The sequence below is a fragment of the Ceratotherium simum genome, chromosome 8 (genome assembly GCF_057802395.1).
Source record: "Ceratotherium simum simum isolate JZ-2026a chromosome 8, ASM5780239v1, whole genome shotgun sequence".
NCBI lineage: Eukaryota > Metazoa > Chordata > Mammalia > Perissodactyla > Rhinocerotidae > Ceratotherium > Ceratotherium simum.
This window is the reverse complement of record NC_141907.1, coordinates 2,636,241-2,920,063: the sequence shown is the minus strand read 5'-3', so window position 1 is coordinate 2,920,063 and position 283,823 is coordinate 2,636,241. Positions and strand designations below refer to the sequence as shown.

General features: G+C 54.3%; 4 protein-coding genes and 1 long non-coding RNA gene across 13 annotated transcripts; 1 reads left to right on the top strand and 4 right to left on the bottom strand.

Moving 5' to 3' along the window:
• Positions 1-16,732: 16,732 nt before the first annotated feature.
• On the bottom strand, positions 16,733-46,160 carry LOC147916380 (uncharacterized). Its single transcript, XR_015553053.1, has 6 exons — positions 45,568-46,160; positions 29,584-29,716; positions 27,718-27,794; positions 27,144-27,319; positions 19,347-19,496; positions 16,733-17,427 (listed from the first exon to the last, which is right to left on the bottom strand). It is a non-coding gene; the product is annotated as an uncharacterized LOC147916380 (long non-coding RNA).
• A 16,326-nt stretch (positions 46,161-62,486) lies between these two features.
• Positions 62,487-84,020, top strand: LRPAP1 (LDL receptor related protein associated protein 1). The gene is made up of 8 exons (XM_004432241.3): positions 62,487-62,714; positions 72,828-72,972; positions 76,933-77,057; positions 78,122-78,242; positions 78,969-79,118; positions 80,361-80,443; positions 81,445-81,621; positions 83,558-84,020. Exons 1-8 carry the CDS (start codon positions 62,502-62,504, stop codon positions 83,618-83,620), a joined length of 1,077 nt encoding a protein of 358 aa, XP_004432298.1. The 5' UTR covers positions 62,487-62,501; the 3' UTR covers positions 83,621-84,020.
• A 10,555-nt stretch (positions 84,021-94,575) lies between these two features.
• On the bottom strand, positions 94,576-131,830 carry DOK7 (docking protein 7). The gene is made up of 15 exons (XM_087434740.1): positions 131,750-131,830; positions 131,634-131,679; positions 122,375-122,605; positions 120,286-120,387; positions 117,351-117,531; positions 116,583-116,748; positions 113,201-113,407; positions 109,781-109,854; positions 109,502-109,602; positions 108,202-108,321; positions 106,296-106,415; positions 104,517-105,235; positions 99,981-100,023; positions 95,032-95,160; positions 94,576-94,712 (listed from the first exon to the last, which is right to left on the bottom strand). Exons 1-15 carry the CDS (start codon positions 131,801-131,803, stop codon positions 94,576-94,578), a joined length of 2,430 nt encoding a protein of 809 aa, XP_087290866.1. The 5' UTR covers positions 131,804-131,830.
• Positions 131,831-139,351: 7,521 nt separating this feature from the next.
• HGFAC (HGF activator) lies at positions 139,352-148,758 on the bottom strand. The gene is made up of 13 exons (XM_087434855.1): positions 148,554-148,758; positions 147,876-148,032; positions 147,625-147,721; positions 147,282-147,361; positions 146,454-146,576; positions 146,191-146,322; positions 145,597-146,005; positions 145,199-145,284; positions 143,962-144,217; positions 141,472-141,611; positions 140,912-141,052; positions 140,669-140,817; positions 139,352-139,600 (listed from the first exon to the last, which is right to left on the bottom strand). The coding sequence occupies exons 1-13, from the start codon at positions 148,659-148,661 to the stop codon at positions 139,418-139,420; spliced, it is 2,061 nt and encodes a 686-aa protein (XP_087290981.1). The 5' UTR covers positions 148,662-148,758; the 3' UTR covers positions 139,352-139,417.
• Positions 148,759-151,179: 2,421 nt separating this feature from the next.
• RGS12 (regulator of G protein signaling 12) lies at positions 151,180-282,908 on the bottom strand. 9 transcript variants are annotated; one of them, XM_087434853.1, is made up of 18 exons: positions 255,699-255,872; positions 236,274-236,390; positions 210,740-210,761; positions 179,728-179,803; positions 177,273-177,442; positions 176,586-176,678; positions 175,659-175,802; positions 174,617-174,796; positions 174,143-174,296; positions 171,983-172,059; positions 169,499-169,690; positions 169,079-169,152; positions 168,433-168,559; positions 165,897-165,993; positions 164,070-164,149; positions 163,540-163,693; positions 161,476-161,952; positions 151,180-151,682 (listed from the first exon to the last, which is right to left on the bottom strand). In XM_087434853.1, exons 1-18 carry the CDS (start codon positions 255,725-255,727, stop codon positions 151,456-151,458), a joined length of 2,490 nt encoding a protein of 829 aa, XP_087290979.1. In that variant the 5' UTR covers positions 255,728-255,872; the 3' UTR covers positions 151,180-151,455. The 9 variants fall into 9 exon arrangements, with proteins under 9 accessions (XP_087290979.1, XP_087290980.1, XP_087290972.1 ...); XM_087434846.1 differs by lacking the exon at positions 179,728-179,803 and adding an exon at positions 282,828-282,908 and having other exon boundaries at positions 151,182-151,682; positions 255,699-257,679; XM_087434848.1 differs by lacking the exon at positions 179,728-179,803 and adding an exon at positions 281,562-282,506 and having other exon boundaries at positions 151,182-151,682; positions 255,699-257,679.
• Positions 282,909-283,823: the final 915 nt, after the last annotated feature.

Sequence of the window (283,823 nt, the reverse complement as noted above, 5' to 3'; positions counted from 1 at the left end):
TTGTTTGGGCTGTTTTGCCCTTTTTAAGTAAAAATAGTTTATTTTTAACAGACGGATGCTGTTGTTTTCTTTTTGAGAAGGTGCAAAAATAAAAAGCCCGGGCCTGTTTCTTTTCTGGGCCCACGTGTCTGTGAGCAGTCCTCTTCATCAGATGCCCCCCGGGCTCCGTCTGGGCCCCCCCGCACCTGCCGCTCCCACTGGGCGCTCAGGATGGGGGAGGCCCTGCAGCTGGAAGGGCAGGAAGCTGGCGACTCGCCTCCGGGGGACAAACCAAAGTGCAGAGGGGGCCCTGGAGGACCCCACCCCCAGGAACAGAGGCGTCCTCGGGCTTCAGCGAGGCCAGCACGGACCCAGAGCCCGGAAGCCCACTGGGCATCCCTCCCACAGGCGCCCCTGGGCGGCTCCTCCTTGCCCGCTGGCTGGGTGCTGGAGCCCGGGAGGCAGCCCCGTCCCTGCCCTCGGGGAGCTCACGAGGAGACAGGGAGACCCAGGGGCCGAGGGCTGGGGCCACAGAGAGGGGTCCGGAAGACCTCCTGGAGGAGGTGGCTCCTGAGCTGAGCTCGGAAGGGAGAGCAGGAGTTCAGCAGAGTGACAGGGACAGGAAGGAAGCCGCAGGAGAGCACCGGGCCCTGGAGGCACCCAAGACGGTCGTGGTCACTAGCGTCCGACCAGGCAGGACTGCCGAAAGGACTCACCGGGTTTGTCCCCCCGTTTACCCATTTCTCTGCAAAGCAGTCACGGCCCACCTTCCCTGTGCCAGGCCTGCCACGCAGAAGAGGGTCCCATGAGGCCCTAGAAGGTTCTGGTTGCTCTCAGGCCAGGAGGGGAAACAGACGAGGAAAGAGATGACGGCCCCTGCGGCTCAGGCAGGGGCTCGGGAGAGGGAGATTGGAGTCCTTCCCGGGGCGTTAGCGTCCACACTGCCACTTGACCGGGGACAAGGAGGAGGGGCTGGCTCCGGCAGGCCGACGGGGGATCCGTCTGACACGGGCAAGTCCCCAGGCAGGGCCCTCCGCAGCGGAAGGCCGGAGTCAGAGCCAGAGACCCACCCTCGCAAATTCACCACAAGGACGGCCATGACCTGGCACAGCCACCGCCAGCCCACAGTCTCCGTGACCCCCGGGGGCGCCTGCTGAGGCCTGGGGTGGAGACAGCTGTGGCACGCGGAGGGCCAGGCCCCGGAGCTCCTGTCGGCCTCCCCCCCTCTTCTCCCCCTCTTTCTTCCTGGCGGGCCGGAGCGAAGCAGGATGCAGTCCCTGGAGGGCAGGGGGAAGGGAGAGGGCGGGAGGAGAGAAGCACAGTGCAGGCGGCCCCTCGGCCAGGGGTCAGGCCCAGAAGCTGTTTGCAGGAGACCCAGCCGTTCATGGCCGCGCTGAGTGTGCAGAATTTGTGACAAACGCCTGGAGGCGAGAGGGCTGTCTCTATCTAGCCCTTCTGTTTTTCATTTTTATTTTGATTGAGGTCACATTGGTTTATAACATTATGTAAATTTCAGGTGTACATCATGATATTTCGGCTTCTGTGTAGACTGTATCGTGTTCACCACCAATAGTCTAGTTTCCATCCGTCAACATACATGTGTGCCCCTTTACCCCTCGCCCTCCCCCCACTCCCTTCCCCTGTGGCAACCACCAAGCTGTTCTCTGTATCTATGTGTTTGTTTTTCTATCTTCCACGTATGAGTGAAATCATACAGTATTTGTCTTTCTTTGTCTGATTTATTTCACTTAGCATAATACCCTCAAGGTCCATCCATGTTGTCGCAAATGGCACAATTTTTCCTTTTTTACGGCTGGGTAGTATTCCATCGTGTATATATACCACATCTTCTTTATCCATTCATCCATTGATGGGTGACTTAAGTTGTTTCCAAGTCTTGGCTATTGTGAATAATGCTGCAATGAACACAGGGGTGCATATATCTTTTCAAATTAATGTTTTCATGTTCTTTGGATAAATAACCAAAAGTGGAATAGCTGGATTATATGAAGAAACCATCAACAAAACGAAAAGACAACCTACCAATTGGGAGAAGATATTTGCAAGTCATATATTCAATATGGAGTTAATAAAAAACTCATACAACTCAACAACAAAAAAACAAACAACTCGATCAAAAAATGGGCAGAGCATCTTGAGAAGAGATGCTCACATATTGAGGTATATGGGTAACTATTCGGGTTCAAAACTGATTCGGCTTGAACTAAAAAACCTGACTTAGGGCCTATCAAACATACACTGTACATCTGCTTAACCATTAAAGTAAAGAATACACCCTCTTGGGGCCGGCCCCATGGTGTAGCAGTTAAGTGCGCGTGCTCTGCTGCTGGCGGCCCGGGTTTGGATCCCGGGCGCGCACTGACGCACTGCTTGTCGACCCATGCTGTGGCGGCATCCCACATAAAGCGGAGGAAGATGGGCACAGATGTTAGCCCAGGGCCAGTCTTCCTCAGCAAAAAGAGGAGAATTGGCATCGGATGTCAGCTCAGGGCTGATCTTCACAAAAAAAAAAAAGGAATGCACTCTCTTAAGATAAGAATGCATACTGCCCCTCCTATGCCCTATTGGTAACGCCCAGATTAGTCTCTTCTTGACATCGTGGTCATGTTGACCTGCTGATTTGCAACTAAATACCTTTGAAATTTTGATGAAAATGTATCCTGGGTGTGTTTAATGTATGTTCTTTGTTCTAAAAATATATAAGACTGTACTGAAAACCATGCTTCTCCAGAACGCTTTCTAAGGCCTTGCCAGGTTATAATCCTCACTCTGGCTCAAGTAAACTCACTTTATTTCTTTTATCTATAGAATGGTTATTGGTTATTTTGTGTCGACGATCTGAACAGACGTTTTTCCAAAGAAGATATACAGATGGCCAACAGGCACATGAAACTATGTTCAACATCACTAATCACTAGGGAAATGCAAACCAAAACTACAATGAGATACCGCCTCACGCCCGTCAGAATGGCTATAATTAACATGACAAGAAACAACATGTGCTGGAGAGGATGTGCAGACAAGGGAACCTTCATTCACTGCTGGTGGGAGTGTAGACTGGTGCAGCCTCTGTGGAAAACAGTACAGAGATTGCTCAAAAAATTAAAAATAGACCTCCTGGCCCTTCTATTCAGCATGTTGCACAATAGTATTACTGACCACAGCACTCCACAGCTTACACACCCCCTTCAGGCTCTTTGCTGCTCAGAACCGTCCACCTGGCTCCAGCCCCGCCCGCCGCCCAGCAGCCCCTTCCCCAACGCCATCGGGGGTCTTTCTAATGCGCACGTCACCCCCAAGCTCAGAACCCCACAGCCCGCTGCCTTCAGAGCACGTCTGTGGTCCACGGCCCGGGAGGCAGCCAGACGCGGGCCTGGGGCAGGCTCTGAATCCCCACCCCTGCACCACACGGGCCAGGGCCAGGCCCAGGACCTCGCTGCAACCAGAGGGGCCACGGCGTCTGGGACACAGACGAAGACTGTGCGGCCCGAGCATCTGTGCTCAGGCGTGCGCTCCCTCAGCCCGTGCTGGGGAGCCGGGGCGGTGGGGTGACGGCACAGCACCCACCCTCACTCCTGAGGGACAGGCCCCCTTAAGAAAGCAGGGCACAGCTCCCTCAAAAGGGCAGTGCGTTATCGCAGGTGGAGCAATGTCCACTCTGTCAATAAAAAGAGAGGCCCTCCAGGACCTGAGGCCGGGCCGGGCGTCCCTCCGCACCTGAAGAGCCTCGTAGGGGCAGCGTTTATGGACCCTCTACTGCATTCCCGGCCCCGGGCTAAAAGACAGTGGGGAGTGTGAGGTGTGAAACGCAGTCTCTAGGAGGCCCTGCTGCTGGTGGCGACAGGAGCTGGACACCGAGTGGACGCTGAGACGTCCAGGGCCAAAGCCCCCTGGGGCAGCTGTCACTGCTGCCAGTGGCCTCTGCCTCCGGGAAGGTCCTGTCCTCTGGCCACTACAGCTCTTCACGGCTTTAACTCCCCTCCCACCTCCAGTCATGGTGGGCGGCCCCAACCTGCCCAGAGGGAGAGAGCCTCGGGGGTCTCCTGCCCGGATCCCCCATCAACGCGCGTGGCTGGGAGAGCTGTGCCCACACGCACACACACACACACACGAGCGTGCACACACATGCTGTGTTCGTTCATGCACGCACGTATACACCTGTGCACACATACTCACATGCACGCGCCTACATGTGCACACGTGCTGTGTTCCTGCACACACACTCCATGGCTCCCCGGCGTCCACACCGCAGTCTCGCGGAAAGTGACAAGAGTCAGTGTCACCATTGCGTCTCTGCAGGTTTCCTTGGCAACCTCTCCCTCATGCACAGTCACACTCGGTCTTGGGTCCCAAAGGCCCCTGGAGGAGCACGGCTCTTCCGACCTTCCGTGACCTTTAAAAAGAAGATCTTTCGGGGTTGCTGGACAGATCTTCCAGCACAGCACCTGGTCGTCGGGTTCTGGCCTCGGACGGGAGCGGGCAGCAAACGACCTGGACTCAACCTACTCTGACCCTAACACGCTGCTCGACCGTCTGGAAGCCACAACCTGGCTGAACCTCAGCTTCTCCAGGTCAGTGGAGCGAGGCCGCCGTTTGAGGCGCTGGGCGTGCCGAGGCCGGGCCGGGCACACGTGGTTGGTCCGTGGTAGCCGGTCCCAGGGCTCAGTTGTGACGTCGGGGGTCTGGGCTGGGGGCCCTGGAAGACAGGCAGCTCCATATGTCAACCTGGCAGGGGAGCCACAGGGAGCAGACAGAGGGCCTGTCCTGCAGCCCTGCAGCCCTCTCGGGAAGGGAAGAGGCACAGACGTGGCCCTGCCCCGTCAGAGCTCCGTGGCCCCACGGGGTGGAAAGGATCCCAGGCAGCACTGGCCGCCTGAGGCCCCGGAGGCGACAGCTCTGTGAACCGCAGTCACTTTCTCAGCCAAGGGTGGCAGGCCGTCCTGGGCCCACCCTCCAGCTGGATCCATGGGGCTGTTCTCCACTCAGCAGCAGGTGACCTTTCTGTGACCTGAGCCAGGGTGCGTCCCTTGCTCAGCCTCTGCATGAGTGCCTTGCCCTCGAGTCCATCCCCGCCAGCCCAGCTCTTCCCTGAACTCCAGCTCCTACTTCAGGGCCCCACCTCAGGGCCTTTGCACATGCCCTTCCTGATGCCCTTCTCTTCTCCCAGCAGATGTGCATGTCACCCGCTCCCTGGCTCTCTGCTCAATGGTGTGCTCATCACAGAGACCCACAGGAACAGCCACATCACCCCAGCCCCCAGCTCGCATGCCCCTCACCCCGCGCCCCTCACCCCACTGCTTGTCCCCCTGACATGTCTGTTCATTCATTCACTCAGTCATGATCTCGTCCTCGCATCTCTCTGGTCATCAGCGGCCTTCCCCTGCTAGAATATCAGCTTCTGGGACGCAGAAGACTGTCGTCCCCACTGCTCAGAGCCAAGATCCACGTCTGTCACCACAGAGCTGGTGACATGGCTCATTGAACGATCAGACCCAGCAAACACCGGGTGAGGGCCCGGCCACTGTCCCCGGGTCAGGACTGGCTCTGCCTGCCCACCAGCCCAGCCTCCCCTCACCTCCTGGGAGAGGGTGCTCGGCAATTCTACCTGTTTTAGTTTTCCATCTTGATAGAAAATTGTCCCCTGCTGCGGGGCCCACAGGCTGACGGGGAGCCGTTCCCCTGTGCGCAGAGTAACGTGCAGGGACTCGCCGCTGCTCCGTCGCTGACCATTCCCCGACCCTGCACTGTCCCTTCTCCACGCTCCTCTCACGGGTCCACCTGTGCCACACCCCCGGGCACTCCCCAGCCACGGCATCGGCCACCAGCCACAGTGTCCCGAGGTGGCCTGTGCTCCACACGCCCACGCCGACTGCCAACCACCCCCAATCCGGGGCCCGCATGACTGCCACTTTCCAGCTCCGAGGAGCTGTCTCAGCAGGCTCCACGTGTGGCCACCCACAGCCCCCGCAGGCGAGGGGCTATCCTGGCGTCTGGCTTCCACAAGCTTCCCAGCTGGCAGTAGCTCACAGATGGGCAGACAGACAGACAGACCCGGCTCAAATCCTGCCCAGTGGTGATCTTCTCAGAGCCTCAATGTCACATGTATAAACGGGCTAATGAGAGCACACGCACCCACAGAGCAAGCTTGAGGGGTGGACGGAATGAAGCTGGAATGGCAGGTGCCTGGCCACACCTTTGCCCTCAGGAAGCTCTAAGGATGCACGTCCAGGCACTGGTGGACCACATGGGAGACAGCCCACCTGTGTCACTGCCCTGGGGTCTCCTCCTCACAGTGGTTTCATAACGTGTCACAGTAGCCTCTGCCCCTGGGGCGGTCCAGCCCCTTCGCTCAGCCAGAATTGTCCCAGAGTTCCAAGGGAAAAGGCTAAGTGTCCGGATGCACATGAATGTGAGACACTCCTCTCAGCAGAGGCAAACGGGCCTGCCTAGCCTCGGCTCCCCGCCACGCACACGAACCAGACAGCGAGGAGCCGTGGGCACGGGCTCACCTGTGCCACCCTCAGGGAGCTGTTTTCCCTCTCTGGGCCACTGAGTCTTCATCAGGGAAGCAAAGTGTCAAGTGGGCTGAGGCTGGGCAAGACAGAAGCCCTAGGTTCTAGTCCCAGCCATTCCATGTGTGAGCTGGGTGTCTTGGACATTAAATCTCTGACCCTCTGTCTCCTCTTCTGTAAAATGGGACAGTAAGCGGGAATGGGACTCCCACTTCCTGGGGCTGAGGAACAGATAAAACCGGAGGGTGTGTGAGGCCCCAGAACAGGGCTGGGACCCTAGGCAGTACCCAGGAAGGCCACTCTGGCCAGCACCCACTCCCTGCCTGCAGGTGGCTCCCTGCTTAGCCAGGCACTTCGGGGGTATTTGTGGCAGTAACAGCAATGAGTTTCCACCTCCTCCCAGACCCCTAGCTGGACCGCATACCCAGACCCCCTTGTAGCTAAGTGTGGACACGTGACTGAGCTCAACCAGTGGGTGTGAGAGAGAGCATGTGGGCTGTTACGAGCCGAACTCTGTCCCTGAAAAATTTATAGGTTGAAGCCCTAACCCCCAGTCTCTCAGAATGCGGCCTTATTTGGAGATGGGGCTGTTGCAGAAGTAATCAGTTAAAATGAGATCATCAGGGTGGGCCCTAATCCAACGTGACTGGTGTCCTTAGCAAAAGGGGACATTTTTTTTTTAATTTTTATTTATTTATTTTCCCCCCAAAGCCCCAGTAGATAGTTGTATGTCACAGCTGCACATCCTTCTAGTTGCTGTATGTGGGACGCGGCCTCAGCATGGCCGGAGAAGTGGTGCGTTGGTGTGCGCCTGGGATCCGAACCCGGGCCGCCAGCAGCGGAGCGCGCGCACTTAACCGCTAAGCCACGGGGCCGGCCCGCAAAAGGGGACATTTGGAGTCACGGACACACACACAGAGAAGGCCCCGTGAGGATGGAGGGAGAGATTGGGGTGATATGTCTACAAACTGGGGGATGACAAGGATTGCCAGCAAACCCGCCTCCAGGCCTGAGGGCCAGTACCTGCTGTGTAAGCCTCCAGCCTGTGGTTCTTCGTCGCGGCAGCCCGAGCCGCCGGGGCCCCCTCGGCACTTTGTTTGGAAGACGGCTGGGCCACCATCAGCCTGCCCTCCTGCCACCTCTGTTACGCTGGCGATCAACCACCACGTGGGATCCCTGAATGTCACTCAGTGGGACGCCAGGCGTTAGGTTCCCTCATAGGTGCTGCTCCCGCTCTCCGGAGGGTCCTGCGAGAGGCGCGGCCCCGGGAGAGGCGCGGCCCTTGGAGAGGCGCGGCCCTTGGAGAGGCGAGGCCCGTGGAGAGGCGAGGCCCCGGGAGAGGCGAGGCCCCGGGAGAGGCGAGGCCCGTGGAGAGGTGCGGCCCTTGGAGAGGCGCGGCCCTTGGAGAGGCGAGGCCCCGGGAGAGGCGCGGCCCGTGGAGAGGCGCGGCCCGTGGAGAGGCGAGGCCCCGGGAGAGGCGAGGCCCGTGGAGAGGCGAGGCCCCGGGAGAGGCGAGGCCCGTGGAGAGGCGCGGCCCTTGGAGAGGCGCGGCCCTTGGAGAGGCGCGGCCCGTGGAGAGGCGCGGCCCCGGGAGAGGCGTGGCCCGTGGAGAGGCGTGGCCCGTGGAGAGGCGCGGCCCCGGGAGAGGCGTGGCCCGTGGAGAGGCGCGGTCCCGGGAGAGGCGAGGCCCGTGGAGAGGCGCGGCCCCGGGAGAGGCGCGGCCCCTGGAGAGGCGCGGCCCCGGGAGAGGCGCGGCCCGTGGAGAGGCGCGGCCCCGGGAGAGGCGAGGCCCCTGGAGAGGCGCGGCCCCGGGAGAGGCGAGGCCCCTGGAGAGGCGTGGCCCCGGGAGAGGCGAGGCCCCTGGAGAGGCGTGGCCCCGGGAGAGGCGAGGCCCCTGGAGAGGCGAGGCCCCGGGAGAGGCGAGGCCCGTGGAGAGGCGAGGCCCCGGGAGAGGCGAGGCCCGTGGAGAGGCGCGGCCCGTGGAGAGGCGCGGCCCGTGGAGAGGCGTGGCCCGTGGAGAGGCGCGGCCCGTGGAGAGGCGCGGCCCCGGGAGAGGCGTGGCCCGTGGAGAGGCGCGGTCCCGGGAGAGGCGAGGCCCGTGGAGAGGCGCGGCCCCGGGAGAGGCGCGGCCCGTGGAGAGGCGCGGCCCCTGGAGAGGCGCGGCCCCGGGAGAGGCGCGGCCCGTGGAGAGGCGCGGCCCCGGGAGAGGCGAGGCCCCTGGAGAGGCGTGGCCCCGGGAGAGGCGAGGCCCCGGGAGAGGCGAGGCCCCGGGAGAGGCGCGGCCCTTGGAGAGGCGCGGCCCTGGGGAGCTCCGGGCTGTTGTGAGAAAGGGTTGTGGCAGCAAGCAGAGACACCCCCACGGCAAAGGCAGAGGCTGTGCACCGAGAGCTGCTGTAGCAGGGCCTCGGCCACCGTCCCCTGAGTTTGGCAGAGATTCAGAGGCAGGCAGAGGAGTGGGTGTGCTTCACAGAGGAGAAAAGGGGGCTCAGGGGTGCCCTGAGGGGAGGGGGGGTGGCTCACTAGGAGGGGGCGTCCAGGGCACTGTGGGGGGCAGGTCTGGCTCTCCCGGGTTGGTCCTGAGTTGGAAGCGGGACAGAATTTAGGGAAGCTGTCAGTTACTGACAGAGTCTTGGCGGATGGGTGCAGGGTTACTGTTTGGCTCCTGGCTTGTTGCTGAAGACAGCTCTCACTGACACCCGCTGTGTCCTGGGCTGGCTGCTGCAGGCCGTGGGTCAGAGCACTGTCCTCTCATGGTCTGGCCACATGGTCTGGCCACGGTCTGCTTGTATATTTAGCCTCTCACGGAGGACACTGAGATTTTAGATAACCTGCTGGCCAATGGACATCTATCTGAGTGGGGGCAGGAATGTCCAGGTGTGTTGGGCCTGGACCCATGTGTCACTGGGAACAAAGGACCCAGGAAACCTCCCAAGTGAAGGTCGGAAACTCATCCACTCCCTGCCTCGGGAAACCCCCGGGGAGCACCCACTTTAGGCCAGAGATCCTGGCATCCCGGGTTGCCGCGATGATTAGTTATGGCCTATCATCCCCCATCCTGTGGGCTTTGTGGACAGTGCAGGGGACATGGCAGGAAAGGCTGCTGGGAGGAGAGATGCCTTCCAGCTCATCCTGCCTCAGCGTGAGGAGAAGAAACTGGCTGAAGAAGGCAGCAGGAAGGGTAATCCAGGTGGAGGGCACAGCATGTGCAAAGGTCCAGAGGCTCGATGCTAGAGGCTGCTGAGGGCGGTTAACCGTTGCTGGAGTGAGGGAGTAGAGAAGGGCAGGAAGTAAGAGGTGAGGCCAGCAGGGTGAGATCACAGGGCCCGTCCTGGCTGTCCCCTGAGGCTCACCCCGCTGACACAGCCACAGTGAAAGAGGCTGAACATCTCCATGTTCAGACGCGTGGCAGTTACCAGAAAAAAACAGGAGAATCACCAAACAACAGTCAGAAAACAGTAAGAGAATTCAGTGAAGGAGGAGGGAAAATTAAGCTACAAAAACAGCCCTCAGGTGTCTCCTGACCAGGGGGGTGGGGGAGGAGCCTCGTCTGCGACTGCGAGGAGAAAGGTGTAGTACCCTGGAATGAACCGGATGAGCACCCGCTGGGCCTTTACGGGGAGGTTTCCAAACACTCCCAAGCAAAGGCTGAAGCAATGGAAACGACAGCCTCGATTCTGGTGTAAAAAGACTCACTGTGACAAAAGCCTAAATTCTGCAAAAGTCAGGATGTACATTTAGCATCATCCCCAAGAAAATATCAGCAGTTTTTTCCTAGACAAGTTGATTCCAAAGTTCACATGGCAAAGTGCAGAAGAAGCGCCAGGAAACCCTGGTGAAGAAGGGCAGGTGGGGGAGGTGGTGCTGGCGTTTAGACGTGCGTAGGGCCGTGTTAACACGGCATGGCTGGCGGATTGGGGGCGGGAGAGAAACAGCCCCAGCTGGACATTGCCCTACGACGAAGGGCGTCTCAGGCTGCTGGGGTGTGAAGGGCCTTCTACCACATGGTCTTGGAACTGTCAAAAAAACCAAATCCACGCCTGGTAAGAAGAGACTTAATCCGAAAGGATTAGTGGTGGGGCAATGACTATTGGGGGGAGGGGCTCTGACCACGAGGTCTGCAAGCCTCTCAAGAAGTAGGCGACAAGAGTTTGGGGGGGGCGGGGTTGGTGTTTTTTGTAATTTTTTTACGGAGAGAAGTAAAGAAACCCAGAAAGAACTGAGAGGTGGGAAACCGGGTGAAAGGGTGGGTGTGGGACAGGGGCCAGAGACTGTCCCCCTAGGCCGGCGGTCCCAGGAAGCCGTCTATGCCAGCCTGTGGGCCAAGTTCCGGGGCCTGGAGGGAGGAGAAAGGCGTAGCCCAAGTTTGGTTAACGCGCATTTTGTCCCCGTGGATCAGGGGGGCACGCAGTTCTGCTAATCGTTTATGAGGCAAAGAAAGGGGTTTGGAGGGTCTGTCCTTGTCACAGAGAAGCAGTGGCACCATGAGTGTCATCTAAGCCACACAGGACAGGGCTTCTCTGCGGTGAGCTGTTTTCCAGAACAAAAGCTGAGGGTTCTTAGCTGTATCCAGGAGCCCGGGGCTCAGGTACAGTCAACGCTGTCTGAACCAGCGGATCAACGTTGGGAAAAGAGAAAATGGGGTCTGGATTCTACAGCACCCCAGAACAAACTCCCAGTGAATCAGAGACTGAAATGTAAGTCGTGAAACTACACGATTGCCTGAGGAATCTGAGAGTGGGAAAGCCTTCTAACTGTTACTCAAAGGCAGACACAATAAAGGAAGACGCCGGCGACACCGATAGATGAATTGTGCGTGTACATGTGAAACAGAGAGCGCGGGAGAAAGCGGAACACTCGTGGAGTCACAACACACGGAGTGGAAGTCAGCGTGGAGAAAATCTCTACACTTCACATCACAGTCAGGGGCTGACCTCCCTAACAGATACAGAGCTCTGGATAGAACAGGGGAGAAAAGACCAAAAGCTGATGGAAACAACAGGAGGGTGGACAAAAGACAGGGACAGAGAGATCACAGAGAGAAAGGCCAACTTATGGAAGCAGGCTGCCCCTCGCCCACAACAAGAGAAATGCAAATGGAAGTCCCCGAGATCCCCCTTCCCCATCAGAGCGTCGCTGTCCCAAAGCTGGACAAGGCGCTCCCTCGGCAGGTGGGCGGAGACAGGCACCCTTGCCACTCCTGCGGGGACAGAAGGACAAAGCCGGAGGGAAATCTGTGACATGTGACAGAAGTGCAGGTGCAGGTACCTGTAGACCCAGCAATCCCAAAGCCACCTGAAGAGACACCCCACAAAGGAGAAATAGCATATGCACAAGGATGTCGTCACGGCAGTATCAGTAATGTCAGAACAGGGGCATCTCAGCCGTCCTTCCACAAGGGTCTGGCTGGGTAAACCAAGGCACAGCTCCAGCCAAGACCAACTCTTAGGGGACCAGGAGCTGAGGGGAGAGTCTGGAGGCGGCACAGTGCTGGGAATCATGCGTGTCCCAGTCGGCCAGGCTGGGAGACCTTGCCGATCACCCTGGGCTTCATTCAGCCAGAAGGACCAGGCGTTAAGAGTAGACGTCCCAGCCCTAGACTCAGGTCTACACCAGATCCACCCTAACAAAGCTTAAAAGCAAGCCTCAGAAGGACCATGCTGACCCTCCAGTAAGAGAACTGATGGCCAGGACACAATTCAACAGTCCAGACTCAACCGAGCGGGATCCACCATGTCCAGGCCACGTAAAAAGGCGAGATGTGAAGAATCAGGACAACAGGACACACAACCAGGGGAGAAATACAACAGTCAACAGAAACATATCCAGAGACGCTGGAATCAGCAGACAAGCACTGTGAAGCAGCTGTTAGAAATGTGTCCAAGAACACAGAAGAACAAACGGCCGCAATGAGAGAACAGAGGAGAATCGCAGCGGAGAAATGGAGTGTCCTAAAAAGAACAAAGTGGAAATTCTGACACTGAAAAGTACAATATCTGGAGTGAAGGTGTCGTTGGGTGAGCTTTACAACAGTGGAGACTGTGGAAGAAAGAGTTAGTGGACTTAAAGGCAGATAATAGAGATTATCCAATTATGTACTGAATCCATCATTGGAGTCCCACAAAGGGGGGAGAGAAAGATTGTAGCAGGAAAAAGATATGAATTTGAAGAAATGATGGCCAAAATTTTCCCAAATTTGATGAAAAATATCCCACAAATCCAAGACTTTCAACAAACCCTTGGCAGAACACATACATACACACCACCAAGGCACTTTATAATAAAATGCTGAAAACTGAACATAAAAATAAAACCTTAGGGGCCAGCCCGGTGGCGTAGTGGTTAAGTTCACACACCTCACTTTGGCAGCCCAGGGTTTCCGGGTTCAGATCTTGGGTGTGGACCTACACACCGCTCATCAAGCCATGCTGTGGTGGCATCCCACATACAAAATAGAGGAAGATGGGCGCAGATGTTAGCTCAGGGCCAATCTTCCTCACCAAAAAAATAAAAATAAAATAAATAAATAGATAAAACCTTAAAAGCAGCTAGAAGAAAATAAAAACATTACATATAGGAGAAAACATAAGAAATACTTCTAGCTTCTCATTAGAAATGATGTGCTGTGACTTGAATGTTTGTGTCCCTCCAGAATTCATACGTCGAACCAAACCTCCAAAGATCGTGGTATTAGGAGGTGACTAGGGGATGAGGGTGGAGCCCCTTGATGGGCTCTGTGTCCTTATAAAAGAGACCCCGGAAAGATCCCTTGCCCCTTCCACCAGGTGAGGACACAGCAGGAAGAGGGCCCTCGACCACCCGTGCTGGCACCCTGACCTTGGACCGTAGGAAAACCTCTAAAAAGCTTTTTAAGGAGGTATAAATGAGTCAATAGAGGAGACGTAACGGAATAGTAAAAAATGCTCTATCAAATTAGAGAAGGCAGGAAAAGAGGGGGAAAGAGACAAAACACAAATGTAATAAACAACCTCATGCTGTGTGCCTCCGGGAGCACAGCAGTGTAGAGAATATAGCTTCACTTACGGAAAATAAAAGCAAATCCTTCCCTTGTGAACTGAACTTTCAATTTACAGAAAAGACAGAGACATAGGACCAAGCTAAACAACATGAGGCGGAAACCCACTGATGCAGGACGAGGACTTTATCCAGACAGCTGGCCCAGCCCTTCGCAAGTCAACGTCATGAAAAAAAGTGTGGAACAACTACATTTTTAATCTAAAACCTTAAGTCTAGAAGGAACTCTTCTAGATTAAAAGATGCTAAAGAGACAAAGAAGAGATGCACTGCATGAAACTTGGTTCAAACCAACAGCCACAAAAGAGATTTGGGGACATTTTGGACACTTTCAACCTAGACAGGGTGTTAGATGATATCTGAGAATTGGTTGCTAATTTCTTAGGTGTCATAATGGTATTGTGGTTTTGTGTGTAAAAAATGTCCTTTTTTTTTTTTTGCTGAAATATTTGCCCTGAACTAACATCCATTGCCAATCTTCCTCTTTTTCTTTTTGCTGAGGAAGATTAGCCCTGAGCTAACATCTGTGCCAATCTTCCTCTGCTTTACATATGGGACGCCTCCACAGCATGGCTGGTGAGTGCAGTATGTCCACGCCCAGACCGGAACCCACAAACCCGGGCCAGCAAAGCGGAGTGTGCAGAACTCTAACCATTCAGCCACGGGGCCATGCCCAGAAATGTCCTTATTTTTAACAGACACAAATTGAAAGATTAGGGGTCAAGCGTCACGATGTCTGCCATGAATATTGAAACGTTCAGCAAAAAATTCGAGGAGGGAAGGAGAGAAAGAACGTGCATGGCAATCTGTTTATAATTGTTGAACCGAGGCGGGCAGACACAGGTGTTCATTGTGTGATTCGTCCATATTATTCTTCCATTATGAAAATTTTCATAATTAAGAAAAAATCCTGCAGTTACTCACAGATCAGATTTCCAGGAGGCTCAACCATCTGGTGCACAGGCACTCGCCCAGAAGTTAGCAAGATGGGCCGCTCACGGCCAACATGGCAGCCGCCAAGCTCTCCAGGCCAGGACTACCTGGGGGGCAATTATTGACCAAGCCCGGGATGCTCCCTCCCGCCCATCTGCTCTGAGTTCTGACTGGGGATCCATGTGGTTTGCAAGAAGCTGACTCCACCCCAATCTGGACATTCTATCCTCTGACCACAGAGACTGGGTCAAGGACCCATGTGACTGTCAGCCCAGTCATTTCAGAGTGGACGTGAATGAAGACACCATAGCCTCAGGAGATGTGGCAAATAGCATTGAGAACACAAGGGAGCTAGCACAAGCCAACCCTGCAGAAAGAGCATGCAGAGGTTAAGGACTGGGTCCTGGTGACGTCCTGGAACCACTGGAGCATGCTTCACCTGAAGCTGCCACTACTGCCCGGTTGGTCTGTTGTAGAAGCCAATAGATTCACTTTGGCTGCATTTCTGTTGCTTGCAACCTAAAGCTTCCTTTAATGCTATACAGTTGGATAGGGGAATCCTTCAGGCCCTCATTACAGCCTTACATCAGTAAACAAGATTCGCATACAATTCTGAAACATATATCTTGTTTCCAGAACTCAGGACTGTAGACCCTAAAAATCAGGAGAGGAAAGGGCAGCTGCAGGCGGGCACACCAACCGCATGGGACAGCGAGGGCTGACGGCACACACGCAGAGGGGCTCTACACAAAACAGGAGGCCCAGGCGCTTGCCCTCCTGCAGAACTAGGGAAATGCAAACTAAAACCACAACAAGAGGGCTCGCCCAGTGGCGTAGTGGTTAAGTTCATGTGCTCCACTTCGGCGGCCCAGGGATTGCAGGTTTGGATCCTGGGTGCAGACCTACACACTGCTCATCAAGCCATGCTGTGGCAACGTCCCATATAAAATAGAAGAAGGTGGGCAAAGATGTTAGCCCAGGGCCAGTCTTCCTCAGCAAAAAGAGGAGGACTGGCGTGGCTGTTAGCTCAGGGCTAGTCTTCCTGACCAAAAAAACACAACAAGATACTGTCTCATACCTCCAGGCTGGCAAAAGTTCCAGTGCTGGTGAGGGTGTGTAATGCCTGGAATCCTATGCACTACTGGGAGGAGGGTCAACTTGTGGAAGGCACTTTAGATAGCAATTTGGCTCATATATACACACATATGTATGCGTGTGTGTGTACATTGTATTATATGTATGTGTATATGTGTATTTACATGTACACGTATATATATATATATATATATATATATATATGGCAAAATATTAACAATTGGTGAGTCTAATTAGAGGGCGTGCAAGTGGTCATTGTCTTATTCTTGGACCCCAGAGGGAGGGTGAGGATAAGGTTGAGCAAATCTGAAAAGACAGCGGCTGAGCACAGGGATGTCTGATCAAGTCATGGCAAATCCAAAAGAATCAACAAATAAAGTGTTTTAGAATTAAGAAATAAGTTGAGGGCCGGCTCCGTGGCTTAGCGGTTAAGTGCGCGCGCTCTGATGCTGGCGGCCCGGGTTCGGATCCCGGGCACGCCCCAAGGCACCACTTCTCCGTCCAACCCGAGGCCGAGTCCCATGTACAGCAACTAGAAGGATGTGAACCTATGACATACAACTATCTACTGGGGCTTTGGGGGGAAAAAAATGAATAAATAAAATCTTTAAAAAAATAAAAAAAAATAAAAAAAAGAAGTAAGTTGAGCAGGTTTGCTGGATACAAATCAAGATACAAACATCTACTCTGTTGCTATATACCAGCAACAAACAACTAGGAAATGGAATTTTAAAAAGATGCTATATTAGTCAGAGTTCTCCAGAGAAACAGAACCAACAGGTGTATGTAGAGAGAGAGATTTATTTTAAGGAATTGGCTCACGCGATAGTGGAGATTTGGTGAATCTCAAATCTGCAGGGTGGGAAGCAGGCAGGCAACTCAGGGAAGAGTTGAAGTTTGAGCCCAAAGGAAGTCTCAGAATTCCCTCTTCCTTAGGAGAGGTCAATCTTTGCTTTATTAAGTCCTTCAACTGATTGGATGAGGCCCACCCACATTATGCAGGGTAATCCTCTTTACTCAAAACCCATCAATTTAGACGTTAATCTCACCAAAAAAAACACCATCACAGAAACTTCCAGACCAAATATCTGAGCTCCATGGCCAGCCAAGTTGAAACATTAAGTTAACCATCACAGATACCATTTATAATAATGGTAACGAAATATGTGGAAGTTATAGAGAAGAAAATGAAACTTTATTGCATGTCATTAAAGGAGATCTAGATAAATGGAGAGCGACACAGGTATGTTTAAAAAACAAACATATGGGGCCAGCTCCATGGCTTGGCGGTTGGGTGCGCAGGCTCCACTGCTGGCGGCCCGGGTTGGGATCCCAGGTGCGCAGCGGCGCACCGCTTCTCTGGCCCACCGCTTCTCTGGCCGTGCTGGGGCCGTGTCCCACATGCGGCGGCTGGAAGGATGTGCAACTGTGACATACAACTACCTACTGGGGCTTTGGGGGGAAAATAAATAATTAAATAAAAATCTTTAAAAAAAAAAAGTATGTGGATTGGAAGACCCAAAAATATTATAAAGATATCATTTTCCCCCAAAATGATTTGTAGAGTCAATGCAAAGCCAATCACAATCCCGTGTGTGTGTGCACATATAGAATTTGATGATCTGATTCTGAAATTTCCGTGGCATTACCAAACGCCAAGAACAGCCAAGATCGTCTTGAAGGATAACAAGGTAGGAGGCCCTCCCTGCCCTGCCAGATCCCAGAGTTCCTCTGAGGCTCTGGGGACGCCAACCGCGAGGTGTCGGAGTCTTGGTGACGTGTCCACAATGGAGCACGGCCTGGCCTCTCCGCTGGGGTAGACGAGAGATCAAGGGAAACAGGACGGTTTGGAGACCTGATTATAGAGGAAAAAAGATTAATTAGACTCCTGCTTCATACTGTCCACAAAAATCAAAGCCAGGAAAAAATAATTAATAAATTAAAAATCAATACCAGGTGGATTAAAGACTGAAATATGAACAATAAATCCACAGATCTTTTGGAAAGGCACACAGGAGAAAATCTTCGGGATAGGGAGAAATTTCTTAAGCAAGACGCAAAGGGCACAAATCGTAAAGAGAAAGAGGCAGTAATTGTACTACATTAAAATGTAGTCCTTTGTTTTATTAATCTTATAACTGGAAGTTTGTACCTTTTGACCCCCTTCATCCATTTCACCCAGCCCCCTCCCCCCACCTCTGCCCACCACCAATCCGATCTCTGGATCTGTGAGCTCGAGGGGATTTTTTTTAGATTCCACATATAAGTGAGAGCATACAGTATTTGTCTTTCGCTGCCTGACGTATTTCACTTAACATGAAGGTCCGTCCATGTTGTTGCAAATGGTAAGATTTTCTCTTTTTTTATGTTCCATTGTGTATATATACTGAACGGCTGACTGATATTCCATCGTGTGTCTACACCAATCTTCTTTATCCATTCATCCATCGATGGACACTTAGGTTGCCTCAGTGTCTTGTCTACTGTAAGTAATGATGCAACGAACATAAGGATGTAGATACGTGTCCGAGATAATGATTTTGTTTCCTTCAGATAATACCCAAAAGTGGAATTGCTGGATCATATGGTAGTTTTATTTTTTATTCCTTGAGGAACCTCCATACTGTTTTCCACAGTGGCTGCACCAGTTTACATTCCCACCAACAGTGCACAGGGTTCCCTTTCCTCCACGTCCTCAGAACGCTTGATATTTCTTATCTTTTTGATGATGGCCATCCTAACAGGTGGGGGATGATATCTCGTTGTGGGTTTGATTTGCATTTCCCTGGTGATTGGTGATGTTGAGCACCTCTTCCTGTAGCTGTTGGCCATCTGTATTTCTTCTTTGGAAAAATGTCTGTTCAGATCCTCTGTCCATTTTTTAAGCGAATTGTTTGTTTTTTTGCTATTGAGTTGTATGAGTTCTTTATATATTTTGGGTATTAACTCTCATCAGATATATGATTTGCAAATATTTTCTCACTTTCCATAGGTTGCCTTTTCATTTTGTGGTTGGTTTCCCTTGCTGTGCAGACGCTCTTTAGTCTGATGTAGTCCCACTTGTTTATTTTTGCTTCTGTTGCCTGTACTTTTGGTGTCAAATCCAAAACACTCATTGCCAAGACTGATGTTGAGGAGCTCACCGCCTATGCTTTCTTCTAGGAGTTCTATGGTTTCGGGTCTTATGTTTGAGTCTTTAATCCATCTTGAGTTGATGTTTGTGTGTGATGCAAGATGGGGGTCCCGTCTCAATCTGTTGCCTGTGGCTGTAAAATTCAGTACTTCCTTCTGTTCAGCAGACCCCACACGGAAAACGAAACAAGAAGCTACAGTTGGGAGAAGATGTTTGCAGCACCGATGACTGGCAAAGCCTCGTTCAGGAAATAGATAAAGAACTCTGAACTATTTACGAGGGAAAAGACCAAAAAAATCATTTAAAGAATGGACAAAAGAGCAGGTAGTTCACAAAAAAGGAAATTCAAATGGCAAGTGAACACAAGCAAAGAGGCAGGACCTCATGGGTCCTTACGGAAATGCAAATTAAACCACAATGAATACTATTTCACACTCTCTGCGTTGTCCAAAACGTTAGAATCTGACAGAACCAAGTGTTGGAGGGGTGTGGAGCAACAGTCCGTTGCACAAGCTGCTGCCAGGTGGCAAACTGGTACCCCCCCTCTAGGAATCAGCCAGCGGCCTCCAGGAAAGCTGAAGTCGTGCAAACCACTGACAAAGCCACTCTACTTCTGGGTGTTTTCAGTACATAGTGCTCACCATGCAGGCCCCAGGTGATGTTTGCAGTGTCCGCAGCAGCGCTGTTTTCAAGTGTGGTGCAGGCATACGGTGGATACCACACGGAACCGGAGTGGATGGACTGCGGCTGCACACGTCACCTGGCCACAGAAGCAAGTCACAAAAGGGTTCCTGTAACGTGACACAGTTATGTCAAATTCAAAAACAGACGAGAGTAAACAGCACACGTTTGGGGATGCACACATGGGTGGAGAGGCTGTGACTAAAGGCCAGGAAATGACTATCACCAAAGTCAGGTTAGTGGTTCCAAAGGGAGGGAGCAGAGAGGCTCCTGGGCAGCAGCCAAGTGGGTGGCAGTGGTGCCACCGGGGCCCACGTTACTGTCCTCGTGTGTCCACGATGCACTTCACATGATCCCGTGGAATGCTGGCAGCAGCCGCGAGATGGCCAGACCATCGTCATCTCCTGTGAGCAGCAAAGAGGCTCATCCAGGTCACACCAAGGTCAGCCAGGTCCGAGCCAGGACTCAAGCCCAGAAATGCCTGCCTTTTCGTCCCACGGGGCTCTGCCACCCCAGCGTCCCACCTCCCTTACGCCGCAGGTGTGGGCATACACAGGCACACACTCACACCCACGGTCGCATGCTCATACATAGACTCACACTCACACACACACACCCCTACTGATACATGCACAGATGCTCACACACTTACACACAGCCACACTGACCCACAATGGGACTTACTCCTTTCCGAGGCCGATTGGGTCAGGACCCAAGATCAGCCAGTCACAGTCCTTGGCCAGGCAGGTTAGACCCCCACCTGAGAACAGGAGCCCAGCTTCTGGACTGTCCGATATGAAAGCCCAGGAGCCTTGGGGACCCAGGGACACCCACCAGCCAGAGAGAAGCCTCCTCCCTCCCTCTCTCTCCACCCCCCATTCACCTCCCAAAGTTGACATCGTGCTCCAGCCTAACATCATGTAGCCTCATCCTGCCAGTGATGACCTGGGTCTCCCCAAGAGCAGAGCCAGAAATCACCACGTGCGTTGAACATGTGGATTCCTCACCTGGACATCCCATAACCAAGACTATGATCAATTTCCCCAAGTGAAAAACAAGACATGAGATGGAGGGTCTAGAAAACTCTGCTGAATGAATGAATGAATGAGTGATTAGCCTCCCGTCCCTTTGTCCTGCCCTCTCCTGGCTCCTGCCCATCAGCATTTAACATGGTCTCTTCCGTCCTTCTCAAAAAGGAGAAAGAGCCACCAAACCCACCCATCTCATCTCCCCTTTGAAGCCAAACGTTGAGTCCAGGGATCCTTGCTGCCTCGGGCTCATGCTGCCCCTCCCTCCCAGGAACCCCTCCCCAGGCACTGACAGCACTCTGCTGGAGTCGCCAGGGACCCGGGGCTGCACGATTTTCCAATTTTCCATCCTTACGTCCCTTCTTATCCTTGCTTCATTCAGCCCCTGATCTCCCTCTCCCCATCTCCCTCTCCCTCTTCCTCTCTCTCTCCCCCTCCCTGTGTCTCTGTCTCTGTCTCTCCCTCCCTGCCCCTCCCTCCCTCCCTTTCTCTCTCTCTCTCTGAAAACTCACCTCCCGTGGACCCCGCCCCCACACGAGCTGGAGCCTGCACACAATAGGAGCTCAAGCGGCATCTTCTCCCTCCAGCCAGTGCGTTTGCTCTGCACACACCCACCAAGCTCCCACCACGTCAGGCTCCAAGGACCCAGGGGTCATCCCCAGCAGGCGGGCCCAGAAGGTGGACAGAGGGGCTGGGTGCCTCCGGACACGGGACCGGCTGCGAGCCCAGGAGATTGTGGTAGGTGGGGATAGCTGGAGCCCCTGACACTGCAGCGTCTGGGGGCCCTCAGGAGGGGCCGGCCGGGCAGCAGATTTCAAGAGAACATGGGACAGACAGCGTTTAATGTGGTGCCAGGGCTCACAGGGCCCTGGGAACCCAGGCAGCCAGGCAGACACATGGGGAAGACAGCTGATTCCCTAGGACGGGGCACGAGCTTCGCTGCATCACCAGACAGAGCAAACAGACCCACGTCCCCTGACATGGGGGCGGCTCTGCTGCTTCTCCACGGTCCTCTGCGTGGCGTGCTCCAGGGGAGGCTGCGGGGACCTTGCTGTCTCGCATGAGTTCCCAGGCCAGCCCCTTGTTTGTGGGAGGGCCCTGCAGCCCAAACCTGGCTCCTGCGGGCCCCAGGGGTGCAGTGCAGGGCCTGCTGTGCAGGGGCCTTGAGGAGGGTCCCAAGCGCAGCTGTATTCCCTTTGATGCCCCTGTGGAAAGCTGTCTCCTTTCCTTCATTTCATGGTCACCACGGTCACGCCCTCTTAGCTACCATGACAGCTGAATTTTACGTTTGTTTCTGTCCGTCACCCCACAGACCACCAAGTCCATAAATGCCACACGTGTCAGGGCAGGTGGTATCCAGCAGGGCATCTGGCTACAGTCCCAACAGGGGCAACATCGACCGGGGGCTGGCCATGAGCCCCACAGGCATGAACCCATGAACCCTCACCATGAACCTGCAACACCCATGTTACCCTAAGTCAACTCCATTGACCAACGTCACACAGGGTGAGGAGCTGGGATTTGAATGGGACCATAGACCCCAGGCCCACACATTTACCACTGCACTTGTGATCCTAGATTGTTGTGGGGGCAAGATGGCAAAGTGAAGTTCCCTTTGCAGAGGGGAGGGAATGACCCCTGCCTTCCAATGCTGAGCTGCCATGAAAGATCTGTGGGTCCAGAAGCAGCTCCCTTTTAGTTGTATGTATTTTTTCTAGTGTCTGCTATCTACTAGGTCCTTCAGTAAATATTTATTAGATGGATGGTGAATGAATGGATGGATGGATGGGTGGGTGTATGGACAGACGGACCAGTAGGTGAGGGGGTAAGTGGGTGGCTAGGTAGCTGGCTGACTGGATGGATGGATAGTTGAATAGGTGAACGAGTGGGTGAGAGGGTTGGAGAATAGTTGGACAGGAGGAGAGCTAGAGGGGAGGATGAAGGGTGACTGAGTGGATGGATGGATGGATGGGTGGGTGGATGGATGGGTAAGTGAGTGGATGGATGGATGGAAGGCTGAGTGGATATGTGGTGTTAAGGTGAGATTGTTTTTTATGGCCTCGAGCTGGCTCTTTATGCATAGGAATGATTATTCAGAAATTAGTTTTTCAAAAATTAAATTTTTACTTATTAATGTTAGAAACTTAGGTTTTTTCCCTTAAACTATTAATTCAATCTACTAATCGTATCGTTATACTTATAAGTCTAACAAATTTCAAAATTCTTTTTAAAGGTTTCTTTGATTAACTTTAGGTCCCACTTTCAAACTAACTTAATAAAACACCTTCAAAACTTTAATTACACTAACAAACTTAATGTATTTTGTTCTATCTGATAAATTTTCCCAAATTGTTAAGTGATTCTTATGAATCTAAAAAGATAACCTTCTAATATGATGAATCTTAGATTCCTTTAAATGTCTCAACACTGTATATAAACTTTATGGGATTTCAACCGAAAATCATAAGTCTAAATCAAGAAATTAAGTATATATTTTAAATTTGAATTAAAAGGTTCACTTGTTATTCTGATAGCCCAAATTCTCTAAAACATCACAAATGCTGACAACATCAATGATGCCCAGGTTCCCTCACACAAAAATATCAATACTATGGAGTTGATACCATAAAACATTTCTTTACTTAATTCTAAATACACCTTTGGGTTCAAATGTGCTTATTCACTAAGAAAACAACCAAGAGATTTGGGGGGCATTATCTTGGTTATCTGAGGTTGCAAAATACTAGCATCCCAAATCTCTTGGTTTTTCAGTGCACTGAAGTTATTTTCATCCACCACACAGATGAGATTCACAGAGACCTATTTATGTTTTATTACAGGGAATTCTGAACTTAGAGTTTGGTCTTCAACCCTTGACCCCATACAGAACACCATCCCGGTCCTCTCACACACATCTGCAAACCCCATCTGGAGAGTCTATTGGGTTTTGCATTTATCAGACCATCTATGATGGGCATAGTCTTCCAGGTAAGACCACACATTCTAGGAATTAAAATGACACTATTGGATGCTGCAAATATCAAAACTGAGTTGGAATTTGTGGACCAGACTTCTAAGATCATACCACTGATATGCAGTGTTTGGATAAATGGATGGGTGGGTGGATGAGCGGGTAGACCATGATCTAGTGGATGGGTTGGCGGGCAGATGTACAAGTAAGTATATAAATAGGTGGATGGAAATTTTATGAGTGTGTTGGTAAGTGGGTAGTAGGGCAGGCGGATAGGTGAGTGAACTGGTCAATGAGTAGGTGGGTGTATGTGTGGGAGGATAATGCATGGGTGAGTGGATGGGTGATGGGTAGATGGGATATAGATGGAGGAGAGGCAGGTGGGTATGTGGATGGATAAGTAGTTGGTTGAGGAGATGGATGTGTGGGTGTGCTAAGGGGTGGGTGGGTAAATTGAGAGATGGGTGGGGCAATGAGGCAATGGATAGGTGGATAGACTGGTGGGTAGATGAATTTTGGGATATACGGGAGGAAACATGCTAAGTTAGGTTTGTGAGTGGATGAGTGAGTAGGTAGATTCAGGGATAGATGCTGGATGGGTGGGTGGGTGGGTGGAGAGATGGATGGGTGGATAGATAGAGGAATGGTTGGACGGGTGGGTAGGTGAGTAGATGGATGGAGGGGTAGGTGGGTGGATGGTAAAGTAGTCAATAAATAAGGTTCTAGTTTAGCAGACTCTCATCCCCCTGAGAATTCTCTCAGAGGTCCTGGGTCCTGGTCCCGGCTCTTTCACAAACTTGCTTTCTGACTCAGAGTGAGCGTCTGCCCTCTCTTGGCTGTTTTCCCATCTGCTCCGTGACCATCATAGAATAGAGAGACTTGATTGGCTGTGCCCACTCCAGGCCTCCAGCCCAAGGCCGGGTGCCTGGGAGTCACACCCCAGACACCGTCCTTGCCAATTGGGGTCAGGGTCAACGGCCTCTGGCCAGACCCATCCTCTTGGGACGAGCTCAGACAGGGAAAGAACACTGTGCCCCGCTGGTGGTTGCCATGGAAAACTCTTCACTGCTTGTTTTTCTCCTCAGCTGATTAAGGAAAGAGACTCATACAGTGACAGAGCATCACTGGGTCTCGCCTCCGGCCAGCTCTGACTTATCCCCTGACATTTCCCAAGAGCCAGCTAACCTTTTCTGCCACAAATAGACTGATGCGGGTCCCTCGAGGCCATCTGGCCTGCACAGGGTCCTGTCTTAGGGGAGTTGGGGACCCAGAGGACACGAAAGGGAGCCAGACAATGATAATAATCGGACAAGAGGACAGACTGTTCTGTGGGACCAGCGAGCACAGGGCCGCTGGGAGAGCCGCAGGAAAACAGACGCCCTTCAGAGAGGTTGGCCACTGAGACTCACTGCCCCATGAGGTGGTGAGCTCCCCATCCCTGGAAGTGTAAAAGTTGAGGCCACTCGTGGGGCCGGCTCCGTGGCTTAGCGGTTAAGTGCGCGCGCTCTGATGCTGGCGGCCCGGGTTCGGATCCCGGGCGCACCCCGAGGCACCACTTCTCCGTCCAGCGCGGGGCCGAGTCCCACGTACAGCAACTAGAAGGATGTGAACCTATGACATACAACTATCTGCTGGGGCTTTGGGGGGAAAAAAATGAATAAATAAAATCTTTAAAAAAAAAAAAAAAAAAAAAGTTGAGGCCACTCGATCACCTGGCAGGCAGGTTGGAGAGTCCAGCGGACAACCAAGCCTGTAAGTTCCCACCAGCTCTGAGTCTCTGTGAATCTGACACTCTCACAGGATTCCAGGATTCTGGATCTTTCTGATGGGGAATTGGAAAGTTAGGCAGCCACTGTCTTGTCAAGGGGTAAGGCCACTTTAGCTACAGTGGTCAGGGAGGACAGAGTGGAGGAGGTGCCAGTCAAGCAAAGAGCTGGGGGAAAGTGCCGCAGGCAGAGGAAACAGCATTTGCAATGGCCTCAGGGCAGAAGAGCTGGTAATTTTTTTTTAATTTTCTTTTTTCTTTTTTTTTTTTTGAGGAAGATTGGCCCTGAGCTAACATCTGTTGCCAATCTTCCTCCTTTTTTCCATTTTTCTCCCCAAAGCCCCAGTAGATAATTGTATGTCATAGTTGTACATCCTTCTAGTTGCTCTATGTGGGACGTCGCCTCAGCATGGCTTGATGAGTGGTGCATAGGTCTGCACCCAGGATCTGAACCCGTGAACCGCAGGCCGCGGAAGCAGAGCGCGTGAACTTAACCGCTATGCCATCGGCCCGGCCCCAGAGCTGTAAATTTGAGGAAGGGTTTCTGGGGCCCAGCTAGCAAAGCCACAGAGTTGCCTGACCCAGGCTTGAGTTCATAGGTCGCATTCTGAGCACAGAGGGTCCCTGGTGGGCCTCAGGGTGACTACTGGGAGAGGATGGACCATGCGGACACAGCAACTCCTTCTGGCTTCCTGATGTCCCTGCTGCCAGCCCTGAGCTGGGGGGGCTTCCTCCCCCAAGGCCTCTGCCTCTTACTCTCTGTCTTTCTGACCAAGAGTTTGGGTGGCGGCAGCTGAGTGCCTAGAAGTCCCTGCCACACACACGGCTGAGTGGGGACTCAGTGCCGGTGACTAGGTGTGTGAGCAGAACGCGGGGGTGATGTGGGAGGGGCCTCTCGTCAAAGCCAAGTCCTCCAGCCCAGCTCTTCTCAGCCGTGATCTCCCTCTGCCCGTCTCCTGTGACTACATCTCAATGAGGGAACAGAGGGGTGTCCCTTGTAGGTATCCGTAAGACCCCAATGGGTTGTGTGTGCAGGCCTGAAGCAGAGCATCCTGGAGGTGAGGAGCCCCAGGGCCTCCAGGGGCGCTCTGGGGTCCACAGTCCAGCAGCCACGCAGCCCTAACAGCCAAGCCCGCTCCGGGCTCACCAGGGGGCTAGGTGGGCCCCATTACAGGAGACGCGTGGCTCTGCCTGTCCAACCCGCACCCGGGACCCAACGAGGGCTTTCGGTGAGAGCGCCAGGTCAAGAGCAGGCCACTGTCGGGAGACCACAGGGCGGGGCTCCATCCAACCTCTGGGCCTAGGGACCAGGGAAGGGGCAGTTACTGGACACTGTGCACACAGGTCCACCCCTAGGCGCCCAGAGCAGGGCGGAGCGGACAGTGTCCCACACTTCTGTCTCTAGACACCACCAGCCCGGGGCCTCTGCTTCTCACTGGGCAGGAAAAGGCCTGGAGGTGTTTCCCAGTCACCGTGCTGGGGACCCCCACACCCACCCCAGGCGTCAGGATTCTCATCTGTCAGCCAGGGAGTCCCTGGGGCAGTGTTCCGGGGGCCAAGGGGTGTGGGTGACAAGCATCCCTCCGCTATCTGGGGCGCCAGCTCAGCCATGGGACAGGGGCTTGCTGAGCCTGCAGCCCCCATCCGAGGGCTGTTCTCAAAGTGACTGGTCCGCCCTTGCTGGAGGGACCGGGGCCCCGTGAGGTGGCCCAAGAAGGCCCATTGACACACTTTGGCGCCTCCATCTGCCCTTTCGGCTGTAAATCAAGAATTATTCACGGGAGCTGCTGCCAAGATGCAGAAGTCAACATGGGCCCAAACCTTCCTCCCAGCCCCCGTCTGGGCCTCGGGGACGAGAGGCCTTTAATCGGGCAGGCCCGGCATGAGGTCAGGCCAGCCGGCACGTGGGAGTCAGAAAGGCTCCATCCAGCCCTCGTGGGGTAGGGGGAGAGGCTTGGGTTACAGACGAGGAAACCGAGTCACCGCAGCTCACCCAGGGTCCCACAGCCAGAACAGAGCCGAGCTGAGACGGGAAGTCAGTCCGCACCTAGTCATTGCCGTGCAGCCACACCTGTGTCCTGTCCGCGGCTGTCCCCCGACTAGATGTGCAGCGAAGCTTGCTCTCCCGCCGAGGTGCCCCAAGGCCAGCAGAGGCTGTCACCAAGGGGTCTGGGAAAAGGTTATTGAGTGAATGAGTGAATGAGTGAATGAACGGAGGTGTGAACAGAGGGAGCAACACGGGAGGGCAAGGCCGTGGACGCCGTCTCGGGCAGCCCAGCCCAGCCCAGCCCAGCGGCTCTTTGCTGAGCCCAATCCATGCTTGCTTCCTCCAAGCACAGGCACAGCCTGAAAACATAGCTGTCAGACCTGGAGGGGGTCTCGGCCACCTGACCCAGTCCCTCGTTGTACTGATGGGGAAACGGAATCCCAGAGTCACACAACTCCCTCTTGGTGTCCCCAGCGCGGGCTGCCTCCAGCAACCCCACATACCCTCCCAAGAACCCTCCCTCTGGGGCCTCACCCTCCTTCCAAGCATCCCTCCCCCATCTGGGGCCCCAGCCCCCCACCTGGCAGTCAATCCAATAAACCCCTCCAGCACCGGCCTCCATGCTCACGTGGGGCCACTTGTCTTCAAACGAAGATTCTGGAGAAGAGAGCATTGAACTCAGAGATGTGTCTCGTGGTGCGAGGTCGGGCACTGCCTGGGAGGCTGCTTAGGAGCAAGTGTGACACCACAGGCCAGGCTGCCCCTGCCTGGGGCTCACTCAATGCGAGCGGGAGAAAGCCCTGGATGGCCCCTTCCAAGGCCTCATCTCCTCTCCCTGGACCCCGCTGAGAAATAAGAAGACGGGGCCCGAGGGCCTCTGGGGGCCTCACATCTCAGCCTCCCGCCTCCTCTGCTCCTCCACACACTTGGCAGGGCCTACCAAGGCCCCTCAAGACGGGGGGTCTCCCGGCTCCTGGAGATCTCGTGCAAGCACCCACTGTCCTTCCTGGCGGCCTTCCTCACCAGCACTGTCCGTGCTTCCTCCTGCCACAGAGACCTTCCTCCATTGTTGAGCCACCTCCGAGTCCGCCCTCTCCACAGGGACAACCTCCACACGGCGCCCTCCTCCATGCCCCACCCACTGTCCACTGGGGCTCGGCCGTCCTTGCCAAGTTCCCCACTTGTCCCCCTTTGGGTGGAGAAGAACAGCTCCTGTCCAGGGGCCAGTTAGCAAGGCAAGGAGTGACTGTCCCCAGAGAGAAGCCCCCCAGGGTGGGTGCTCCCGTGCCCCAGGCGTTCAGGGATCCGGCACACAGCCGTCACCCACCTGGCTCCGGTGGGCCGATCACGGCCCAGACTGTGAAGAGGGCATCCACGGGGTCAGAGTTGTGAAGCCATGGCCCCTGGGGACAGCTCAAGCGGTCCCTCCTCCTCGCTTCCCCCTTCCCTCCAGCAGCACTCTCCGCAGAGACTGCCAGGCAGCAGGGACTGCAGGGTGTGAGGGGAGGGCCATCGCCGTGGTCGGAGGACAATCCAGCCACACGAGGCTCCCGGCAGGGGCAGCAGGCGACAGTGGAGGCCAGTACAGCATTTGGACTCAGGAGTGCAGGCCAGGCCCTGCTTGGCCACACCTCTGAGTCGCGGGTCCCTCCCCCGAAATTGACACCAGTGTCTCTTCCTCCAGGGAACGTTGGGCTAGTCAGTCAGGCGGTGGACATGCAAGGGCTTTGTGAGTTGTAGAGTCCCATCACCTGTGAGGCAGGGCCCTTCATCCTGGGGCCTGGCTCCCCTGGGATGGAGCACACATGCCATTCAAACAGGCTGAGAGGTGGATCCCAGAGTGCAGCTTCACAGGCTGCGAATACTAGTAGAATGATAGGTTTCATGCTAGTAAGCCCTACGGTCCCGTGATTTTCATGGTAAAATTAGAGATGTCGTTTCACAGAAGTGTACAAAAGACCTGAAGGACTGGTGTTGCCGATGCATGGCAGGCACGGCCCCGGGGGGGAGCTGTGGTAGACCAGCTGGCTGCCCCCGCCAGGAGTGGACAGGGGCTCAGGGACCCGGGCTCCAGTCCTGGGTCCCCACTCGCCACTCTTCCAACAAGTTTGTGAACATCTCATTCACCGCATTGAATCCATCTCTGCTGGAGAGACCCAGAGTGGTTACTGTGTCCTCCCTGAGCCCTGACTAATAGCACAGCTGCCTGGAGATCGGAAGCTTCTGCACCATCTCCCACCACCTGCCCAGCTCTCCCAAGCTGAGAGGCGATGATTCTCTACAATTCTGGCATTCCTGCACATCTGCCCACACAGGACACTGCAAGAACGTTTGCATAAGAGATAGCCTTGCAAGCTAGAGATGGTATCTCCCGAAAACCAGAGACCCGTGGAGATATTCCGTGAATGCAATGTCTCCCTCCTCCCCCTGGAGGAGATATGCTTACCTTCTGGGGTAAAAAGATAACATCTTCCTTGCAGACCAGGGTTGGGCAGGATTGCCGGCAGCTCCCTTACGTGATCAAAGGTATCCTTAACTCGGGGCTCCTCACCTATGACCCAGACCTGCCCCGTTTGGCCCTGTGGGACATGGGGGTAAGGGGACTGATGAGAGCATTTTGTGCCATGAGTAATAAATTGTCAAGATCCACTAGGGCCCCTTGTTTCCTTACTGGTAGAATTTATGGAAGTGTGGCAAGCAAATGTGACCACGGCTTGACCACTTGACACCCCAGCACCTCTTGGGGCCCCAGCATTTCCCCTGACCAGGCCCGCACCTTACCATGGCCTCAAGTCCTGCCTCCTTGACCTTCTCCCACATCACACTCACCCTCGGCCTTACAGTCCAACCACTCTGTTCCCTGAACAGCCAAGCAAGTTCCTGCCTCAGGGCCTCTGTACATGCTTATCCCTCTGCCTAGAACACCCTTCCCCAGGTCATCGCGTGACTAGCTCATTCCCACCATTCGAGGAGTCTCAGATTAAATGTACCCTCCCCAGAGAGGCCTGCCCTGGCCACTTTCCCAAAAATAGTCATTCTCTCTCCTTGCCCCAGTCACTCCCTATTCATTCATTCATTCATTCATTCATTCCTCAGATTTTCATAGGGCCCCACTGTGTGTAGGCTCTGTCTGGGCACTCAGGGTACAGCTGAGAACAGGACACGAAGCCCCTGCAGTCCTAGAGTTTAAATTCTAATGGGGGGAAGAAAAGGAAATTAAACCCATGAGCATACGTTGGGATCTCAGGAGCTGGGGACTGCGTGCTGGGAGGAGGGGCATCAGGGGAGTAGAGCGGGGAGGGTGCAGAGCCCTGCTCTGTTATCCAATGGTCTTCCTCGTTCATATGTTGCATCAGTCCAGGTCCTCTGAGAAGCACATGCCAAAACGAGATCAAAGTCCAGGGAAATGTCCATGAGAGACAGTGGGGACGGGGGAGCATTAGCTGTGACACGAGTGTGGTCTCGCTCCAGCTGGGAGATTGGGTGGAAGTATCCCAGGCCCCGTGGGGTCTAGGAAGCGTCAGAAGGCTGTCGGGGAGTCCTCGGGTCAAAGCTGGCTGTCAGAAGGGTCCTGGGCACCCCAGGGACAGGCCTGCCTCGGGTCCCTGCCACGTTGGGAGCAGCCGTGGGAAAAGTGCAGATGGGTTTCAGCTGGACCCTGGGCAGTTACGCACCCTCCACCAGGCACATCCTAGGACCTGCCTTGTATCTGTGTAGATTGTCTTCCTCTAAAGTGAAGCCTTCAGAGAGCAGGCACCCCAGCTGCACCCCGAGCCCAGCGCCAAGCTGGCACACAGAAACTGGAGTTTCTGGTAAGCAGCAAACACGGCCCCCAGCCCTCCCACCCTGTGTGCACCCCCTCTGAGACTCAGTGGCTCCTCGTCAGGAAATGGAGTCTCTTTCTCCACCCCCGATGGAAGCTCAGCCACGTGGCCCCTTTAGCCAACGGGTGCCAGCAAACGGGATGCCAGCAAAGACTTGAAAAGGGCTGGTGCCTGGGGCTTGTTCTCCCTCCCCTCGGGACGCCTGCCGTCTCCACGTGGGCTCACTTGGGCTGGCCTGCTGGGTGGTGAGCACACCGCCATGTCGTCCCCATCCCCTGAGCTGACATGCACCCCAGCACCAGACGTGGGAGGGAGGCCATCTAGCCAACCCAGCTCCAGCCGAGCCACCAGATGACCACAACGACCAGCCAAGCCGGCTCTGACCAGAGAAGCCGCCCACTCAGTCCAAAGACCAGGAGCTGGATAAGAGAGTCGGTGTTTTAAGCCCCTAAGTTTTAAGGGTTTTTACACAGCCAAAGCCAACCGGCACGGTCTTCTCTTCCTCGGGGTTTTGGTCTGCACTGGAGGCGGAGTTTGAACGCAAGACCTTGGTCCATGGGAGATGTGGGCGCCACCCCCTGCACGCCTGCGGGGCAGAGCGCCGGGCTTCCAGCTCCATCAAGGGCATAAATTCGGTGGGTTGGGTTTGCTTGGGAATTCCACGTGGTAACGGTAAACACGCCACCATTTGTCACCTGGCTTTCTGAACTGGAAAACAGATGGCGCTGTGATGTTTCATTTCCCCTTTCTCAACGAAGGTGCCGCTGTGGGAATGCGGGTGGAGAGGGGACGGCACCAACATTTCTTAGCTGGCGTCATTCTATAAAGAAGTCCTCCCTTCTTTTTAGTATCTCACGCATAGTTTTCATTCGACGATCATCATATTTCCCAAATTTGGCCTTTGGGAGCCCCGAACCTGGCCCCTGTGTCCCTCGACGTGTCCCCTTCAGTCTCTGAGGGCTTCTGCACTTTCTGGCTCATGTGCTGCTCCAGGGGCATGCCAGCCCAGAGCTGGAGTCATCCTTTCTCCAGGAGCCCTAGCCCTGCCCATAGGGCGGGGCTTCAGAAACCGCCGGTGCACTCCGTGCTGGGGGGTATCGTTGCTTTTAGCTCCTCTCAGTGCTCGGAGATAGGAAAGGGACTGTTCATTTTTGGTCATGAGTTCTGCCGCTGCTTCTGATTCAAAAGCAAGCCCCCAGGGTCCTTCCCCACCTCCTCCAGCTCTGCACTCTGCGTCCGTATCTCCCGCCACCCACAGAGGTCCCAAGAATATACTTCACTTTCTCGTGAATGCATGAGAATTCAGAATTATCACACCAGTGCCGATGCTTCCAACAACAATGAACCTACAAAGGGAAGCTCAAGATTTCTTCGCAGTTAGAACACCATGTTCAAAAAACCTACTTGGATTCTTTCTTCTGTCTAATTACTTTATCAGTTTATTTAGGTTCATAAGTTTCTGTTTGAATCCAATTTTAGAGTTTTTTATTCTGTTGATTTAATGTATTTTATGAATATGAAAAACATTTACAAGATTCAAAAGTCAAAACAGTATTAAAAAGACACTTAGAGAATTCTCATTTCACCCTAATGGAACCACATGCACTGCGTCTGGGGTTTCCCTCCTTTCTTTTTGCAAAATCAATCTTGATAGATGATAGACAGTTAGAGAGAGAGATTGCGTGTGTGTACACTCCTATCACCCCCTGCTTTCTTCCCAAATCGTAGCACACCATAGACACTCTTTCGTGCTTTGCCCACCTCACTGCCCAGCACAGCCCAGTATCACACGACTGCAGCTCCCTGAGATCTTCCTTGAGGCTTTGTACATCGCATGACGCTCTGCGGTGTGGCTGTGCCAGTTTGCACGACTGCTCTCTAAGACTGGACGGTACAGGCTGTGACAAACAAGGCTACAATGTATCATGTGCGCAGACATTGGTCCCTAGGTGTAGATGTGTAGCCTCCTCTGGAAATTCCTAGAAATGGAGTCGCTGGGTCAAAGGGCAAATGCCTATGCAATTTTGTTAGATATCCTCATGTTCCACTCCCTAGGGGATGTACACTGCTCCCTGCCACCTGTGCCTGTCTCCCAAGGCTTCTCAACCCTGTGTTGTCACACTTGAATCTCTGCCAATCTGATACGAGAGAAATTCCATCTGAATGTAGTTTTTATTGGCATTTCTTTATTATGAGCATCTTTCCATATGTTTAAGAGCCATTTGTCTATCTTTTTCAACCAACTGAGTCTCCATGTCTTTTATCCACTTTTCCATGGAATTTTTGGTTTGTATTCAGTTGGTTTTAATTGGTCACGCACACCAGGAACTGGAGGTGAAGAGGGTGATCAGAAATGCCCACAGAAGACCAAGAAGAGTGACACCCTCCACAGACGGACAGGGAAACCCACCCAGAGAGGAGGACAGTGGGCACACCAGCTCGGCTCTGGACGGAGCAAGGGGAGAATTCCAGCCACAGCTCAGGCCAGAGTTCCCACTTGCTAGGGGACCCGAGAAACCCCAAGCCAAACATTTAGTTTGAAGCAGTCTTGGCAACACAAGCTCTGGCAGAAACAAAGGCAACTCCTCTCCAGAGAAAAACATTCTCAACCCAGGCCTCAAAGAATTCCCACTGATGGAGCGCCAAGGATCGGGGGCTTATCATGAAAAGCAACCCAACACACCAGACAAAAGCTACGCTGAGTGAGTCAGCAAAGATAGACTGCAGAATCCAACCCACAAAGATGGAAGATACTGGAATTATCCAACAAAGAATATACAGAATAAAAAATGTCTGTTTAATGTGTTTAAAGAAATAAAAAAGAGGATTAAACGCGTGATGAAAGTACAGAGATTATCACAACTGATGAGGCAGATTTAAAAAGAAAGTAGAAGGCAAAGTAGATCTAAATTGGAAACTCAAATAGGTTAAATAGATGAAACCCAGTTGAAGAGAGAATTCGAGAACTGGAAGACAGATCTGAAGAAGTTGCCCGGAATGCAGCACAGAGAGGCACCGAGAGGGAAACCACGAGAAGCTGAGGGGCCTAGAGCGAGCACATGCAACAGGACTGGAACTGAAGTTCCAGAAGGAGCAGGTCCTAAGCCAGGTCCCCAGCAGCACAAGCTGCGATGAGCAGCGATCAGTTAGACACGTGCTCCCAGGGGACCCTGGTGAGGTGCACGGGGAGCAGGACAGGAAACAGGCCAAGCAAAGGCAGGATTCGGGCAGTGCCAGCCTCAGCCGGATCCCACAGGGAGAGGGGTCTGGAGCATAGACTCCACCTCAGAGTTGGTCCTGCCTCCAGATGAGGGAGCCGGCTGTCGCCCCAGCCAGCCATTGGTCAAGGGTGCCCCGGGGGACAGACGCCCAGCCGGAGCAGCCCCACTCACTGGGAGAAGTCCTCCACCAGAGTCCCAGGTGCACCACAGCTGGCAGGAGTTGTGAAGGAGATTCGGAGGATCTGGACCAGGTACCCACAGTCGGAGGGAGGGAGGCACAGGTAACAATCAAAGAGATTATTATAGCCGAGATTTCCCCAGGAAATCCTGAGGAAGGAAGATCAACGAGGATAAATAAAAATAAATCCACGTCTAGATACATCAGAGGGAGACGGCAGACTATCAAAGACAAAAAGAAGATTTTTAAAAAGCCAGAAAACAGAAGTCAGATTGCCTACCAGCACCGACAGACTTATCGCTGACTTCTTAGCAGCCGACGGACGCCAGAGATGTTGGAATCACACCTCCAAGTGCTGGGGGAAATGAATGTCAGCCGGGAACTCTAGACCCAGGGAAGCAACCTTTCGTTCCAAACAAACCCCAGAACTGAGAGAGCTGAGCACTTGCAGACCGTCGTGGAAAGCACGGGAAAGGTTGTACTTCAAGGAGAAGGAGAACACCACCTGCCGGCAGAGCTACAACTAGGAGTGGGCACTCGCGTGTCCCAGCCAGAGGCCCTGGCAGCACCCCACCTGCCCTGGCTCCCTCAAGGCTCAGTGAGCCAGGGTCAGAGCCAGCACAGTCCTGTGGTCAGATGGTCTATCACATCCCACCCAGGAGGTCGGGGCTGGCAGGGGGGCGGGGAGGAGGGATGGGGAATAGGGGCAGAGGTGGACCTGCCCAGTCCCCATGGGGAGGGGGACAGGGTGGCTTCATAGATGCACAGGCTATGGGAGCAGAGGAGGGGCAGTTTGGGAGTGATGGGGTCATGCAGGGAGATGCAGCGGTCCCCACTTCGCTTCTGCCCCGCCCCAGGCCCCTCTCCCCACCAGCAGCAGAAAGAACTGGGAGCTGCAAAATCACATGAAAACCACATGCAAATCACATGCAAACTGCATGCAAAAGAGGAGCACAGCCTGGGGTCCTCAGGAATGGCCTGAGTGCTGCTACCCGGAGCCACGAGCCCCCGGGACACAAGCCCACAGGGCCACTGACGCCCTCTGAACCGCAGCCCAAGGGTCTTGTCAAAGGGAAAACAAGCCAACCCGCACAGCCAGGAGGAGCGGAGAAGAGAAGGAATGCACGCATCCTGGGGGTCCTGGGCAGAAAAGGATAGGACGGGGAAACAAAGGCAGTCTGGACAAAGCGTGGGCTCCCGTCAATGACATCCACATTGGGCGTGTCACATGTGGTGCCTCCGCGTGGTGCATCCATGTCGGCTCACTAATGGTGACGAGTGTGCCACACTAACCTAAGACCTCAGCAACAGGGGAAACTGGCGCCGGGTATTCAGCCGCTCTCGGCACCACCTTCCCAAATGTCGTGTAAATCTAAAACTGTTCTAAAGGGCCGGCCCTGTGGCTTAGCGGTTAAGTGAGCGTGTTCCACTGCTGGCGGCCCTGGTTCAGATCCCGGGCGCGCACCGACGCACCGCTTCTCCAGCCATGCTGAGGCCGCGTCCCACATACAGCAACTAGAAGGAAGTGCAGCTATGATATACAACTATCTACTGGGGCTTTGGGGGAAAAAAATAAATAAATAAAGTTAAAAAAAAAAACTGTTCTAAAAGATAGTGTATTCTTTCAGTGTAAAATAAAATAATTCTTTTTGAAAGTAAACAATTCTGTAAGCAGTGTCCCGCTGGAAATCCCCATGGGGCCCCATCACGGGGAACAAAACCCACACCCTGACCAGCCCCCGCTGGCCGCTTCAGCCACAGAACTGGCTCTGCTCCTGCAAATGTGGACGCGCCACGCCAGGAAGACCCCCGAGGATCTGCGCTGGACGCCGACGTCACCGTTGGAGACACCCACCTCTGCACCAAGGCCCACCAGCAGACGACTGGCAGGGAGAGGCCCGCCTCACCTTCCACTCCAAAACCCCAGGTTCAGCTGCACCCCAGCTGCAAGGGCGTCTGGGAAAGGCCGCTGGGAGAAGGGCGCCTGGGTGCAGAGCAGCTGGCCCCCCACCCACGCTACCCTGCGCCTTTAGGAGAGAAGCTCACGTCCCAAGAATTCCCGCAGCAGTGGCCGGAGTGGCCGGCTCCCCACGCGCCGAGAACCCCTCTGACTGGGACGGGGGAAAAGAAATCGGACAAGCTATTTTGGGGAGTTCACTTGAAAGTTTTAGACCTTGGCTTTTCCATGAGGAGAGCAAGAAAAGGCGTTTCATTTTACCTTCTTTGAACTGTAATCTGTGAGGGGATTTCATCTACGAACTTTTCTCTCCAGAAAAGTGGTCGTGGAAGATTCATGCTCACATTCAGGCTGTGTGATTCTGGAAAGTCTTCACGTTGCCGTCACAGAACCTCTTCCACGCCACGTGGACAGCGGGGCGGACACCGCAGGGCACGCAAATAGAGGGTGAATCGTCAGCTTTGGTACCAAGGGGAGTTGGGGTCGGCTTCACTCAAACTGGGGGTGAACCCAGGCTGACCCCCGACACTGGGAGCGGCCTCAAGAGGAGAGACAGGGCTGTCCTCCCTCGGGGGCAGCTCCCCCTCCCTGCTGACCAGGGCTTAACGTGTAGTCCTTGGTAGGGAGACAGAACGTGGATAAGTCGCCCCCCCCACCCCCCCCACTCCTGAGGCTCTGCCCACAGGGAGAAAACCTGTCACTCTGACTCCCGTGTCTCTCCAAAGGGTGGGGGCCAGTAAATTGCGGCAGGTCCCCCCGGGTGTGCTCAGTCCACCCACCCCACCTCACTCAGGTTCACACAGGAGACCCCCTGGCCTCCACGCTAAGGAGTGTCCTCTGACCCGCCTCTATTGGGAATAAAGGGCAGACCCACACGGTACCTCTGTGGGACCCTTACTCTGCACACAAATATTAGAAATTACATTTTACAACTGTATTGGTATGAAGATGAATATAATCCAGAGAGGATTGTGTTTTCTTCTGATTTTAAAAGGATTTCAAACATTGTCACGGCCCCTAAAAGCCTCAAGGGCCCCGGCACGGAGTGTGCTGTGCCAAGGCGAGAAGGGGCCCTGTAAATGCGGTTTTTCAGGGTTCCAGCTCCTGCCTTCTTGCCTTACTTTTCGATGGGTTCAGGACTCAGAGTGGAAGAGACGGCTATTTACTGGGCCCTTCAGAGACCCTGGCAACTCTCTACTCCATCTCACTGTTTTACTTTCTTTACAGCACCATCTGAAACCATCCCGTTAATCGTCTGCCTCCCCCACTAGGAAGCCCAGTCCAGAGAGCAGGGCCCACGACTGTCCCGAGTAACCGCTGGCCCCCCCTGCACCTTGGCCTAGCAGGTGTTCTGTAAATAGCTGTTGGATGGATGGATGATGAATGGATGGGTGAGTGGATGGGTGGGTGGGTAGATGGATGGATGTGGGATAGGGGTGGATGGAAGAAAGAAGAGAGGAAGGAAGGAAGGAGGGAAGGAGGGAGGGAGGGAGGGAGGAAGATAGATGGGTAGGTGGATGGGTGAGTGGTTGGATGGATAGATGGATGGATGGGTGGATGGGTGGATGGGTGGGTGAGTGGATGGGTGGAGAGGTGGATAGATGGGTGAGTGGATGAGTGGCTGAGTGGATGGACAGATCACAGAGTGAAGCACCAGCACCAAAGCAGCCACAATGCCAGGCTTTGCACAAAGCTCTGTCAGTCTATGCGTCACCAGCACTGGGCCGGGCACAGTGGGAGTGGGCTGAGTGGTGCTGGGGAGCCAGTCCAGGTGTCAGAGGGATTGAGATGACCCCCAGGCCTACCCCCCAGACCAGGCCCCTCCACAAGCCCACTCCCTCCACCTCCAGCCAATCTGACAGCTACCACCCTGCCTGGGCCTTGGGGCAGCCTCACGGCTTTCCCTGAGCAGTCTTCACAGGGCTCTCTCTCCTGTGTGTTGTCATTCCCTCCCATGAGCAGAAATGCAGGGCTGACTGTGACACAGACAGAGCCACAATTCTGTGAGCCATTTACAGAGCTGACTGTGTGCACTTCGGGTGTTCCCCCGGGAAGCTGGAGGGGGTCTCGTGACCCCTCAAGGAGAGTTCCTCTCCACGTGCTCCTAGCCCCTCCCCCATGTCCCTCTCAGCCATCCAGCCCCAGCTACCCACCCACTCAGCCTCCTGGGCACCCAGCCCCAGGCCTGGTGCAAAGCAAGCCCTCATCTCACGTGGACGAATGAACTGTCCAAGAAACCTGGAGACTTTACACAGTGACGAAAATGCTCCTGGAGAGCTGCCCTGGTTCAGGACTAGGAAGAGAGGGGGCTCTCCAAGTAGGACCTGGAACCCACAGACGAGCCAGGTGTGTGCACAAGCACGGGCAGGTGGGACTTCTTTGTGTGCAGAATGACCATGTAAATAGAGTGACGGAGACATAGCAGGTGCCACTAAACAGGCACTTCTTCTCTCTCCCGTTGAGGCCAGAAAGTGACACTACAATTGTTTTGCCACAAGGAACAGCCCCTTGACTCCAGCAGCCCTCCCTCCATGCAACATTCCAGAAATAGCTAAGCAGCCGCCCGAGCTGCAGGAATCCACAGGGCGAGTCACCCGGCCTCTGTGCCCACGCCTGTCACCCGGATGAGGCTTTGCCGGGAGGAGGTTATTTGCACCACAGGCTGCCGGGACCAGAGCCACGTCACTTTGATACCAGGGAAGGCAGACGCTGGCACAGAGGGCACATGCAGAGTCTGCACCCCCCTGCCTTCTGAGAAGGTGCCATGGAGAGCACCCTTTCTGCATTCGGGGCGAAGGTGGACTCTCTGAAAGGCAGAGCAGCCTTCTCTCCCTCTGGTGGGGCCCTTGAGGCTCAGGGGCCTTCAGAAACCAGGACGCGGTCACTGCTGTTGGGGAGCAGCCTGCTCTCCCCCCACATCCCTGCCTGGGAGACAAGGTGGGCACTCCACCCTCTCTGAAGCACCAGGAGGTGGCCTGGGGGCCCCTCGCTGCCCGAGGAAGGAGAGCTGACCCGTCGCACCTGCTCAGCCCTCAGGCACTCCCTGCAGACCCCCTGTCCTGGGCTGCCCCCTGGGGGGCAGGGAAGCTCAAGGAAGCCCCCGGCTGCCCATAGGTCCAGCACCCCCCCCCAGAGGAAAGGTTCTTGTCATCACTGAGCCAATCCATAGCAGGGGTCATGTCCCATGCTGAATCCACCCTCATCAGTATAAAATTACTGTGTCCTCCGTCTGTCTGTGCCCTGAGTCTCAGTTCTCAATCCGTCCAAACACGGCAAGGAGAGGGAAGTGATAAATAAATGACAAGCAATAGGGTATTGGAGTATATGAGGAAGCCATTTGGTGTAAAACTAATTCGGCCTGAACTTGTTTTTCCAAAAGGCCCTGACTGGCCTGTTGAGCACACATTGTGCTTTAAGCGTTTACTGCGCCCCAAAGACAAGAATAATGCCCTTAAAGTTAGGGATGCAGCTTCCCCCCATATCAGCATTTCTTTAAGGATAAGCATCTCTCCCTAAACTAAGGATTAATTACCAACCTGTTGTCCTCACCTTGTGACCACCGACCTGCGCTGTTCACTGATCTACTCGCCAGCAAAGCATCTCGTGGCTGTTGTAAAAGGGACATTACTGTCATATGTGATGTATGCTGTTGTTCCCAGGCTCCTCCTCCCGTCAGCCTTTTCGGGCCTCAAAGTGGGTGAGCTCAGAGTCGGAGCACCAGGCTGCCATCTTTCTCGTTCGTTCTGCACCGTGCTGTCTCACGATCACCCTGGTACCTGAGGGGTGTCCCACGGGCGTCTCATTGTCAACTGAGAGAAAGAGCCCCCTTCTCCTACAGCTGCCTTTTTACTTAGTTATTCAGAGACACCTGAAATTTCTAGTGAAAAATCCACTTTTTCCAACATTTATCGCGAAAACTTTCCAGCATACAGAAGAGCAGAAAGGTTCACTCAGTGAAAGCCCATGTGCCCTCCACCCAGACCATCGCCGCTTTTTAAACGTGCTCTGTCCCACCTCTGTCCACTTATCTGTCCCTCTATCCACCAGAAATCCACCTCACTTCCTGTCGCATTTCCAAGTCACCTCTAAACAATTCAGCACACACATCACTAACTAGAGTTCCACGTTTATCTACAGTTTTAACCAGAATTTACAAGCAGTGACTATATTAGTGTCCTGGGGCTGTGGTTACAAAGCCCCACAGACTGGGGGGTGGGGGAGCGTTGCTTAAACAACAGTCTCGGAGGCTGGAAGTCCAAGATCTTGGTATCTGCAGGGCTCGTTCCTGCAGGGCTTGGTATCTGCAGGGCTGGTTCCTTCTGAGGCTGTGAGGGAGAATCTGTTCCAGGCCTCTCCCCCGGCTTCTGGGGGTTTGCTGGCCGTCCCTGGTATTCGTTGGCTTGTAGATGAATCATCTTGAATCTATGCCTTCATCCTCACATAGCATCTCCCTGTATTCGTGTCGTGTCCAAATGTCCCCTTTTTATAAGGACACCAGTCATATTGGATTCAGGCCCACCCTGCTCCCGTGTGACCTCATCTTAACTAATAACATCTGCAATGACTCTATTTCCAAATAAGGTCACATTCTGAGGTGCTGGGAGTTAGGACTTCAGCATATGAATTTGGGGGACACAATTCAACCTGTACCAGTGAGATCAAGTGCACATTCACACAGTTTTGACAAATGCAAACCACATCAAGATACAAAACGGGACCATCACCCTAGATGCTTCCCTTGGGCCTCCTTGTCAGTCCCGCTGCCATGATCTCCAGAGGTAAGCACTGTCTGACTCTCTCACCAGAGGTCACGTAGCCTGCTGTAGAACTTCACACAAATAGAGTCACGCTGAACTGTCTTGTAGGGCCTCACAGGGGCCAGCTGTCGGTTGTGTACCAGCACACCACCAACCACAACCCAGGATTCCGGACCTCAGGGAGGAGCCTGTTCAGCTGCCAGAAAGTAGTCGACGTAAAATGACCAACAACCATTCTACAGATGAGAGAGAGATAAGGTGACCTTCACCTGAGCCGGGGTGAGGACTGTAACCCGGGAAGGCAGTCTCCACAAAGGAAGAAAGCATTCTGGAGAAGCATGCTTTTCGGTACAGTTTTATACTTTTCTAGAACAAAGAACACTCATTAAACATACCCAGGATACATATTCATCAAAGTTTCAAAGAGCTGTTCGGTTGCAAATCAGCAGGTCAACATGACCCTGATGTCCAGAAAGGGGACTTATCTTCAGGAGTACTTATGTGGCATTAGGGATACCGGTGGGCATAGGAGGGGAAGTGTGCATTCTTTTTTTTTTTTTTTTTTTTTGTGAGGAAGATCAGCCCCGAGCTAACATCCATGCTAATCCTCCTCTTTTTGCTGAGGAAGACCGGCCCTGAGCCAACATCTATTGCCAATCCTCCTCCCTTTTTTTTTTTTCCCCAAAGCCCCAGTAGATAGCTGCATGTCATAGTTGCACATCCTTCTAGTTGCTGTATGTGGGACGCAGCCTCAGCATGGCCAGAGAAGCGGTGCGTCGGTGTGCGCCCGGGATCCGAACCAGGGCCGCCAGCAGCGGAGCACACGCACTTAACCACTAAGTCACGGGCCGGCCCGAAGCGTGCATTCCTATCCTAAAAGAATGCATTCTTGAGCCAGCTCTGATGCCTAGTGGTTCAAGTTCAGCGTGCTCTGCTTCAGCGGCCTGGGTTCAGTGCTTGGATGTGGAACCACACCATTCCTCTTTCAGTATTCATGCTGTGGGGGCTCACAAAGAAGAATTAGAAGGACATACAACTAGGATACACAGCTATGTACTGGGGCTTTGGGGGGAAAAAGAAAAGAGAGAGAGGGGAAGACTGGCAACAGATGTTAGCTCAGGGTAAATCTTTCAAAAAAAATAATGAGAGTGCATTCTTTCACCTTGAGATAATGTTTAATGCATTCTTTACTTTGAAGGTGTAGGGGAGGAAGACTATCCTCTACCCACTCTGGGTCCTTTCTGGCTGGGCTACAGATTAAATTGACATAAGACAGAATAATAGGAGAAAATCAAACAAAGCTTTATAACGAGTATACATGGGAGAGACCCAGGAAAAACTGGGTAACTCAACAAAATGGTGGAGGTTCTCATCTTAAATACTATCTTCAGCTAAAGACAAAGGAAGATGTGGGGGGTCAGCTATGGGAGATTACCAGAAAAGCACAGAAAACAAGAGTAAGGTTAATATGCAGATTTAAGTCCTTGCCTGGTGCACTGATAAGTTTCTAGAGATGAGGTCACCCCCCCTTCTTCCTGGTACAGAGAGGGAGATGCCTTTACAGATGTAGATTTCCCTTACGAATGTACATGTCTCTTACAAAGGGTAACTTCTACTTTCACTTGGTTTTCAGAGCTTTGATAAGAATGGGCTTAGCAGCAACTGAGCAGAGGGACTTTGGGGGTGACCTGAAGTTGCCTCTGCTTCTTTACCACGCACAAGTCTCCCCCACTGTGTACCTTGCTAGGCACATTTGGTGTGGTGCACAAAGGGTTCAGATGTTTCCCTGATCCCTGATGATGCCACAACCCTCTTGCCCCGTAAAAGTTCCCCATTTCCCTGTCTTCGGGGAGAAGGTGTGTTTTTGTTTTTTTTGTTTGTTTGTTTTTTGTGAGGAAGATCAGCCCTGAGCTAACATCCATGCTAATCCTCCTCTTTTTGCTGAGGATGACCGGTTCTGAGCTAACATCTATTGCCAATCCTCCTCCTTTTTTTCCCCAAAGCCCCAGTAGATAGCTGTATGTCATAGTTGCACATCCTTCTAGTTGCTGTATGTGGGACGCGGCCTCAGCATGGCGGGAGAAACAGTGCATTGGTGCGCGCCCAGGATCCAAACCCAGGCCGCCAGCAGCGGAGCATGAGCACTTAACCGCTAAGCCACGGGGCCGGCCCCGAGAAGGTGTTTTTAAGCACAAGCTCTCCCTCCTCCATTCCTCGATCGACGAGTAATGTTTCTGCTCTGCTATTCCAAGCCCGGTCTCATTCTATTGGTGCCAGTGACCGCAGGTAAGAGGACCCACTTGCAGGTCACCGGTCCCTTAGTGCTCGGTGACAAAACCACTTCAGACAGGAAGTGACAAAGTGAAAAGTAAGATGAGGGGACAGATGCCATGGAAATCACAGAAGGGACAGTAAAAAAAAAGAAAAAATTAACAAATGAAAAGAAATAGGAAAGGGCCAGCCCCATGGCTTAGCGGTTAGGTGCGTGTACTCTGCTACTGGCGGCCCAGGTTCAAATCCCAGGCGCGCACCGATGCACCGCTTCCCCGGCCATGCTGAGGCCACGTCTCACATACAGCAACTAGAAGGATGTGCAACTGTGACATACAACTACCTACTGGGGCTTTGGGGGAAAAAAAAGGAGGAGGATTGGCAATAGATGTTAGCTCAGAGCCGGTCTTCCTCAGCAAAAAGAGGAGGATTAGCATGGATATTAGCTCATGGCTGATCTTCCTCACAAAAAAAAAAAAAAGAAAGAAAAGAAATAGCAAAGAGATTAAAAGGGATTAGAGAGAAACGATAGCTATAACAGCAGTAAAGTGTTCCAACATACATATAATTGGCATCTTCTTGGGTCCACGGGCCTAGAACGGTCAGCAGCAGGACAGAGCCAGGTAAAATTACTGGACTTTAAAGGTAGAGAAATCATCCTCTAGAAAGATAGACAGAAAGACCAAGTATCTTACAAAGGAAAGAAAACCAGCTGAAGTCAGACTTCCCAACAGTCATGTCAAATGCCAGAAGAGACAAGAGCAATACCTAGAAGATACTTGAATTGTGTCCCCCAAAATATATGTTGAAGTCGCAACCCCAGTACTTGTATTTGGACATAGGGTCTCTGTAAATACAATCAAGTTAAGATGAGGTCACACTCAGTTAGGGTGGCCCTGATCCAATATGACTGGTGTCCTGAGAAGAAGGAAAAACAAGACACAGACACAGGGAGAAGGCCATGTGATGACAGATGCAGAGGTTGGCGTGCTGCAGCCACAAGCCAAGAAACACCAAGGATGCCAGCCACCCCAGCAGCTAAGAGAGGCATGACACAGACCCTCCCCCCAGAGCTCCAGCAAGAGAGCTGGCCCTGCCGACACCCTGATTTCAGACTTCTGGCTCCAGAACTGGGGGAGAGTGAACTTCTGTGGTTTGAAGCGCCCCCGTTGGCGGTGCTCTGCCATGGTGGCACTGGGACGCTGGTCCAGTACCCAAAGAAAGGAAGTCCGAGCCGAGGGTTTCACACCCAGGTTGGCGGTCTCCGGAGCAATGGCTACAAGGCAGTTTTGAACATGCCAGGACTCGGGAAGTCGGCGCACGGGAGTGTTTCCTGGAGTAACTACTGAGGATGAATTCTCCCCACCAAAGCACGACACAGAGAATTTTGGCAAAGGATTGGCAGAGAGCGTCAAATGGAATTAACTGCAGACATTAAAAAAATCATCAAAAGTGGGAATGAGAACAGCATAAGAGAAATTCACCAATAATTCACCAGCACCTATGGAAGGAGCGGGGGATGAGAGGAAACACAGGTGGGTCCCACCGTCTCCTTTGTAAGAGCTGGAAGTCAAAGGGCCACGGAAAGGACAAATGGCGGCATGTTCAGCAGCACAAAGGGGTGGTGGATGGGAGGATGCAGGGGATCAAGGAGATGCCAGCCGGACCCCCCCATACGCACACAGACAACAGCCCCACGTGCAGACAGGTGAGCTGGAGGCCTCTCCCGAGAATTCCCCTGTGAGACGAGACGGCCCTACAGAGAACCAGCAGGGCCAGCAGGTTGCTGGCGTAGATCCTGCAACGGCAAGTTCAGATCTCACGGGAACCCCACTTCCAGCCCGCAGACGTCCCCCGCCACATTTAATCCCGGGCTCTGCCCCAATCCCTCTCCTGCATAAGCAATACCCAGACACACGGTCTTGGGGGACCTGTGGGAACTGAAGGGTCAGGGGAACCCCAAACCCTCCCACACTCCCAAGACCCCCAGTATGGAAGGCCCCCACTGAGCTCAGGGCCCTCTGCCCCAAACCTAGTCAGGGCCGAGGATTACCACTGCCCACAGTCTGGCTTTCACAGGCAAGGGCTTGATAACCCCGTGTAGCCACTTTCCCCTGTGGATTTGACTTTGAGCAGGGACAGGACCCTGGGGCTCCAGTAGCAATGGTGGGTTTCAGGCTCTGAGGCTGCAGTGGGGGCCACGCGGGAGGACGTGTACTTACCAGGCTGGTAAGGAGGAGATGCTAGGCCAGGGAGGGCGGGCCCAGCCTGCGGGATCCTCCAAGGACAACCACGGTTCCCGGGCTGGTTGCCATAGCTGCCACTCAGGAAACCTTGGCAATGAGGGTCTGGGTCTTCCAAGGCCCCAGGGGAGGGAGTGTGAGCAGAGGGTGCCCAGAGGGGAGTCCGGATCAAGGTTTCCCTTCTGTCCTGAAAATGTCTTTCTCCACTTGGCCTTTGCTGCGCTTTTCCCCGTGTGTGAAGAGGATGCTCGGTGGACCGGGGAGGCAGCCCGGAAAGGAGGAGGCTCCCCCCAGCTGGGAAGGCAGTAAGGCGAGAGGTGGGGTGCTGCTGGGACCCAGTGCCCAGCATGAGTGCTGCTGAGTGCTCACCGGCCAGCTACTCTCCGGAAAAGTCCTGATCTGCAGTGTCTGTCGCTTGCCACCGGGTAAAGACACTCACCGTGGCTCATCTCAAGCTACCCCCGTGACACCGCACACTGTCGGCTCTCACCGGTGAATTCGGCTTTGAATTTCAGTCTCAAGACTTTCATGGTAAAAAGTTGGAAGGAAAAAACCACCCTCTACAGCAATAATGGTGTATCATTACTTCATCACCCATGTGTGACCACCTTCCCCGGCCCCCCGCACCACACTCCAGAACCAGCCACCCGCCCCCTCACTGCACGGGAGGAAGGAACGTCTCCCGGGCCCCCAGGAAGAGAACACGGCCAGAGAGCAGGGACCAAGTGTTCCAGATGACTCCCTGGGGCCAGCACGGCTGTCCCCTCAGCAGAGAGGCCTGCCCCAACCACTGCCCTCCAGCAGAGTCCATAGACCTGCCTTCCCCCCAGGCCGGTTCTGACTCTCAGGTCACTGGAAGGGCATAGCCCACGGGAGGCCGGATCCCCACCCACCTCAAGAAGGGTCCCTCTCCCTCGGTATTGCCCTGGGGCCTCCACCCTGCCCTGGGGCTGCGCATTCCTGTCTCCAGTCCATCCATGACCCACATGGCTCCAACCAGACCCACCCCCCTCAGGATTCCTGACGCACCATTTACACTTGAGCACTTAAACCACATGCAAGCAAGGATTTTGAATAGATCCCAGCCCCCTTCACAGATGAGCAAACTGAGCCTCAGAGAGGTTAAATCACAGCTCAGATTGCACAGCCAGGATGCAGAGCAGTGGGGAACTGTGCCCACGACCCTGCCCCCTTCTCACTAATGCCCAGCCCCGCACCCAAGGAGCACGCAGTCCAGGAGGACAGGCTGAGGCAAACCCCAACGGGGTGGCCAGGCATTGAGGGGCAGCCTGGCCAGGGGACAGAGCAGTGGTTTAGGGCCTCTGGGGGAGTTTATATCTCAGCTCTGCCTCTGGCCGGCCATGGTGTCCAGGGAGGACCATGGGCACCTTCCTGAGCCATGGCTCCTTTACCCACACAAGCGAGATGGTGGTGCTGGCTTCGGGTGTGCTGTGAGCCGGAGCGGGTGCAGTAGGTACTGGGTCACTCCTGCTGCACCCCGAATCCTCCTCCCCCCAGGCAACAACAGCAGCTCACGGCCTCCCCGGCAGCCTGGGCGGTCCACTCAATTACATCACCCCTCTGAAAAAGTAAAGAGGCCCCCGAGGCCACATTAGAGTAATTTTCTTTCCAATTAGCCAAGAGGAAGATTCTTGGAGAGGCCGAGCAGCTCCACCCTTGTCAGCGGCAAGAGTTGGAATCTTGCTGGGCAGGCTCGGCAGGTCTCCAGGACCTGGAATTAGGGTCCCAGATAAGCCCAGGCGAGCCTGGGGTCGGGGCACAAATGGTGGTCCAGGGTCCGGGTTCTGGGGAGGCAGGTGCTCTCCTGAGAACAGGAAAGTGCCGGGCCTGTGGGCAGATTCTGGGCTTGGATCCTGCCAGGGGCCCATTCTCTTTATCCGTAAACTGGGGGAAGTGCCTTTCCTTCTTGACTCTGAAGCGCTATGATCTGGGAAGGAAGGCAGAATCTCTGCACACATGAGGTGTTCTCTGGCCAAGTGACCGGGATTCAAACCCTGAGCTGTGGTGCTGGCCCAGCCACCGAGGTGGACACAGCCTTCCCAGGACTCAGTCCATCGATCTGTGAAATGGGAACAAGAGCCCTGCCCTGCCACTGCACTGTCACCCACACGGAGTCTAAACTGCTTCCCCAACCGCCAGCCTGTGTGGGTGGCCGTGGCTCCTCCAGGTGTCCCCAGCCCAGTTGAAGCCAGTGGCTCTGCTCTGCACCGGGGTTTCCACTCCGGCACTGTTGATGTTTGCGGCTGCAGAGGTCTTGGTGGGGGGCCTGTCCTGGGCGCTACAGGAGGCCTAGCAGCATCCCTGGCCTCCACCCCCCAGAAGTTGGTAGGCTGCCCCCCACCCGACTGCACCAACCAACTTACCTCCAGGCGTGGCCAGCTGTCCCCTGGGGGCAAAACAGAACCAATGCTCGGGAGCCCAGACTGTCCTTTTCCCCATCTCTCACTCCCTCCCCGACAGGGTGTCTCAGGCACAGCATTCGTCCAGCTCAGCTCTGCATGTCCCCCGCATCCAGCACGGGCCTGACACCTGGTGAGGGCTCAGCAAACGTTTCCTGAATGAATGAATGAGTGAATGAATACATGGGTCATTGGGTGGGAGCACCAGCAACCCACTTCACGGTGACAGGGTTGGGAGTTCTCGGTTGCTGAAGGCTCACCATGTGCCAGGTGCTACGCTAACCACCAAAGGGCCACCTTCAGGCAAGGTTCTAGGGGATTCTGTCAGCCACCTGGCAGTGTGCCAGTCCCCGTCCCAGGATGACCCCAAGGCCTCAACAGTGACAGTCACTTCCCGGGTCTCCTCCACCTCGACAGCGCCACACCACCTAGTCCCAGCGGGCGGGGGCAGCACAGGGCCGTGGGCAAGGTGGATCCGGGTTATGTGGGGCCTGAGCTTCTATGGTTGTCAGCTCTCTACAAAGAGAAGAAAACAAACTTACAGAAACAAAATTAGGTGTGAAAGTGAACGTTTATTCAAAGTGAGAAAGAAATTAAAACAAATTACAAATTTTAAAAATCTGACGAATACCACAAACATACAAAATGTGGAAAACAACATAACATTCTCATTGATTAGCTGCCTGATGCCCCTCCGTAATCCTGTTTTCCTGCATTTTTTGGCCACACGCTTTCTAGCCATCTCAGTGTATGACCATTTCATGTCGTGTTCGATAGAAGGGATAGAAACGCAGCTGTCTTTCTCCCAGCACGGTTGATTGAAATGGGTTTTTCTCCTTTATCGTTAGAATGCGTAGAATGCGGCTCCTCACCCAATGCATGTACTGTTTGCAGCGTGGCTAAAGTTTCTTGCGCCTAAACTGCAGGAGTCCTGATCAATTCTATTTCATAAGATTCCCATTCTTAAAAAAAGGAACAACGCTTGGTGCACATTTATAGCTGTGTACAACACATCATCAACAGCGTTTCCTCCCTGACTGGGTGTTGACAAGTGTTGAAAGCTCTGCTCACAGGTGCACACATCTGAGGGCTCTGGCATAGTCCACAGACAGGCTCCAGCTCCAACAGTTCACGTCCTCTCCCCCCACCACCCGCCACCGCGAACTTGTAGCACTGGGCACCGCAGGACGCACTCACGGCCCCCATACGCTCTTGCCCCGCACCTTCAGGTCAGGATGCCAAAGGGACGTTTTGTGCCCATGTCTTGATTTATAAAGGTGACTCAGTGATGACACGGAGCGGTCAATGCCATTGAAGGAAAAGTTTAATGTTAATCACAGACCTCCAGAAATGAGAGGCCCCTGCAGGGCCGTGGGGAAGCCCCAGAGTTGATCAGGAGGCAGAGAGGAGCGAGGGGAAGGCCTTCGCCACAGCCTTTTTGGGAGGGGGGTTCACAAAAAAAAATGCAGGGTGGGGGTGCTGCTTAGGATTGGCCAGTGTGAGTAACTCCAGCAGGCTCTGGGGCAGAGGGGCCATCTCTGGCTGTCTGGGACCCGGCCCTGGGGTGATATTGGCTTGGGAAATGTCGGCTTGGTGTGAGAGCTACATAAGAAGGTGGTTCAGAGTGTGGGCTCTGGATCGCAGGGGAGATGTAAACAACTTTGGCTGTTAGTCTGGCCTTATGGCTAGTGGATGCCAAGGAAACTAATACAGAATCTGAGAAAACCCAGAGCCAGGAGGAGCCGGCAGGAGAACGGAGAGCAGAAGGAGGTGAGTGTGGGGTATTCGCTCCTCTGTCTCCTTCCCTTCCAGGAGTGAAGTGTGCTCCTCTCCCCCAAACCACAAGCACTCTCGGGCATGCGGTGAAAGCTCACACATTAACTTGTCAAAAGATCCCACTCATGTGACCATCTCAAAAAATGCAGAAGAAGCATTCGATAAAATTCTATTTCTGTTCTCAAGACAATGCGTGGCTATTTAGGAAGAGAAGGGAACACTGTAAATCTGATAAGGGCTATCTACAACAACCTCCAGCAGTAATCCAAGCTAATGGAGAAAAGTTGAAAGCGTCCCCTTGAGACTGGCAAGAAGACACATGCTCGTTGGCCCTGCTATTCAATGTCAATCTGGATGGGGCAGACGGCGCTGTGAGTCAGCCAAAGTTTTAAAGAAAGAAACAAAGCTGACTTTATTCACAGGTGATGTGGCTGTGCGTGCAAGAGAGTGTAAGAATCTACAGAGAAATTATGATAATTAATAGAGAGTTCAGCAAAGTCGTTGGATTCAAAATCTATGTGCAAGATCAACTTTATTTCTGCATATTAGCAACAATGTTGGAAAAATAAAATGTCATAAATAGACATTATTTATATCAACATCAAAAATATTAAAAATCTAGGAATAATGTACAAGATTGCTGTAAGGAAAATTATAAAATATTATGAGAGACATTAAAGAGAGTCTAAACAAATGGAGACACCATGTTCATGGACTAGAAGACTCCACATAGATTCTCCCCAGATTTATTAGTTCTTTCCAAAGTGATTTATGTGACCAAAGAAATTTCTATCCAAATCCCAATCAAGTTTTTGTGGAACTTAAAATACTGATTCTAAGATTTATATGGAAATACAAATTCACTTCAACAAACATTTACTACCCCGGGTACTCGAGTGCATCAGAGAATAAAATTAACAAAAGATCCCACCTTGGGCAGCGTTCGTTCTGGCAGGGGAGACACATGACGAACACCAAACATGAGAAGCAAATTTCCCAGGGTGGGGAAGGGAATAAATGCTGTTGGGAGACGAAGAGCAGAGCAGGGTGGGGGCACCAGGGCTGCAGGGGGCCTGCGGGGGGGCAGTTTGCACAACTAGCAGAGGGCCTGGGTGGGCCTCACTGAGGGTGACATTTGCAAGACACCAGAAGAGCTAAAACACGGAGTGATGAAGGGTGGGAGGACATGCTCCATCAGCTATCAGGGCGTATGATGAACCTTCATAAGACAGGGTGGGAGCAGCTCAGGGAAGACTCATAAACGTGTGGAACAGAATAAAAACCCCAGGAACAGACCCTTGTCTACACAGACACTTGACCTGGGACAAAGGTGGCGTGGTGCAGCAGTGGGGAGAGAACGGACTTTTCACTAGATGGTGCTGGGACAACAGGCTATTTATGAGGGCAAAAGTGAAATTGTGCTCCTACCTAAAACCATCCTCAAAAATCAATTCCAGGTGGATTAAAGACTCAATCGTGAAAGGCAAAGCTGTAAAGCATTTGGAAGATAACATAGAATATTTTCATGGTCTTGAAGTAGGAAAGGATTTCTTAAGAAACACACAAAAAGCAGTAACAATCAAAGGAAAATACTGATAATTTCAAGTATGTTAAACTGTCTGTACATCAAAAGACACTGTTAAAAGAGTAAAGCTGAGCCACAGGACAAGAGAAGATATTTGCAACACATAAAGCTAAAGAATCACTAGTGTCTAGAATATATAAAAAGCTTCAATAAATCAATGAGAAAAGGTAAAAACATGAATAGAAAAGTGGGTGAAAGACCTTGAGCAGGAACTTCACAAAAGAGGAAATCTGAATGGCTGATATAGAGGAACAGTGCTGAATCGCATTAATAGTCAGGCACACACAGTCTAACCTGCAGCGAGATGCTCTACAGAACCCCGGGCGGGGCTGGCCCGAGGATGTCAAGGGTTGGCCATAACTTGGACCCTCAGTTGCACCACTCTCTGCCCACGGGCATATGGAAAACAGTGCGGACTCACCTATTAGAAATGCAGCCATATGACCCAGCAATTCCACTCCTGGGCAAATACTCCAAAGAAATGCAAGCTTGTGCGCACCTGTTCTTAGCAGCATTGTCGACAACTGCCAGGTGGCCATCTTCAGTAGACCGGATAAAGGAGGGGCAGTGTATCCTCACAATGGAATACTATACTGCCCTGAGAATACAGAAGCCCGAGCTACTCAGAACACGGGTGAGTCTCGTCAACGTGACATTGATGGAGGAGAAAAAGGGCACAAAGAATACACGCAGTATGATTCCATTTATACAAACTGCAAACCAAACCATATTGTTTAGGAGTGCAATCATTATTGTAAGACTATAAAGAAATGCAAAGGAGTGATAATGACAAAAAATAGACTAGTGATTCCTGATTACCGCTAAAGGGAAGGGAGGGGCTTGGGGTCGGGAGGGGGTTCCTGGGGGGCCAATGGCGCACTAGAGTTAGAGTTACATCTGCACTGGAAGGACTGCTCCAAAGGCAGTTCATGATCACTGTTAATAAACGGCATTGACCTGCGCCCCTTGTAGGGTCCTCAGCAGTCCTGGGAGGCAGGCGGCTCCGTTTAGAGACGAAGACTCAAGTCGCAAGCGGAAAACACTCTCTTCTAATACCTGGTCCAGGACCCACGCTTAGGGAGGCCAAGTCTCTCAGCCCTGAGACAACACAACTGTCAACACCGACTGGTGACCGCTTAGCAGAATAATTTGCGTTTTTCCAGTGCACTTGCCCTGGACCAGGAGCCCCCAGGACGGAGACTCTGGTTGTCTTGTTCATTGCTGTGTCCCCAGCCCCTGAAGCAGCGTCGGACACATGTGAGTGCTCAGCAGTATTTGTTTAGTGAATGATGAACCACTGTCTTTATGGCAAATACCATAGAAACCAACCTGAGAATTGGGGTTGGGAGGGGCAGGACTAGACGAAGGAGAAGCACCACTGTCGTGCAGCCTCACGTCCTGGGTAAGATCATCCGACATGGGTTCGAATCCTGGCTCTGCCGCTGTCTCGTTGTTTGACCTTGGACGAATGACCTCACTTCTAAATCTTCATTTCCTCCTCTGTAAATGGGGGCTAGTCCCTCCCGACAGGACCCTTCCTCGCAGAACGCCAGACACCCACCCAACCCAGGTTCTCCCTCCCTCCTTGTGAGCAGGACAGCTGTGCTGTCCCCCTTCAGGCGATGGCTGTTCAGTCCCGGGAAGTGGTGTGAACTTCCTGGAGTCATCCACGTGTCTCTCTTGTCATCAGAAAAGAGGCCTCTCGTGACAATCAGGGAGAAAAAGTCCTTTTCCCCAAGTTCCGCAGCTCATTGAGACAGGGCCTTGGGAACTGGGCTGCTTAAAAAAACGTTAGGCTCCCCGGGGGGCAGCGCTAGCGGGCACTAAGCACAGGTTCACACCAGAGACCTGGTGGCAAGGTGGGTCTGGCTGCTGCCTACGCCCCAGCAAGGGCACTGGGCCCAGAGCCAGTTTAACTGCACCTTTGTGTCACAGAGTTAGAGTCACACAAAACTACCTAAGTGCATGTCGCTTTGGGGGAGGCTGGAGTGTGGAGGAGGATGAACTCTTACAAAAACGTCAACTTTTTAAAAATGTGTTTTCAGTAATTGCCGTTCTGTGCCAAGTTTCAGCCTGGTGGGAGTTTCATGTCGGAATCATTAAGTAGGAGTTTATAACGGACAACTTAATCGTCCTTGTGTAGGGGTGAGGTGCTGAGCGAAGGTCCAGGTGCCCCGGTGAGGTGCTCCCTTGGTCTGCCAGCGCAGGAGGCCCCAGAGAGGATGAAGGGCACCGGAGCAGGGGACCAGGGGAAGGCAGGAGAGAGGTCCCCATGTCCCCACCACAGCTACACACCTGGGGGAGGAGTCTCCAGGCCAGCCCCCATCCCCTTGGGACCACAGCACCTGAGCCTCAAAAACATTGCTGGGGGTGGGGGGCGACTGTCTGGAGCCTGGAAAAGTGGTTAGAGCTGCCTTCTCTCCCCCAACCCCCAGCCCCAGTCCCCTTCATCAGCCAACAGATCCCCCCTGAGTCTCTCTGTGGCCTGGTTCTGGATCTGAAGTGGGTATGAAACATGCACCATCTATTCCTTTGCTCCATCATCACCAGGGACTCTGTGGCACCTTGTTTTTGAGAAAAAGCAGCATATTCTAGGACTGGGCTGGGAACAAGGGAGGAATTCATCACGCATCCCTCCGTCTATCCACCATCATCCATTCATCCATCCATCTACCTATCCATCCATCCATCCATCCCTCCTGCCTTCCATCCATTCATCCACCATCCATTCATCCATTCATCCATTCCACAAACCTTTACTGACCACCAACACTAAGCTTAGCCCCACACTGGGCAACAGGAGACAGAGATGCAGGAAACACATCCCTGCTCTCAGAGAACATACGGTCCACAGGAAAGAAGACATGGACAGAAGCACAAGACAAAGATGCAAATAACGGCCAATCTGTGGTCCACATGCTGGGGGGACAACCGAGGGCATTTGTCTCAGGAAGAGAAGACTTGGGGGAATAGGCAGCTGTTGCCAACAATGTTGGGTGCCTGCCATAACAGCTGGCAGGGGAGAGCGAGGACAAGAGGGGCTGATGAACAGTAAAATGTGGTAGGGTCAGCTGATGGCCAATCCCAGCAGTTGAAGAATCGTTGAGGGAGGACACCAGAGGAAGTCAACTGGAAAGATAGGAGGTGGTGACTGCTGAGTGGGTGCTGGGAACTGTGTTCAGGGTGCGGGTAGAACTCTCGGTCATGGGTCACACAGTCTAGCGTGTGGCCATGGGAGTGGGTGGCTGGGGTAGATTGGAGGTCAAGATCATCAGAGGAGAGCAGGCCAGGGTTTTGGAGGGATCACCCACCTGGAAATGGAAATCACCGAGGATTGTAAGGGGAGGAGTGTTAGAGAGAGTGATGCTGACTGTGAAGGACAAGGGAGAGCCCATTTTCAGAACAAGGTCAAGGGAATGTTCAGACGAAAGGTTTAGGATCTGGGAGATGGGGGGAGAGGAGGAGGTACAAAATGGCCCCTGCCTCGGGTGGGGTGAACCGCGAGGTTCTGGTCATGCTCCAGAGCTCCCCGTGGGTCAGGCTGAAGCCACTCTGGCCGAGACCCTACTCTGGCTTAGTTTTCTTCACCTGCTCTCTCCTCCCCCTCACACCGCGTCTCCTGGAACGCTCCCTCCACGAATCACCTCCATAAAGACCTATCTCGGGCTCCGCCTCCAGGGGACCAGACCCAAGACAGAGAGATTGGCTGTCGGACCGGCAGAGGAGCAGAGTCCGCCTGGGCTTTGGTTTTGCTCGTCCTGCGCGTGGCTCCGTGTCCTCACCTGATCTTGCTGTGGCATCCACAGTGCTCTCCTCTACAAGTTTCTCATCCCTTGAGCCTGCAGCACAATTCCTTGCTGATTTTCTTCCTATTTCTCTGGCTTCTACTTCAGTGTCCTTTGAAAGCTCCTTCTCTCTTGCCTGCCCATTTTTTTGTTTTGTTTTGTGTGTGTGTGTGTGTGTGTGTGTGTGTGTGTGTGAGGAAGATCAGCCCTGAGCTAACATCCATGCTAATCCTCCTCTTTTTGCTGAGGAAGACCAGCTCTGAGCTAACATCTATTGCCAATCCTCCTCCTTTTTTTTTCCCCCAAAGCCCCAGTAGATAGTTGTATGTCATAGTTGCACATCCTTCTAGTTGCTGTATGTGGGACGCCACCTCAGCATGGCCAGAGAAGCGGTGCGTCGGTGCGCGCCCGGGATCCGAACCCGGGCCGCCAGTAGCGGAGCGTGCGCACTTAACCGCTAAGCCACGGGGCGGGCCCTCGCCTGCCCTTTAATGTCAGAGACTTCCACCTGTTCTTCTTTCTCTGCCCACTTTCCCCGGGTGACCTCAGGAACGTGCCCGGCTCCCATCTCTCTGTCTCCTCTCTCCTCAACCCCTCTTCTGAGCACCGGATCTGGTTAGCTAAACGCCCCCTGCAGAGCTCTCCTGGACGTACATCCTGCAGAGACCTCACAGTTGAGGTGTTTAAAACTGGATGCGCCATCTGCCCCCGAACTTGCTCTTCCTTCCGGGTTCTCTGGTTCTGGAAAGGGCCCCTCTCTCCATCAGGTCCCCCCAGGTAGAAACCTGGGCATCGCTCTAGACTTCAGTCACCAAACTCTGTCCCTTCTGCCTTCATACGACCCCTTCATCTCCAGCTGAAGTCAGCCAATCCCTAAATACTCTCACTCCTGAAAGGTGGCCCATCCCAAACGCCATGCCCCCAGAGGAGCGCCCTGCTTTGCCCTGAGAGACAGCCTGTGAGCACGGCAGCCCTCCGCCTCAGCAGGCAGTAAATTCAGCCTGGATGTGGCCTCTTCCTGCAGCACTGGAAAGCCTCGCTCTCCACGCTCACGATGGTCGAGGGTGGAGCTCCCTGCACCGTGTTCGTCTGTTTACAGACCTGCACCCTCACCCCAGACAGGAAGGGGCTTCTACCCAGCAAGGAATCCTCAGCGCCCAGTGGGGGCCAGGCACGCTGAGTGCTGATGGGGCTTTGTTGGATGGAATTGAGGAAGAAGTTGGCAGTTGCTAAAAACAGTGTCGAGCCCTGGAGGATAAGCCCAGGAGAGGAGAACCCCGGTGGCCCTCACCAGAGCCCCTGCTCTGTGCCAGGCCCCCACGGAGGGCGTTCCCTCATTAAAATGAAGATTTCTTATTTTGAAATATCTAATGCACACAGAGGAGTGTATAAAATGTGTATGCCCAATTAGAGGAATAATGTTTACACACCTGTGCACCCACCACCCGGGTTGAGAAGTACAACGTGGACAGCACGTTAGAAGCTTCTCTGCATCCACCTCTACCACGTCCTCCCCCTCCCCCAGCCCAGAGACCACTGTTCCAAATTTTAACCATCCCCTTGCCTTTCCTTAGTCTCACCAACTATGTACGTATCTGTCTATCAGGCATAGCTTCGTTCTAGAACACTGAGCAGCACAGGCAAATGTGACTGTGTAAGAAAGGGTGGTGTTGCCACTGCAAGATGAAGGTTCCCAGGGAAGGCTTTGGTTTCGGTCCGGCCTCCGTTTCCCTGTGAGTTTTAAGAGCCCTTTCCGGAGACACCAGCAGGGAAGGGAAAAACAGCATTCACAGAACTGGGGCACTTGCAGGCCCCCTCCAGACCAGGAATCTGCTCTTGGGGATCGCCCATCTGGACAGTCTCCCTCTAAGCCCACCAAGACCTCCCTGTAGCTCCGGGAGCAAGGCAGAGGGACACACACATGGGTGAACTGGTCTCAGGACACAGAGAGAAGAGCAGGAACTGGGGGACATACGGTAAAGACAAGTACCCATGAGAACCTGGGCCTTCTGTCTGTAGGTTTAGAAACATGAAACAATGGTACTGATAGCATTTGACCAATTATCTCCTGAGTCATATTGCTCCAGTGGAGACTCTTCTCCCTCTGCAGCTGGCCATCCTCCCTTTACAATGCTCTTGGGGGGGCCAGCCCGGTGGTGCAGCAGTTAAGTGCGCTCACTCCTCTTTGGCAGCCCAGGGTTGGCAGGTTTGGATCCTGGGCACAGACCAATGCACCGCTTGTCAAACCATGCTGTGGCAGCGTCCCATATAAAGTAGAGGAAGATGGGCATGGATGTTAGCCCCGGGCCAGTCTTCCTCAGCAAAAAAGAGGAGGATTGGCAACAGATGTTAGCTCAGGGTTGATCTTCCTCACACACAAAAAAAGAATCTTCTCAGGGGAATTCCCTTTACCTCCCTCCCTCCCTCCCACATGCACCCCATATTGCATCTTGTATCCTTGTCTTCCTCTTTCGTGATTAATTTTCTTATTTTGGTGGAGCATTTGCATGGCTGAAATGTCTTTACTAAGAGACTCTCATTAAGTACTTGCATACTTTCTCGATAGTTTGGCTGGGTATAGAATTCCAGGTTGGAGGTCATTTCCTTCAGAGCTTTGAAGTTACCGCCCCACGACCTTCTGACTTTAAGTGTTGTTATTGAGAAGTCTGAAGACATTTTATACCCTTTCCATTTATTCATTTTTCTCCTTAAAAGCTTGTAAATCTTACTTTTGCCTCCTGTGTTCTGCTATTTCTGAAATTTCACATTAATGTGCCTTAGTGTGGGTCTATTTTCATTCATTGTGAGAGTCACTAGTGGGTCCTTTCAACCTGTAACTTACGCCCTCTGGGTCTGAAAATTTGTCTTGAGTTATTCCTTTGAGAGTTCTACCACTCCTCATTTTCTCTGTCCTTTCTTTCAGAAACTCCTGCTAAACAAATATTAGGTCTCCTAAACTGGAAATCTATTTTTTTCTTATCTATGCTTTCCTGTTCGTCATCTCTGCTTTCTCAGAGATTTCTTCCGTGTTAGCTAACATCTTCCTGTCCTTCTCTTTGGTTTTCCTTTCTGCTATCATGTTTTCAGTTTCCAATTGCTCCTTTGTTCTCTGAATTGCATATATTTTCCTTCTATAATATTATATAGAATTCTCTAATCGTGTGCATGCATGTGTGTGTTCCATGGATCTTCTCCTGTCTCTGTGAAGATAGTGTTGTCATTTTCCCCTTTTCTTTCCCTGCATGGCTTTTGTTTCCTCCAGTTGCTTTTCAGTGATTGTTTTCTATTTGTTTTAGTCTCTCTCTCTTCCACATTAGGAGCTCTCCTTAGAGTTTTAGGTATCTGTAGCTGACTGCTCATGATAAGCAGTGGGGGATGTAAGAGCTGGTTGGAAATTCTGCACACTTGAGTGGTGTTTGATGACTTGCTCTAGGGTGACCCTGGCGGGCCCCGGGTTGGGTTACCTCTGCTGTCCATATCTTTGATTCTTTCCTACTGAGATAGTCCAATTCAACAGAAACATTTCTTCTAGTCTCCTGTGTGCAGGCAGGCTGAGGACCCAGCTGTCAATGTTCTGAGAGCTGAGCAGGGGTTCAGACTGAGAGTCTCTGCAGTTAACGTTCAGGGTGACTCAATCCCCCGTGTGTGTGTGTCTGTGTGTGTGTGTGTGTGTGTGTGTGTGTGTGTGTGGTCTTAAGATAAACTTTACAGGTAAAGTTCACAGATCTTAAACATATAATTGATTTTTCACAAATGTATACACCCCACTAACCAACATCCCAATCAAGATATCGAACATTTCCATCACTCCAGAAAGTTCTCTTGTGCTTCCTTCCGGTTAATGACCAATCCCCCCAGTTCTCACTCATGGCCAAAGACAACCAATGTTCTGATTTATAATATCATAGATTATTTTTGCCTGATCTTGAACTTTAAAAAATGCAATCATAAACTGCGTTCTCTTTTGTTTCTGGTTTATTTCACTCCTCATAATGATAAGATTTGTCCACATTGCTGCATGCAGTGGTAGTTCATGTTTTGTTTTTTTCTTTTTATTGAGTAGTATTCCATTACATGTGTATATTATAATTTATCAGTTTTCCTGTTGATGGGCATTTGAGTTGTTTCCAATCTTTGTCTATCATAAATAAAGCTGCCCAAACCATTCTTGTACAAGTCTCTTCATAGATATATGTCTTCAATTCTCTTGGACAACCTAGGAATTGAATTGCTGGGTCATAGAATAAGCATTTGTTAAATTGTTTAAGAAACTGACAAACAGTTTAACAAAGTGGTTGACCATTTTACATGCCACCAGCAATGTATGAGAGTTTCAGTTGCTTCATATTCTTTCCAACATTTGATGTTGTGGATCTATTTAACTTTGGCTGTTCTAGTGGGTGTGAAGTAGTGCGTTGAATATTAGTAATGAAAGTGAACATCCTTGCATTCTTTCTCATTTTAGGGTGAAAGTACTGAACATTTCACACTAAGTGTGATGTGAGTTGCACATCTTGTGTACGTGCCTCTTATCAAAGGAGTCCCCTTCTACTGCGGGTTTGCTGAGTGATTTTATCACAAACAAGTGTTGAATTGGTCAAGTCCTTCCACTACACCTATTAAGAATCTTATTGCTATTTTTTCCTCCTTTATTCCATTAATGAGAAGAATTACATTGAATACTTTTCAAATATAAAGACAAACTTATTTATATAATGCTGGATTTGATTTGCTAAGATTTTGCTAAGGATTTTTGTGTCTGTATTCATGAAGAACATTGGTGTGCAATTTTCTTGATCTGACTTAAAAGGCTAATTCTGTTCGCTGTTTTGAGAATAGACTCCTAAGGAAACAAGTTTAAAAGCATAGAGGCCAAAATGGAGACACTGAAGTTATCCAGACAAGAATGCTAATTAAGTAATTATGTGACTTTGGGTAAGTCAAACCGCATCTCGTGGCCTCTATTTATCATTTACGTGTCTGTGAAATGGAAGATGTACAACTAGATGATCATTATGGATGCTTACAGCTCTGATGCATTCTTCATCTGTGAATTTTTGCCCTTCATGATTCCAGGACCTGAAAGGTCACTGGCCTTGAGATCTGCAGATCACGATCTCCACCAAAACCCCAAGGGGAAGGAGTACCAGGATCACCCTGGACTAGCTCTTCAGTCAGGCAGTCTAAGAAAAACACTGGCTAGCTGTCCACAGCCCTCATTGTCCCTTCCACCTGGATACACAGCTACACAGCATTTCACAGCTTCCCTGCAGTCAGGTGTGGCCACATGTTTGCTTCTAGGCAATAGAACGTGAGCAGAAGTGGTAAGGCCTGGCCTATCACCCACTTTCCCTGTGAGATCCTCAGTGCTCTGTCCCCTTCTGCAGTGGGAAGCAATCCTGGAAGTCCTGTGTTGAAGACGGTCAGCCTGGATCCCCGAATCACCACCTGGAGGACAACTGCCTGCTGATCACAAGCATCTGCCTTTCAGATTTGAAGAGGAGTAAGAATAAACATCTATCCTCTTGGGGCCTTCATGCATTTTGGAGTTTGTTATAGGAGTCTAACCTAACTAATAAACAGGATAAGTGCATTAAATATTAACAGCAAAGTAGCTGGGAAATTGTGTTTCTCACAGAGATGGAGTAATAGGGACTGAATTTACCCATTTGTCTGAAACAACAAAACAACTGGACAAAATATATGAAACAATGGCTCTCAAGTTACTGGACATCAGGCAGGAAGGACGGCAAATCATTCCTTGATTCCAGGCACCTTAAACCCTTTCTGGAATGACACAGGGTACAATTTAAAAGTCACTAAATATTGATTCCTCTCAAGATCCCTAGGTTTTCTCCATCCCCTTCCTTTGTCCTCATTGTCCCTCCACCTGGAATGCCCTCCCTCCCAGGCACAGTCCACCACCCTGGGAGGCCCTTCCCATCATCCTTACCAGACAGGCTCACCCTGTCCCACTCTAAGCCCTGACAAGAGATTTTCACATATTGAGGTATATGGGGTAACTATTTGGGTTGAAAACTGATTCCGCTTGAACTAAAAAGCCTAACTTATGACCTATCAAACATACACTGTACATCTGCTTAACCATTAAAGAATACACTCTCTTAAGATAAGAATGCATACTTCCCCTCCTATGCCCTATTGGTAATGCCCTATTGGTAATGCCAGGATTAGTCCCTTTCCTGACGTCATGGTCACAGTTACCTGCTAATTTGCAATTGAGCACCTCTGAAATTTTGATAAAAATGTACCCTGGGTATGTCTAACGTATGTTCTTTGTTCTAAAAACATATAAGACTGTACTGAAAACTATGCTTCTCCGGAACGCTTTCTAAGGCCTTCCCAGGTTATAATCCTCACTCTGGCTCAAGTAAACTCGCCTTATTTCTCTTATCTATAGAATGGTTATCAGTTATTTTGTATCAACAGCCCCAAAGCACCTAGCTGATGTCTCTACTAGACCCTCTGTCGCAAGCTACTTGAGGACAGCCATCCCTATCTCACTCTCTCCCTTTCTTTCCCACTCTGCCTCCAGGGTACACACCAACTCACTGGCCCAGCCCAGAACTCGTTATGTTGAATTTTGCTGATCTACTAAAATGTAGCAGCTGGGAACAAATGAGACAGGCGCACAAATCTCTCTAATAGGTCCCGAAAAAGTGCACGGAGGGTCAGTGTTTGGGATGCAGGTCAAAGACAGTGCTGGGGTGCAGGCGCTCCCTGGGTCATGGGGTACGGGAAGTAGAAGGCCCAGGGCACCTGGGACTCCCTGGACCTCTGTTTTCTTCCTCTGCTAAGTGAAGGAGTGGGCTAGGTGGTTCTAAGGTTCCTGACAGCAGCGACACTTACGCCTGAGTGCCGAGCAGGACCACCTTCTGGAAGCCCGTAATGACAAAGAAGATTCCCTATCAATGCAGATGACACAGGAACAGTCTAAGCAACAGCCAGACACGGTCCCGATTTCTGAACTGTTTACTCTTTCTACGGAGTGGAAGGGAAGGGGTGTCCTGTCATTCTGGGGTCCGGGATCCGGGCGACCCCGTCCTTTCCCAACCGCGCAAGCCCACCTGGGGCAGTCCTGGCCGCATTCGGCTGCCCGGGCTGGGGGGCGCCGGGCGTCACGAGGCCGCGGCGTCGTTGCCTAGGAAAGGCTCACGTGCCTCCGCAGGGCTTCCCGGGCCTTGTAGTCCGCCAGCGGCCTCGCCAGGGCCTGCCGCGCCGGGAGGGACTACAACTCCCAGGAGGCTGGGCGGCGGGGCGGGGGCGGGCCCGGGGCGGGGCCTCTTGCGTCCGGCCGCGCGGGGTCTCGGCCACGGGAGGAGGAAGATGGCGTTGCGGGGGTTCCGAGCTGGGCCGTGCGGGCTCCTGCCGCTGCTGTCTGTGTTGCTGCTGCTGCTGCTGCTCGGGCCCTGGCCGGCGGCGGGCCACGGCGGCAAGTACTCGCGGGAGAAGAACGAGCCCGAGCCGCCCCCGAAGCGCGAGCCCGGGGGGGAGTTCCGCATGGAGAAGCTGAACCAGCTGTGGGAGAAGGCCCGGCGGGTGAGCGGGCGGGGGCTCCTCTACCTGGGGGGGTCCGCGGGGCCGGGGTCATCTCTATCGGGGGGTCTGCGCGGCCGAGGTCGCCTCTAATCCTCTCTCCTGGGCGGGGCCTTCTTTATCTGAGGGGTCTGCGGGACCGGGGTCACCTCTGTCAGGGGTCCGCGGGGTGGGCTCACCTCTATCTCAGGGGTCTGCAGGGCCAGGGTCACCTCCATCTGGGAGGTCCGCGGTGCCGGGTTCACCTCTATCTGGTGGTCCCTAGGGCCAGGGTCACCTCTATTGGGGGGTCCGCGAGGCGAGGGTCACCTCTATCTCTGGGTTCCGTGGGGCCAGTGTCACCTCTATCTAGGGGTCCACGGGGCCAGGGCCTCCACTACCTCGGGGGTCCGCGGGGCCAGGGTCTCCTCTGATCTCAGGGGTTCTAGGGCCAGTCCTCCTCTAATCTCGGATTCGAGGGCCTGGGCAACGCACCCGTTGACAAATGGTGTGTGCAGTCCTTAGACCCGCCCCCAGGTGTAGGTAGGGTCATCCCTTACCCCTCTGCAATGGAAAGGGAGACCTAGACCCGTGATTTCAGGCTGAGACTGGGGAGGCCTGGGTGCTGGGGCAGAAGGGGCTGCCCTTCTAGTTAGTACTGCCCCTCTGCAGCTGAGACTGAGACCCGTCCCTGTAGGCAGGCCCACTGTTTGCTGCTGGACGGAGCAACTTCTCCAAAGTTAGTGGTGGAGCCAGGCTGGACTCAGGCCTCCTGCCTAGCAGCTCTTTGCCTCCTCTCTTAGGTTACACCTCCCTCTGGAGAAACAAGAAAAACAGGCGTGTCCTGGGATGGCAGCAGCCCCAGCAGCAGGCCTGTCTGTTAGTTTGGGAGGAGGGACGAGGTGAGGGGAGAGGAGAAGGGATCAGTTGAGAACACAGAGAGCACAAGACCTGAGGAATGATCTCACCTGACCCGCATTTAAGAGATGAAGATAAGGAGGCCCAGAGGGTCAAGGGTGTCCCCAAGGTCACTCAGCCTGTGAGGGCAGAATTGGACTGCAACTTCCTAATTGGGGTGTGACCCTGGACCAGTGTTCATAACGCTCACTCCTTTGTTAGGCAGGGTGTGTTTAGTGGAAAGAGAATTTGTGAACTACGCCCCCTGCCCCTCTGGGCCTCAGTATCTAAAATGAAGGGGGTCAGATTAGATCCGGTCTTCCCAGTGTTATGCATTCCTGTGTCTTTGAGAAGGAGAGTAAAATGTTTGCAAAATAAAGACTAAGTTTTGGAAGAGAAAGAGGAGAGACTTGGGCAGGGGAGAACGAGGTAAGAGAGGGGCAGTGAGGGTGGAGTTGATGTCACGTGCAGGGCTCCACAGGCCCCTAATGAGCCGCTCCTGGGCCCAGCACTGTTCCCAGACCAGTGTCCTTGAGGATTTCCCTGGGGGGCTCTCCAGGCCAGGCTGTCCAGGCCCCGGGGTGTGTTGAGCCTGCAGAGGTGCTCTCTCTCAGAGAGAGAGCACCCGGGGCTGGAGAGGCAGGTAGGCTTCTTGAAGCGAGGGGTTGGGAGCACCTGGATTTGGGTGTGGCGGTAGGGAACAGGAGTGATCTGGGGGCACAGGGACCCATCCTCAGAGCCCACTGTGGTGGGTGCACTGCACAGCTTGCTGACTGGTGGTTTCCCAGCAGGCTGAGCATCTGGGAACCGGGAGGGACTGGCTCACTGAATTGGACGTTGTGTCCGGAAATGCACTCTTGTGCCCAGGAGCCCAGCCCCAGCCCTCCACCTGCCTGCAGGGCCGTCCTGTCCACCCCACCTTGCACCTGTCAGCCGAGCCGCTTCCTCACACCTGTCAGCCGCTCACCTGCCCTCACTGCACCTGGACGTCCCCCGCATCTCACGTGCTCGGTTCAAAGCTGACCTGTGTCAGTCTCAGGTCACGTCTGTGTGCAGGGGACTGACCCCCGCTCTCTCTTCTCCGGGAACCCCAGCCCTGTCCCGGCCGTGGACAGACGGTCATTGGACTACACATACTGTCCAGTCTGCTTCGTCCTAAAATTCAGCGGTCACATGTGCAGGTCTGTTCTGCTGAACAAAATGTGCAGGTCCTCCGGGTGGGGTTTATGCCCGGTGGCATTTTCCGTGTCCCTCCCCACTTCAGAGAGCCTCGCACTTGTAGGCAGGCTCTTGGTCCTTCTCGAAATGGAAGCTCTAAGGGCGGTGGTGGGAGCTGGTCCTGGGTGTCGAGCTGGCTGTAGGCCTCAGACAGTGCCCAGCCCGGAATCAGCACTCCTGCTGCTCAGAGCCACGTGTCTGGTGGCACACCTTGCACACCAGTGTTCTCAGCCTTTTGATTTTGTCCTTTCGATAATTTGTTGCGTGAAAACATCCAGTGTGTCTTTGTTTTCTAGATGTAAAATGATACCGTAGTATATATAGTGTATCATAGAAAGAGGGTAAAAGAGTCTGAGGAAGTGACTTGCCTCGTTCTCTCTCTGCAATCTATGTTTTATGGGCTGGGGTGGGCTGGGGCTGCCTTGGTACGCAGATGCCGTATCGGGGACCTCTGAGAAGACACTGAAACTCACTTCTCGTCCTCTCAGACCGGACCAGGGAACTGCTTCTGTTGCTTCATCCCATCCCAGCATCTTAAATCTTGACTTGCTGTGAAATTATCCAGTTCCTGTTTAATAGAAGTGCTTAGAAGAGCTGTGGGCCAGGCGGTAGGAACCAGCGTTACTTCTGCCCAGCCTCGTGGGTCTTGTGACATCTTCCGGGCTGTTGCAAGACTCCTGAGCAGTGGGCACCGGGGGCTGTCCTTGGAGCTTTGGAGGCTGGGTGAAACCGTGAGAAGTCTTCTCGAGGGGGCCTCTGGGCGCAGGATCGTCTGGATGCCACGTGTTCTGGTGTTGGGGGGACATCCTGAGCAGGCCCTCGGGGTGCCATCGCAGAGCGCTCAGACGCGGTACTGTGAGCTCCAGGTTCCCATCGGGTTTAATCATCCTGACCCTGGTGATTAAAACGTGTAGCAGCGCCTTTTGTCCTCCAAGGTGGGAGGGCGGGTAGGGGGATTTGTGTCTGAACACCTCGCTGTCCCCATGTGTGGCCTGTTTCCTTTCCCTTGTTCTCTGTACACGGGCAGTACATCCCCCTGCCCCAGGGAAGACTCAGGAAGGGCAGGCCAGAGACCGGGCGTCACCTGCACATGTCCCCACAGCAGCTCAGAGGCAGGCGGGCCGGGTTCTGTCCTTGGAGCTTGTTCACTGCGCACCACGCGAGTAAGACTGCTGGAAGGCGGTGCCTCGAGGTGGACATGGACGCTCAGGTCCCCACTAGGCACAGGCGCCGTGTTGATGCCTGCACGGCACCCAGCCTCCTTGGATTGTGCTCTGCCCACCATCGCTCAGCCAGAGCACAGAGCCGTGGCTAGAGGCCTGGGTGGGCACCAGTGCCCAGTGACCTTGTTTTACCACTTGATTGAGATGTGATTGACATAGGAAAAGCTGTACGTGTTCACCGTATACATCTCGATGAATAGCAGTGTTTTAGCTAGAGGCCCTGTGCTGGACAGGAGGTCTCAAGGACCTAGTCGTCTTGTGTAACTGAAGCTTTGTGCCCTTTGACCAACACCTCCCCTATTCCCTTCCCCCAACCCCTGGCCACCAGCCGTTGACTCTCTGCTTCTCTGAGTTTGACTATTTTAGATTCCTCACGTAAGTGGGATCATGTAGCATTTGTTCTTCCGTGTCTGGCTCGTTTCCCTTAGCATCATGTCCCCCAGTTTCATCCATGATGTCACAAATGGCATGATTTCCTTTTTTGAGGCTGAGCGATATTCCATTGTATGTATATACCACATTTTCTTTATCCATTTATCTGTTGATGGGCATTTAGGTTGTCTCTCCATCTGGGCTGTTGTGAACAATGCAGCAGTGAACATGGGGATGCAGATACCTCCTCGAGATTCTGATTTCCATTCCTTTGGACGTATACCCGCAAGTGGGATTGCTGGATCATAGGGTAGGTCTGTGTTGCATTTTTGAGGAACCTCCATACAGCTTCCGTTGTGGCTGCACCAATTTACATTCCCACCAGCAGTGCACCAGGGTTCCAGTTTCTCCACATCCTCACCAGCAGCTGTTGTTTCCTGTTTTGTTTTTTTTTTATAATCATCCTAACAGGTGTGAGGTGTGATATCTCAGTGTGGTTTTGATTTGCATTTCCCTGATGGTTAGTGATATCGAGCACCTTTTCATGTGCCTTTTGGCCATTTGTACGTTGTCTGTGGAGAAATATGTATTCAAGTTCTTTGCCCATTTTTTTTTAATCACTTCTATTCAACATGGCACTTGAAGTCCTAGCCAGAGCCATTAGGCAAGAAAAAGAAATAAAAGGCATCCAAATTGGAAAGGAAGAAGTAAAATTATTTCTGTTCACAGATGATATGATCTTATATGATATGTAGAAAACCCTAAAGACTCCATTAAAAAATTGTTAGAGGGAGCCAGCCCCGTGGCGTAGTGGTTAAGTTCGTGCACTTTGCTTCGGCCGCCCCAGAGTTTGCTGGTTCGGATCCCAGGCGCAAACCTATCCACTGCTTGTCAAGCCATGTTGTGGCGGCATCCCATATACAAAAAAGAGGAAGATGGGCACAGATGTTAGCTCAGGGCCACTCTCCTCACCAAAAAAAAAAAAAAAAAAAAAAAACCTGTTAAGAGCTAATGAACTCACTAAGGGTACAGGATACAAAATCACCATAAAAGAGCCAGTATGTTTCTGTCACCAACGTCAAACTCTGAGAAGGAATTAAGAAAGCAGTCCCGTTCACAATGGCATCAAAAAGAAGAAAATACCCAGTGACTTAGTTACGTGTTCTGAGCCAGCTTCTTAACCTCCCTGGGCCTCGGTTTAACCAGGCTACCCCAGAGTTCTGAAAGTTCCAGAGCCCGCACCTGGCACGTGGAAGTGCTTGGCAGAAGAGGGTGCGAGGGGTCATGAGCAGTGCTGGGGCCCCTGGTCCGCGAGCAGTCGGCGGGAGGATGGGTCAGCTGGCCCGAGCAGCTCCTTGGAGGGTGTTGGTGCCCCCTGAGCTTGTGTCTGAGAGCCGCCTCCTTCCCCACGCGTTTGCCCGTCTTATCCTTCTTGAGGGTTTACTTCACTGTTAATGTTGGACAGGTTCTGTTTCGTTGGGTTTTTATTAACTAGTTCTTTTTGCGTGATGTGTTAACATTTAACTTTGAGTTGAAGAGATTGAAAGAATGCAGAGAGTGGGCGCCAGATGTTTGCATGTGACCTGTTCCTTTTCTTCCTTTTCTCCCTGGACTTGATGGCTGCTGTTTCTGGGGCACTTCTGCCCGTGGGCATTTCCAGCACTGAACTCATGGGCCCCTACATTTCAGGGGAGGGTCAGCACCAGACCACAGCTGATTTTTGTGAGATGCTGCATGTAGTTTAAATCCCCAGGGGCCTCAGACCTGAGAGGGGGGCGTGACAGTAACAGACCCAGGTGGGCACCAGTCTACAGTTCATGGGGCGGCTGCCCTGGACATTGGCACGTTGACTCCACCAGGGCTCTGGGGAGGCAGGCAGGAAGGTAAATGGTGAGTAGGGACCACAGGCCTACGGTTTGTCTACCAGCCTGAGGTCGTCAAATCTGCCCCCCTGTGATGCAGCTAGCTGGCAGTCAGGACACCCAGGTCCCTCTCCTGCAACCCCAGAGAGGGGCACCCAGGACGGTTGTGCTGTCGCAGTAACCGTAGAGAGCAGAGCCGGGAGCCTGCCCCGCGGCCCTCACTGTCCCCAGCTGCCGCTCCTGCTGCAAGCAGGCCCCTGGTGGTGGCGGCAGAGCAAGCCCTGCTCTTGCAGAGAGATGCTCTGGGGCCTGGGCCTCAGTGCCCCATGTCCTCGGCATGCTGGAGGGGCTGGAGGCCTCCTTCCGAGCGGCACAGCACAGCAAACGAGACGCCGCTGAATAAGAGCCGAGTAACAGAGCAGCCAGGGGTCCGTGTGCAGGGAACCAGAAATGGAAGCAGCCTCTTACTCCAGGGCCGTCACTAAGTGCGGAAATGTGGGCTTCAAGTCATCACAGCGTGAGCCCGTTCTTCCTGCAGGAGGGGCCTCCCTTCCTCCTGCCTGCCCACTCCCCACCTCCTGGCGCCCAGTTTGCCCCTCCTGGGAACTCAGCACGCTCAGAACCATCGTGCGGTTCCTCTGCCCCGGGGATCGCACAGGTCAGACGAGGCTGCGGTTCCTGCTGGTCTCCTGAGAGCGCCAGCAGACGGGCGTCCAGGTGACAGTGGGGCCTGAAGGGGCCTGGGACAGAGCTCAGGGAGGCGGGCTGGGGAGGTGGGGCCAGGTAAGCCCACCGTGGGTGCTGTTTAGGGAGCCCTGGGCATCCAGGGGGAGGCTTCAAATGGAAGGGCCTCAGGCTCGGGAGGTGGTGGGAATGGGGAGACTGCGAGAGAGCCCAGGCCTCCTGAAGAGGCTGGACAAAGGCCTGCCCTTAGGAGAGCCAGCAGAGGAGATGGAGAACCCACAGAGCGGGACGAGGAAACTTCCAGAGAGTTAGAAAGTCTTCTTGCCCTGGGCCCTGGTGCTGTCTTTTTACTGTTGAGTAGCTTCCCTGGCTAGATTTCAAACCCATGGAGGACGGGCCGGGTGTCCTCAGCATCTCCCAAGGGGCCTAGCAGAAACTGGATAGCTGATCCCAGTAGCTGCCAGGTATTCATGAGGGCAGCATGCTGGCCGTTCTCCTTGTCCCACCTGGGTAAGCCTTTGCAGAGGTTCTCAGCCGTTCATCCGGGCCGTCCCCGAAGGGATCATCGTGATGACCGTTTTAACCTCAAAGGCGTGGTGGTCCTGTCCCCATACCATGTGGGTGATGGCAGGCTGCGCTGTCCCGTGCAGTGTGCAGACTGACCTCCGCCGCCAGGAGTGCCGACTGCCCCGCAGGAGCACCTGCAGGCCCGGCCTCCTTACTGTGGGGTGGGTGTGTCTGAGCTGAGGCCTTGTCCCTGGTAGGTGCAGCCCTATGAAGATCCGCAGTGGAATGTTCCGGCAGAGGGCCCAGCTTGAAGCATGCTTGTTCCCGTTGGTCTGGCTGCGCTGACAGGAGTCAGCAGGAAGGGCCAGAGCAGCAGTCCAGGTCTCCTGTCGGCCTCCCTGGGCTCTGTGCTCTGTGGGGTGGGCACGGTGACCCAGAGCCTGGGGCCACAGAACACAGGGTCAGTTCTCATTCCCGGCCTGAAGCCGAGGCCCCTGCCTGCCTCACTGCGGCTTCGGGGTAGGGGCCCGTGGTGACACCGCGGGCACTTGGAGCCTCCCTTCCCAGCAGCATCACTTGGAGTGGCCCCTCACGCGGTGTGTGCATCCTGCTAGCCTTCTCTGTTCTCTGCCCCAGTGGAGGGCGGTGGCCCACTGCAGCCACTGAAGCGGCCGGTGGGCAGCAGCTCACTCGGCTAGCTGTGCAGCTGTGGCTAGCTGTGCCGCCCACCAACCCCCACCCCGTCAGGTGTGGCAGGGAGGTCAGGTGACGCTGTGGCTGTGAGGGCTGAGGAGTGCTTGGAGAAGAGAGGAGGGGAGGGGAGGGCAGGCCACAGAGCCAGCCATGTCACCTGGGTTCTGGCACCACCCAGTTGTAGGTGATAGTTCTCTGGCCCTGGGGGTCAGGGCCTGTGTTAGGGGCCTCCTGTGCCCAGGCCTGGCACTGACTGAGAACCCAGGAGGCCCCTAGGGATGAGCTGCTCAGCGATGCACCTGGGCCCCCGACGGGAAGAGTGGAGCAAGGCAGTTCCAGACATGGGTGGTTTGGCGTAATTAGTCAGTGCGCCTGGAGTGGGGCTGCAAGGAGTGAGTGCTGGTGGGTCCCTGCTGGAGCCACAGAGGGGTCCTGGTGGGGACCAGCTCCAGGACAAGCTCAGACTCAGGCCATTGGGTATCCTTAGCCACCATCCACTCAGGGACTTGTTCCCAAGAATGTGGGTACTCAGGGAAGGTAACTGGTCTGAGATTAAATAGGTTTGGGAAACTGGGCCCAACAGAGCTGATAGTTCCTTTGCTGCAGGACTGCTCAGAGCCTTTAATATGCTGATGTCACAGTGTGGGTGTGGTGTGCAGCCTTCCCCACTTTGCTGCCCACAGAACCTGTTTCCGTGGACCCTGGTGTGAGTGTCCGAGGCACACCCTGGGTCACGCAGATCTCAGCAAACCTACTTTACAGAGAGGAACCCGAGCTCCGTGGAGGATACAGCTTGTCCCAGAGCAGTGAGCCGGGGATGGGTCAGAGCCAGGAGCTGAGCTCACAAGGAATTGGCCTTCTCACCAGCTGTTCCAGCGTGGGACTGGTGTGGCTTTAGGAATCCACCATTAAACTTTAAGAGTCTCAAAGCAGTTTGGGGGGTTTTTTTTTTGGTTTTTGTGTGGGGGTTTTTTTTTGACATTTAGAATGCTTTAATCTTTCCAGTTAACACTATTTGTATCCATAACTGCAACGTTGTAACTTTTAGCATTTCACATAACTAGTCAGTAAGGACTTTTTTTTAAGGGTGGGAGTAAGAACAGAAGGGCAGAGGATACACGAGTGTCAGGTTTCACACGCTGCCAGTGAAAAACTCAGAAATTAAAACTATTTCCTTCTCTGCACGGAAGCTGCCACAAACTTGCAGGTTGTCGTAGCCTTCATCCGGGACTCCTGGACTGGGAGTCTGTGAAGGAGAAAACCGTGTCGGGTCCCGAGTCCTCTGGCCGTGCTGCTTCTCGGATCAGCTGACGCAGACACACTTGCTGTTGGACCAGCACTGAAGCGGGGGAGCTGGCGTGGGGTCGGGGATGGCATGAAGTGTCTTTCCAGGACCCAGTGACCTGCCTGCCGAGGGGTTGGGGGGCTAGGGGAGCCCCTGCAGGGTCCACTCGCAGCAGATGAGTGGGGACCGATCCTTCCTGTTGCAGAGGCCCAGGGTCCCTTTAAGAATACTCATGTGGACAGACCTCCCCCCTGAGTAAGGGTCCATGAGAGGTGAAGACGGGGCCTCTGAAGTTATAGCAGTCGTGGATGAAGGACTTGTAGGAGTCTATAGTCTTTATTTTCTACACACACACACACACACACGGGAACAGATCCTTCCCGCAGACAGCCAGGCTGCCCGGGGACGAGTCCCAGCGCCCTCGCCGGTGTCTCAGTGGACCCTGACAGGGGAGCACCGGCCATCGAGGGAGCTGAGGCACAGAAGTGCTGCCCAGGGGACCCATACCTGCAGCCCTGGGTCCTGTCACTGTGTCATTAGCGAGTCCCTCGGGGTGGGGGGGAGCGTCTAGTCAGGCATGTTAACCAATTCGTTTTTAAAGCTGCATGTTTAATGGAACTGACTAGAACCTTCACGTGTCATTTCAGCCAGCAGAGGTGGTACTGGCCTGACGCTTGGCGGCCGAGCAGGGAGCAGGACCCGTCAGGACCAGAGGTTCCCCCGGAGGCCTCAGCCCGCGCTGGGGGCCCCCGCGGCCCTCAGTCTGCCAGCTCCTGACCCGCCGCCTCTCGGAGGGAGAAGGGAGACGCTGGCCAGGGCTTCCCCGCGACTTCCCGGGGCAGCCACGGTTGTGTGTCTTTTTTTTTTAATTTCATTTGGAAGTTTACCATAAATCCAATCTCCTGTTCTCTCTAGTAGATGTAGTTTATTTCTTTTCTAGTTATGTAACACAAGGAAAAGATGGTGGTTTTTTCACCAAGCCCCGCGTTCCTGCCTCTGCATCCTCCCACCCTGCCCCACTGACCCAGGTCCCCACGAATGTCCCCAGGGTCCAGGCCAGGAAGGTGGGACATGCTGTGACAGGTGGCGTCATCGAGAGGAAGGGGCACCCAGCCTCCCTCCTGCACCCGTGTGCTCAGGCTGCGGATAGTGGTGGCTCACGCCGTGCCGTAGAGGCTCCATGTATAAAGGCCAGTGGTCTTCGTGCTGCAGGCAGAGGTCCCTTTGAAGTTCTCACGGGAACACGTGTGGGATTTTGACCGTCCCAGACCCTGACTCCATCTCCTGCTCGTCCCCACGTCTCCTGGTCGCCTTTCTCCAGGGCCAGCGTCTCTGGGCTGTACCGTTGGTTCCTCACGCAGCGGGAGGTCAGATGTCCTCTGTTCTCCCTCTGCAGCTGCAGCTTCCTCCTGTGAAACTCTCCGAGCTCCATGCTGACCTGAAGATACAAGAAAGGGATGAGTTCAACTGGAAGAAATTGAAGGTTGAAGGCTTAGATGAAGACGGAGAGAAAGAAGCAAAACTCAGACGCAATCTCAATGGTATCCTTCTTTCCTCTTTCCTGTGAGGGGACGAGGTCACCCAGGCTCCATGGCCCTGGCTTCTCATTCTGACTCATTGGTTTGTGGGCAAGACAGGAGTGGGACCGTCCTGGTGCAGCCTGCCTGGTGGCTCACCTCCCAGGACAGAGCGACTCTCAGCCATGGGCATGGCTGCTGGGCTGTTTTGTGAGGGCTCTGGCAAACCGGAGGGAGCACCAGGCTGGGGACGTTTGGGGTGTTAACACACAAGCAGCTGAAGGCCCTGGAGCTGCTTGGCCCAAGAAAGAGGCTGGGGGCGGCTGCTGCCCACGGTCACCTGGAAGAGGAAGCAGGGGTGTTCCCAGAGTCTGGAAGGTACAGGCGAGCAGGTTTCAGATCTGTTAGGAAAATAGCTTTCTAACAGATTGGAGTATGTTGAGATGGGTGTAGTGAGCTGCTTGTTACGGTTGGTATTCACGAAGACACAGAACAGTTATCTGCCCAGGCGGCCCAGTGTGCAAAAGCCACGTGTTCTCAGGGACCAGAGGTCTTTCAGACCCCCTTCTCTGCCCTCCTCTCACCGTCCAGACGCACTGCCCATGCCTTCTGCTCAGCCGCGTTTCAGGGTGACGCTTGCTAGCTGAGTGGTCTTGCTATCGTCCATGTGGTGAAGAGCAGAGAGTAGAAGGAAGGCAAGACCCCCTCTTGCCTGCTTGCTCCCCCCGCCTGGAGACCCACTGCGCCCTGGCCTGCCACCCGCCATGGCAGGGCATGTGGCGTGGGCCTGCCCTCACCGGTCTGAGCCTGGGCAGCTCCCTGCAGGGCCCAGCCATCGCGGCGATGGGGTGGTCGTGGCTGTGGTTGCTGCACTTAGAGTCTGCCCTGTAGCCGTCCCACCATCTCACGCGCTCGCTGTGCTTTCCGGGTGGCCCGGGGCTGAGAGATGGAGGAGCAGGAGGGGGCACAGAGGTCACCCAGCAGTCATCTCCCAGCCTTCACCCTGAGCTCCCACTGCCAGGCTGTGTCCTCTTGGGAGTGGCTTCCAGCCCGGACAGTGTCTGGGTCCATGTCCCAGGTGGGGCCATCCCTGTTTTCTGCTTGGGTGGCGTTTCTTTGTGGGTGCCAAGGTGACCTGGCAGAAGACTTGGCTGGACCGGGAAGAGCTGAGTGCTGAAGCAGACCATCCTGAGCATTCGATCAGGGAGACCCGCGTTCACCGATTGGCTAGCCATCTTCTGGATGTGGCCTGTGGGCGCCCCCATCCCGTCAGTTCCCCCGCGGGCCGTTACCCAGGCTGGTGCCACAGCTAGGGGTTCCCATAGTGCCGTGACCAGGCCAGAGCTTGGGACATGAAACGGAGGACCCAAGTGTAACCAGGTCTGTCACGGGTACACCAGACGTGCCCCGGCACCTTAGAGAGCAACCCACATCGGATCTGCCTTGTCTAGGCTGACATTGTTAGTGGCGAGCCCACCACACCCAGTTGAGTCCTGAGCAGGTGGATCCTGCTGTCTCTGCTTGCTGCATCACCCCCGGGGTTGCCTCACGCCCCAGGCTGGGCTGCCCTGACCCCTTCCAGCACGGCGCCCTCGCCATTGCACTCCCAGGGAGCGCCAGGGCCCCAGTGTCCTGGCCCACATGCAGAAGGGGCTACGCTTGGTGCTCCGTGGGCCCTCTTCCATTCCAGCTTTAGTATTTGTGACTCCAGTTCATGGCAAACCTAGCACTCCTGGAATCCAGAACCTTCCAGAGTCCAGGCTGCTGAGGCCACCCCACGTCTTGTGTGACTTGCTTTTTGACGGGGTCTAGTGCAGCCTTCTTTGACCTCTGGCTCGGGGCTCTCGGTTTGGACTTGGAAGACCTGGTCTCTGAGAGCCAGGTGACACAGTGGGGCCCGCTCCCCATCGCTCCTCCCCAGGGTCGGGGTCCGTTGGGGCTGTTCCGGGTGTGTCAGCAGTGCAAAGCCTGGGGGTGTGCCAGACCTCTGAGGGGCTGGCCGGGACAGCTGCCGAGTGGGCCTCGGAGGCAAGGCCAGGCACCGGCCTGCTGGGCAGGAGGCACCCGGCAGCCTTTCCTTCTAAACGGTTTTTAAGGTATAAATTAGGTGTGATGAAACACAGATCTCAGTACACGGTTTCATGAGTCTTAACGGGGGTGTGGCCCACCTGGCCAGTGTCCCATCGCCCGGAGCAGCCCTCCATGGGTCAGTAGACGGGCCTTCTGCAGCTCAGGGAGGAGACCCCAGACCGATCTTTAACGTTTAGGAGCACCATGAGCTCTCACAGGCTGGGGCACTGGGAACGCACACTTCACAGGTCCTTCTCGAGACCTCCAATGGTCTAGGCTTCCAGGCAGAGTGAGTTCTCAGCCGCGGGTGGTGTAGGCTGAGACAAGGGAAGTGAAGCCTCCAGGAGCAGCTGAGCACGGGCCCTGGTGCCCCCAGCCGCAGGACCACTCCGCGGGGCTGACATGACCAAGGGCGGACCCCTGGGGCGACGAGTGGGGCGTGGAGGTGGGTGCACGTTGGCTGCAATGCCCCCACTAGGAATGGTTGTGCCCAGCGTGTGTTGGGGTTGAGGTCCAAAGGAAGGGGTGGGGGTCAGGGGTCAGGTGGGCCACTGGGTTGGATGATGAGGACCTCAGGGATGGCAGGGATGGAGTGCAGGGGAAATGGGAGCCCCACGCACAATTTCTAGGGAAGATGGGATTGGGAACTTGCGAGAGGCCTGGAGTGAGGCCCTGGAGGGGTCAGTGGGGCCAGATTCTGCAGTCGGTGAGGACCCTGTCCCTGCAGAGCAGGAGGAAGGGGCAAGCCCACTTCCAACTAAGGAGGTGTGTGGGAGTGGGAGGAAATGCAGGGAGGGCGGGGGCATCCCGGGTGGGCCCCGAGTTCCAGGGTGGACCCAGCAGAGGGCTTGGCCCAAAGAGCCACAGCTGAGAGTGGACTCCTGCCCCGTGCCCAAGAGCGGCTTCCCGGGCCCACCCCAGGTCGTGTTGGTAATGACAGGGTGCTGGGAGACCGGCCGCAGACCCCATGCTGGTGAGGGGGGCTGTGGGGCAGGGCCGTGTCCTGGCTTTACTGAGAAGTAACTCCCAATCACCATCCCCGTGCTGACCGGCCAATAGCAGGCTGGTGGCCTGTTTTTCACTGTTAACTTTTTATTGGAAGCTGCTGATACTGAAGTTTCTCCTTTAGAAAATCATTTCCTCCAAATAAAAATGGGATTTGGGGGGCCGGCCCAGTGGCATAGTGGTTAAGTGCACTCACTCCGCTTCAGCGGCCTGGGGTCTCAGGTTCGGATCCTAGGGGAGGACCGACATACTGCTTATCAAGCCATGCTGTGGCGGCGTCCCATATAAAGTAGAGGAAGATGGGCACGGATGTTAGCCCAGGGCCAGTCTTCCTCAGCAAAAAGAGGAGGATTGGCAACAGATATTAGCTCAAGGCTAATCTTCCTCATGCATACACAAAAAAAATGGGATTTGGGTTGTGGAAAAGCTCCCCCTGGGCCTCCACCCCATCCATTCCACGAACTGCTGTCCTCTCTGTGCTCACTGGAGTTCGCCCCACGACAGAAACCGGGCTGCAGATTTTGGTTTTGGAAATGTATGAAACCAGTCTGTAAAAATGACCCCATTGGTAGAGACTCCTGTCCCAGCCAGACCTGCCCGCATGCCACTGGGCACAGTGTGACCCCCGTGTGACATAGGCCTCAGGCCAGAAGCGTACGTGGTAGGAAAGCACAAAGCAGTGGCGTTTGTTGTGGGGGGAGGGGTGCCCAAGCCACTGGACGCATTGGTGAGAGCAGGAGCCCGGGTCTGTTCACGTCCTGTTCCTGCCAGGTCCTCAGTGGTTGCCAGAAAACCAGAGGGGGCAGAAGGACACTTGTGGGAAGTAAAGCAGTCCTGTGGCCAGCTCAGGGGGCCCGGCCTGTCCCTCAGACAGAGGACCGTCTTGAGTAACCCCTGCTTCTCTCCTAGTCATCCTGGCCAAGTATGGTCTGGACGGGAGGAAGGACACCCGTGCGGTGACCAGCAACTTCCTCAGCGACGGCGCCGAGGACGACAGCCTGGGCGACCCCAGGCTGGAGAAGCTGTGGCACAAGGTACCCGTGGGCACGTGCGCAAACCCCGGAGCTCATGTCCTCGCGTCGGGAGTCAAGGGGGCTGTGATGGGAGCCTCTGCTCTGCGCGGGGGTCTCCCCGAGGCAGCAGTTTCTTCGTGAACCTGGGCGCTGTCTCCCTGTAGCCGTCATCTCTTTCCTGTTGAGCGCACGCACTCTCAGTGAAGGAGTTGTATTTGGTGTATGAGCCCTTAGAGCTTCGACTATCAAGAATGTGTCAACACCCCGTAGGCGTGTGGTGTCACATGGGCCGCGTTGCTCACTTTGTGTCTGTTTAGTTTTGGGGTTGATCCTGTAGACGGTTTCTGTGGTTGGGAAGGTGTGCTCACGATGGGGGGGGGGGGGGCGGTGTCTGGGAAGGGTGGGTGGCGCTGGGGCACCCCCGGGCAGCCGTCTGGGCCAGCCGCAGCGAGGCGCCCCCGCCTGCACTCCCCTCCACCCACCGGCTCCTGTCCAGCACGTTCTGCCTGGACCACACTGAGTGGGTCAAGAACTGGAATTCTGGCACCAGCCCGTGTCCTTGGTCCCAAGGGTGGAGCTGGAGCAGGAGGGAGGGGGCAGAGTCTGCTGTGGAGCTGTCGTCCCTAGACCTGCCTTGTCGCATGTCACTGCACAGCTCCAGGGGACAGGTGGGGTGACAGTGAGGCGACTGGCCCCAGGCGCCTCCTGGGAGGGATCGCCGCTCCCCACCCCCAGCTGGCTTTGTGGCCATGTCCCCATCAGCCTCGGAGATGTTCAGGCAGGAGCGGTGACGGTGCTGATTTTCCTGCCACCCCCTGGTAAAGGGTCCTCAAGGCGAGAACAGGGCCCGAGCACTTCACACGGGAGCAAGGGCCTGCCTGACCCGAGGGGATGGCCACCCATGTGACCCCGGGTGGACACAGCCCGCAGGGGGCACCCAGAGTGTGGACAGGTGGACACGGCCCACGCTGTGGTTGCCCCGAGGTGTGGACAGGGGGACACGGCCCATGGTGGGGTTGTCCTGAGGTGTGGACGGGTGGACACGGCCCGTGGCAGAAGTTCACTCAAGGTCATCTTCCTCTTAGGCAAAGACCTCTGGGAAATTCTCCAGCGAAGAACTGGACAAGCTGTGGCGAGAGTTTCAGCACCACAAAGAGAAAGTTCATGAGTACAACGTCCTGCTGGAGACCCTGAGCAGAACTGACGGTGCTCCCTGCCCCCGTGCCCTCCCTGTGCAGCCCTGGCTCCAGAATGCTCCAGGATGTTCTAGAATGGAGCTGCCGGGGGAAGAGAGAGGGAATGGGTGTGAGGGATCCAATGCTTTTTTCTCAAGACTGCCCAGTTTTCCAAGTGGGAATCTCACTGTAGGAACCCATCAGGGTGCTTTTGTCAGTTGCACGAGCGTGTTTGGTCAGAGGAAACATTTCTTTAGTAACGTGGGTCATCTCTGTGGTCACCACTGGCCATCTCTGTCCTCACACAAACGGGTAGTCACTCCCTTTTGACGCCTTCTGACTGGCATGATCTTCTCTGTGATGGCGCCATTGTTTTGGACTCAGGACCCCCCCCCCCCCAAATCCGTGGTTTTCCCACCCTCAGAAAGTCAGCAAACTGTAGGAGGTCGTGGAATCCAGAGTCGTCGTCGGGGTTGCTAGGGGAGCTCAGGGTCGTCCTTGCGAGGGGCGGTCCTGAAGCGCATGTGCTGACGTCCACGCCTATAAAAGGACGCGGCGGTGACAGTCCGCGTGGGAACCACAGAGGCTGCTGGGGGGCGATGCTTCCAGCAGGAGCGAGGGAGGTCTTGCCCTCCCGGTGGTGCGGGTTCAGGCAGACTCCGCGGGGGTGCGGCGTAGGGCCATCTCAGGTCCTGGTGTCCTGGGCCAGCCCTCAAGGCAGAGATCCTCACCAGGTGCTTTGCTTCTGTTCCCGCAGAGACTCAGGAGAACGTCATCGGTCCCGCCGACGTCAAGGAGGAGGTGCTGCACAGCAAGCACGCGGAGCTGAAGGACCGGCTGCGGGGCATCAACCAGGGCTTTGACCGCCTGCGCAAAGTCAGCCACCAGGGCTACGGCGCCGAGGCCGGTACGCTCGTGGGCCTGTCCCCACGGGGGTGATTGTCCATCCATCTGTCCCAGTCGCCTCTGTGCCCCAGAACTGTCACGGGGGACAGAAGGGGGGAGCCCCGGGCCAGGCACCCTCCCATCCGTCTCCCCATTCTCAGCAGGCACACCTGGGTTTCTCTCCCTGGTGGTCACACTCAGCTGTACTTGACTCTCATGCCACCCCTGTGACATCCGTCAGTTCTCCCTGGGCCCTGCATCAGTCGGGACAGCTGGTTATGTTGCAGTAACAAACAGCGTCACCCTTTGCTGGCCTATACCAAACTTCCTCTGGCTCGCGCTGCAGGTCCATAGCGGGTGGGCCGGTGTCTCTGCTCTACTCCTCGCTCCAGGCTCCAGCTGTTGGTGCCCTGTGGGGTTTTCAGGAAGTCAGTCAGGTTGTCATTTTACCCAGCTTCTAGCCATCCCGTTCATTCGTCCTCCACCGCGTGGTTACGGAGCACTGACCACGTGGCGGGTGCTACTCTGGCCCCGGGGATGCAGTGGGGACGCGAGGCAGAACGCCTGCCCCTCTCCAGGCCCAGGCAGAGGTTCCCTCGGGGCCCTGGGCAGGAGGTGGGGCAGCTGGTGCAGTGACCACTGGGCAGGCAGCTGTGGCCAGCTTGTTCCCGGTCTCCTCCAGGGATGGAAGGGAGGCGGGTGACCAAGCTCGGCACCCCTTGCTACGTGCACTCGTGAGCACTGGCTGAGGTCAAGGGGTCCCTTCTGTTTGCTTTGCTTGGCCTTGAGCTAGAAGGACGAGCAGTGGCCTGAGCCTCAGCCCAGGACTGGGGGTGGGGGTGGATGGACAAAGCCCTGCCCTGGATGCCCCAAGGTACCCGCAGTCTCCCGATGCCCGCCACCCCTCACCACCACACACACTCTGCTTGTGCTCTCGTCCTCCCCTGCTGCTTCCAGAGGAGAGGGGCACGCTGCGTTAGCTCTGTGCCGTGTGAAAAGCTCGTGCTCACCGAGGAGGGTGAGGGCATCGCCGAGGCCACGTTCCAGCGGGTCCTGTGAACTCTAGAGCGACCGCGAGTGGAAGGATGCTGGGCGTGCTTCCTGAGGACACTGAACACACACGTGCACACACTTCTATCACATACACGCGCTCAGACGCACACGTGCGCACTATGTCCCTGGGGCCAGGTGGGACATGTAGGCCCCGGGGTGTCACAGGGGTGCCGCCACGTGGTCCCTGAGATGGCTTTTGCCCTCCTACCAGAGTTCGAGGAGCCCCGAGTGATCGACTTGTGGGACCTGGCCAGGTCGGCCAACTTTACGGAGAAGGAGCTGGAATCGTTTCGGGTGAGCAAGCGTGACACCATCCTGCCTCAGCAGCATCAGGGGGCAGCATTTCTGATAACGTGGGGAAGGCTCTCGTGCTTCTTGCTTTAGTCGCAGCAGATTAGCGTTCTCACGGGGGCTTTTCCTTGTTGCCCTCTGTCTCGCCGTTGTCTGGTCACGGCCCGTGTGGGACAGAGCTGGCCTCCAGTGAGTGGAGTCTGAAGCTGTGAAGACCCTATGTGGCACCCTGGCAGTGGGCCTGGCGGGCAGGGTCTTTGGTTGTCTGAGCGTCACCTCAGTGTGGGTCCTGTTGTGCCAAAGCCACCACAGGCCAGTGGGTCAGGGATCAGTGAAGGACACGGGCTGTGGGCATGAAGCTGCCGTTTCCTAAGATGGGAGCCCAGCGAGAGGAGAGTCTGCTAGGGGGACCGGGAAGCTCGAGGTGGGGCCTGGAGGCTGAGGGGTGGCAGGGAGGACGGAAGAGGCAACAGCCATGAGTGGCGGAGGGAGCAGGGAGGCCCCTGAGCATTAGTCATCAGCTTGGATGAGAACCAAGACATGGTGTCAGGACACGCAGGGAAGTCAGAGCTTGTCCAGCAAAGGTCCCCGTGCTGGGCCTCTGTCCTGAGCAGGGTGGACAGGCAGCCCCTCTCGGAGCTTAGACCAGTTCAGAGGGACGCATGTCCTGAGCTGTTGTGGACCCTGGCCAGGGCAGTTGGCGCCTCCCTGGAGGCCCCAAGGAGGTGACCGCTGATGGGGACCAGGACTGTGGTGGAATTGGCGGTGGGACGCCTGACCAGGGTGCGTCAGGCGGGCAGGGGCTGACAGAGTGGGGGCGGAGAAGGGAGGACAGTGCGAGGGTGGCCAGAGTCACCCTGTCACCCAGCAGGACCCCATCCCTGCCCCAGACGTGCGGCCTGCCCGTGGTGTTCTCCTGAAGCAGGCGTCACGTTTGACCAGGAACACCAGACGGGCGTTAAGGGCATGTTGGGGAAAATTCAGTTGTTTAAACATTATTCTAGGAGGAGCTGAAGCACTTTGAAGCCAAAATTGAGAAGCATAACCACTACCAGAAGCAGCTGGAGATTTCTCACGAGAAGCTGAAGCACGTGGAGAGCTTTGGCGACCGAGAGCACGTCAGCCGGAACAAGGAGAAGTGCGCCCTGCTGGAGGAGAAGACCAAAGAGCTGGGCTACAAGGTGGGTGTCTGCAGCACCGTGTGCTCGGCACGCCGGCCCGTCTCCACAGGGGAAGCGGGTGACGGCTACATCGGCGCCTGGAGTGCAGCCTCCGGCCTCTGGAAGGGGCCTGCCTCCCCGCCGCCGCGTGTGTGCCCCGCCTCCGCTCCCTGAGCCTCGGTGTCCTCCTCTGCGGCGGGAGGCGGTCGTCCGTGCCCCGTGGAGCTTGGTGGGGGCATCAGACCCACAGCTACCCGCCTGGTCCTGCGGGAGGCCGTGCGGCCCTGAAGGGGGGCTGGCTGGGCCATCCCCTCTGGTGTGGGGCAGGGGCTTCCCAGCTCTTCCTGCCCCCCCCCTCCCCTGGGCCTGTTCAGGGCCAGGACACCGCGCCGCTGCTCACGCTCTTACTGCGTGACTCCCGGGGGTTATGTGTGCGCACAGGTGAGGCCGGTGGGTGGGGCTGAAGCCCGGGCTCCTCCAGCTGCACCACTGGCGTCTTGGCCCCAAGAACGTATGGCCGGTCACTGGGTCTGCCCATCCCTCGCTCTGTACGCGTAGCCTGAGACGGCTTTGGAGTGTCCCGAGTGCACGTATGGGCAGCAGTCTCCCAAGACGTTTGCCTGGTGGGCGTGGAGACCGCATTCATCCCACAGGACGTGGGGACCAGCTCAAGGCAGCAGCGGGTGGCCGAGCGGGTCACCCCGTGTGTGCAGCTCAGCGGGCTCCCGTCTAACCTGGATGGGGATCAGTCCATTATGGGGTGACGTTTGAACCCCAGGTGATACATAGACGTAGGACAGCTGAGACTGAAACGGGTCCCCGCTGAGGGACGCTCCGCATCCGTGGAGTCTGTCTCAGACCCTCGAGGCTGAACACCCGACCCTGCAGGGCCACCAAAGGTGGCGCAGGCCCCAGGCTAGCGACTGCTTCCTGCTCTGTAACGGCCAAGGTGGGGGTGACCGGTGCCCTGTCTCGGCGCTGGGTAGGTCATTTGTGGTGAGCTCACAAATTGGGGCACCTGTGCGGCATCAGAATGTGAAGGGCCCTCTATCCAGAAGAGCTGCGGATGTACAGAAGACTCTGGAAACAGATGGGCCAGGTTGCCTCTGGAGGGAGCGGGGTGGGAGGGAGCCTGTTGCGTGCCTTTTGAATTTGAACTACAGGGGTGATACGTTACCTATTCAAAAGGAAGTAAAACTTAAAAAGTAAGAGGAGGGAAGAGTACCGAGAAGGAGGGGTGTGTATGGATGTGTACCTGCATCTGGCAGGCGTAGCGGGGAGGAGCCAAGTGCCCGTCGCAAGGGAGGGCAAGTCTAAAGTTAGCATCGTGCTGCGAGAAGTCGCAGAGAGGACCTCCTCTGCGACAGATGAAGGTAAAAAGTGAGCAAGTGGTCCTGGCTTCACCTGACCGTGGAGAAAAGATGCCCTGTCAGTGGGAAATGTGTGAGGATTGGGGCGAGGGCAGAGGAATGCCCAGTTGGTTGGAGGGGAGCCCCTGAGAGGAGGCGCTGGAACCGTCCGCATGTTCCTCCCCTGGCAGCAGCCTGCAGGGCTCCATGGGGATCAGGAAAAGCCGCAGGAAGAGGGAGGCCGGGCTGTAGGATGCTGACGAGGCTCCTGCCATCGTCTTGCCGCGAGCGGAAGCCTCGAGGAGCCAGGGAGGCGTCAGCGTCCGAGTCCGAGTCCGCGTCCGCTCACGGCTGTGGAAACGGCAGGGAGATGACAGAGAGACACCCTCTTTGTCAGCGTGATCTGCTCCTGGTTAATTGTTTTTAGTCTTCTGTAGCAGGGGCTTCTGGCTCACGTTGAGCTGCTTTCACGATTTGTTCATGGCAGGTTCTGGACGGGTGGATAATGGAAAGTAAGACAGCAGGGCTCAGAGTTCTCCTTTCCAGATGGCGTATCTCACACCGGGGCAGGTCTCCTCACTGAGTCTGTCCTCTGCTCTGCCCTGCAGGTGAAGAAGCACTTACAGGACCTGTCCGGCCGCATCTCGAGAGCTCGCCACAATGAACTCTGACGGACCGGGGAGCCCGGCGGCGCAGGAAGGGAGGCACCGAGGGCCTGGGTTTTCCTGAAGACGGGCGAGCTGCTTTGGGATGGCTTTCACGTGAACAGAACCTCAGGAGGGCGCGATGGGGACTGGCCATGTGGGCCCTAGCAGGGAAGGGTTGCTTCGGGTGCCACTGTTGGCCTGGCAGAGGATCTGCGCCATCGCACCCCCGCAGCCCTGACTGGCAGGCACCTTGCCCTCGAGCAAAGCCAGTGGTGGCCTCCGGTAAGAACGCTGGTTTCCAGCTGCCCACCGAGTGGCGGTCCTCTATGCTGCAAGGTCACAGTTTGCATCAAAATCTTGCAAATCTGCCACCAGAAATACCGTGTACAGAAGTCTTTAATATATCACAGCGTGTCAGTCGGGAGATCATTGAGCCTCAGTCGTCTCTGTCTCATGTCTGCTCGGCCATGGCGCCTTCAGTCACAGGTGTGGTGAGCACTCTCGTCACTGCCGGCTTGGAGGTCCCTCTTCTGCCCCCATGCATCCCCGTTCTTCTCTGCCGGTGGCCTTTGCGGTCACCTCTCCCCCGGTTTGGAGTTGAAATAATGGGGTTGAAAAGCCAGGGCAGAGAGGGACGGCACTGTGACCTCTGGCCTGAGGCCTGCTGCCAGATCAGTTGGCACATTTCTCCTCCCACCCCTGCATGTTGGGGCGGGAAGAGCCTGACAACCCTGCAGCACCTCCATGCCAGCAGAAGTGCCCAGTTCTCTCACTGAGGGAGAGCACTGGGGGCCCTTTTCTGACTTCACAGCCAAAGTCTCAGTCAGCCATCTCGCGAGAGTCCCAGGTTTGAGCCTGGAAGAGACTCGACCCAGGCACTGCGTTCCGGTGTCGGCCGCGTCTGGATCTCGGCTCCATGCTGGAGCTGCCAATCACAGATATTCTGTTAGCTGTTGTTATAAGAAAACTCCAGACCCAGGGCCACATGCCAGGACTTTAGGTGTCAGGGCGCCATGGGCCGGGGCAGGCAGCCCGTGTGCAGCCCTGTTTATTCAGGGGTCACTGGGCAAGCGGTGGGCCTTCTGCGGGGCCCTGCACTGCCGTGGGTCCCCGCCACAGGAACCTCACTCTGGGCCTCCTTGTCGTGTCTGCCACTGACCAGCCCGGCTGTTGTGTCGCTCCCGGCCATGGCCAGGCCTCGGGCAGGGCTGGGGTGACTGCAGTCAGGCGCAGTGTCCGGGCCTCGGAGAAGTCTCAGTGACAGGCTCCCAGGGTGCGGTCTGTAGGGCTCAGAGCTCCAGGCCACACGCTCAGTGCTGAGTGCCTCTGTGTGCGGGCACAGCCGGGCCCTCATGGGGTTCACAGTCTGGGGGTGCGAGGCCCAGGATGAGGCTGGGCCCAGCACATGGAGGTGAGCAGAAGAGGACACTTGACTCAGTTTACCACCTGAGGAGCCGACAGCCTGGAGGGAACTCCTGGCCTTGAGACACATCTTTGCTGTGGTTTCTTGTTGCCCCTGGCCCTGGAGGAAGTCGTAAGGAGGAAGCCCCCCAAGCCAGTGGGCCAGTGGCTGCATTGTTTGTTTTTAGCTTCTAAACGATCACTTGGAAGTAAGAGGTGCATTCGTGAAAGTGCACAAAACACGTGTCTGTGGCTCCGTGGGGTACCCCGGGTGAGCACCGTGGACCCACCCCCAGGGCAGAAAGTAGAGGTTCCCAGGATCCTAGGCCCCCCCAGTACTCCTCTTCTATAGCTAACCACTCGCTTGTGTCCCCCCAACATTTGTGTGTTGAAACCTGATCCCCAGTGTGATGGTATTTAAAGGTGATTAGGTCACGAAGGTGGAGCCCTCACAAATAGGATTAGTGCCCTTATAAAAGAGACCCCAGGGAGCTCCCTTGCGCCACATGAGGGCACAGTGAGAAGACGGCCATCTGTGAACCAGGAAGCGGGTCCTCACCAGACACCGAGTCTGCTCACACTTTGGTCGTGGTCGTGGACTTCCAGCCTCCAAAACTATGAGAAATAAATGTCTGTTGTTGATACGCCGCCCAGTCTGTGGTATTTTGTTATAGCGGCCTGAACAGACTAAGAAACACTCTCGACTTTTAATAAGGTTGGGTTTCCCTGTCTGAACCTCAGAGACATGAAATTATAGCATAGTGTAGTGTGTCTGTGGGTGCGCGCACACGCGCGTTGTCTGGCTTCTTTTCTTTTAATGGATATGTTGCTGAGATTCAACCACGTCTGGAGAAGAAATTTGTTCCTTTTTATCGCTATATGGTATTCCATTATATGAATATACCACACTGTTTTAATCCATTCTGCTGCTGATGCATATCTGAGTTGTTTCCAGTTTTGGATAATAACACCAGTTGGAAAGGGCTATGGTGAACAGAACATTCTTGTGTGCGCACGTTTTCTGGCTCCGAGGAGGAATATCGATGGGTCCTGCCATGCACGTTCACTCACACGCAGTCGATGACTCCTGGTGGCTTCCCACAGGCGGTGCCCCCAATCACACTTCCACCAGCAGGACGGTGTGACTGCCAAGACTTGGTATTATCTTTGTCGACATTCTGGCTGGTATTAGTGGGATCTGACTGTGGAGTCGTTTCTGCTGTATTTGAGGTTATTTTCTGTGTGAGAGAGAGAATAGGAGGGAGGGAGTACACACCAAAAGCACGGTCCTCGGTGTGGGTTTGATGAGCTGATGTTTGTAATTCCCTGTGTAGCCACTGCCCCAAACAAGACAGAGCGTTTCCTTCCCTCCAGAAAGCTGTCCTTACCAGGGCCGACCTCTCTGTGGCTTTCCGCACCAGAGCCCACTCTGTCTGTTCTTGTGTTTCACGTAAATGGAGTTAGGCTGTTTTCCTGTGTCTGGTTTCCCTCACCCGGCATCTGCGTTTCGTCCAGCGGGTGGGTGCAGCAGTAGCGGAGCCCTTTTATTGCTGACGAGTGTCCGGTGCACGGATGTCACTTGTTGATGAACGTTTGGATTTCCAGTTCTGGTTGGAGTCAAATTCATTTCTTCCCTATGTCCCAGCACTGTTCGTTATATAGCCTTTTTTCCCTTTGTCAATTGATTTGGCTGGTGCCTTTGTCAAAACTCAAGTGAACACGCGGTGTGGGTCTGTTTCTAGACTCTGTTCTCTTCACTGGTCCGTTTGTCTGTCCTTATGGCAGACAATGGATTATGGCAGCTTTATAGTGATTTGGAAATCAGGTAGTGTGCATTTTCTTCTTCTTTTTAAAGATTCATTCAAGGTCTTTTGCATTTTCATGTATACTTTAGAATCAGCTTCTCAGTTTTTACAGAAAAGCCTACTGGAATTTTGAGAGGAATCCCCTTGAATACATAGGCCACTTTGGGGAGAATCGACATCTTGACAGTGTTGAGTCTTCACACCTCGAATGGTGTCCGTAACTCCGTTTAGGGAGCTCATCCTTCATTTCTCTCAGCAATGGGCTATTTTCTGTGCCCAGGCCTTCCAGGTTCTCTTTAGATTTATTCCTGGGTACTGGATATTTCATGCTATTTTGAATAGTATGTTTGTACTTCGTTTTTCAATTGTTTGTTTCATGTAACGATCTCATGTCCTGTACCCTACATCCGCGTATTAGCTCTGCATACTTGCTTGTGTCATCTGTCGATACGAGTGTTGCCTCTGCTTTCCCATCGCTGTGCCTTCTCTTTCTGCGCTGGCCGGGCCAGCCAGTCCAGTGCTGAGGAGCAGTGGCAGAAGTGGACATCCTTATCTTATTCTTAGTGGAGTCGTGGTCGTTCTTTCACAGTGGAGTGAATGTTAGCTGCAGGGCTGTTAGGGACGCTCCTACAGATGGAGATTCTATCCTGGTTTGCTGAGAGTTGTTCATTAATGAGTGTTGAGTGTTGTCAACTGCTTTTCGTGTATCTGTGGAGGTGATCAGAGGGGTGTGCTTCTTTACTGCGTTGCTGTGGTGAGCACACCAACTGCGTTTCATGTGCTAAAATAGCCTTGCACTCCTGGCTACATCCCACTGGGTCCTGATGACTGTCCCTTCTCTGTGTGACCAGACTAGATTTGCCAGTACTGGGTTAGGGACTTGTATCCCCGTGTGGTGTTCGTCTTCTGTTACAGAAAGTCTCTGTCATCTTTTGGTATCAGCAGTACATTGGCCTCCTAAAACAAGTTGGGACATGTTCCCGTCTCCATTTTCTGCCATGGTTTGTATAGTATTGGCATTGTTTCTTTCTTAAATGTGCAGTAGAATTTATGGGTGAAGCCGTTATAGGCCTGGAATTTTCCTTGTGCTAAGATTTTTGATTGAGAACTCAATTTTTTAAAATAGATAGGAGGCTGCTTAGATTTTCTAATTCTTCTTGTGTCTTTTTTTAAAGATATGTTTGCCCAGGAATGTCATCTGAGTTGTCAGAATAATTGGCAAAAGGTTGTTGGTGACAGCCCCTTGGCTCCGTGATGTCTGTTGGATTTGTGGTGACTTTCCCCTCTGTCAGCCCTGTGCTGGAATTTATGTTTTCTCTTCTCTGATCAGTCCAGCTAAGGGTCCTTGATGTTATAGGTAATTTTCCCTCAGAGTCAGTTTCAGGTCATTGACTTTCCTCTGTCGTCTGTCTGCTTCCTCTTCATTGACTCTGCTCGTCCTCTTTACCGTCCCTTCTATTTATCTGTGTTCAATTTGCTGTCCTTGCTCCAGCTTCTTATGATGGGAGCTTAGATCATTGATTAAACATATAGGGGCCGGCCCGGCGGTGTAGCAGTTAAGTTCACGCACTCCGCTTCGGGGGCCTGGGGTGTGCAGGTTCAGATCCCGGGCGCGGACCTACACACCACTCAGCAGCCGTGCTGTGGCGGCATCCCTCATGCAAAATAGAGGAAGATGGGCACAGATGTTAGCTCAGGGCTAATCTTCCTCCCGCACTAAAAAAAATAGAAGAATGGACAGTACAATTAACAAGCTTGATCTACTGCACCCATTTAGAGAAAACATTCTTAAATATACATGGAACATTTTAAAAATTGGCTCTGGGGCCAGCCCCGTGGCTTAGCGGTTGGGTGCGTGCGCTCCGCTGCCGGCGGCCCGGGTTCGGATCCCGGGCGCGCACCGAGGCACCGCTTCTCCGGCCATGCTGAGGCCGCGTCCCACATACAGCAACTAGAGGGATGTGCAGCTATGACAGACGGCTATGTACTGGGGCTTTGGGGGAAAAATAAATAAATAAAATCTTTAAAAAAAAAAAAAAATTGGCTCTGTACCAGGACACAAAGCAAATGCCAATAATTTTCACAAAGTAGGTTAGAATGACACAGATGACATTCTTGACCTCAGTGCAATTAAGGAAGAAGTCAGTAACAAAAGAATGGAAATAAGTACAGTTAGAAACTTTAGAAATGCACAGGGATCAAAGAATAAACCGTGTCAGAAATTAGAAAACATTTTCAATTGAATGGTAGTGAAAATACTACCCACCAGAACTTTGGGGATGTGGCTGGAGTGATGCTTAGAGGGAAACTTATAACCATAAATGCTTGTTTTGAAAAAGAACAAGAGAGTTCCACTTCCAGTAACAACAGGCTGGCTTATCTGGACCCTCACACTGAAAATAAATGTGTTGTATTAAATAATACACAGATTTCCTCAAAAGCAGTGGACTCGGACCACCTGTGAAGGTCCGCCTGGGGCAGAATTGAGGGAGCCAGAAGGCAGTGCTGCACTGGAGCACTGAGCGCCTCGCCCCAGGGCTCGGCCATCCAGGCGCACTGGGTTCCAGCCCTGTGCCTCCCTCGGGGAGAGGACAGTTTTTTAATGGATGAAAGAATTAGGCCCCTTACTGGAGAAGACGTCCACGAGGCCACTGAAAAGGTGCCCAACGTCATTAGTCATCAGAGAAAGGCAAGCTGATGAGCACCCATTAGGAGGGCTGAAACCAGGACAGCCCTGGGCCGAGGCTTGGTGACAGTGAGTAGCTACCGGAACTCTCCTGCTGCTGCTGGAGCATACAGAATGCCAAACCACCCTGGGAAACTTGGCAGTTTCTTTTAAAACTTAAACGTTTGCTTATCCTGTGTCCTGGCGATTCCACTACTGCTCCTATCCAAGAGAAATAAATGTGTCTGTCCACAGGAGACCTAAACAAGAATGTCATAGCAACTGTATTTCGTTTAAAACCAGAAACAACCTAAATGACGCTCAGTGGGAGAATAGGTAATAAATTCTGGTATGTTTGTATGATGGAATATGGGAACAGTTGAAAAAGAATGAACTGCTGCTACAACATAGAGGAATCTAAAAACATTATGCTGAGCAAAAGAAGCTAAAGCTAAGAGACCAAATTGGTCCATAGGGATGGAAGTCAAATTCATGGTCAGCTGGCGGGGTGGGCGTTGCCTGGAAAGGGGCAGGAGGGAGCTGTGATGGCAAGTGCCCTCTGTCTCATGTGGGTGGTGGGTACACGGGTCACGCGTGTCAAAGTCTGTCAAGTGTACACTTAGGATTGTGTGGTTTTCTGTTTGTAAAATATAAGAAAGTCCTCAGAGATAAAAGTGCACATATGAAACAAGCACAGGATGCCATAGGATATAGTGAGAACAAAAGGGCTCTTGGGAATTAAACATTTGGTGGCAGAAATAAAACACCCTGAAGACTGAGAAATAAGAGTGGAGGAAATCACACTGAAGTACCACAAAAAAAAGGAAAATAAAAGAGAAAAAGTACAAAAACTTAAAGAGTGACCTCGGTGGTCCAGCAATCTGAATAATAGGACCCAGGAGAGATCAGAGGACGTGGAGAAACCAAGTAATTCTACAACAGTTCCCGCAGCTGCAGAGCAGGTTTCCACAGTGAAAGGCCCCGTAGAGGAGGTGGAAATCATAATTGTGCAACTAAAAGCGGAGGCAATGAGAAGATTGCAACTGTTACAGAAGAGGGGAGAACGGAACTCAGGACAGTCGGAAGGGCCCACGTGCCAGCACAAGCTGCGGGGCTGCAGAGCAGAGCCTTCGAGGTTGTGGAGGAAAAGCCTTTCCAACCGAGGAGTCTGTACCAACCCAGCCGGCAGTAGGTGTGAAAGGGAGTACAGACGTTTTCTAAGCGTGTGGGCGCTCAGATGCCCCCCGTGCCCTCTCTTAGGTTGCTACTGGAGGAAGCACTCCTTAAAACAACAGAGGGAAACCAAGAAAGCAGACGTGAGACCCACGAGGCAGGGTCGACCCAGGAGGGGCTGTGGGGTGAGAGCTGTACAGTGGGCTCCTGAACGGAGCAGGCCAGGAGGCTCCAGAAGAGACTTACTCAAGAAAATGAAATTGATTGACAGCCTAATAAGTTGGACTCTTTTGAGAGGAGATTCGTACAACTAAGGGCGAGTTGACCGTATATTAATGATGAGTGCGCACAGTGAGGGGGTGGGGGTGCTGGGTCTTTGGTAACAAACCTGGTGCACCAATTTGATTCTAAATCATGTGGAATATATCTGATTAAAAATATTAACAAAAACATTACAGATCATTGTTATTGTCTCTTGATAAACACTCCGATAGTAAAGATCAACAGAGAGAAGCAGGCAGTTGGAGGAGAGACTCACGTCCGGTGGACGTAGTTTCCTGTGGAACTACGTGCAGCCTCACTAATAGTCGGAGGTGAAGCCACTGGGCCGGCCCAGTCTTGGAGCCTCCTGCTCCCAGCTGTCTGTCTTTACAGCCGGTTGGGAAGACAACGTGACAAAGCCTGGAGAGTCAGGGTGTGCAGCCTGAGCGGGCCCGGGCCTGCGCAGCGCCCACTCAGCATGGTGCCACGTCCTCGAGGCTGCACAGTCCCGGTGCCCATATGGACCCGTGACAACAGGCCGGCCCCGCCGTGTTGGGACTGCAGAGGTGGGGTGAACCGAGCGCCTCTCCCGCTGAGCAGAAGGCAGGCCACGGGCATGCCAGCAGTAGGTGCCATCCGCACAAACTAAGCAAGCCAAGCAATGTGGGAGTGCAGAGGCCAGACCCCGTGTGTGGTTACCTCTGGGCTGCGAGGCCGAGAATCCAGGCCTCAGCTCTTCTTAGGCTGGGTCGTGGGTACCCGAGGGTCCCTTGTCTGTGTGTCCAAAGTGTCCAGTGACACCTCCCTGTCTCCTTGCAGTCTCTCTCCCCAGAGACAGGGTCCTGGGTCCCTTCCCGAGACTGCACGTGTGCACACACGTGTGAACACAGAAGGTGGCTCATGCTGCCCCACTGCCTGCCTGCTTTCCCCTGGGTGTCCCGAGGGCTTCCTCTCTGGGCGCGAGCTGCCTTTTGTTTTCACAGCCACGCAGCGTTGCAGGATGGACGTGCCCGGCCGCAGGCACCAGTCCCTGTTGACGGGCAGTCAAGTGTCCCGTCCCAACGCTCATATTCCCGGGTTGAGACGCTAAACCCAACCCAGTATGGGTGACCCTGCAGCTCCTCACCAACCTCCAGCTGGGGGCACCCGGGGATGAGGCGACGCCCTGTGGGTCTGTGTACAACCTGCACAGTCTCCCTTACGCCAGCAGGAGGGCCCCAGCCTGGGCCCCCAGAGGCCAGAGGGGACCTGCGGGCAGAGGGCATGAGAGGACACGCAGGGAGCCAGGAGGGCAGTGGCCTGGGGTGTCGCTACAGGGTGCCGGGTGCCCCTGCCCTCAGCAAAGGTGGGGAGCCCTTCCTGGGCTCAAGCTGGGGCACCCCCGTCCACTGCTGTACTACGGCCTGTGGGCCTCACCTCGCAGCTGCAGCAGCTTTGCAGGGGTGACCCCGATGTCAGGTTCCGGCTGCCCTTCACAGCTCCAGAGGAGGGACAGGCGTGTGTCCGGCCCCGCCTCGGCCCTGTGTGGCCGCCCTGGCTGGCTTAGCCCCAGCACTCCTGAAGCCTCCCTGGGCTGGAGGGCAGCCGCCATGCCTCGGGGCAAACCCCTGCCCGTGGCCTTGGCTGGCGTCCTCACTCCCGTGGCCCCTCCACTCTGTGGGCCCCATGGGCACCTCAGTGAGCGCGGACGCTTGTCTCCCTGCACAGCACCCGCTCCCCAACCCACCATCCCTCACATGGTGCCCTTGGCCGAGCCTGGCTGACCCCGCAGGGAACTCCGCTCTCTCCCCGCAGCCACAGGTCTCCAGGTGGATGTTTGCCAGCAGACCCCTTTGCCACCATGGGGCAGAGGACGAGGGGCAAACAGACTCAGGGGCGGGAACGGAAGGGGGCCCAAGTCCTGCTGGGCGTTGGGGTCTGAGCCCGGCCCTTCAGGATGTTTTACGTGGATGCCCACAACCCCATGTTAGCATCACCAAACAGCGGCTTATCCAACTCTGAAAACAGGAGACCCAGACGCAGCCACTCAAGGTCACTGGTAAGGCCCAGGACTCCAAGTTACCTGTTCCAGAGCTGGTGCGTGCTGCTTGCCTGGGGCATGGACATCCAAGCCCCCTCCCGTCCAAGTGGACCCTGACACCGCTGGAGCCCTGGACTGGGGTGCACTGGCCATGCTTTACCCCCCACTTGCAGCTTAAAAGGAAAGTTCTGCTACCCTAGAATGTCCAGAGTGTGCTACTGGGGTCCTTCCAGACGGAGAGCCTGACTTGTTTGCTGGATCAGCCCCAGGGCCTTTGCATCCCACCTGGGACATTCACCCCCATGGGCTCAGGGCTGAGCCTGCTTCCCACCACCTAGGCTTATGGGCTTCCCCAGCAGTCAGAGGTCAGCTCAGAAGATGGGGCAGGGCGAGGGGGGCTGTGTTCTGGGACCCACCAGCCCGAGGGACCCCAGCTGAGGAGGAGAGCGAGAGGAGTGTCAGCTGCTCGTGCTCCCGGGGCAGCTCACCAGATTCCCTGGGTCCCTGGTGGGCTGCGGGAGTGGGGGGAGAGTTGTGGGTGGGCCGTGGTTGGAGCCCCTGGCCCCATCTGGTCTCGGAGACCAGGGTAGGAGGCCCAGCCTGGTGCTTCCCTCTCATGCCCAGGGCCTCGGGAGGAACAGCAGGAAGCCCACCACCAGCTCTGGCAACTTCCCAGTGTCCAGACCCCCATCAGCCAGTGGAGCCGGGACCATCACTCCCCCGATCACTGAGTCACGGAAAGGCCACGTGCCTCCGGCAAGGCCACAGGCAGGGTCAGGAGGAAGCACACCCGGACCCGCCAAGGGGGGGCTAACCGGGCCCTGAGCCCCTCCCCCGTGTCACGACGGCAGAACCGTGTCCAGGGCTGCAGCCCACTGCAAACAGCGTGAGACAGAGGAAGCACCTCATCCTTCAGGAAAATAATGTCGTTGTTAAAAATAGGACAGTAACCATTTTGAACTATTTACACGACTAACAGTGTTGGGTCCCCAGAAGCGACTCGGTCAGGTCAACGCGTGTGGGGCCACGTGGGCGCCTGACAGGTCGGAACGTGGAGCGATCCTCCCGCGCCCAGGGCTCGGGCAGCAGTGGAGGCTCCTGCAAAGGGGGGCAGCCGGGGGCTGGAGGTCCCTGAGCCGACGGCTGCAGGACGCTCAGTGTGGGTGGGGACGTGTGTTTTGCTGAGACATGTCTGTATGGCTGTCATCAGTCGGGTGGCGACCACCTCCAGGCAGGGAGGGCGGTCTGCATCCCAGGGTCCATGAAACAGCTCCCAATCCCCCGGCCGCCTGTGGCTGAGACGCTGCCTCGGGTAACCATCCAGAAGCTCCCTGACACCGGGCACGTGGCCCTCCCGCCTGCTGAGATCCAGAGTGATTAGTTCAGGCCAGAAGAAGGGTCAGCTCTAGGCACCCATGACCAGCGAGGCGAGGAGGGCCGGAACCTTCCACCCACCCGCACCAGGGCACAGGGACCAGCCATGCCCACCGTGCGGCTAGGAAGCCACGAATCACGGAGCCTGGACCACCGGGGATGCAGCAAAGATGACCGCAGAGAGGCCGGGCCCCTCGTGCCCCGGGCCGTTGCCAGCAGAAGGGGGCCGCCTGCTTGGCCGCTCTGGATTGTCCAGTCGTGGCGGGGGTGTCCGGCCGCCTCACTGTGGGGCCCCCATTCTCCTCTGCTCCAGCTCGGGCAGCCGCTCCTCCCGGCTCTGTGCATGCCGGGCCCCCACCCGGTGGGCCACCTCGGTGGCTGTGATGTCGATCTGTGCGTAGCGGGAAGCGCCGGCCCCTGAAAACAGCCCAGGTGAGCCGGCCCCACTGTCCCCTCAGCTTCGCACGAGCCCCACATGGCGTCCCACGGAGGCCTCAGCCTGGACAGGGTGATGGGGGCTGGGGCTGGGAGCTCCACCCACACCATGCACCCAGCCAGGACCTGAGCGGGGAGGTCCCCACGTGAGGACGCAGGCAGGGTGACACCTTCGGGGACACAGCTCAGCAGGAGGAAGAGGACCTTGCTGAGGGCTGAGGTGCCAGGCATGGAGGTTAAGGGCTCCAGGGCCCCCAGGGCTGCAGGCCCAGCACCTGTCGGGCCCCAGGCGGGGACGCACCTCGGATCCCCGCGCCCGCCTCCGGGAGCTCCAGGCCCATGTAGTGCAGCTGCGTCGTGGAGGAGGGGCTGGCGGGGAGGTTCACGTAGGTGGGCGCCTCGCGGCGCGGGCTCTCGGGCCCCAGGGCTCCTGTGGAGAGGGGGCTGTGAGTCCAAGGGCTGAGCTGACCAAGACTGTTCAGCAGAGAGCTCCCCACCCACCCCACCCCTCACATCTCCCACCCTCCACCTCTCCAGGGCCTAGGGGGCCTCCCCCACTCCCTGATTTCCCTGGACCATCGTTGCCCATCCTGAGACCCCCCTACGTCCCTCCTTGATCCAGGCGCCCGCCTTTCTCTTCCCTTCACCACTGAGCTTCTGGAAAGGGTGTGCCCCCATCCCGTACACGCTCTGCCTGCTGCAGTGGGTGGGCCGCCACTGAGCTGCCCCCCACACAGGCCCCCATGGCCCGCCAGAGTCAAGCGACCACACTCTTCCATCCTCCCTGCCGCGCACCCTCAGCCCCTCATTCCTATGACTGTCCCTCCCGGCCATTTTGTCCTTGGCTCCCCAGCGCCCTGCCCCTCCCAGGCAGGACACCCCTGCCCTGTCCACGCCCCAGCCCTTGCCCTCAGAGGTCCTCCTCGGTCACTCCGCCTGCTCCAGTCTTCAGGAACCCGCTCTGGACTGGTGACCCCCAGGGGACCTTCCCTGAGCACAGGCCCACACTTCCATCCACAGTGACACCTCCTCCGGGATGGCCCCAGGCACTTCAAGGCCCCTCCCCCGATCCAAGAAACTGCTCCCCTGCCCTGTCCCATGTCCCAGCAGCTGATGGTGCGGGCCACTCAGTGCTGGAATGAGGAGGTCCTGGGCAAACCAGGACCATTGGTCACCCCTGCTGGAGACCCGCTGCCCTCCAGGGAGCACGGACAGCACGAGCTTCCTTCGGGCCCTCGGTTGCCGGGGCCCACATGGGGCACGGCGAGGTCATGTAGCTGGCCTCGATCTGGCAGCTCGCAGTGTCCTGCGCCCTCATCAAACAGGACGGGCTGAGTGTTTCCAATCCCCAGAAAATCTCCGCTCCGAGGAGAGGATTTCCGTAAATCCGCTGCGTTTATAGCTCACGGAATCCACCACGAGAAAAGATGACCTCCGCCCACGCAGCCAGCAGCCAGGCACAGGGAGCGCCTTGGTGGGCGTGCAGGGCCAGGGCCCTCTGCCCCCCAGGCGGCAAGGAGGGGCCTGCGACACCATGTCCAGGGGAATCCAAGGACCCATTCGTACTCCCAACAAACAGTGAGGACCCTCCCCGGCCAGGCCAGGTGGGCCCTGGCACACAGAGGGGCAGACGCAGCCCCTCCCCCATGTCATCCACCACAACAGGCAGAGGCGCCCAGGGGAGGCACCTAGACCAGCGGGGCCAGGGGAAATCAGGGCAGGCTGCCTGGAGAAGGGGGCATGAGCCAAGAGGGGTGGAGACAAGCAGGGATGGCAGGTGAAGCAGGCGGGGGCAAAGGCCTGGCTGGAGCTGGGAGACCCGGCAGGGGGGCTGAGACAGGGTCTGAGGGGAGTCTAGGAAGGAGGCCCAGCCTCCACACAGGGGTCTCTCAAAGGCAAAAGGGCCTCTGGGGCTTGACCCAAGGTCATGGCCTCTAAGGAGTGTTTGTGTGAGCCAGGGGGTACTGCGTCTCATACCTGCCCCAAACTGTGCCTCCCCCGGAGGAAAGCCCCCACCCCTGCTCTCCTTCCACGGCCCCCTCTGGTCCCCGCCCCACCCCTAGCTCACCGCCCATCTCCCTCGGCCGGTTCAGTCTGTTTGGGCTTCTTGTGAGCATCTTATAAGCTGCCTCACATGCTTCCCGGAACAAAGCCAAGAACAGGTGAGTGCTGCCCGGCCTCTCCCCAGACCATGCAGGCCTGGTCCCACCGCCCTACCGCCACCGCCCATCCCCGTGGCTCTGGCCACACTTCCTCGGGTCCCATTCATCTCTGTCCCCCGCCAGACCCAGGGCGCCACCCTCCCCAGCCCCTGGCCTCAGTGGAAAGGATCCGTGTCCCCCAGCAGATCCTGACGCCTGTCCTCCCCGCCCCATCAGCGCCGGTCCCGTCCCGGTTCCCGGGGCGCGCACGCCTTTTCTGAGTAACAGACACCCCCCCAGGCATGGGTGGCTCTGGGGAGAGGCATCCAGGATCGCCTGGGAGGCCACCTGCAGCCTCTTGTTGTCAGGGGATGGTCCTCAGGGCCCCATCCCAACCCGGGGACCCCCAAGGCCGGTGGGCATGGGGCCTTCCTGTGGGCCCATCTGACCCTGCTTGCCCGGGTCCCTGCCAGTCCCCTCCTGCCCCCGGAGGGATGTCCACTCCGGGTGGGCCTGGGCCCTGCTCGGCCTGCAGGGTCTGACCCCAAACGGATGCCACGCGCCTCTGAGGAAGGGATAGTCTAAGCTTGTTCGGGACCCGCCCCCCGCCGGAGGCTCCACCGAGAAAATGAGGCCCAGAGCTGACCCCTGACCTCCAGCCACCCCGCCCCACCCGCTCGAGGCCAACCTCCCCCGACCTTCAGCCTCTCTCCCAACTTGCTGGCCTCCCCCGCGAGAGCCAGCGTCCGCCGACCTTCACCTTCTAACCCGGCTTCTCCAGGACCCTGGGGTGGCCCCGCGTCTCTCCCTCGCTCGCTGCCCGGACCTCCCCCACCACAGTCACCATCACCCCGACCATCAAGGGTCTCCCGGACCATCGCTCACCTCTGTTCTCTGTCGCCTTGAGGACACGGCGCCCTCCTAGAGGCTGGGGCTCCAGGCCAGCCCTGACCCTGTCCCCTCTGTCCATGCACCCCTCCCGGGCAGGCTGGCCACACTCAGCCACCTGTCCTCCGCTCGCTGCCCTGCCTTGCCCCACCCTGGCCAGGGCTGGCCTGGCTGCACACTGCCACCCTTCTGACCTGTCACCCCTCTGGCCCCTGTGACCCCTCGGTCCACTGTCACCCACTGTCCACAATCACCCTCTGTCCACTGTCACCCTCTGTCCACTGTCACCCACAGTTCACTGTCACCCTCTGTCCACTGTCCCCCTCTGTCCACTGTCACCCACTGTCCAGTCACCCTCTGTCCACTGTCCCCCACTGTCCACTGTCCCCCTGTGTCCACTGTCGCCCACTGTCCACTGTCACCCTCTGTCCACTGTCCCCCACTGTCCACTGTCACCCTCTGTCCACTGTCCCCCTCTGTCCACTGTCACGCACTGTCTAGTCACCCTCTGTCCACTGTCCCCCACTGTCCACTGTCCCGCTCTGTCCACTGTCGCCAACTGTCCACTGTCACCCTGACCACTGTCACCCTCTGTCCACTGTCACCCACTGTCCACTGTCCCCCTCTGTCCACTGTGACCCACTGTCCACTGTCACCCTCTGTCCACTGTCCGCCACTGTCCACTGTCCCCCTCTGTCCACTGTCGCCCACTGTCCACTGTCACCCTCTGTCCACTGTCCCCCACTGTCCACTGTCACCCTCTGTCCACTGTCCCCCTCTGTCCACTGTCACGCACTGTCTAGTCACCCTCTGTTCACTGTCCCCCACTGTCCACTGTCCCCCTCTGTCCACTGTCGCCAACTGTCCACTGTCACCCTGACCACTGTCACCCTCTGTCCACTGTCACCCACTGTCCACTGTCCCCCTCTGTCCACTGTGACCCACTGTCCACTGTCACCCTCTGTCCACTGTCCGCCACTGTCCACTGTCCCCCACTGTCCACTGTCCCCCACTGTCCACTGTCACCCTCTGTCCACTGTCCCCCTCTGTCCACTGTCACGCACTGTCTAGTCACCCTCTGTCCACTGTCGCCCACTGTCCACTGTCACCCTCTGTCCACTGTCCCCCACTGTCCACTGTCACCCTCTGTCCACTGTCCCCCTCTGTCCACTGTCACGCACTGTCTAGTCACCCTCTGTCCACTGTCCCCCACTGTCCACTGTCCCCCTCTGTCCACTGTCGCCAACTGTCCACTGTCACCCTGACCACTGTCACCCTCTGTCCACTGTCACCCACTGTCCACTGTCCCCCTCTGTCCACTGTGACCCACTGTCCACTGTCACCCTCTGTCCACTGTCCGCCACTGTCCACTGTCCCCCACTGTCCACTGTCCCCCACTGTCCACTGTCACCCTCTGTCCACTGTCCCCCTCTGTCCACTGTCACGCACTGTCTAGTCACCCTCTGTCCACTGTCACCCACTGTCCACTGTCACCCTCTGTCCACTGTCACCCACTGTCCACTGTCACCCTCTGTCCACTGTGACCCACTGTCTACTGTCACCCTCTGTCCACTGTCCCCCTCTGTCCACTGTCCCCCACTGTCTAGTCACCCTCTGTCCACTGTCCCCCACTGTCCACTGTCCCCCTCTGTCCACTGTCGCCCACTGTCCACTGTCACCCACTGTCCACTGTCACCCTCTGTCCACTGTCCCCCACTGTCCACTGTCACCCTCTGTCCACTGTGACCCACTGTCCACTGTCACCCTCTGTCCACTGTCCCCCACTGTCCACTGTCACCCTCTGTCCACTGTCCCCCTCTGTCCACTGTCCCCCCCCTGTCCACTGCCCCCCACTGTCCCCTGTCCCCACTGTCCACTGTCACCCTCTGTCCACTGTCCCCCACTGTCCACAGTCACTGCTCTGTCCACTGTCCCCCACTGTCCACTGTCACCCTCTGTCCACTGTCCCCCACTGTCCACAGTCACTGCTCTGTCCACTGTCCCCCACTGTCCACTGTCACCCTCTGTCCACTGTCCCCCACTGTCCACAGTCACTGCTCTGTCCACTGTCACCCCTCTGTCCACTCTCCCCCTCTGTCCACTGTCACTCCGCTGCCCTATCTGGTACAGACTTTCTGGCTGGGCTGTAACTGCGGCCACCTCCACCGCCACATCCCTTGTCCCACGGCTGTATGGGAGCTGGTCCCAAAGCCGGGCCTACCTGCGCGCGCCGTCAGGATCCCAGGTGGGGAGGCAGCCGCTCCCTAGACCAAAGAGAACAGGCATCAGTCTGTCCACTTGCTCCCACTCATCCTGCCCCGTCCTGAGAACCAGATGCTAACCCCAGGGGGGACACAGGTCACTGGGGGCTAGACCACCCACAGGGGAGAGCAGCCTGAGGCTCGACTCCTCCTCTCCAGGGGCCCCTCACCACATGCCCTAGGACTCCGGCCGACCCGCGAGCCCTGATGCCCACATGACCCCGTCTGGGGAAAGGGTGGGAACTTCGGGCCCCCCGGCCAAACCCAGCCCTGCCTGTCCTTGTAAACACGTCTCGTTGGCTCACAGCCCCACCGTCCACCATGTGCGGCCCGCTGCGCAGCGGGATTTGTAGCCAGATGCACAGGGCTGTGACATGCGTGCCCTGGCCCTGGGCCCTGCCGGCCACTGTAAGCAGCACCTGCGAGGGGGTCCACCCAGGACCCCGTGAGAGGAGCCAAGTCCCCCAGACCGCAGCATCTCCTCGCGGTGCCCCATTGGAGGTTCGGACAGACTCGGGGGAAGAGGCGGTGTTGGGCTGTGGTGGTCTAGAGCCGGGGGGAAGGGTCAGCCAGAAGATCAGGAGGGAGGGACGGTGACCCACGGCTGGCACGTTCATTGCTGCTGGGCTGCCATCTCCCAAAGCCCTCAGGACAGGCCACACCAGGGCCAAGGCATGTAACCGGAAAGGGTCGGGCATCCGCAGTGCTTCTGGGGAGCGTGCCGGGCAGTGGGCCCTCGTGGGGGGCAGGGTCTGGAATGGGGGTGCAGAAGCCCGACCCACTCTCTGGGAGGGCAGAGGTGGGTGCCATGGACCCAGGACACAGCACCCTGACCCTGGTCCTGAGCCAGGCTGGAGGGACGCCCTGAGCACGCTGGGCTGGTCTAACCTGTCACATATATCAAGACATCCGCGTGCAGCCCTGGCGACTTGGGCGGGGTGTGTCTGAGCTCCGACACCTGGGACGAGAGGCCTCCCCCCACCCCCCGGAAGGCCGTCACACACACACGGGCCTCTGGACCTGAGTCCTCGCCCACCTCCGCAGGCCTGTGACACAGGAGGTCAGCCACCTGCCTCAGGAGCCCCACGCGCGGCTGCTCAGAGCCCCACCTGAGATGGCACCCGCCTGGGGCCAGTCCTGCAGCTGCAGCGCCAGACCCAAACGCTGCCTGTGGGCGGGATGCAGCAAGACGCCATGGAAAACGAGCGGACGCAGACCCACCTTGTCCCCCCAGGGTGCCAGGACCAAGGTGGGGCAAGTGGGCTGCGCAGCCCCGGGGAGGTGAGGAGGACTTGTGCTGAGGGCCTGCTCCCCAAGTTGTCCCAGCCCTGACATCCGATAGAAAGCCCCAGGGCACCTGAGAAGAACCCCCACACTGCCCGCCCCACCCTGGGGAGGAAGAGAGGAGCTGGTGACCCTGCGGCGCCGGAGCCCCTCACGGCTCCCAAGCAGGAGCAAGAGGCCCACCACGTGAGCACGTTGGGGAGAACAGAGGAAGGCGAATGCCTCCTGCGACACCCCCACCGTGAAAGGCTGTTCTGGTGCCCCGCCCAGCCCCACGGGGCAAGAAGCCACCGTGCCCACCACCTCATCCCCTGGGGCCGCCAGGGATCTGGGGAAAGACTGAGGCACGCTCACTCTGGGGGGCCAGGCCCTCCTCCTCCTGAGCCACCCCATCGCACTAGATGTCATGGGCTCCAACAGTCCCCAGAGGGTCACAGTGGTCAGCGGGCACTCCCACGAAGGGCCCCTCCCTCTTCTGGTGAGGACCTCATGCCATCGGCCCAGGCCCCACCCGCCCAGGTCCTCGGCCACGCCTCCTCCAGCCAAGGGCCCCCAGCAAGACCGAGTCCCCACCTGGCGGGCCACAGTCCACTCCTCCAGCCTCACCCCCAGATGGCCGTTCCCTGGAGTCCCAGCCATCAACCTCAGTCAAGGAGACCCGAGTCCACAGCCAGGATACCCACACGGGAGGGGCACGCAGACGCCCAGCTCCAGCCCGCCCTCGCTTCACATGGCGAGGGCCAGTCACTCAGCCACTGGGGCCTGTCTCTTCTGGTCAGAGGAATGCCTGCCCCACCCCGGCTGCACCCACACAGGAGACCCGCGGGAGAACAGTGGGACCAAGCCCAGGTGACGAGGGGCTCTGGCCAGAGCAGACAGCCCAGCCCCCCAGGGCTACCCCAGCCAGCTCCCCGGCAGCAGCCGCTCACAGCCTGATTTCTTTTGCAACAAGATTGGCAGGGCCTCTGGGGAGGTGAGAGCACCGTGTGTGTGATGACGACTCTTGTCACCAGGCCTCCACCCAGCACTCACGTGCATCCTCTCATCGATCCACTCGGTGTGCCCAGGGAGGTGGGGACTGGTGTCCCCCCTATGAAGAGGAAACTGAGGCTCAGACAGGTGTGGTGACTTGCCTGGGGCCACCAAGCTGGCCTTTCCCAGCGCTGCAGTGCGGCGGGAGCCCCCCGGCTCCCCTGGCAGAGTGGGCCCCCACTGGTTGGTGAGCAAGGGTGAAAATGGGCGTGGCAGGGCAGGGTCCCCAGGATGTGCAGGGGGTCTGAGCTGGGATCCCCGGAGCTCTGCCCGCATGAGGGAGACAGGGAGGGGCTGTGCCAGGCTCAGAGCCAAGGCCCTCACTGGCCCAGAAAGCGGCGTGTCCCCCCTCACCTGCCTGAGCCCAAGGGACCACCAAGGACCTCACTGTGGCCTGCAGTGAACACACAGGAACACACCACCTATGTGCGCACACATCCCACAGACCACACACACACGTGTGCACACACCACGCATGCAACTCACATGTGCGTGAGCACATGCACACGTGTGCACACCAAACATATGTGCATGCAACTCACATGTGCACACAGGCACACACCACACACAAATGCCTGTACATGCACACACATCATGCACATGCAAACATCACACACGTTTACACGTGTGCACCATGTTACACATGTGCACACGTTACACGTGCACACACCACATACATGCATGTGAATGCATGCGCGCGCACACACACACAGGCCCCGTGAGCGTCTGGAGCCGCCTCTCCTTCTTCACGCCTCGAGCGCATTCAGGCTGAAGGCTGACTAGGCTGCGAGGTCTCACGCTGCTCTCCTGAGCTCAGGCCAAGGGGGCTGGGCCCTGGATTCCAGAGAAGGCCAGAGGCCCCCTGGGAGGGCCAGGGTGGGAGGTGGAGGGGGCTGGCCAAATGGAAAAGGACAAGACGCTAAGAAAAGAACATTTTATTTCCAGTCTAAGAATGTATTACAAACAGTGTCAGATTTTAAAAATGTAAAAGAGCAACAAACGTCCTCAGCCAGCAGCGCAGGTACAAAGCGGCAGATTTACAGGAAGCCGTGTGCCCCTGGATGGGGGCTGATTCCAGACCGTAGGAACGAAGCCAACAGAGAGTCCACAATCGGACGGCCACGGGCCACGCATCTCGCGGGAGCATCTGAAATGGCAGAACGCACACAGCAGGCCACGAGGCTGCACTCCATGCAGGTGAGCAGACGGACCCCGGAGGGCGCAGAAGGGGCACAGTGCCAGGGGGTGACCCACCGGCAGAGTCTGGCCTCTGAGTGCAAACGGACGGGCCCTCCGAGCCCTGGCAGCCTCTGGTCCTGACCCCCGCCTGCCGGCTCCCAGCCAGGAGTGCGGAGGGGAGTGCAGGGCCCCAGCACTGTCACAGCTGGGCCTCCTGGCAAGCTGACCCTGCTGAGCCGGCCCGACAGAAGGAGACCACTGCCCGGCCCTGCCCACTCCTCGCCCGAGAGCCGTCAGGTTCAGGGAAAGGCTGGTGTGGGGCGAGCCACGGGGGTCTTGAGTCCCAGACCCCACAAGTCCCTGGGCCTCCTGAGCCTCAGTTTCCTCTTCTGTGGGATGGGCGACCTGTGGATGCTGCTTTAGGGGCAGGCAAGGGGCAAACGGGTAAAGCTCGTCACACACACCACGGGACGCACAGGGAGGTTAGCCTTGGGCTTGCATTCACAGGACTGGGGTGTCTGGGTGCTGTGGAGGGATTTGATTTTTAGCGGGCAGCGTGACTGTGCACCATGGAGGGGACCCGGGCTGAAATGTAAGGCCGTCCACGAGGTAGGTCGGGGAGGAGGCCTCCTGGCCTGAGCACCCCAAGCGCACAGCGCCAGCCGGCAGGGACGCGGGGCCTGCCTGCGCCCCCAGCACCTGATCCTTGGGCTTTGGCCTCTGCAGACCCCGGCCTGCCCCACGCAGTCTCCCACTTTCCAGAACGCACTTCTGCTGCATCCAAGTCGGACCTCCCCCGCCTCGTGGCCCCTCCCAGAGGCCCCGCTCCCCCACCCACCGGGCCCTCCCCACTGAGCCGCACAGTCCAGGCTTCACCAATGGCACGCAGGGCAGCCCCTGGGCGAGGGGGCAAGTGCCCCCTCCTCTCCTGTGGGGGCGTGGGCGGGCCAAAGCCAGCCTCTGGCGAGGCCTGGGCTGCGCTCTTAGGGCGGGGGGTTTACCTTGAGGCCTCCACAGACGGGACACGCGGAAAAGAAAGCGGTTGGGGGCCCGGCGGGGGGCACGGCCGCCTCCCAGGACTCGCCGGGGGCCGGGCTGGGCAGTGCGGGCTCGCCGCCGGGGGCCTCCGTCGCCTGTCCCCGCCGTCTCGCACCCAGCCAGCCGGAGGGACAGGCCGCGGACGTCTGGCCGCCCGAGTCCCCGGGCCCCGCGCTGTCGGGGCCGCCGTGCGCCGCGGGCGGGTCGCGGGGGCCGAGGCGCAGGCTGCGCGGCGTGTCGTAGTGGGGCCTCAGCGCAGCGGGCACCTGGTACTCGGCCGCGCCCGGCGGGCAGGCGCACAGGCTGGGCTCGGGCGCCCCCGCCGGCGGCAGGCTGAGCAGCGAGCCGAAGTCGTCGCCAGCGCGCCACACGTCCAGGCTGCTGCCGGCGCAGGACGAGAAGCTGCCCGAGTAGGAGGAGTGGCTGCCCGTGGCGATGCCGCTGTCCGACGAGCTCTGGCGGCCAACCTCCTGCAGCTGCCGCGGCCGCAGCGGCTTCGGGGGCGGCCTCGAGGCGCCCAGCGCGGCCTCCCCAGGGGCCTGGGCCGCCGCCAGCCCGGGCCCCTCTTGCAACGTGCCGGCCGAGGACGAGGACTGCTCTGGCCACGCTGTGAGCCGGCTGCTGGCGCTGACGTCCGAGTGGCTGGCCTCCGACGACGAGCTGGACAGGCTGCGGTCATCCCCTGAGACGGAGAGCGGCGGCTGAGGCTGCTGCAGGGGCTGGGGGAGGTCAGCGGGGGCTGGGGGGCTGGGTTAGAGCTGACGTCCAGAACCCACCCGACTCCCCACCCCATCAAGGCCGGCACTCTCGTCTCGAGCCCCGCCCCGCCCCAGGCGCCCCCTGGAGGCTGGAGCACACCGCCCACCAGAGCCCCTCTCCCCACACCGACCTCCCCTCCACTCCGGCCCTCTCTAGAACCCGCGCCCCTCCCCTCTGTCCCCCTCAGCCACCGCCCTCTGGAAACCCGACGTGACCCCCTCCCCCAGGAAGGTAAAAGCTCAAACTTGAGACGCACTGCTCCCGGGGCGGGCCTGGACAGGAGGGGAGGAGGCCACTGTCCCCACTGTGCACCATCCCCACTGTGCAGCAATCAGAGGGCAGACAGGGCCCGCAGACCCCCCCTGCTCTGGCCGGGAGACCCCAGTGCAGCCCCCCGGGCTGGCCGCCCTCACGAGAGCTGCAGCGGCCCCCGAGGGGCTTCCCATGAACTGCAGCAACCGAGAGGCGGGGGCCGCTGAGGAGGGGCTCTGCTCCCTGCAGCCGGCACCCCTGAGCCTCCCTGGGCACCAGTGGTGAAACTGGAGTGCGAGAGGCCGTGGCCTCGCCCAGGCCACACGGCTGTGAGCAGGGAATTCAAACCCCACCCGCCAGCCAGCTCTTGTGGCAGCACCACACTGCCCGTCAGCGCTTAGTGTTTGTGAAATGGAAGGGAACAAACGAATGATCAGGAGGAGAGGAACAAACGAACGAACCCTAAGGAGATGAATGAAGAGGAGCAAAAAGAATGAAGAAATGAATGATCAGGAGGGAGCTGAATGCATGAATGAGCCTGAGGGAAAGGAATGAATGAATGAACTTGAGGGAGATGAATGAATGATGAGGGGGAGTAATGAATGAATGATCAGGAGGGAGCAAAATGAATGAATGAGTGATCAGGACCTTGGAGGTCGGCTTAGAGGGACAGCCCGGCCCCCACTGCTGCCCCTCCCCACAGCCCAGGCCGAGGCCACAGCCCACCCTACCTCCGCTGCCTGGCCGGCAGGAATGGGAGAGGAGGCTGAGCCGCTTCTCCAACTGCAGGGCCTCCAGGGCCTCCTGGGCCACGCGCTCCTCCACCGTGGCGGGACCCCCAGGGCTCAGGTCTGCGGCGGAGAAGAGACTCAACAGAGGAGGAAACCCCAGCCCTCTCCCCGCAAGACCCTCAGCTACAACCCACATGCTGCCCAGGACGTCACGGTGAGCCCAGCACTGCCAGGGCCACGCACACCCGGGTCCAGCCCCAACACCTGTGCCCCGGCCAGGACATCAACTTTGGGGCACCCAAACCACCCGCATCCAGATCTTCCGGCCACCAGCCTGTGTCCTGTGCCTGTGGACAGCCCCCCGGCCACCCTATGTCTGTGGACAGCTCCAGACTATCAGCCTGTGTCTTGTACCATGGACAGCCCCCCACTGACCACCAGCCTCTGTCCTGTGCCCCAAAGCTGACAGGCCTTGTGGTGGGGACCGACCTCGTGACACCCAGGGTCACGACGCCAGGCACGCCCTCCTGACCATTTCCCATCTGGCAGATGGTGGGGTAGCAAGATGCTGGCGAGTACAGACTCACAGCTCAACCACCGGCCCTCCCTGAGCCCCACATCCACGTCTGCAAACTGCGGATGCAGAGACAGGGCGCCCCAGCCAGGGCGGCGCCAAGACGGGAATGCACAGGACGTGCTCAGGGCAGGGTGGACCCCGGACTCTAATCTCTCCCTTCCCCTTGCCGACTGTCTACAGGAGGCGGGTTCTGCCTCTGGGCCTCGGAGTCCACGTGGGTCTGACCGAGCAAGGGTCAGCACTAGAGGACACCTGAAAGTCGGGAGTGTGAGGCTTCTGCCCTCGTGCAGGCCACATCTCAGGAGTCCCCGACAATCACAGGGCTTCGAAGAGATGCTGGCCAGGCACAGAGGGCGGAGCCCCACCAGCCCTGTCCACATCCCTGCCGTCTACACCCCCACCATCCACACCCCCACTGTCCACACCAACCCCCTTGGGCTCCCTGCCGCCCACACCCCATCTGCAGCGCAAGGCAGGAGAAGGCCAGCAGAGGGCGATGCTGCACCGTCCAGCGGAGCCTGGACGGTCCAGGCTCTGGACGGTCCAGAGCAGCCAGCTCTGGACCCAGGGGCTGCCTCCTTCCTCCCTAGTCCATCTCCCACCCTGCGGCCCGTGTAGGGGGTCAGGAGGTTGAGGGGCCGCACTGGGAGAAGGGGGACCTGGCACGTCACCTGCCTCTGTCCTCCCAGGCGGCCCCATCTGCCCTCGCCCTGGCTGTGGTGCCACACAAGGAGACTGGAGGTGTGAGCTCATTGACCCTGCCACATGGCCGCAGGCCCTGGTCTCCTCCTGGACAACAGGACAAGCACTGCCTCACTGAGCAATCCTGGGTACCACCCACCCTGTGGGCCTCTGTCAAGGGAAGCCATAGTGACCAGGACAACCCCTTGTCCCTCCAACGGCAGCTGGGCTCCGGCCTCTCCAGCCAGAGGGCAGACCTCACCCCGGGGGTCCAGCACCGTCCCTGGCCCAGGACTCTGGACGAATGGTGCCAGGGAGGAGGGTGGGGACAGGATGAGGGAGGCTCAGTGCACCCTTGCGGCCCCCAGTGCACTGAGACCCCACACACCAGGCAACCCCACAAGTCGGCTGCCGGCCCGAATGCTGGGTGGCCGGAGCCAGGCCTGACCCCAGCCCCCAGTCCAGCGACCTCCAGCAGGGCCCCGCCCGGCTCTGGGGGACGGGGCGGGCTCCGAAGGTGTCCTGGAGCCCCGCTCCAGGCTTCTCAGCTGCGCGTGGGCAGGAGGGCGGAGGCGGAGGGAAGGCAGCCCACCGCGCCCGGCTGACAGAGCCAGCCCACCCTCCCGCCAGGCCCCGACCCGCACGCACCTGGGAGGACCGGCCGCAGCCCAAAGGGGCCCCTGGTCGGGGAGATGCCGCGGACGATGCAGTCGAACAGGAAGCTGATCCGCTCTCCCTCGGCCGAGGACAGGAAGAAGACTCCGGCCCCTGCAGGGGGAGGACAGGCCCCGCGTCAGCCGGGCGGGCACGGGTGGGGTGGGACCCTGCGGGGCGGGCTGGGGGAAACCTGAGCAAACCCACGAGACCATCCCGCCGGGAGCAGTGTCCCCAGAGCACCCTGTGTGAGTCTCTTCCTGGTAAGCCCGCCACGTCCTTCACACACACACACACACACACACACACACACACACACACACGAGTCGTCCAGGCGGCTGGGGCCACACACCTGGCTCTCCCGGGCCCGTGCACACCAGCCCTGCCTGGGCAACCTCGCTGCGAGGCAGGAAGGCGGTGGGAGAGGGAGTCCTGACCTGCTGGTCCCGGGTCTTCCGGGTCAGCCATCTCCGGCTGCTTCTGGAGGATGGTGCCCACGGGAGGAGGCCGATGAGGGCGTCCTGGCTGCACGGGAGAGCCCGGCTGCCCCTCCCTCGTGTCCCCATGCTCATTTGAGGGATGGGGCCTGCCTAGATTGGGGTTCACATCCCTGCAAGGGCTGCAAGACCTCGGTCACGTGGGGTGAACTCCCCCTGGTTTCCTTCCCCGGGGCTGTCGTGAGGGCTAAATACGGGGTTGGTAAAATGCGTGTGGTGGTGCCTGCCCCACAAATGAGGCGTCCACCACTGCTGGGGCCACCGAGGCCCCCTCCCCTCTTCCTGGGTGCGTTTTCGGGCGAGAAACCGGAGCCCACGGCATAAAGGTACTGAGGCCGTGCCTGCGGGGCTCCCACCAGCTGAGGGAAGGCCCCAGCATGGGGCCCCAGCCCAGGCAGGGGGTGCTCAGATGGAGGGGGCACCTGGAGCCTGCGGCGCCCACGGGGCCAGCACAGAGAGCAGGCCGGTGAGTCAGCTCGGCCCTGTGCCCCAGGCCCGCACGCCCTCCCGCTGGGCCCCGAGCCCCAGCCAGAGTGAATGAAATCCCTCGCCAACTGCCTGCGAGTGAATGGGGACGCGGGGCCACGTGGGGCTGGCTGCTGGTGTGGCGTCACCGCGCAAGAATCCCTCAGCACTCGCCCTCTGCCCGTTGCCCAAAGAAAGGCACGCTCCCTCTGGAAGGGAAGGTTCTGGGGATGCTGACGGGGAGGGAGGAGAAAGCTCTGCACTAAAACCTCTGCCGCGGTCACGGTCATGCCCCGCCTTCCCCGAACTCCAGGGCCCCGCCAGCCCCACACGTGGCAGCGCCCCCGGGGCCTGCGGCAGCACCTCCGGCGTTGGAGCTCCGTCGCGCAGCGCCCGGGAACCGGGGCTGGGCTCGTCCTGGCCCACGGGGCTCCTGAGCAGGAGAAAGCAGAGGCGAGGCGTGCGGTGGGGGCCGAGGCCCGCCTGGGCCCCTCAGAAAGGCCCTGGTGGATGGGCCTCCAGCCGGGGGACGCGGCGAGAACCTGTGCCCAGGACCTTGGCTGGAGGGCAGGCGAGGGGAAGGCCCTCACACGGGCCACCAGCCCACTCACAGCGTCCCTGTCCCATCACCGCCCCGCCAGGCCCTCACGAAGGGCCGGGCCTCTAATCCCGAGCTCACGGTCAGCTGGCAGAGGCAGAGGCACAGCCAGTGCCCCGACTATAAAAAACCACATTACGAAGGGAGCCGGGCCGGCGGCATTCCACTGGGGCGGCCGCCGAGCGCCACATGCCCTGAAGACACCGCCGTGCCACCACCCCGGCTGGCCTGCAGGGGCTCCCTGGGGGGAAGCTCGTCCCCGAGGGCCTGACTGCCTGGGCTCGCTGCCCTCTCGGGGGCCCTCCAAGACTCCCCTCCCCCACCCCCGGCTCTGGGGACCCCCAGAGCTCCGTAAGTATGCCCAGCCCACCCAACATGCCCCTCGGCCACCTGTGGTGCCCTTCACCTGTCGAGACTCCGCTCACCTAACGTGGCTTTCCTGATGTCTTTCCTGACCCCTGACCCCTGACCATTCACTGGATGATGCTTTCAGGGAACGCCTCCTCTGGGGCAGACCCTGTGGCCCTTGACTTCATGCATCCCCTCATCTCTCTGGATGCTGTCCTGGTGCCAGGCCCAGCGCCTCCCAGGCAGGGACCACTCCTGAGTCGTCTGTGGCCCCCATGTCTAACCCAGGGCCCCAGGAGCCCCCCAGGGATGGAAAGAGGGAGCAGAGGCAGGCAGCCCCCTGGTCCCCGCCCAGGGAAGCGATCTTTGCATTCCTTGTTTGTTTGTGTGTGGGGAAGCCTGGCCCAGTTTTGCTGCATCGTATGGGCGTGGTCACTGCAGAGATGGCCCCCACGCCTCCTCCCAACAGCGTCCATGAAGCCCCTCACCCCAAGGGGGGTCCATTCCCCTCCCCTGGGGTCTGGGCCAGCCTGTGGCTTGCTCTGGCCCACAGGAAGTGGCAGAGGGACGCTCTTCAGGGTTTTGGGCCAAGGCCTCAGGGGCTGGCGACTTCCACTTTCTCTCTTGGAACCGGCCACCATGTGGGCAGCCGGCTACCCTGCCCGAGAGGGCAGCCCCCAGAGGAGAGCGGAGGCGGCCCAGCCAACAGCCAGCCAGGCCCCCAGCCAAATGCCACTGCCCAAGGACCCCAGTCGACCTCGTGGAGCAGAGACAAGCCGTCTCCACTGAGCCCTGCCCAGATCCCCCAGATTCACAAGCACTGAAACAGCCATGAGGTTTGGGGTGTTTGTTACGCAGTGATGAATGACGTGGGGAAGTAAAGACAAAGAGAGGGCTCTGCTGGGCAGAGAGCCAGCCACCTGCCGGGCTCACAGCCACCTTGTGCTCTGGACACGCTATGGGTTCTCAGGGGTGCTGGCAAACCTCAGCCGCGTCATATATGCAACTACTCCCCAGGACAAATATCTCCAGTGGAAACACTGTCACATTCAACTCAAAGATTCACCAGCCCTGAGAAAGAAAATACTCTCCATTCAAACTGTCGACGAGCCAGTCAGGTCTGGCTGATTCCCAGAGTTTGGGGTTAGTGTTTAAATAATCTCCAGTGGCCTGATCCTTGCCACTCCGTCTTATTAGTGCTCAGCATCCCAGCTCCTCAGGGAACAGGTATTAATGTGCCACCTTTGTTGACAAAGACCACATGGTGGGAGTCCTGTCGGGGACTGAAAGCTCTGGAGGACTTCCATGCTGAGAAGGTTCTAGAAAGCTCTGTGCAGACAGCACTGACTTGCCTTGCGTTAGACTTTGAATCAGAAAGTTGGCATGGCTAACCAAGCCCCTTGGGATAGTATTTCATACAGGGTTTCCTAAGAGAGAAAAACATCTACTAATGAGAATTTCATTTTTCTCTGCCCTTTCATTTTGGGAGAAAGAAGCAAAGTTCAATGAAACAAGTTCATCTGAAATTAAAGTTTTAAATTTCACCCAATCATTTCACATCCACCAGGAGGACTATTATTAAAAAAACACAAACAAAACAGAAAACAACAAGTGTTGGTGAGGACGTGGAGAAACTGGAACTCTCTTGCACGGTTAGTGGGAAAGTAAAATGGTGCAGCCTCTGTGGAAAACAGTGTGGAGGTTCCTCAAAAACGTAAACAGAAGTATCATGTGACCCAGCAATTCCACTTCTGAGTATACACCCAAAAGAGCTGAAATCAGAATCTCAGAGATATTTGTACACCCATGTTTACAGCAGCCTTATTCACAATACCTAAACCGTGGAAGCAACCCAAGTGTCCATCAATGAATGAATAACCAAAATGTGGTCCATCCATACAATGGAATATTATTCAGCCTTAAAAAGGAAGGGAATTCTGACACAGCTATGACATGGATGAACCTTGAGGACATTGTGCTGAGTGAAATAAGCCAGTCACAACAGGACAAATACTGAATGATTACACTTATATGAGGTCCCTAGAGCAGCCCAATCCATAGAGACAGACAGTGGAATGGGGGTGCCAGGGGCCGGGGGAGGAGGAATGCGGAATTAGTGTTTAATGGGGACAGAGTTTCAGTTTGGGAAGATGAACACATTCTGGAGACGGATGGTGGTGATGGCTGCACAACAATGTGAATGCACTTAATGCTGGACACTAACGGTTAAGATGGTAAATGTTATGTTGTGCGTATTTTGCTCAGGTAAAACAAAAACAACAAAACACAACAAAAAGCCCAATCAACCCTCCAGGAAGCAGGCTCGGTCCCACCCTGCCCCGCCGGTGCCTCTCACGCCCTGTCACTGTCTGGGCAGGATGGACCCCACACCGCAGGGCGTGTAACCTCCTCACAGCGGCTCCCCTCCAAATGCCAGGTGCGTGGCCCAACTGCCGTGACAACGACCCCTACGTGCACACACACACACACACACAAGTGCCCCAGGGGCACAAGAGCCAGGAGGGCACCCAACACTGCCTGAGCTGAGTGGAGGAGGGGCAGTTGCGGCACCGGGCTCCATTCCTGAGCAAGGGCTGGTCTCAACCTCCCCATCACCATCGACACTCTGCTCCCTGCGACGTCCAGCCCAGGTCACTCCTTGGTGACCCACCTTCCTCCCCTGCCACCGTGTTGAACCCCTCCGGCGGCACTGGGCCCCCCAGGCACAGCCTGCTCAGGTGGGAGGCCCCTCAGGGCTGGCCTGGGGTCTTTTCTCTGCACCTCCCCGGATGCCGGCTGTGGGTCCTGTCCATCAGCCCGTTCTCTGACGTGGTGTCCTGCACGACCCAGCCACGGAGGGGCCAAGGGCATGGGGCTGCGGCAGGCCACGGCAGCAGGTGTCCTCCCATCCCCGCCTTGGGACGTGGAGCTGAGGTGTAGGGCCGGGGAACCCAGGCCCTGCTCTTTCCGCGGAGCCCACTGCCTCCCAGGGCCCTGCCAAGGTGAGGCTCAAAGGCTCGGGTGGGAAGGGCATTGCTCATATTGAATGTCCACCACTGGGACAATTCCGCAAACCTTGGCCTACTCGCCCAGAGCCATCACAGAAGGCGGGGCTGGTTCCACCGGCCCGGTCCGTGGGGGGCCGACCTGGCCCAGCACAGGGGTCTCTCTCTGGGAGGGCGGGTCCCAGGATCTCCTCTAGGGGACGCTGCCCCCCACTGCCCAGGCGCCTGGCTACATCATCACCTGGCACCAGACCCTCCTTAGCCAGAGACCTGCTGGTGGGGTCACTCTGGAGCCACAAGACGCTGCACAGGGGCTGGAGGCGGGAGCAGCCTGAGGGCCCCTTCCCAGGGGAAGGGACTGAGCACCGAGGAGACCAGGATCCAGGCCGGCCCTTCCCCTATACGGCATCTCGTGTTAGGGGCACAGTGAGCCCCCGGTGCAGAGAAGGAAACTGAGGCTCAGAGAGATCGAGACGAGGCTGAGGTCTCAGGAACTGGCAGAGAGGTTCTACATTGTCACTGAAATCCTGGCGAATGGACTTCACGCCCAAGGACCGAAGTTTTCCCATCTGGAGATGTGGGTGAGTCTCCATGCCCTCAGGTCCAGATGGTCCCACTCGAGGCCACAGTGCACCATGGCTCCGAGGGCAGGGGGACACCGTGCCCGCCCCTCGGGCTGCTTTTCTGCCCCTGGGGGGAAACAGACTGGAGCAAAACGCCCCGAGGAGGAAGCGCGGAGGCTGCTGAGCGCTGCAAAGTGCCGGAATTACCAAAGCTGGTCCTGCCCCACTTAACCCCGTGCCGGGCAGGCGCTGGGCTGGCTGATGGCGCAGCAGGGCATGGAGTGTGTGGCCAGGCCACTTGGGGTCAGCTCCGGGCTCAGACGGACAGACTCAGGCAAGTCAGGGACTGCTCTGTGCCTCAGTTTCCCCATCTGTAAAATGGGTATGGTGCACATATCTTGTAGGATTGGTGTGAGGACCAACTCACTAATACAAGTGACAGCCATTAATGTGGGACCCCTGCAGGGTGGCTCCTGGGGTGGCTATCACCACCAGGCCCGTCTCGCCCCACCCAGGTGGCCCAGCCTGACCTCCCACCCTGTGCGACTCGGTCTCCCAGGCACCTCCCTGGACACTCGACGCACCCAGAATCACCCTGGTGTGCAAATGCCATGTGGGCTACGAAAGGACAACGGATTCCAGGCCCTGCTGCCACCCCAGAGTGGAAACCTCAGAGCAAGGGGTGAAGTTGACCACAGGCTAGTCAGAAACATGACAGGTGGTCCCAGACCCAGAGGGGTACCCGGTCTCCTTGATAAACCTGAAACGCTCCGTATCGAGTGACCGCACTTCAAAAACGTCTCTCGGGCCCGGCCCGGTGGTGCAAATGGGTAGGTGCGCGCGCTCCGCTGCGGCAGCCCGGGGTTTGCCGGTTCGGATCCTGGGCGCGCACCAAAGCACCGCTTGGCAAGCCATGCTGTGGCGGCATCCCATATAAAGTGGAGGAAGATAGGCACGCATGTTAGCCCAGGGCCAGTCTTCCTCAGCAAAAAGAGGAGGATTGGCAGATGTTAGCTCAGGGCCAATCTCCTCACAAAAAAAAAAGAAAAGAAAAAAAATCTCTCAATTTGTGACCGAGTAGAAGGGAGACAGGGCCTTTGCAAGGGCTGCTCCTCTGCCTGGGGCGCCCCCCCACCCCACGGGCAAAGCACTAGAACGCCCGGCACGGGGCAGGGGCCCATCACCCTCGGCCCAGGCCTGCCCTCCAGGGACCCTCACCCCAGCAAGAGCCCTCTCTCCCCGCCCACCCCAGGCTGGCCCTTCCTCTCTCCCCCTTTCAGTCACCACTTGTTAGCAGTCCTGGAATCCCAGGGCCCCGCCCACCTGCACAGCTGCTGCTCACCCTCCCTCAGCTGGACCACATCCGGAACCTTCCCACGGCCCCCTGCCTCACTGCCATCTGCACCCTGGGGCCAGAGTTATCGCCCTAAACACAGACCTGCTGGCGGCACTCTCCTGCTCAAGCACCTTCACTGGCTCCCTGCTACTCTGGGAATGCAGTGCAAACTCTGGGCCGGCTGACCGGGCTCTCCATAACCTGGCACCACTTCCTCCTTTTCCAGCCTTCCCTCTGCCACCCACCCTGACGGCCCCTGCCCGTGCCGTTCGTGCCACCCACCCAGACCTGACACACATCTGGAGAGCCCTTTTCTCTTCTCCCCCCTCTCCCTACCCTTCGATGGCTGGGCTAACTCCTATTCACCCTGCAGAGGCCCCTCTCAGAGTCACCTCCAGAGAGCCTCCCCGACGCCCCTGGGCTGGGGTCTGTGCCCCCCTCCCGCCCGTCCCCGGTGCCCCTCATGCCCTCTGAGGACTGGAAATGTCTCGCGTCCGTCTCACACAGGCTCTGAGGCTGCCCAGCCTGCCGTGTGCCCCCCCAGCTCCAACCCCTGCACCAGTGCCTGGCACGGAGAAACCACTGACATAGTCCCTCCTCCGCCCACATTCCTGGGGTCAGAGACCAGAGCCTCAGCCACAGCACTGGGTGTCGAGACCACCCAGCATTTGGACCACAAAGTCCAAAAGAGGCACCAGAGGGCGTGTCAGAGCTGGAGAAATGCAGTGTTTCAAATATACAGCAAGGAAGTCTCTCCTAGTTTGGGGCTTCATCCTTTACTCACTAAGAAAAATCATTTAAAGATGCTCACTGTGCCCCAAGAGGCTGAAGGAAGGACTAGAGGAACAGACTGGACCCAGAGGAGATGGGGGACCAGGAGGGAGGAGTAGCCAGCAGACGGCTGGACTCAGAGCACACAGATGGAGTGTTTCTGAGGGCCACCGTCCACCACGCGCCTCTGCCACAGACTCAGGGACCAACCCTGGACCAGACTCTCTGCCACCTGCTGAACTCGCCAGCATGCAAGGACCCTGATCCTCTGTGAACACAGCCGGCTCCCATGGACGTGGAAATGCCCTTGAAATGCCCTTACCAGGAGGACCTGCCCATGTCAGGGACGGAGACTTCTTCTGGGCCCCCTCCTCCTAGAAAATCCTATTCGTCCTTGGGCCCAGCTCAAATGCCCCCCGCTCCTACCCAAAGCCTTCCTTTCCTGGCCTCTGGGCTCCGAGTGGGCCCCCTCTGGGGACGGCACCCCGAATCTCTGGGCCACCCCCACCGTCTGTCCCTGTACACAGGACTAGGTCTTGTGCATATGCCCTGCAGCCCTAAACACACAGCAGGCCACTACCAACCCAGAGAGAGAGAATCAGGCCACGCTGGGGGACCTCGGGCTTTCGGCCACCAAGCTCACCCCGTCTGAATCTGAACAGGCTGCTGTCCTTGTGGAGACAGAGAGAAAATGTCCACTCATGAGGCACCAGGGCCACGCGGAGCCCCCCACACACGTGGCCAGGTCCTAAAAGGTCCCAGCCACACAGCCCTGGTCATACCTTCCCTGACCTGACCCTCCCCCACACCCGCCAGGGCACATTCCTGACACCCAGTCACACCGGACGTCTCAGGGTGGCCAAGGAGACCAGGGTCACCCTTCGCTGCTCTCTGGAGAGTTGTCTGGGACTGAGGGCCCAGGGGGTGTGGTTCTGGGGGCCCCAGGGCCAGGCTGTACCTGTATCAGGGGAGGGAGAGGATGTTAACTCCTTACGCCCAAGACTTCCAGGGCCTTCTGATGACTCCACCCAGCTCTCTGTCCTCCAAATTAAACGTGCGTGGGGCCCACAGACTCAGCACGATTCAAATTCTAGAACCTTCACAGTCCGGGTGACCCCTGTCGTGGGCTGAATGGTGGCCCCCAGAAGATATATTCACATCCTGGAACCTGACTGTGACCTCATTTGGAAAAAGGGTCTTTGCAGAGGTAAACGAGCGAAGGATTTCGAGGTGAGATCATCCTGGATTATGAGGCGGCCCTAAATCCAATGACTGCTGTCCTCTAGAGACAGAGAAGACAGAAGGAGAATGTCACATGAAGACCGACGAGAGACTGAAGCGATGCGGCCACAATCCCAGGGACTCCTGGAGTCCCCAGGAGCTGGAAGCGGCAGGAAGGACCCTCCCCTAGAGCTCCCCGGGGGAGCCAGCCTGCCCGCATGGGGACTGTGGACAGAACTGTGAAGGAATACGCTTCTGTTGCTCTAAGGTCCCCGGTTTGCGGTGATCTGCTACAGCAGCCCCAGGACCCTAACTCACGCCCTCCCGGACCTAAATTACCGGCCCTCCTCCCAGGACGGCCCCCGAGCAGCCTGGTAGTCTAACCCCACGTGCAGGGGTGCCCCGTCCCTCCGTCCCTCCGCCACCCAGCCCTGCAGGAGGACGTCCTCACTCGGCTGAGGCATTTCCTGTGACAGTCTAAACACCAGCTTAAATTGGCGGAGCAGCGGCAAGCTTGTCCCTGGAGGAGAACAGAGCCCAGTGGGACCTGCTGAGGGCTGAGGGCAGAGGGCAGAGGGCCGGGCCGGGCTGGCCCAGCCACCCGCTCACCCTCCACGGTGTTCTCTCACCGTTGCTGACTGGGCAGGTTTGGCCCGTGGCCTCGGGACAGCTTGGAGCAGGAGGGAAGACTGAGAATACCCAAGAGCATCTGCGCTCTCGGGTCAGTGTCCACAGTGGCACCGAGGTCTGGCCTCGGGCGCTGCAGGTCCGCTGGGCCGGCCTGAGTCTGCAGACTGAACTCATTTGAGGCCTCGCACAGAAGCCCCAGGATGGCCCTGCAACAGCTCGCTCTGGTTTCTGGCAACCCAGGAAAACACAACAGCTTGAGGTCCAGCCTCCGCCCTCACAGGAGTCACTGCTGGATGCCCGGGCTGTTTAAAAGCAGAAGAGGAGTCCACCCACACCGAGAGTCAAGAGTCAGAAGCTTAAACTCAGAGGCCACAGAGGAAAGATTCCAGCAGGCCTATTACATTAGGTCAGGGCAAATAACACGAGTCTCCAAGGAAACGGTCCTCCTGCCCTGCCCCCACCCCCCGCCCCCACCGCAGGGCGCACACCAGCGCCACCCCCGGTATGCACCCCAGTCCTTAAAGCAGCCACAAATGATCCTGTCTGAGCGTCAGAGCCAGGAGGGCCTGGCCCGGGAACTCCACCATCCCAGGCATGAGCAGAGTGAAGTGAGTACGCAGGTCTCCCTCCGCCAGGGACCCCACATGGAGGGAACCTCGGAGGGGAGGGTTGCCGCCTGCCGAGCGCACTGCGGCCTATGGCCCTGACCACCCATGCGAGGGAGCAGAACAAAGCTGGGCAAGGGTCCCCTGCACCCTCCATTGCTCTGGACCCCTGAGTGCCACGACCTCTAATGTGCCAAAGACGAGCTGGCCCGAGGGCTCATCCAGCAGGGGACTCAACTGATGACCCATCTGGCCCTCCACGCAGCCCAGAGCAGGTGGCCAACAGCTGTGCTCACCTCCCGCTCAAATTCCCCGGGGGTGGAATGCACACGCCTGCTGCAGTCAAGGCCCTTCAGACTCTGGCTGTGGCCACCCCACGGGCTCCAGGGACCACTGCCCCAAACTGCCCTGCCCCACAAACCCACCTGCACCTCTGCTACATCACCCCTTCTGCCTCCCTTTGCATCTCCAAACTCGTAACTTCCCCCAAGCCCACAACGCAGCGAGCACAGTGACGTGCAGCTGGCTACAGATGTCCGGCTGCCTCGAGCGGGAGCTTGACCCTCCCCTGCTTGTTCATCTCTGCAATTTATGTCTTGTCTGCTCACAGGCAGGGCCCCGCGGGCTGCCCCCACAGGGCTGGCTCCTGCTGCGAGACCCACCGGGTTTGTTCCCAGCACCCGGCACGGCCAATGGAACACGGGCCCAAATCAGCCTGTTCCACCCACCTGCCCTTTGCAGAACGAGGGGGCCCAGGTGGCCAGCATCCAGCACGACCATGTCCTCAAGTGCATTCCCTCTGCCCAGAGAATCCAGGCATGACCAAGGCCTGGGAGGCCGGCACACCCCCATCCAACCTGGCCGGACGAGAGCCTGTGCCAGACCCTGAGCCATGAGCCTGTGGGTCGGGGGGATTAATGCCCTTTTACGCGGGGGTGGAGGGGGAAAGGTGGAGTGAGGTTGCCAGCAGCTCGGAGCCTCCATCCCCACCTCTGCATGAGGGAGAGGGTGATGATACTCCTCTGGCAGGGGTCCCGGGCTGAACGAGGGTGGGGATGCGCAGCGCTAGGCCCAGTGCACGGCTCCCACCCAGGGCCCACCCTCCGACCCAGCACACTGACCGTGCGTATTGCAGCTGCATGCCAAGTCACCAGGAGGCCACTCAGCCCACTGCGAGCGCTGGGCAGCCAGCGCAGACAGGCACGTGCTCCACTGGAGAGAGGACAGAAGGGGCTGCGCGTCCCTCCCCACGGTGACTGCAGGTCCGTACGGAGGCCCAGACGCATACACACCCCATACTCGGAGAACTGTGGGCAGGGGGCACTGGAACAACCCCCAGCCCCAGAGCAGCCCCAAACTCTCTGTGGGAGGGACCAGGGTGCGCTGCTCTAAGCCCTGCTCCTGAGCCTGGAGGTCAGCTCACTGGCATGCTCACTCCTGTTTCTGCACTCACCTCGCCTGGGACGTCACTGTGGCCCTTGGGCACTTTGCCCTCAGAGCTCAGGAGGGGCCCTCATCTGTGACATTGGGCAGCTCTTCCTGCCCTGCCCTGCCCCTGGGTGTAGGGGGCTCACGGGCCATGGGAGCTGGTGTGTCCACGAGGAATCCTTGGTCCACAAATGTGTTTCTCAGTACGTCCTTGATAAATTTATTCTTTTTTTTTCATTAAATCCAAACACGAGCATCTCTGATGCTCTGTGACCTCAGACTCAGAGCCATGAATTGTGACATGAAGGCCACACTCCAGAGATGCTGAGTACCTCCTATGTGGGTTTTGTGCCCAGAGGGTCCCTCCTCTCATCCTCCAAGTGGCCTCGAGCCCCTCCCTCCAACGGGGAAGAGCAGAGGCAGCTGAGGGTCTGGACTCAGGGCTAAGCACCATGTTTTTGGGAGACACAACCCTCGCTGTGTTTCTGAGACGCCAGGACGGCAAGCATGCGAGTGGGGTGGGCCGGCTCCAAGCCAGGGTTTTCAGGGACAGCCGAGAGCTCCGGAGCTGCCTGGGGCCCAGCGTCCCCTCGGCTGCATACTTACAGTACCCACACCTGGTCCCGCCTTCAAAGATGAATCCGTTGGGCACGGCCCCGTAGCGCCGGAGGTCAGACAGCTTCCACTGCCCCGTGACGGCCGGAGGGACGTCCCTGGCCACGACGAGGATGTCGTTGCAGAGGTGGAGGGTGGCCGGGCCGCTCTCCAGCTTGGTGCCTGGAGCCACTGTTACGTGGAACCTATGCACTGAGGGCAGGACAGGGGCAAGAGGGCATCACCAGGGGCAGAGGAGGCAGGGGAGCAGAGGGCGGAGTAGCTCCCTGGGTGTCAGCTCCATTGGGCAGGCTGCCCTGCATCGCAGTCCCACTCTCGGCAGCTGCTCCCAGAGCAGCATCCAGCCCTGGGGTGGCTGCGCTCACTGCCCCCATCCTTCAGGACCCACCTTGTTTGGGGGGCGGGGAAGTCCTCAGAGGGGCTGCCCTGACCACCCTCCCCATCCTGACACGGCCGGACTCGGCCTCAGCAAGCTCCTCACACAAGATGGCCGATAGATACCCTGCGTCGGGAGTCCTGTTCACAGAGCACCTCCCCTCAGGAAACATCCCACCACAGGCAGCTGGCATGGTCCCATTTCACAGATGGAGAAACTGAGGCTCAGGGAGGCCCAGCCTCCAGTCAGTTCATGCAAAGTCTAGGGTCTGCCTCACAGCCAAACCTGGCCACAGGGACACTCAGGAAACCGTGGACCCTCCCCTCTCCAGTTAGGGGTTCTCCCTGGTGCTGAGCACGATGCACTTGCTCCCCACGATCTCGTCCTCTACCTCCACTCAGCCCTTTGCCCCTGAAGCCCCTCAGAGGAGGACAGAGGAGCTCTGCTCTCCCCAGATCGCCCCACCCCGGAAGGGGGTGCATGCCTGGGGTACCTGCCCAAGAGCGGACGGCAGCCTGCCTGCCTCAGCCACCGCCTCATCTCCAGCCCTGAGCCAGCGGGGCCAGTTCCCACCTGTCCCCTCCTCCTCCTCCGAGCCCCACCCGAGGCCCTGCAGTGGGGTGTCAAGGGGCTCCTGGGTGGGGAAGGCGGGCTGACGTCCTGTCATGCCTGGCCTGAGGTGGCTGGGCGTCAGTGACCCCATCGTGTTGTCCTCATCGTGATTTCTATAAAGGCGCCAGGACAGTGCGCCAGCTGCCTCTGTGCGGACCCTGCCCCAGCCCACAGGGGAAGGACAGCCGTGCCACTGAGCCAGGCTGAACGGCGGGAACCCCCAACTGGGGAACTTTCTAGAAAGGCGTGGTTCTTCCTTCCTGCCTCTGCGCCCTCTCACTGAGCCATCCACCCACCCGCTGCACTAAGCGCTGGTCTGGGGGCTCCTGCAGGAGGGGGGCTGCTGCTCCGGGCCTGGCTGGGTAAGGTGAGCGAGGCCCTCACCTCGGGCGCAGAACCCTCCAAGACCAAGATCAGTGATATTTTAATGATTATTTAAACAAATAAACATTAACGCAACAAGTCCAAGATAAACGAAATCTCAGATGTCTAAAATGAAGGCGAGGCCCGCCAGGGTCCTTGGCTTGGGTCCTTGGCAAGTGCAGGCTCAGAGTCGGCCTTTATTTTAAATTGATTTTGAGGGTTTTAAATACTACGTTAAATTATCCTTGATCTTGACAGCTGCATTTTTTGGGTCCGAGGCGAGTCCGGGCCTGCGACTCCTCTTCCGTGCGCAGGGTCGGCCCCCACCCGGCTGGCTGCTGAGGGCTCACCCCGTCCCAGCTGGACTGGGGCTGCCCCCTCTGCGCGCACCACCCGGGGTGGGCAGCTGCCGCCCTGTCTGCCCGCCGGCCGCCCCGCAGAGCTGTGGGGCGGGCCGTGCCCCCGCGTCTGCCTGCCTCGCCTCCCTGGCCTTCCCTCCCCAGCTCCGGCGGTGGACCGGCTGCACCCCAGTGGGAGACGCGGTGGGACGGTGACTCCGTGACAGCCCCTTCTCGCACCCTAAGCACAGAGCCCGGCGGAGGAGGGACTCAAATACTTCTGCCCGGTGCCCTGGAGTCGTGTCCCGGCCTCTGCAGCGCACGGGTGAGGGCCCCCAGGACACTTAAGGATGCGGCTGCCCCCCACCCCGGACCCCGTGCCCTGGCGTCACTCACCCTCGCCAAGTGCGTAGCGGATCCGGGCGTCCCAGGCGCACATGGCTTCTCGGCTGTCGAAGCCCAGCATGACGGCCTGCGACAGGCAAACGATGGCGAGCGTGTGGGCCAGGCCCTCGTAGGGCAGGCCGGGCTGCAGGCCGCAGATGTCCTCCAGCGTCAGGCTGCTGCGCTCCCGCAGGCCCCTGGCCCGCTCCGCCTTGTCCCTGTAGGCCAGCATCAGCAGGCAGTCTGCAGAGGTCACGGGACAGCACAGGTAAGGGCCATCAGGGGCGCCAGGCCAGCACAGCTGCCACCCGAGCCCCGCCCCCCCCACAGAGAGTCCTGGGTTCAAGGCGTGACCCCAAGCAAGCCCCCCAGCCGCTCTGAGCCTCCGCTTCCTGGTGTACAAAACTGCGCCCCAACACCACGGCGCACCGGCCACACCGCAGAAGTGGGCCTGGAGCTCTTCGTGGCTGGGCCGCCCGCCTGAATCGGACCCCCACGGCCGGGTCCTGGCCCCACCACTGCATCCGCCTGCCCCAGGTGCGAGGGCTCACGCGGCCGCTCTCAGGGGCTGTAGGGGCTCTGGTGGGTGGCTCCGGGGACAGGTAGAGCCTGCCGGGGGCTCGGGCCTTCTGCTTCAGCCCTGCGTGTGCCCCTTCCGGCCACACCAGACCCTCTTCTCCCGGACTCCAGCCCTGAGGGGGGAGGAGGGGCACTGGGCCTCGGGTCCCACTGCCAGATCCCACACGAGCCCACCCCCGAGACCCCGTGCCTCGGGCCCCAGTCTCTTCCCCGGCTGCAGGGGACGCGCCTGAGTCTGGGCGACTCGGGCCTCTGTCCTCAAGGTCCCCTTTTCCCTCCACATCGTAATTGCCCTCCCTGTTACCCCAACGGCAAAGCGGGCCCCAGGCCGCGGGTGCAGCTGCACTTAGCGCGGGGGTGCGCCTCCAAGTGCAGCCCGCGCCCCCACCCGTGTGGCCCTGGGCCCTCGCAGGGGACCTGCTGCCGCCTGTCCTCCCAGAGGCGCCCCCGCCGGCCCGGGGTCCATAGCTTCTGGGCCCCGAGGCCCGGTCTCCGAGGAGGGCACAGGGTGTGGGGCCTGAGTGGACACCAAGTGTGGGACACCCGGCATCCTGCGGGAAAGGGAGAAATCAGGTGCCTCGTCCCCGTCCCTGCGCGGAGAGGACGGGGAGAACGCGGGAGGCCGCCCCGGGAAAGGGGCGCAGCGACATGGCCACTTGAATCCTCCGGACAGCAGGCCCTGCCAAGCCAAGTGAGAACTTGCTCACAGGAGGTCTGCGCAGGGATGGAGCACGCCGAGGGGTCGTTCCGCCCCGCCCCTCCTGGCCAGTCAGGCACAGCCAGGCCCGGGGCGAGAGGAGGACGGGGACACGGAGGCCGCGGTCCGCAGACCTTCCCCGTGGGGGCCAGAGGGCGGACAGCCGTCCCGGCCAGGCCCCTGCCCTTGTGGGGTGAAAGGGCCGCAGGCCGTATGTAAACTAACACGGGGGCTGGGGGCCCCCAAACCTGCAGTTACAAAATGGGGAGACCCTCACCCCCTGTGTGAGGTCCTGTCCGCAGTAGCCAAAATGCTTACATCAGAACAAAGCTAAGATGTTTCCATTTTGAGGGAAGGAAACTCCCAGAACCCACAGAGCCCCGTCCGCCCAGCCAGGGCGCCGGCCCGTTCTCTCCCGCGCGGCCCCGGAAGAGGCTGCAGCTCAGACAGCTCCTTGGGAAACTCGTGGCCTGGCCAGAGGGAAAGAAGTCACACAGGTGGCATAAAGGCCACGTGTCTTATGGAAATGTCCCCCCAATGTGTCACCAGAGTCTCCAGGGGTGAGAACTTGAGGGAGGTCCCAAGCATAGAAAGATTCGCAGTCAAGATCCTCGTGGGACCAGAGGGAAGCCACTGAGCGCAGCGGGGCAGCTACAGAAGGGAGCGCAGCATGAGGACAGCCCGCCACCCACACCCCCAGACACACCGACCACCTCCTGCCGCTCCTCTCCCCACAGCAGGCTCCGGCGTCCCTCACGGTGGTTTTCCTACCTAGCTGTCTGTCCCTTGTCTATTTGCTGTCTCTCCCCCCAACCCCCAAAGGTGAGCTCTTCAAGGCAGGCCCACCTCTGCTTGTGCACAGTGACAGCCCCATCACCTGGCACAGAGGAGGGTGGGGATGTTCTGTCAAATGAAAGACCATCGCTTTAGGTGTGGTCCGACCCGAACAGCAGAACGAGACTGTCACCTCCTCTGTTCTAGGAGTTATGCTCCCAGGAATACAGCCAAGAGCAGGGTCAACAAATCTTTCTGTAAAGAGCCAGACGGTAACTATTTTTGGCTTTGTGGACCACACAGTCTCTGTCACAACTACTTAACAACACGTAAGTGAATGGTTGTGTTCCAATAAAACTTTATTAGAGAAATAAGCAGTGGGCCGGATTTGACTTGGGGCCGTGGTGTGCCGACTCCTGGTCTAGAGTCGAGTTGGCTACAACAGCCGGTGCATCACCCCACGGGTCCTCACCCTTCCTGATGCCTCCTGCCACAGAGCAGGTCTCCCTATCCTGGGGTGTGCGTTTGCACGACTGGTTTTGGGGGCCTGCGTGCAAGAGCCAACACTTGTCCCTGAGACTCTCCCCCCGGGGGTGTCCAGTCTTTTTGGATTCTGGCTGTGTCTGAAATGCAGCCCACACCCTACTCCTGAAGGAGATCTGGGATTCATGAGCACCCTCAGCCATCTGTAGTGGGCTGAATGGGGCCCCCAAAAGGTATGTACTCGTCTGACCCCCGGAACCTGCAAATACAACCTTATTTGGTAAAAGGTCTTTGTAGATATGATCAAGTTAAGGATCTCAAGATGAGATCATCCTGGATTAGGGTGGCCCTAAATTCAATGACGAGTGTCCTAAGAAGAGACAGAAGAAGAGACAGACACACAGGTGAGGAGGCTGCGTGAAGACGAGTCATGGCTGATGCAGCCCCCGGGGAACGCCTGGAGCCACCAGGAGCTGGAAGAGGCGGGAAGGACCCTCCCCCAGAGCCTCCAGAGGGAGCGCAGCCCTGCCCACACCCTGACTTTGGATGTGTGGCCTCCAGGACTGAGAGAGAATCCCGTTGTTTTAAGCTCCCGGTTCATGGAGATCTGTTATGGCCGCCCCAGGAAACTAAGACACCATCCAAGTCACTGATTTTGTTTTTAAATACGAGCAAAGCAGTGAGGGCCACACTGTGTGCCGTGCGCTGTGGGAGCAGCTGACCCACCCCACACTCGGGGCCCCCACGCCCCCCAGCAGTGCGGCCCCCCGGGAGTGTGGGGCCCAGGGGGCCCTGTGCTTGCAGCTGCCCCAACCCCCCACCTCTCGCCATCACCTCGGCCCACAGATCGACCCTATTTTGAAAACCCATCCTCAGGGAGCGCTGTTCAGTGCAGAGCTGCGGCAGCGACAGGCACCGAGAACGGCAATTCTCCGTCCCGGGCCTGGGACAAAGCAGGGGCGGGTGGGAGGGACAGCGGCCCAGCGCCCGGGAGCAGCGACACGGCCCGCCCTTCCCGGGCTGCAGCTCGCCTCCAGACACGCTGGACAGAGGGATGCCAGAGCCTGCACGCCGGCCGCTGGAAGCCCAGCAAGACTGGTCGCTTGGCGGGGTCCCCTGGTCAGGGCTGAGGAAGCCCCGCCGGCCTTCCCGCCCAGCACGCCGGGCCACCCCCTCAAACGGCATGGTCGAGCTCCCCTCCATGCTGGGCCGTGCCACCCGACCTGGAACAAGCTGGCCCCGCTCATGGCGGCCGCCCACGTCTGAAGCCTGGGGCTGCAGGGGCGCGGCCAGGCTGGCCCAGGGGAGGAGCCGGAGAGTCCACAGGGCCGAGGGGGCCCTCTGGGCCAGGACAGCTCGCGGCCGGGGTCGGGGGTGGAGGGACACGGTGGAAGGAGGTGGAGGGAGGCACAGACACAGCAATGACACAGGTGCCAAAGACAGTGAGGACCAACGGGGTGCACGCACGCTCACTCACACCCACAAGCTCATGCATGCTCACACGCTGGCATCACTCACACAGATACACACTCAAACACCCACATGCTCACTTGCGCACGTGCAGGCTCACGCAAGTATGCACACGTATGCATTCCCCACACTTGCTCTTACACGCGCACACACTCCGCATCACTCCCACGGCCACTGAGCACCCCGTGTGCACAGGTGCCACCGGCTGACCTGGTTCAAACCCCACGTCCATGAGTGGGGGCCGTCCCGCAGCTCCGGGGCCTCTGCTCTCCGTCTGAGGAACAGGCAGCACCCGCCTTGCGGAGCCGAGGCGCGAGCAGGGCCCGCCCGGCGAGGCTCTGGGTAAGCGCCACACCGCCAGTGAGCCCGGAGCAGACCAGCAGGGGACCTCGCCAGGGCCTGGGACAGTCCATGTCATCATCAAATGCTGTAGATTACCTGCCCCTGGGGTCAGCCACCCCCGCCGTCCAGCAACTCCCACCTGCAGCGAGCAGGGCCAGTGTAGGGGGGAGCCAAGTGCCCGGTGGGCACCTACCCACCCTGCAGAAGGGACCTGACGCTGACAGACCCCCGCTGGGGGCCGAGGAGCCCACCACACCTCCCGCTCTGCCCACAGCCGGCCACCTCCCCGCAGCCATCAGCCCAGCTCACTCTGCTTGTGAGCAGCTGGGGGCCCAGGGGACAGAGCCAGGCCCCGACACAGGGGACACCCAAGACCAGGGACGGTCAGACACCAAAGCTGGCTGGCAGATCAAGGAGAAAACTGTGAGGAAGTGCTGCTCAGGGGACGGGAACAGGCACTCGATGACAGGGGCTGTCGGGGTCAAAGACTCTCCCAGAGGGGACAACGAAACCACCCCCCAGTGATGTAGGACCCAGCCCAGCAGCCCCACAAGGAACAGCACAGTGCTAGAGGGAACAGCCAGTGCAAAGGCACAGAGGCAGGGACCCAATGGGTGGGCCGGCACGGGGAGGGAGGGGAAGAGTAGTCCCAGGGATAGGCGGGGTCCAGTCAGGTGGGCCTGGTGAGCACACTTGATCCTCCTCCCAGCCCACCAGGGAGCCCTGAGGGATCTAAGCAAAGAGGGCCCTGCCTGGCTGCACGTGGAGAATGGACATGGGGTAACAGCAGAGGCCTCCAGGCTCCTGCAGCTGTTCTGGTGGAAGGTGCTGCTGGCCTAGGCCAGGAGGAAAGGGGGCCGAGGCTCTGCAGGAACATGGTGACAGCTTGGTGACAGCCCGGAGGGGGCCGTCCCTCTGCCTGAGGCAGCACTGACTCCCAGGCCCTCTCGCGGGGCGGGATGCGGGGGTGAGGGAGAGGTGGGGGTGAGGGCGAGGCTGGGTTCCGGTGGGGGAAAGGACGCCTGGGGAGGTGGCTGCGGGGCGGGGGTTGGGTGGGGGCTCTGTCCGGCACACGTGAGACTGAGAGGCCCATCAGACACTGGGCAACGTGCACGCAGGCAGCTGGACACGCGCGTCTGGAGTAAAAATAACCGTGGAGTCATGAGCACTCAGAGGCGATTACGGCCGGGTGGAGCTGCGGGGAGGGCGGGCCGGGAAGAGGCAGACCTCCGGCCTCCGCAGGCGGAGACGCAGCCGAGAGGATGGAGGGCCAGGGAGACGGAGGGCGACACCCACGGACACAGCCCGAGGCCTGGCACGGAGGACCAGTGGGGGCCGGATTTGGCCCTCGGGAAGAGGCAGACCTCCGGCCTCCGCAGGCGGAGACGCAGCCGAGAGGATGGAGGGCCAGGGAGACGGAGGGCGACACCCACGGACACAGCCCGAGGCCTGGCACGGAGGACCAGTGGGGGCCGGATTTGGCCCTCAGAGGTCACGGTGACCTTGAGCCAGCGCCTTCAGCAGAGCAGCATGGCAGGAGCCCGAAGGGACTCAGCAGGGGCAGCAGCCTGGGGAGGGGGCTGCTAACCAAGCCAAAGCCAGGAGGGGCCCCTTCTGCCCCTGGGCCAGGCCCAGTTCACGATCCTTCACAGCGTGGGCCTGGGGCGCGCGGAGGGCTGTGCCGGCTCACACAGGCGGCACCCCCAGAGCACGGTCATCGCGGGAGCAGACAGGCCCCACAGGTCCAGGGGCAGACCCAGGGTCAGCCCCTCCCACCCACCGCCCGTCTGCCCTCCGCGGGGACCCTCCCTGGGACCATCACTAGAGCCCGACTAGGACTCGGGTCACAGTGCGTGGGAGCGGAGCCAAGGTCTGAGCCCAGTGCTCTGACTCAGTCCTGACCAGGGGCTGCAGGAGGCCCTGGCCCTCTTGTGCGAGGTCTCCACGGGGACAGGAGGGCTGGCCGCCACCCACACTGTGTCCTCGGGCTGCCTGCTCAGCCAGGGACTGAGACATCACGCCCATTCCCAGGGACACAGATAATCCAGAGCCAGGAGGTGTGAGCCGGAAGGGACCCATCACCACCACCCGGGACCTCATCCTCTTGGAATAGGCCCACCTTAGCAGAGCTGCCAACTGCACAGGCTGAGGGGCCGGCCCAGGCCGGTGGGGCAGCTCGCAGCATCCAGGGCTGTGCCCTGAGGCCCCATTCGTGGGCTCACAGCACCTGCCAGGCTGCCTGTGAGGGATGAGGCCAGTCAGGGGACCCTACCTTCCAGGAACTCAGCGCCAGGACCGAGGGCAGGGACCCCGGGGGAGACTGAATGCACACCCCACCGTCAGTGGCAAGAGCAGCTCTCAAGGGCACCTGGCCCAGAGAAGGGACCCAGACACAAATCCTCTGGTCCAGCCAGAGGTCGAGACCCCGAGGGACACAATCCCACTGAAGCATTACTGCCTTCGTGAAGATCTCTCACTTCGTTTAATATAAGAGGTTTTCCTCTCTTGCACTCACTAAACTTGACTGTAAGAAGTGCTCCTGGTTAAGAGAAGCACACACAGGAGAAAGGGCATTGGGCGGAGGGTGCCCTCCGGCCCCACAACGGCCTCTGGTGCCCCTGGGCTGGCGAGCCCTCTCAACCGCCCCTCATGGGCCCTCCCTGGAGAAAAGCACCATTTTTAAAGATACGAGTCCTGGATTTTTATGACGAGAAGGCAGGGCGGCCTGGACTCTCTCCTGCACAGGCCCCCCCTTTGCTGCACGCAGGATCTGGGAGGTCTCAGCTGTGGGGTCCTCCAGGATGCCGACCTACCCCTCACACCTGAGTCCCCCCGGGAGCTGGTGTTTAGGATAAGGTTGGGTGAGGCGGGGGGCCGAGGCAAAGACCCCATCACAGCCAGGCCCACCCCAACGCCCTGGGAGAGGGGGCCTCGAATCAGCTCAGGGCTGGGGAGGTCAGGGGCTCTGACCCGAGGGGATGGGAGCACAGCCTCAGCACTGAGCGCCAAGCAAGGGCCGCCGAACGCAGGGCCATGTGGCCACAGGGCTCAGCTTTGGGACGCGGCCTCGGCCTGCATCCGTAAGAGGATGACGGCCGTCCTCATGCCATGTGAGGATGAAGGGGGTGCTGCTACAGTGACCAGCACCAACAGTGGGTGTTCTGAGACGCTGGGTCCGGGACATGAGATGGTGGGTGCGGGCTCAGAGTGGACGTCAACCCAGAGGGGCGTGCCCTCCATCCCTTCCCGCCCTATCCCTGGCCTCTGCATCCTTCCCTCTCTTCTCCACCAGCTTCCCTCCAATCCAGCCCCAGCGTCCTTGGTGTGGGGAGGCTCTACCTTCCCCAGATTCCATGGCGCTCTACCACGGGGGCTGCTTTCTCTACTGCTCCTGGGCATGCAGTAAAACCCAGGAAGGGCTCAATGACCACCAAGTCCACTTGCAGACTCAAGTGGTGTTGGGGACCCACTGTCAACTCCCCTGCAGCGCAGAAGGGCCCTCCCTCCACCGGCGTCCTCCAGGGCCGGGGCTGGGAGCACCCCTCTCAGGGATCTGATACTGAGATAAAACCCACATAGGGGGCTGCAAATTGCCGCTCCACCCCTCACCCCTATCCAGAGACAAAGACCAACCCCAGGGCTGCTCTTCGGGAGGGCCACCCTCCCAGGAGACTCTCTGGAGGTTGCCCAGGCCCGGGCTCACCACTGTCCCACCAAGCAACACCCACCCGACAGCCAGCCCCACCTCCAGCCACAGCTGGCCAAAGCCTCTTCCACGTCCCGTGGGCCCTTGCCCCGCTGCCCCTGCCCTCCGCCTGGCGAGTGCCCCCCATTCCCTGCCCACTAGGGGACCCTCTGTCTCCTCCATCAGGCCCCCTGGAGTTCCCCAGGACAAGGCCCCGCACAGCATCAGGCAGGGGTCTGGGCACCAACCACTGGCTGGATGAACGACCCGGGCATGGAGCCCAGCCCCCTGGAGGGGGAGCTGAGGCCCAGCAGGAAGTGAGCATGTACCCCGCCAAAAACAGGGGGTGCCCAGAGCAGGCTCAGCAGAAGAGACGAAGGAGAGGACCCAGGAGCAGAACAGGGAGGGCACCCCCACCTTCCCTGGGAAATGACAGACACGCCAGGCGCCCCGGAAGACGCCCTGGCAGCCCCACACGTGTGAGGCAGCGAGCACCCACGCCCCCAGCATCCCACACAGACCCCTGGGGCCTGGGCCGGCTCCAGGGCACCTGTCTCAGCAAACAGCTGCAGCCGAACAGCTCTGCGCTCCGCTGCGCCTGAATCCCGCGCTGAAGCTGAAGATGCCCAGCTTCGGGCTCCCTGCGCCTCCTCCCAGGCTTGGGGCGCCGGATGGGCGGGGAGAGCCTGGGTGGTCCACTCTCTCCTCCGGGTTCTGTTCGCCCACACCACGTGGACTTCACCTTTCTCAGACACAAAAGCAGCATTCTGCTCCTACCTGGCAGCCCAGCCTCTGCTCCACCTGGGGAAGGTGGAAGGGCGCCTGGGGTCAACACCGCCTGGAACCCCCATGCGGATTCGAATTCAATGACGCTACTCACGCACCAGGCGCACAGGAGCCTAACTTCCCGCGGTGCCCCCCTGGTGCGCGACGGGGGAGGGGAAGCGAACAGGCTCCTGACTGCGGCCCCTCCAGCCACCACTGCCCCCCGCAGGCCCCTCCGGGCCTCAATCTGCCCTTCTGGAAAGGGAGTCCCCGCGGGCCCGGGGTCTGCGCCGGCGGGAGGGTCCCGGCCCCGGCGTCCGCGGCAGGAGCAGGCCGAGGCCGGAGCGCTCTCCGGTTACAGCCCTCGCCCGGCGCCGCCGGCTATTTCGGGCGAGCTGGCCGCGCTCCGGGCCGCCGCGCCGGAGGCCGCCGGGCCCGCTCCTCCGCGCCCCGCGCCCGCGCCCGCGCCCGCTCACCTGCCACCGGCGACGGCTTGCGCAGCACCAGCCACCTGCTCTTCCACTGCAGGGACAGGGGGAGCGTGAGCGGCCGCCCGCGCCCGCCCCGCCCCGCGCCCGCCGCGCGCCCCCACCTTCTTGCCGTCCCGCAGCTTGACCTGGCCCTCCACCAGCGCCGCCTCGGTCATCTTCTGTCATGGTTCCCGCGGCGCCCGCCGCGCCCCGCCCGCCGCCCCGCGGCCGCCCCAGCCCAGGGTCACTTTCAAAATAGCTCCGGGAGGGCCCTGGGCTGGGCCGGCGAGGGCGGGCCGGCGGGCGGGGCGGCGGGCGGGGCGCGGGGCTCCCCGCCGCCGGGTGGGGCGTCCCTGCCGAGGTGCGCGCCCCTGCGCGGCCGGGGCAACGGGCGCAGCGGGCGCCTGAGGCCACCGGAGCCCCCTTCCAGAACCAGGTTCCGTCTGGGGCTCCGACACTGCTCAGCGTGGGGAGGGAGGTGCTTCTCTTCCAAAAGCAAACAACCCAACAGAAAGGGGACACTCCTGTGTCCTTGCTTCCCAATTTTAAAGTTTGTCTTCAACCAACCTGCCTTCACCCTCTGGCACCTGCCCCTCCCACCACCTCAGGGCTATCACCAGACACCCTGGCAACAGACTGACCCTGGGACCACCCTGGCCAGGACACTGCCTAGCCCCCAGCCCTCCAGCCCCCTGCCCCCTTCGCCCAGGCCGCCCCCACCCCCCAGGCAGGGTGATGGAGGGGGGTCCTTTTGTGTCCCCAGGCAGCAAGGACCCAGTGCGGGTTGCTGCCTGGTGGTGGGTGGGCTGGGGACCCACTGTGCACCACAGTGCCCCAGGTCCCCATGTCTGGTCTCCCCACCCCTGCCTGAGAGCTGTCCCACTAAAGGTGATCTTACAACCCCCTCCCGTAAGGGGAGATGGCCCTGAGGAGCTGTGCTGTTCTGTAAGGGCCCACTGGGAGTCCCCTTCGAGGGGGCCCTCCCAGCTTCTGGATTTCCCCTCCTCCACCCTGTCATTCTGGTCCAGATGCCCCTGATTCCTTCCGAGCCCAGGTGGTTCGGGAGACCTGGCAGGTCTACACCCTGGACGTCAGCCCCCATCTCTAAGACGATCTCCCACACCCACGAGTTCAGGAGCATCCAACAGATAAGGGGATGCTGGCAGAGGTAGGGGCAGCACCCTAGAGAAGCGATGTGCCCTACTCAAGGTCCCATCCTCAGGGGCTTGCCTTCCAGGGGGGTAAGAGGGAAGAGAGAAACAAGTATGCTGTTATCTGCATGGGCAAGACGAGCTGACTCCCACGGGGCATCTGTGTGCGTCGTTGTCCCCGTCCAGGCCCCCAGGGCTGGGTCCTGTCACTCACAGAGGATGGAGCTGACGCTTAGAGCCATGAGGTCTCCCCAACCAAGACTGACCCGTGTCGGCTGAGCCCAGAGTGGGAGCCTTGGGGGCAGGCAGAGCCCTGTGCTGGAGTCCCAGCTCAGCAGCCACCATGCTGAGTGCAGAGGACAGGTCCACGCCCTCCGGGCACCCCCTTCCCACTGTCCCTGGGGATCTGAGAGTGCAGGCCCCTAGTGGGCCACAAGCTTGATTCTGATCCCCCGCGGATGTCTTGCTGGGGCCTAATGCAGAGCAGGGCCACACCAGGCCCAGGAAGCAGCTCTGTGTCTCCCCTTGTCTCGTCCCCTCCACCCACCCCCCATGTCACGTGTGGGCCACCAGCTGCCTTCCACAGAGCAGTTGCCCAGCCATAGAGCTCCATTCATGCTCCCCATACATCTCAGGCCCCCAGGGGCTGGCCCAGGGACAGCTGGTGTGGAGCCGGATGGCGGAAAGGGACTGTGGCCACTGACACATCCGCCGCCCCGGGCGCCTGGCACATGGTCGTCCCTGCAGGGAGGGGCAGTGCCCTGCTGCATTCCTGAGCGCTGGCCCCAGCCCAGGCTCCTGCCACGCCTGCAGCTGCACCTGCTCCCGCACTGGCCCCAGGAAATGTGGGCTGCGGCAGGGACAGACAGCTCCCCTCCCACTCTGTGCCGCGCCAGGGCTGCAGACAGGCGGGCGAGCTTCCTGCCCGGCTCTGCTCCCAGACCCTGGGTCGGCTCCCGGCCTGTCTGCTCCCCAGTGCCTGCTGTAGACTGAATGTTCGTGTCCCCCCAAATTCGGGTGTTGAAGCCCAAGCCCCAAAGGGATGGTGTTAGGAGGTGGGTCCTGGGAGGGGGTCAGGTCATGGGGGTGGAGCCCCCACGATGGGATTAGTGTCCTTGTAAGAAGAGACACGAGAGAGATGGTCCATCTCCAACACTGCAGGAAGGTGGCTGTCTGCACACCTGGAAGGTGTTTGGCACACCGGAACCCAACCGTGCTGGCCCCTGGTCTCTGACTTCCGATGTCCAGGACGGTGAGAAACAGCCGTCTGTTGTTTCAGCCACCCAGTCTATGGTATTTTTGTTACAGCAGCCTGAGCCGACTAAGAGTTTCCCCAGCTGTTACAGCCAGAGTTGCTGTTTGCGAGTGGCAGAAACTGGCCCCTAAAGCAGGAAGGAATTTGCTGGAAGAATGTCAGGCCTCTGGTAAACCCAGGGGAGGCTGGAGAGCCGTGGAAGCCTCAGGAGTCAGGGCAGCAGGGAAGCACAGCCACTTTCCTGAGACAGGATGGCACCCCAGCCCTGCACCACACACAGCTGGACTCCACAGCCGTGGGGCATGGCTGTCACCTTCCAAGAATCCGTGGGTCACAGCTGTACCACTGACTTACCACACAGCCACGGGTGCCACCTCATGGCCGGGGACACTGCCACCATTATGAGACTGTGGCCATAGGGAGCTGTTGCCCCATCAGTGGCTCTGCAGCCACGGGACCTGCAGCCAGAGACTGGACTATACCTGCCGCTCACAACCCAAGTTGAACTTTAACCATCACACCGTCCTTCTGGCCTCAGTGTCCTCTTCTACCCCGACATTATTACAATGAGCCCCTGATGAGATTATGCGTATGAGGGTCTTTCAAAATGATCATGTGTTTTACAAACACAAGGGGGTGATGGGGACGAGGGACGGGCTGCCTCGTCTTGTATCTCCAGGTACTCGGTGTGGCTGGAGAAAACCACACACGGCCCGACCATGGCAAGCCCTTGCCTGCGTCCCCCCACCCATTCACTCGTTTCCAGTTCCCAGCTCTCCCAGTGAGGTGGGGCCGTTTGAAGGGGTTCTGGCCAGTGGAGTGTGGGTGGAGGTGATGACCACCGCTTCCAGGCCCAGCCATAGGATGCCCTGTGCCATCTTCCACACGCTTGTCATTCATCGTGTGCTGAGATGGACTGTTATGGACTGAACTGTGTCCCCGAAATTCACATGTGAAGCCCTAACCTGCAATGTGACTGTATATGGAGACAGGGTCTTTAAGGAGGTGATTAATGTGAAATGAGGTCGTGAGGGTGGGGCCTTGATCCCATACAACTATGGCCTTATAGGTAGAGGGAGAGACACCAGAGATCTCTCTCTCAGCGCACACAGAGAGAGGCCAGGTGAGGACACAGCAGGAAGACAGCCATCTGCAAGCCAGGAGAAGAGGTCTCACCAGAAACCAACCTCGCTGGATCTTCAGCCTCCAGAACTATGAGAAAATCCATGTCTGTTGTTTAAACCCCCCAGTCTGTGGTATTCTGTGATGGCAGCCAAGCAGACTAGCGCAGAGAGTGTGGCAGATTGTTTGAAAAACTGGCTGTAAATAGTCCCCTCCCTGCACCACACCCCTTGAAATGTGACCACGTACCTCCTCCCACTAAGAGATGGAGTCTGTCTACGCCTGGAATCTGGCTTGCTTTGACAAACGAAACACGATGGAAATGCTCAGGTCCACTCTTTCTTTGGAGCCCAGCCTCCATTGCACGAGCAAGCCCAGGCTAGGCTGCTGGATGATGGCAGACATGTGGCCGAGTCACCCCATGGCCCCAGCCAACAGCCAGTCAGCTCCCAGGAGCACAGTGGCCTGAGACCCACTGATGCCTCCAGATATGTGGAGGAGCGGCCCGGCCCAGAAGAACCCCCAGGCCGAGCCCAGCTCGAGTTACCAGCCCCCAGAGCTGTGGTCTCAGTGCACAGCTGTTGTTTTATGTCACGGAGCTGTGAGGTCATTTGTGACATGGAATAAGGCGTTCTGATATAGGAAGGGTCAGTAGTGGACTCCAGGCATCACGGGACATTGGAAGCTCTAGACAGAAGGAGCCTGGGTCCCTGAGTCGCCCTGGGAAGGCTACCAGCAGACATCCAAGCTGAGCATGAAGTCCCACCCCCGCGAGCCGGACAGAAGAGGAGAAGTCCACGCCTGCACCTGTCGTGGTGACACCACAGCCCGTCAAACAAAGACCACAAAAGCCACCGAGGAAAAAGTTATTCACAAAAGAACAACAATTGGCCCGAAAGCCGATTTCTCAACAGTAGCAGTGGAAGCCAGGGACAGTGGCACACCTTCCAGGGCTGACAGAAAACGACCACATCGGAGATTAAGTGATGAGAACACCATGAACTGCTTTCTGGCAATAAATGTGAAAGTTTAGACAGATAGGTTCATAAAAGCATAACTTCCTGGAACTGGCTCAGGAAGAAACAGAATTCTCAACGAGTCCCGTGACTGTTAAGATATTGAGTCAGTAGTGAAATATCGTCCTGTGAAGAGAACGCTGGGCACGGGCATTTCTAGGGAATGCGACCAAACTTGCAAAGAACAGATCGTTCCCGCTTTAGCCGGGGTCTTCCAGTGAATGATAAAAGAAGGGATACTCTCGAACTCACTCTCCGAGGCTGGTGTCGCCTTGACGACAGTCGTTCCAAGAGTATAAGAAAGGAAAATTATGGGCCGATCTCAGTCAGAAACATAAATGTAAAATCCTAAACAAAATAGTAAATCCAAAAAAGCTTGTAAGTAATGCAGCACGCATCAGCCAGAGCCCCAGCAGGCTGGCATGATATGAGGACAATGTGAGGCGGGCTACTTACAAACGTGTGGTCGTGGAGGGGTCACCAGTAGCCCTGGGCGAGTTAGAGGAGGTGTGGGCGCCACCTCCAGACCCCAGGGAGTGGTCGCCAAGCCACGAAGGAGGGACCCCTTATGTCTCGGGAGGAGCGCTGACCTTCAGTCAAGGGATCTGAGTGTGCTGGTTTGCTAGGGGCACGGTAACAAGACAGCACAGGCTGGGGCTTGAACAACAGAAACCGACGTCTCACCATTCTGGAGGCCAGACGGCCGAGCTGGCGAGGGCACAGGGCTGTTCCTTCGGGGCGTGAGGGAGCACCTGCCCCAGGCCTCTGTCCCTGGCTTGCAGACGGCCACCATCCCCCACCCACCCCGTGGCACTTCACATCATCTTCCTTCTCTGTGTGTCTCTGTCCAAACGTCCCCTTCTTATAAGGACATAGTCATGCTGGTTCAGGGCCCACAGTAGTGACCTCACCTTAGCTTGACCCCCTCTGTAGAGACCTTCTCTCCAAATAAGGTCACATTCTGAGGTCCTGAGGGTTAGGGCTCCAACATACGAATTTTAGGAGGACACAATTCAACCTCTAACACTGAGATGACCCCAAAAGGAGGGAGCCAGGGAAGTCAACATCCCAATCTCACTCTCCTCCCTCTTCTGACCTCCTGCTGGGGCTCCCCCGTGGCCCAACAGAAACCCAAAGGGCACAGGAGGCCACTGGTGCAGTTGATCAGAATCAGCCTCCTGGGGCAGGGTGCAGGTGGAGAAGGCGGGAAGAAACCCGGAGGGGCAAATGGGAGACACGCGGCTCACACTGTGCCTCAGCACAGCCCACTCCAGGAATGCAAGGTCGGCTTGACACTAGACAATCTGTGAATGCAAGTTCCTCTTTCACAGAGCCACCCTCAGCACTCACAGGGAGCAGGGCCAGGGAGAGCTCACATTACTCGAGGGTTGTGGGGGACTGAGCGATACGGCTCCCGGAGGCCCAGAACGGGCTGTCAAGGCCCCACATTCATGAGTAGGAGCTACTCCACTCTCCGTGCTCCCGTGGCAAGGGCACAAGCCTCCATCCCCCAGTTGCTGCCCCAGCTGTGGTCAACACAGTGGGAGGCTTTAGCAGCGAGTTTCAGCCAGCTTGTGGGCTCTGGGGCATTGGGCAATGGGGAAAGGGGCCTGGGCACACCCCGCTGGATGCCCTGCCAGTACCGGCCTCTCTTCCCCTGCTGTCAGAACCCTGGCTTTGTTTGGGACAGTGCACGCCCCTCATGACTGTCTGATCCAGTCACAACAATCCTGTTCCCTGCCCTCCCAGCCTCCTTTGCAGCTAGGTGTGGCCAGAGCTCCAAAGTATGAGTGAAGGGAGGAGGGGCAGTTTGGGAGAGAACATTCTAGGCGGCAGGGAGAACAGCATGCGCAAGGGCCCCTGGTCAGTTTCATGAACAGAAGGGAGGCCAGAGTGGCCAGAGCACAGACTGGGGGGCAGGGTGGGGCAGAAGAGGGGCTGGAGGGAGGAGATCAGACCTCAGAGATTAGGGGAGGCTCCACGGCAGGTGTGGGGGGCAGTGACATGGAGAAAGCCCTGGCCTGTCACCTGGACAGAGGGAGCAAGACCTGGTCCAGGGTGGGGGCCGTGGAGATGACAGGAGAGGAGGTGGCTTCAGGGGTCAAGGGGCAGGAGAGGCAGGTGGGGTCTGTGTGGAGGAGGACCCCTGCCCTTCTGGGCTGCTCTGGGTGGAGGGTCCCATTCCCAGAGGAGTGTGGGTGGGTCTGGACGCACTGAACATGGGGCTGCCTTCCTGCCCCCCCGAGACCCGGGGCTCCCAGCTCCCCAAGGCACCCAGTGCTGGGCACCAGCCACACTGCCCCCGACTCTCCACAGCATCTCTCTGTCCCGCCCCCACACACCCAGTGTCATCACATCCCCACCCTGCTGAAACCCCACCAGGGACCCTTGGGACACACCAGCTCCTCACTGCAGCCCACGGGCGCGGGTGGGCTGCCCCTCATAGCCCCCACAACCCCACCCTCTCTGGCCTCCAGCCACGCTTCCCTATTTTGACTCAAATAAGCCACTCTGTTGTGGCCGCAGGACATTTGCATGTGTTGCTCCCTCTGCCTGGAATTCTCCTCCCTTCTGGGATCTAAGATTCCTTCCCCACCGGATCCTGCATGGTTGGGCAGAGGGATGGCTCCAAGAAGTCCAGTTACCAGGAGCCACCCACTACCCTTGACCCAGCCTGGCATCTGTTGGCCGGGTTTCTTTCAGAGGAAGTCTCCAGCTTTCCCCTCCTGGACAACATGGCGAGGGAGCGCTACAGTCAGGCTGCCCTCCTGAAGCACAAGGATGGCCAGTGGGTGTTCCCGGCTGCCCTGTCTGAAGTTTTAACACCCCATGCACTACTCGGCTTGGGCCCTGCCCTGGCCTTGTGGCCTGGACTCGGCTTCCGTGGCCTGCTCTGGGACAACCTGGCGTGCCTGGACCTGAGCCCCACTTGCCTAGGGGCAGGCCTGAGGGGCGTGGGCCTGAGAGGGGCTGGGACTGGACCCCCTGCCCTGACTCCCTGGGCCACAGGGCCAGACCCTCCCTGTGAGGTCGCAGGCTCCCCTCTCCACTGAGGCAGGCAGCTGGGGTGCTGCTCCAGGTCCCCAGCCGGAGGCCACGGCATCCAGGAGTGTGGCCTGGGCGGTGGCCTGGGAGGGAGGGCTGAGCTGGGGCAGCAGGACAGGCAGCAAGGGCCAGGTTCCTGGAAACGTCTTTATTGCCAGCGAGGCGGGGAACGGTGCGGAGGCAGGATGCCCCCCGGGGGTCTCAGGAGCGATCCTCAGGCCGCTTAGGGGGCCGAATCCGGTCGTTGATCCAGTCCACGTAATTGGCCACGCGGGTGTAGACACCAGGCTTATTGAGGCGCCCGCAGCCGTCGCCCCAGCTGATGATGCCGTACAGGTGGGCCACACCGTTCTTCTCACAGGCCAGGGGCCCGCCAGAGTCCCCCTGCCGCGGAGCAGCCAGTCAGGGCCAGGGCCGGCTGGGGAGACCCGTGGTCCGTGCCTCTGCACCCCAGAACAGCCCCACCGCCTCCTGTCTCGGCCTCCCTCACCCCATCCCCGAAAATGTCCTCAGAGGAGCTAAAGCCCAGAAGAGTCCCAGCCGCTCCCCTGGGACGCAGGACCCCCAGGAGCTCTCAGGGTGGGCTCCTCACAGCGTGGGGGACGGATGGCGAAGGTATTTCCCAGTGGGGAGCTGTCCCTCTTTCCCCGAAGCTCGTAGACAGGCGGCCATCTCATTCCTGGCCGCTGTGTCAGCGTCTGGCCAGTCACTCCCGTTCCTAAAGCCCCGCCGTGGCTCCCTCTCACCTCCGTGCCCAGCGAGGCGCTCCTCAGTCTGGCCCCCCAGCCCCCAGCACCCCATGTGGACCAGGGGGCCCCCTGTGTTCCGGCACATACTCTCTCCCCTGCTTGAAATGCCCTCCTCACCACCTGGCAAACTCCTATTCACCCCTCAGGACAGGTGCAAACGCCCTCCTCCATGAAGCCATCCTTGACTGCCCCCAGGGCGCTCGCTGTACCACGTGGTCCAGTGTCAAGCTCCCCCCTCCTTGCCAATTCTGAGTTGTGTGACCTTGGAAGAGTGATTGGACTTCTCTTGGCCTCAGTTTCCCCACCTATAAGATGGGAGTAGAGCAGCTCCTCCGTCTCAGGGTTGATGTGCAGCCTAAACGAGACCTCGCCCATGGAGCCCCCAATAAGTGTTAATTATTGGGACTGGCTGATCGATTGAGCCCACATGGGAGAACTCTGGATGAAGAGGGGTTGGGCCTTTGGTGTCCTGAGGACAGCCCTGCCTTTGGCTGGACAGCTGGGCCATGTCCGGCTTTGTGACGCCAGCCCCTCCCTGGGACTCCAGTCCACAAGAGGAGGGGTCTCCCTCCCCCGCTCAGAGGGCCTCCAGAAGGAGCAGCTGACCAGCGGGCATGCTCTCTGCCTTGGCTCCTGGCTAGCCCTGCGGCTTGGGTCCCTTTCAGCTCTGAGCTCCCGGGGGCGGCCGTAGGTCCAGGCTCACCTGGCAAGCGTCTGACTTGCAGTCGAAGTAGCCGGCGCACAGCATGTTGGGGCTGATGTCGGCCCCGTAGACCTCCGGGCTGCTGCACTTGTGGTCGGCGACCAGGGGCACCAGCGCCTCCCGCAGGGAGCTGGAGTAGCCGCTCACGTCTGCAGACGCAGTGCTCTCAGGGTGCGGAGGCCCACCGTGCCAGCCACCACCCCCCAGGCGCCACGTGGGCAGGCTGCTCCCACCCTTACTCACTCTCGTTCTGGTGGCCCCAGCCCGAAATCTGGCACTTGTGTCCAGCAGGGAATGGGCTGCTGGGCTCAGGCAGGCAGATGGGCTGGACAAACTGGGAGCGGACGGCACAGCGGTCCCCCTTCTTCTTCAGCCGGATCAGGACTGGGCGGGAGAGAGGACAGAGGTCAGCCTGGGGTGTGGAGGTCATGATGGTTGGAGGGTGGCCACTGAGTCACACGGTGGTGCAGCCCCTACTGGGCAGAGGGGCTGTGGCCCAGGAGACCCAGGAGGCTGCAGAGGGCTGGCCCAGGGCTTCCTCCCGCCAGGCCGAGGCCACTCTGCCACACGGCACCCTTGTGGCCCTGGACCCCCTCCCCCCCCTCCTCTTTCCCTTCTCTTCTCCCTCTGCCCTCCCCTCGTTTCCCTCCCCTCCCTCTCCCCCTCCTCCCTTTCCTCCCCCTCCTTCCCACCGTGTCTGAGGCCTTCCTGGTGCCCACCCCTGCCTCTCTCCCGGCTCTGGCCCGGGTGTGCCGAGCACACATCCCCAGCCCTGCTGTACCCCACCATGTCCCAAGCCTCACCGAGGTCGTGGTCACTGGGATTGAACACCGAGTACAGGGGGTACAGGATGTACTTCTCGATGCCAAACGTCTGTGTAACGTCCGTTGTACGGTTGAAGAAGTGCTGACCCAGGACCACCGAGACACTGTCCCTGGGGGGGCTGTGCAGGGGAAGCTGGAGGCAGCGTGACCCTGGCCTTCTCCTCGGGCCCCTGAGGTTGGCTCTCCCCCCACCCATGGTGCCCATGCATGCCAGACACAGCCCCAGGAGGGCGAGGCAGAGCAGGCCCCCGCAGCCCTGGGGAAAGGCTAAGCAGGGGTGGGCGGGTGGGCAGTAGTGACAGCAGGGAGCGGTGGGCTGCAGCCACACCCGTAGTCCTGGGCGGCACCATCTCTAACTCCACCCCTTTAGTCACCCCGGGTGGGCCTCATGCCGGGTGAGGTGGGGGGGGGGGCGGAAGGTGTGGCACTGAGATTGGGCCCCAGTGGGTAGATACCCAGCCCTGCCTGCAGCCCCTGGTCCGTGTGGTGCCCCGGATACAGGCCCTTACTCCCGCTGGGCACAGATCCTGGGCCTCCTTAGTCAGCCCCTCTGCTGACCCCGAGGCACAATCTGGGCCTCCGTTTTCCCATCTGCTGTGTATGGTGTCACTCCCACCCCGGCTCAGCCCTCCTGCCTCGGACTCCACCTCCAGGCCACTGCGGGACCTTGGCCACTCAGCCCTCCCAGGCCTCAGGCCCTTCTGGAAAATGGGCTCCCACACTGAGGGCAGCCGGACGCCCAGCACACAGTGGGGCTCGGTGCCCTGGCCCCCAGGCAGGGCCAGCAGCCCAAGTCCAGGGCCAGAGCCGGGGCTCCTGGGCCTCACTCAAGCGGCCTCTTAGGGTGGATGGACAGTGAGCTCGGGGCTTGAAACCCCCAGGCCTCCGAAGGGCCCGAGGGGGATGGGGTGTTGCAGGCTGAAAGAGCTGTGTGGAACTGGGGGCTGCGGTGGTGGGGGTGGGCATTGGTGCCCTCTGCATCAGCTCTGGGCAGCAGGTTCTGCCTTTTGCCCCCACTAAAGGAACACGCCCCTCCTGTGAGGCCACCTTGGTGTCCAGGAGCCTGAGCCAGCCCCCTGCCCTCAACCCCGCCTGTCCACACCTGTCCTGTTCTGCCTACCTCCACCAGCCCTGCTTAGCCAGACCTGGGATCAGCATGCTGGGGTCCCGCCCACAGGGGATGGGTACACACTCCACTCCCCCCCACCCCCGCTTGGCCGCTCCCCAACCCCTCCCTGGATGTGGGGAGTGGATGCCTGCTGCGCTCCCCCAGCCTTTTAACCCCCTCCCATCCCATTCCATGTGAGGAGGCCTCAGGGGGCCAATTTCACAGGCCCAGCAGGGAGCCTGCTGCAGGCCACACCACCGTCAGCACAGGGCAGGACTTGCGCCCACTGCCCACCCACGCTGTAGTCCCCGGGGTGACTGAGGGGGGCTCACTGCCCGACCCTCACGCTGCCAAACTCCCAGCCCTCTCCTAGCCCCTGATCCCTGGAATGCCACTGTCAGGCCCATCCCCTCCCATCGGACCCCCAGGGGGAGCCGCCCAGGCAGAGCCTCGCCCCCATCACCCCGGTGGGAGTGGGACAGGGGCTGGACTTTCCTGCTCCCAGCTCGCTGACCCCCTGGGTGTGTGGTCGAACTCGAACTCTGAGGCCCCGCCTGGCTGCCAGCCCCGGGCCGCCCTCCCCCGGGGACCCGCTGAGTGGGCGGGGCCTCCGATTTCCTGCCCCCACTCCCCGTGCCTCCTGCACAGCCAGGGGGCGGGGCCTGGAGGGCGGGGTCTGCGCGGGGACCAGGGACGGCTCCGCCCACCGCCCTGCTGCGCACGCGCGCTCCCCGCTCCTCCTAGAGCCGCCCCGCCCCGCCCCGCCCCGCCCTGAGCGCGATTGCCGAGAGCTCTCAGGGCAAGGACTGGACAGCCACCCGGGGCGGGGACGGGGCGGGTCTCTGCAGCCGCCACGCCCAGCACCGGGCTGAGCACTGAGTCCCACATGGTCAGAGGGGCGACGGAGGACGGAGGGGCCGAAGGATGGGGGTTACATGGGTAGGTGGGGACACATGGGGACACGTGGGTGATGGTTAGGAAGAAGTGTGTGAGGACAGGCAGATGAGGGATGGGGAGGGAGAGTGAAGGATGGGTGAGTGGGTGGGTGGGGCTGGATGGGTGGGGAATGGGGGATGGATGGGCGGGTGGGGGATGGAGGGTAGGTGATGGGTGGATGGACAGAGGGAGGGATGGCAGTAGATGGATGGATAGGTGGATGGGGATGGGTGAATGGGTGGGTGAGAGATAGATGGGGATGGAGGGTAGGTGGGTAGATAGGTGGCTGAGGGAGTGGAAAGATGTGGAATGGATGTGGGTATATGGCTGGCTGGGTGGGTGGACGTGAAGGTGATGCGGGGTGGACGAGTGATGGTTTGAAGGATGGCGTAGGGGTTGTGGACACTGGGGCCAGAGCCGCTCACCTGTTGGAAAAGCAGTGGGCCGCAGACACCACCCAGCAGGTGTGGACAAGGCTCCCAGCGCAGAAGTTGTTCCCAATGTAGATGGCGGCCAGCCAGGGGTGGGAGCCGGGCAGGGAGGAGGAGCCACCGATGATGCGTGGCCGTAGGAAGCTCCTCTTCTTGTGCCGCTTACCGCAGGTCTGGCGTCCAGCTGGGGCGGGCTCAGGCAGGGTCAGCAGGACCTCGGGGGGCAGGGGCTGAATTCTGGCAAGGGATCCTGGGAGCACAGGTCACCAGGTCACACGCCAGGGCTCCTTCCACTCACCCCAGGCCAGAGAGGGTCCTGGCTGGACTCACTGTCCACCATCCTCAGGACCCCTGGTGGTTCACCCGCCTCCTGCCCCACCCCAGGCAGCTCATCTGGAAGAGAGTCCAGGGCTCGGGTCCAGCTCTGCCCTTGTGGGCACATGATTACTCCCTGAGCCTCAGTTTCCTCATCTGTAGGATGAGGAGAACAATGTCCAGTCACAAAGCCTTGTGGGAACCAGAGTGGCCTGGCACACCTGGCAGGTGTTCACGTCCCTCCCAGCAGCCTGGACCCCAGAGCCAACCCCAGGATGGTTCGAGAGCCCTGGGGCTCAGGGGTCAGAGAACGGACTGGCTTCATGGAGCTGCCCACCCCTGGGTCTGACTCCAGGGGTGCCTGCTGGACCTCCCACCCATGGTTTTGTGGGGGTTTTTTTTGTTTTTTTTTTTTGCGTGAGGAAGATTAGCCCTGAGCTAACATCCGTTGCCGGTCCTCCTCTTTTTGCTGAGGAAGACTGGCCTTGGGCTAACATCTGTGCCCATCTTCCTCTACTTTATATGGGACGCCGCCACAGCATGGCTTGATGAGCAGTGCGTAGGTCCATGCCTGGGATCTGAACCCACGAACCCCGCGCTGCCAAAGCAGAGCGTGCAAGCTCAACCACTACACCACCGGGCCAGCCCCCTCCCACCATGTTTTTTGGGGGCCGTCCCGGCATGGTTCAGGCTGGGCGGGAGCCACCTGGAGGACCTGGTGACCGGCATGCCCGCTCTGACCCTGGTGCCAACCTCCTGCGTGGCCTTGGACCAGCCCTACTCCACTGAGCCTCAGTTTCCCCGTCTCAGGTGGGGAGCAGTGGTTGCCCAGAGAAGAGGCCAGGCGTGGGGGAGGGGTGGGGAGGGCGACAGGGCCTCCGCTGTGAGCTGGGTGGGGGTGGGGCCCGCTGCGCACCGCAGGCCGCCAGGCGGCAGTACTCCCAGGAGAGCGCGCTGTCCTTCACCACATAGCACCAGGGCCGCTCGTCCTTGTCTGGGTTCCTGGAGAGCACGAGAGGCGGGTTGGGGGAGCCACATTGCCCCTCAGAGAGGGCAAGCGGGAGAGAGAAATGGGGACGCCTAGCAGGGTGCGGCTTGGGACACCCCCAACAGCGTTTTGCTCGTTCTGCAGATGGACACAGTGGCCTGGGCCCCGTGGGCCTGATCCCGGCCGCAGGCTCTCCTCACGGGGACCACCTCCCAGGCCGAGCGGCCAGAAGCCCCCGGGGGCAGGCCAGGGCAGGAGGGCTCCCCCAGGACAGACCCCACCCGCCCGGGATTAGGCGGCCTGGGGCAGGCCAGGCCGGTGCTGACCTGCAGTAGGCGTGGGGGCCCAGGCCGAGCAGGGCCGCGGCGCCCACGGAGTCCACGTGCAGCTCCTGGTAGAGCAGGTCTGAGTTCCAGGCCAGGCAGCTGAGGCCCGAGGCAGCAGTGCTGGCCACGCCTCGGTACTCCGTGCCGTCCCCCTTGAAGCAGCGATGGGCGGGCACTGTGGGCGGCGTGGGCTGGGTGAGCCTGGGCCCGAGGCTGCGTCCACCCTGACTCCCGGTCCCCAGGGTGCAGGGCCAGGAGACCGACCCACGTGGCTGGAAGGCCAAGCGACTCGACTCACCGATGTTGCAGAGCCGCCCGACATAGCCTGGGGGGCAGGCGCATACGGAGGTCCCGGTGGGCACGAGCAGGTGGCAGGTGCCCCCGTTCAAGCAGGGGCTGCTCAGGCAAGCTGGGGGGAGGGCTCAGAAGCTAGGCCTCAGGCCTCGAGGGGCCGGCCTCGTGGGGGTGGGGTCAGGGCCTGGATCCGACCCCTGGAGCTCATCGCTGGGTGCCCCTGGGCGAGTTCCTTCCCCTCGAGTGGGGCGGGGACACGGGTCTGGAAGGCTCTGTGACCCCTCCCCCGGCCATAGGTACCTGTGTGGCGGGTGCCCTCGCACTGGACCCGGCCCCCCGCGCACTCGCACCGCTCCACCCGGCCCTGGTGCACGCGGGCCCAGCGGTCGCCCTCCTCCAGGTACTCGTAGCGCGTCTCGTCAAAGCATTTCTCTGCAGGTCGCAGAGTGAGTCCCCTGCCCCCTGCACACCACTGCCCCACGCTGGCCCCTCCCCCTGCACTCAGCGGCCACCCTCCCACCCCGTCCTCCCAGGATCTGCCCTGGCCCCCGCGGCCCGCTCACCGGTGCCACAGTCCTTGCCCGTGAAGGCCACGGGGCAGGTGCAATGGTAGGACTCGGGGGCCTGGGTGTTGGAGCACGAGCCCCCGTTGCGGCAGGGGCTGGAGGAGCAGGGATCCGGGGCAGCTGGGACACGCAGGAGGGGAGGGAGCGTCTGAGAGCCGGGCCAGTCTGTGTGTCCCCCAGCCAGGACCCTCCTGCTTGCTGAGGGATGGCAGTGCCTCCATCGGGCCTGCTGCCTTAAAGCGGCCCCTCTGGGTCCCTTGGGGTGCAGGGGCCTGGGGTGGGGGGGGCACGGGCTTCCCCAGACGCCCCACCTGGCAGTTAGACCCTGGGTAGGGGCCCCTGGCTCTACACTCGGCACTCTGGAAGCCCAACCCCCCCCCGTCAGGCAGCATAGTCCCCTCCCATGTGCCCTGGGACCCTCATAAGCAAGCTGCCAACACTGCACCCTGCAGACCCCGCAGGTCCTCCCCCCTGTCCAGGGCTCTGCCTTTGTGGCCGCAGGGCCCGGCCAGACCACCAGAGGGCACCTTGGGCCCAGCAATGACTAAGGCAGCTGCAGCCTGGAGAGGACAGGGTCCTGCCGGGGTGGGGGGGGGCTTCCCCCTCCACACTCCTGCAGTCTCCTGGGCTGGTGGCTTCTCTGTCGCCGCCCGGCCCACCAGGCCTGCAGTGGGATCAATCCTGGAGCCCTCTCCTGCCCTCCAGACAGCTCTGTGCTCTTGACCCCCACCTCCGTCAGCACATTGACCCTGGCACCTCCCAAGCTCACCCCCAGCCCCAGCCCCTCTAGCCAGATTCAGGCCTTCCGGACCCCCGGGCACCCACCTGGGTCCTCCCGGGGCGCGGAGGACTGCACACAGTAGCCCCAGGCCCTGTCCCGGTCATAGTTGTGAGTCGTGGCACACCTGGGGGCAATGTGTGCAGTGATGTGGGGGTCCCAGCCCCAACCCATGCAGGGCACCCCTCTGACCACTCTGGAGCTCTCTGCCATTCACTCGCTCACTCATTCATTCAGTCATTCAAGACACCTGCCGTGTGACAGGCTCAGTCTGGAGCAGGGGTGGGGGCGGAGGGTGGGCAGGTCTCCAGGGTGGACAAGGCCGTGGGGACTGGGAGGAGGGGGGCTGCTGGTCTGTGCTTGCAAGCCTTGCTGCAGCCCGGGACCCACCATTTCCTGTGGGCGCTTCCCTCCGAAGTGCAGGAGTGGAGCATGCGGCCGCCATAGCGGAAGGGGAAGCTGCACGGCCGCCCGTCCTCGGTGAGCACTGCCGGGGGAGGTGCAAGGGTCAAGGGGCTCCCATGCTGGGCACCTCCTGACTCCTCATCGCACACCTCACTCCCCAGCGCTGCCCGTGTTCCTCCCAACCCACCCGTCCAGGTGCAGCCCGCCACCTCCTCCAGAAAGCCCTCCTGACTCACCTGGGCCCCCAGGGCTGCTGCCAGGCAGAGGAGTGAGTTCCTCACCACCAGGTCCCTCTGCCTCTGAAGCGTTCGTGTTGGGAGTCACCGACGTCACGGGGATCATGGGGATTCCAGGGATCACTGTGGCATTAGGTTTTGGGGTTTCCGTATGGCTCTAGGAGGAGCCAAGAGGGCTGTGACCAGCGTCATTGTGGGCCGGCCCCGCCTCGGTCAGGACCCACTGGGTAGGCTTCTCGCAGCCCCAGGCCTGTTTCCATATTGGGGCCATCAGGTCTCGGAGCAGGGACCAGGGGGACACTGAACATTGAGGCCTCAGTGGGGCCCATCCTCTCCCCCTCCCACTGAGCCCAATGGGTTAGACGGGGCTGGCTCAGGGTCTGCCTAGGCCGGGGTAGCACTGCCCTCCAGGCCTGAATCCTGGGGAACGTTCTGGGGCAGGGACAGGAGCAGCTGTGAGGCCGTTGGAGCCCCCACCTCCAGCCTCAGACACTTGGACCCCCAGGGCCCGGGGCAGGGCCCGTCCCCCAGGCCAGCCCAGCAAGCCCACCTCACCCCTGAAGGCCAACTTTCACCATGTGGGGCCCCCACTCCTCCATATCCCTGCCCTGGCCTCTGCCCCAAGACCCAGAGTGGGCACGGGAGCCCACGGTCCCAGTGCGATGGGTCAGTGCTCACCCTGCCGGCCTGGGGCCGGGCCTCCTGAGGTGCCAGCAGCAGCAGCAGCAGCAGCAGGGACAGCCTGGGCAGAGGGCAGGGGCTGGGGACCCAGGCCCAGCGCCCCATGGCTCCTCCTGAGCTGGCGTGAGGGGCAGCAGGAGGCAGGAGCAGAGCGGCCAGGGCCGGTGGGGGTCAAGGCCACCTGGAAATGATTAACCCCGGCTGTCTCCTGTGCTTGGCCCACAAGTCCTCCGTATCTGCTGCCAGGCTCACCTCGCCCAGGACAGAGGGCCCACCTGTTCCCTCTGGCCTCAGCCATGCTGGTCCTGGACCTGACAACGTCCTCAGGTCTCGGCTTAGAGGCCTCCTCCAGGAAGTCTTCCAGACATGGCAGGCCCCCTAGACTACAGGTCCCAGCTTCCAGTCCCCGCCTGGCCAAGGGGCTGGCCACTGTCTGTTTGTGAACTGTTCATAACCAGAGCAGCTACCAGTGCTGAGCCCTTTCAAGGGCCCGGGATGGAGGGTGGGGTGCTGGCCCCAGGGCAACAGGCCAGGCACAGAGAGGAGGGTGTGTGCACCGGCCTGTGTTACAAACAGTGACCCCAGGATGCGGACCTCTGCTGCCCCCAGCACTTAAGCCTGGCCCCTCCCGGGATGCGCCTGGGATAGGGACCCTCATGGGAGTAGAGCTGGGGGAGGTGGGCAGTACCAGAGCTGCCTGTGTGCCTGCCCTAACTTTTGGGGGTGCCCAGGAGTGTTCCCTCCCCCACCTCTCCTGGACCCGCTTGGGCACCTCCTCCAGGAAGCCTTCCCAGCCCTGGACTCCCTTGGCCCTGGGCTTCCGCCATCACAGCCTGGATGACCTCACTGTCCCCATCTCTGTCCAGGTCTGGCCCCCACCCCATCCTTAGCCCTGGCTGGGTCGGGCTGTCTCTGGGTATCTCTAGTCCCCCGCAGAGCCCTAGCCAGACACCTAGGAGCCATCAAGGGCCACAGAGACCTGGCTTGGGGTCCTGCCTAGGTCTGCGTGCACATTGCCCTTCCTACCTGTGAACCGGGGTGGGAACACTACCCTCCGGACGCAGCTGCAGTAGTCCCCCCACCCAGCCCCAGAATGCGTGACTGGGGGCTGCGGCAGAGCTGCCATGGGAACCTCTTCTGCAATTTCTGTATGGCTGTGGAGACAGGGGCCCCGCCGGTTCCCCATGAGTCAGCTCTGCTGCCCGCATGGGGCGGAGGGGAGGGCTGGCGGCTGGCTCTCCACTTTGGTCTGGGGATTCGCCTGGCACCACAGCTGTCTCGCTGTGCGCCCCAAACCGCATGCTCTCTGAGCCCCCCTCTGTGCAGAGGGAGGGAGAGCAGAAGCTGAGTGGGTACCTAGCTTGGCACACAGTGGGTGCTTGGGGCACGGTGGGTGCTGGGGGCACAGTGGCACTGGGGGCAAAGTGGGCACTGGGCAGTGGTGTTGGGGGCACAGTGGGTGCCGGGGGCAGAGGGCACTGGGGGCACAGTGGGCGCTGGGGACACAGTGGTGCTGGGGCACAGTGGGCGCTGGGGGCACAGTGGTGCTGGGGCACAGTGGGCGCTGGGGGCACAGTGGTGCTGGGGCACAGTCGGTGCTGGGGGCAGAGTGGGCGCTGGGGGCAGAGGGCACTGGGGGCACAGTGGGCACTGGGGACACAGTGGTGCTGGGGCACAGTGGGCACTGGGGGCACAGTGGTGCTGGGGCACAGTTGGTGCTGGGGGCACAGTGGTGCTGGGCCCCTCTCCCATTCAGACACCTCCCCCGGGCCCCTGCTCAGAGCACCGCTCATTGGGGGCCACTCCCTGGAAGCATCCAGAACAACCCCAGCGGCCTTGCTGTGCGCTCTCAGGCCTAGGGCCCTCTCTGACAAACCTGACATGACAAGACACCCTCCCCCTGCCAACGCCAAGAAGGGAGGAGTGTGGGGGGCCCCTCAGCACTCCGCTGCTCAACGTTGGGGTTCCACCGAGGCAACCTGGGCTGATGGCTCCGTCTCTATTTGCTTCGGCCCAACACCACATGGTGGCCCTGCCCACTGGCCTGGCCTGCCACCCTGTCCCCTCCTGACTAAAGCTCAAGCCGTTCTGTAATCAGACTCACTCCAGCCTCAGGGCCTTTGCACGGCCTGACCCTCTTTTCCAGGCCTTCTCAGCAGCCAGGCTTCTGCTCAGATGATCCCTCCACAGACAGGCCCTGCCAGACCACCCTCTAAATGAGGCCGAGGACAGGGGGACAGGGCACGGCGGCCTGAAGGGTCCCACTGTGCCCCCGGGAGCCTCAGAGCACAGACCAGGGGCCTGGACAGAAGACCTGGCTCAGAGCCGTAGACCACAGTGACCTGCAGAGCTGGCGGGTCTCCCGGGCCGAGCCTGGCCCCCAGTGGAGGCCACCTAGAGAGGACACCCTGTGTTGGCCTGTAGGGGTGGCACGAAGCGGTGGAGACGGGCCTCTGACCCGGCAGGCTTGCTTCCTCGCTCCCTGCAGTTCTCTGGCTTGGTCCTGCCCACCTTTCACCTCACCGGAGAGCCCTCCTCTCCTCGGCCCCTCCCCCGATGCGTTCACAGAGCCCCACAGGAACAACGGCTCCCTGAGGGCAGGTCTGGGACCCCAGCACCCAGCACGAGGCCGACACTCGGGGGGTCCTCAAGGTCGCTTTATTGGGGGAAGGCTGGACGCTGAGGGGCATCGGGGCACAGGGTCCAAGGAGCCCTCTGAGCCAGCTGTGGCGAGTGTCCGGGGCCAGGCCCCCTGCCCTCTCCTGGTTTGGCTCCAAGGCCCTCAAGATGGGCTGAGGCTGCCCCTTGAGATCGTGGCCTCCACATGCATGTCCAGGTGGGGCAGCTCAGACGAGGGTGGGGAGCGACAGCCGGCGGGCGGGGAGGACTGCGGGCAGCCTCAGACGAACGTCGCGTGGTGCGGGCTGGCCTTGGGCTTGGCGGGCCCACCTGGGATGGGGCTCAGGCCAGGGAGGTCTGATGTTAGGGGTCCGCAGGCCTGTGACCTCCGGGGGCCCGTCTGCACCCCCAAAATGCTGCCGCCCAGTCCGGATGCCAAGCCAACGACACGGTCCACATCGATGATTGTGTTGACTGGGAGGCCTTGGCTGCCTCGGGGCCCACCTCCTGTCACAGGGATAAGAGAGAGGCTGTCACCTGTCTGTCTGCCCTGGGCTCTGGAGCCCTGCAGGCACCCAGGACAGGAGACCCCACCCCACCACACCCTCCTTGCACAGACCCTGGCCTCAGGACGGGTTCCGGAAACACTGAATGCATCCCAGAGGCAGCTGACCTCCAACTTCGGGCCCCTCAGCCTGGGGCAGGAGCACTGGGAAGATCTGCAGAGCGCCAACCTCGTGGGCCCACCAGCCCTCGTGGGCCCACTGCACGCCCGGCACGGCGGAGAGGCCCCGGCAGACACGCCACACACATCATGGGGAGATTCCCTCGGCCAAGGGGGCCAGGGCCGTGAATCAAGAGGTTGGTGCAGGAAGCAGGCAGTGGGGAGAGCAGAGGCCGGGGCTGGGTGCTGGGTGCTGAGGTCTGGGGGTGCAGGGCCCAGGTTCTGGGCAGTGGGACCCGGGGGAACCTCTCACCTATCACATGGACACCCAAGGCTCTCTGTACCCTGCCCTCATCCAGTCTGTGCCAGGCCAACTGGGGTGTCTCACCCACTCGGGGCTGTCCCCCTGAGCTGGTTCCTGCTCCTTGGGAAGAGCTCAAGAGCTGTTCAGCGCCTGAGCCCCTCACAGCTCCCCACTGGCCAAAGCCCCCAGCCTTTCCCGGCCACTTCCTCCTCATTCTTCCCGGTGGCGGTACATGCCCCTCCCCAGCCCTGATGATGCCAGCTGTCCCCTCGCCAGGGCTGTAAGTGGGGAGGGTGGGTGTGCCCGGTGTGTGGGTTTGTGTTTTGGGAATGAGGACGCATGCTGTGCTCATCTGGTGGAGCTGGGATGGCAGAGGAAATGGGTAGGGGGAGGGGAGGGGAGGTGGGGTCCAGAGCCCCACGAGGGCTCCAGGAGGATGCTCAGGGGATCCAATCCACCTCCCAGGGTGGGGTGCAGACAGCGGAGAACATGTGGGGAAGCTGTCTCCACCCACCCCACCCCTACTGTGGCTCAGGAACAGAGAGCCACCTGCTGAGGCCCACAGCACTATCTTGCCCTACCCGCCCACCCCACCCTGGGCTAGTATGGCCCCTAATTCCTCCTGGGGGGCTGTCTGCAGGGCTCACCCTTAGGCTGCGGGGGCTTCGGGGAGCTGGTAAGTGGGGCCAGGCCCTCGGCCATGCCAGGGGTGCCGGGGGGAGGCACCCCTGCCTGTGCTGGGCAAGAGGACCAAGCACAGTGTGGGGGTTGTTCCAGACGGGGCTGGACCCTCAGGGCAAGGCCCCCCACCAGGCACCCTGGGCCTCCACCCATGGACCTCACTGCTGGTCGTCTCTCAGGGCTGCAGCTCACAGGCCAGGGTAGGGCAGGGAGGGGCCTGAGCCTGGCTTCCAGCCCCCTGCCAGTGCCCCCTCAATGCAGCCACCCGGTTGTCCATCTGCCTGTGGCCTCGGGCCCACGTGTTCCCCCTTACAAACTGTCCTTTCCAGCCCCTGCTCCAGGTGCTGAGTGCCCCTCTGTGCTCTCCCACCCCATCCCCAACACCTGGGGTCGTGTCCCCCCTCCTCCACATCAGCCCCTCTTCCAGGCTGCTCAGTGGTCAGCCAGGCCTCTGGCTCCAAGCCCCCACCTCACCCCCAGGAGTTGCCAGGCTGCCTGAAACTGCCTTGGAAGCTTCTAGACCCTGGGCGGGGGCAGCCCCACCTGCCTGCCAACCCCCAGCCCCCCGGGAGAGGCCCGCCCGCCCAGAGTTGTCACTGCTCTGTCACGTCCGGCTGGTCCCTGGCGGGGCCCCTGGAGGACAGAGACCTGTCTTCCCAGGTGCAGTCCCCAGGGACCAGTGTGGGTGGGCACAGTGGGCCCTCGGAGCTTCCTCCACTGAGCTCCCCTGGCTGACCCCCAGGATGGGGGCCGGGCAGTGCTGCCCGGGTTTGGGCCCAGGCAGGACTTCAGGGCCCTGGTCTGGCCAGGGGTAGGCAGGAGCCCTGGCGTATCTGCAGGGCTCGGTGAGGGGATGTCCTCGGTGAGCCTGGGCCGAGGAGGCTCCTAGCCCTGGCCTGTGGCCCACATCAGACAGACAGGCTGGAGGAGGAGTCCAGTCCCCAGGGACAAGGGGTCTTGCTACCATGACTGCTCCTCCCTGGGCCTCAGTTTCCCCAGCCTTGCTGGTGGAGGTGAGGACTCTTCTTCCCTCGTGGGTCCAAGGCCTATAAGCGAGATTGGGGATGGCCGTGGGGGTCAGGAACCTGTGCTTCCCCAGCTGCTCCGTGGCCCCCAGAGTCCCCTCACCCCACTGCACCCCACGCCTCCAGAAGTGCCTCATGCAGGCTCTCAGACAAGTCACAGCCTGCGGGCAGGGGCGCGGCGTCCTCTCTAATCACAAGTCAAGGTGGCAGATGAAGAGCCTTTCACCCCAGCCTCCACAACATATCGGCATCAGGGCACCTGGCCCGCACGTGCCATCCGCCCCCCGGCCTCACAGGGGGGCTGCTCAGGCCAGGCTGTGTGTAACCTATTCAGGTAGGTCTGGCAACGGCAGAGCAATGGGAGAGATTTTCAGGAAAAGCTGGCCCTCCTGAGGTCCAAGGGTCCACATGGAGCAGCCGTGACTAGAAGCTTCTCCCAGACAGTCCTTTAGTCATTCAACAAATGTTCCACTAGGGCCACTGGAGCCACCCTATCCCCTGCTTGTCACTGTCCCCATGGCTCCAAGTGCCAGGCTGCAGGGCCGGGAGATGAGGGGATGGGGCTGGCTTCGCCTTGGATTCAGGATCACGGAAAGACGCAGGGGTTTGCCCCCTCAATCATTTGTCCCCATTTGGGGCATTTGTCTAGAGTGTTAAAGGGCCACACAGGTTCAGGGGCCCGGCCCTCTCCTGTCCAGCCCCATATGACCCCGGGGAAGACGGAGGCCTGCAGGGGGATGGGCCTTGGCCACAGGCCCCTCTGACCGCTGGGTAGCTCAGTGGGCTCAGGACAGGGAGGAATCCCTGTTTCTGGGGACGGGCAGTTTGTCCATGGACCAAGGACAAGTGTGTCACAGGCAGGGTGGCCGAGGTCCAGGCCCTTCCTGCCTGCCCAGCCCAGACTTGCTCTCCTGAGTAAGTGGCAGCCCCAGGCCCGTGACTCAGTGGCAGGGGCCCAGCCCCAGGCAGCAGGCAGGCGTCATGGCCTCCGTGCCAGGGCCTGCCCAGAGCAGCTGCCTGCTCGGCCTCCTGAGGCTCCCCAAGCACTCCTCTGGTAGGGACAGCAGCACACAGGACCCGCAGGGCTCCAGGGGCCGCCATTTCCAAAGGGAGCTTGGTTGTGCTCTGTGCACGAGGTTTGCTCCCTGCGCGGCCTCATTCTGATGCCCTGTCTCACATCCCTCAAACACCCAGACGTGAGGCTGGACCCAGACCTCGTCTCCCACCCCTCAGGCTGGCCCTCTGCTGACCGAAGTCTGCAGTTCCGACCCTGCAGTCAGGCTGTCCCTGAGGGGACCCTGCTGGAGCCTCCACGGTAATCTGGAACCTCGAGAGCCCCTCCTGGGAGCCTAGAGACCTTCCCTTTACGTATGGGTCAGCCCTTCGCCAGCTGTCTGTCATCTGTCCCTCAGGCCACCCCTTCATTTGTCCATTAGCATTCTCTGTGCTGGCTGCCAAGTCTTTGGTCCTTAAGGCTCCATGTTGGGAGAAGGTGGTGGCGAGTCAGGACCCTCCTCTTGGGGTCAGCGGGGCACAGGGTTGTATGGTAGGCCAGGGCGGTGGGCATGGCCAGACCCTTCGGCCACCTTCAGGCTCTCCCTCAGGACCCAGCCCCAGCTGCCTGTCCCACGGTCCTTCCTGCCTCCAGAGGGACCTTCCCCATCCACTAGACACTTTGCTGTGACTTCTGCCCCCCATGCTCTGAATCATCTGCGAGGCCGGGTCCTGCCTGTCCTTTGAGGACACCCCGCCACCTCCTCCATGAAGCCTCCCGGGCTGTCCCTTGGAAGCTCCCAGAGCACAAGGAGACATGGATGCAGCTGAACTGGAAAACTCAAGGGAGGGAAGTGGCTGGAGCAGGGACCCCATGGTCTGCCCTGACCCGCCTCTGGCCTCTGCTGGCCCTGGGCACCCCATTTCGTTCTGCGTGCTTCCACAGAGGCTGACTGGGTCCCCATGGGAAAGAGTGGGGACAGCCCCGACTGAAGCCCTGGTTCTGGCTCGTGACACACCCAAGGTCATCCTCCACGCAGTCCCTGGAAGCCAGCACCATGACTGTGTCTGTAACGGGGAAGGGGAGCCTGGATTAAATTCCTCATTCAACAGATCTGCACTGTGCACCTACTGGGCGCAGGGACAGCAGCCACAGCAGCACATGGCGAGGGGAGGGGGCATCTGCAGGGAGAACGGGGACAGGCAGTGGCGGGGCCACATCAAGTGCATGCATGCAGGCCGGCACACCCCGGGGAGAGGATGCAGGTGGGAGCTCCCTCAGTGCCAGCCCCAGGTGGGAGCGGGTGGCCAAGGCCCAGGACCCCATGCTGTGCTGGAAGGGATGGTGGGAGTGGGGGTAGGTCACGCTGTGGGCCACTGGTGGCCCATGGCTTCCACTCTGAGATCAGGTGGAGCAGACCAACTGCAGGGCACAGTGAGGAGGACACAGGGAGAGGGTGGGGCAAGCGGTGGGAGACAAGGGCCGTTGGCCCGAACAGCCAGGACGACAGAGTTGTCACAACCCATGCCGGGGGTCCGGGGAGGAGAGGCTGGGCCAGCTTGGTCAGCCCTGGGAAGTCCATGGAGGCCGACAGAGTGGGCCAGGCCAGTGCAGGAGCCCCCAGGCATCTAGCAGGAGATGGTCCACTCAGGGCCATCTGGCCAGGGCAAGGCCGGAGCAGCAGAACATGCTCCGCTGGAAAGAGGGTTCTGGAGAGGCCAGAACCTCCCTAGCAGAAGGCTGCCCTCCTGGTGACTTACAGCCCTGAGACTGGTGGCGGGGCCCCTAGTACCAAGGTGCCTCCGAGAAAGCCAGGCAGCCACCCCATCCACATCATGGTTTGTGCTGGCGAGGGCGGGGCTGTCTGCCCCTGGAAGGCAGGTGTTCATGGTGGGGAGGTGTCCCTCGGTCACCCCAAACCTCTGGTGGAGAGAGAGGATGTCAGAATGGACGAGCACAGACTTGGAGGGACGTGGAAACAGGAGGCCAGGCCCTGGGCTGGGGAGAGTTGCACATCTGTCCTGGGAGGCCCTGACGCCCCTGGGGACAGGCAGCTGGACCAGAGCTGCAGAGGAGGCCTCCCCATGGCTGTTGTCCTGGACGCAGCTGGAGTAAGGTAGGGTTTCCTCCAGGGTCCCCAGCCCAGGGCTTCCACCTCACCTGGGACTGGGCAGGTATGAGACTGTGGCTGGCAGTCCAGCCTAGGGGTCGTGGAGGAGGGGGTGTGGCTGACCACTGAGCAGCCAGGTGCAGATGGGCTCCTGGGACTCATGGCCACACCAAGGGCATGTGATTGGCTACCTTTACTGCCAAGGTGAAGGGCATTGCCCCTCAAGTAAGCACATGGCCTCTAGTTAACCGTCTAGCTCCGTTTCCATGGAAACTTTGTTACCAGGCCACAGAACCCGCTGGCTGGTGGTCTGCGTGTGAGTGAACAGGGAGAGCTACACATATCTGCTAGGAAGTGAGCTGGGGGCTCCCTGAGAGCCGCCACTCTGGTAACTGGACATACCTTTGGGGACCCTGGACGTTATGACAGTGGGGCACGAGGCCTCAAAGTTGGGGTGACTTCTGCCCCACCCAGTGAGCAGCACCTCCTTGTGCCTGAGCCCCCGCTTCTCCTGGGACCCCAGGCCAGGGTGGCTGTGCGAGGACTCCTCCCCTCATGAGAGGAGAGGTGTGTGGCCCTGCTGGCAGCTGGGCTCCTGCGTGATCACTGAGGGGCTGCACGGCTGCAGAGAGCAGCTGCAGAGCTGGCTGAGGAGGGGAGCAGGGAGCCAGCATGGCCTGTGGGGCCCCGGGGAGCCTGGCCTCTGGAAAGGGCTGGGAGGGGCTCAGCCAGGACCAGACCCAGGCCTCCAAGGCCAGCATAGCCAGGTGGCAGTGAGGGGGAAAGCCAGGCTCTGCCTTGTGGGCCTGGATGAGGGAGCCTGGGGGGCGGTGCTGGAAGGGCGAGGGGAGGGTGTGGGGGGTGTGGAGGGCCCTTCCTGACCCTCTGGCCCATCTGTTAGACAGAGGGAGGGCAGTTCAGGAGAGACTTCTCTGAGCCTAGGCCCCCGGGAAGGGCTCCAGACGGGCCCTTGCAAAGACCTCCCCCAAATCCCACAAGGTCGAGACCTGCACCCTGGTCACGGCCCGCGGACCCTTCACTCATGCATCGTGTTGATGCTGAGCACTGAGTGTAGGCTCAACGCTCAGCCCTGGGAGCCGAGGCCAGGACCTGGCCTCGGTCCAACACTGTCTGAGTGTGGGGGGGCCTGGGGCCTCCGGTCAACGCTGAGGGCGGCAACTTGGCTGGCTCTGGACACCCCTCCCCAAATTCAGTTCAACGGATGTGTTTTTCTCACTAGGAAGAAGGTACCCTTTATCCGCACACCCTCTCTGAGTATGTGGACACAGGAGTCTTCTCCCAGAGAGTAAGCAGACCTGTGCCACAGCACCACCCTCTGCATGGGCCGTGTGGGACCAGCACTCGGAACCTGACTCTCGCTCTGCCGGACCTGAGGACACACACCGCCCGCCCCTCTGGGCCTCCCAACCCGGGACGGAAATGCCAGAAGACGCCCACCAGCTCCCAGGGTTTTTGCTGGAAACAAATAGGTCCCAGTTAGGAAGGCAGCTGGGAATTAGGATGAAAACAAGCACAGGATAGGTTTTCAGGTTGTGCCTTTGGAAGGAGCACTTCACACCAGAGGCCCAGTTCTCGGTCCACACGTCCTTCTGAATATCTCTATCCTCTGGCCACACAGGGCGTTGACAGGCCTCTGCGTACGTGAGCGCTGGGGATCAAGGGCCAAGGTGGGCAAGCAGCGTGGCTCTCAGAGGCAGACCCTTCCTACTTGGGGGCACATTGCTGGCATCACCCCAACCAGCTGCACAGTCCAGACATGGCTGTAGGTTGGAGGATCCAAGGAGCATCCCCACATTGTGTTTCTCACCCTGGACAGAGAATCCACAGTGGCCTCCACGCTGCTAAGAATACTCCACAGCAATTGTTAGGGTCTATGAGAGTAAGTCTGGAGGAAACCCGCCTTCCCAACCTGGGAGAGACAACGTGGTGCTCAGTCCACACGCGCCCTGGCCCAAGGGTCTAAGAGACCTCGTCAATAGGATGGAGGAGTCTCAGGTGTGGGTTTCCCTGCATCGCAACGTGGAGGCAACCAACACAAGGCTTCCGTGGACAAGTGACTCTCCGCCAGAGAATTTGTAGGCGAGGGCTCACTCCGAGGCCTCCTCACTGCTGCCCGGTCAGGCTGGCTCTAGACTGTGCTGCACAGAAGCAGCTCAGTCCCGAGGCCCCTCCCAGCAGACAGGCTCGTCAGCTCTGAAGACACTGGATGGATCACAGACCCTTCACAGCTCCTCATGGCCCAGCTCACTGGCCTGTGGCCAAGACCCTCCCACCCTCTCTCCTGCTCAGGACAGCCTGAGAGCCAAGGGTTCAGGGTCCCCACAACCCAGGGGGCTGGGGGGCTAGCAGTGGCCATGGAACTGGTCCTGGCCAGTGGTGGTCAGGAAGAGCCTGCCAGAGCGCTGGGAAGACCTGCCTTCCCACATGGCTGGTGCCAGCCCCCTCTGCCCTGAACATGTCAGGGACAACTAGTGCACAGAGGGCGCTGATATCCCCGAGGGACGAGCCTGGGGAATGGGAAGCGCCTGGCCTGGGTGCTGATGGTTGTTAGGTTGTTAGGCTCAGAAGACTGAGCCCCGAGTGGGGAAACCGTGTGGGCCCGACGCCACAGGAGCTGAGAACAGGGCAACCACGGGCCGGCCAGCCAAGCTCGGCCTCAGGCTGATGAGGAGCAAGCCGGAAGGACTGGGCCTTACTGCTCACTGACCACCGCCTGACGGCCAGTCTTCTCTCCTGGAGGCGACAGCACACGGGGGAGGCCATACCACCAAGCCTGCCCTGTGTTCTCAGGCAGGAGGCCCCTGGCACACTAGGCCACAGCCCCGTGTGTTCAACTCCCCGTTCCTGCCCTCGTGGTGGCCCGGGGTCGGCGGCCCCCACTGTCAAACCTGCCCTCCTCGTCACTGCGGCCGCGGCACAGTGGTGTTTGTGGGTGTATATGAAGCGCTCAAGAATATCTGTCAAGTGAATGGTAGGTTTTTAAAAGGCAGTATATTAAGGTAAACCCAATGAATTCCATTAAAATATGTAACATTTTCCCTGGATTAAAATACATCTACAGTTTTTTAAAGTGGAAACAAATTTTCAAATGAGAAAAGAGTTTTAAACCAGTCCAATGATGAGATCAGAGTTTATTACTCTTGGGAGAACACAGACTCAAAGCACAGGTGAAAACTCCACACGGGTATCTACAGCAAAGCGCAGAGGGAAAGTCAGGCGCGGCGCAGGTGTGCAGATGGGCTACACGCAGGGGAACGCCGTGCTTCTCCTGGTTCTGTGTCCACGCGCTGTCTCGGTGGGAAGGCGCCAGGGGAGCCTGTCCCACACGGCTCCTGTCCTCCAAAGTGCCCGGATGTGTACACATGTACAGAACACAGTGACAAATGTCCCCTGGCTCCCCATCGAGACGTGGGCTGCAGGTCCGACAAGACCTGATCCTGGGGCAGGGCTCAGACTGCCGTCCGCATCCTGGACCAGGGGCCCGAGCAAACGGGGGCATCCATGTCGCCCCCAACAGCAGATCACCAAAAGTGTCCATGCATCATGGAGCACATAGAGGAGAAAGGGCAGCCGCCAGGGGCTCTGAAAGCGTACACTGAAAAGGCTCCTGGCCTGCATCGTGGGGACCCTGGGACACAGGCACACAGGCCGTGGCCCGAGGGCGGGGCAGGGCGTGGAGCTGCTCCTGGAGGCTGCTTTCCCAGGAGGCTGGGAGCCTTGCTTCATCTTCCAACATTTGTGGTTCTCGGGGATAGTTCCTGCCACCAGCCATTCCGTTCACCTTCACACACTAAATTCATGCTTCCATTCAGAGAAACGCCTGGACTATTTGAGGTCAGGGACCCCCCACAGAAATTGCTCTGATGCCCTGGGCGCTGAGCCACTGCCTGGCGATGTGGGCCCACACGCCTGCTGTGTGACCGAGTGGGTGGAGTGTGAACACCCCCGCAGGTGGACCACGGTGTCCGCGAGCGCCGTCCTATTCTAAATCACGGGCAGCTTGACTTATGTGCTCACAACGAATACTATTGTTTTTTTCAGTCTTGAGACTAAAACACTAAAAATATTAGCTATCCAAATTTTAAAAGTAACACATAAATTTCCAGGGCCTTGCTCGGTGGCTAACGGACCCGGGACTGAGGAGGAGGCGAGGGGAGCGCCGGTGTCTGTCCGGGTGCGGGAGCCGCTCACAAGCCGCGCCCTATCCAGAGCATCACACCACACCTGAACGATCCCTCCGGGCCCTCCACGACCCTCCTGACCGCACTCTGACCTCAGCTGCCTCCCGATGCCCTCCTTCTAGAAAAGGCAGAGGCAGCCACAATAAATACAACCGAGGAGGAGGAGGGCACGCTGCAGTGCCTTGCCAGATAGACCTCCAGGGCACATGGCTCACTTACCAGAGCTGCTTCTTTTTATTAGAAACTGGGCAGACAACAGCGGGTGGACAGTGGAGGAGCAAAGAGTCAAAGGTGAGCTGGGGAGTCAAGCCTGGAGGTACCTGGTCTCGGAGGTCCGGCGGGGTCCTGCGGGGTGGGGTCCTGTGGGGCGGGGGGTGGCGGCAGTAAAGTGCTGTTGGGGCTGCTGATGTCGCCCTCCCCCGTGAGCGTCAGGTCGGCCACGTGCTCGCCCTCCATGGTCTGGACGCTCCCGGCCTCCGCTTCCTGCGTGCGGGACGTGGGGGTCAGGGGGGCGCAGAAGGGCGGGCTGTCGGCTGAGCCGGGGCTGGTCGCCGGGCTTGCGCGGCAGTCTCGGGCGGGCCCCTGGGGCTCTCGGGGCCGGGGAGCCTTCTCCCTGCCATTGCTTGTCGCCGTCCTCTTGCCGAAGCCCTTGGCGGGGGCCGAGGAGGAGAGGGCGAGCTCGGTGGGGCCGGGAGGCAAACGCAGAAACTCGGGCAGCACCAGGTCTTCCTTCCTCAGCAACCCGCGCTGGTCGTCTGCTCTGTTGCTCTGAGCTTTGGAAATGAGCTCAAAAAACTCTATTGGAAGAAAACCCACATTGAGCAAGTTTTAGAGAGTTTCACACTCAGGCGTGACACAGCACAAAACGCTCGTCTAGAAAGCTCTCCTTACGGCGTCCCGTCCTGAACTAAGGGCTGCAGGCCGGGCGTCTGCATTCTCCACCATCTGCCCCCACGGAACTGCGGAGGCAGCCCCGGGCCTCTAGCACAGCCTGTGTTCAGGAGTCCAACAGCACTGCACCTCCCTGAGGATTCAGCTGTGTGAAATCCAGACTCGGAAAAACCAAAACCCTTGACTGAACGTGGTCGTGCGCGGCCAGTGCTTTAACGGCACGGCATCTGCTCTGGCTGAGGTTTGATCCCACTGGAGGCCCTTGACCCCTGAGTCCTGGCTCCCTTCTGAGGAGCAGGGAAGGGACTGGCCAGACCCTAAGGCCCGACAGAGCCAGGAGTCCCAGGCACTCCCGCGTTGGGAGCTGGCGAACCTGCCCAGACAAGGAGGAGGACCCCGAGAGGGCAGTGAGTGAAGCCAGGCCTCTGGGGTCAGCGCCTCTTGGCAGAGGGTGGTCCCGACAGGGCTCGGGAGCAGCGCCTGGCCCTCGAATCCCTCTCCCGCCCGGAGCTCCACAGCCCCTCTGGGCCTCCCACCTTCCCAGGTGTCCTCAGACACCTGCTGCATACTTCCAGCTCCCTGGCTCGCTCCTCCAGAGCTCTTCTTTTTCTTACCTGGGCAGCTTTTTAATTGTGATTTGAGCTCACCATTCAAAGCAGAAGGTGTCTAAACCGAGCTCTCTCTAGCCTTTACATTACACTTTTAGTTTTTAAACAAAGGCGAGGAGTTTAAAATCCCAAACCTGAACAGTTCTCAGAAACGCACAAACTTCAGAGCGAGCGTGAGTTACCTCTGCCTCGCTGTGGCCAACAGAGGCTGAAGGAGCGGGTTTTATGGTTTTAAGGTTGGACTTCACAGGGAGCTGGGACAAGCCCAGCTGACTAGGAAGTACTCCCTGGATTAAAATTCAAGTCACAGTAACAGCTGTTAGTTTTGAGTTGCTTTTAATACTTCTCTTTGTTATAAGCTTTTGGAAGAAAAAGAAATTTCCATCATCTCTCCCTCTCTCTCTTACATACATCCCTCCCGCTCCTGCAGGCCGGGGGAAGGGCAGCCCTCCTCAGGGCCTCTGACCAGCAGGGGTCAGCGAACCCGGGGCCTGGTGGGCCCGCCTCCTCCTAGCCTGGCACCCACCCCGCTGGTGAGGACCCTTGGTGACGTGGACCCTGTAACACTGAGCTTGCATCTGAGTTGGAGTCCTGGCCTGAGGAGGAGACAGAGAGAGAGGGAGCAGGCGGAACCTGTCAGGACCACTGTGCTGCTGTCCCAGGCGGGTGCTCCCCAGCTCCTAGGGGGCCCGGCTCTCAGTATGAAAACTGGGGTTTTAGTAAAGTTACAGCGACAGCCAGAGACTGACGGGGGGAGCACATTCTCAGTGTGACAGAGATCTCAGTCACCTGATGCCAGTAGCCCAGAGAAAGTTCTAATGATTGTACTGGAAAACGGACATTGCATTCACTAAGAAGTGTGGAAGTTTTAAAAAGTACACATACCCTCTGCTTCGTCCAAATTAATTTTCTGATATTTTTTTTTCCCAATCTTTGCAATAGATTCTTCTCTCTTTGAAAGCCGGGGATCCCTAGCATTTTTTCCATTTTCTCCTCTTATTTTAATAGAATTAGACTTGCCTAGTGTTCTTTCCTCTCCCTGCATTAGAAGGAAAGTCAAAGTTCCACTTACATTTCAGACACATGACAACACACAATCCATCAGTTACAGACAAAAGGGTCTTTGAAATATAGATTGCATTGACAGAGACTACATACCCATCACAATGACACAGATTACAAAACCAAGAGCATGGCAGCACAACCACTCCCAGACCGGGAGAAGGTCAGTGACTCACAGGTCCGTGGGCGTGGGCACCAGAAAGGACCATGAAGAGAACTCCCCATGGGTTCAGGGCCAACCCCGAGTGGAGAGCCCACAGACAGGCTCACCAGTGGGTGCACGGAGCCTGGTCCGCCCTGCGCTGCCCATGAGGAGCCAGGAAACCGTGTGGACAAGGGCAGAGGGGAATTACCGTAGCCGAGTGGTTTCTGGAACTGGCATTTACAGCTATATTCTGTTTGACTGGTGCACTTTTCTGTTTATCTGTGGATACTGAACATAATGAGATAAGCTTTATAATTACAGTGAATCGCAAATCCCTCTGAACATTTAACTACAATCCTGTTCATATTGACTTTGAGAGCAAAGCTGGGGAGAGGCCAACGGCATTCGATATCCCGTATCTAATGTGTATGAACAGGCCAAAATGCCCCAAGCAGGACAAAACAAAGCAGCATCCTCTTCTACCTACAGCGTCTGGGGCAAGAGACGCTGGGTGAGGGTGGTGTGGAGGAGGCACAGAGGTCTCACCCTACAGTTACTAGGACTTTTTGGAGGCATGTGAATGAAAAGCTCACTTCATGTACTATGTGGCACGAATATTCTTTAGAAAGTAGAAGAGTCTCACATTTATTCATATTTTCACACACGGCTGTCGCCCCCAGTCAGGGCCGCAGCTGGCCTCCACTGGCACTCACAGCCCGAAGCCCCTGCTCTGGCCCAGAACCGACGAGAGGAGTAGCCGCACTCTTGCCCACAAGCAGCTCTGCAAACACACTGCGTGTGCCAGCCTAAACTCCACCACAGACTCACCTGTGCACGAACAGGCCAGAAAGTCCAACCTTGTCAGACCCTGGGGGGGGGCTCTGAGAACCCGCGCCCTGCTGCACCACTCACCCCCCCAGCCTGGTTACCAGGCCCAAGAAGATTGCACGGCTTTCTCTACACCCAAGGACAGGCTCAGGAAAGTCTCTCCTCTGCAGCGAGGTGGAGAAGGAGCAGGCACTGGAGCCCCGGGGGCAGAGGGACCACCATGCCCCGGTCACCCCGAGGGGACAGACAAGTGACCCACGCTACATTTCAGAGCTGAGCCAGCCCTCAGAAATCATCTGGTCCACAGCCCTCGCTGGGCCAAAGCCAGGAAAGGGAAGGGGCAGCCCCAAGTTGCCTTAGGTAGCCCCTTACAAAGCCATCTCCTCACCCAGATAATCAGTAGGTGGTTCCAGAAAGCCCTCGCCACGAGATGCGCTTCCTGCTGCCCTCTGCCTGGAAGAGGGCCGAGTGCTCCTGAGGAGGAGCACAGGTCCCCGAGGCATCAGGGCGAGGCGTGGGGGACCTGACTGAGCCCCAGCCGTCATGCTGTGGGCCCTGAGGCCAGGCACCAGGCTGTGGGGACCCCAGCATCCCAGGGCAGGACTGTCGTGGCCGAGGCAGCACGCAGGAAAGGGTTCTGTAAACTACCTGATTCCCCGCATACAAGGAACAGTGGGACCACCAACACCACCCAATCCTCCATTTCAGCTACTGCTGGGCCTGGGCCAGGCAGCGATGCCCCCAGCGTCCCGCGTCCCTTGTGCAGAGGGACTGTGAGGCCTCCCAGGAATAGAGCACTCTGGTTAAAGCTCTCGACACACGGGCATGTTGGAACCTCAGAGCAATCCTGGGGTGGAGGGGTTTGGTAGGGCTTGTCACCCCTTCCTACAGCTGAGAAGACAGCTCAGGGAAGTCCTGCTCATCAGGAGGCACATGGCTCCCAGAGTGAGGTCCTCATGCTCCTGGGCCCAGAGCCTCCAGCCCACAGTCGGGGCTGGACTCGCCTAGGCCCCCTCAGATGCCCAGTTGGGGCTGAACTCTGCTATGGCAGGGGGTCACCAGGCCCCATGAGACCCTAAACCCAAGTGAGGCCATCTGTGGTGTCACTATGAGACCAGTGGGCAGCAGGGCTGGGGGCTCTCAAGAGGTAGAGTCAAGGGGACCCGAGCAGGCCGAGAGGATGGGGATGCATCAGGGCCTTGCTCACCTTTCCCTCTGTTGGGGTCCTTCTCCTCCAAGATGACACGCTGTCCATCCAGACTCGATATGGGGGCACCGAGGTCCAGTGGCTCTTTCTCTCCACTCTAGAGACAGAGACGGTGCACTGAGTAACTCACCTAGACCAGAACTTTCCAGGACAGCTGCGTGTGGTCCAGCTGCTGAGAGCAAGACAGTCCCAGGCTTCATGGAGTCTCATGCCAGGTGACCCCAGGTCCTGTCACCTCAGCAGGGCTGCCTCAGAGGGCACTCCAGAGGTGCCCAGCCAACGTGCATGGGCCCAACAGGAAGGGCTTGGGGCTGGCCAGACTCCTGACATGGAATACTGAGAATTCCAAGCACTGGCCGGGCTGCCCAGAAGGCTGGCGCCCTGAGGAATCCTCGTGGGCGGGGCTGCTTCTGTCACTCAAGCGGCAGCTGCTGGCCTGCATTTCGCCAAATCAAAGATCCAGGGGTGAAAGAACAACACTTGGCGAATGCTCAAACGTCTTGGTCCACAAACTTCATGTTTTTAAATATTTAGTCAAGTTGGCATAAGTCTCAACATTGCTCATAACCAGGATGAGACGACCCCAAAAACCCACCTCACAGATCCTCAAACAACGTTAGGAGGTGAATGCTGAAAGCAAAACGCCTCCTTTACAGACAAGGAAGCAGAGGTGCACAATTCTGGGAGTGGGTCCGAGGCCCGAGGGCAGCGCCCTCGGCTGTGCAACTCGGAGCCCTGCCCTCTTCTTGGGGAGACTATCTTGCTGTTCAGAGCCCATAACCACTGTTTAAAAAAGAAATCTGAACTTGTAGTTTGGCTTCTTAAATTCTCTGTCAGTCAGGAGAACAATAAAAGTGACAAATGCCAAGAGGGAGCGTGAGCGCCAGCCCCCTGAAGGAGGCCCCGTGGCCCCGCAGCTCCCGCTGCGTGAGGGAATGGACCGATGGTGGCAGGGTCCTGCCTCGCTCATGACATTCCTGGCTTAGGTGGGCGCACACAGTCACTGAAGAGGGTCAGCAAGCGTGTCCAAGGAAAAGCCACACCCGTCACAGCCCATCCCACGAGAATTCTCCCCTGCTCCCAACTCTCCCTGGCCGAGAACCCTGAGGCAGCTGACTGACTGCTCTCCCCGTGAGGGCCTTGGCAGCCGGAACCGCAGGGAAATGAGCCCTGACCACCCGCAGCCCTTTGGGACTGGAAGTCCCACGACGACCTCACAAGCACACAACCATGACTAACCCCATTTTACAGTTAGGGAAACTGAGGCACCAGGAGTTAAGTGACTGCTTAGGATCTCAACAGAGTAAGAGCAGGGAGGCCGACATGGAACCCAGGCCACATCCGTCTCCACCCGGCATATTCTGGACTCCAGGACAGAGGCTCTCCCTGCTGAGCTGGGGGACGGGGCTTCACGTTACTGTCAGGATGTCTGTAAACAATTTAACATGGTCCTCCCGTTCACTTCAAAGCTCTTAAACAATTTTGGGGCCCATTTCAGAGAAAATTAAAATCCTAAAAATTCTTGAAATCATAGCTCCGATAAAGTTTATTTTCTAAAGAAGGAGAACGTGAGGCAAACATTGTATCATAAATCACCACATTTCGAAGCAAACGCGTGGAGCATGCTGGAACACAGCAGTGACCTTAGCATCAACGAGGCCTCAGTGGTCCGAGCTTGCTGGCCCAAGACATCTCCCCAAAAACGCCCTCTGGTTTCTGGGACAGGGACTCTGCTCTCGCCCAACGCCTGCTCTCCTTCGGTCCCAGAGGGTTTTCTTCCTTAACCCGTTCACATAATAACCCAGCGGCCCTGCTTGGAAATGCCAGAGAGATTTTTCAAAGCTACACAGTGTCGATGGGAATTAGAAGATTTACGTGAGAGTGCATCTAAGGCAGTCGGCAAAATGCCAGCCAGCTGCCTCGGGTTTGAGAGGTCTTAGGTGCCAACAGCACTCTGTATCTGATCAGATTTGTAAACGGCGGGGATATTTCAGGGGGTTTTATTTGTTTTTAAAGATTTTATTTATTTTTATTTTTTCCCCCCAAAGCCCCAGTGGGTAGTTGTACGTCGTAGCTGCACATCCTTCTAGTTGCTGTATGTGGGACTCGGCCTCAGGATGAACGGAGAAGTGGTGCCTCGATGCGCACCCAGGATCCGAACCCGGGCCACCAGCATCGCAGCGCGCGCACTTAACCACCAAGCCACAGGGCCGGCCCAGGGGGTTTTATTTGTTTGTTTCTCATTTTGGTTTCCCTGCACCAAAACCACATCTCAAATATCAACCCAAATCCCTTTGGGAATGACCAGGGTATAAATAAACTTGCTAAGCATTTCCACTCAGTAGGATGAGAAAGGGGGAGAGCAGAGGGACATTCTCCCATGCAGGGCCTGCCGTGGGGAGAAACTGAAGACCAGCATGTGTCCCTGCTTACGCCACAGCTCCGCTTTGTGGAGAATCAGAGGGCAACTGCATCACGGCAGGCAGGTGCGGAGCGTGCGGGCTCCGGGAACACAGCCATGGCCCCATTCACTCACCAGTCTGGCCACCAGCTCACTCAAGTGCAGGCCGTATTTGGCCACCACGGGTCGCAGCACTTCCGTAACGGGCTTGGTGGGCTTGGCCTTGAGTCCCACCGACCGATTAATTGGAACCAGATCCAGCCTGGTTGGAGGGGGAGAAACAAGAATATATTTGCTACAAATAAATGTCAATTGTCACTTAGATATCTGTCTCAAGAGAAGAGCAATGCGGCACCGCTGGATGGCCCTTAGCGCCTCGGGTTCACCCAACTCAGCCCAGGTGGGACCATGGAACACCTTCTTCAGCACAAGAAGAAGGCCTGCAGGGGGCTTCTCTAAGGTTTCGTGTGGGGCTGAGCCAGGGCTATCACACCGGGCGAAGAACAGACCCCTCTCCACAGGATGGCCAGCTCTGCCATCCAGCTGACCACCCCTGGGGTGCAGCCCTACTGTGGTTGTGCGGCAGGAAGGGAGAGTGACCCTCTGGCCCCTTGGGTTCCTGGGGTCTGCATGCAGCTGCCGCCCCACCAGCTCAGGATAGGGGTGTCGGCAACCCTTTCCCAGCCCACCACGTAGCAGCTGCCTATCTACTTGGCAAGCAGAGGCTAGCAAGGGAAGTCGTCTGGAAACCTCACGGACATGGCAATTGCATTGTTCTTACCGAAACAAAGTTCGCTTTTCTAGGCGCAGGTCCCTAGACTCCAAGATACTACTGTCTTGATGCAGCACCAGAGGCTTTGGAACAAAGGAAAGGAACAAAGAGACCAAAATCAGAGTGGGAGCAAGCGAGCGCCCCCGGAATGCTCCACAGCATGCAGCGGGACACACAGCTGTGTGGAACAAAAGAGCAGCTTCAAAAATAGCCCACCCGGGGAAGGCTGTGCTCTAAACAAACCACCATTAGCATGCAAAGGGTTCTGCGCAGCCTGACTCAACTCTCAGGATCAGCCTCCATCAGACACGGTTTAGACAAGGAGCACAGAGCAGAATTGGCCGCGAGGGCCTAACACAGGCCAGGGCAGCAGGTGACCGGGCAGGTTACCCCACGGGAAGGGCCCCGAGCGTCCGGGCAGCGCCATACCTTGTCCCCGCCCACCAGGAAGAGGTCCACGGCGGCCCCGTTGATGCCGTGTCGCTCGCAGAGCCCGGACAGGACCTCTTTGATGGACAGCCCCGCCTTGACGAGCACCACACAGGACGTCCCGTCAGGCAACTGGATGCAGCAGTGCTTGGCGGCCTTGTCCCTCTCGGGCGCAGGGGTCCTGGCCTCTGACTGGGAGCAAGGAGACAGGCCGCAGCACAGGCGTTACAGGGAAGTGTGCGGGCGCCCAGAGAAGGGCCATCACGAGCTTGCCCACACTTAGGGAGGCCCGACAGTGTGTCTCATACTCCCATATCCAGCTCCGTAAACGCAAAAACGTTACGATAAATCTACACAGCGTACTGTGCCCAAAAGCCAAGTTGGTGGGGCTTCTGAGATAACACGGGAGAGGCAGTTCTCTCTCTCTCACCTACGGGCACTGCACAGTCATGCGCCACATGACATCTGGTACCATAAAGCCTAGGTGTGCAGGAGGCTCTACCTTCTAGGTTTGCGTAAGGACACTCTGTGATGTTCTCACAACGACCAAATCGCCTAATGACACGCTTCTCAGAACGCATCCCCGTGGTTAAGCGACGCATGACTGTAATCACAATCTTACCCTCCAATCTCTTATTCTAAACATTTACAAGGCCATACGTAACTAGCTTTCCTACTCAGAATAGGATAGGCCCTTCATGTTGTGGTTTTCAGGGGTCTTGTCTTGGCCTCCCTGACCCAGAAGCAGACAGAGTCATTCTGTGGAGCCCACTGAAGCCACTCTGTGACCATGGCCTGCCTTTGCCCACCCCTCTATCTGCAGGACTGGGGACCCACTGGGCAGGCTGATGGCACGCTGAGGGGCCCAAGGTCCAGCCCGGTCCGGGAGGCCTGTCTGCTGCTTCTCTCGCTGCTTCTCGTCATCTTTCTGCCTTTTCCCACCCCACCTCCCAGGACCAGAGGCCTCTCTGAGAGGACTGGACTGATGGATAGGAAGTCGGCCTGCACAGCAGCAGGAACACGCACCCTGAGGGGGCTACCAGGAGGTCATGAGAAGCTGGGAGGGGCAGGCGGGGCTGTGAGGGGCACAGTGGAAGCTTCAGCTCCCTCCCTCTTTGGCCCTCTGCTGGCAGAGGGCCTACCATTTCTGCCCAGAGTGTGCTAAGGGCCTCTCCTGGGCAAGGACGTGGCCCAACTCACCTGCCTACCCCTCTCAAGGACTCTCAGCTGCAAGGCACTCACTAGGGCTGCCCTGGTGAGTGAGACACACCCGTAGGGTTGGGGGGCAGTTGGGAGGTTGGGGGGTGGAGGGGGGGTGGTCTGGAGTACGGGGACTGAGCCTTTTCAGATGAGCAGCGTCTGTGATTCGACAGCCTGCATTTCTCATGAACTAAGTCAGGAGCTTGGGAAATGGCTCTTTAGCACATCACCCAGCACCAGGACCCAGGCTCAGAGACAGGGGCTCCTAAGTGGGCGGCGTGTGGGCCCAGCCTGTGGCAGTGCACCCTGCAGCCAACCTCTGGGTGTCTCCTGGACACCTCCTCTGGGTCTCGGAGTCACAACGTCACTTCCTCGCTTGACACAGCCCCTGCATATGTCTTTCTAACAGACAACTTGCCTTGTTATCACTTCATCCTCACTATCTCCTCCTGACAGTCTGAAAATGTTTTTCACCCAAACATTATTTCAGAAAACCAGTTTGCAGGTGGGAGACTGATTACAAAACGGCCTCAACTATCCCCTGCCCACAGACACAGTGCAAGAATAAATGTTCTTTGTTTTAAGCCACTGGGTTTGGGGTTTGTTAGGCAGCAGTAGCTAACTGATACATGGTAACCCTTACAGCTTTAACTGAAGAAGAAATAAATTCTACATTCATTGTTGCTTGACAATTTCAAGTGACTAGTCTGCTGGCAACAGTAAGGTTTTCCAAAATTGGTATCAGACAAGAGCTAGCAAGCTAGCAGGTCCTCCCCAGTGCCTTCTCACCTCCCCTCACCTAATTGGAAATTGGGGCCAGAACAAGCAACCAGACAACCAGATTAGCAGGGTGTAAGAAGAGAGCACAGCGCAAGGCAAGATGCAGGCGCCCCCACCCACTGGGGCTGGGGTCTGGGTGGGAGGAGCCCCCCTCAGTCCAGCACCCCCTGCAGGAGCAGGCATGATGGAGTGTCTGAGTTATCAGGATATTCAGACGCTGAGACAAAGACAAAGCACCTGCTTCACAGCATTTCGTTTGCTCTTAGTGAGAGTGCAAAACAATGGTAAATGAATGAGAAAAAACGATGTCAAAAATAAACCCAGAAACGCTTTTAGTGTTCAAGGAGCCCCTCCCCCATCTCTCAAAGGGCTCCTCGACCGTCTGCTCAGGAACCCTGGGCTGGGGAGGGCCCGGCCGAGCCCCGTGCCCCACGGGACTAGACATGGAGACAGGCTTCGTGAGTCAGCTGTGGCCTTTGGGACAAGGGGCAGGCAGTGACTTACCAGGTCCAGGCTCCCTGCGGAGGACACGGAGCCCTGTGACTCCCTGCGGCCCACGCCTCCGTTGGCATGCAGGGGGTCTTTGGGGGGAAACACAGTGACTCAGAAAACCAAACACCGCCAGCTTCCCTTTCCCTCACTTAATACAGAAACCCCACTTATTTGTTCTCATCTTCCAATCTCTACCCCTTTAGGATGAACAGAAATATGGGAAGGACAGAAGGCAGACATGGAAAAGGTCTTCCAAGGCACTGCCTCACCTCACCGAGACAGTCAGACGTGGCTGCTCAGCACGCAGCTGGAGCCCAGGCCACAGAGACGCTGCTCTTGCTCTGTCCTGGGCCGCGGCCGGCCCCCAGACGCCTGCTGCCTTATAGCAGGCCAAAAATGCAAGTGAGTGCTCCTGGGGTAGGCCCTCCCTTCCCTTCATTTAATCTGGAATTTTTATCTCAACATGTGGCTTCTGGGCCTCACTGGAAACTGTCCCGTGTGGACAGCAGTGAACATCCAGTGGTGACTGCGTCTTACCAGTGGCTGTTTCACGTCTTCCTGCAGAGTCCCAAAGTGCACCGAGAACCCCACCACCCGCTGTCACTGACTGAACTAACCGCAATCCTAGGCTACTCTAAAGCTCACGAGAACTCTGATGAAGAAAGGTCCGTTTACAACACGGTCTACTTCCCGGTCAGGCTGCTGCGCAGGGGCCTGGGCTGCAGAGGGGCATGAGGACACAGCGACTCCCAGGTCCCACTGACCTTCGGAACCACAACTACCTTCCAAAAGCAACAGATTCCCAGGAGACCAAGTCAGAGTTCCTGGGGAATGCCCTGGAGCCAGAATCTAAAGCCCTCTCCAGATGGCTCTCTAAAGATCTGCCAGGTATGGGGACCCAGCCTCCTGGGGTCTTGCTCAGGGACAGACTGCATTAGGCGATCACTCTCCCACTCCCCGGGTACCCTAGCTAACAACATTGCTTCCGTCCCTGCAATGTCCGGCTCTTAGTGGCCTCTCACTAAGTGAATTCTACAACTCTGCCTTTTCTTTTGAAAGAACACATGCATCAATTACCCACAGCACAACCCAGGAGCGTGGGGTCACCAATACCAGGCCCACAGCTTTCCTAAGCCGCCGTCTGTAAAACGGGCAAGATAAGACCTACTTTGCAGGCTGCTCTGAAGAGGAGACAGAATATACACTGTATAAGCCACATGGCACAGCACAGGCCACGTCCAGGGAGCCGCTCCCGCCCCCTCCTTCCTCCCTCAGGTGCTCCCTGCCCATGCCCTCTCCATAAGGGTCACTGCCTGATTTAAACTTGGGGTCCACAGGCCTGGAGCTTTCAGGTTATTTCGTGGAAAATAATCCCTTTCTTGAAAATCTCCAGAGAAGAAAATCCTTCCAAACCCTTCCCCCTTACGCTTTTCAGTGCCTGGTATATGCGCTTCCATCTTTCTCTGCCTGATCTGAAGGCCGTTCTGTTCCCTCTGAGCCGCCTCCCGGCAGCCAGCACCCATCTGAGCTGCTGCCAGCAGCTGGCACAGGAGCCCTGAGGCCCTTAATCCGGGCTCCAGGGACAGGCCCGTCCCTCTCACACTATCTTCTCACTTACATACAAGAAAGAAACCAAGAGAAAAAATATCTAGAATGGGTGACTTTAAGATTTACAATAATAAAAAATTATAATTTTGAAAATACTTGATGCCCAAACTATGGTGTTACATTTTCAAAAAAAATTACAAAGGCTCGTGTATTCCTAACATAACTAGAGAAAAGCCTAGGCAGAAAAACAAGAGGCTGTCTGGGTAGACAGATGGGGGGACATTTGTATTTTCTTCTTTTTACTTGGTTGTATTTTCCAAATTTTCTCCCAAGAGTACCTATTACTGCTCTAGCAAGAAGCGCAGAGGAGAGGAGCAGATGCTAGGTCCCCCTTGGGGGCGCCGTGGCCTGAGGCGGGAGCGGGTGGCAATGCACCCTGCCCCCTTTTTCAGCAGACCCTAAAGCCACCCTGCTCTGCTCTGGCTGCCCTGCCCCCATAGGCCACGCTCACAAACACAGCGCCCATTTCCCAGCTGGCTCCCCGGCGCGTCCTCAAGCCACCCCGCCCTGGAGGACAGCAGCCTCGGCTCAGCTCCTGGCCCTCCCTGTCTGCATACCACACACCGTTTGAATGGTCACCGTGATCCTTCTTCTTCTGGGACCGCCCAGTGCTCCTGGTCCTTGACCAAGAGAAGAACGCTCCTTTCCGTTTCTTCTCACTGTCCTCGTCTCCCAGTTCTTCGTTCAGGGATCTCCCTGATTTCGATTTTCCACTCAACTGTCATCAAATAGAAAATGTTATTAAAATAATGTGAAATTGTTTTAATATTACATGAAATGCAAAGGAAGCTGAGGTGAGCTGTAAAGGTAAGTACTCTATGGGATGGCACAGAGCCCACAAGGCCGGAAGGTGAAGCCCTGACAGCAGCGGGAATCCCCAACTCAGAGCCTCAGTATAAGACACATCCTAGAAGGTCCAAGTCCTAACAGCGTCTTTCATCCACTGCAAGGAAAGAATAAGCTGACTCGGGCGTTTGTTTGCTTTCCCGTGGAACGGCTTTCATGGGAGAAGACGGGCATGGCGGGGAGCTGAGGCACCTTTTTTGGTGTGGACACGTTGGAGTGGTCTGAGCTGATGCTGTGCTTGGAGGCCGGGCTGCTGGGGACCTGCTGCGAGTCAGGGAGAGAGCGGCCTTCCACCTCTGCTAGGATGCATTCTTGGTACAGCTGGGACTTCAGAAAGCGGGTGTAGCTATCAAACTTCATCAGATTGAAAATCTGAAGAGCAAATGCAACACCGTTTAGTTACAGAAGTAGCTAGAATACTCAGCCCTGAAGGTGCAAGGTCGCATGGGGGACCTGCAGACACCAAGCGGCCCTATTCTGAAAGGATGTCATTTCAGACCCCCACCCCCACCCCAGAGTGCTCAGAGTCATTTCCCAGTGTTCCTTTACATCCAATTGCTCTTTCTCCTAACACACCAGCTTTTCAATGATCACACTCAGAATCAGCAAATTCCAACAACTTCTATAAAGCCAGCACCACGAGTAGACTCAGGACAGCCAACGTACAATCTTGGAGAATCTTTACTTTGCTAAATAAGAATGAAACCAAAAGCAACTGGAAATCTAAAGGAAGTGAGAACTGCCTTGAAAATACCTTCTTCCGCTTTGTTTTTTTTACATTATTCTCATGACTTTGCAGCAGAAATAATCTCTGATGAGGCCAGTGGGACATGTGTCTAAATAACATCAGGTCCAACGCACACTTTTTATCACAGTGATGTCCCAAAATTGGAAAAGATCCAAACATACATCTATATCACCACTGGTGAGTCTGAGATTTCACACAGGTGTGTATGTACAAGTGTGAACAGACAGGTAATTTGTAGACAGGTATACACGGTCAGGTCCTATTATTTCACAGCCAGACTGAAATCCTCAGGCCCCATCTGCCTCGCTCTGAGACCGAAGCCCAGCAGGTAAGACAGGGTGCCTTCTACCCACATCTATGCTGATCAGCAACTCTCCTCCAGATCTGGTGGCCTGCTTGGGAGCATTCTTGCTCAGATGTGAGTCCCCCACCCACCCCATGCCCTGGCTAGGAGTCCCTGGGGGAAACCAAGGCACAGACAGTCACCTGGAGCTGCTGCTCCTTGAACATGTCGGGGTGAGGGGCGCTAAGAATGTCGTCTGCCAGCTGGGCCTGGCTGTCAATGTTGACTGGAGTGGTGGCTTTGCTGCACAGGAACTTACTGAAAATCTCACGGGCCCTGTAGGAAAGCTGACAGAACACGCAAATGAGCGGGACACGCAGACCACGGGCTCCTGCCATGTGCATGTTTTCTGCTTGTTTCACTGCTGCCTTCCAAATGCCTAACAGGGTTCCAGGCACTGGCAATATATTTTCTTGGGGCCCAATAAATATTTACTGCTTAAATAAATAAATAAAAGTATGAGCCAGTATGAAACTTCACTGAATCAGCTCCTCTCTAACTTTTTTCAATGGGCAATTGAAGTGTTCCAAAGGCTTTGGGCAGTGCTGCCGCCACAGGGGCCTCTGTGTGCGTAGTCCGTGTGTGGCGCTTCACACAGCAACGTCTTGGTAAGGTGGGAACTCAGGCCGTGCCGCGCAGAGTGTAATAGGCTGATGAGAGGCCTCGTCCGTGATGGGAGGAGGGCCACAGGCTGCCTCAGAGCAGATCATGGACCGGGACCGCGAGGGGGACTTATTTGCCCCTCATGTGCAGCACGTGCGGTGGAGCGGTACAAATGGATATTAGGATACTCTTCTGCCCAGGATTTTCTTTTAAATTACTCTTTCCACACACTGAGTGGCAGCACGTCTGCTGATGAAAGTTTTATGGCAAAAAGCATTTATGCAAATGATGTTTAGGCAAAATAAAATATCATATATATTAAGAAACTTATTCTGAAACAGAAATGTCTTTTTTAAATCATGTGAAAACACTTTCACGTGGACATTTCAAACTGCACCAGGCGCTAACCCACAGTGAAAGCATCCTGCTCTTTAACCATCCCACTTCCCAGGCAGGAAGATGCTTACCTCTTTTTTGTCGTGTGCAGGCACATGATTAAAATATTCACAGGCCTGCCAGAATAAAATGTTTTCTTCACTGAATTCCTTCCTTAGAAAATCCTAAGAAAAACACGGTCAATTAACCTTCACACAATGGTCAAAGAAAGATACATTGGTAGTTACTGTAGGCCCTACCCTCCTCCTGAGCTCAGACTGTTTCTTCATGCCTATTTTTTCCTTATTTTTACATTTCACAGAAACCAGGGGGTTATAAGCACCTCTCCAGAATTTACTGGAAGGCAGTGCAAGATAAACTTAAAAGCTGCCCACACTTTAAGGACCGCCTTGGCCTTCACAGCTGTTTTCTCAAGAGCGGAACATCCCTTTCTAATAGCTGGACCTGCCAACAGGGAGCTGGCTTCCAAGCATTTACAAGAAGCTCTGATGCTTCTTGCTGCAGAGAGCTTTCCGGCAGAGAGTTAAGCCTGGACTGAGGTGGAGCTCCCCCGATCCCCTGAGCCTCGAGTGCGAGAAGCAGGTGCAGGGGGAGGGGACACCTGCGGTGGGGCTGCTCAGGGCCTGCATGGTGACCCACCACCCCACTGTCCTTGCCGTCTGAGCCAACGCGCTGAGGCCTGGGCAACGAAGCCTGCTCAAGGAGCCCCAGCAGACAGTGCAGACAGCCCTCAGGCCCCGCCACCCCTCCCTACTCACAGAGAAGTATCGAACACCAAGAGGATCCTGCAGAAGACGCTCGAACGACACTGCCCAGCTGGCAACCCTCCTCTCGCGCAGGCGCCTGCAGCTCTGCACACTGGGGAGGCTGGCATTGCTGCTCAGACTGTGGTTGCTCACGCAGTCCTTCAGATCGGCACCGTTCAGCTCTGCAGGGACCAGCACAGACCACACCTGCACATGTGTCCTCCACTCCTGCCCAGCAGTGCTCAGCCCAGCCTTGCAGGGGAGGACTGGGGCTCTTACCAAGGTGTCTTCTCTAAAACACACATTCCGTCAACAAAATACACTAAGTGCCTGCAATGTGCCCAGTGTTGTTCTAGGTACAGGGGACAGAGCCTGGACCAAGACTAAACCCCATCCTCATGAGGCCACATGCACACACACACAGAGCAGTAAGAATGAGGGACCACAACCACACATGACAAGGATGCTTGTCACAAATCCACTGCTGAGCAAAAGCCAAGGATGCAACTGAGAGCTCCCAAGTGATGCCATCTGTGAGATTCGGGGGGGTGCTGGAAGTCAGGGCCGGGGCACCAGTGGGGTGAGCAGAGCGGGGTTTCCAGGACCTGGGCACGCTGCTCTCCATCTTGACAGGAACATCCACCATGTGAATCTCGCACTTGTGCACTTTTCTGCGTGTGGGATCCTCTCGGTACAAAATATTTAGGCATCGTGTCCAAATGGAAGTATTTAAGCACACGTGTTAGTGTGACAACTCGAGTCCAGGCCAACCCAATGTGGACAACGTTACATGTACCCCAGGAGGTTTGCTCCTGAGCCACCCACAAAATGGCACTAAACAGCCTTGTTTCCATTATCTTTTAAGTAAGATCTGCAATAATCTGTTCCCCTTCACAAAGGCAAGGGGAGGTGCTGGGGAAAGCCCACGTCAGCCTCGCCCGCCTCGCGTGAGCAGTGCCATGGATCTCCCGGTCCCCACATGGGCAGGCCGGGCCAGTGAAACCTGAGAGGACAGGACACAGGCCCACCAAGGGCAGCAATGGTCACATGTTCTGCCATGAACATGTCTCCCTTCTGTAAGAGCCCCACACGGGGCTGTTCTCTCCCCTGGTCCTAAAATGAACAGGACCTCGGGCCAAGCCACAGCCTGCCAAGCACAGACGACACGGGACAGGGGACTCTCCAAACCTTCGTAGGCAGGAAGCTTCAGGTCTGGCCTGTTACCATGGCTTTGGGGAGCAAAGGTGACTAAGGAAATATTATTAGTCATAAATGCTCCCGTGTCGCTCTTTCACCTGTCCCACGGCCTGATGTGCCCGGTCACTCGTGCTCCATAAGCCATCTGGGCTGGCTGTGGTAAGGAGTCAAGTGGACGAGTCAACTGGCTTCAGCTCTAGGCTGATCATTTAAAATGCATCTTGTTAGTGACGAGGGACCAGAGGTGGGAGAAGACTAGTGAGGGAGGTCAGCGAAGCAGCGTAAATCCCCGATGGGGCAGATGCGGTGTTAACCTTGAGACTAAACCTCGTCCACAGATGCACTGAGAATGGTGGGCAGAGGCCCGGCCTGCGGCTGCCACTCCTACAACCCAGGACAAGTGTGACCAGAGCCCAGAGGGCTGAGAAGGAGGCCACAGCGCAGACCCCATGAATCTAGAGAAAAGGGAGACTTTAGGGGCCAAGAAAGCAAAAATTTGATCAAATCGGATCGGTATGGTAACTAGAAGCCACTTTGGGCAGAAATCATTCAAAGCTCAAAAAGCATTTAGGTTAGGAAAGAAAAGAAAAATAGAAAGTCAAAGAGTAATCAAATAACTTAAACTGCTACAGAAAAAAATTAAAATAAAATTCAGAAGTTATATAAGATCAGAGAATGGCAATTTTAATTTTTCTTTAAGGCTCATTAGAACACACCATGCTGTACCTGTTATTTTTGAGCTAAAACTCCCATGACAGATCTGCCCCAGTGCTCACTGAAGCCTGAAGGAAGGTTCTGACTCCGAGCTCGTCGGGAAGACACAAAGCTCGCCACATATAAACACACTAAACCTTTACAGCAGCAAGGCCAGTCGGTGAGTGGCGGGATGAGGGTCCACACACGGCTTCCAGAGAACTCAGCAGCTCTGCATCACGCAGACAGAACCATCTGGAAAGGACTTGCTTAAGAATCCTGACATACTGAACTCCCTTTTACATGTATGTGATGTAGGAAACACAGTCATCCGGGCACCCACACATGCACACACTCTCTCTCTGGGGCTGAGAGCCTCACTCTTTATGTTTGATTCATGTCCAGTAACCAGAGCATTGAGGGCTAGATTCCCTAATTAACTTATAATCCCACAGACGCCCCAACAGACGTGTTATTAGAACTAGACAAGCTGAGTATAAAAGTTCTTGTTGAAAACTAAACATGGAATGCTGGAAAAACAAAATAAAACAGAGGAAGGAGGCGGGGCCCGCCCTACCTAACATTACACCACATCCCAAACGCACGTCCTGGATGGCTGGGGCGACGGTGCTGGTGCAGAAGTGGTCACCCTCCTGGGACAGAACACAAATGGGTGACTCAATGAAGGGTAGAGGGACAACTGGACAACCATCTGAAAAACAATCAAATCGGAGCCCTTCCAACACACACTAAAATAAATCTCACATGAACCAAAGATTTAAATGTAAAAAATGAAATTTAGAGAAATACCAGAAGAAAGTATGGGATAATTTTTTGAAATATCTGAGTGAGAAGAGCCAGAACACGCAAATCCAGAGCCATAAAAGACAATATTGATATAATGGACAACACATTTAAAGTCTCTGTATTTAAAATCTCAGATTTTTTTTAAAGATTTTATTTATTTATGTCCCCCCCCGCCCCAAAGCCCCAGTAGATAGTTGTATGTCATAGCTGCACATCCTTCTAGTTGCTGTATGTGGGACGCGGTCTCAGCATGGCCGGAGAAGCGGTGTGTCGGTGCACGCCCGGGATCCGAACCCCGGGCGGCCAGCAGCGGAGCGCACGCACTTAACCGCTACGCCACGGGGCCGGCCTAAAATCTCAGATTTAAAAATCTCTGCAAAAGGGCTGGCCCCGTGGCGTAGCGGTTAAGTGCGCGCTCCCCTGCTGGCGGTCCGGGTTCGGATCCCAGGCGCGCACCAATGCACTGCTTCTCCGGCCATGCTGAGGCCGCGTCCCACATACAGCAACTAGAAGGATGTGCAGCTATGACATACAACTATCTACTGGGGTTTTGGGAGGAAAAAGGAGGAGGAGTGGCAGTAGATGCAAGCTCAGAGCCAGACTTCCTCAGCAAAAAGAGGAGGATTAGCATGGATGTTAGCTCAGGGCTGATCTTCCTCACAAGAAAAAAAAAAACAAAAATCTCTGCATGTGAGAACAGATTGTGGCGGCCAGAGGTGGAGGTGAGCAGTGGGTGAAAGAGGCGAGGCGGTCAAAAGGTACAAATGTCCAGTTATAAAATATATAAGTCATGAGGATGTAATATACAGCTTGGTGACTATAGTTAACAACACTGTATTGTATTTTTGAAAGTTGCTAAGAGAGATCTTAAAAGTTCTCATGTCAAGAAAAAAATTCTGTAACTATGGTGACAGACGTTAACTAGACTTATCGTGGTGATCAGTTCACAGTGTATACAAATATTGAATCATTATTCTGTATACCTGAAGCTAATATAATGTTGTATGTCAATTATACCTCAACAAAATAAAATAAAAAATAAATAAAATAAAATCTGTTTATGTAAAAAACACTAAAAGCTAAGTCAAAAGACAAGAAACTGTGGGAAAATACATGTAACACATTACACAAAGAACTAGTTTTCGTTATTAAGAGCACCTACACATCCATAAGAAAGAGATCAATAAAGCGAAGACTACGGACAGTCACTGAGAGGGGCTTGAGACGGCTCCTAGCCACGTGGAGATGTGTTCAGCTTCATCCAGAATAAGCTCAAGGTGAATGGAAACCATGAGCCATTTTCCACCTGCCTAATTAGCCAACATCACAATCAGCAGGGCCTGAGCAAAAGGGTGCTCTCCTGCTACATTTTACGTTGATAAACGAGGTGATCCTCACAAAGATGAAATAATCTATTTTTTAAACACTGTATAAAGTATGAGCAGCAAAACATTCGTCCTCCAGCTTTTTTTCCTTGAGGCAATAAAGGCTGAACTGAGGGATGAACAGAAGTTAACTGCACTCAAGGAAGCAAGAAAAGCCTTTCACGACTGGACAAGCACATGCAAAGGCCCTGTGCCAGAAGAAACATGGCTCATGGCGGGTGTGGCTGGGCCTCGGGGGCCACGTGCTGAGGAGCAGGAGTGATAAACAAGGGAATGTTAACAACAGACTTGTGTGCTTCACAGGCCCCTGTGGCTGCATGTGGAGGGCGGCCCTGAGCTCTGCCCAGGTGGAGGCCCAGCTGAGGGTGCTGGTGGCCGGGACCGTGAGGGCAGGGGAGGCAAAGAGGCAGACTGGGCACAAACTGCAGCAGAGCAGCTGAACCCCATCAAGGGTGTTGAAGCTTTTACTTCTCACATAAGAGGTGTTTGGATTCCAACAACGCAACAAGCAGAGTGATTTAGAATCTCTGCCTCCCTTGACCACACGGAGAAGAGAACATCCGCTCTGCTGTGAAACTGCAACCCACCCCCTCCCACCCGCACGGGCCTGCCCTCTCCCCAGCCAGCTGCTCCTCAGCACTCACCACTCCAACGGACCTCTTCAGCTGCCGTGGTGCCTCAGCGCGTGGTCCTTGGCTATGCCCCCATTACAGGGCGGGAGGGGGTGCTATGTATTTCCGGAATAAATGAATGAATGAATGAACGCTGACTGAATATAAATTTTAAGTGAACGATGACCCATATATTGACTAAACTCATAAGACTTGACAAGTACTAATTATTTTTTAAGACTCACAAATCAACAATTGACACTTTAAAAGTCTACTTGAGAAAGAAACTTTAAAATTAAAGAAAAGGGAACTACTGACCCCCACGGTGTGTTATGCTCCGTTGTGTCAGGGGACTGTCAGCACATTCTGAGGTCTGTATGTACTGCTTCATTGGCGCACGCCAGTGCTTGCCTTGGACTCTTGGGGCACTGACATCGTGCACAAAAAGATACACACCGGGCCTAAGAAGGCACAGGCTCGAGGGGCAGGGGGACAGCGGGACGGCAGGGAGCAGAACTAGGGGAGGGGCTGGGCTGGCGGCTGCGTGCACACAGACCCTCTCCCGGGCCAGCGGGGCTCCGGGAAGACACTCAGGAAACAAAGGGAAGAGTCACTTGAGCTGAAAACCCTAGTCTCACTGAGGGCCGCAGGCCCTGGGATCCTGGCTCTCATCTGATCCCACGACACCGGAGAGAACTAGCTTGCCTCTGGCTCCTTGCACCGCGGGAGGTAAAAGCAGCGGCTCCTTCCCACAGTCTCCCTTTGTTTCCTTCCGGAAAGGCACCCACGCTGTTTTGTTTCCCACTGAACCGGCCCCTCCCAGTGCCAGCTCCCCGGGCCTCAGCTCCAGCACCAGGGAGCTCCAAAAGTGAACAGCAGAGATGAGGACCCTGAAGGAGCCGCTCTGGGCCTTGGCGCGGGGGCTTCCTATCCGAGTCCGCAGACCGGGGCCACTGCACTCCACCACAGCCAGACCTCTAGGAACACGCACATTCTTCCAAGTGGGAAAAAGAGAGACAACCACTGGCTACCTAAAGCCTGTCAATACAGGGTTCTTCTAATCACAAGACCTCCCAGTGAATTTTTATGATGGCACGTTTTTGCAGAAGACTGCAGAGTGGCAGCGGTGGGTGCAGAGCCCCCTTGCAGAGAGGTTTAAGCGGAAGCTGCTCACGTGGATTACAGAATCCTAGCCCTCTCTCTGTGTCCTCAACACACACGGAAAGTCGCCTCATCTTTGATATCCATTTTCAGTTCTGAATTTCATAATTCACACCACCTTTAAACCCCCCTCTCTAACTGTTCTCGACACACAGAAAATAGAGCACGTTTATGGAAGGATTGACTTCAACTCTGAAATGAAATTCCTTCAAATGCCAGGATTGCTACATCAACTCAAGGCCAGAACAGAGCTGGCACATCCCAATAGGTCTCATTCACTGCTGGCTTTTCTCTCGGGTGTAAGGTGTTTGGGTAAAAGCACATGCTGGTACTCGAACCAAAGAAAAACCGGCCGTGGAAGACACCCACACGTCCCGCGTTGTAGCATCACTTTAGAGAACATTTCCGGGGTTTTGTTGTCACTGTGGTGGGTTTTTTTTCTTTCAGTTGACCATTTTGAGTCAAAAAAATGCTTTCCTGGTGACAAAGTTTTTAAAGTCTACTTCAGATTTGCTGAAAATTGGAAAAGCCGCCACCTTTATTTTGGTTGGACAAACATGTAGGTCACATGTTACAAACAACTTTAATAACGCCTTAGTATTAAAGCTTTATAGATAATTCTGCAGCACGAGGCTTTAGCCCATTACCATCTCACCAAAACATCTCATCCACACCAGAATCTCACGCACTCTCAGTATTTAAATCCCACTTCGAGGTTGTGTTATGGGGCTGACTGCGCGGCTGACTCAGCCCCCTTGGCGAACGTACCTGAGGACCGCACAAGTCAGCCTGCCCCGCCAACCATGACATGGCGCACAGAGACGAGGGACTTTACCTGGGTGGAGCTGATAAGAGCCACTGTGATGCCATCTAACCAAATACTTCCAACCATTCACTGCAAACCACCCCTCTGAATCCATACCAGGGTCAGCCGGTACAGCCCCCGGGGCCCTGGGCAAAGGCGCGGGCCACACACAGAGACATCCTTCCTTAGCTCGCGCTCCCCAAGGAGGCCAATTAGTGCACTTTCTCCAGCAGTCCCAGTCGGCAGGCTGACAAAGGCGATTCTCTCCCTTCGTGCTCAGGAGAGGAAAGCAATAGTATACTTAACGCAAAGCAGTACAGAAGAAGCATGCATAATTCATGGGGAGACCTTTAGCCTGCTGTTGCTAAGGGCCCTTGAATTATTTAGTCAGGCAGCACACAGCCACAGAAACTGCACGCTGGAGGTACAAATGCAGAGGAAGAAACCCTGAGCAGGGCCTTCCAACATGCTGCTCTCTTTCAGTCATTTGCTTTTTGTTAAACTAGCAGCAGTAAAGGAAGAAAATAAATACCTGTAGCTTTTTATAATAATTACGAGGTTTTAAAACTCTTATTTCCCTGTGTATCTTAAATTTTTTTTTTTGGTGAGGAAGATTGGCCCTGAGCTAATATCCATGCCCATCTTCCTCTACTTTATATGTGGACGCCTGCCACAGCACGGCTTGATAAGCAGTGCGTAGGTCTGTGCCCAGGATCCGAACCTGTGAACCCTGGGCTGCCAAATTGGAGCACGTGAACTTAACCACTACGCCACTGGGCCGGCCCCAAATTAAAAATTTTTTAATCCTATAAACATAAAACCTATCTTTTTTTTTTTTTTATTGTGAAATTTTTGTTGTACTTTATTGTTTGTCAGTCACCATATAAGTGCATCCCTCCACCCCTTGTGGCCACTCCCCACCCCCCTAGCCCTTGGTCACCACCAAACAGTTCTATCTGTCCGTGTGTTGGTTTATCTTCCACATATGAGTGAAATCATGCACTGTTTGTCTTTCTCTTTCTGGCTTATTTCACTTAACATAATACCCTCCGGGTCCATCCATGTTGTTGCAAATGGGACGATTTTGTCTTTTCATAAAACCTATCTTTTTAATGAGATGGTGATCAACAAAAACTGCATGGTACCAGGACTAAGTATTAGTTAGGTAACAAGCAGCTACACGAAACAGAACCACTTATAACTGTAAGCAGCATTTTTAGGTCAAAGCAAAGCGTGCACATGACTGTGTTCCACGAAAGCCTTATTTCCAAAAGCTGGCGGGGGAGGATCAGCTCCAGGCTGACTCCGGCTCTAGACTCCTGGATGGCCACTGCTACACGAACAACTGCAACTGATGACTGTTCTATTAAAAGATGTTAAGTCAATCTCAACATTTTCCAAGGAACCAATTCTGGAAAAGGGTGTAAAGGTGAAGCTTAGCCTCAGTTGGTCCTACCTTCCTATCAATGTCCTTTTTGACCTCAGGTTTCAAATTTCCAAAGCACATGAAGACACGCCCACAACCATTCACCAGCGAGGCAGCAGAGCACAGGAGGGGCAGCAGCGAGCCAGGCCGTTTCTGGCCCTGTGACCTAGGGTAGGCCCCAGTCCCTCTGTGCCTCCGTCCCCTCGTCTGCACAGGGCTCCTCGGGTTGCCGTGAGGACAGCACTAGTGAGATGCGAAGGTCCCTGGAGCCATACCTGGCACGGCAGGTGCTCAGAAGGGCAGAGTGATGAGTACAGCTCAACAAAGCTGGGGTGAGAGGACACTGGACACGAGACGCCGTGGGCAACACCTGCACTCGCACTACAGCTGCCGCTGCCATGGGCCATACGTGCCACCCTTTTGGGGCAACTTTTTATTTTGATATAATTTCAAACTTGCAGAAAGGTTATAAGAATAGTAAAAGGAACTCCCATACACCCTTCACCCAGATTCACCAAACGTCTACATTGTGTTCTGTTTGCTATAGCATTCTCTCTGTCTCTCCCCCTCTCATTCCCTTTTTCCCATTCTCCTTTACACACACACACACATAAGTTCTTCTGATCTATTTGAGATTAAGTTGGAGACAGCATACCTCTTTGCCCCTAAATACTTCAGTGTGTATTTCCAAAGAATAAGGACATTCTCTTTCATAACCACAGTAGAGCCTTCAAAATTGGGAAAAGTAGCACAGTCCATATTCCAATTTCATCAATAATGTCCTTTCTAGCTACTTCCTCCCAGGTCCAGGATCGAATTCAGGATCACCTAGTTGTCATGTCTCTTTTAAAGCTCCTAGCCTTTCCTTGTGTTTCTAGACCTAGACACAGGCCAGTTCTTTGGGAGGCTGTCCCCCAGTTTGGGTTGTCTGCTGTTTCCTTGTGGGTTGGCAGGAATACTCCAGAGGTGACGTACGTCCTTCTTGGTACCGCTCATTAGGAGACACATGATGTCAGTTTATTGCCACATTGGTGATGCCCGGTTAGGGTGCAGGTTTCTCCACTGGAGAGTTACTATCTTCCCCTGTGAGATGATGTATATATCTTGTTCCTCATCAAGCTTGTCTCCACCTCTCTGGCATCCAGTGATGCTTTCCTTAGGCCATCATTCCTCCTCCATTTTCAGTTGGCATCTACTGTAAGAAAGAGCTTTCCCTTCTTCTCCATTTGTTATAAATTCATTTATCTATATCAGTATGTACTCAATGAATTTTTGTTTTATTCAATGGCTTATAATCCATAAACATCTGTTTTTTTTTTGTTTGCTTTATGCTCTGCCTCCCTTCAAGTTAGTACCTGGGTCCTTCTGGTAAGTTTTCATCATGCATTGAGCACTTCCTTATTTTCTGGTGTACAAAAAACTGTGCCAGCTCATTTTGTACTTTCCCTGCCCCAGCCCAGGAATCAGTCTTTGCTCCAAGGAGCCTGGTTCCTTTCACTGAAGAATGGTATTTAGACACTAACATCTAGACACAAGGGGTGTTCATCGCTACTGAGGGGTTTCATTGCTTCCAGGCCCTTCCAATGGACAGAGCTAGGAAATATTGATACATACCCCCCCAAACACACACATGAATACACAGATGTGCATGTATCTCTACGTTTATTTCTACATCTATACATCCACCTGTTACAACTATGAGTTCACACGGACACCTCCAACTCCACCCCAGCCCCAAGCGCATCCCCTTTTCCATATGTGTAACTAACTCCCTCCCCGATGGTGGAGAACTGGGCTCCCATTATCCTTGATGTATTTACTCATTTGCTCAAGCATAGAATACACTTGAACTATCTACAAGTTAGTTTAAGAACTGCTAACCCATACCTGCAAAAAACAACCTACTAACTAGAGTTTAATCTTTGTTTATAGTTCTTTTTTACATAAAACATGTATACAGTGAAATGCACGGTCTTAGGTGCAGGACTCAATGAGTTTTAAAATGATGTCGTCTACTTTTTAAAGCCTGCGCCTGCTCACCAAGTGAACTTGTCCACCCTTCAAACTGACCAGGCCTTGAGATACCTGAGATAGCCCTGGAGAGCAGGTAAAACACCTTACAATTCATATGGAACCCTCAATGTATACTGTACTTCCGTATACTTCCAAGAAGTATGTGGGCCAGAAGAAATGTGGGCCTGAACAGGAGAAATCTAAATTCTGAGTCTTCCCTGGAGTCAGTACTAGAAAAGTCTGATTTATAACTGTTCTGGCAGAGCAGAGTAAAACAAACTTTCCACATCTGAAATGACACAGTCCTTCTGGAGAGTGAAATGCCAAGCAGATGGGGGTGAAATGCTGCAAGAGCTCACAAGGCCACGTGAGTAGGCAGAAGAGGCACCAAAAAGGGTCGGTGTGGGAAGTGTGAGGCGACAAGTGGAGACGAGTGAATTTTGTCACTTGTTACACTGAATTTTCAGGATTCTAGGCTCAGAGCTATCAACTATGACCACAAGCGGCTGGCAGACTAAAGGTGGTATCTGACCACAGGGAGCCTCCGTGACTCACCAAAAGGGGACACAGGACATTTTTCAAAGATTAGCCTTAATCAAATTCATTTATGCTGACTTGAACAAAAAATTTACATTATTCACTTACTAATTAATTCCTTTGTGAAATTCATGTATTTCATTTCAATGAATGAAATACACATATTTTATGAAGACGCTCTTTTATTCCCATGCCAAGGGCCACAACATGAAGTGTAGACCCTCCAACTGTGGCCTGTCCCTGTCTAGAGGACACTGCCCAATGGAGAAGCCCAAGCACCCCAAATGCGGGGCTCCAGGAAGAAGACTCAAAACTGGTGCTAAACTCTCCCCACAGCCAAGGTACGGCCACCCACACAGGAAACTCAAGGCAAGGCTCGAGCCCCTGCCTGCAGTGAGAAGAGGCAATGTCACCTTCCCGGACAGGGTGGGGCTGTAAGGCCGGCCATCAGGGAAGGAAAAGGATCAAGTGTATAAAATTACAAAGGATGCACGGGAAAGGCGCCCTCTCCATCAGGGATGGCACTTAGAGCTACTCCTGTAAGTGGAAAAGAGGTAATACTGAGACAAAGGAGAAGACCCACTTTATGTCAGGGGTAAACTGTGCAGTTTTTCAGCAATGGCAACCATGAGCCTGGGTTTTCTGGGACAGTTATGATTTCTCATAATTTTAATAATGACGATAATATGTTAGATGTAAAACTAAACACAATGTAATATTTGTACCTTTTATACAACTTCCAAATAAAATAATCAAATTTAAAAAGTCATTTGTCCAAAATTGGGTTCCAAAATTCTGGTCACCATGCTGGTTCCTGTACCCTGGGGGCCCTCAGCAACCCCACCCGCCCCCACAGGCAGCTCACCTGCTCTTCGTCCTGCAGAGGGGGCCACTGACAGGCAGGCTTCTAGAGCCCGCTGTCACTGGTTTATATTTCTCTAGGGGGTGGGGCCTGCCGCCATTGGCCAGCACATCTCCAGTGGGTGGAGCTCAAGGCTGGGTGCCCACCTCCCAGGCTTGCCCTCTTTCCCTCCCGCTTGCCTTGGGGATCTGTCCAGCCTGACTCTTCTATGGAATAAGCAGATGATCAGGGCTCCACTACATGGGAGAGCCAACCATTCTCTATGTTTTCTTCCTAAAACTGGGTGGGGACATTTAAGATAAGCAAGAGGTAAATGGGCCACTCTGACTCTCATTTAATCAACAGCTATTTGTTGAAGGTCTACTCTGTGGCAAGCTCTGTCCTAGGAGCCGGAGTCTCCAGCCCAGCTCCACCTGGCACAGGTGTGGTGCTTCACAGTGTGGGTTCCAGTCTCACTGCCTGGTTGAATCAGAGCCCCATTTTTCTGGCTGGGCATGGTACTCACCCTGTGTAACACTGCAGTAAGAACTACGGACCAGGGACCCAAGTCACAGGGAAACCGTGAGAACACCACTCCTTACCAAGTCACTATGAGTCACTTCACCTTTCTATAAATCTGTGGTAGTAAGTCTATACTGGTGTCATAGGAACACTGTGACAAACAGTACCAGACACGTAGTAGGCATTCAAAAATATTGACTGAATAAGTGGATCATGTGTCACAAATACAAGCTAATGAGCTGGTACAGGCTGAAAGGCATGTAACTTCAAATTACATATATCTTGCAGTTTTAATGCACAATTCATGAAATATTTTCTGCTTTATAAAATTTAAACATAAATCTAAAATCCCTATTGATCATTACCTAAAATCTGGGTCCTATCTCCCCTCCCCAGAGAAAATCCATCTTATTAATTTGGTGTTGATCCTTCCAAATATTTTTTAATGCTTTTACCAACATATATATGTTTCCATAGAAACAATGTGTATTGTTTAGGTATGTCACTAATTTTTATCTTTCTGAACTCCATTAGTTCTAAAAGGCCAGGCCATGTGATTGATATGCTTTGGGTTCTCCATTTAGATGATAATATCATTCAAGAAAAACAATTATTTGGTTTCTTCCTTTACAAATTTTTATTTATTTATTTATTTTTCCCCCCAAAGCCCCAGTAGATAGTTGTATGTCATAGCTGCACATCCTTCTAGTTGCTGTATGTGGGACGCAGCCTCAGCATGGCCGGAGAAGTGGTGCGTTGGTGTGCGCCTGGGATCCGAACCCGGGCCGCCAGCAGCAGAGCACACGCACTTAACCACTAAGCCACGGGGCCGGCCCACAAATTTTTCAATGTATTTCTTTTTCTTGCCTTAGAGTGTTGGTCAGAATCTCCAATACAATGTTAAATAGTTGCTGAGATAGGGAACATCCTTGTCTTATTCCTGGCTCTAATGGAGATGCTTCTAATGTTTGACTATTAAGGCTACCTTTTAAAGAACAGAGTGGGTACTTAGTTTATCAGAGGCTCCTTCAGCCTCTATTGTGATAATTATATGGTTTTACTCCTTTAACTTATTAATATAACACAATCTGTTTATGTGCCCATGATATTCCACTGCCAAAATGTAAGCCCCATGAAGTCAGGGACTTCGTTTTGTTCATCAATGTATCCCCGGTGCCCAGAACAGTTTTTAAAAGAAAGTAGGAGCTCAAAAAATAATTGTTAAATAAATGAATGGTGACTCAAATGGAAAATGTTGAACTATCTTTGCATTCCTCAAGGAAAATTCACTTCATAAGGATGCATTAAAAAAAAAAAAACACTGCTGGATTCAATTTACTAATACTTTATTTAGGAAGTTTCCATATTACTTCCTAAGTGAAATTGGCCACTAATTTAATTTTGTGCCATCCTTGTTCAGTTTTGGTATCAAGGTTACGCTAGCCTTGCAAAGTGAGTTCAGTAGCTTCCCATCTTCTATACCCTGTGTGGTGGACCATATTAAGTTCAAAATATTTGCTGCCCCTCCCTGTGGGAGGATTACCCATGCCCTCAGCATTGACGACAGGCTTGGCCCTGTGATGTGCTTTGGCCAACGAATGTGAGGGAGTATTAACATGCGCCACTTCGGGGGGGAGCTTTAGGAGCTAATGCCTGGTTCTGCCATGTCTTTTCCCTCTGCCACAAGACCCACAGTGTCCCACAGACCCACGGTGTCCCATAGAGGCATTTTTCCGACAGCCTGGCTCCTGGAGTGAAAACACTAAGAACAAAAACAAAGCCAAATTGCAGTAGGCATACATTGTAAGTAAGAAAGAAATTTTTGATTTTTAAAGCCACTAAGATTTTGGAGTTATTTGTTATTGCAACATTATTTATCCTAAGCTGATTAACATACTCACCTATAAATTGGTTTGGGCACAGTGCCTTTTGGGGGGTAAATCCTTGACTTCCAAATCATTTTTGCCTATGTTGATTTACGTAACCAAAGTTTCTTTTTCTTCCTAGGCCAACTTTGATCATTTATATTTTCTTAAAAGTTGTCCAATTGTTCTGGTAATCAAATGTATTAGTATAAATTTATTCACAGAATTTTCTTATAACTTTACTTCTTCTGTAACTGTAGCTAGGACCCCTTTTTCATTATTGATGTTATCTTTATCTTTTCTCTCTTTTTCCGGATCATATTTGCCAAAGACTTACCTTTTGGTTTTATTAATCAGCTATATTAAACAAACTGTTTGTTTTGTTTTATATTTTTTTAGTTTCTGCTTTATCTTTATTATTTCCTTAATCTTAATTTGCATTTATACTGTTCTGTTTTTTCACTACTTTCTTATGCGGGAAGCTTATTTCCTATATTTTCCAACTTTTCTTTTTTATAATACATGCATTTAATGCTACAAATTTTTCTCTGAAAGTCACTTTGGCTATATCTCACTGATGTTATTGTGAGATAACTGTAATAATTGTTAAACAGTTCTAAATTGTATTATAATTTCAATTTTAATTTTTTCCTTAACCTATGGATTACTTTGAAGTATAGTTTTAAACTTTCAAATGTATGGATTATTTTTTTGTTGTCTTTTTGTCTTGACATATTTAATTACATTGCTGTCATTAGATGTGATCTGTATGCTATAAATATTTTTTAAATTTGTAGCAACTGCATTTCTGGCATAGGATATAGTGAACTTTGGTGAATATTCTACACACCTTTGGGAAAAAAGTGTATTCCCTATTGGTGCAAAGTTCTGTATGTATAGCTGTTAGATTTAATTTGTCCGTTTTATCATTCAAGTACTCTGTGACCTTATTATTCTTTATCAGCTTGATCTCTCAGTTTCTGAAAAAGGTATACTACAGTCCCCCCGAGGAGTCCTTCTCCACTTTTATTGTAGTTCCATCTAATTTTGCTTCATAAATGCAACGCTCTGTTTTTGGTGCACACTGCCCTCTTTGTTCTTTTTTACTGTGTTTTCACTTTGAATTACTTTGCCTGATATTAATATTGTCATGCCAGTTTTCTTTTTTCTTAGTATCTGCTTGGTATATCTTCTTTCATTTAATGATTTTCAATCTACCTGTGTTGTCTTGTTTTAAAATTGGATTTGTAACGATCTCAATGGAGAGTGTCTCTCCTTTGAGCCCTTTCTCTTCCACTGATGGTGTAATCTTCAGGACCTGCCTAGGCTCCTTCTCCATCCAGTCCCTCCAGGCAATTTTATCCACTTCCAGGGTTAAATTATATTGGAAATGCAATTGAAACAACAATAGTAACACCAATAATGGCAGCTATCACTTGTAGAGCTCTTTATTATGTGCCAGGTACTGTTCTAAGTGCATCACATATATGAATTCATTTAATTCTCACAATAACTCTGTGAGCTGGTCCTAGTATCCCCATTTTAAAGATGAGAGAACTGAGGCACACAGCTAGCAGCAGTGTCGGGATTTAAACCTAGACAGTGTGGCCCCCAAGTTCATGCTCTTACTTACGCGTCCTATTGCCTCTCAGATCTCCACCCCCAGCTGTCTTCCAACTTTCTACTTATGTCATAGGTCTGAGACTCCCCTTTTCTGCATGATCTCTAATTATTCAAGTTTACCAAGGCATTAAATTCCACTGATAGACTGATGACTCCCAAATTTATGCTTCCAGGCCCACCCACTTTTCTGCATTCCACATTCATTTATCCAACTGTCTACACAACATCTCCACTTGGAAATTGAACGCGCGTCTCAAAAGTCTCAGGTCCAAAGCAGAACTTTTGTTAGTGCCCCCTGAGCCACTTCTCCCCACCACCCCTGCAAATGCCATGATCATCCCCCAGTCGCCCAAGCAAAAAGCCTGAGATCGGTTTTGGGTCCACTGTCAGCTCACTCCACACTCTCCCCATGGACACACAGCCATTCTCCCTCAGGTTTCCTGCTACCCCCAGCTGCTCCTTCTTGGCTTTTTCTTGGTTCCTCCTATCTCCCCAAACTCGTATTAGGGTTCACCTCAACTCATCTTTCAGGTCTCAGCTTTGCCCAGCCATGCTGACCTCTGGCTGAATTAGGCCCTGCTGCACCCTCGCATGGCTCCTCATCTCTTCCTTCACACCAGCATCACATCCCACTATAATCTGTCAGTGACCCAGAGGCATGCATGACCTTTCCACTGGCTTCTCTCTGATCTGATGGGTCACCTCATACACAAGTCCTCACAAAGTCTAGTATATTACTTCTCCCTCACCTTCTTTTGAACAATGAAGTCTATTTGAAGGTGACACATTAGCCTGAAATAATCTCAATTAATGCTGGTTTTAGATATTTATAGAGATCAGTCATCTAAAAGAAATGTTTTTTAAAAGACAAACAAACCAAGCCAGAGTTAGTATTTATTCTTAGGGGAACGACCTCAAGCTTTTTAGAGAGCAAGACATTAAGTGGCTACATAACGAAGATCACAAATGTAGTTACAAAACAATTTTTTTTTCTTTTCTTTTTTTGTGAGGAAGATTAGCCCTGAGCTAACATCCACTGCCAATCCTGCTCTTTTTGCTGAGGAAGACCGGCCCTGGGCTGACATCCGTGCCCAGCACCCTCCACCTTATATGGGACGCCAGCACAGCATGGCGTGACAAGCAGCGCATCAGTCTGTGCCCGGGATCCGAACCCGCGAACCCCGGGCTGCCGAAGCGGAGCACACGAACTTAACCACTACGTCTCCAGGCAGGATCCTACAAAACAATTTTTAAAATTCCATTTCCTAATGTCCATGGCTGTTTGTGGCTTATGATAACATTTCCAGTGAAAGCATCATACACAGATTCCAAAAGTGCTGTATCTCAACCAGTTCAGACAGAAGCCAAGATGACTCTGGGAAACTGTCAGCAACTTACAAACTGGCTCTAAAATGTATAAGGAAATACAAAGGGCCTGGAATAACCAAAGCAATCCTCAAGACACACAGAACTGAGACTGTACTACCAGATCTCAAAACGCACTACAGAGTGACAGTCATTACGACACGAGGTGCTGATCCAATGACAGACAAAGAGACCAATGGAACAGAAGACAGAGGCCAGAAACAGACCTGCAAATATATGATTCCCTGATAAAGGCGCTGCTTCAATTCAGTGGGGAAAGGATCCTCTTTCCAATAAACGGAGCTGGGTCAACTAGATCTTGTGTGGGAAGAAATGAATCTTGTCTCTAACTCACATCATACACAGAAAATCAGTTACAGATGATCAGAGATTTCAACGTGAAAGATAAAACAGTAATGGCTCTACTTTCATGGTCTGGGGAAGGGCAATGCCTGCTTTAAAAGGACATGAAAAGCATTACCAGGAAGGAAAAAATGATAAATTGGATGATATTAAGATCAAGAACTTTTGGTCATCAGAATACAGCACTAAGAGAATGAACAGGTAAGCTGCAGAGGGCTTACCTGCATGCATAAATCCAACACAGGAATCACTTCCAGAATATATTTCTAAAACTTGCTACAAATCAATAAGGAAAGGTAGATGATCTAATAGAAAAATGGGCATAAGTCTTGCATAGGCACTTCCCAAACAAGAATATTCAAACAGCTAAAAACATATGAGAAGGTGCTCAATTCATTAGCCATCAGGGAACTGCAAACTAAAACCACAGTCCAATGCCCCACATACCTATTCAATGACTAAAATGAAAACAGACAATATAGAGCACTGAGAGGATGTGGAATACCCAGAATTCTCCTACACTGCTGGTCGGTGTATACATTCTAAAATTATTTTGGAAAACTGGCAGTTTTTACCACAGCTCTCAATATACACAAACTCTATGACCAGCACATCACAACAGAAATGTGTGCAGATATCCACCAGAAGCCCTGCACAAGCATGTTACAGCAGCGCCACCTGTAACAGCCAAAAGTCAAAACCGACTCAACGCCACCAACAGCAGAATGGACAAGCGAACAGTGAGGTGTTTACACAGTGGAATAGCACAAGGAACAGTTGTTGATACACACAACATGTACAATGCTCACAAACCTAAGGTTCAATGAAAGCCAGACACTGAAGAGTGTACATTACAGGAATTCTTTTTTTTTTTAAATTCAAACACTGGCAAAAGTAACTGATGGTGTCGTGTCAGCAGTTAGGCTAGTGGTCAGCTTTGGGGGGTAGCGACTGAAAGGGGAGATGAGGAGGCTTCTGGGGTGCTGGTAATATATGTGTGTTCACTTTGTGAAAATTCCTCAAGCCAATTGTTAATTGTGTGTGTGCACTTTTGCTGTGTAAGTTATTCTTCAAGAAAAAAATTTTTTTTTTTTTGTGAGGAGATCAGCCCTGTGCTAACATCTGCCAATCTTCCTCTTTTATTTGCTGAGGAAGACTGGCCCTGGGCTAACTTCCATGCCCATCTTCCTCCACTCTACATGGGACGCCGCCACAGTACGGCTTGCCAAGCGGTGCGTCGGTGCGTGCCCAGGATCCGAACCGGCGAACCCTGGGCCGCTGCAGCGGAGCGCGCGCACTTAACCGCTTGCGCCACCGGGCCGGCCCCAAGAAAAAATTTTTATTACATGAAGAACAACTGTAATAAAAATGCATGTGAAGTTGTAGGTCTGTTTCTGGCCTGAATAAAATAGTATCATGAAACGTGAGAACAGAAGAAAAGAGCAGCATTTCTAAATTAGTATCATTCAATGTAAAATGTAACTTTGTATAATGAAATTAATTATGTACTCTAATTAGACATCTGTTATCCACATTCCTTTCTACATGTGTTACCTACATTTTATATATTCAAATTGGCCAACATTGAGTTTTGGGGACTTGTCATTAGAAAAAAATGAGGGAGTGTCCTAAGTGAACACCCCTGCTGGGTGTTCAAGCCACCGTGTTGGTGGGGTCCGTGAGCCGTGCACCCGTGCTTTCGCATTTCCCCCAGCACCTGGGAAAGTGGCCGGCACACACAGATCTGCGGAGGAGTGAAGGATGACACGCCCTGAAAGAGCAGCGGTCTGAGAATGAGAGACCAAGTCTGGAGCAAAGCTGGCAGAAGGGGTTCAGGGCGTACCGGGCACCATGTAGAGGCCCCGGTCCCGGCCTCCTCCTTCCAGCCACCAGCAGGACACAGGTGGGGAGCCAGGCCAGACCCAGCCTCCCCAAATTCCGGCCATTTCTCCACGGTGAGTGCTTAAAGATAAACCACTGCTGGCGTCAGTGAAATGGAGCTCGATTAATGTGAACTAACTCAAAGGGATGCCTTTTCACAGCTGGGAAAACAGCAGGGTTGTCATATCTGGCTACTCTTAAAACATTCACATGGAAGCTTTTCACCACCACAGAAGCAGGACAAGTGACATCACACAGATTTGCTTTAGTGGTGGGAACACACTGAGTGCTGACATGCCTAAGCTGAAGCTACACGACAACCAGCTCGGGCCTCAGCCAACTCCAAGCTCCCATCTGCGTCCCTGGCCTGCAGGAACCACACCCAAAGACATCTTCTTTGAGGAAACACGGTGATAACAACACACCATGCCGTGGGCAAGCACATGGGCTGCTGCCAGGCCACGAGGGTCAGATTCCCTACCCCTCTGACCAACCGCGAGGCCTCAGCGCCTTGGCTGTCCACCTCAGACCGGGAGCCACCTGCTCGCGTGGCTATAGTGAGGACTGCATGCATTAAAGTGTGTGAAGCGCCAAGGAGAGCACCTGATCCTGGCCTGTGCTCAGCCAGTACCGCCACCAACACCAGCATCACCCAAAGCCTCTCCTATCCTGAGGAAATTCACTAATGACATCCAATTACGTCTCTGGTGTTTCTCTGTATGACGCTGGTCAAGCCAAGAATCCCTCCCAAGAAGGTAAGCTCCCCAAATTCCCTCCAAGACTGCTCCCATGTGCCCAATACTGAGCTGGGTATGGATACACCAGGGACAGGGCTGGGGGGTGAGAACCGACTCTGGGTTGTGAGGGCAGTTTTTACCCTACAGGTAATGGGAAATCACTGAAGTTCTTTGTGTAAGGAAGTGTCATAACTCGAGTTTTGTTGTGAATTTTACAGATTATATCCCATAATTATAGTAAAAAATGCATCACAAGAAGTCTGTGTCTGGTCACTATGGAGTAACTGGGACCAGACTTCCCCTCCTGCTATATATTACTAGAAAACTTGGCAAAATAGATGAAGCAACAGTTCTCAGAAATTGGACCACAGTCACTACAAGACTGATTCCTGATGGAAAGAAATCAATGAGGTAAGCCCTGAGATCAGCCGGCCACCTGCCAGGAGGCCCTTTACAAACTGCAGCACAGGGAGGGGGAGCCCAAGTCAATTCTGGCTCTTTAACTGAGCTGAAGAGACAGAGACTAGAACTGGGGAAGGCCAGGGTGGTTGGAATTTGCAGGTGCCAGAAGAACAGCGCTAGTTGAGGAAGAGCTCCAGAGATCTCCAAGGAGACCCCTTGAGTCTGCTGCTGAATGCTAAGTTGTGCATGCACAGAGTGAAACCCCACGAGGCCAGACAAAGAACAGCGGGAAGCTGCAGGCTGAAGAGTGTCCAGAACTCATACAGGGTTGGGAGATTTTCAAGTCCCAACTGGCTCTTGTTGAATACCTGGCCTTCAAAGGAGACCCTATATATGTTAGGCTTAAGTAGTGAGACTAAACTAGCCTACAGTAAAAACTACTTTACTTACTACTTTCCCCTAAAAACAAGCCTCAAAGGAATCAAGCCAATCCATAAGCACCTTAACTATTGAAAACAAACCTCTATACTCTTCAAAGGAAGACAACAAAATCTAGCACCCAGTCGAAAATCACTAGACATGTGAAGTTGTAGAAAAATGTGACCCTACCCAGGAGAAAAATCAGTCAGTAGAAAGGACCCAGGAATAACAGTTGATGATGAGTCAGCAAACAAGTCTGAAGACACTCAGGGATGCTGTAAACACGCTCAAGGGTTTAAAGGGAAGCATGAACACAATGAGGAGAGAAGTGAAGGATTATAAAAGAGCTAGAAATACAAAATACAATCTCTGAAATGAATAGTGCACAGGATGGAATTAATCATATTAGACACTGCAGAAGAACAGATCAGTGAACTTAAAGACAGAGCAAAAGAAACTGAAACAGGAAACATATGGAGGAAAAAAAAGAATGAAAATGAACAAGTCTCAATGGCCTGTAGGAAAAGCTCAAGTGGCCTAATGTAGGTACTTGTAATTCAAGTCTCCAAAGCAGGGGAGGATGAAAAATATCTGACTTGCAACAAACCTCAAACAGCATATTCACAAACAAAACCAACCCAAGACTCATCACAATTAAACTGCTGGAAAACAGTGATAAAGAGAAAATCTTAAAAGCTTTCTTCTAAGTCATCTGCCCAGAGGCATACACTTTATCTTCTTACAGTTTATCTAGCTTGAGGGTCAGGGCTTTTTTTCCTAATCTGCACAAAAGCTACTCAGGTAGAGCCCTTGAGAAAAGCCACTGAGCCTTCCTCAATCTCAGGGTCTGCTTTTAGACCTTTCCTCTAAATTATTTTGGCCAATAAGATTTTCAACCCAATCTAATTAATACTTTCTCTCAGCAACTTTATACATATTCTCCTGAGAGTGAATCTGTTAAAATTTCCAGACCATTTTGAAAGTCCTTAGGTAAAAGGCTTCAAATATTTAAAACAATGTTAATTACGTTAGTAAGCTCTTTATTAAAGTATAACACATACAGAAAAGTGCATAAATAAGTGTATAACTCCCTGGGTTTTCACAAGTGAACACACCCACGTAACCAGCTCCCAGACCAAGAGGCAGGACGTGAGCGGCCCCGGGAGCTGCACAGGGTGACTGCTTCCCTGATGGGGACACACGGCTCACTAAAACAGTCCTTACACTGTTTTTCACGGTACAGTTTCATAAGAGAGGCTTGTTCCCCCAAGAATCAAACTAACCAATTCCCTTGGAGTGGGAAGGATACACTCTTGCTTCCAGGTAGGGCCTCTGGGGGGAGGATGAGGAATGGACACAGGAGGGGTACAAAGGGGACCTCCACTGAGATTTTAATGCTTTAGAAAAAAAGTTGAGGGCCGGCCCCGTGGCTCAGCGGTTAAGTGCGCGTGCTCCGCCACTGGTGGCCCGGGTTCGGATCCTGGGTGCGCACCGATGCACCGCATTTCCGGCCATGCTGAGGCCGCGTCCCACATACAGCAAATAGAAGGATGTGCAACTATGACATACAACTATCTCCTGGAGCTTTGGGGGAAAAAAAGGAGGAGGATTGACAATAGATGTTAGCTCAGAGCCGGTCTTCCTCAGCAAAAAGAGGAGGATTGGCATGGATATTAGCTCAGGGCTGATCTTCCTCACAAAAAAAAAAAAAAAAAAGGGAAAAAAGGTCAGAAGCAAATATGCCCAAATGTTAACACGTGTCACTTTTGGGAGGTAGGTATGTGGTCATTGGTTTTATTACTTTTGAACTTCTGTTTGCTTAAAAAAATTTTCACAATATAAATAATTACTAATAAAAACTCTCTCCTAATATCTTGCAGAACTGGAAAGAAATAAGTACGTTGGAAGGCATCTTGGCAGAAATCAAGTCTCCCTGCTTCCCAAAACTCAAATCCACAGTCTAACTAGTGTTTACAAACACGTAGAACTGCGTACCCTATAAATACACTATGTTATTCTGGGCATAATTTTTAAGTTCAAAAGCAAACCATAAAGAATGTGATACATTAAACCAAAATAAAGAGTGCTGGTTAAAACAACTCCTCTCACACAGCATATTACATTTTAACATTCCATCACTACTATTGAGCAAACATTTTTGAAAAATGTGCAATTAGGCTACACTGTTTTTCTGATGAGGAAAATATGAATTCACCAACACTCACGGCACTGCTCTGAAACCTTTACATTTCTCATTCTCTTTCATAATTTTATAGAATGAAAACTCATTTGTCAAAAATATTAAAGACTATAATGCCTTACATGTTAAATATGGGTGCAGTTGGACCCTCTCCAATTACTCTAACAGCAGTGGGAACCCTCCCATCAGGCAGTCGTCATGACAGCTCACCAAGCAGCCTGACATCAGGGCCCTGATCCTGCACACGATCCTACCACGCGGGCAGAGAAGATGCCACTAGGCCAGAGGAAAGACCAAGACGCAGACAGAGAGAGAATGACATGCCCCACGAGGTCAGCCTGTGAGCTGTGCGGCTGTGGGCAGAACCCAACTTTCCCTTCATGGCCAGTGTCCCCATCCATGCGGTGTGAGCCCAGGGAAAGCCAGTCGAGGAATCCGGATGCGTGTGCAGTTGCACAGAAGGAGCCGGATACTTCCAGCAAGTAACCAAAAGCAACAGGGAGTTCTTCTGTGAGCTGCATTTACTCTCTCATGCAGGACGGTGTTCAAGGAGAGGCCCTTCAAACCCCAACCACCAGAAATAATAAGTCACTTCTAGAAAGTCACTTTACTATGAATCTGAAGCACGAGGCAAAGAGAGCCAGAGGCAGACCTAGACGGAGAGTGGGGCCAGATTTAGGCCAGAGGAAGGAGAGACCCTAAGCCTGGAGGTGAGAAATGGGGATCGTCCACTGGATCTGATCTAGACAGTGCCCACCGTCACTCGCTGGCTGTCCAGCAGGGTTACGGAGCGGGCAGAACCCGGAAAGACATGGCCCAGCAGCCATGTCCAGTGAGCTGTGCTAAGCCCTGGAGACCGAGCGGCTGGACCCGAGGCTCATCATGCGGTGCCCGGAGGAGCAGGTGAGAAGGAGGATTGGAAGGCTCGTGTCTGTGACGACCTGCTTTCCTTTCATCTCCTACTGAAAGCTCTATTTAAAAACAAAGCAACACAAACCAGCAAACGACAGCTCCCCAGGTAACTATGGGTAAGTGAAGATCACAGTCTCTCCTTTCCCCCCACCCACTGCAGGTGGGGGCAGAGGGTGTGTGTGTAAAAATCAGCCACAAACTTAACAAAAGCAACCAAAGAAGTGGGCACAGTGTCATGCCATAAGCTTCAAACAAGAAAAAGAAAAAAGGGAGGGAGAAAAAGCCAAGGAAAGACAAAAATAAAACGGTTTTGACACCTTCTATGTCTGACCCACCCCTGAGTTCCCAGCAGCTGTCCTGGGGAAGGAAGGTGAGTCAACAAAACCCTGACCATTCTCGTTACAGCAGGATAACGGGGAAGCTGGGGGGGTCAAGGATAAACCCTGGTGGGTAGAGCCCCAACTGGCACTGAGGATCGCGGCTCAGGCAGGAAGGACACAGAGGACTCAGTGCTGCGGCCTCTCTGGGCTCGAGAAGGTCAGCACCGGAAAGCCCAGAGATCAGGGCCCCGGGACTGCTGACATCCGTAGGCGGGAGGATGAACTGACAGTGGGTGAATGTAAGCGGGGTGGCTGGGTGGGTGGATGGATGGATACAAGAAGGTATATAACACGAAAAGGCAAACACAAAGTCTGGTGTGGAAGAAAACACAGCCTAAAGAACTTGAAAATTCTTCATGTTCTATGAGAGAAAGGGGAGAATGCAGAGCTGACAAAATAAACTGAGGACAAAATCAATACTATTACAGAACCAATAAAAAGTAAAAAAGAGGCGAGATACGTCTGAAAATCAAGTTGATGACACAGTAAAAAGACGTACAACCAAATTGCCTTGAGTACAATGAGAACTGACTGGCTCTCTCAAAGAAGCAGAAACAGGAGAATCAGAACAACCTGTGGGCTCTTAGAAACCTCCCTGGGGAGTCCAAGGAAAGACCCTGAGAAGGGAGAGTCGGTAAAAGCACTGAGGGTGAGCCTTCCGTCCTCCATTTAATGCAGATCTGCGGCTCACATGGGGTGGGGCGACGTTCTGGTTAGGAAGCCACAGTTACACCTCTGCCAGCGAAATGCAACCTGTGACGACTGGACGACGGACCTGGGAGGGATGGGAACAGAGCGGGGAGAAAGTGTGGAGGAGCTGCTGTCCACGCTTCCCACGGGGATCGGAGCTGTACTCTCCAGAGACGGAAGCACCTGAGAAGCGCAGGAGCAGCAGGGAAGCCGAGCAGCCAGAGTCCGGGAGAGGCCGGCCAGGCACGGGGTCTGGGTTCTGTCTGCCAGACGGGACACCGTGTGAGAGACCTGACCCGCACTGACGACATGATGCGTCTGCTGGCGCGGCTCCGACCTGCTGTCTAAACCGCTCTCTGTATGAACATCTGGGGAGATGTTCACCTATTTCTGGGATGTTGGATTTGAGTTGATTTTTTTTTAACCATTTCTGTTTTACTTTTCTTATTACTTAAATTATTTATAATGCATATGTATAATCTTACCAAGAAAGGTCATTTTCCTCAATTATTAAATAACTAAAATAAAGTGGCTATTAAAGGTTCAGTGACTTGGAGGAAAGATCTGGCTTCAGAGCAGGCACATCTGCTCCGGCCATGCCCCTGCTGCCACGCTCTGCACGACCCTACCTCTCAGAGCCTCGGCTCCCTCCCCATCCCTGCCTCGGGCATGAACAGAATCAACAGTCTGTCTCTCTGAGGTCTGGCTTCTCTCGCCGAGCACAGTCCCTGAGGCGCATCCGTGCTAAAGCGTGCAGTTGTGGCAGGTACAGCCTCATCGCCCTAGTGTTCTATTGTGTGCGTATCCCAGACTTATCAGCTATTTTCCTGCTGATGGACCTCTGGACCTGCCTACCAGGGTGGTCATTAAGATGGAAATGAAACAGAGCATGTCATGACAGGCACAGGGGCTGGCACACAGCATATGCTCTCTGAGGGGCTGTGGCCTCCATGGTCCTCACCGTCAACGGCTCCAGCTGGGCCTCCTCACTAGGCTCTTCTAGCCCCTGAGCCTCACTCAGAAAATGCCAGGGGATGAAGGTCTGAATTGCTTTGTAGTGGTCAGAAATCCTTCTGCAGAAGTTGTGCAAATCTACCGGATAAAGAATTAATATCCAAAATATACAAAGAACTCATACAACTCAATAACAAAAAACCAAATAACCAAATTAAAAATGAGCAAAGGGCTTGAATGGATATTTTTCCAAAGAAGACATATGAACGGCCAACAGGTACATGAAAAGATGCTCAACATCACTAAACTTCAGGGAAATGCAAATCAAAACCACAATGAGCTATCACCTCACACCTGTTAGAATGGCTATTATCAAAGAGACAAGAGATAACAAGTGTTGGCAAGGATTTGGAGAAAAGGGAACCCTTGTGCACTGTTGGTGGGAATGTAAATTGGTGTAGCCACTGTGGAAAACAGTATAGAGGTTCCCCAAAAAATTAAAAATAGGGGGCCAGCCTGGTGGCACAGTGGTTAAGTTCACACGCTCTGCTTCGGTGGCCTGGGGTTTGCAGGTTCGGATCCCAGATGCAGACCTGTGCACCGCTTATCAAGCCATGCTGTGGCAGGTGTCCCACATACAAAATAAAGGAAGATGGGCACAGATGTTAGCTCAGGGCCAATCTTCCTCAGCAAAAAGAGGAGGATTGGCAATGGATGTTAGCTCAGGGCTGATCTTCCTCACACATGCACAAAAAAAATTACAAATAGAACTACCATATGATCCAGCAATTCCACTTCTGGGTACTTATCCCAAGGAATTGAAATCATGATCTCAAAAGAAATCTGTACTCCCGTGTTCACTGCAGCATTATTCACAATAGCCAAGATATGGAAACAACTTAACTGTCTACCGACAGATGAATGGACAAAGAAATTATAGTATATACATATAATGGAATATTATTTGGTCTTAAAAAGGAAGGAAATCCTGCCTTTGAGACACTGTGGATAAACCTGGAGGACATTATGCTAGGTGAAATCAGCCAGGTACAGAAAGCTAAATACTGCATGATCTCACTTCTATGTGGAATCTAAAATAGACAAACTCATAGAAGCAGAGAGTAGAATGGTGGTTACCAGGGGCTGGGGGGAGGAGGACATGGGGAGATGTTGGTCAAGGTATACAAAGTTTCAGCTACAGATGAATAAGTTCTGGGGATCTAAGGTACAGCATGGTGACCATAGCTAATAATACTCTATTATATACTTGAACTTTGCTAAGAGAGTCGATTTTAAGCGTTTTCACCACACACAAAAAAGGTAACTCTGTGAGGTGATGGGATGTGTCAAGTAGCTTGATCGCAGTGATCAATTCACAATGTATACATATATCAAATCATCACATCACATACTTTAGATACATACAATTTTTATTTGTCAATTATGCCTCAATAAAGCTAGAAAAAAATAAAATAAAGTAATTTAAAAAGGAAAAAAGAAAGAAAAGAAGTCCTCACGCAGGAAATAGTTACTGGTAAGAGAAGTGAGTCAGAAGAACACACAGGCCAGGTACTGAGCACCATCAAGAACGTGTGGCCTGGGCCGGCCCCGTGGCTTAGCGGTTAAGTGCGTGCGCTCCGCTGCCGGCGGCCCGGGTTCGGATCCCGGGTGCGCACCGAGGCACCACTCCTCCAGCCATGCTGAGGCCGCGTCCCACGTACAGCAACTAGAAGGATGTGCAGCTATGACAGACAACTATGTACTGGGGCTTTGGGGGAAAAATAAAATAAATAAAATCTTAAAAACAAAAACAAACAAAAAAAAAAACGTGTGGCCTGAGCCACAGCTCCCATCTTTTTGACGGTGTCTTTCACAAGGCCCAAGTTTTGCCGGCCCTGTGGCTCAGCAGTTAAGTGCATGCGCTCCGCTGGCAGCAGCCCGGGTTCGGATCCCGGGTGCGCACCAACGCACCGCTTCTCCGGCCATGCTGAGGCCACGTCCCACATACGGCAACTAGAAGGATGTGCAACTGTGACATACAACTATCTACTGGGGCTTTGGGGATAAAAAGGAGGAGGATTGGCGATAGACGTTAGCTCAGAGCCAGTCTTCCTCAGCAAAAAAAAAGAGGAGGATTAGCATGGATGTTAGCTCAGGGCTGATCTTCCTCACAAAAAAAAAAAAAAAAAACAAGGCCCAAGTTTTATGATATAATCTTAGTGATTTAAGAATAATTGGCATAAAAAGACATATTTGGTTGCATTCCACTTTGATTACAATTCTTCAATGATCCTAACCTGCTAGCACAACGTCTTAGCTACCAGTTACAAAGGAATTAACTAGCAGGTGGCCAGTCTCCATCGGACGGACCCGCATCTCCCCGCCACTGAGGTCTTAGGACTGAGCTGGGTCGGGCAAGGCCCCAGAGTTTACAAAGCCAAGGTCGGTGTTCCTGGGACAGCTCCACAGGCTCTGGCTGGTCAGGGCTCTTCCGCTGCCAGGTGACAAGGAGCTCCATGCACGGCCTTCCCTGTCACTTCCCAGCCTGCCAGCCCCTGGGCACACACCCACCAGCCACCTTCCTGACACCGTATCACTTGACTAAGTTGCCCTCCATTGGAAAGGGCAGACACAGAAAAGCAGGGTGGAGACTAGATTTAAAATCAAAGGCCAGGGCCGGCCCCGTGGCTTAGCGGTTAAGTGTGCGCGCTCCGCTACTGGCAGGCCGGGTTCAGATCCCGGGCGTGCACCGACGCACTGCTTCTCTGGCCATGCTGAGGCCGCGTCCCACATACAGCAACTAGAAGGATGTGCAACTATGACATACAACTATCCACTGGAGCTTTGTGGGAAAAAAAACAAAAGGAGGAGGATTGGCAATAGATGTTAGCTCAGAGCTGGTCTTCCTCAGCAAAAAGAGGAGGATTAGCATGGATGTTAGCTCAGGGCTGATCTTCCTCACACACACACACACAAAAAAAATCAAAGGCCATCTCCATTCAGAAAACAAACAAGAATTAAAGAATGCACATCGTTTATCTCAGATATTATTTCTGATTTCAAAAAGGTCCCAGTTTCTATGTTAAAACAATAATCATAAATATAAGAAATTACTGCTTATTAGTTTATCGCATGTAGTTTACAATCTACTTCAAAAATATTTGTCCTTGTTAATCAGAGGTAGTCAACGGCAGCTTCTGGAGAAAGACAAAAGCAGCTGCCCACGTTTGCCCGGGGGAAGCCGGCTGCCGCCGGAAGAAGAGGCCAAGCCACGCTCAGGTCCTCAGGCCTCGGGGGCAGAAGCAGCACCAGACGGGCTGGCCACAGCCCCCACAATTCAACCAGACATTTCTGCTTTTATATTTTATTGAATGGGAAATGACTAAGCTTGTTTGCTTGCTTTTTGAGAGGGTTTTAATACAAAAGAAAAACGTTGAAAGCCACTATCCTAACCCAAGTCTTATTCCCATGCTCTGGCTGATGTCTGCACATACTGTAAATGCCTTAATTCAATCATTCACTCAAGAAATCCTTCTTGTGCCATCCAGAGCATGCCAGTGCTCTGCAGGGCGCTGAGGACAACACTGAAGCCACCGCATGGTGGCCACTTTCTAGTGGATGCTGGGAGCAGACAAAACCAGTGACAGATAAATAATTAAAACGCGGGACCTTGTGGGGCCGGCCTGGTGGCGCAAGCGGTTAAGTGCGCGTGCTCCGCTGCGGCGGCCTGGGGTTCGCTGGTTCGGATCCCGGGCGCGCGCCGACGCACTGCTTGGCAAGCCATGCTGTGGCGGCGTCCCATATAAAGTGGAGGAAGATGGGCACAGATGTTAGCCCAGGGCCGCCTTCCTCAGCAAAAAAAGAGGAGGATTGGCGGATGTTAGCACAGGGCTGATCTCCTCACAAAAAAAAAAACGCGGGACCTTGTACGCGGGACCTTGTGAGGAGCGTTGGAAGGAAATGAAGCAGGGCTGATACTCAGAATAAGGGGCGGGGTCAGCATAGGCTTCTCTGAGGGGCTGCCACAACGGGGAGAGCATGCCGGCAGCAGGACGGCACTGTGTGAGACCACCGGAGACCCTGTGTGCCTGAGAGGTCACAGGAGACCAGGGTGGGAGGGAGTGCTGGGGTGCTAACACACCCCACGGACAGCTGTGAGCAGGCAGCAGGCGGGGCCCAGGTTAGGGGTTAGGTGAGGAGCAAACCACAAAGGGGCAGGAGTTTAGGCGAAGAGAGCAGGGGAGAGGCTGCAGCCTCGTGGGCCCAGGAGGCAGAGACTGAGGAAAGGAAGGTCACAGACATGGACACAGACGTGATCCTATAGGACGGGAAACTCTGGGACCAGCACGCTTGGAGGGGTAAGCCGAGAGCAAGGTGGGACAAGTTAAGTTGGAGTGTTGAAGAAGCAGCCAAAGAGGAGGTGTTGCATGGACGTGTCACAGACCCAGAAGCAAGAGCCAAGTTCCTTCGCTGACTTTCTCCACGGTCACAGCCTGACATGTGCCTGTGGATGTGGGCGTTTACGTGAATGCTCCCTGACACTCCTGACTTCTCAACTTCAAAAGACGCATCCAGCAATGGCAGAAAACATCCTGGCCTTTCAAGGATGTCTGAGTTGGGTGGGAGCGGGAATCCTGGCAAAGCTGCTTAGCACAGAGTTAAAAAAAAAAAAAAAGGAAGAAAATATGAGAATAAACTTTTATTAAATAAAGCTGCATTGTGCAAAACTCCAGAAGCAGAGAATTGGAAGGCCCTCTCTGCCATCAACATTGGAAGGTCTTATTTCCTACCAGTCTCCTGCCACAACCTCCTCACACTTGTGTTTGAATGCTGTGGGTACTCGGTATGAATAACTGTTTGAATAATTCCCCACAAGGCAGATTAGTACATTTTTAAGCCTCTCTATACTGCTAGAATGTTCTTTCTTCTCTTGAGGCAGAATTTGCACCCTGGACCTCCCCGCCCGGGTCCTGGTTTGCCCCCCCAGAGACTGACCTCTGCTCCTTCCTTCACAGGGTGCTCTCCGGCTACGGGGAGCAGTCAGTATGGGCCCCTCTCCTTCTGAGAAAGTGAAAAAACACACTTCAAGTTGACAAAGATTGCAAAAATAGCATTGTCCAACTTCCTTAAAATAAAGCCACAAAACTTTATGGTGAGAACATACATAATAAAAGTATAATATTTGAAATGGAATACCACAGTTAAATGAGTCCAAATTATCTGACTAGGTTAACTGAGCACAAAATATTTCTGAGTGAGTGATTTATTAATCACCAGAGCCAGGCTGGATGACTAGGTGGGGATCAGCCCAATTTGTGGACAGGGTACTTTCCAAAGCTGGCTCCTGAGTCACTGCCCGGAGCTTGGGACGCCTTTTTCCCAAAGAAACCGTGTGCTGCTGGAGTGCCAGGCCCCCTTGGAGCCTGAACCTCCTGTACTACAGGAATATAAAATCATCTGTGTGGAAACACATTCTGAGTTTCCGCCTGGATCCTCTGAAGAAGCTCCTATCACAGCTGGGAAGGGCAGGCAGAAATGGGGTCTCCTCTTTCTGCATGAGGCATTCAGGAAGCAGGGGTCAGGAACTGGAGGGTCCAGGGCTAGAGCTGGGGCTATCGGGTAAGATGGGGTAGGAAGCGAGCACCGTGAGCCTCAGCAGCCAGGGGGCTTCCCTCCACGGGCTCTGGCGTCAGGCAGACCTCCAAGTCTGAATCCAGCCTCCTAGCTTGGTGCCCATGCGACCCTGGTCAATTCACTCTCTTTCTGCCTCAGTGTCTTTATCTGTAAAGATGGCGGAATATAATATATACCTCCTAGAACTAACATGCAAATTAAATAACTTTTCTTCTTATGATCAGAAAAGAAACTGAAGGTGGAAAAACAATAAAAGCATGAAAAGAATTAAATAAAACACATATGTGCCGTCTGGTGCAGCTCCTGGAATCCAGGGCGTGCTCATGAAATAGCGACTTCCTCCCTCCCCCGTGCCACCAAGGGACTCTCAGGGCGAAGGGCCCGTCCCCAGTGGCACCAGGGTCTGCAGAAGAGAAGAGAAGGAGGGACCAGCAGGGCGGAAAGCCCCCGCAGGGGAAGGGGAACCCCCGCCACCAGCCAGGACACCACTTCCTTAGACACACAGGGCTGTGAGTCAGGGGCTTCCCACACCTGGGAAGTTCAGTTTTTTTAAAAATTATAAAATAGACCATGTGATAAAACTCCCTGGAGTTCCTGCATTTATTGGTGACAGAAGAAAATTTCATAGATGAATAAAGCTTAATATTTATGATTAAATTGAACATATTAAATAAACTGAAATTTATAAATTTCCTGCAGAAATTAATGTCTTCTATTAGAAAAGATAAATTAGAACACAGTTGAAAGGGTAAACATGAATAGAATATTATAAAAACCCACTCACTTTTATCCTGGGTTTGGTTACAAGTCCTATTTCTTTTCATTAAGTAAGTTTTTCCCACTTCCAGCTTAAGAATGATTAAATGACATGATTTTCATTATATATAAAACAGGTAACATAATTCCTTTCATTAAAAAAAACAAATCCCCAAACATAAACTTTAGGATCTCTCAGGTCTCAGCATGTTTGTAACTCAAGACTCACTCCCTCCACACTTCCCACAGACGGACGGACGGACGGACTGCCGCGGGAGGGCTCCAGCTCTGCAGCCTCATTTACAAGAACCCTCTCTACGGCTCTGGGCTGAAGTCGGAGTGTGGGACAACAGAAAGGGTGGAGAAAACCACACTTGGTTTCTCTGTAACTCACACTAAGAGGGTGGCCTCGAGCCCCGTCCCCCTTCCAGCTCCAGCGGGTCTGCTGTCCTCTGTACCTCAGACCCACAGCCAGCACATAAAAGAAAATAAAGTGCTGATACTTTTGAATAAATTATAAAATTCAACTCTCAAAAAACCACAAAAACAGATTAATTAGAAACATGTAAAACAAAACAAAACAAAATGTGTGAGCATAAGGACTTTTATGAGTATTATAAGAAACAAGGAACATTTGGAAGAAACTTTCCAAATCATTTTGGAGAGTTTTTAAAAAATTATTGAACTAAAATGATAAGAGTTACATCAGAGAAACCTTAAGTGAAATAAGACACCTCTGGCCATTTCCTTTTTGGATCGGTTCCTTTAAAAGAATTCCCATGCACAAAATTATTTAAAGATGAAAGAAAGTTTTTGATTCCTCTTCATTCCACAACTCTCAATTCACCTACACATTTCCTAATAAAGGGAAATTTAGAACTGAGAGTCTCACTTGAATTTCCAGAATTGCTCACATTCAGCAAGAGCAAGAAATCTTCACTTGCTGGTCTAAAAGCTGGTTACACCATGAGGGACAGCATGTTCTAACCTGTCCGGTGCAGATATGCAATAGGGTGTGCTGCAGCCCAACGCCCCGGAGACTACAGGCGCTCGCTCCATCCCACCAAAGCCCAGATTCATAACATCTCTGCAACACACAGCTTCCAGAACACATGTCTCGGCCACCTGGGAGCGACTGAAAGCTCCCCCCACAAATTAGCCCTGACTAAAACCCTCCCCCACGGGGATGGGGAAAGGCAAAGAAAATATCTTTTTTGAGTGAGTCAATGGCAAATACACTTTCACAGTTTGAACACTTCATCAAAAAAATAAAAATATACATTAGAAATTGTGACTTACCACCGTCGGATACAGTTGCAGACTGAAAGAAAAGAGAGAGAGACATGAGTTAATTAAGCCTCATGACAAAAGTCAAGAAACAGAACGTCCATCTGAGGAACAAAACTGGGAGATTCTTTGGAAAGTTCTTGGTTCTCAGTGCCAGGTGTCTGAGGAAAACCAGATACCTCAGTGAGTCAAGAGTTACTCTCCCACTTCCTGAGTGGACTCCGCCCAAGCCGGGCAAACAGGGTGACATCAGGACAATGCGGAAGTCATCACCATTTTCATTTGAAAAGAACAAATCCCAGTACGTTTGACATCACAGTCTTAGTAACAGCCTCAGTGAAAACAGCTTTACAAATTTCGGTTGGATCAGCCAAAGGTTTGCTGTATCAAGGCGGCAGGTGATCCATCAACGCCGCTTGCTTGCAAGTTGGCCATGCCCAGTGCTGGGCACTGCCCTGGGCAGGTCACACCCCCCAGGCACCAGGCTACTAGGATCCCCTCCACTCTACAGGGCAGGGCCCAGGCCCAGAGAGGTGAAACAGCCCCGGGGAGATGGTAGAGCAGGGGTCAGCCCACAGCCGGGGCCTGGACCACCAGGCCCAGCCGTCCGCCAAGTGCTGGAGGAGCAGCCGTGAGCAGGTAGGTTGGGGGAGGTTTCCAAGGAGGGAGTAGGGAAGAGGGTGAGAGACCGGAGGAGAGGAGGTGGCTGGCTCAAAGGCACGCGGGACAAGAACAAACAAGTCTTTCCAGAGAGAGACGCAGGCAGTACTGGAAGGAGAAGGCTGTAGGGGAGGTCCTGGAAGGACAGACATACAGAATAACAAAAAGCTACAAGATGGTCTTTGATGGGAACATCTGGGAAAGTCAATTTGGGGATGCACTTGCAGGTCAGATAGCTCCACAGGGAAGGTTACTTCCCCCAGAGATGTGGAGGGAGAAGAATCCAGAGAAGCCAAGAAAGGGGAAGGAACCGGGGCTGAGGAAGGGGAGGATCTTGGGTGGCACAGACACCAGGAAGCGGTAGAGGAGCCAGTGCGGGAAGGACTGGGGAGCTGCAGGTTGGGCCGGTTCAGGGCAGAGGCAACTTGCGGCCTTGTTGAGATGTCCTGGTCACAGCACAGGCCACAGCTCCACAGAGCAGCACACAGGCAAAGGCCCCAGAGGCAGCGATCAGGCGCCCAGGTGCATCTACAGCTTCGCTGCGCAGGACCAGGTGTAAGGAAACCTCCAGCTCCGCAACAGGAATGAACCCACGTGCTTCTCAGTGGCCACAGAAGGATGCCTTCCTGGGGCTCAGTCCTTGTGCAGAATCCCCACGATTCCAGCTTAGAAACGGACTCGCACCACGTCCTCTCTCTGCAGAGAGGGGTGAGACCGGAGTGCAGGATGTGTGGAAGGCTTTGCCAAAAGCATGGCTGACAGCAGGACGTGAACGAGGAGAGGGCCTAGACCATCTGGCTTACCAAACAGAGCCTGCGCCTCCTCAGTGTGAGGCCACGCACGACACCCCTTTCCAAATCCCGGACCTTCCCCAACGAGCAGAGGTCATGTTTTAAGACCCCTAAGGGCAGAATTCAAACAAGTGAGGCCTAGAGGTACCCCTGGGTTAGCCAGGCTTCCAGTTAAAGCCCCCTTTGCCTACGACAGAGGCACCATTCGTCCTCCACCTCGCGAGAGTGAAAGCATATATGTGTCGTTTGAGTTGAAAAAGAGCTATCCATGTCAACTGGCTTCTGTACTTATGTTTGATCATCTCATCCCCAGCACCAGGGCCCCCAACCCTTGCCTCCCAGTCTGCATGGAAGATGGGGGACCCTCTCCCATTCCGAGTAGACTTGGTCTCAGCCCCTCACCTTGTGGGAATTACACCTGCAAGACTAGAGAGCCCGGCTAAGTGACCCACCCTCCTCCCCCAAACAAAGGGTCTGTCCTCTGACAGACAGAGGAAGCCACTGCTGACTGTTTAGAATAGCCTGCCACTGTTTCAAACCATCGTTGAGTCCCAGTCAGAAATACTCTGAAACTGTATCCTGGCACCTTATCAATATGTTTTTTAATAGTAAAAACATACACTGTTGTGTGTCCAGTTTTTAAACTTTCATTTTGCCAGACAGGCAGGCAAAAGAATGAACCCCAGCAAGCCAACACTTGGCCATCAGCCCTCACCCTCCAAGGGTCTGATTTCCATTACAGAAGCGTGTGGTGGGTCTCCTTCCCAGGGCTGACAAATGCACAGTGCAAAGCTGTTCTTCTTCCCATGCTCACCATAAATCACCTACAATCATGTTATAAATTAAATAATATCAAAGGCAAATTATTCCCTCAAGATAATGAGAAGCAAATCTGCAAGACCCTAGACAAAATCAGAAATACTGTCAATAACATCTGAAAATAAATCATAAAATATAAACCTCATAAATATGAAGGAAGCGGTTCACTTCACGTTACGACCATGATTGAAACTAAATTCTCAGGCTTTAGCAGACTGAACAAAATGTACTAAAAAAATCTCTACACACATCCCAAAAATGAACTGAAACTAAAGATCCAGGAAAGAGGGGTGTCCCTGAAGCCAAAAGGAGACTGAAGAAGGTGGCGAATGAGAGTGGGATGCCCACAGAGAGAGAAACAGGGGGTGACTTTTCCTGAGCAGGTTACTTAATTTGCAAATAAATGATGCATAATTATCATTAACCTAACGCTTCTGTTCCCTAATATTTATCCTATTTATAAGCACACACCTGGGGTGGTAGGATCATGCCATTATATTAACCAATGCCAGTCGCCTGCACATGAAGGGCCCACTGCATGCTCTGCCAGCGCCTGACTCTGTGGCCCTTGTGTGAAGGATATGGAAGCAGGCTAAGGAGCACATCGTCAAGGACTTCATCCTAAGAGGCGGCAAGGTATAAGGAGGTGAGGCAGCCAGCCCCGATGCAGGTGACAGGTGCTCTGGGGGGAGCTCAGAGTGCGGCGTGCTTTACTTGGCATGGGGGGATCAGGAGGTGCAGGCAGGCAACCTGCTGACAATGGGGGGGAGGGTGGAAAAGGCAAGTAACCCCCAAATCATTTCTATTTGCCTCAGGATTAATGACATGTCCGATCTGACCAAAATTACCCTTTTTAAAGCCTTGTTTGCATTTTTGGAGGCACTTCCTGGCTGACAGGGGGAAGCAGCCCAAAATGGCAAAGATTCAGAAACTCCCATAGATAATTCCCCAAAAGCATCCCCACAAAGCGTGAGGAGGCCCAGCTGTGGCTCAGCCTGGCTCTGACAGGTAGGCATTCCCAAGTGTTGTGGCATGCTTAGACGACCAGATCCCTAGAAACAGTTTATGAACTCAAACTTAACACTCCTAGTGTTTATTCTGATAGCCAGCACAATCTGTATTAATAACTTGCTCTCATTAGCCTGTACTTCTTGGGTACTTCCCAAATTCCCATACCTACATGTTAGACTTACAAGAAAAGTACAGCCACAAAAACAAGCTGCCAGGGAAACAAGGTCCCAGTCGGTTAGCATTTTTCTGTGCTTACAATTTAAACACACCCCATCAGTACACAGCCCTAAAAAGGTCTATAATACTCCTCCAAGTCTGGAATTTACACTAACATAAATACATTTGTTTTAAGGAAACTTACAAAGTATTTTAGAGATGGAATTCAAGTTCAAACAATCTCCATTCCTCGGGTCAGCCTCTTAAACCTGACAGTTCAGGGGAAATCGATTTGAATTTATTTCTAGCAGGAAATTCATCGAGACCACACGTGTTCTGTGGATATTTTATTTTGAATTAATGTTTTGAAAGTTTTAGATGATTTATATGAAGAGCGCTATATGATGAATCTAGCCTTTATCAAGGTTGACTCTGTCAGTAACATTAGACAAAAACAATCACTAGAACACATCATTTCCAAATTACTTTGGTATAAGTAATATACAGTAATATAATTTTCAGTTTTGAGCCACTGACAAAATTTCCTACCTTAGACATAAAAAACATTAAATAACCATATATGATTCCTAAATAAGAGACTAAAGGCCTGCAAGTTGCCCAAATGTATCAAATGTTTTGAATACAAAGAGAAGAAATATACATAATCCAAATGATAAAAAACCTTAAGAAATTAACAATCCAATTTGCATCTAATATATATTTATTTGACCTTTTAAAAGTTGATCATTGAGGGGCCAGCAGTGGCACAAGCGGCTAAGTGCACGCGCTCTGCTGCAGCGGCCCGGGGGTTCGTCAGTTCGGATCCCGGGCGCGCACCGATGCACCGCTTGTCAGGCTGTGCTGTGGCGGCGTCCCATATAAAGTGGAGGAAGATGGGCACGGATGTCAGCCGAGGGCCAGTCTTCCTCGGCAAAAAAAGAGGAGGATTGGCAGATGTTAGCACAGGGCTGATCTCCTCACACACACACACAAAAAAGTCGATCATTGAAGTTTTAAGGTGACTCCTCGCTGGAGCAAGCCCAGAAGAGAGCCAGTCCATGTGGGGAAAACCCCAAGAGGCAGGGCAGGGGGTGAGGTGGAGCGCACACAGGACGCTGCCCAGGTCTGAGCCTGCTGGTGGGGTTATGCCGGCCTCGGCAGGCTCAGCCTGCCCAGGCCTGCTCACAGGCTGCCACACGCCAGCCTGCTCGCTGCTCTGCAAGCTCAGGGGTCTTCACACCTTTGACCCTCTAAGGAGTTGTCAAATCAATTCTGTGGGCCGCGAGCAGCGTTGGTTAAAAAATGAAATAAGCGATAGAACAAGGTGAAAGGAAAATACCAAGTACAGCCACGCGTCACGACGACAGGGACACGTTCTGAGAACTGCGTTGTTAGGCGACTGCCTCGTTGTGCGAACACCATAGCGAGTCCTTACACATGCCTACGACACACCGAGGCTACACGGTACTAATCTTACAGGACCACCTTCGTAGATGCGGTCCAGCACTGCCCGAAGCATCCTTATGCACAGATGGCTGTACGTCTCAGGGCCCATGCTGTGCTTGAGCCCGGCTTCAGAGCTGCACATCTGTGTGCTCGTGCATGCACATCCCGTGTGTGTGAGGTCCTGACATGACACTCCTATCCTACTGTGGGTTGTAGTCCCAGGACCCAACCCCTCCACCCCTCAGTCTGGAGCACCCCTCGCTGCTCCTCAACTCTAGCCTGCAGCCTCACCTGGTGAACCCGCCTACCTGGGCCGCAGCTTCACCAACAACTTCTCAGGGAAGCCCTCCTTGCCAGGCTCCCTGGGGTAAGCCCACCATAGCCATGATGACTGTCCTCAGGAGACAGCTCCTGGGCCCCTCGGTTATGGGGTACAGGAGAGCCCTCCCACAGACCTCGTAGGGGTCTGAGCAAAAGCGGCTGTGCTCTGCGGCCCCTCCCCACACTGGGACTGCACAGCGTCTTATCCCACCTCCAGCTCTCTCCACGTTCACACGCGAGAGTGCGCAGCACATACACACACATGCGCACACACCACACACACACCTTGCACTACTTCTTTCCAGCAGGTTCAACCAAAGAAACAACTGGACGTAAGGCTCAGGAGGCAAGGAAGAGGCTCGTATTTCTAGGTTCAAACTACTACATTCACAATAAAGAATCTCCGTGATGCAAGAGAGAGTGACAACAACAGGACGAAGACTCTATGGGTGTGTTCAGTGCTACACAGTGACAAACAGGACAGCTGGACACGGGCGTGGGATGTGGATAAGGAGGGTGGAGCCATCACAGAGCAGCACACAACAGTCTGTGCAGCCTGAGAGGGAGAGGGGACGGGCCCTTGAGGGCCTTCAACCGGATGAGGGCAGGGCGCCCAGAGTGCAGGGGTGAACCTGTGTGTCTCTTTTAGAGTGTGCATGCGCACACGTGTACTTGCATGTGTGTGCATGTGCATGTGTGCGTGTGTGTGTGTCCCAGAGAGCTCCTCAATCTTCAATAAAATCAGAAGAAACCCAATCAGGCAAAACCCACAATGATGGCACTTTCCCACGAATGTAACAGCTAATATTCCCACCATGCCCTTGGTGAAGCCTAAGATAATTCATTATAAAAACATTTAAAAGTACAAGGTAACACCCTGATGAAGTGGCACCCAGGCTCCACATTAACACTAGGTATTTGATGTCTACTTCTGACTTTACACAAGAATTCTCTGACCTTGCTGTGAAATAGACTGTAAAATCCCTTTTCCTCACTGGCTGGCCCAATTTCAGAAAAACAAGAGTCCCCAACGCAGAGACAGGGTGGGAAGTTGCAGAGGGGTCTGGTCTGACATTCATGACTTAGCATCCCAACAGGACAAACTCTTCCAAGTTAAGTTAAGGTAAACACTGGCCTTCCGGGAATGTTCTGGGCAGGAAGTGGCACTAAGTATAGTTCTCAGATAGACACTCTCACTGGGGAGCTCCTACTGGATAAACAGCACATTCGTTTATGTGCTGGAAACTAGAATACGAGGCCCCCACTCGCATCTGAGAATGAAGCCCAACTCCAGGGAAACGTTTTCTCATAAAGGCTGAGGTGTGTCATCTGTTTCAAAACCTCTGCCTAGCAGAGTCCACCTCGAGGTGGAGCCCTCCGTCCTCCCCAGGCTGGCTCTGTCCGTTCCCAGCAGCCCTGCTGGCCGGGGCCTGGCAGAGCCTGGGCTCAGGTGGCTGTGGGTGCAGGTTATGGGATTGCGGCCTCTCAAAAAAATGTTCAAGGAGCACCTGCTTGGGGCCAGGCCTCCTCCAGATGCAGGATGCACCCAACAAACCCGCAAACCCGGAACAGGCAGCCCTGACCCCATGGTCTTTATGCTGGGGGCTGGAGATAAATCCAGAAATGTCAGGTCCCCGCCATCTGGGCGAGGCAGGTGCCACCAGAAAGCGTGGTGCAGAGGAGGGCGGACATGCGTGTCCCCTTGGGCTGTCGCCGGAGATGGGAGTGCGGGAGGAGGGCTGATGCAGGGCAGAGTTAGCAGCCCTCAGGGCTCCAGGCAAAAGAGCAAGGTAGGCGAGGAGTGTCACGTAGGGACAGGTTTGGAGGGCCGGCCCACGGGCTGCCGACTAGATGCTCCAGGGTTGGCATGCGCGAAGGGCAGGGGGACAGAGGGACGAGTCAAAGTTGGCCTTTGGCACTTAAGCCCACTGGGCCTTCTGCCCGTCCAGGGGGAGAGAGGAGGAGACATGGACGTGCTGCCAGATCTGGAGGGGTCCCTGCTACAGAGGCAGGTTGGGGAGGGCAGCCTCCAAGTGGCGGCTTGGAAGGACCAGCTGCAGGAGAGAAGCAGGCGGGGCGGGCAGGTGAGAGGGCAAGCTGGTCAAGTGCCGGGACGCACAGATAAATCCTGCTGTTTTAGGAGACCTGGCGTTTTGAGAGTAGGATGACAAGCACTCACAGGGACCCCGTGCTCCCAGAGTCATTTTGGGATTGAGGGAGAGAAGGTGCAGAGCGCTGGACGGTGCTCACCAATGTGAGCTTGCCCCTCGGGACCCGGGAGAAAGGAGCCCGTGCCGGCGACACTGCAGGAGCCAGAGGAAGAGAAGCCAGCACCCATCTTCCAGCAAATGACACGGAGAGAAAGCCGCCAGTTGAAGGCAACCAACTTCTTAAAGAAAAAGAAAGGAAGATGTGAAAATAGAAACTTGATGGTATTTTCCCTCAGCTATACTAGGTCTTCTTATATAGATACAGGAATCAGAGTGTTCGTTAGAAGTGAGAAAAGAATTCATGCAACCAACAGATTAAGGGAGATAAACGCAGATCATCCCTAACAGACCCCAGGCCTCTCCTCCACCCAGTTTTAGGGTCGAAAGAGGTCTGGGGCAAAATATGTGCTAACTGACCAATGGACGGGCAGAGCACAGGGGGGCTGTGCCAGCCCAACAGAGAGGACAGACACCAGACACGGAGCCGGAGAGGCCAATACAGGGGAGGAGGTCGGTAGGCAGGCAATGAACAGAAGTCAGCTAATCTGAGCTAAAAAAAGAGAAACTCAGTGAAATGCAGAAGTCTGTGACAGCCCATCAAGCTGACCCTGAGAGGCTCAGAGACAACCAGGCGGAGGTGTCCTCAAACACATCAGCCCCCAGAAGGCCACGCCTGATGCGCTCCCTCACATCCCACGGCCAGCCCGGCAGCCTGGCCCACACTCCACTGTCACCACAACCGTGGCTCTCCTCGCCGCACCACCTCCCGGGTGCCTGCCTCCACTCCGACAGCCCCCTCCTTCCCTGGAACCAGAGTCTGTGCTGGAGACTCTCCAGAGGGGGACACCAAACTCCTCCTCTCAGATCTCTCCTCCTGCCCATGCCCCAGCCCTCGGTGGACCGAGAGAGGAGTCGGGCTGAGAGTTCCGGTCAAAAAAATGCCACGGAAGGAACATCTGGCCACTGGAGCCAGACAGTACCGACTCCTCATGACCACTCCTCCACCTTCCTCATCATGCCTCCACTTTCCCAGACGCAGACATGGGGCCCTGCCCTCTTCAACGCCAAGGCTCTGTCTTCCCCAAGCCTCTCCAGGGCTTCTCTGTGGGACCTGTGGCATCTGTCTTCCACACTCGCACAGCCACCCCTGGGACCCAGCACCATCCCTCCCGCCAGGAGCCATGCCTCACCTCCACAGCTCACCCCACCCCTCTGAGTGCGCAGTGGGGCTCCACTGCCTGGACAAGAAGACGCAACTTCTTTTTTATGGTGCAACCCTTTTTTATTTTCAAGTCTTACATGGAGCCCCAGTGAATGAAGAGGTAAAAGCCTCTTGGTCTCTGGAAGTTCTTTCTCTCCTGCTCTAGCAGCCCGAAGGCCCCTGCCTGGGCAGAAAGAAGTCAGAACAAATCGGTTATAACCGACGTGCTTTCAAATCCCTGAGAGACGGCCTTGAGAGACACACTTGCCAAGTGTGCAACATGGCAGAATGTGTATTCTACGACCAGGAAGGGAGGGACAAACCACAGGAGTGACTGACCTTCCTCCGCAGCCCTGGTCGCCTGAAGTGGGCACTGAAGGAGGCCCCACATCTCGGGCCCAGGGCGCTGAGCATGAGGGTCTAATGCCAAGTGAGAGCAGAGCAGGGACACCACAGGAGGGGCTCAGGGACAAGGCATCAGGTTAGACGAGCCTTAGTGCCCAAGGCAGGTCCCTGGGCTGTGGACCTAGCTGAGGTGGGGGCTGGCTCCTGCAGCTCAGAGGAGGCTGGAAAGGAAGGCCTGTCTGTGACACTGTGACAGCCATGGATTCACTAAACTGCTGCTGCCCTGCTTTCAGGCTGGCTTAGGAAGCCCTCCAGCTCAGGCCCGGCGGGAACTGCCACGCTGGAGCAGCACGCGGGGAGTTTTGTCACAGCCCTCCTGGACAGCTGCCCTGGCCACAGCACTGAGACAGGAGGCCCGTCCCCACTAGGGCCTGTGGCAGCACCCCACCCAGAGTGAGGCTCGGTCAGACACAGCAGGGGAGCTCTGGGTGCTAGTCCGAGGTCGGGGAGGGGGGTGTCACACAGGAAGCATGTTAAAGCTTTCTTCTTGTGACAATTCGTATTTCTTTTAGGCTGTGGGTTTTCATGTCTCCTCAATGAGTATCTTACTAGCATCTAAGACAGTAACACCCCATCGTGATGTGGGTTAAATATGACGGATTGCTTTGTCTTGGCAAAGGAGCATATCCATTTTCCAAGTCTACTCATGCTGGATCTCACTTTCAAAAAGATGGGGAAACGGTGCTCAGTTCACTTGGCCAGTGAAAGCCTCACGCCTTTCTAGGTCAGCATCCCACCAGCTCTCCTTTGTGCTTGTTAAATGATTATGGGAAATAGCTCCTCTCAAGGCTTAAGAGTTCTCTACTTCAAGATGAAAGAAGCTTACAAGAAGCACAGAGCCTTTTTAAAAACCGTCTCACAAAGCGCAGCTTTTACTGAGCACGTATATCCTATGGATGGAGCCCCAGCATTCTTGTGACACCCCCATTTTAAAGATGAACAATCTGAGGCTCAGAGGGAGAAGCAATTGACTTATGATCACAGAGCTGGCAAGGGGAGGAGCCAGCCTTCTGGCACCGGTCCCTCCAACTTTATCCCCTGCGCCGTGTGACTTCTCAAACACTGCAGGGTCAGCCCCTCGCAGGGACTGCCCAGGAAAGCAGGCCCCTTCTGCCCTCTCTTCCCCTGGCCCGCGTGGAGCCGGGCAGAGCTGCAGCATCTGACGCTCGCCCCACGACCTTCCACCATGCCTCTCGGCATGAGAGGAGGGGGCTGCTCAGTTTCCATTGCTTGAAATACCATACCAACCAGATTTTGTTAACACGCTCATGGGAACAATTTATTTGCCAGTTTGAGCATCTGCAAAAATTTCTAAGGAATCTAAATCATTTATATGCAAGTACAAAGGCAGATTTTTAGTGACCTTTTTGTTTACTCAGAATAAAATACAAAGTTTCTAAAACTTGCCTTTATATACTATTGAAATGAAAATGCAACCTACATATATGCACAAATAACTAACTGCTTAATTGGTCCTTTAAGGACATAATATATCCAAAACTCACTCTTCCACCCAGGATGTGAAGTGGAACGCACAGGAACACATCACTCCTCTGCCCGAGACAGCAGGGGAGCCAGGCAGGAAGACGCCTGTAAACATCAAAGCTACTCCTCCCCCTACAAAGTCAGCTTTATTAGTACAAGGGGTTTCCAAAATACATACTAAATATTTTAAAAATGCATTAAAATCTGCACTTATTTCCTAAGCACAATTCTTGACCTATCCAGCTGACCTATTTCTGTTTGCTATTGAAAAGGAAGGACGCAGTTCATTTTCTTATACCCAACATCCCAACCAGTTGCTTCTGAACGAGTAGTTTCCCCTGCAGTTCTCTACAGAGGTTCTAATTAGATATTAGGAAAAAATATTAAGATGAAACAACCTTCAGAAAAGAATGAATTTAAAATTGGTACCCAGTAAGTAGTGACCATCTTCTGTAAATAATTTATTTTTACCTTTATATCAACATAGCACAGCCACGAGAGGAAATAAAAATTATTTTTTACTTACTCTGAAAGCTTTTAAAAAAGTTTTACAGTAGGTTCAACTTTATAAGCTCAGATAAGCATTAAATATGACTGCCAATAGTTCTCTATGTATGTATATGAAACAATCAACTCATTACATCTAAAGTGTAAGATAAAAATAGTAATTTAAAGAGTATCAGATTTTAATACATTTATCTAGTTGAATTTCAATATTTTAACAAAGTTAATTCACTCATCTTTAAAATCTACTAGAATTACTATGGTAAGAACAAGAAAAACATTGATGCTTTCTGTAAGGCTGCCTTAGAACCAGGCAGCTTGGACCTCTGCATGGTTGGGCTGGATCCGGCATGACCAACTGCCACCCAGCTGAGATCTGGGTATTAGTCTGTGGTCCCAGAGACGGGCATTTACCTCCACAGGACTCACAACAAGCTCCATGATGCAGACACAAGAAAAGCATTTTCAAAGTTTATACTTAAAAGCTACCATTCACTAAACAGGCTGAAAATAAGGCAGTAACTAAGATGCCAACTTTTCTTAAACAATTCTGTTTAAACGACAAGAAACAGCTGGAATAACTTACCTGCTGATCATTTAAAATGTGCGTTTCCTTTGACAACCCTCTTCCCAAATTCATCTTAAGACAAGAAATCTTCCAACCCACACCAGGCAAGCAGATCTAAAATATACCATTTAACACCGCAGCATGCCTGTGCCTGTCAGGAAAGTTTAAAGACATTTCAGATGAAGTTCCATTTCACTCCCTTCGTAACCCATGGCAACAGGACACTGCAGGAAGCTGTGGTTTGCCAGGGATTCAGTCTCTCTCAATTGTCTCATACAAAGAAAAAAAAAGCCGTTTACATAAATCGCGCTGTGAGATCATTTTTAAAGTATTTCCTCTACCAAATCAGAAGAATAAAACTTCAGCTGATAGGGGTAATTTCTCAGTCAGTACAACAGCTGCAGAGAATTTGTTTCTTCAGCAGGGTGGTGCAGTTCGCAACCTTAATTACAGTGGCTGACAATTCTATTATAAGCCTCCATATGCACAAGTTTATGCGGTGCCAGCCCGCGAATCTGCTGTATTCCTAAAAGCTGTCTCATCTCGGTGCTGGATCTCTATTCCATGATCTGCTTTGTCTGCCTTCCAACATCTGACACAACCCGAAAGTAAGGGAACCATGACAGATCCGGATTTAAAAAGAAAACTGTTTCCAGAACCCAGGTATCACGGCAACACTACTTGTTAACTTCCTGGAGATTCAGGGGTCAACTGTGCACCTTACGGTCAAGATCTTACGGCAGTGGATATCCGGGATCTCATCTGAACGGGCCCCAGAATTCACCCCACTCCTGGAAGGTTAGATGGGAGCAGACCTCAGGGAGCATCTTGTCCTAGGCTGCACACCCAGTGCCCACAGGGCCAAGGGGCTGGGGTGATGCCCCTGGGGTTGGGGGTTAGGCCACCAGCCAGGACACTCTGAGCCTGCCCTTATTTTACATGAACATTCCCAACACGAGTATTCAGTGAACAGAATCTGCAACACGGGCACACAGTTCTGTGTTACTGCAGAAACGTACATGCCTGCCCGAAAGGTGAAAATCTCACAGATGAAAACGGGCATCAGCTCAAGCCCCTCAGACAGCTTTTCTCAAGAGATCCGTGCACAATAAACGTATGAAATGACACCAAAACAAGAGCAGGGAAGGAGCAGAGCCCCCCATCGCCATCCTCACCAGCACCACCAAGCGCAGGAACTGCCTGTCCAGCCTGGTGCATAGGAGACACTGGGGGCTGTGCAAGGGCTGGGCGAGTGAGGAGGAGGAGGAGACCGTGGCCCAGGGAGGGGAACAGCAAGGACAGGCTGCGTGGAAGAACTGGGACTTGAGGGTGAGAGGCATGGATGGGAGCAGCGAATGGCCCCAGGCAGCCCCACCTCCCCTCTGCATAGTTGTTCCTCCCTGGAAGTGGGTGGCACTGATGAAACAAGCCACAGAGAAGAGAAGCCTCGCTCCTTCCAGCTCGGCTTCCTTCATCGTCGTCAGCCCTGGGCTTCACGGGATCCCATGGGTGGCCTGCCGGGCCTGGAAGGGCCTTAGAGCCCCTGTCCTTGGCAGGGCCTCACCTTTATGTACCAGGGCCCGCCCACTTCACCTGTTCTCCAGGTCAGAAGACTAGGACTCACTTGTCTAAATCAAACGGGACAGTCAGGCAGTGTGAAGGAAGTGGGGGCTGCCACTTACCACCTCTGGGCACACGAACAATGTCACCTTTTCTGGGACTAAACCGCGTCTGCCAGACAAAGCCAGCAAGTCCGCCTCCCTTCCGGAGGGAGAGAAGCTGCGCCCAGAGTGCTGTGTGGTATAAACTGTAGATGTGCAAGGCTGAGACACGGGCCTGGCGGGAGGACACAGCACGCTCCCTTCCACTGCCATGACCCTCACGCTCCGCCTGCCCAACTTCACCCTCCAACACGCACTCACACACCCATACATGTGGACGCATGCACACACACACACACACACACTTTCAGAGAGAACACATCTGAGGGCTCTGGAAAGATAACCATGGGATTTTCACAGGTGGTCAGTCGAGCTCATCATTCTGCGACCCTGGTTATTTTCCTCACTGATTTCCCAGGGGCCTGTACTAATTTACGAATTTTGGAGGAGATGGTGGCCTCCAGGCCAGAGCGAAAGACAGCAGCATCCTGGCCCTAAAAGCCCACCAGACCTTGGTGACAGAGAACTAGAACGGACATGGACTGTGGGACAGGCCACGCCCACAAGGCACAGTGAACCTTACCCTGGGACCATGGGAAAACGCAGCACCTAGGCACTGAGCTTCCAGATTACCACTTAGGTGCCAAACATGTTCTTATTTTAATCATTTTAGACAGAAATATCTGCATCCCTGCAGAAGCAGCACAATTTCATCTTGTCTATGTGGTTTATCAAGTTTAGCCCAAAAAGCAGCCTGGGCCTATCAGGGTCCACGTGCTGCTGTCCCCTCTGTTCTTCTGTCTCTTTGGGGCTTTCTCAGTTTCCTCTTTCGCTGTCAACCTGCCCTGTCCTCCCCCTCCCCCACCCCTCTCTTTCCCTGCTCCCCTCCCCCTCCGCCCTCCACCCCTGGGGAAGTCTGCACAAGTTCTGAGGACGGAAACGCGTGGCCTCGGCGCCCCCTGCTGTCCAGGCCCAACACTGCCAGTCCCTGCCAGCAACACCTGGGCACCACCCCCACCCAGACAGTGATGCAGAAGAAGGACCAAGCCAGAGTAGGAGCGGGGGCTGCTGTGAGAGAGGAAGGAGCGTCAGGTGCTACGAGATAAGGAGTGGGGAGCTTCAAATGCGATGGGCCTAGGACGCTGGCTACAGCCAGGGAGGGAGTCCAGGAGCAAAAGCCCTCAAGAGAGGCCCTGTCTGGAAATGGGTGTGTCTCAGGCCATGGGAAGGGGCTGAAGGACCCCACCCACAGTCTAGAGAACAGTCCAGAGCAACTGGGGAGGCGGGGCTGGGTCCTCTCTGCCTCCTGGGCCCTGCCTCCCACCAGGCCCTGGTGCTGGGAGCGGGCTGGAGCACTGTGGCTTTAGCCATGGTGTAGCAAGCTTGCTCTGAGAAGGGCCAGGAGTAAACTTTTCCAGTTTTGCAGGTGATACACTGTCTCTACCACTCAACTCTGCCCTTGTCGTGTGAAAACAGCACAGATGTGCCAGTGGCCTGACTGTGGGCCAATAAAACTTTATTCACCCAACGAGCCGCGGGCAGATCTGGCCCTAACCATGCCCCTCTGCCCAGTTCCTGATCTCCACGGCTCTCCTGGGCTCGAGCTCCCTGGGCTCCTGCCCCCTGGGCTCCTGCCAGCTCTCCCAGCCCCTCACCCCCACCCCCCCGCCACCCCCATGTTCTCTAGTCCTGATGGGGGTGGTCCCTCCTGGTTATTTGGAAACTTGAGAGCTTCCTCTGAGCCTCCTCATGCCCCAGGAGCTCCTGGAGGCAGGGACTGCATTTTAAGGCCTCGGACAGCGGCTGCCTGGCCTCCAGCTGCCTTGTGCAAGGTTCTGGCCTTCTCCCTCCTGCACTACCCTCCTGATGAGTCTTGCTGCCCCTGCCCAGCCTCCACGTGCTCCCAGAGGAGCCCTCCAAACACAGCTACACAACCCTCCTGCAGGAGGAGCTGCCCCCCAGCTCTCCAGGCAGGGCCATCGGAGCCAGGGGATGATAAGCAAACAGCCCCGAGTCCCGTGATGAACGTGGGGAAAGTCGCTCTCTCCCTCACCTCCCAGCTGTGAACTTACCACAGGCTTCTATCACACACAGAAGAAAACCCAAGGTCTCTGCCTGGCCCTCCCTCCCTTCTGTCCCTGGACACACTGGCTGTCCCCTGTCAAGACCTTTGCATGGCTGGCCCCCTCCTAGTATCGAGGGCTCTGCGTGAACATTCCTTCCTCAGAAGGACTGTCCAACCACAGCATGCAAGGGAGCCCCATCTCTCCCCCGCACACCTGGCCTTGCTTCCCCATCACCATCACCCTGCCTAACATCTTCACGTTGATGCATCTGTCTCTGCATCTCTCACCTGCAGGGCGAGCTCCCTGAGAGCAGGACCGCTGCTGTACCCACAGCTCCAGGAAGAGTGGGCACAGAGAGAAGGCTGGAAGGACAGATGCACAGACATGTGGGCTGCCCCAGGTGCTCAGAAATCCTGGGAGAGGCAGCGTGTGTGAGTCTAGTGTGCACCCAGGAATGTGGCCCTGAAGCCAGCCTGCCCGGAGATGCCCAGCTGCAGCCCCTTCATGCTTCATGGACTTGGACAAATTGCTTCACCCCCAGCACCCTGCCTCAATTTCCTGCTCTATAAAGCAGAAATAATGACAGTTCCTATGGCATAGGGTTCATTGTTGTATCTGCAACAACAGGGCAGGTTGTAGACTCAGACGTCATTAGCCACGGCCGCCTCGTGTGGCGTCTGTCGGTGCAGGTTGGGTGATCCCCCCACTGCACGGGGCCCTGACGGGTCGAGGAGCTGCCCTCAGGGAGTGGGGGACATCATCTTCAAACATTACACGGAAATCACGAGCCAAGGAGACCCCAAGGGGGCAGGCGATGCTGCAGGTGCCAGGGTCTGATGGGTGACGTCTGAGCTAGGCCTCAAAGGATGACCAGGACTTTCCCAGTGCTTAGCACACACAGCACTTCCGATAAGCAGTTACAATGTTTAAACTGAGTATGATGAATACTGCTTATTCCCCAAGTAAATGCACAAAACTACCATTATCAATAAAATACGATTCTTGTCCAGCTCAAGGCCGCTTAGCAGACTGAGAATGTGACATTTTAAGTCACAGACGTGTAAGCAAGTGCAGTCTGGGACCCCAGGGCATGCATGCCCCGTCTCTCCAGCAGGTGTGGGCTCTGCAAGCCTGCACACCTGGGTCCCTCATTCCCGCTGTTTCCTGGCTGCACAGCCCTTCTCCGAGCTTCCAGGGCAACCCACCCTGCCCCTCACCCACTCCTTGGTCCACTTCCCCAAGCACACTCCCACAAATTTGCCCACAGCCCACCAGGTCATCCTCAGGTTTCAGGTGCCAGGACTTCTCCAAAGACACCTCCAGTACCAGAGGCCTCCCTCCCAGAACCCCGAGCCCACCTCCTTTCACCCTAGTGACCCTCGACCCCCTCCCTGGGCCCTGGCAGAGTACCCAGCACCCACCAGCTCAGTACAGGAGGCTTCCTGCCACTCCTGTACCAAACCAGAGGGAACTGAAGGTCCCAGAGCTGCCCATACCATTTCACGTGTACGCTGGGGGTTCCCATCCATGATGGTCGTCACTGCTGTACTCAACGGGCACCCTCCCAAGCCTCTCCCCCAACCTTACACTCACACACACAGTCGCACACTCACTCACTCTCACACACACAACCTAGCACATTCTTCATAATGTGAAGCTTCCTAATGCACTGGTGAGGACAGTTAAGCAGATGCCCCACTGACCTGACACTACCAGGAGCTCCTGCACAGCCACTCCTGCTCATCTCGGTTGGGGCACTGCAAGCCCATCGCAACACATCTCCTCCCCTCAGGCACCAGCACCCCACCTCCCACTCACTGCAGCTGCCCTTTGAATGAGGGAGCACATGTAGAGAAACTTCCGTGAACAGAATCACAAGTGCATCAGCCCAGCTCCATATACAAATATGGGTGAAGAGCCTGGGGCAGGTAACAATGAAGACAGAACTCCTAGAAGCTGGCTCTTGTCTCCCACGCTGGACTCAGGGTGTCCAGCAAGAACACACAAAGTGCAGTTTTACCGGGAACCTGGCTTGCAAGCAGCCTCTGTGCAAGTTCAGCTCAGGACCCCTGCACCTGGGCTCCCCCTCTTCTAGGCCCTCTGCACCTTGAAGATTTCTCACAAATGCTAAAACCATTGGCTCACACCCTCTTTCTGTACCTGACTTTAAACATCTGGAGGGCGGAACCGTGTCTGACATCCCGTGTGGGGCCTATAGTGCTGATCCTCGACAGGCATCTCGGGCCGCTGTCTCCTTGGTGACCACCTGCCATGGGCATAACCAAAACTGGCACCCTCTTAAAACAAAAACTCACCTCTGACATTTCCATAGCAACTCTCGTTCTCTGACCTCCACCTCCTGTCTCAAGAGCCCCTCCAACAAGGACCCCACCCCACAAGGATCTTCCCTCTTTCCCACGATCTGTCACCAGCTCATCTCCTCAATTTCCCTCTTACGCAGCTCAGAGACCAGCCTCTCCCTTCATCACTCCCTCCATTCACCCTCAGTTCCTCAGTCCCATCCCCCAATCTAGGCTCATTTGCAAAACCCTAACCCTAGTTGTCAACACTGCCTACTCCAGCTGTCCTAGCAGCTTGACAGGGCTGGAAGAGACGCACACAACCATGCTGATCATTTTTACTGCAAGCTATAACACAAATTTGGGAAATAACACAAAACGGAAATACATGGTTCAATGATTTATCACAATGTGAAACCCATGTAGCCCCCACCCAGGTCATAACAAAAAGCATAACGATGTTCTAGCTTTTCTTTATGGTTCTACGCTGTGAAAATTAATACAGGGAAATCTCATTTAAACTGGAGTCAGGAGGTCAGAAGAAGGAAGCTCCCATGCAGTACCACTGGAGATCAATTACAGAAAAGACAGTCAATTACAGACCACAGCAGAAAGAAGTCATCAATAGGAAAGAACTGTCAATTACAGGAAGAAATGTACATTGCATCCTAAACAGAAATCGATGACCCCAACAACTCAGCCAATGAGAAGCCATCACCACCCTGAACTCTTGCTTTTTTCCAATGGACTTTCCTGCAAAACAACCCCTCCCAATTTCCTCCTTTTTCTCTATAACGTTCCTCTCCCTTGTTTGTTGGATTTGACTATGGTCTGCCATAGCACGCATATCCCGAATTGCAATTCTTTTGCTATTCCCAAATAAACTCCTTTTGCTGGTAAAGTAACTGGCTATTTAATTTAATTTTTTTGGTGAGGAAGATTGGCCCTGAGCTAACATCTGTTGCCAATCTTCCTCTTTTTTGCTGAGGAAGATTGGCCCTGAGCTAACGTCTGTGCCCGTCTTCCTCTATTTTGTATGTGGGATGCCACCACAGCATGGCTTGATGAGCATTGAGTAGGTCTGCATGCTGAACCTGCAAACTCCAGGCCGCCAAAGCAGAGCGCGCGAACTTAACCACTACACCACCACGCCGGCCCTCGGCTGTTTTATTTTTAAGGTTGACAACACTGAACACACAACCAAAAGCCATGGCTTAATCTGACCTGTTTTCAGAGTCACATAAATGGAATTGTACATATGCATTCTTTTGTGTCCACCTTCTTTCTGTGATATTTATCCATGTTAGTGAGGCAGCCATAGAGCATTCCATTGCATGAATCACAATTTATCTATTCTTTCCACTGTGGGTGGACAATTAAGTTGCTTTGGTTTAGGAATCTTATGACTACTGCTGTTTTGAATTCTTGTACATGCCTTTTGGAACACATTATGTGTATTGCAGATGGAGTGGAACTGCCGAATCATAGGGCATATGTATATTCAAATATAGTTGGTAATGGCAAACCACCCCCCTCCGGGAAGTTTATAAGAGATATGATCTCTTTCCACTTCAGCCATTCTGGCGTGTGGACTTCACTGTGGCTGTAATTTGCACCTCCCTGATGACTAATGGGCTTGGAAACCTCTTCCAGTGTGGATTTGCCATTGGGATATCCTCTTTCCTAAAGTGCCCATTGGAATCGCTTGCTTACTTGCGTCCGTAGGCGTTCCCAGGATACACGGCCCTTGAGGCATACCCGTGTTGCTGACATTTTCTCCCCTTTCACTCTAGCAATGGTGTGTTTGGATGAGTGTAGGTTCCTAAAGTTCGCTGAGTCAGTCATCAATCTTTGTCTTTATGGTTAGTGCTTTGTGTGTCCAGTTTAAAAAGTCCTTCCCTCCCCAACGCCATGGAGATGTGTGCTTACATTACCTACCCCCCCCCCCAGCCCGGGTCATTCTCATTTGCCCTCATGATTAGAGCTGCAACACAGCTGGGACTAATTGTGTTTGTATGGCGTGGGGAGAAGCGAGTTTGTTCTTCCATGCAGATCTCTACTTATTCCAGCACCACTGAAGAGACCACACTCATCCTGCTCTGCCCACACAGCCAACTGCCCGCAGACACTGCTCTGTTTCTGTGCTTTCTTCTACTCCACTGTCTGTCGGTCCGTGTGCCAACATTTACACAGTCTCAAACTGCTCTAACTTTATACAGTAAGTTTGGATAACTGATAGAGGAAGTCCTCCTGCCTTATCCTTCTTCAAGAATATCTTGGCTACTTTTGGCCCTTTGCATGCCCATGAAAATTTGAGAATCTTCTTCTTAAGTTCCACAAAACACCTGTTGGGATTTTGATTAAAATTGCATTGAATCTACAGGTCATTTTCTAACTGTATGCACAACCGATTTTTGTATATTGACCATATAGCCAGCAACCTTGCTAAACTCATGCATTAATTTTAATAATTATTCTATAGATTCTTTTGGATTTTCTATGTTACAATCATATCATGTGAGAAGAATAACATTTTCATTTTTTCTTTGCAAGCTTTTAAACTTCTATTGTTTTTACTTTTCTAGTACACTGACTAGGACTTGCAATAAAAATTTAAGTAGACATGGTAACAGCAGACATCTTTCTCTTGCTTCTTGATCTCAGAGGGAGAGCTTAGGTTTGATGCATGCTATAGAGGTTTTTTCATATCCTTATCAGATTAAGGAAGTTCTCTTTAATTCCCATTTTGTTAAGCTTTTTTTTTTTTTTAAAACCATGAATGGATACTGAATTTTACCAAATGCCTTTCGTACTTCTGTTAAGGTGGTATATGATTTTTCTACTTTACTCCGTTAATGTGGTAACTTACATTGATTGATTTTCAAATGTTAAAAACATGCTGGGTCCTTGGACTAAACGTGAACTGCTGGATTCAACTTATATAACAATGTTTAGGACCTTCACACCTGTGCTTACCAGTGAGCTGCCCCGTAACTCTCCTTTCCTCTAAGGTCTTTGTCAAGTTTTGGTGCCAAGGTTTTGGCACCAAATAAATGAGTTGGGAAGTAATCCCTCTTTATTTATTCTTTTGCTAGTTTAGTTTGTTAGTTCTCTGTTTCATTAATTTCTGCTTTTCCCTTCATTATTTCCCAGCTTATACTTCCTTTGTGTCGGTTTTATAGCTCTTTTCCTAACCTCTTGAGACGACTTTCCATTGTCCTTCATTTCTAGTATATGCATCGTAAAGCTGTAAAGGTTCCTCTAAGCACAGTTTTAGCTGTATCCCACAGGTTTAGATGTGTGTATTTTCATTATCATTCAAAATATGTTCTAATTTCCATAGTGATTCTTCTTGGAACTACAAGTCACTTAGCAGTGTACCGCTTACTCACAGACGTGCGTGTGCCATCTCTCTGTCGCTGGTTTCTACTATCCCTCCCTGTGGCACAGAACAGACTCTGCATGAAGAGTCTTTCATATTTGTTGAGATTTGCTTTACGGTCCAGCACAGTCAACTTTCGTAAATGTTCCAAGAGGGAGTAAAAGAACACTTTTATTGGGTGCAGCGCTATGCCTAAGTCCAGGTGGCCAAGTTGGGAGTCATGCCGTTCAGATCCACTCTCTCTCTTACGGACTTTTTGCTGCTCAATCTGCCAGTTATGGAGCAGGGAGTGTTAAAAATCTCCTGCTGTGAGTATAGATTAGTACATTTCTCTTCCCACTTCTGTCAATTTTTGCTTTAGATATGTTGAAGCCATGTTATTGAATGTATACAAAATTTAGAATTATAACTTCCTGCTGCCTTTTATCATTATGAAGTCTCCTCTTTTATCTTTAGGAATGCCTCTGCCTTAAAATCTACTTTGATATTAATATGGCTATGTTACCATCTCTGATGAGTACTGCACGGTGTGTCCTTTTGCATTCTTCTATTTGCATTGTTATATCTTTAAGTTTTAGATGTGTCTATAGTAAACAGCATAATAGATTTTTAATGAAGTCTGACAATCTTTTCTTTTTAATTGGAATATTTAATTCATTTATAATTAATGTAATTACTGACATATTTGGACTTGACCATTTTACTAAATGCTACCTAGCTGTCTTTCCTGTTCTTTGCCCTTTGTCTCTCCTTTCCTCCTTTCTCACCTTCTTTCAAATCCAGTATTTTTTATTATTCCATTTTTCTCCTTCTATTAATTTGAAATTTATTCACTATTTTATCGTCTTAGGTTACCCTGGAGATTGCAACATGCGTCCTCACCTTATAAAAATCAAATATTAATTGGCACCTTTACCCTCTTCCTAGCCAATGTAAGCACCCTGAAACCCTCCAACTTCATTTACCTCCTCCCAGCGCTCATACCATTGCTGTGGTGTAATTTCATTTTATATATTTTTATACCAAACAAGACATAGTTATCGTTTTATACAGTCACCACTCATTGAACTGACCCACACGTTTTCCATCTTATCACCCCACCTCTGTCTTTAGCTTTCCTTTATGTGGGTCCTTACTGGGTCCTCCTCCTCATCCTAGTGTTGAAATGACCCTCCATCTGAGTCTGCCTTCATGGGACCCAGTCTAAGACACTGGTGCCCAGAGGGGCCTCAGGAAGTGGACTCAAAATTGGACTTGTGCAGAGGAGCCAGTGTCAGTGGTGGTCAAGGGAACGCAGAGGCCCTTGGCAGGCTGTAGTGCAGAGAGAGCTGCTAACAGGCCCAGGATAATTAAGCAACAATTAAAGGCAGGATATGAAAGCTGGTGCCTCTGGGGAGGGGACTCTACAAGGGTGTGAAGACCAGGAGCGTGGGGACAGTCTCAGAGGCTGCCTAGCACACCTGCTGAAGAGTAACAAAGGGAGTACAGACAGCAAAGTGTTCAACAGACTTTCTTTAGAAACAGCCTCACCAATGACAAGTGTTAAAGAATGTTATTTGTAGTGTCTATATTTTGAAATTTTCAGGCAAAAAATTAACAAGGATTCAATCCCATTTCTCTAATGTACTATTTTGACAAAAGTCAGAGGCTGAGTACGTAGGGGAAAGATCACATGCTTTGCAGCCCAGCGTGGCCTAAAGAATGCTGTTGAACCTCTCTGCTTCTCAGTTTTTTCATCTGTAAAATGGAGATAATGACAGTCTACTTGCTGGGCTGTTTAAAGATCTTAAAGGACACGAGATATCCAGCTGCCATGGACTAAAAATGCAGAAAACAGCAAACGCTGGTTGTTTGTAGTGCAAGTGCTCCCACTCCCTCCAGAGTGAAGAGGAGTAAGCAATAACCTCAGCTGACTGCAGTGCTTGTCCCAGAGCCACATGGCAGAGACATGGAAATCAGACCACAGCCGTCACCACGAAGCCTGCAAACGCTGGTTCTTTGCCTCTTGGAGGCTCAGGGCCCTTCTTCAGAGACCCTTCTCCCAGGAAAACGCAGAGACACAACACTTGGCGAAAATCCTAAACTGAGAATGCAGGCTTGGTTGAGACCCACCTTCCCCTCAGGACCAGCACAGCCCCGAGGGACCCCAGCAGACAGGCCCACTGAGCACACTGGGCACAGGTGAGAGTGCAGCACGCAAACCTCTGTTCTGTCCACAACAGTGTGGGTGCACACTGGAGCCTATTCTGACCACAGCCCCAACAAATACAGGCGTGCTGGCCTGAAGTGCCCTCGAGTTACCTCGAGACTACGCAGGTGGCGTGTCCAACAGCCGGTTCCTGTCTCCAGCCACCGAGTACTACGCCCTCCCCTCTGCCCTGCAACCCGCTCTCTGACCCTGAAAACCTCCCGAACCCAGCCTGCCTCTCACTTCCCTCATCTGGAAAATGAGGTGATTTCAAAGGCCCCTTCCGGCCCTAATGTTCTATGATTCCTGTTTCACATTAGAATACAAATTAACTCACAGTTTTAAGCAGAAAACAACCAAACTCAATTTATTCCATTTTATTATTATTGAGTTTCTAAGGAATTATCTAATTTAGAGTTAATTTTTAAAATATAACTAAACTCAAACAAATATTTGTACACCCATGTTCACAGAAGCATTATCCACAATGGCCAAAAGGTGGGACCAATCCAAGTGTCCCAGGGATGGATGGATAAACAAAATGTGGAGTACCCATACAATGAAATATGATCCAGCCTTGAAAAGGAAGGGAATTCTGACACAGGGTACAACATGGATGAACCTTGAAGATATTATGCTAAGTGAAAAAAGCCAGACACAAAAGGACACATATCGTAGGATTCCACTTATATGAGGTCCTCAGAGTAGTCAAATCCATAGAGACAGAAAGGAGAATGGAGGTTACCAGGAGCTGGTGGGTAGGGGGATGGGGTGTAGTTGTTTAATGGGGACCAAGTTTCAGTTGAAGAAGATGAAAAAGTTCTGGAGATGGACAATGGTGATGTTGCACAACAATGTGAATGTGCTTATTACCACTGACCTGTACACTTAAAAATGGTAAAATTTATGTTATAATATTTTACCATAACTTAAACATATTTTTATATTTAACTAAAGACACCCTAAATAAAGGCAAAAATAAGTCACAAAGAAATTTTCAAAATGTTTATCTGACAAAGGGCCCGTATCCACAATACAAAAAGAATTACTACAAAAATCTGTAAAAAGAAACCCCAACTCAATAGAAAAAAGATACAAATAAGCTATTCATTCAAAAAAGAGAAAACAAATAGCCAAAACACCCACGGTGGAATGCTCCATCTCACTCATAATTAGTGAAATGCAAATTACAACAAGACGCCATTTCATTGAAACAGGGAACAATTCAAGTCTGACAGCACCAAGTGTTGGCGAGGAGGGACTAACAGGGACCCCCACCCTGCTGGTAACCAGAGCCTGAGTGGGAACAGCCACTGCAAGTGGAGTTTGGCCACGCCTGTCACCCAGCAGCCTTCCTAACAGGAATATTCTTTCTTTCTCCACGTGTGCCCAAGGACACTTGACAAGAATGTCCACCGAAGCTCCATGGGCAACTTTTTTCCAACTTTCCACCAAGTGCCCGCAATAGCACAATGGATAAAAGACTGTGGCGTATTCAAAATGGAATGCCACATAACAAGTAAAATAACTGAACTAAAACCACAAGGGTCATAATGTAGTTTCAATATTGCATTGAAAACATAATGCAATGTTTTAAAAATGGCAGAATAATACATATAGTACAACTGCAGCTGTGTAAAACTTTAAAACACACAAAATGAACCAGTGAAAAGATCAGTGGTTGCCCAGGGTTCAGGGGGAAGCAGGGAGGATGACTAGGCAGAGCACAGGGATTTTAAGGCAGGGAAACCATTTGAGTGATACTGTCAGGGCGGCAGCACAACAGTCTGCATTTGTCCAGACCTGAAGAAGGAACAGCAGAAGGAGTGCCATCTCGTAATCATAATGTACCCGCACTGGCTCATCAACTGTAACAGAAGTACCGCTCCAACAACCGGGGAAACTGTGTGGGAACTCTCTGTACTTTCTGCTTCGCTTTTCTGTAAACCTAAAATGCTCTCAAAGTAAAGTCTATGAATTTTTTTTTGAGGAATACAGATAAAAGCACCACATAAAAGATACTCTATCTGTATCTGTGGATCAATATCATATCTTTATTAAGGGGGTAAGATGGGCCCTACCTCACAGAGCTCTCGTGAGGGTTAAACAAGTTCATATCCATCAAGTGTCCACGACAGCGTCAGGCACAGAGGAGAGAACACCAAACACGCTACGATGCTCCAGGGACACGTGCAGGGGTAGAAGAGGACCCGGAGGTGCATTAGAAGCCCACATGAAGACAGTGGTTACCACAGGAGAGGGGAAAAGGGAGTAGGATCAGGGTGCATTCAAGGAGAGTCAGATGTATCTGTAAGACTGATTTTCACTCTTAAAAACTTGAAGAATAAAAGAAGAAAAACTAAAATTATTACCTCAAGATCATCAAGGGAGCGAGTGATACTAAATCTCTTGGATCTTCCAAAAGATCTCCGAGTAGAGGTGCGTTGAGAAGTCTGAGCAAGTCCAATTCCCCGCCCAAATTTTGAGCCCTAAACACAAAGAAAAAATATATCAAGTTATGTTCTTGGGAAGAGATGCTTAGGTTTGCCTGATGCACCACCTCGGAGAGAATAGCGGGGTACTGTGGAACAGAGAAAATACCAGACTTCAGTCATCTCAGAGGAAATTTCATGTTATGTATGTGTTACTACAATTTAAAAAAATGCAAAATTAAAAAAAAAAAGAATCATCCCAGGATCTCCAAGTATTTGCTCTGCCACTTACAACTGTGTGCCCCCCAGTCTCAATCTCCATAATCACGAAACAGGATCACACCAGCTGGCACCCAAAGGTTGTTACCACAAGCAAATGAAATGGCACATATGAATGTTCGGGAAAGCACAAAGTGTGGGATAAGGGTAATAATTATCAATATAAAGGCTAGTTTTCAGCAAGGTTGTGTGTTTATATAATTTTATAAGCATTTTGGGAAACTGAATCCCTAGATATTCAGCTGGTGTCTGAAGACCAAACCAACTCAGGTGCATGAAATAACTGGCCATTAAAACATCTTGTTCTTTCTCTGGGAAATGACCAGAATTAATTCACTGTTATTATGCTAGACAATTCTCCAAATGTGATCTTAGTTCCAGCAAATAAGTTATCATATCTTTAAAATAAAAAGCATCACAGCTGAAAATCTCTGATTTCCTGGGCACTTGAAATCCTAAGTGACCAATTTCAGCCATAAAGAAAGTTAACGTGTTTTCTAAAGCTGTGGGGCTCTCAGACTCTCTGCTCTCCACGTGCATAAGAATCCTGAGCATCTTACAGCAAGAGAAAACCCTGCAGCCCTTCCCTGTAAAGCTCTATGTGCTAAGTCCCTCTCCCTCTCCTCCGGGGAACTCACCTGGTAAAATCCAACTCTCTTCCGACCAACCCACCGACTGACGACCCACCAACGACTGGCGCACCTGCACCCAGGCCACTGGCTGCCTGGCGGAAGAACACACCCCCGGGGCTGCTCTCACCTGACATTCCTGACACCCACTCGAGTGGCCCTCAGCAATGTGACTGCCTTCCTTTCACTCATTCCCCTCTGCTAGACTGTCTCACCTCCTTCTCCCTCCTGCCCTCTTCCCAGGCTCTCCCAGTCTGGCCCTCCACTGAAGCTGCTCTCTCACCAGTGGCCTCCCAGGGAGCAGTCATCCCGACTTGCTGAGCCTGTCCTCTTCGTCCTTCTCCTCCCTGGCCTCTCCCTGGCTCCCCTGGCACCCACTGGCTGCTCCCCTCACTCACACTCAGAACCCCAAACTTCTTACCTCTGTGCCAAAACCACTCTGACCTGAACCAGGGCAACAAGAACAGTACTTTCAAGCCTTCAAATTTTATTAAGAAGCAGTGTAGGTGGCAGCGGTGACCACCGTCACTCTGTATGCTCCATGATGTCCCAGGGCTCTCACCAAGTGTTCCCTGAGCGACAACTATGTGCACGGTACCACAGGGCACCTGACAGAAACACAAGGCAGGTTTTCCGACTCCAAGGAACTCACCATCATCCAGTCCTCCTGAGAGGCTCCCTAAAGATGGCAAGAGAAGGCTGTGAGCTATTTGAACACTTGCATACTAGAAGAAATGAGAGCGGCCCTGGAGGCTGTGCTGTAGACTACAAACACAGTGGGGTGCGTGGCAGGTCTGGGAGGGCAACTCAGGACCCTGAGCTGCTGAGAAGCAGCCCGGCTCCTGGGGAGACGAGGAGACCAAGCTGACAGGAACAGAGGTCAGGCTGCAGAGCAGCAACGGGACAGTCAGAGCAAGGCCATGCTGCAGACATTACTGGTAGTGATATTTTAGGAAAGTCACCCGAAATATAGCGTGCAAGCTGGAGAGGATGGGGCAACCTGTTAGAAGTTGTGAGCAGAAACATCCTGAACTAAGGAGCAACAGCAGAAACAGCAAAAAGAGAAAAGAAAGGGAGGGAGGGAGGGAGGGAAAGAGGGACGGAGAGAAAGAAAGAGGCGCGTTCAGGGAGAGAAGAAATGGTGGGCCTGGCAAAGAAAGTAGCAGAGATGAATGCAGAGTTTCTCGTCTGAGATAGTGTCATCACCAACAACAAGGGGTCCTTGGGAATAGTAATAAAAATCCCATGTGTGCTCACCAAACCCAAATATCCCAAGAAGGGTTCAAAAGAGAAGCTGTTCATACACTATCATAGCAAACGCATTTCTCCGTCTTCATGTTCACAACCAGCCAGAGCTGTGCCACAAAGCCTACCTGCCAGCGGTCCCCAGGCCGGTGGGGGAAGAAGACAGTAGCTAACCCACAAGAAGGGTGACACAAAGTGTGCCGGGAGCACAGACAGGGTGACACTGGTGTGGCAGTGGGGGAAACCCACCACAGACACCCCCCAGAAGGCTGTGTATAAACTGGGCCTAAGGGCAGGCAGAGTGGGGCACATGAGGAAAGGTGACAGGCCGGCTCCAAGGACGTGGTAAGGACGACTTACCTGGGCCAGAGCCAGAGCAAGGAGGCTTGAAGGCCATCACCCTGAAAGTGACAACGGACCACGGAGGGCTGCCAGCAAGACAGCCGCATGGAGGCGAAGCCACAGCGGGCGCACCGGAGCCTCTCAGATGCGCCCAGGCTCGTGCCCAGCTGGGAATTCCCTCTAAGCAATCAAGCTGCACAGGAAGAACTGCTTGTTCCCCAACAGGGATGGGCGACCTGTGCATGCTGCCTCTCCGAGGTTGAGAAAACACCTGATTACAACTCCCGCCTGTCGCTTGGAGCCTGACTGCTGGTCTCAGGGGACACTGGTTCCTACCTTCCGCTAATCAGCCTCTGAGACACTCCGAGGGGGTTTCAATTCAGACACAGATGTGTCCCAAACCAGTGTTTCTGCTCCTGGTGACGGGCACCTCAGGCTCTGCCACAGGGGGCTTCTCTATGACCGCTGACAAATTGGTAGAAATGGATGTTTCTATGACCTTGTCTGTGCCGTTCTGCCGGGGCGAGAGTCTCTGTCCAGACCCTCACCTTCACCCTCTCTGAAGCAGCAGACTCTGCTCACTGTATTGTCTCCTTGCTAGCAAGTTACTAAATTTGACATATTCTCGAGAAAAATTTGTCTAAGAAATTTCTTTTTCAAAAAATCTTCCCAAAGCTGATTCTATCTATAAAATGTATCTGGAACCTAGGAATCCCTTTCCAGGCCCACTGCTCCCCCACCCCACCAGGCCCGGCCCCAGAACCCAGCACGTGGTGGGTCTTCCTACTCCCCCTGTACAGTCTGTTCCCCACACACCTGCCACAGCTCCACACTGGTCTTCCTGCTCCCCCTGTACCGTCTGTTCCCCACACACCTGCCGGGTAGGCCCCTGCTCCAAGCCCTTCAGGGGCTTCTGCTGCCACGCTCTGTGCCATGGGCGAGGCCCCACAGGGTCTGGTCCTTGTCACCCAGACTCTTCTGGGGCCCCAGCCTCACTGCCTTGGGGCCTGCTCTGCCCTCAACCCAGTGTCACCTCTTTTAAGAGACCTCCTTGAACTCCCCTGTCTAAACAGACTCCCCCTGGGTCCTCTCTCCTAGGTTCTGTGCTTTTCCTTCACACTTCTTAGCACAAACTGAAATTACACATTGCTAGCTGCTGTGGCATCTCCCCCAGGAGTCTGTAAATCACAGCAGGGGCCTGGTTCTGTTTGTTCCCTCTGAATACCTGCTGCCCGGTGCAGGGCTCAGCCCAGCAGACGTAGCCCTTGCTGAGAGAACAAATGAGAGCAAAGCCATACGGGAACCAAGCACCCCACAACAGGGAGCCCATCACTAATGGACAGGGATCCATGCAGACACTCAGATGCCTCTGCTACAGCGTGAAGTAACAATATGGAAAATGTTCTTTATTACTAAGCCAAAGAAGCCTCCAAATAGGCACAAAATTAACCCTTTGTACAGATCATGTATTTGCTATTCTGTATTTTTACTATTTTGGGGGCCGGGGGAGGTAATGACCACACAGCTTTGTGATAAGAACAGTTTAATTTTTAAAACCCAGGTGCCTACAGAGGAGATTCTTGCTGAGACAGACTGCTCCTGCACAGTTAGCTCTGGAACTTGTGCCCCATTACAGGCAAAAGAAATGAAGACATTTAACATCTAGTTATACACGGATATGTTGTGGGATTTGGAAATTTGAAGGAGAAGGAAAAATGTAACAAGCAAGCACACAGAAAAAAATTCCTACAAAGAAGTGAATCAACTCAAGGGTGACACTTCACCAACATGGAGAATCTTGAGCATTGATTCGTTTGTTTCCCAAATCGAGAGTCCACTGCCCCCAGGGTCTGAGGGGAAATAAGTTCTGTACTTGAATGAGCTGTTAGAAAGTCACCATTGATCTAGCACCCTTGCAGGCAACACATAATTCACTCTCCCCAAACAGTACTAGACAGTGATGATTACTGTAAAAATGGCCTAAAAATCAACTCTCTTCTTCAAAATCAACTCCACTTTTTCAATTGCAAACAAACAACTCATCACAACTGCTTGAGAAGGCGAGTGGGCGACACCAGGCCACACCATAATGTCTGCATAGCCCAGCCCGTGGCTGCAGCACCCCAACACCCAGTGGGTGCTGGTGGAGAAACTCCACCTCACTGTCCCCAAGAGTCACACACAAGGCCCTGCCCCCAGGCATTGAGAACACAGCCTGGCTGCGGCATTGCCTGAGCCAGCATGTGGCCAGCATGCTTCCAGAAGAACCAAAGGGCCCTTCCCTACTCTGGGCCCCTGCTTAGGACTTGGAGAAATAATCCACCTGGTTCTTGTCGCCTCCAATGTGAGGGGCGAAAGGGCCCCTAAGGGATGCCTTCTTCTATCACAGACAAGGCCCAGCAAGGTGTTGGGCTCTCTCTAGGATGAAACAGCTGGTAAACAGGTTGAGGGTAGAACCCGGGCTGGCTGACCCACCCACCACCCATGGTGCCAAACTGCCTCCACCACACTCAATGCTGACACCAAACCATCCCATGGAGCCGCTGCTTTAGGGAGAGGACTGCTGTTAGCACAGCCAGCACCCCCACCTCAGTCTACAGATGAGAACCCGGAAGCCACTGAAGGATTGCTCAGGGTCACAGCCAGAGGAGGCCTGGGCAAACCCAGATGTTGTTCTACCACACTGTGATTTTTTAGTTACAATTAGAACTAGAAATTCCTAACCTAAAGTGTCTAAACACTAGACCAGAAGCCCCAGTGGGGCAAGGACTGTGCCTGTCCTGGTCACCATTCTATCCCACCCCTCCCACAGTGCCCGGTACATAGAAGGTTCTCAGTAAGCACTGACTGAACCAAGAAACTCTAACCAAGGAGACTATTTAGCTTAAAATAAAGGCTAGATCATCTGAAAGTTTTTCCAAAAAGAGGTAACATAGAGAATTTGAGGAGTAAGATTTCCAGCTGACACACTTACCTCTCCCGGTGTATCAGTCAGGGTCTAGTCAGAAAGCAAAACCACACCAGTTATTTCAACAGAGAGAGTTTCATATAAAGAACTGTTAACCAGAGATCACAGAACTGAAAAGGTGAAAAGAGACTCTAAGATGTCACCGGGGGAACTGGCTGCACCCCCAGGGCTGGGACAACAACAAGGAAAGGAGGGAGCTATTTAACTCAGCAGCCAGACGAGGGGCCGGTGGTGCTGGGACCCAGACCTCGGAGGGGGCGCGGGCCATGGCCGGTGTCTGAGGAGTGACGAGGCCGGCCCCGGGAGAGGTGGGGAAACCAGAAGCTGGACTCAGGGACAGAGACAGGAAGGAAAGCGGGCAGGGTTGAGGAGTGTTGCCATGGCGACAAGCAGGGAGCAGGGAGCAGACAAGAAGGAGCAGGACCCCCCTCCTCCCTTCCAGCCGCTCAGCCTGAACGCCCAGCAGAGCTTGATGGGGACCCAGCTATCTAGGGGAAGAGGGTGCAGACTTCAGCATCCAAGAGCCGATCACAGAAGTGGGGCTCAGGGCTGAGGGACAACAGCTGAATAACTGGCTCAGCTTGTTAAATGCTGTTGCTACAAAGCTCTACATAGCAGGAAGAATTCTAAGCCCAAAATCAAAACAACTTTAGAATACACAAAATTCCGTTTCAAACATAAAACTGGACAAACACATAGAGGTAACTATGGAGTAACATGTAAGGAGCTGAAGAAGTGTTTCCTGGTCATAGTGAATCGCCTTCTTGAGAAAGGAAGGAGAAAAATGTATACAGAGACTGGGGATCCTATTCAAGAAAGAAAAGGAAGAATATATAGGAAAGGACGTTTAAATGGAGACAGAAAACTAAGGAAAACATTTGTTTATTCAACAAATATCTAAAAGCCTACTATGTGCCAGGCAACCAGCTAGGATGGAAACCTTTAGAAGACAGAAACAAAGGATATAATTTCCAAACCAATAAAGGAGGGGCAATGAAGTAAGCACACTGACCACAAACAGCCTTGAAAACAAAACAAACAAACAAAGGCTTTGGGAAAACAGGGAGGAAAAAGCCTGGAAAAAAAATAGATTTACAGAAAGTATACAGTAATATCATGGAACCAAGACTGATATACCAGAAATCCCAATAAATATAAATGGACTAAATTTGCCAATTTATCAGAATGTTAAATTGGATTACAAAAAAAAAGCCAACTATCTACCACTTATAATAACAATCCTAGAACATGCAGAAATGGAAAAGCTTAAATAAAAGGACAGAAAATGCTGACTCAGAGAAAGCTTATATAGCTATATTAATAACAGATGAAACAGACTTCGTCCCTAATAGGACTTTTCAAATAAAAGATTCAGTACACCAAAAGGAGAAGAAGGGGAGGAAGAGGGGCAGAAAAATGCCACCATTGGTTTTATGACTTTATGAGCCTAGAATAACCTTCATTCCAAAACCAGACAAAGACAATGAGAGAAGGGAAAATTAAACAATAGTCTCACTCATAAACACAGATTCAAAAATTCTACAAAAATATTAGCAAACCAAATCCCTCGGTGTATAAAAAGATAATCATAAGTTAGGTTTACCTCAGGAATGCAAGTGTGGCTTAACATTCAAAAATCTATCGGTGTAGGGCCGGCCCCGTGGCTTAGTGGTTAAGTGCACGCACTCCGCTACTGGCAGCCGGGGTTCGGATCCCGGGCGCGCACTGACGCACCGCTTCTCTGGCCATGCTGAGGCCGTGTCCCACATACAGCAACTAGAAGGATGTGCAACTATGACACACAACAACTACTGGGGCTTCGGGGGGGGGGGGGTGAAAAAAGGAGGAGGACTGGCAATAGATGTTAGGTCAGAGCCCGTCTTCCTCAGCAAAAAGAGGAGGATTAGCACAGATGTTAGCTCAGGGCTGATCTTCCTCACAAAAAAAAAAAAAAAAATCTATCGGTGTAATTTGCCACATTAGTAATTGTAAAGGAGGAAGCCCATTTGATCATCTCAATGAATGCAAAATAACCAAAAAAGAAAAGCTAAAATTCAACACCCATTCATGATGACCAGTATGAATAAATATGAATAGAAGTAACCTTAGCAAGGCAGCTGGATATAAAAAGCAGCAAATCAAGCCAGCCCTGATGGCCTAGTGGTTAAAGTTCGGCGCTCTCATCACGTCAGCAGCCCAGGTTCATTTCCTAGTCATGGAACCACACCTCCTGTCTGTCAGTTGCCATGCTGTGGCAGCGGCTCACATACAAGAACTAGAAGGACTTAGAACTAGGATACACAACTGTGCACTGGAGACTTTGGGGAGAAAAAAAAATCAGCAAATCTATTGTATTTTTATATATCACAAAGTTAGCACCACAATTTTTAAATAGGTACTATTTATAAGAGTAACAAAATATATAAGGTACCTAGGAACAAATCTAACTAAAGAATCTAAGAATAAATCTAATTAAAGATTTTTATGAAGGTAGTTATAAAATTTTACTGTAAGAAAATAAAGAAAACCTAAATAAATGGAGAGAGATACCATTTTCTTGGATGGGAGGGCTCAATATCCTAAAGATGCCAATTCTTCCAAATTGGTCTACAGATTAAAATACAATTGCAGTAAAACTGCCAATAGCATTTTTGGAGAATTTATAAATTGATTGTAAAATTTATATAAAAGAGCAAGGCTCAAGCATAGTCAAGATAAGGTAAAAAGATTTGGCATTACTAGATAGAAAGACTTATTATAAAGCTACAATTTTAAAGATTTTTTAAAGATTTTATTTATTTATTTTTCCCCCCAAAGCCCCAGTAGATAGTTGTATGTCATAGCTGCACATCCTTCTAGTTGCTGTATGTGGGACTCGGCCTCAGGATGGACGGAGAAGTGGTGCCTTGGTGCGCGCCCGGGATCCGAACCCGGGCCACCAGCATCAGAGCGCGAGCACTTAACCACCAAGCCACGGGGCCGGCCCTAAAGCTACAATTTTAAAAAGTAAAGTATTGTTGAGGGTCTTGACAACGGAGAAGAACAGAATTGAGAAACAGACCCACACATATGTGAACACACAACACGTGGAGAGGGCACACCGCCGAGCCACAGGAGAGGGTGAACTCAGTGCTCCAACAACTGGTCATCCATATAGAGAAAAAAAACTTATCTTGCCACTCACCTTATTCCATTCATAAAAATCAACTCCAAAACATTTTTAGGATAAAAAAAGGAGAATCTTTCTGACCTCAGGGTAGTAATGAATGTGTTACAACAAAACTGCAAACCATGAGAGAAAAGATTGACAATTTGGACGACATTAAAGCCAAGAACTTCTGTTCATCAAGACACCATACAGTGAGTGAAAAAAACAAACCACAAGCTGGGAAGATATATGCGCAATACATATAATCAGCAAAGGATTATGAGCCAGTATCTATAATCCCTACAAATCAAAAGGAAAAAGACAACCCAATAGAAAAATAGGCGAAAGGTTTGAGCTGGCCTTGAACAAAGAGGAAATCTGAATATTTATGATCAAGGGAATGCAAACTAAAGCCACAGTGAGACACCATTTTACAATTACTAGATTGGCAAAAATTAAGAAGTCTGACGATGGTGAGTTTTGACGAGGATATGAAGCAATCTGAGCTCTTACACTACCAGCTAGTGTGGGACTGTCAGGAAAATTGCATATGTTTCTGCACAGTTAGGGCATTCTGAGCAAATTTTACTGAGACTGGGACCTGGACTAAAAGTCTCCAAGTCTTGGGACTTGGCAGCTGAATTATGAGAGAACAAACAGTGCAGAGTCAGGGAGAGATTGGTCTCCCCAGGGCCTGATTTCACATTTCAGACAGGTGAGACTGGGAGCATCTCCTAGGACCTAGTCTCATATTCCTCCTGGACACATTTACCTACACTGCCAAGGGCAAGAGGAAAAACCCAGCATTCCCCCCACTGTCTCGAAGGAGAATTTGCTTAAAGAGAAAAGATTTTTCGCCCCCTCTCAGGAGAGGAAGGGGACAGCTTGTGTATAAGCTCCGAGATTCCAGTGTTCGGGGTTCCTTGCCCACAGTACAACCCCAGTTGGTGTAGGTTGACACCTAATATGGCTCTCATTGCACCCGGGGTAAGGACAGGGCGCAGGGGAACCAATGCAGTTATCATAAGTTAGTAATTAAATCTGGCGTTGCTGCAGAGACCTGGTGTCTACTGTCAATATGAACAAATGTAGATACTAAAAACCCAGCACCTAGCCATTACCTCCAAAGATGAATACTGCTACAGACTAGCCATTCCCCTCTTTGGATAGACCCCAAGAAACTGCTTCATATACACACCTGGAGACGTGTGCAAGAATGTTCACAACAGCATCATCAGTCATTTCTTTAATGGCTCTGTGTGTGGGTGTGTGTGTAGTGGTATATTCACACAATGGAATGTTATACAGTTAAAATGAATGAACTACATACAGCTACAGATAATACCACGGATAAATCTTTGAAATGATAATGAAGGATTAAATAACAAGTTGCTAAGACTGTCATAAGGCTATTTTTATAAAGCCAAAGAAGCAGCAAAACTAATACATTGTTATGAGATTCCAACACTTCTGATTCTAGCAGGAACGTGGTGGCCTCAGCTCTGAAGATTCTCACGTTTCCTGGAAACCACATAAAACCAAAGAACAATAAGTGGTGGCACGCTTTGTGACTCTGCCCTTTTGCTCCTGTTCCCTCATCCTCAGTCTCCCCCTCTCCATCTTACGGACCCCATCCAGCTTCTCCAGGAAGCCCTGCCCTGTCTAGTCAGGGTGGGCCAAGTGTGTCTCCCCTCTGCTCCCCAGCACCTCAACTAGCCTGGACTGCAGCATTCCCACGCGGCAGCGAGCCCCCAGAGCGCCCAGTGCACGCTGTTGAAAGGAACTCCTTGGCGGAGCAAGTGCCGCAGGGACGGAGCAGCCGTGAGCGGCGGCAGAAAGCACCAGGCCCCCAGCGCCAGCGTAGACCTGCGGTGTTCCTCTCACCGGCGGTGTCTGTCTCCACAGACCAGCTGACCTTCCACTGCTGCTGTCGCTCCCCCTCCCTTGGCTTTGGGGCAGAGAGCCATGCAGCGTTGCCCATGGGCACTGTTTACACAAGGGAATGATCAAAGCTGCTCTTTTCAGAGCAATTTCAATCATGAGGCCTTCGCTGTGGCCTTTTTAGTATTCTCCAGATTTTTTTTACAATCTATTTTAAAACTTCCTCTCATTGTACTAGGAAAACTGCACAAAATCTGTTTGCTGAATCCAATACTGTCCTGGCCTGACGGTTGATGAGCTATCATTAGCTATGCCACAGAAACACAGCTTATGGCTTCCAATGCCATGCCTCACTTTGTTCTTATTAAAAGAATTAAGAAAAATAATTTGTATTTTTTTCTTCAAAGGAATTATTTTTAGTAAGTAAAATATGTTCATATTCTTATAATAAAAAAATCAAAACAACACAAGATGAAATTAAAATGTCCTGGACCTTTCCCAATTTTCCCTTACTATCCCTGAGGTAACTACTACTATTTCTTTTGAAGTTTTTCTATATATAAACATGTTTATTTGAAATGTATCAGTTTATTTGAAGGGTGTTGAAATTTTTCACACAAAAATGGGATAATATTAAATATGTGCATTGGGCCGGCCCTGTGGCTTGGTGGTTAAGTGCGCGCGCTGCAATGCTGGTGGCCGGGGTTCGGATCCCGGGTACGCATTGAGGCACCACTTCTCCGTCCATCCTGAGGCCGAGTCCCACATACAGCAACTAGAAGGATGTGCAGCTATGACATACAACTATCTACTGGGGCTTTGGGGGGAAAAAATAAAATAAATAAAATCTTTAAAAAAAAAATATGTGCATTTTTGTGACCTGTACGTTCCTTGGGGAGCTTTCCATATCGGTAACACACCGACCCACTGCCCGCCTATGGCACAGATCGCATACCACTCTCGCCTTCTGACGTAGTGATGGAAATCCAAGCTGGATGCACGCTGTGTAGCTAAAGACTTCATGCCCCAGCCTCCCTTGCAGCAGGCTGCAGCCATGTGACTAGGTCTGACCAATGAGGCATGGCAGAAACCATGTGCACAACTTCTGCTGTGACTCCACCACTCCTTTCTGTCTTCTTGCTGGAGTGGACATGAAGCTATCTTGTATCTGGAGAGTGGCCATCTTCAAGTTCAGGTGGAGGCCACACGTGGAGGATGGCAACAATGCAGCAGAAGGAACCTGGCTCCCGAGGAAGGGAGGCCTCCACGCTAGCCCCAGACGGCCTACCCAAGCTTTCACATGAGGGAGAGCATTCCTGTGTTAGAGCAAGCCACTAGTCAAGTCTGCCTGTTACATACAGCACTGAAACTCATATTACTTTTTTTATTTTATTTTTTTGCTGAGGAAGATGTTAGCCCTGAGCTAACATCTGTTGCCAATCTTCCTCTTTTTGCTTGATGAAGACTGTCGCTGAGCTAACATCTGTGCCAATCCTCCTCTATTTTGTATGTGAGCTGCCGCCACAGCATGGCCACTGAGGAGGGGGTGTAGGTCCGCGCCCAGGAACCAAACCTGGGCCACGGAAGCAGAGCACGCTGAACTTAACCATGGGGCCACCAGGCCTGGACTTCACATTACTTTTGAATGAGTGCATGTAGTCTACAGTATGGAAACACCACATTTTTCTTTACTCCATTGTCAATAAGTATTTTTTATTCAACCAAGGAGATACTGATTAAGTGCCTACTAGTACTGCCAGTTTGGAAGTGACTCCTCCTGAATATCTACCCCTCTGCACACAGGTGAGCGTCTCCCCAGGGCAGAGATCCTCAAAGACTGTGGATGCCTGTGTACTCTTAAAAATTACTGAGGATCCAAAGAGCTTTTGTTTTTGTGGGTTTCATCTATCGATATTTTCCATATTAAAAATTAAACTGAAAAAAATTTAAATATTTGTTAATTCATTTCAAAATAACAATAATAAACCCTTAACATGTTATTATAAATAACATATTTTCATTTTAAAAATTTCCAAAATCCATTACATTTAAAGTTTAAGAATGTGGATTTTGGGCCGGCCCCGTGGCTTAGCAGTTAAGTGCACGCGCTCCGCTGCTGGCGACCCGGGTTCGGATCCTGGGCGCGCACCGACACGCCGCTTCTCCAGCCATGCTGAGGCCGCGTCCCACATACAGCAACTAGCAGGATGTGCAACTACGACATACAACTATCTACTGGGGCTTTGGGGGAAAAAAAAAGGAGGAGGATTGGCAATAGATGTTAGCTCAGAGCTGGTCTTCCTCAGCAAAAAGAGGAGGATTAGCATGGATGTTAGCTCAGGGCTGACCTTCCTCACAAAAAAAAAAAAAAAAAAAAAAAAAAGAATGTGGATTTTGCTACTTAACCAGATATTTTAATTAATATTATTCTTAGAGTATCAATTTTCAAAGAAGCAGAATTAAACATCCTTAATTCAAATTAAACATAACAATCATTTTTTATGATATAGACGGCATTTCAAGATCTTGAATTTCACATCAATCCCTTTTGTTAGTCATAGACTTTAAATTTTATCTCCATTAGTACCAACTTCTACTTCGACTGGCTACAGACATTAAGCAGAAAGAAAAGCAAAGTAAACAAAAGAGAAGATGATCCATTTATAAACATTATTTAACTCTCTTCAACAATTTCATACACTCAGTTGAGTCTACAAGTGCCCAGCTCCCAACTCCCAGCCCCAATCCTCCCTCCTCCCCAAACGAGGAACATGTTGCTAAGGGGTCAGCTTCCGGAGCATTACCTGGGTGGGGGATTGGGGTAGAGCTCTGGACGTTACCAGGAAGAGGTCCAAATGCCACTTGGAGGTACACTTCTGTGCACCTCCCACTTGACCAGCATAATAAGAGCCTGGGCAGAGACATGCCCCCCTGAAGGGGCAGAGTAGGAAAAGCGGACCTCCTCTTTAGCGTGTGTCCCTTGGGGCTTCCACAGCAGCAAGGGGTGACAGACAGCCGAGACCTGGATTGAGCTCGGGAATAAAGGACCAAGAAGGCAGTGACAAAAGCAGTGGTAAAGCAGAGTAACTAAAAGATGAATCCGGTGACCATCTGGACACAGAACTGATAGGACTTAGAGACCAACTCGTGACTCAGTACAGTGACATACTTCAACTAATAGCTGGGTTTCTTTTGTGTACACAGAATTAAGAAAGGCTGTGTGCCAGTAATTTAAAAGGGAATATTTACTATAGAGTTATCAAGTATAACATGGAAGCAATCAGAAACGTGTAAAGTGACCACTAGAGACCATCCTTGGGCTGAGAAAGGGTGCCTAAGGAAAGAACAGCCCCGGCAGGGGCCCCTCCCCAGGCCTGGGCTCAGCTGCGCTTGCAGCCCATTGGAGGGAGGAGCTCACAAGGTCGTCCAGGCCAGAGCTGCCTGGACGAGGCACGAGGAAATACCCCTCGTGGGCACAGGTGGCCAAGGCTGGCTTAAGGAAAAGCTGGGGAATGAGATGTCCATAGGGATTTGAAAAGCTCCACCATATTACCAGGGCTGTGCACGCTCAAGAAAGCCCTAAGAAGACCCTACATCTCATCTCTGGCTGACCCTGAGGCTCTGCACAAGCAGGACGTGAAGGCCACAGCAGAGTTGTCAAGTGCCTGGCTGAGCACCGAAGGTGTGCCCCAACACGCACACAGAGCCCCTCAGCAAAGACTGGGAGACCGACTGGTTCCAGGCATCTACGGAAATCTCTGTCCAGTCATTAGCTGACCACTAAGCTAACCAAGCAGAGACTGTGTGGCCACACACAGCCAAGAATTAACTCTACAGAGTTAGTTCAGAAAAGCCACCACCACCACCACAAGTAGCGACAGCGACTGGGACTGTGTTGGCGAGGAGTCTTCACTTCGACAGAGAGCAGCTGCATTCTGCTGGGGCTTCCACCTGGCTCCTTTTGTCGTGCGGAAGATTGGATGTGTGTAGAACGGGCATACGGATGCTGGGCAGCCAAACGGCTGTGCTGTGCCAGTCATCAGTGTATCGCCTCAGCGCCAAACCCACCCTTCTCCGCCCAGCTTCAGACACCGGCGCTGGGCCTTGCAGACTGCATTTCTCCCCTGCCCGCTGGCTTGACGGCAGGATCTGCCAGCAGAAGGTGCTGGACGGAAGCGTCAAGTCTGAATAAGAGTTCAATAGGAGTTCATTTCTTGTTTTGGCTGTCTCCCAGGTGGTGTGGAGTGGACTGGTGTCACACCTCTCCTCCGAGGTCTCATTCGCAGCCTTACGGGGCCTCTTCCTCTGAGTCGTAAGTCTCTTCCTTGTTATTTTTCCCTCCACCTCTTTCTGCAGTTACTGCCTTAGGTTCCCTTAGAGCTCTCTCAGCAGTTAACCACCTTTTGCCGAGTTAACAATTCTCCACACTGAATTTTCCCTGTTCAAATCACTGCCGTGTGTTCCGTCTCCTGGCTGGATCCTGACCGATACAGCCTGATTTTGTGCTAAGAAGCCACTGTTACCACGGAGAAGAACCCAGAGTAACTTAGGACACCCAACCACTCGACATTCCGCAACCTCGAGCATCTCTCTCCTTCCCTTTCCTATTGCCTCTTCCTCTTCTTCTCATTGCTGGGCACTTCCTTCATCCTTTCCTGGCCTGTCCTCTGCTCATGCTGACAAGCCTCCAGCCAGCTCAGGCCAGGCCAGGCCGGACACCGGGAGACCCACCTCACGACCTCTGGAAGCTTCTGCCACTCCAACAGGGGAGGAGGCTGTGGGATTAGACTGAGCTCATAACACAGGGGCACCCATATAGCAAAGTAAAAAGCAACTGATAAATTTCAAGAGGTTATAGCAGGAACCCAATGAAACACAATTCATTACTACTTATTTTCAGATAAATTGTATGTCCCATCACATTACAAAAGGAACTACAGGTCATACAAACTAGTCTCTAATGTAGGAGGCGACACGGAGCCCTAGGTTTGTCCTAGTCTCAGCACTTATTTGCCACTTGACTGTGGGCAAGTCGTTTAATATGTATAAACCTTACTTTCCTTGTCAGTAAAATGAAAATAAAGATGCCTGGCCTGATGAGCTCACAAATAAGGAAATAAGGCTCACAGTGAACTGGTGAGTGCTCCACTGCAGGATCCCAACGCCAGAGACGTGCCAACTCCACCACAAGGACATCACCCTTGTGCTGCAGGGTAAGGAATAGCAGGCAATACCGACATTTTCACTACATTTTTGTTCAAGATGAAAGAACATTAAAAAGAAGACTGAGACCCTCATAAATACAGTCAACTGATCTTTGACAAAGAAGCAAAGACAATACAATGGAGCAAAGATAGTCTTTCTTTTCTATAAATGGTGCTGGAACATCTACGTGCAAAAAAATGAATCTAGACCCTTCACAAAAATTAACTCAAAATGGATCATAGACCTAAATATAAAATAAAAAATCTATAAAACTCCTAGAAGACAACACAGGAAAAAACCTAGATGACCTTGGGTTTGGTGATTCCTTTTTAGATACAACCCCAAAGGCACAATCCATGAAAGAAAGAATTGATAAGCTAGACTTCATTAAAAGTAAAAGCTTCTGCTCTGCAAAAGACAATACCAAAAGAATGAGAAGACAAGCCACAGACTGGGAGAAAAGGTCTGCAAAAGACACATCTGATAAAGGACTGTTACCTAAAATGTATAAAGAACTCTTAAAACTGAACAATAAGAAAACAATCTGATTAAAAAATAGGCCAAAGATCATAACAGACATCTCACCAAAAAAGACATACAGATGACAAGGAAGCACATGGAAAAATGTTCAACATCATTTATCATCAGGGAAATGAAATTAAAACAACAGGGAGATACCACTACACACCTGTTAGAATGGCAAAAACCCACAACACTGACAATTGCTGTGGGAATGCAAAATGGCACGGCTACATTGGAAGACAGTTTGACAGTTTCTTATAAAACTAAACATACTCTTACCATGATCCAGCAATCCCGCTCCTTGGTATTTATTTATCCAAATGAGCTGAAAACTTATGTCCACACAAAAACCTGCACACAGATGTTTATAGCAGCTTTATTCATAAATGCCAAAACTTGGAAGCAACCAAGATATCCTGCAGTAGATGAATGGATAAATAAACTGTAATATATCCAGACAATTGACTATTATTCAGTGCTAAAAAGAAATGCGCTATCAAGCCATGAAAAGACATGGAGGAAACTTAAATGCATATTACTACGGGAAAGAAGCCAATCTGACAAGCTACATACTATATGATTCCACCTATATGACATTATGGAAAAGGCAAAACTATAGTAAAAAGATAACTATGTATATAACTATGTATATGTAAAAAGGCAGTAAAAAGATCAGTGGTCCAGGTTGGGGCAGGTGGGAGGAGAGATGAACAGGTGGAGAACAGAGGATTTTTAGGGCAGTGAAACTACTCTGTATGATACCACAACGACGGACACATGTCATTATAAATTTGTCCAAACCCACAGAATGTACAGCACCAAGAATGAACCCTAATGGAAACTATGGACTTTGGGTGATTAGGATGTGTCAGTGGAGGTTCATCGATTGTAACAAATGTACCACTCTGGTGGGGGATGTTGATAGTTGGGGAGGCTGTTTTGAGGGCAGAGGGTATGTGGAAAATACCTGTTCCTTCCTCTCTATTTTATTGTAAACCTAAAACTGCTCTAAAAAAAATTAATTCTTTCAAAAAAAAAGAAGCCCAAGGTTTGAATCATGACCCTGCTTAATCCCGACTGTTGAATCTTTTTTTTTTTTTTTTTTTTTGTGAGGAGATCAGCCCTGTGCTAACATTTGCCAATCCTCTTCTTTTTTTGCTGAGGAAGACTGGCCGTGGGCTAACATCCGTGCCCATCTTCCTCCACTTTATATGGGATGCTGCCACAGCATGGCTTGCCAAGCAGTGCATCGGTGGGCACCCAGGATCCAAACTGGCGAACCCCGGGCCGCCGCAGCGGAGCGCACGCACTTAACCACTTGTGCCAACGGGCCAGCCTCCCGACTGTTGAATCTTAAGACAAGTCACTTAACCTCTCCAGGACTGGTCACTTCACACTTGTAGACTGGGGGGACGACAGCATCACTGTCTCTCAGGTTTCCTGAGGTCAGAACCCCACTGTGAGTAATCTAAGACAGCACAGTGCTCTACAGTGTATAGATAGGGTACTTCCAACTCAATGAGAATGGACGTGCAGTTGCACTGTAGTCCACAAAGAACCATACAAATACCATTTATTTCTATCAATGTCATTATTCACTTACACAATAGCAATGGAGAAAACCCATTTGTAGGATATGATTCAAAGAGATGGTAAATTTTCCAATTTCAAAGAACATTTTAGACACCTTCCTGGGCCTTCCCTCCCCAGCTCCAGCCCCACCCAACAGGGAAGCCCAGGCTGAAGCTCCTCGTCCACACCACAGGTGGGCTGTGTGTGGGCCCGGTGGGGAGAGGCAGGGGCAGCACTGCCCCGAGAATCCAGCCTGGAGCATTTGAGATGGCAGGACAACAAAAGGAGGGGAAGGCCACACAACTGCAGAACTCCTACTAGCACAGCCAGCTGAGGAACTGAGTCGAAAATCCATATGATTACAACTATGTTTATAAAAACAAAAATCTTTACTTATAGACATCAAAATGTTACCCATGGTCACTTTGGGGAGGTAAAACTACAGGGGATCTGTCCTTTCCTCCAACTTTAAATTTTCTTTAATGTGTTTTATAATGAAAAATAATAAGACTTGGGAAGGGGATGGGTCTTGAACACAACATTCACCAAACACTACTGCCCCACAGTTTTCAGGCCCTAACCAGCAAGTGGTCTTTGAAGGGTTTTCTCGTGAGATTTTCAGCTATTGAGAACAAAAATGTGAACACAGAAAAGGTATTTTAACATCATAAAAATCCTCTGAGGAAAGTTCCTTTTTTTTTTTTTTTTGAAACCAACTGAGCTAAGCGCCATCCTCCTCTCACCCAGCCGCAGATCCATCCTGCTTCCAAACCGAGCATCAGACCACGTCGCAGCATCAGACCACCAGCAGCACCATGGCCCAGCCCTTCTGCTAAGCAAAGTCCTTTACAGTGATTCCTTCCCTCATGCTCCACAGTGAGCTCCTATGTGGGCAGACAAAGGCCCCAAAGGGGCACTGATGGATCTGGGATCTTTGGGGCAGTGCTACGCCAAGCATGGTCCCCCAACTGTTTGATGTCCATCTGCAACGAGCAAGGAGCTCCAGCCACTAGCCACTGTTGAGTTCGGCTGGCATTTTTTTCGTAGCAGGATTTTCTTGATGAAGGAAACAGTACAAGGATCAACACCACAGTGACACTCCCTGTCCTGAAGTGAACGGTCTGTGTGTGAGAATTTTCTCACCTCGGACCCCGGGGTGAAGACTCTGGGCCAGAGATGAAATGGGCTTTGAAGAAGCTGCAGGGACAGGACCCTCCCAGGCACGGGTAGTCAGAAAGGGCAGGAAGGAGGGAGGAGGGCCTCACCCCAGGCTGTGAGAAGTCAACGGCCCTTCCACCACCATCGGTTCCGCCCAGACGTCCTGCCCAGGACCCACTGAGAGAGCAGGCAGAACCAGGGCCAGTAGCGTGGACGAGAGCCCAGAGAGCTCCCGGGCAAGACACAGACTGCAGCAGGAGCAAAGCAGACATCCTGTGACAGCCAACAGAGGCCACAAGGGCAGCCAGAGGAGGCTGGGACAGGGAACTTGGCATTAATGTACTGCCATTTCATCAGTAATTGCCTACACTATAAAACCAAGCTCAGTTTTACTGAACCACTCCTAACAGGCTTACCTTTTTGTCTTCCTTAGTCTTTCTAACATTTCGATGGGGACCAAAAATGTTTTGCATCCCAAAAGCCTTCCTGGACCAGTCCCTTTTCTGGACGCTGAGCAGGGGCTGTGCCAAGCTGCCCTCCATCCTGTAGCGGTCCGCGGGAATCTTGCTCATGGGAGGGGGCAGTGTGCCGCAGTTGACACTGGACCACCCGTCGGTGGAGTCCGTGTAAGACTCCTGGTCGCTGGCATGTCCGCACTGCCACTCTTGCAGGACGTGGACTGGGAGCCACCGCTGGCCAAAACCACCGCCAGCGCCCATGGCGCCCCTCTTGGAAGGAGGAACTGAACTCCTCAAGGAGGCCGGGGGGACCTCCACATGAGAAGCGGGCCCTAAATGCTTACCGAAGTCCCGAAACCTGTCAGCCTGTGGAGTGGCCTCAAACGTGGGTCCCCCCTCAGGGTCGTGGGAGAAGGGCGCGTTCCAGGGGGCGCCCCAGGGCTGGGAGCCCCTGCCACCTGCACCCTCCCAGGTGCTGCTGCTGGCGCCATGCCTGCCCGAGCTGGCGCCCAGGTCAACCACAAGCACCCGGCTGCTCCTTTCTTCCTGGTTGAAATTCCCAATGCCGCTGTCACTGTTGCTGCTGGTGCTGGTGTTCTGGTGGGCATCCGCGTCCCCATCCGCAAAGGCCCGGGCCCGCACTCCCTCAATCAGCTCGCCCATGTCTCTGTACAGCACAGAGATGAACTGGAGGACAGGGAGAGAGGATGCTGGGAATTCAAGGCAGCCGTTGGTGTCGGGGTCGGCTGTGCACTCAAACCCAAACCGCCGAGCGATACCTTGATGGATCTTGTGATTGAACAAATCTGGATCCACCATAAACACGTGGCAGGAAGTCCGCAAGACGCCTTCATCCTCCTGTGCCAGGCTCCCATCATCACTCGTCTGCATGGTCACAAGCCCGAAAAACCTCCTGTCGTCCGGGCACACAGCACTGAACGCCAGCTTCTCGGCTGGGTACTCGGCCAGGACAGCAGCCTTGTCGGTGCAGAGCTGCACGCAGTCATGCATGATCTTCATGGTTACTAGAGAATGGATTTTCTGCTCTGCCCGCAGGCGCCGCAGGCAGCCACGGATGGCCTGCAAACTGTCGGACTCCAAGTTGCAACTTGTGGAAGGAAGTTCAATAGAACCTAAGTAGCCTACAACCATGGCAACATTTAAAATACTTGCATCCAATCCAAAATCTTCATGATTCTCTAGTCCAATACTGAAAACCGAATCATCGTTAATAACTTTTGATATTTCCTCTTTAGAAAGCAGGCTGGGATTCCGATTATTTACATTTTCATGCCCAAGGTCAAATCGTGCAGTAGCCGACTCTGAAAGGGATCTTTGTTTCAATTTCAAGGGCTCTGAACTGCTTGCCCGAAGACTAGGATTTTCAAAGATCATATTGAAAATTCCACCAGACTGCATTTCTTCAACGACTCTCTCTGCTCTATTTATACCTAACGCTTTAGAATCAAGTTTGGGCCTCAGCCAGCCTTTTCCTTCATAAAATCCAACTTCTTCATCACTGGAACAGGACTCTAAGTGGCCGATACCTTCACCAATCACCATGTGTAGGACACCAGAACATTTCCCAATCAATTTCACTACGTCTTCATGGGATGCTTTCTTCACGTTGATTTCGTTGACAGCAAATATCTGGTCACCAGCACGGAGGCCCACAAAATCCGCAGGGCTCCCTCTCATGACACAGCTGAGCACGCAAGGCGCCTGACCAGAGAGGGTGAATCCGTACCCTGCTCTCCCTCGGGCCACCTCCACACTCCTCATGCGAGGGGGCGCCGTCCCATGCAGCGGGCGCTCTGCTGTGTCCCCTGCTCTATACATCTTGATGTGCTTCTACGACCAGGAGCATAGTTCATTATTCCAAGGGATCCATAGTTCAGGGAATGCTTGATGCTACCATATTTTTTCTTGAAATAATGCCCTAAGGAAGAAAAATTAATAGCACATTATTTAAAAGCCCATATTTCTTTCGCTTACTGGTATTACCTAAACATAAAAAGATAATTCATAACAAAAACCATCATAGCAAGAGTCTCTAGTTACTACATAAATGTTAAAGTGAAAGAGAAGCAGTAAATCTTAAAGTCAGGCTAAGAATTTCCTTCCAAAGTAGAAAACATTTCCCAGGACAGGTTTTCTTCACAACATTGATCTCTCTGAGGCTGATCCCGCCTTGGGTTTGAGGAATACAGGACTCCAACAGAATGTGCCTCCTGGCACTCTTCTCCTCCCTGTCTGGATGGAAAGAGACCTCGAGATCCTTACTACTCAAAGTGTGGTCCAAAAACCAGCAGCCCGGCCTCCTGGGGGCTCTCGGGCTCTTCCCCAGATCCAGTGCGTCCAAGTCTGCATTTAACAGGAGGGGCAGAGTCAGAGTGAAAAAGCAGCGCTGGCTACAGACGTGGGGTAGAAAGGCACTGGATGACCCCTGGTCCAGCCCCGTCTCAGATCACAAACCCCTGCCATGAGAAGTTTTTCCTCAGGAAAGTGAGTGAGCTTATATTCTCTCAAATTCCATGCCCCTCACTAATTTATTTTGAACATGGTACCATGTGGGGAAAACATTAGCCTGACACGGCCTCAGTCAGTACTACAGAGATCACATAACAGAATAGATAAAACCACCAGAAAGAGCAACCGAATTTAATACTAACTTAATTATTCCAGGGGATGACTTGCTAATTAAAAGTATTGGTTATCATCGAAAACAAATCTGTGTCAGGTCCCCAAGACCTCCCCCAGGTTCAATGACTCACTAAGAGGACACACAGGACCCAGCATATAGTCATGCTCACGGCTCAGATTTATCACAGTGAAAAGATACAAAATGAAGTTAGCAAAGGGATAAAGCAAGTTAGGTGAAGTCCAGTGGAAACAGGTGCCAGCTTCCAGGATCTTCTCCTGTGGCATCACAGGGGTTGTGCTCAATTCCCCCTGCAGCACGTTGTGACAACACGTGTGGCGTGCTGTCCACCAGGGAAGCCCGTCAGAGGCTCAGAGCCAGGGCTTTCTTTGGGGGCTGGTCCCGTGGGTCCCTGTGCCTCGCACGTGCCCAGCTCTGGACCCCCAGGAGGAAAGGGGCGTCAGCACAGACCGCACTGTTTGTTAGGGTGCTGGGAACCCTCCCGACATGCAGGCTCCCGGACGCCAGCCAAGGGCCAGGCCCGCACAGGCCTCTCAGGGCCCGGTAGTCAGGCTGCAGTGAGACGTCTTTTCTACACAAAACCCTTTCAAGATCACTTTAAAAAGCAATACAGCAAGTGTTTATGTTGTAAAGATCCAAAATATAATGGAGAATATGTTCTTTAAAGAGTGTATGTTTTTGAAATAATTGTTTTAAAGTTGTTAGAAGAAATTCTTGTGTCTCGGGATAAAGTTTCCAGTAACAGAAGCATAATTCAAAGTAATTTACACACACACAAAAAGAGAAAGAACTAGACGAAATGGAAAGTATATTATTAGATGACTCCAAGAGTAGCTTCAAAGATGATGATATGTAGGATGCATGTTTGAATAAAATTATTTTATGATACATAAGAGTGAAAAAATAACAATTTAATTCTAAATTACCATATTATTTAACATCTAAGCGGTGCTAAATTAATCATTTAAATATTATGACTAGACATAACTATTTAATATTCATCACTAAAAACGTATATATTAAAGTTGGCCAAGAATTTTATTTTAGGGTCCTCTCACTGGATCTTCTTAAAGGGTATGGTGGGCTGAATAATGCCCCCCACCAAATATGCCTAATCTCAGGACCCCATGAATGTCACCTCACGACCAAAGGGACCTTGCAGATGTGATCGAGTGAAGGATCCTGGATGGGAGGTTATCCTGGGTTCTCCAGGTGGGCCCCAAGTAACGACAGGGTCCTTATCAGAAGGAAGTAGGAGGGTCAGAGTGAGAGCGGGGCATGTGATGACAGAAGCAGAGATTAGAGCCACTGGCTGTGAAGATGGAGGAAGGGGCCATGAGCCAAGGGCTGCAGGCAACCCCTAGAAGCCACAAAAGGCGAGGAAACAGATTCTCCCCTGGGGCCTCCAGAAAGAATCAGCTCTGCCTACACCTGGACTTCAGCCCAGTGAGACTGACTTTGGACTTCTGATCCCCTGAACTGTAAGAGAACACAGTTGTGCTGTTTTAAGCCACTAAATTTGTGGTAACTTATTTCAGCAGCCACAGGAAACATGTACAAGGGGAATCACCCTATTGGTGGGGGAGGGGGATAGAGGATATGCATGAAATAACCTGTCTAAAAAATGCTCAGACAGGATCTGGCTCCTGGCAGACGCGACACATCAAAGCGGCTGCTGTTCCCGATGTTACTGCAAGTGTCCGTTGTCACTGTGGACTCTCCAGGACAGAGCTCAGCGAGACCCTGCTGGTTTCCTCCAGTCACAGGAGACCTCCTGGCTTTCTCTTCCAAATAATAGATGCTGCCCCTATGAAGGAAATGATTTCCCAATTTTACATGCAGAGTTATCTTGTGATTCATCTGACCGCCACGGAGTCATAACACTGTACGACATACTATCGAATAATAGTCTTGTACATGGTTTACCCAAACGTTTCTCTTAGACTCTTACTGCCATGTCCCTCTAGTGATTAAAAATAAATTGTTTCTAATTCTTATAAGTAATATCTTAATATCTATAATCACATTTTATAAGTTCAGCCTATGGTCTAATTTTTCCTTAAACTGTATCAACTAACAGTAAAACTAGTGGGACAGACAGTGAAATTCAAAAGAAACCACAGGGCACTAGTTTCCAACTTCAGCTGGTATTTCCGCCACCTGGGCTACTGACATGCCAGTTCCTGGGTCCCTCTCCTCCACCCGGAGGCTCTGGTTGGTAGGTCTGGGGAGGGGCCAGGAGCCACCTGCTTTAACAGAGCCCACCGCACACACCTTCCCGGTGACTCTGATGTAGGTGGCAACACTTGGAGCACCCTGACCTGAGACCATCTGCTATGGGCTGAATGTGTGTGTCCCCCCAAATTCACACGTTGAAATGCTAACCCCCAACGTGATGGTATTTGGGAGTGATCAGGTTTAGATGAGGTCATGAGGGTGGAGCCCTCATGATGGGATTAATGTCCTTGTGAAAGAAGAGGAGACACAGGGTCTCTCCCCTGCTCTCTGCTCTCCTCCCTGTGAGGATACAAGGAGAAGACAGCCATCCATGAACCAGGAAGGGGGTCCTCACCAGACACGGGATTGGCCAGCATGGACTTCCAGCCCCAGAACTGTGAGGAGTAAACGTCTGTCATTTAAGCCCCTCAGGCTATGGTATTCTGCAATAGCAGCCCAAACCAATGAAGACATCATCTAATCCAGCCTCCTCATTTTGCAGAAAAGGTAACTGCAGAAGGAAGTGCTTCACCCAAGTGACGGCTTCCCAATGGCACAGTTACAACCCAGGGTCTCCACTCTCCCCCAACCCACAACAAAGATCAGTTGATTCCTGCCATACTGTCATTCCTTCTCTCACTTGTTCAGACTATCAGGAGCTAGGAATACATGCCAGGTGCCATGACGGTCCCTACTCCTTTCCAAGGTCTAAGGCTGGTAGACAGAGTCCCGTTCTGAAGAATTTCTCCACTCACAGCCACTGAGTGAGTACCTACCCCCTTCCAGGCAGCATCCCAGCCCTGAGCAGCCAGCAGCCCCAGAGAGGGAGGAGCTAGATAAGGCAAAAGGCCTCACTCCCGAGCAGAACAGAGCGCAAGCCAGCCCCAGCTGTCCACTCAGCCCCCTGCACGGGGAGCAGAAGTCTGCTGGCAGATGAGACGGGAAAGCCATGCCAGGGAGAGGTGATGAGCACGGCATGGGTCCACACAGCTCAGACCGATCTCTGCCCATGCAGAGTGGACGTTTTGTGAGGATGATACTCCAGCTCTCCATGATTGTGCCACCAAAGGTTACAGAAATTCACAGTGCAACAGGCCGTGAACTGAGCATGGGGGCCAAAAGACCAAAGCAATAAAGAACAGCGACAGTGCATGGAAACGTGACAGGAGGGAGAGAAACGGAGTACTTCCTATGAGGCAGAAAGCATCTAACACACTGAGGAGAAGGGGAGAATTCAGGAATAAGAAGACAAGAGTAATACTTGCGACAGGGAACCTTACACGGTACTTGGCACGGGCTGGGGCTGTTCTTGGGACTTGGCATATATTAGTTTGTGAGTCCATAAGCAACGTCACTACGAGGTAGGTACGATTATTATTCCCATTTTTGTGAGATGAGGAAACAGAGGCACAGAGAAGTTAAGTAACTTGTCTACGGGCTGCACAGCTAACTGGTGTCAGAGGTGGAGTTGGACCCTGGCTGTTCTCAACTTTCTCTATCCCCATGCAGAGGGATCCTTGGGAGAAGCAGAGGTAGCCTTGGGCCAGAGAGAGCAGGCGCTGTCCACTTTCACAGTCCCTCCAATACTGGGATGCCCCGGCAGCCTGGCCCCAGTCAGTGCAGGAGGCTGGTGGCACCATGCCACCTTCTCTGACTGGGACCCGCCCACCAGTAGACCCCTGCCCCTAGTACCCACCCCACTCCCTATCACTGTGTCACAGCAGCTATCTCCAACCACCGCCCTGGCACTGCCCATGGCGCTGAACACCCACCAGGCACCACCTCCCCCCAACACCTCCCTTGGGGACATACACGGAAGACCCAATACATCCCCCATGCAGACACAGACACCAGGACGCCCCCTAACCGTCCCTGCTTCCCAGCTGCCTCACCCTCCACCCATTCTAGCAGCCGGCCACCTGACCCCTGAAAAGCTCTCTCCGAGTCCGCAGCCACTCTTCCTGCTTCCCCCTGACCTAGACTGACCTGGGCCCTCCCCTCCCCAACACAGGAGGCCCCCATGACGCCACAGAGGATGAGCTGGCAGATTCTTGGCTCACCAAGGCCATTTCCGGGCCATCTACTGCCACAAGGACCAACGGCCTCACCATGCTATCATCCTTAAAGGGCCCCTTTAGCCCTGCTCATCACTTGACTCACCCTCAGTGCAGACTCTGCACCCCCGGCCAACGGTGCCACCGAGCACCAACTCTGTGCGGGACTGGGCCAGGCACAGGGCTGCCACGTGAGAGAACAACAGTCCCTTCCTTCGAAGACCTCTCAGCTCGGGGACAAGGGAACCAGGAGGCTGCTGACAGCAGCAGCTTCCTGAGGGGTGTGCAGTGTGACCTGCTCCCAAGGGACCCCAGGGGCACAGCACACCGAGCAGGGACCCTCCGGTGGTAGGCAGCCCCGCCCACTGAGCTCCACAGAGCAGGCCCCCTCGCCCAGGCGAGGACGCCTTCTCTGTGGCCCTGGCCCTGTCCCTCGAGGCCCCTTTCCTCTCTGAACTTCAATGCCCTCCCCAGGGGTGCCCCCACGGCCTAGCAACCAGCTGAGCACTCTCTCCTGAGCGACCTAACTCCGCACGTCTATACCCAAACACACCTGCTGGAAGCATCCCCTCCTCCTCTTCCTGGGGCCCTAACTTCCACCTAAGCTCACCCCATCCTTCTGGGCACCCAGGCAGCACTTCAGTTATCCCCAACTCGGCCTCATCACCCACGGCACACCTTCCCCCCACCCTGCCTTACCGTCCTCCTCTCCCCCACATGCTCCATCCATCTGGACATCCCACCCCCAGCCTTCTCCGTCCCTCCACCTCCCCACCCCAAAGGCCTCCTCCTCCTCACTGCGGCTAGCCCCCTCGTGGCCACAGCCTGGCGACCACCCTCGGGCCCGCCCCACTGGCCCTGCTGCTTCTCCCGCCCCACAGCCCCTCCCTCCAGCCTGTCCTCCTCACTCAGCCTGCAGTCCACAGGAACGTTCCTGTCCAGCACCATGTCCTCTGCCCCCACCTGGGGCACCCCACCACGTAGGAACTGACCGTGCTTTCTCCATAGCACATGCCACAGGGCTGGCACACCACAGGGCACCTGGGTCCCTCTCCAAATTCATGCTTCTCAGCCCCCAAGGGGCTCTCAGCATTCCCGTCGACTCTACGACACTCCTCTGGCTGACTCAGATGCCACAAACCCACCCCACCTTCTAGACCCTGTGCAGGCTCCCCCTCCCGTTCTCCTTCATAGAGACGACACATGCCATCCCACAGGCCTCCGTCGCCTTCCTCGGGCCAGACGTCCAGTGCTCACACCCTCTTCCTACTTCAGGCCAGTTTCTCTCTCCCTCTCAAGGGGACCATCCACTGGCTTTTTAAGTACCCAAGCCTCTCTAAATTTAAAAGGAGAAAAGACCCCCACTTGACTCCTCATCTGCAGGAGCTACTTGGCTTCTCCCCTTAGCAGCTTCTCAAAGGTTCAGCCACACTGGGGTCTCTGTGCCTCACCTCCCACCCGCTCCCTCCCTCTCCAAACTGGCCTCTAGCCTCCATGCCTCCACACGCTCTCACTCTGGCTACCAAGGACACATGGAGCTGCGCCCGACAGACACTTTTCAGTCTCCCCCCCAACCTCTCTGTAAACTCAACATGATGTGCCTCCCCCTCCCGCAGCCTCCATGGGGCAGCAGCCTCTCCACTCCCCTCTAAGTGTGGGGTCCCCAAGCCCTCTCCCCTCTCCCAGGGCAATCAGACCCACCCCAAGGCCGGGGTCTCCCATGTGCTCATCTCCTGCCCACATCTCTCCTTCAAGCTCAGGGGGACCTCAAACTCAACAATCAAAACAAACTCTCTTCCCCAAAGCTGCCCCTCTCTCAGTGACAGGCTGCCATCTCCTCAGAAGCACAGGCAGGGGCAGACACAAGACGGGGCTCCCAGAGAGATTCTCAAAATCCTAATCACAACATACGGAGATTCAAAAAGATAAGGCCTCAAGAAAAGGCTATCACAAACAAGGAACAACCATGCGAAAAGAAAGTCGACAAAAACCCACAAACAACACAGGGCTGGAGGATAAATCCAGGGCTGCTTCCCCAGCAGAGAGAGGGACCAGGAGACGGGCACCCCACAGAAGAGCTAGGAGACCACGAGGGGCAACTAGGAGATCCTGAGGGGAGAAGTGTGGAACAGAGGGGAAGAAAACACAGGGGTAAATTCAGTGAAAAGTCTGTTCATCCGCACTGCATCACCACAGAGGGCAGCCAGGAAGGGTTTCCCCCAATTTGTAGGGTGTATGTGGGGTTGTATGACTTAAATTGTAGATTATGTGGAAAACACAAAATTTTCTTTGGAGAACCTTGGAGGCAACTGAAACTGAAGCCAGATTTTAGCATTTGGTGGGATGTTTGGCCTCAAGGACTTAAAAAAAAAAAAGTGGGAAAGGAGGACTGAAAGAAACTGGAAGAAACAGCAGAAGGATCCTGCAGCCACCAAAACAAAGGGAAGACTCCCCAGCCCCACCACCACAACTCAGAGGACACAGGCCACTGTGCTCAGGCCCCAGGACAGAGAAAAGCACAGCGGCTCATCACAAGTCCCAAGCCACCAGTTATGCCAAATCTCAGGGACTGGTTTGTAACCAGGCTGCTTCTGCACAAGCAACTGGTTATCACAGCCTCAGGGGACAATGGGTGGATGGGGGAGGGGATGGGGGGATGGGGAGATGGATGGATGGGGGGATGGATGGATGGGGGGATGGATGGATGGGGGGATGGACTGACTGAATTCATTAGTCATGGTCAATGTTTGCCCAATAATACCTGGTTAGCTAATTGGTCCAAAGATTAATGGATCATTTCCCAGAGCTGCAGAAAGACGGGAACTTTTAAATTCAAAGGGCCCACCAAGTGCTAAGCAGAGTAAATGAAAAAAACCCCCTTCAAATTTTCAGAGAGAAGGACCAGAATCTGCCAGCAGACATCTGAGGACAGCAGAGCCCAGCCCTCGAGGTTCCATGGCTTCTCAGGTGCTTGCTGAAGAACAAACACAGCAGCGGTGAGAAGGCAGCAGGCAGGTGAAGGCCAGCCATCCCGCTGGATGACACAGTCCGTGCCCACAGTGTGCCTGCAGACTGGCCACGCTGCCCAGGTGCAGCCAGCACCCCAAGTACCTGTGTGAGTGAGCCATGTTGTTAATCCCATCCCCGGGACTTCAAACCTGTGACGGCTCTAGAATGTGAGCGTGGCCAGAAAAAGCAGCATGTGCAGTGTCTCCATTTCAGTCTGATGGTCCACCTAGAGGAGGGGAGGTGCTGCAATGGCGCGCTTTGTGTCTGCATCTGTCCCACTGCAACTCCTGTCAGGATGAACTGGACATCCCTTATCTGGGAGCGCAGTCTCCTATCAATACCATTTGTTTGACTTCTCGGGCTGTGTTTCTTTTTATTCACCCACCACACAAGCTCTAGCCCAGTGCAGGGCTGCCTTGGGAGGAGCTCCGCCCCTTCCCTCATGTGAAGTCAGCAGAGGCACCTAAATCGTCAACCAACTAGACAGACAGGTACAATGCGGGCAATGTTCCCAGAACAAGCCTCCAATATCTGATCACACGTCCTGAACTCGAAGAACCCGATAAACACCAATAATGTGTAAACAAGCCCCCGTGCATTTCCTCTGCCCAGGCCCCCAGACATCCTAGCAGGGTGGGCTGGAGCCCAAATACACCAGGCAAGAAAAATGTCCCATGCTCTCCCTAAAAGATTTCTTGGACTTTGGGAACGAAGAACGAAGTGCCCTTTTAAAAGGACCGCTGGACAGGCAGTACCTTCTGAGTGCAGAATTTAACACCCCTCCCCTATATACCAGAGGCACTAAAATAGCTCTGCTAATACAAAGGAGCAAGCTGCTGGTTTGTCCATGTCCATTCTACAAATACTTAGGAGTGCCTTCTCTATGCAGGCACCATTCCAGGGAGAGGGAACAACAGAGACAACGGGGCCTACCCAAGGGGAACCTATCCTGGGGGAGCCTAATCTGGGGGAGCCCGTCCTGGAGAGCCTGTCCTCGGGAGCCCACCCTGGGGGCGCCTGCCTGGGGGGGGGCCTGTCCTGGAGAGCCCACTTTCAGGCGGGCCCATCCTGGACAGCCCATCCTGGACGTGCACCCCCGGGGGAGCCCAGCCTGGGGGAGCATGCCTGGTGGAGGCTGTCCTGGGGAGCCCATCCTGGGGGAGCCTATCTTTTGGCTGTGCAACAACAGCTCAGACAGAGTCCAGCAGACTGTTCCAGGCAAGGCCCTTGGACTAAGGAGCTGGATCCCAGAGGCCCAGCCCTGCACTCTTGTGACCTTGGTCAAGTGACGACCTTGGTCCCGTGTACAGCAGAGAGCACAGAGCCCCTTTACTGACACTGTGAGAATGAGATAAGATCGCACACAAGCCTGGCAGAGGCTCACCTTCCACTTCAGCTGTTGCTGTCACCCTTGCTGGTACTCCTCCATCCCTCTGAGGGACCAGCGTCCTGCAGTGTGCACCCCCTGCTGCTGGGGGTCTGTCCCCACCACGCCCAGCTCCCATCCAGGAGACCCTGCCTGAGCTATGACAGGGATCGGCAAGGGTGTGATGCATCAGCAAACTCCAGCCCTAGGAGCAGAACAGCAAGTCACACATCACGGCTGCGGTGGAAGGCGAGGCATGTCGTCACAGAGCACAACCATCATCTCACACACTTGAGCTAGATGGGTAGGCATGAACATAGGGGCTCGCCCCACCGCCCATGTCAATCAACAACAATTTGGATCAGTACCAACACAGAATAGAGAGTGAAGGGAGGAAAGGAAACCAAACATCAGAAAACTGAGAAAATCCACTCTGGCACATTTCTGAGTTCCCTAAAGTGAAGCTAGAATCCCACTCTCATTCCCTGTTCCCAAATTCCATCACCCCTTAAACCCTTATCCCCCCTTAACCCAACCCAGCTCTTCCAAGGCAAGCTGTCAGCCTAACTGCCCAGATAATCAGGCAAGAGATGCAGAACTTTCATCCACCAAAGTCCCTGGAAACATCACAACCCAAACAGAAGCAGAGTGCCCTGGTGGGCTGGGCACATGGATAGGACCATGTGATGCTCCCGGCTCAGGTCATCTTCCAGGTGTGTGACAGGTACCCTGAGGGGTGGTCCTGAGGTTCCATTGCCAGAGCAGACTGATACCTATTTATATTTAAGGAAGGAAACAATCACCAAGAGTTTTCAGACAAGGCTAGTAACTGATTGATGAGCATATGGAAAGCCCAAAAATGAAAATCCAATTATACTAAACTAATCCTAATGACATAGGAGAGGGGAGGCACTGACAGCCCATGAGCACAGCCTCCAGGTACCCCTCTTCACCCCACCTGCTTTCCTCCTGCACGCTGAGCTGTTCTCCCTGGGAGAGCTCGCCTGCATCTGTCTCCTCCTCTCCACAGCTCCTCTAAACTCCTGTCATCATCGTCTCGCCTCCTGCCACCTGACTCTCCTCCGAGGACTCCACCACCCACACGGACCCTAAATGTTCCCAAAAGCCAACTCCTCACCTTACCTTCCATTTCTGTGCAAGGCAAAGTCCTAGTGCATGTGAAATCAAGTGAAAACTGCTGTGTGTGAGTAAAGGTATAAAAGAGATAGACAGTGCCCCTTAAAGAGATTAAGGGTGTGCCTCACAGACCCTCTCATTGAACAACTGAGCCTCTAGAAGCTCACAGGCACTGTCCCTCACCCTTCAGGAGCCCAAGGTAGAGAAGGGCTTATCTCAAAGAGATTTGAGGGATGGTTCTTGTCTGGTGGAGTGAACACCAATGAGATTCACAGGAGGCCCACAAAGTTTTCCAGAAAACTGTATCAGTAAAAACACTGCCAGCCTGGACTGAAAGGGTCAGAGGTGGTAAAAACTGAAACCTGAGCACGGGATCCCAAAAATTCTACTGGAGGAAGCAGGCTGAGAAAATGACTCAATTGCAAACACATGCTATCTTTCATGGAAAGGAAAAGATGACAGAGAGAGAGGAATCAGGAGCCCAGAAGGCAGAGTGAGAGACACTGCCCCAAATCTCAAGACCTAATCAAGGAACTTCCAACATTTGCCAGGCTAGATTTCAGAATTGCTATGCACTTGTGACTCCTTTACACCTCCCATTTTCCCTTATTTTGGGCAGGAGTGTCTACAGTGGATATCCTATGTCTGTCCCAACATTGCATTTTTGGTGTGGGTGGAGGGGCTAACAGCTGGTCACTTTAGTTCAGGTCTATGTATGGAGAAGTGCACTCTAGGAGCTGTACTCAAGAAACCTTCAACAGGGAGCCTCATCCATGCCTGGAGCTGATTTAGGTGATTCTAGATTTTGAGGTGATGCTGTCATGGCAGGAACTTGGGGGGAGTGTGTTTCGTATGCGGGAGGGACATGAATCACTGGGGCCAGGGTCCCAACAATTTTGCCTCCTAGTAGGCCGCCTGTGGCAGTCCCCTCCCCTTGAGTGTGGGCTGGACCTAGCGCCTTACTTCTAACAAACAGAACACGGCAAAAGTGGTGAGATGTCACTTCCAAGACAGGTTATAAAAACACTGTGGCTTTTGTCTTGCTCACCCTGTGCCTCACTCACTCTGAGGGAGTCAGCTGCCAGGCTGTGAGCTGCCCTATGCAGCAGCCCACATGGCAAGGAACCATGTCTCTGGCCAACAGCCGGCAAGGTCAGGAGGCTTGCCAACAGCCACATTAGAGACCTTGGAAGTGGATCTTCTGAGGCCACCAACTACCATGTAAGGAAGTGGATCCTCACCCACCACAGCCCCGGCTGATATCCTGATCACAACCTCGTGTGAGACTCGGAACAGAGGACCAGCTAAGCCTCACCCCACTTCCCGACCACAGAAACTGTGAGATGACACCACTCGTAGTCATGGACTGCTGCATTTGGGGAGCGATCTGTTACACAGCAGTAGATAACTAATGCACCACATAATGCAAATATCAATGTTATCATTTGATGTGTTACCACTCCTGCTATAAATACATACAAAATAGCACTACATTTATTTCTAGGCAGCAATGCATGATTAAATATTTTTTTAAAGTGTTTCCTCAATTTAATCTGTGATGAGGTGATTAAAGAAATCATGCTGTATACACCAGAGATGACTACAGAATGGAAATAAATGGCTAATAAAAACAACTTACCAACTGAAGGCCATCCCTCTGAGAACAGGAACAAGACAAGGAAAAAAAAACACTACAACTGGACGACGACCTAATCACTCATAACTCACGAGCTAAACACAGCCCCACTTCACAAACGAAGAAACCAAGGCTCAACACCGTGCCTACAGTCACGACTGAAGACGGGGTTAGGATTCAAACCCAGGGCTGCCGTACTTCAGTCTGGGCTCTTCGCCGCAGCGGCTGCTCCCTTTCACCAGCAGCATGAGAGCAAATGTCTATGCAGAAACTGACCTCCTCTGGAGTACTTCTGCTAACGAAAATTTGCCAGGTTTTCAAAGAGTCTCTCAATTCCTTGGCAGCTTTATCTCCCAAATGTGAACATTAATCTTAAATTGAGGAAGCAGAACAGCAGCTACCAAAATTATTAGTACGCACGGTTGTTGAATAATTTATAACAGGCTGAAGAGAAGAGTACAATGTATAAAATGTTCCAGGTCAGCATTTTGTTATTAAGCAGAGTTTTTGCGTGAGTTTTTTTTAAATGTCAACTCTTGAGGTTTTAACACCTCAAGCCCAAAGAAACCAAGAGGCCAAGCTGCAGGGACACGTATCTGATGCCTGGGTTCTGGTCCCCAGGAGGACGCTCTCTTCTGCCTTCCCAGTCAGTCTCCGTTAGGAAGAGTCAGTTCATTGCTGAGCCGCCACACAGCAATTAGGGATGGAGACAAGAATTTACTCAAACAGTAAAGCAGCTCTTGGAATTAGGAAATACAACAAATATAAATAATCAGGAAAGAGGAGAAAGAAATAAGAAAGGGAGAGAAGAAATTAAAGACTGGCAACTTTAAGAACATTTCATTTCTGTGAAAACATCAGAAGAATGTACACACAATTATTACTCACAGTCTAATAATGTTAAAAGGAAATGGAATTCCAAAAATAATATAAAGTTGAAGAAATACATTTACACTAATGTCACACTTACCACATAAATAAAGTTTAAAACCCTAGCTTTAAATTCATCTGGCTCCTTCTTCCTTCAAGAGAACACATTACATGTGCATTTTTACAGCAGCGAGCCATCATACACGGGGTGGGGAGGAACCCAGGCCCAGGAGGACAAACGCAGCTTAGCTCCCCTCACCTCTCCGGCCCCCCAGGACAGCTCAGGCTACAGAAGAAGGAGGGACTGCCCCCAAAGGAAGGGAGACCCATGGACCCCGCAAGCGCCCAAAGCCTCAGAACAGAAGAGCCTGTGGGAACAGGATACCTACACCACTGCCTGAATATTTCATCGCTGGTTCCCAGAGTCCCCGCACAGGAGAAGGCCTGACACCAAGCAGCATCGCTAACCTAGCGCTTTCCCTTTTTTTAATGCAGAAGAAAGTCTAGATTTAGCAGAAAAGATATTATTTTAAATTACAAAGGTCCATTTTTCTGGTTCAAAAGTATTAATATATTGTATCTTTCTGAGTGATTCTCCTCCTTTGTAATGTAAAGTTTACATCAAGCAAAATCCATAGGATAACCAATGAAGAGAAACAAATGTTCACAAGCTCTCTCATCTAAAAGAAAGAAAGAAAAATCTAAGACCTCCAACGATTGGCTGGGTTCACACAATGCCCTGAGGATGACACAGACCACCTGCAGTCTCAAGGGACTCAAAAGACTCATACATTGCGAATCAGGCACCCAGGTCCAGAAGAACCATCTCCCAATCACACACGGGGCCCCAGTCACTGGCCTGACCCAGGGACTCTTTCCTGTCACTTTGCATTACAGACAGCCCCCCCTTATCCGCAGTTTAGCTTTCTGCTGTTTCAGTTACCCTCGATCAACTCTGGTCCAAAAATACTAAATGAAAAATTCCAGAAATAAAAAATTCATAAGTTTTAAACTGCGTACCATTCTGAGTAGTGTGATGAAATCTCACGCCATCGCCTCCAGGACATGAACCATCCCTTTGTCCAGAGGATCCACGATGTACACGCCACCTGCCTGTTAGTCACTTAGTAGCCATTTTGGTTATCAGAGCGACTGTCACGGTATCACAGTGCTTGTGTTCACATCACCCTTATTTTACTTAATAATGACCCTACAGCGCAAGAGTAGTGACGCTGGCAATTCGGATATGCTGAAGAGAAGCGCAAAGTGCTTCTTTTAAGTGAAAAGGTGAAAGTTCTCAACTTAATAAGGAAAGAAAAAAAATCAAATGCTGAGGCTGTTAAGATCAATGGTAACTTTTACTACAGTATACTGTTATAATTGTTGTTTTATTCTTAGTTATTGTTGTCTCTCACTGTGCCTAATTTATAAATTAAACTTTATCATAGGTACATACGCATACGAAAACACATAGTATATACAGGGTTCGGTACCATCTGTGGTTTCAGGCATCACTGGGGGTCTTGGAACGTACCCCCCATGAATAAGGGGGGACTAGTGTACTCTCCAATGTGTTGTGCTTAACAAAGATACCGAGGTAGGTGCATTTTGAAGTAACTTTTTGTTCACATTAAGAACTTTCTACCCACGAAGGAATTTAAGAAAGGTCTCAATTAAGGAAAGCAGCAGCTCAGCAGAAGGAAGGCGGCCAGATACCCAGGTGGGAGATGGCGGTGATCGCAGCGAAGATAGGGAGCAGGAGACAGGGCGAGGAGGAGAGGCTGGCTGGGGGGCCTGCCAGCACCCTGCTGTCCCTGCCACCAGGCAGGCCAGAGGTCCAGCGCTCAGCTCGCTCCCTCTCCTGCTCGCACCACGCCTCCTGCTGCACTCCTAATGCCAACTCGCTTTCCCAGCACGTCACCCTGCTCGACCGCGTGATGCTCCCCTGCTCTCACAGGATCCAGCCTTAACCCCCCAGCCTGCCTTCCAAGGCCTCCCTCACTGGGTCCCAGCCCAAAACTCAACGTCCACCTCAGGCAGATCCATCCTCATTGCCCCACGATTTTCCTGCTCACTCATTCATTTGCTCACTCATTCATTCACTCAATAACTGTCAAGTGGCTTCCACAGCAGCACCGGGTAGACAATTACAAACAAGAGACCAGTGATGGCCCTGTCCTCCCAGGGCTAGCTGCCCCTGGGAGAAAAGACAACTCAACAGGCCAATGCCACCACACACGGAAGGTCCGGGAGACACACAGGAGGGCATCCACAGTCCTGACTCCATGTGAGAAATTACTCTCCCATGAACATACCCTCTCTCCCTCCCTCCACTGCTCCTTGGCTCAGCTCAGACCCCACCTCCTCCTTGAGAACCCCTCCAACTTCTCCAATCCTCACCAACCCCCCAACCAGACCAGTAGGCCCCACTCTCCGGCTGTGTCTGCCATTCATTCATCAGCCCCTCGCTTCTCACCACACAGCCTTCCTTGTCTAAGGTAGTGCTGTGGGCACACACACAGGCATTGGTACACACACAGGCTCTGGGTACACATGTGGGCTCTGTGTTCACACACTCTGAGTACATATGCGGCCTGTGGGTTCACACATTTTGAGTATACATGAGGGCTGTGGGTACGTACACTCTGAGCGTACAGGCAGGCTTTGGGTACACACACTCTGAGTACACATGCAGGCTGTGGGTTCACACACTCTGAGTGTACAGGCGGGCTGTGGGTTCACACACTCTGAGTACACATGCAGGCTATGGGTACACACCCTCTTGAGTATACAGGCAGGCTGTGGGTACACACACTCTGAGTACACACGCAGGCTGTGGGTACACACGCTCTCAGTACACATGCAGGCATCAGGACAAGAGACAGGTTTGAGGGGAAGCACTGTGAGGGGCAGGAGGACCCCAATCTGTGAGCAGAGAAGTAGAGCCTGGCAGCATAAGAAGCTGGAAGGAACTATCAGCTCAGGGTCCACCTGCCACAGAGGTAAGATACACACAGGTTGTGAACTCCAGAAATCCTAACTGTGCGGAAGCACGGCACCAACCAGAAGCTCAGACAAAGGCCAGGAGCCAAGCCCCACCTTGCTCCCACCCAGCCCCACACTGCCAGGACTGAGCCCAAGGGGGCTCAAAGAGTCAGTCAGCGGGCAGCCCCGCCCGAGAGCTCCCGGCTTGCTCCGGGCACCAGCCTGGTGATTACCAAACTTCGGGAAAAGGAAGGAGGACAAGCTGCAGATACCCCCTGCCAGGATCTATAGCTGACTGAACCGCGGGGCGTTTTCTGATTCCAGAAACAAATTCTAGCTCAATAATCTTGAAATACTGAACGTTAAACCATCCCAATTTTCCATTCCCATTATTATTTGACTTTCCCTTTTTATCTCAACTTAATATTTATTTCTGTTTGTGGTTTTTAAACCTGGGCAAAGTGGGACTGTAAATAGAATTGCTGGATTCAGCAAGTAAAAATACAGTTAAATTTGAATTTCAGATAAAAGATGAATAACGGTTAGCATAAATATTGCACAGCATACTTTATCCAGCAAATCTACGAAGGGACCGATGAGGCTGCGTTTCCTGCAGGGCTGTGCTGCAGCACTCACGGCCCGATTCAGTCTCCCTGAGCTCCTCCTTGCCGGAGCCCGGCTGTCTCCCATTACCCCCATCACCCCTCCCGAAAGGGGCAGACCAAGGACAGGAGGGGGCAGACCAAGGACAGGAGGGGGCAGGCCAAGCCCTGGGTCCCCTGCCCTGCCTGACCCCGGCCTCACTCCATCCCCTGCCCTCACCTGCCTCCTCACCGCACCCCCAAACGCGCAGGAAAGACTGAGGACAATTTTCCTCATCAACAAATGGGTCTTATTTCAGGCCTCCATGAGATCCCCTACCCACACAGGAATTTGGTCACTCCCTATGGGATTCGGAGGAAACAGCAATGGAGCAGAGCGCTGTATTGTCCTTTGTCTAGTCTTTCACTAAGGCTGAAGGCACTCTTTCTGCTCTCTGTGTCTTTCCAGTTACTCTGGGGAAGACAAGAGAATCTGCAAATGCACGAAGTCCTGGGTGTCCCCTTTAGCATGGAGCGTGTGAGGAGAAGGTGCGAGCCTCAGTCCTGCCCACAGGGCGGCCGGGGACAGACCCCATTCAGAAGCAACAGAGGCAGGGTGGCCAGAGGAGGTCATGTGAGCAGGAGGCCCCATCCCGCCTCACGACCCCACATGGCTCCTCACCCCAGGTCCCGGCAGGGTGTCTTAGGCTGAACAGTGGCCCCAAAGAGGTCAGGGCCTAATCCCCAACACCTGGAAATGTGACCTTATTTTAGAAAGGATCTTGGCAGATAGGATTAAGTTAAGGATTTTGAGATGGGGTGATGATCCTGGATTATTCAGGTGGGCCCGAAATGCAATCACAAGTATCCTTATAAGAGGGAGTGCAGGGGGAAGCTCAGACACCAGGGAGAAGGCCACCTGAAGACAGAGGCAGAGATTGGAGCCATTCGGCCACAAGCCCATGACTGCTGGCAGCCCCAGAAGCTGGAAGAGGCAGGAAGGAGCCTCCCCTAGAGCCTCAGAGGGAGCACGGCCATGCCCACACCTTGATTTAGACTTCTGGCCTCCAGAACTGGGAGAGAACACATTTCTGCTGTTTTAAGCCACCCAGTTTGTGGTGCTTTGTTACAACAGCCATAGCAAACTAAACAGGGGTGGGCCCAGGGAACCCTCCTCCTGCTGGGGCCCAACTGCCCCACCCTCACAGTGAGGAAGCTGACTGGCTGCTAACTGCTTAACTCCACAGAACCGTGCATCTGTTTGGACTCCAGGCAACTAGGGATGCAGGGCTCTGGCAAGCAGGGCAGTCTGGGCACCCCAATTTGCCCAAATGCCTCCCTGGGAAAATGTGTCCCAGACTTGGCTCTGCTGGACTATGCTCAGGAGGAGCCACGGAGCCCACAGCCTGGCCCGTAGTATGGTCTTGAGATAGATGTGCTAAATGAAGGTCTAAGCTGCCCACCCAGGTACTTCCAAAGGCACATACCCACTCACGGCAACAACACTGCAGGCCTGGACGAGACATCCTGAGCACCATCGCTAATGCTACCGAGAACATCCTGTGTCAGACACAGTTCCCACCATTTTAGACATACCATCCTAGTTAATCCTCACAACAGCCTCATTACCCCTATTTTACAGATAGAAACTGCGGCACAGAAAAGTAGTTTGCCCAAGGTCAAACTAGATAATGGAGGTGGGGTGAAGAATATAGCACCAAAAGGCAGTGATGTGCATCTTTGTCTCTCACCCCACAGGAGGAGCCCTACGCCTAGCAAACTCGCACCAGGCCCAGGGATCACCCACCTCTGGGGGGGTCAAAGAAAAACAACCCTCGGGCCTGATCCCTAAGTGGCTCCCATCAGAGGAAGATGACGTAGAATGCAAAGCCTCTACTGCCACCATGCTCTTCAAATTCCTATACGTATCTAAAAAAGGCACGTGTCTGGGCTAACACTTAGAAGAGCCAGCCCTGGGCTTTATTTTTTCCATGATTTGTCAAGGAAAAGCTTTCTTGCAGGCTACAGTGGCTTACTCCCTGATTACTTGATTCTCTAGATGAAAAACAAGTAAACCCCAAGATCAATGCCTGGCTACTAATCAAAGTGCCAGGAAGTCTACTAGTGAAGTGAAAAAGCTCACGCATTCTCCCATGCTGCTAAATCAAGTTCCAACCAGGCACAAAATATAAAAACCAATTATTTGAAGGTACTGGAGAGCTATGAAAAGCAAGCAGGAAACAGAGGGGAGTTATCCCCTAAGAGAAGAGGGCTGCACTGGGTAAGACATGCATCTATACAAATGAGTGGAGCTCAGCTGGAAAGTCGCAGTCCTCTCAGCTTCGAGTCAGAGAGTGGAGTCTGGGCGTGGCAGGGTGACTAGGAAGTGAGGGGGACATCTCAATATCTCAGAAAGGAGGCTGGGGAGAGAGGAAGCCCTGAAATCTGTTCATACACTGCCCAGGCCCTTGGACAGGCCCTGAACTGTCCAGGCACAGGCAGACTCCAAAGAGCAGGAGGAGGCAGTGGCAGGCTGAGCACGCCACACAGAGGTCACAGTAGAGACTTCAGTTTGAGCCTAGAAAAATTAACCTCCAGAACAAAAATCAACACTCTTCAGAAAAAACAATACTGCAAGGGATCAGCCACAATGTCCAGTACACAATCAAACATTACTAGATGTTCAAAGAATCAGGAAGACATGCCCCACAGTCAAGAGAAAAAGAAGTCAACAGAAACCGATCCTGAGATAACCCAGGCGCTGAAATCCGCAGAGAAGAACTTTAAGGCAGCTAATATAGTATGTTCAAGGATTTAATGGAAAATATGGTCACAATAAGCAGATGGCATATCTCAGTAGAGAAATGGAAACTATAAAAAAGCAACTGGATATTCTAGAAATAAAAACTACAGTAACTGAAATTTGAAAACTCACCAAATAAACTTAAGAGTACACTGGAGACAGAAGAAAGGATGAGGTAACTTGAAGACAGATCAATAGAAATGATCCAATACAAAAAACAGACAAAAACTATTTCTAAAATGGACAGGGCCTGAATGCCCTGTAGGACAATATCAAAGATCAACCATAAATGTAATAGCAGTACCAAAATAAGAAGAGAACAAATGGGGCAGAAAAAATATTTGAAGAAACAATGACCAAATTTTTCGCAAACTTGGTGAAAAATTATAAACATATCCAAGAAGCTCAACAAACCCTGAGCAGGATACATACAAAGAAAGCCCTCCTAGGCACATCACGGTCCAACTACTGAAAGCCAAAGGCAAAGAGAAGAGCCAGAGAGCAGTGTCACCACACAGCACACAGTGACAGTGCGGCTACAACAAGAGCTAACTTCTCATTACTAACAACGGCAGCCAGAAGACACTGTAAAGACAGAGTCAGAGGGCTGCGAAAAAAACTGGCAACACAGAAATCTATATCTAGTGAAAAGATACTTTAAAATTGAAAGAAAATAAAGACAGATCAGACAAATGAAAACTGGGAGAATTTGTCATTAACAGGCAAGAAACGTTAAAGGAAGCATTTCAAGCTGAAGAGAAATGATACCAGATGGAAACTCAAATCTATAAGAAGGAATGAAGCACACCAGAAATGGTGAATATGTGGGTAAGTATTATTCAATATTGTTTTTCTTCTCTTAATTCTTTAAAATACCTATGACATTTTAAAGCAAAAATTCTAACACTGTGTTGTGTGGTTTATAACATATGTAGATATAGTACGAATGACAATAGCTCAAAGTGGAGGAGGCAAATGGAACTTTTATTATTATTACAAAATTCACAAATTTTATGTAAAGCATTACAAAATTAACTCTGAACAGACTGCAGTAAGTTAAGATACACATTTTAGACTACAAAAAATAATGCAAAGAGGTATAGCTGAAAAGTCAACAGAGGAATTTAAATGGAATACTAAAAAATATATGTGCATATATATATGATATTTATGTAGGTATTATTATATATGTATGTACACACACACATGTATATATTCAGTTAACCCAAACCAGACAGAAAAGGTAAAAATGAAGAGCAGCAACAACAACAAAAAATAGAACAAGTAGAAAACAGAGCAGCAGACACAAATCAGCCACGCTAATATCCACGTGAACCAGAAGAAAAACTCTGCAATGAGACGAGGGAGGAATGAGTGGAGCAGATGACACAAGAGCGACAGCACGTGGACACTGCTACGGCCGAGTGACAGGTACGTGGGAGCTGATCACACTCTTATGTTCACTCTGTATCTATTCCAACATTTTCCATAACGAACACTTTTCAAAAATTAGATTTAAGAATATTCCAAATATTATTTATGGCCCACTCCTCCAAGCTGCTTTGGAAAAATCTGTGTTTATTGTTCATTTATTAGCTAATAAAAAAGTCTTCAATTTGGGGGATATTTAAACACTAAAAAATGTAAATGGACAAAACACTCACATTCAAAACCAGAAACTATCTGACTGGCTTTATAAGATGACTTTAAATATAAGGACGCTGGGGCCGGCCCCATGGCTTAGCGGTTAAGTGCGCACGTTCCGCTACTGGCGGCACGGGTTCGGATCCCGGGCGTGCACCGACGCACCGCTTCTCCAGCCATGCTGAGGCCGCATCCCACATACAGCAACTAGAAGGATGTGCAACTATGACATGCAACTATCTACTGGGGTTTTGGGGCAAAAAAAAAAAAAAGAGGAGGATTGGCAATAGATGTTAGCTCAGGGTCAGTCTTCCTCAGCAAAAAGAGGAGGATTAGCATGGATGTTAGCTCTGGGCTGATCTTCCTCACAAATAAATAAATAAATAAATAAATAAATAAATAGGACGCAAATAAGCTGAGAGTAAAAGAATGGAAAAGCTTTACCATGCAAACAATAAACGTGAGAAAGCTGGAGGAGCTGTCTTCACACCAGACAAAAGAGACTTCTAGACAAAAGCTCCATTCACCAGGAAGACAGAATCATCATAAACACGTACGAGCCTAATAACAGGGCTTCAAATACACAAACCAAACCTGAAAGAACTAAAGGCAGAAACAGACAAATCCACAGTCAATGTTGGAGATTTTAACATCTTTCTTAGCAAATGTTAGAACAACCAGAACACGCCCCCAACAAAATCAGTAATAATATAGGAGACATGAACACTATATAGTGTTCCCTTTATGTGCCAGGCACAACTTTAGGTGTTTAAATTCAGCCATGAATAATACTGAGAAAAAAAATCTCTGATCTCAAGGAGGATACAGCCTAGAGAAAAACTGAAAAAAAAGAAAAAAAAAAGAGAAGAAAACAATAAAAACTCAATTATCTTCTAAATGACAAGATCTTGCATCTCTAAATGAATAACAAGCTGTTATTTTTAAAAACAGAACAGGGGGCCAGCCCGGTGGCATACTGGTTGAGTTCCCACACTCCACTGTGGCGGCCTGGGGTGCGCAGGTTCGCATTCTGGGCGCGGACCTACACACCACTCATCAAGCCGTGCTGTGGCAGCATCCCACATACAAAGTAGAGGAAGATGGGCACAGATGTTAGCTTAGGGCTAATCCTCCTCAGCAAAAAGAGGAAAATTGGCAATGGATGTTAGCTCAGAGCCAATCTTCCTCACCAAAAAAAAAAAAAAAAAAAACCAGAAAAGAGAAATCAGAATAAGAAAGAACTTTTGAAAAATAAAAAGGATAACAGAAATAAAACAACTAACGGGAGGGCTGGAAGACAATGCAAAGCAATCTCCCAAGAGCAGAACATCAAAGAGATCGACAAGAGGAGAGAAAAGATAGGGAATCAGACGGTCAGCGCAGGAGGTCCAACCTCCAAATTAAACCAGTTCCGGAAAGAGAGGACACAAAAGTGAAAGACAGAAAGTTATCTGATTAACAACACAAAACATCAGTCCTCAGACTGCAGGGGCCCAGTTCAGATGAGAGATGAGAACACGGGGGAACAAGAGCAGCTCCTAGGAGCTCCCTGGGGCCAGCTCATGTATGGAGAACTGAGTCAGGACAGCAGCAGACTTCCCACCAGTGCTGGAAACTAAATACAGAGAAGCAATATCTTCAAATCCTGAGAAAACACTTTTCAGTAGAATTCTATACCCAGCTAAACTGAAAGTTAACTGAAGAGTAAAGGAAAGATATTTTCAAAATCACAGACAAAAGAAAAATTAATGTAACATTTCTTAGTCATCAATAGTATGGACTTCAACAAAATAAGGAGTGAGCCCAGATAGAGAACAGAGGGGTCAGAGAGCAGGGCCCACACAGGGGAGAAGGGCCCGGGAAAATCCTGGGTCTTGTGGGGACCAGAACAGACTGGGGCGGGAAGCAGGGCTCTGGGAGAGGTCTCCCAACAACCACCACCACTGCAACAGGGGTTCGGGGGACATGGGCTGGATATAAGGAAAAAGAGGTTTTTGCTAGGGCTGGACGAGAAAGGAGCTGCGCTCGATTGCACCACGTGGTTCAGTAAGGAACAATTCTGAGCATCATAAAAAGGTAAGCAATGACCACTGGCTTAACCAACAGAAGATGATATGATTAAGTTGGGAAATGGAGGGAAAGGAAGCAGTGGCGGGGTAGAGAGGAGGGCTAAAGCGTCCTCCGCACCTTTGAGAAAAGTCAAAAGATGATGTCTAAAATACATACATTTTAAAACAGCAGCTTAAACAGCAATAAACCCCTGAGAAAACAGAACACTTAGGATGACTGCCTCTGGGAGACGGGTAGAAACAGGACAGGAGAATGCCCACTCTCTGACTTTTTAATCAGTACAGTTAGCTCTTCATCTCGTGTCCTGGAAGGATGACCAAGACCACTGCTAAGGGACAAAAATAAAATATAGAAAAAGATATATAAGTAGTATGGTGTGTAAGTGTGTCTGTGTATGTATCTGTGTCTGTATGTTTGTGTCTCAATAAATGACTGTGTGAACAAGGAAAAAGATGAGGAAGAACACACATCAGAATATCATCTGATTACAGGGTTGGGGACAGCAAGGCCATTGGAAAGGAGAGAGGGAAGAAAAACAGGACAAACTACATGTTTTCTTTGGGAAAGCTCTAACACAAGAGTTCTCTGCCTGGAGCATACTCTATCCTTCCTGGATGCATCTGGTGAACTTCTGGAATAGTGAACCCCCTGAAAAATCACAGGCAACCTTGTGTCTGTATTAAAATTGCATGTGTAGAATACACTTTGGAAGAGAGACTATAGTTTTTATCAGGTTGCCAAGGAGCTGGTGACCATTCCCCGCAAAAGTAAAGGACAAGTGATCTACCGGACTAGAACTCCTGCAAGGCTTATCTTCTTTCCCGGGACGCCTTTCTCCAGGATGGCTCCAGCCTCTCCTCCAGGGCAGGGAATCCACGAGGCCTTTCCAGACACAGGAGCAGCAGCAGCCCCTGGGACAGATCTGCCCCACCCAGGGAAGGTGAGTGAGCCGGCTCCGCCTCAGCACAGAAGGAAAAACCAGTCCTTCCAAACATAAAGTCAGGAGCACTGTGGGAGGCTGCAGGGGGGGGCCCAAAGACATCAGGTCCTAGCCCCTGGAACTGTGAACGTCACCTCATAAGCAACAGGGACTTTGCAAGTGTGATCACATTAAGGGTCCTGAGATGGGAGACGATCCTGGTGGGCCCTGAATGCAATCAGGGTCCTCACGTGAGGGAGGCAGGGGAGACTGGAGGTCAGGAGAGGAAGAGAGGAAGCGAGGACGGAAGCACGGGGAGCCAGGGCAACGTGATGCTTCACATGCTTCGTCTCGGTCCAGCCCCGTGAGACCCATTGTGGACTTCTAGCCTCCAGACCCGGGGGGATAAATTTCTGTTGTTTAAGCCACTAAATTGGTGGTAATCTGATACCGCAGCCACAGAAAACTCATACAAGCGCTAATTAGAAAGTAAAATGTTCACAGGAATTCCACCAAATTCAAAGAAAATGTAAAATGCTCTGTCCGCACCCCAGAACTCCGGGGCCGCTCTGTGTGCACCCCACAACTCCGGGGCCGCTCTGTGTGCACCCCACAACTCTGGGGCCGCTCTGTCTACACCCACCACCCCCGAACTGAGGAGTCTGGAACGGGAAACCGGTGTGGCGGCTGCACGGACGTTGCTGCAGTTAATGTCCAGAGTTGGGGTCTCTGGGGACAGCCTCTGCCACATGATGCGGCCGCCCGGCGGGACGGACGGACAGGAAAGTCAGGACCCCGTCTCGACGCGGCCCAAGGCCCCGGGCTCCGGCCGAGGTCCGAGCGAACGCGGGGCACAGCAGGCCCGCCGCGCGGCCCCGGCCCCGGCCCCTCCTGCCCGCCGACGGCCGCGCCAGCCCCGCAGCGCCCCACACGCGGCCCGGGCGGGGTCCGGAGCCGGGCCCGCGAACAAAAGGAGCGTGGCCGGCGGCGCGGGGCTCCGGGGCCCGAAGAGCTGACCCGGCCGGCCGCCCCACACCCTCGGCCGCGCTGGCGGGGCCGGACCGCGGGGGCGAGCGCGCGCCTAGAGAAGAAAGAAAGCGGAGGCGAGGTGGCCCCGCGCCCGCCCGAACCTACCGGCCGCTAGCTCGCCGGCCGCGATCCGCTCCGCCCTCGCGCCCAACGGTCGCCGCCGCGCCGCCGCCCGGGGAGGGGCGGGGCCCGGGGGGGGGGGCCAGGGGAGGGCGGGGGTCAGGGACGGGAGCGGGGCCGGGGGGAGGGGCCAGGGGAGGGCGGGGTCAGGGACGGGGGCGGGACCGGGGGAGGGGCCAGTGGAGGGCGGGGTCAGGGACGGGGGCGGGGCTGGCCCTGGGGAGGGGCGGGGGAGGGGCGGGGCCTAGGTGAGGGGCCGGATGGGACCGGGGGCGGGGCCGAGGGGCGGGGCCGAAGGAGGGTCGGGAGGGCGTGGCCATGGGCGGGGCCGAGGCGGGGCGGATCCGGGGGCGGGGCCCTAGGGCGGTCGCAGCCCTGGGGAAGGGGCCCGGGGAGGGGCGGGACCTCCAGGGGCGAGGCGGCCGGGGCGTGGTCTCCAGGGGCGGAGACGGGTCTCAGGACCGGGCCGGAGTGCGCGCCTATGGGGCGGGGCCTCCGGGTGAATGGGAGCGCCCAGGGGACGGAGCGGCGCTTCGAGGCGGGACCTCCAGGGGCGGGAAACTGGGCGCGCCGCGGGGGCCTCTAGGGGGCGGGGTGTCCGGCGGACAGGATGGGGGCGGGGCTTCCAGGTGACGAGGGTAAGGAGAAACTAGGGGCCGGGCCTTGATAGGAGGCGGGGAGCCTGCGGGTCCGATCTGGAGGGCGGGGGCGGAACTTCCGCTGTCCGCGCTGAGGCGGCGGCTTCAGCTCCGGCTGTGGACACCCTGCGCCCGGCCCTGATCCCCGCCAGCACCCCCAGGCTGGATCCCCTCCCACACACCCCCCGGCCGGATCCCCTCCCGCGCCGCCTGCTAGGTTCCTTCCCAGCCCGAATCCCCTCACGGCTCTGGTCCCCTCCTACCCCAGATTCCTTCCTGCGGCCCCCGCCGGGTCCCCTCCCGGCCCAAGTCCCCTCCCGTCCCCCCCACACCGGGTCCCCGA

Excerpts from the sequence above, each read along its gene's own strand:
- HGFAC (XM_087434855.1), bottom strand. The coding sequence starts at position 148,661 with ATGGGGCGCTGGGCCTGGGTCCCCAGCCCCTGCCCTCTGCCCAGGCTG. Across the intron at positions 146,577-147,281 it reads CGCGCCCCGGGAGGACCCAG|CTGCCCCGGATCCCTGCTCC; the intron begins GTGGGTGCCCGG and ends TGCGTGTCCCAG. Across the intron at positions 146,006-146,190 it reads CGAGGGCACCCGCCACACAG|CTTGCCTGAGCAGCCCCTGC; the intron begins GTACCTATGGCC and ends CCCTCCCCCCAG.
- DOK7 (XM_087434740.1), bottom strand. The coding sequence starts at position 131,803 with ATGACCGAGGCGGCGCTGGTGGAGGGCCAGGTCAAGCTGCGGGACGGC. Across the intron at positions 113,408-116,582 it reads CGGGTGTGGGGGAGGGTCAG|AGTGACCCCACCAGCAGGTC; the intron begins GTCAGGGAAGGT and ends TTGTGGCTCCAG. Across the intron at positions 94,713-95,031 it reads GGCGGGCGCGGGGATCCGAG|GGGCCGGCGCTTCCCGCTAC; the intron begins GTGCGTCCCCGC and ends GGCTGTTTTCAG.
- RGS12 (XM_087434846.1), bottom strand. The coding sequence starts at position 257,579 with ATGTATAGAGCAGGGGACACAGCAGAGCGCCCGCTGCATGGGACGGCG. Across the intron at positions 210,762-236,273 it reads GCTCCCTTGATGATCTTGAG|TCTGCAACTGTATCCGACGG; the intron begins GTAATAATTTTA and ends CTTTTCTTTCAG. Across the intron at positions 174,297-174,616 it reads ACGTGTCCACACCAAAAAAG|TTGAGTGGAAAATCGAAATC; the intron begins GTGCCTCAGCTC and ends ATTTGATGACAG.
- LRPAP1 (XM_004432241.3), top strand. The coding sequence starts at position 62,502 with ATGGCGTTGCGGGGGTTCCGAGCTGGGCCGTGCGGGCTCCTGCCGCTG. Across the intron at positions 80,444-81,444 it reads AGGAGCTGGAATCGTTTCGG|GAGGAGCTGAAGCACTTTGA; the intron begins GTGAGCAAGCGT and ends ACATTATTCTAG. Across the intron at positions 81,622-83,557 it reads CCAAAGAGCTGGGCTACAAG|GTGAAGAAGCACTTACAGGA; the intron begins GTGGGTGTCTGC and ends TCTGCCCTGCAG.